Source organism: Marmota monax, unplaced genomic scaffold (assembly GCF_021218885.2).
Source record: "Marmota monax isolate L192 unplaced genomic scaffold, Marmota_monax_Labrador192_F-V1.1 WCK01_AAM20220418_F8-fsc00015, whole genome shotgun sequence".
Classification (NCBI taxonomy): Eukaryota; Metazoa; Chordata; class Mammalia; order Rodentia; family Sciuridae; genus Marmota; species Marmota monax.
The window spans coordinates 571,329-859,686 of record NW_026692194.1 but is presented as its reverse complement, the minus strand read 5'-3'; the positions used below and the strand labels follow the sequence as shown (position 1 = coordinate 859,686).

General features: G+C 36.8%; 4 protein-coding genes and 1 long non-coding RNA gene across 7 annotated transcripts in view; 3 read left to right on the top strand and 2 right to left on the bottom strand.

Annotated features, from left to right (window-relative positions):
• The window catches only part of LOC124077628 (uncharacterized), a 5,800-nt gene extending 349 nt beyond the window's left edge, over window positions 1–5,451 (top strand). Inside the window, exons 2-3 of the long non-coding RNA XR_006846692.2 lie at window positions 2,876–2,948; window positions 3,824–5,451. This is a non-coding gene — a long non-coding RNA (uncharacterized LOC124077628). The remainder of the gene's footprint in view (window positions 1–2,875; window positions 2,949–3,823) is intronic.
• Window positions 5,452–9,812: 4,361 nt separating this feature from the next.
• On the bottom strand, window positions 9,813–43,068 carry Cnrip1 (cannabinoid receptor interacting protein 1). 2 transcript variants are annotated; one of them, XM_046422550.2, is made up of 5 exons: window positions 42,886–43,068; window positions 42,336–42,580; window positions 39,980–40,130; window positions 31,887–31,945; window positions 9,813–10,792 (listed from the first exon to the last, which is right to left on the bottom strand). In XM_046422550.2, the coding sequence occupies exons 2-5, from the start codon at window positions 42,512–42,514 to the stop codon at window positions 10,648–10,650; spliced, it is 534 nt and encodes a 177-aa protein (XP_046278506.1). In that variant the 5' UTR covers window positions 42,515–42,580; window positions 42,886–43,068; the 3' UTR covers window positions 9,813–10,647. The 2 variants fall into 2 exon arrangements, with proteins under 2 accessions (XP_046278506.1, XP_046278508.1); XM_046422552.2 differs by lacking the exons at window positions 31,887–31,945; window positions 42,886–43,068 and having other exon boundaries at window positions 42,336–42,834.
• A 48,354-nt stretch (window positions 43,069–91,422) lies between these two features.
• On the top strand, window positions 91,423–121,946 carry Plek (pleckstrin). The gene is made up of 9 exons (XM_046422537.2): window positions 91,423–91,582; window positions 104,285–104,440; window positions 104,674–104,855; window positions 107,037–107,128; window positions 110,527–110,711; window positions 112,293–112,397; window positions 117,613–117,696; window positions 118,516–118,585; window positions 120,180–121,946. Exons 1-9 carry the CDS (start codon window positions 91,541–91,543, stop codon window positions 120,314–120,316), a joined length of 1,053 nt encoding a protein of 350 aa, XP_046278493.1. The 5' UTR covers window positions 91,423–91,540; the 3' UTR covers window positions 120,317–121,946.
• A 36,905-nt stretch (window positions 121,947–158,851) lies between these two features.
• Fbxo48 (F-box protein 48) lies at window positions 158,852–165,313 on the bottom strand. Its single transcript, XM_046425729.1, has 3 exons — window positions 165,225–165,313; window positions 163,121–163,462; window positions 158,852–162,661 (listed from the first exon to the last, which is right to left on the bottom strand). The coding sequence occupies exons 2-3, from the start codon at window positions 163,424–163,426 to the stop codon at window positions 162,500–162,502; spliced, it is 468 nt and encodes a 155-aa protein (XP_046281685.1). The 5' UTR covers window positions 163,427–163,462; window positions 165,225–165,313; the 3' UTR covers window positions 158,852–162,499.
• A 271-nt stretch (window positions 165,314–165,584) lies between these two features.
• Window positions 165,585–279,883, top strand: Aplf (aprataxin and PNKP like factor). Of its 2 annotated transcripts, XM_046422518.2 has the most exons (10): window positions 165,585–165,843; window positions 182,325–182,396; window positions 197,812–197,984; window positions 201,360–201,507; window positions 201,825–201,957; window positions 218,499–218,680; window positions 225,202–225,557; window positions 237,054–237,179; window positions 266,607–266,653; window positions 279,420–279,883. In XM_046422518.2, exons 1-10 carry the CDS (start codon window positions 165,748–165,750, stop codon window positions 279,608–279,610), a joined length of 1,524 nt encoding a protein of 507 aa, XP_046278474.1. In that variant the 5' UTR covers window positions 165,585–165,747; the 3' UTR covers window positions 279,611–279,883. The 2 variants fall into 2 exon arrangements, with proteins under 2 accessions (XP_046278474.1, XP_046278483.1); XM_046422527.2 differs by lacking the exon at window positions 182,325–182,396.
• The last annotated feature ends 8,475 nt before the right edge of the window (window positions 279,884–288,358 follow it).

The window sequence follows — 288,358 nt, the reverse complement described above, 5'->3', positions numbered from 1 at the left end:
TGGCTTAGGTTGATGGCACCCTGGGGCTTTCCAGAGCAAAGGGATGGTGTCCTGGGATTGGCTAGGGTTATGGTACCATGGGGTAGGTCACTAATGGAGGTGGGGGGAGCTTGGGTAAGGGGAAGTACAGGAAAGCGAAACTTTTAAGGTGGCTACTTATAAGGTGGCCACTTACAAGGTGGCGGTTGACATTTAAGATGGCTGCTCAGATGTTAAATCAAGACCCCACAATTACCACTTCCACTGCTGAATCCTTCCCAATCTTGGGCAGTTGTTCCTCCAGCCCTCTTCCCTGCACCCTAAGCTAGCAATCTGTGGTCTGTCTCCATGCCTCCTCCTTTTCTCCAGTATTCTCAGTGGGCTGACCCTCTCACAGGCCTCTCTGCGGTTGTCACCATTTAACCTCCCCACCCTTCACCACCACTTCAGAAGCCTTCGAACTCATCTCCCTGCCTCCACATAGCCACCAGGAAGATTGCTTTACAACCAGATATCACAGGGTCATTTTATGCTTAAAAGAGTTCCTCTAGCTTTTACTTTCTCTACAGCTAAAACTAAGTTGCTTAATATGTATACAAGGCTCTTCAGAGGCCTCAGCCCACACCTCTTTTCTCCCCCACAACTTCCTAGGCTCCAGCCCCATAGAATCCCTTCCTCCAGAACGAATCATACACCGTCCTATGCCAGCACCCCACAGGAACTTCTCTAGGCCTGAGATATGCACATTCTTGCTCATCCTCCTGATTAGATTCCACTAATTCCTCAAGATACAGCTCAAATATCATCTATGAAGCTGCCTCCTATTCCTAGCAGACTCCTCCTCTCTACTCTCATGTATTTTATATCCCCTTCTAAACCATATTTTATCATCAATATTTAGCCATAAGCAATTTGATTACATATCATCACACTTCCATTACCATCTTCTGCGCCCAGGGTACCTGGCAGGAGAATGCTTGTTGAATGAATCTGTGCACATTCTGAAGGACTTAGTGAATAAACCCTGTAGCAGTGATTTCCAAACTTTAATGTGTTAAGACTCACCTAAAGTGGCTCATTAAAACGCAGATGCTTTGGACCTACTACTCTCTGAGAGTTCACTTGATTTGACAGGTCTACAAAGGTGGAGCTCAGGGGAATGTACATTTTAACAAGCGTCCCAGATAATTCTGATGGCTGTGAGATGCCTTCCCTAGGAAGGCACAGCATGTAATTTGAAGAAAAAAAAAATGGTGAAGAACATTTGTTCCTGGAGATGGCACTCACTGAAGAATGTTCTTATGCCCTTAAGAGATCCCTTGAGGTAGTTGTTCTTGGCACTCCTGAGAATAAATAGATACCAGCCTAAGTTTGAAAAAACGACAGTGAATTCCGGGAAGATTATAAAGAAGCATCAAGCAAAGTACAGGGCTGGGCTGTTTCTTTTTTGGGACAATTGTCATCAATCCCCATATGCTTGTTTTGTTAGAATCGTCACTGTTTAGCCAAGCCCAAGCTGTTTTCATTAATATGTTGCATTTGTGTCAAACTTCTCTTTGGAGGTTCTCCAAGCATTTTAGCAGCTTTAAAGCCTGTCTTCCCTCATTCCCTGAGGGAGGAACAAGCACAAGTTCATGCCGCCAACTCGTTAGAGAGGCATTGCTCAAGAGCAGCTCCTGGGACACCAGATGCAGGCAAGAGCAAGAGTGGGCTAATTCCCAGCCCCCTCCCCTCTGCTCTGTCTCATTTTCCCCACCCACCATGCCAAATGCTCATATTGTCTTTAGCAGGTGGCTTCCACCCCTGCCTTCAAGTCTGCTCAATTTTCCTCCCAAGATAGATAAGCTCCAAAAAGATTCACAGGTTCTATGCAACGCAGAAAAGCATCCTGAATGCAAACTGGGCAGAACAAAACCTTGAACAATTAATCCAACAGGTTTTGCAGAAACCATGGGAAACATGGATTTGGTTCTGGATCAAAATATAAGAAATTTTAGGCAGCAGGTGTCCACTAGTCTCCTAGATGTCTGGGGGATCTAGACTTAGCTCCCTGGATCTACCTGGACTCACACGCAGGCTCCTCATTCTTATGATTAATCTCTGGGCAAGCCTCCTGTGAGTTCTTAATCTTGCATTTTCCAACAGACTCTGATTTCTTATATCTGTTCTCAGGCCAATGAGGTTAGCCCAGTTGAGTTAACCCAGTGTTGATCAAGGCACTACTCTGACTCTGCTTTTTCTAGGTTCTGCCTCCCGAATCATGGTCTCTACTTCCCAGCTCCATTACTCCAGATCCAATAAAGTACTACTTAAGAGCCAAAGCAAGATACATATATTCAAAGCAAACCAGCTAAGGGGAAGAGGAGGGAACCACACTGGCAGCTACACCTTGGTGTGTCTGTTCAGTAGTCTATCTGCTCCTCTAGGGATAATCATTCATGCTTTTAGGAGTTGGCCTGACTTGATGGCTTGAGCTTTTGCCTTGTGGGCCACTTAGTGCATTAGTGTTTTTATGTATGTTTCTTTGTTTAAATAAGCATACAGTAAAATTAACTCTCTCTCTCTCTCTCTCTCTCTCTCTCTCTCTCTCTGTGTGTGTGTGTGTGTGTACAACTCTTATGAGTTTTAACATACGTATAGGTTCATGCAATCTCCACCATTATCAGGGTGCAGAACACCTCCATCACTTTAAAAAACTCCCTTGTGGTGTCCCTTTGAGTGTATTCAAACATTGTTTTAAGGACTTAATCTCAAAAAAAAAAATCTCTTGGGAAAGGTTAAGCTCTATAGAAAAAGTTAAAAAAGAAAATAATTTTGACATTTCAAATTTTGCTTCAAACAAAGAGGGAGGATGTCACTAATGTCATTGTTACCTCTTGGGCCTTCACCTTCACAGGAATGGTCATCTCAGAGGATGGGAGATGTCAGCCTCTGGGGTTGTCAGAAGCCCAGAGTTCAGGAGGAGGAGGGTAAGTATGTTTGAATTGTACTGATTTAGGTTTCCATTCTGTCTCTTCTGCTCACACAAACTATGTGACCTCTGGCAGGCAGCTTAACTTCTCTGAGCTTCCCGTCCTCATTTTTGTAATGGCAATCATATATATTTTATAGGAGAGTTTGGAGGCTCTAATGAGGTAGTATATATAAAACCTCTGCACACAACAGGCCTTCAATGCTTGCTAATTTTGCCTCTTCTTTCTCAGTTTAACCCACCCCTTGACCTCCAAATAGAGCCACATCCAAACTAGCTCACTCTGAGTTTATCTTATTTTTAAGAATTTCAGAGAAAAAAGATGGGTTAATTCTTCTCCTAATGCATCCTATGACTTTTAACTGTACCTGACAGGAAATGATTTCTTATCACTAACTTAAAACAATTGCTTTTTCATTTGAGTCTAGTTCCACTGTAGGTTCCTCAGCAAAAAAGAAGAGCAACTGGTCTAGATCCTCCAGATATTGTAGACCATGCTATTGCAATGACTGAGCCCCAAGCGTTTTGATAATTTATCAGAAAAGAAAAAAGAAAGAGGGAAAGAGGTAGAGAGAAAGAGAAAGAAAGAGAGAAAGAAGGACTGATACAGCATAAAGGGATAGAGAAATGACAGAAGCAAAATGTCAACTGCAAAATCCAGGTGATCAGTATGTGTATGTTTCTTGTGCAGGTTTTTCAAATATATATATATATATATATATATATATATACACACACACACACACACACATATATATATATTTATTTCAGCATTTTTCACAATAATATGTTGGGAGAGAAGTTTATTGTTTCTTTTATGCTACAGGTCCAACAAAAATTAATAGGGTTCTACTCCCTGTCTTCTCACTCCAGGGCCCAGGATGATGGATCCTCTTGGAAGTGGCTGGTTACCACAGCAAAGGGAAAGAGAGCTCTGCTGAGCATTGCACAGATAGTCAGAGCCTGGAAGTGACACATGTCACTTTTGCTCACAACTCATTGGCAGGGCTACTGGCACATGAGCCTGCTGATGGCCACAGATGTACAGTCTTGTCATGTGCCCAGATCAGGGAGGGCTGGAAATATGTGGTCAGCAGCGCAGGTGGTTATTACCCATAAATAAACAACTTCAGACACTCCTTCAAAGAACTACAGACCTCGGCATCATCGTTATTCCAGCTACTAACATGAAAAGGCAAATTCATAGGAAGCAATATCATAAGAGAATTCAGAAGTGTTTTCTTCCTCATTTGCTTTCCTTCTTTAAAAGTCTCCTTTAAATGGAGCAGGAGAACTAAGCCACTAAAGGCTAATATATTCCAAATTCTCTCTGGCTGGTGTTTCAGTCAACTAGCCAGCCAGCCAGCCGGCCAGCCAGTCAGCCAGCTAGCTCTTTCTAGAATCTCATCACCTTTTTATTGAGTCAGCTCATTTTCACCGAGTCAGAAAGATGTGGAAGTCTTCCAAGGAACTTAAGAAAAACAGAAATTTAGATAGAGGGAGCCTGGGGAAGCTTTTCAAAAATGGGATAATAAAATAAAATATTTGAATAAGCAATATTTCAAAATTATTCTTGACTCATCATTTTAGAGGAGTCGGGAAAGACTTCATAGCGGAGGTGACATTTAAGCTGGCACTTTGCTAGGTAGAAAGTGGAGCTGGGCATTTCAAGCAGAGGGAACAGGTTGTGCAGTGGCAAGGAAACTGTTTGGGCTTGGGATATGTGAAGGAGAATAAGAAATTCACCGTGGCCAGAGGCTTGTGTGTATATCAGGATTACATAAAATACTAACATAGGACCAAAAATGTTGTATTTTTTATGTCAGCAAGCAGGGAATGAAATACCCTACTTTCCAAAGAAAACTTTTAAATTTATCTTTATTTAGTGGTCTAATGGCAGTCAAGCTGACTTCAAAGAGAAAAGACCATCTCTGAGTAACTTGCTATGTGGAATACAGTAGTGCCTCTTTATCCAAGATTTCACTCTCCATGGTTTTAGTCAGCTGGGTCAATGGTGGTCTGAAAATATTAAATGGAAAATTCCAGAAACAAACAATTCATAGGTTTTAAACTGAATGCCTCTGTGTGATGAAAGCCCTTTCATTATAGCACACCGTGCTATATATTTGCTCTATTTTATTATTGTTGTTGTTAAATTCTTACTGTGCCAAACTTATAAACTAAATTTTATAATGGGTATAGAGTTATGGAAAATGCATGGAAAATATAGCATTCAGGGAGGGATCTTAGAACATATCTTCTACAGATTAGAAGGGGACTGCTATACTACAGGTAGATGAGTTTCCAGAAATAGAATCTTTCTGGCTTTTAGGCAATAGTTAAGTCATATATATTTAAAAATATATCCACAGTAATTTTCTTTGTGAAAAGCAAGTACTCTACTTGGCTACAAACAAATTAAGGCAAAGCTCCCAGATTAAAAACAAATACTGGGATCTGTGGTTGTGGCTCAGTGGTAGAGCACTTGCCTTGCATGTGTGAAGCCCTGGATTTGATCCTCAGTACCACATTAAAAAAATAAACAAAACAAAGTTATATATATATATATATATATATATATATATATATATATATATATATATATTTTTGTATTTGTAAAAAACAAAAACAAACAAACACTGCAGGAGTGTGGGCATGTAATGAGGTAATTTTAGATAAAATGTGTTTTTCAAGAGGAAAGTGAGGGAAAGAAGAGAAACTTACATATTAGATGCGTCATTGAATCCTAACAGACTTTTTTCTCACCATTTTATCAATGAGAAAATCAAGAATCAAGTACAGAAGTCTCTTATAGAATTAGCTGCTTAAACTTGAGCCTCATATTCAACCTCTGAGACTTATTTTTTCTCTTCAAAATGAGGATATGACACATGTTGCTTACCTGCTTACCTCACAGGCTCAAGAGGATTGAAATAATAATAAATAGAAATTTTGGCACCATTCTTGACCTTTACCTAACTTAGATTCTCTGATTCTCTCCTGATGTTTGTATATTAGTCAAAACTGGATCTTTATAAAAGTGACTTAAAGAAACCTGTTTGTGGAAAAAGTCTTCTAAGGACATTTGTCCCTCGATGACCATAGAAGACTGGTTCCAGGATGCCCGAATCCACAGATGCTCAAGTCCCTCATGTAAAATGTTGTAGCATTTGCATCTAACCTGCCCACATCCTCTTGCATACTTTAAAAATGTTTCTGGGTTACTCATAATATCTATTGCAGTGTAAATATGGTGTAAATCGTTACCATACTTTAGAAAATAATGATGTGAAAGAGTCTACACATATTTAATACCAAGCAATTTTTTTCCAAATATGTTTGATCCATAGTTGATTGAATCCCCAGGTGCAAAACTTTATGATATGGGGAGCTAACTGTATATTTTTTTTTTTTTTTTTATTAATATTTATTTTTTAGTTTTCGGCGGGCACAACATCTTTGTTTGTATGTGGTGCTGAGGATCGAACCCGGGCCGCACACATGCCAGGCAAGCGCGCTACCGCTTGAGCCACATCCCCAGCCCCGAGCTAACTGTATATTACTTCAAATATTTTTAAAAAAATTTTTCTTAGTTATACATGGATACAATATCTTTATTTTGTTTATTTATTTTTATGTGGTGCTGAGGATCAAACCCAGTGCCTCACATGTACAAGCAAGCACTCTGCCAATGAGCCACACAACCCCAGCCTGCAAATCATTTATTTTTAAATAATTTAAAAAATGTAATCCCCATGTATATTTTCCCAGTGTGTGTGTGTGTGTGTGTGTGTGTGTACACATAGTGAGTCTAATCTCTGGCCATTAATATTAACTAAAGTCCATGCATAGAATATTCTAGGGAAATGAATTTTATTTCTTTAAATGCCTTCAGTTTTTCTCCAGGCATTTAAAATAATTTTGTCTGGAAATGTATCTCTCCCTTTTGAAAAATATTTTTAGTTGTAGATGGACACAATAGCTTTATTTTATTTACTTATTTTTATGTGGTGCTGAGGATTGAACCCAGTGCCTCATACAAGTAAGGCAAGCATACCACCACTGAGCTACAATCCCAGCCCTCCTCCCTTTTCTTAAAATGTACCAAATAATGTTACATACACAGCACTGTCCTAAAGGTTTTACATATATTGACTTATTTAATCTCCAAAACAACTCTACAAGATAAATATTATCATCTCTATATTGCAAATGAGAAAATAAGGCTCAGAGATATTAAGAGACTTGCCTAACATCACATAGCTAATAAGCATCTGGGCCAGGGTATGAGTGGAAGTTTTTGGGTCCAGAATCTGAACTTTTAAACACTGACCAGGCATGATATATTACTTAAGATAATGGACCATCTTCCTAAATAAATCAGAGCCCCAATTATATATATATATATATATATATATATATATATATATATATATATATATATATATATATATTTTTTTTTTTTTTTAATATCTACAGAAGCTAATGTAGTTTAGTAGAGGATTGTGTTCCTATAGTATAAGAAATGTCCCCATCTATTATATTTTGACTTTGGTTTACATATTAGATGCAACATTTTTTTGTCCTACTTCTATTAGAAAATTATTTTCCATATACTTACCTTTACCAATTACCTTCTTTCCTCTAATTATTCTGCTTTCAATTTCCAAAGAACCAGAGACCGAACACCCTACCTGTTAGAACTGTGTCTAAACTAGGAATCATGAGGCCTTGAGGGAAAACCTAAGTCTTTAGTGGATGGACTTTATGACATCTGTGACAGGGATCTTTAGTTTTGGGCATGTTTTCTGTTCTCAATGGTGACCAGATAGTTCAGATAGATGGCTAAGTGACTTCTCAACAAGCAAGGTGTCACAAAATATAAATTCAAGGGATTTCTCCAGTTCCACCTGTTCAGAAATGTTTTAGTCATCATCCTAATTAGAAGGGTGGCCTAGTTCCTCAAGCTTCTGAGTAGCCATCTGATGCTTGGAAGTAGAGAGACGTGGCTACAACTTGAATAAAAATAGCCCTTCCAGATGGCTGAGGGGCAAAGTTACAACTCAGCAGCTTGATATAGCTGAGCACTCATATTTTGGAGTGGGAGGAGAGCTGTGAGAGAAGTGGCCAGAGAAACTGGGCCTGAGTCCAATCCTAAGGAGAACAGTATATGCCAGGAGCGATCATTTAACGTGGCAGATTAGCCGTTAAGATTTCCTGTTACTTCATCTCCATCTCCTCCTCACCTCCCTTGATTCAGTCTTGCCTCAGATCTGAAGGGAAAACACATACACACATACCCTCCCTCCCACAGAGGAGTGGGAAGATAAGCCATGCAGGAGCAGGGGGTCATGAGTCCCACTAACACCCTGGGTGAGCCTGAGTATTTGCTTCACCTCTCTGTATTCCAGTTTGCTTGTCTCAGAATAATGGAGACTTCAAAAATCCTTTAAGATGTATGAGTTAGTGGATATTCAAAAAATGCTTAAAGCTTTAAATAACCTCTAATCCCAGTGGTTAGGGAGGCTGAAGCAGGAGGATCACCATTTCAAAGCCAGCTTCAGCAATTTAGCAAGGCCTTACGCAATTTAACAGAAGACTGTCTCAAAATAAAACATAAAAAAAGGATTGGGGATATGACTCAGTGGTTAAGAGCCCCTGGGTTCAATTCCTAGTACCAAAAAAAAAAAAAAAAAAAAAAAAGATATGCTTGAGCTTTGTAAAATTCTCTATTTATATATTTATATTTATTCTATATTCCACAGTTTCCCTAGCCCTGCCTTGACTCATTTCAAACCTGAAATGCAGCCTTTAGTATTTTAAAGCATGGAATATTGCAAATGTCATGATATTATTTTTACCTCTGAAAACAAATACTAAAGCTCTTGAGAGATGAGTCACTGGTTTAAAACCTTATTTCACAAATGAAAGTGTTTACAAATCAAATGCTTAAATACTGTAATAGACACAGTTCTCTCATTTTTCTACTTTCTAACTGCCCTGTATTTCTATTGAACATTCCGGAAGAAAACTGCAGCCTCTGTAAAACTTTATGTACTCTATTAAATCTCTCAAAGTCTGCTCAAAAAAAAAAAAAATGAATGTTGGTTTTAAAAATATGGCCATAAGGAATGGGTTAGTGCTTATCTTTGGCAGTTGTGATAGATGGTTATTTTTCAAAAACAAGCTAATCAAGAAATTCTTTTAACACTGCTCTCTTTTAACACCAATGCCAGGGCATGACTGTTCCCTGGTGGCAGTACAGACTCATTGCAAGCAAGCTTCTTAAAGGGGGAAAAGAATTTGATTGCCAGCCTCCCAAATTCAGTATTATAATAATCCAACTCTTCAAAACACTCCCACTTGTCTTGCACATTCTTACACAGAAGTTTTACAGGTATCAAAAACATCTCCTACCACCTTATGCAACACCATAAAATTTGTGCTGCCCAAGGGAATAGCACAATATTGTTGGAAAGCAGGATGTTACTTTTCAACAGGAAGTTTCTTTTCCTCTTCTGGAACTGTCTGAAGTGCAGGCTTTGTGCTAGGTACCCTAGTTTTTGCATACTGCTCCAGCACCATACCCTGTGGCTATGAACTGCATGGCTGACTAATGGAGAAGTGGTCCATAGGAGGAGGAATGGAGAGAGGAAAGGGTCAAGCATTTTTTGATTGTCTACCAAGTTCGTGGGCCTGTGCTTCCCTGTTAGAGCTGGAGCACTCCCATTGTACAGGTGTGCTAATTCTCCTCCAGGTACATCCCCCTTGCCCTGTAGCATACAGACCTAAGAACAGGCCCTGAAGGACAAGCCCTCCTGTTATATAGCTGTTATCCAAATTAAGAATGAAAATCAGCACATGATTTTTGATACCTTTATTAAGAAATATCAAAAGTTCATTACAGTTCCATACACAGTTTTACAAAGTTCAAGTGGGGAAATGTAGGATGCCATCAATGTGCACATTTGAACACTATGGTTGCTTGCCAGAGGGGTGACCCTACAACTCCAGTCACTGAGTTTCCCAGTGGTCCAAAGCAATGCTTTTCCCCAGTTTCCATTAGATCATAACACACTATCTTAAATTACCTGAAGGAATAACATTAGAAAGATGTCTTACATATTTGTCCTTCTGTTTTGTCATTCATTATCCCCTGAAAAAGCTGTTTCTAGGAAACACAACATCTGAGTCCCAGTTAGTGTTTTTTGTATTACATTTTCACAAAGGCTGCTTTGAAAGCTGGCAAACAACGTGTTTCACGTTACCACAGTACACACGGGAGGACCCAAGCACATTTAAAAAAACATTAACAATGAAAAAAAGAGGCAATTACTTATTTTGGAAACAAAATACCACTATCATTCAGTGGAACCCTTGAGTATAGGACATGCCTACCACTTCCACTGACCCCCACTGCATGACCGAGCACAACTGGATGCAGGAACACCAGCACACAATACAGGAAGGAGTATATTGGGGCGTGGTACATCATCTTTTATGTTTGGGGGTGCTGTATCAGAGGGGAATTACACTTTCAAGTAACCGGGGATAGTAGGTCATCAGTACCAGATGGGAAACAGCCAGGGTGCATGTGCCTTGCTTAAGGCTTGTGCTGGTTTATCTAAAAGTAGATTTCTGGAGAGACGGTCCAGCAACATCGGAAAAGAGCTGTCTTCAGAGGAAGGACTCCTTGTTCACCCACATGAGACTGCGCGTCTCGTTGGGCTTGCACTCATACTCAATGACAGAGAAGGGGCTTCCCCATTGGCAGTGGTCTCGCTTGTGGTAATTGTAGAACTTGACTTGCCACACTGTCTCGAAGGTCCCAATGTCCGTGAACTGAAGGAAGAGAAACACAACCAATAAGACCTCACACTTCGATAAGCAATGGAAGAGAGCTAATGTCACTGGCATGGTGCTTGAACATCATGCCTAATCAATCAAGTCCCTCTCGGTCTGCAGAATTTAGGCCTTTGCATTTGTGAATTATCTTCCTTTGTTACCAGAGGTATTTTCTGGAAAGCTGTCTAGCATTTGCTATCATATTGCTTTTATAAAAAATAACTTTCTAGTTTATATTGTTTTCCAAGCTCAGTTTTCTGAAAAATCATCTTAGAATCTCAGAATTGTAGAGCTTGAAGTAAAACTAAAACAAAGTTTGCAGTACCTACCAAAGAAGGAGAGCTGGAAAGAAAAGAAGGAATTATGTATACTGGCTGTCTTCTGGTTTCTACTTCAGAAGACAGTAGTACCAGATAGTATCTGTTCAGCATAGCTAAACATAAGATACATTTGTCCTTCTACCATTAGTTTCAATTCTAGGAAAATATATTTAACTTGAGGTGATAGTCACAAATATTTTATTGAAAGTATTTGACTGTTTAATTATCTGTTTTAACCATCAAATATTGACTTGTAAGTCAAGAGTCCATGCCCACATCTCAGACTTAGGGAATACTTTATTGGAAACCATAAACAATATTAGAGCATTTACTATGTACCTTGCACATATAAAATTTTGTATAAGGCATGATTCCTGCTCTTAAGGAGCTTGCATTCTACTTCCAGAAGGTAGGCCTGGAGATAGTTGCACAGAATTCTCCTAAGCCTAAGGTTGCATTTCTCTTGTAGCCAAGAAAAGGGCTCAGAATACCCTAGAGACCAGAGGCAGATGCTCAAGTGGCCTGTGGGGTTGCCTGACCCTGCTACCACCTTCTGGAGCTATTTAGGGGATTTGGCATTAAACAGTGTGATGCCTGTCGTTATTTTCTCCTCTGACCCTCCTGTCATGGGTGGGGACAGGGACTGACTTGGCAGGATTCTTAGACTAGTCAGGAGCCAGAAGACATGGAGAGAAGAAGGGCAGTGAGCAATAAGAGCCTTATGCTTTGCAACTGATACAAGAGGAGGGTGATCAGGTGCTTCCCAGATAGCTTTCCAAGATGCTCTCAAAATTATATCCTGCACCATTGCCTCATCCTGCTAATTTGGTACCAAAACAAGATCTGGGCTTTCCTTTGGGAAATTTGCTTGATGTGAAACAGTGGATGATAGACCTAGAGTCCACCAAAATCCCAGGCATGAAAATATGGTCTCTGCTTTTAGAGAGTCATGGCTAAAGAACTATTTATACGAGCGTAGCATCTTTCTTCATAATAGTCCCAGATTGGAATCAACCCAAATGTCTATGCATTCTCCTGGTGATAGGCAAGTTTGGTTATATTTATAACACGACACTCTACTCAACAATAAAAAAAGTACATGCTAATTCAGGCAACAACAGGAATGGATTTTTTTTTCTTTTCTTTCCCTTTTTATTTTTTTTTTTTTTTGGTGCTGTACTGGGATTGAACCTGAGGTGCTTTGCCACTGAGCCACATCCCCAGTCCTTTTTATTTATTTATTTATTTTGAGACAGAGTCTTATTCATTTGCTGAGACTGCCCTTGAACTTACAATCTTCCTGCCTCAGCCTTCCCAATCATTGGGGTTACAGGCCTGTGCTACTACACTTGGCAAACAGGGGTGGATCTTAAAGACATGCTGAGCAAAAATCTAGACCTTATGAACCCATCCTGAATGCTTCCATTTATTTAAAACTCCATAAAATGATAGAATAGAGTCCATACTGACAGGAAACATTCGTGGTTATCTAAGTTTTGGGATGTGCAAGAGGGAACTTTCTAGAGATGATGGAAGCATTCTATAATTTGAATTGGGGTGGTGGTTACATAGATGTATGTAGGGTCAAACTTATTGAACTGTATGCTTAAAATGGGTACATGTATTATATGTAAGCTATGCTACATTAACCAAGAAAAATAGAAATGTTCATTTTCAGTAAGCTACAGGGATTCAGATAATCCAATGATAATAATGGGAATTGAATTATATAGCCTTTTGGAATGGTAACTTCCATCAAGTCAAAGGTGTGAGTACACTTGGGTCCAGCAATTCTACCTCTTATAATTTATCTTAAGAACATCACAAAGTTGAGAGCAATGAAAAGTTAAACTATAAATAGGAGTCTTTAAGACATTTGTTAATTATGGAATGTCCAAATAATGGATACCATGTAGCAATTTTACATGTAAAATATTTAAACCTTTTCCATTATTTTGTATTGTTACATGAACTAAGCAAGTGTACTGTTAAGAATGTGTAGTATTATTCAATCTTAATCATATTTGTTGTTGTTGAAAACTGATAGAATACATTTTATTTACTCCCATGTGCTATTTTCAAAATTTAATAATTTTTATAATCAGAAAGAAAATGTTAGGGGCTGGGGATGTGGCTCAGCGGTAGCGCGCTCGCCTGACATGTTTTGCGGCCCGGGTTCGATCCTCAGCACCACATACAAACAAAGATGTTGTGTCCGCCGAAAATTAAAAAATAAATATTAAAAAAAAAGAAAGAAAGAAAATGTTAGGGCTGGGGTTGTGGCTCAGCGGCAGAGCGCTTGCCTCACACATGTGAGGCACTGGGTTCGATCCTCAGCACCACATAAAAATAAATAAAAAATAAAAATATATAAAAAGAAAATGCTAAAACCAAAATTGTATTTATGAGTTTTACCAAATAGTTACTATTCTTAGTATACAAGATTATATGAATTAATTAGTAAGAGCTACTAAAAATCTATAGATATTAGACTGGAACACAGATTAAAAAGAAAAATAGTGTAACATCTGAACAACATTCATATGTAATATTATTAGTAATTAAAGCAACAGTCTTTTACCAGTCATTTATCAACTTAGTAAAACATTTCTAAACTTCTTGCTGGAAGCAATCTAAGCATTCAACATTATGATATGAAAATAGTAGCATATCCATATGATGGACTTAAAAAGGAAATTAGGGTTATTGATGCAAGAAAATGCTTAAAACAATGTTAACAGGAAAGAGAACTGTTTATATACATGAGGCCAAATATATAAAATCAGATGCATAGAACAAAGAAAATGAAAAATACTAACTTAGCTGTGCACAGTAGCACATGCCTGTAATCCCAGAAGCTCAGAGGCTGAGGCAGGAGGATCTTGAGTTCAAAGCCAGCCTTAGCAACATAGTGAGGCCCTAAGCAACTCAGCAAGAAACTGTCTCTAATAAAATACAAAAAAGAGCTGGGTATGTGGCTCACTAGTTAAGTGCCTCTCGGTTCAATCCCTGGTAACAAACAAACAAAGAAACCTAACCTATACATATAGAAAATAATTATCTCTATCTTTTCATTCAGATTTTCCCACAGTAGGGCTGGGTATGTAGCTCAGTGATAAAATTTTTGCCTAATAGGGATGAGGCCCTGGGCTCAATCCTGATATCACCCCTCCACCCCTGTCCCCGGGCCCTCCTGCAAGAGATTTTCCTTGAAAAAAATGATACTTCTTTAATCCAGATTTTTATATGGTGAGATGGATTTATCACCCCTCAAAAATTAATACATATAAATGCCCAAATGAGAGTTTATAAATTCTACTAAGACTATGTATACTCTAATGAAAATATTACAACTTTGTTAACAATAGGGTAATGGTGATATGAATGAATTGAAATTTGATTTTATAATTCAATGACATTTAAAGGTTTAATAATAATTTTAATCAGAACAAGGGACTGCAATTTTAAATGGGACTGATGTTTAAAATTCAATAAAATTAGAATTTTATATTATAGGCTGGGCATGGTGGCACACACCTGTATTCCCAGTGGATTGGATGGCTGAGGCAGGAGGACTGCAAATTCAGAGCCAGCTTCAGCAAAATCAAGGCACTAAGCAACTCAGGGAGACCCTGTCTCTAAATAAAATACAAAATAGGGCTGGAATGTGGCTCAGTGCCCTAAGTTCAATCTCTGGTACCAAGAAAAAAATAATTTTATATTATAAAAATAACTTATAAGTTATGTATATACCTATACATATTTTTTGTGTGTTTTGGGGATACTAAGTACTGGAGATTGAACCCAGAGTTGCTCTACCACTGAGCTACATCTCCAACCATTTTTATTTTGAGACAGGGTCTCGCTGAGTTCAGGCCAACCTCAAACTTCAATCCTCCTGACTCAGCCTCCTAAATCACTGGGATTACAGTGACCCCAGCTTAAATTATATATTTTATAATGAAACATTTTATTATAAACATTTTGCAAATACCAGTTAATCTTTTAAAAAGCAGCAGTCTGAAATATGCTAGGCAAGTGAGAGAAACAATGCTGAGATCCTTTTTAAAATAAAGTTGGCTGGGAAAAAAACAAAACAATTATGACCACAGGTAAGAAAAAAACTGAAGGCACTACACTTACATCTGAAAAAAAAAAAAAAAAAACTTAAAACCAGGAAGTCTCAATCTAAAAAATACCTGTCACACAAGAAACCAAAATAGAAATACATTGACAACAATGGTCGTAGCAAAAGATGTGGGCTATTTCATTGCTTATATTTCAGTTTTGGTTTCTAGTTTATTAGCGTTAGGTTCAAGGTTATGTGAAAGTAAACTTAACTGTTGTTCACTATGGATCTGCCTTCCCCTTTCCTGTGCTTAGTTGTTCACACTTCCCGTTGACTTTCTTCCTATTTTTTCTTTTGGAGTTCTACCTCCTGGACCTCTTACTTCTTAGCTCAGAATTTCTTTTCATCTGGCAAAGAACAGATGGGGTCTCAAAAGCTGACATTCTTCTTAAAGAACAGAAGCACCTACACAGGCTCTCCACTCCCTCCTAACCCATCTGTCCCTTTCAAGGAAAATCTACCCAGGCAGCCTCCTGGGTGATGCAAATTATAATCTAGTATAGTTCTGTGCAGTTGAAGAGCATTTTTTTTAGTACTTTTTTATTTGTTATTTTTAGGTATACATGACAGTAGAGTGTATTTTGACATATGTATACAAACATGGGGTTTTACTGGTTGTGTATTCACATATGAACAAAGGAAAGTTATGTTCTATTCATTCTACTGTCTTTCCTATTCTCATCCCCCCTTCCCTTCATTCCCCTTTGTCTAATCCAATGAACTTCTTGAGTAGCATTCTTTTTTTCTTTTTTAAAAAATATTTTTCATTTTAGTTGTAAATGGACAAAATACCTTTATTTTATTTATTTTTATGTGGTGCTAAGGATTGAACCCAGTGCCTCACATGTGTAAGGCACGTGCTCCACCCCTGAGCTACAATCCCAACCTTTGAATAGCATTCTTTACATGATCTTCTGCTTATATCATTCCACCTCAATCTTGGACCTGACTTTGTTAACTTCATTTTATGAATGAAAAACAAAACAAAACAAAACAACAACAACAACAAATAGATTCAGGGAAGTTAAGAAATTTGCTTTGGGTTTAAATTCCAAAGCCACTTCATGATAAGGGCAGGTCAAGAAACTTAATTCCTAGTTAGGAGCTACTATTACTGTACCAAACTATTTACATAAGCAAAAGGGCTTTTCCTTTTTTTCTCCCTGAGAACTTACATGAATCGTCACATCTAGAATGTGTGTAGAACATTGCTATGGACAATGGGCATTGCATTTGCCATGGTGTTCTACAAGTTGCAAGTCTAGTCACCTTTTTATCTCATAACAAATGTGGAATAGAATATATCCAGTTCCAAGGAAAGGAAACTCTTTTGTAGCCCTCTATTACAATGAAGAATCAGAAGAGCTCATTTCAAATACTTTCCATGGTCTTATAACAAGTTGTCACAGAATCCTCAGAGAACTTCTTTCCATTCATTGTGTCACCCACTTCTAGACATGTAAAATTCAAAAGATCACTCAACAGCCCACTGACTTGGGACAGAACAATAACAATTATATTGATAGAAACATGATGTTGCTTTATTTTAAACAAACTGAGTATCAATACTCATCTATGATTTTTAGTGTGATGTGATCTATCAATTTCCACTGGATTTCAAACTTCTCAATTCATGTACTGCTTGGAGTTTTATTTGTGAAAATGCTTTTCATTTCTCTTACCTAAACAGATTTTTAAAAAGTTTAAAGTTTAGTCTCATGTGATTGTGCCATTTTATATTTCTCCCAGTAATATGACAGTTTCTAAACATCATCTCCAATACCTGGCATAGCCAGACCTTTTAATTTTAGCCTGTCTAGTGATTATAAAATGGCAAGAAGAAAGGAAATAAAGAGCAGAAATCAATGAACCAGCGATGAAAGAATTATAGATGGGGGGAAAAATCAATGAAGCTAAAATTTATTTGTTTTTTTTAAGAAAAAGTCCTCAAATTTGATAAACCCATAACAAAACTGAGGAAGAAAAGAAATATATTAGGAATAAAAAAAAAAAAAAGGACATTATCATTACAGATACCATAGACTTTAAATTAGGAAAATCTTAAAGTTGCTTAAAGCCTTGCTAAGTTGCTGAGGCTGACCTTAAACTGCCAATCCTCCTGCCTCAGCTTCCAGAGCTGCTGGGATTCCAGGGATGCACCACTGTGCCTGGCTCTCATTTCATTTTATGAGGCCAAAATAACCCTAATACCAAAACCTGACAAAGATACTAGAAATAAAGGAAAATTACAGACAAAAAAACAATTTCATGGACTTTTATAAAAATGTGCTTATAATTTCTATTTGCTTAAAATATTAGTAAATCAAACCCAGCAACATATAATTGGATAACATATCAGGACCAAAAAGTTTTCATCTTTGGAATTCAAGGATGGTTCAATATTTGAAAAACCGCCATATTACCTAACCAAATAAAGGAGAAAAACTATACATAAATCATGTATTGCACAACTTTATTTTAATCAATGATGGACTGCAAATATGATGGTGGTCCCATAAGATTACATTGTCTAGTTATGTAATCGTTTTCTTAGTTTAAGTATACTCCATGATGCTTGCACAATGATGAAATTGCCTAATGATGCATTTATCAGAATGTATTCCCATCATTAAGTGACACATTACTGTGATCATATCAGATGTAGAAAGGGTTTTGACAATGCAACATTAATTCTATTCTCAGCAAAGTAGAAATGGAAGGTAAGTTCTTCAACCTCATTAAAAGGCATTGAAAAAAAATCAGTAGCTAACTTCCTCCTAAATGGTAAGACATTAAGCCCCTTCCATGTAATATCAGAAATAAGGCAAGGGTATATGCTCTTACCACCCCTATTCACTCTTTATTGGAGGTCCTAGTCAGTGTCTTTAAGATAAGAGTCAGAAAAAAAAAAAAAAGGAGGGAAGTAAAATTGTCTAACTATGCCTGCAGAAAATACCAGGCAATCTAACAAAAAGCTACTATAATAAGTGCATTTAGTAAGATTTCAGGATAAAATATCAGTTTATAAAAATCACTATTTTGTAAACAAATACTAGCCATGAACGGTTGATATTATTTTGCCAATTTTATAGGTTAATATAAATACTTCCCTATTTGTATTTTTTTTTTACCAATATTGAAATCCAACTATTTTCATATATTTCTTGACCATTCATATTTATTAACCTATTTTGAGTTTTTGTTCATTTTTCTATTTTTTACACACTATGGCTATTTTTTTTTCTCACTGGTTTATAATTTTTTTTTTGGTATCAGTGATTAAACTCAGGGGTACTTGAACACTGAGCCCCATCCCCAGCTATTTTGTATTTTATTTAGAGACAGGGTCTCACTGAGTTGCTTAGTGCCTCATGGTTCCTGAGGCTGGCTTTGAACTCATGATTCTCTTGCCTCAGCCTCTCCAGTGGCTGGGATTACAGGTGTGTACCACCATGCCTACTGTTTTTTTTTTTTTTTTTTTTTTTTTAATATCAAGGTCATACTCTTGCCAAATACTAAACCAAAGAGCTGGCATGTTAACTGACATTTTTGGGCATGCATGCATAAGGCTACCTCCCTTCATCACACACTCAACCTCACAACAACCTCATATCTCTCCCTGCCTTATACCTCCAAACACTCACCAGTTTCCCACTACAGGGGGCCAATACAAAGGAATATGATATTTGTGCGGACAGAATTTCTACCTGGACTCTCTTCTAGGAAGCACTAAATAGGGGAATTGGTCACATTAAAACACAAGTCAAGAGTTGGTCTCCTGGTAGGGGGGGTGAGGCACAGACACCCGAGTCTCCTCAATTTGTCGTCGAGCCAGAGGGGAGGAGCCGGGCAGCCGCCAGCGCCCGGAGCAGGCCTAGTGGCTCGCCAGCGTGGTAACCACGTGACCCCAATTGGAGAGGGGGCGGAGCGGAGCCGCCACCCGCACCCGCAAGGTGGGCAGACCCGCGACCCAGTGGTACATGGGCATGGTAGGAGGGGCAGGGCAGAGCCGCCGTTCGCGCTTGCAAGGTAAACAGACCTGTGACAGTCTGGCGGGTCAGGCCCAGTGGCCTGCCAGTGTGGTACACACGTCACCCCAACTGGAGTAGGGGCAGAGCAGATCCTTCTCCCACGCCCGGATCAGGCCCTGCCGGTGTGGTGGCCACGTGACCCCAATTGGAGTGGGGGCGGAGCGGAACCGCCACCTGTGCCCGCAGGGTGAGCAGACCTGTGACCAACCTGCAGATCAGGCCCAGGGGTCCGCAGGCGTGGTAGGAGGGGCAGGGCAGATCCGCCGCCCGCGCCTCCAAGGTAGGCAGACCTGCGACAGACCGGCGGATCAGGCCCAGGAGCCTGCCGGTGTGGTACACACACCACCCTAATTGGAGTAGGGGCAGAGCAGAGTCGCTGCCCGTGCCAGGAACAGGCCCAGCGTCCTGCAGGCGGGGTAGTCACGACACCCCAATTGGAGTAGGGGCAGAGCAGAGCCTCCACCCGTGCCCGAAAGGTGGGCAGATCTGCGACCGACCAGCGGGACAGGCCCAGTGGCCTGCCGGTACGACAGACACGTCACCCCAATTGGAGTAGGGGCAGAACAGAGCCGCCGCCAGCGCCCAGAACAGGCCCAGTGACCTGCCGGCGTGGTAGCCACGACACCCCAATTGGAATAAGGAGAGAGCAGAGCCGCCGCCCGCGCCTGCAGGAAAGATACGCAAGCAGTATGAAAAGACAAGGAAAGAAAGGACCACAAGCAATGCAGGTCAACGCAACTTTAGAAGAGGTAACAGCTGCAGCAGATGGAATGTCAGATAAAGAATTCAGGATATACATGCTTCAGATGATCTGGAGTATCAAGGAAGACATTAAACAGCAAAATCAGACAATGAAAGATCACTTCGACAATGAATTACGCAAACAAATCCAGGAAGCAAAGGATCAACTATACAGGGAGATAGAGGTTATAAAAAACAAACAAACAGAAATCCTAGAAATGCAGGAAGCAATAAACCAACTTAAAAACTCAATGGAGAATACTATCAGCAGAGTAGAACACTTAGAAGATAGAACATCAGACAATGAAGACAAAGTATTTCAACTGGAAAAGAACATAGACAGCTCAGCAAGACTGTTAAGAAACCATGAGCAGAACATCCAAGAAACATGGGATAACATTAAGAGACCAAACTTAAGAGTCATTGGGATACAGGAAGGTACAGAGCTCCAAACCAAAGGAATGAGCAGTCTATTCAATGAAATAATACGAGAAAACTTCCCAGACTTGAAGAATGAGACAGAATCCCAAATCCTAGAAGCCTACAGGACGCCGAATGTGCAAAATCATAAGAGATCCACACCTAGACACATTATAAAGAAGATGCCCAACATACAGAATAAGGAGAGAATTTTAAAAGCTACAAGAGAAAGGAAGCAGATTACATTTAGGGGTAAGCCAATCAGGATAACAGCTGATCTTTCAACACAGACTCTGAAAGCTAGAAGATCCTGGAATAACATATTTCAAACACTGAAAGAAAATGGGTTCCAACCAAGAATTGTGTATCCAGCGAAATTAAGCTTCAGGATGGAAGATGAAATTAAAACCTTCCACGATAAACAAAAGTTTAAAGAATTTGCAGCTAGAAAACCATCTCTTCAAAACATCCTCGCCAAAGCATTACAGGAAGAGGAAATGGAAAATAACAATGAAAACCAACAGTGGGAGGTAGGACAGTAAAGGGGGGGGAAATAATCAAAGAGGAAAACAAACCATGTTTAGTAACAGAAATAAACAAATATGGCTGGAAGAACAACCCATATCTCAATAATAACCCTAAATGTTAATGGCTTAAACTCACCAATTAAGAGACACAGGCTAGTAGAATGGATCACAAAACAAGACCCAACAATATGCTGCCTACAGGAGACGCATTTGATAGGAAAAGACATACATAGGCTGAAGGTGAAAGGTTGGGAAAAATCATATCACTCATATGGACTTCGGAAACAAGCAGGAGTGTCCATACTCATATCAAATAAAATAGATTTCAAGCCAAAGTTAATCAAAAGGGATAAAGAGGGACACTACATACTGCTTAAGGGAACCATACACCAACAAGACATAACAATCATAAATATTTATGCCCCAAACAATGGTGCAGCTATGTTCGTCAAACAAACTCTTCTCAAGTTCAAGAGTCTAATAGACCACCATACCATAATCATGGGAGACTTCAACACACCTCTCTCGCCACTGGACAGATCTTCCAAACAAAAGTTGAATAAGGAAACTATAGAACTCAATAACACTATTAATAACCAAGACCTAATTGACATATATAGAGTATACCACCCAACATCAAGCAGTTACACTTTTTTCTCAGCAGCACATGGATCCTTCTCAAAAATAGATCATATATTATGTCACAGGGCAACTCTTAGACAATATAAAGGAGTAGAGATAATACCATGTATCTTATCTGATCATAATGGAATGAAACTGAAAATCAATGATAAAAGAAGGAAGGAAAAAGCATACATCACTTGGAGAATGAACAATAGGTTACTGAATGATCAATGGGTTATAGAAGACATCAAGGAGGAAATTAAAAAATTCTTAGAGATAAATGAAAACACAGACACAACATATCGGAATCTATGGGACACATTGAAAGCAGTTCTAAGAGGAAAATTCATTGCATGGAGTTCATTCCTTAAAAAAAGAAAAAACCAACAAATAAATGATCTCATACTTCATCTCAAAATCCTAGAAAAAGAAGAGCAAAACAACAGCAAAAGAAGTAGAAGGCAAGAAATAATGAAAATCAGAGCTGAAATTAATGAAATCGAAACAAAAGAAACAATTGAAAAAATTGACAAAACTAAAAGTTGGTTCTTTGAAAAAATAAACAAAATCGACAGACCCTTAGCCATGCTAGCGAAGAGAAGAAGAGAGAGAACTCAAATTACTAGCATACGGGATGAAAAAGGCAATATAACAACAGACACTTCAGAAATACAGAAGATAATCAAAAACTATTTTGAATCCTTATACTCCATTAAATTAGAAGATAGTGAAGGCATAGATAAATTTCTTAAGTCATATGATCTGCCCAGATTGAGTCAGGAGGATATAGAAAACCTAAACAGACCAATATCAATTGAGGAAATAGAAGAAACCATAAAAAGACTACCAACTAAGAAAAGCCCAGGACCGGATGGGTATACAGCAGAATTTTACAAAACCTTTAAAGAAGAACTAATACCAATACTTTTCAAGCTACTTCAGGAAATAGAAAAAGAGGGAGAACTTCCAAATTCATTCTATGAGGCCAACATCACCCTGATACCTAAACCAGACAAAGACACTTCAAAGAAAGAAAACTACAGACCAATATCTCTAATGAACCTAGATGCAAAAATCCTCAATAAAATTCTGGCGAATCGGATACAAAAACATATCAAAAAAATTGTGCACCATGATCAAGTAGGATTCATCCCTGGGATGCAAGGCTGGTTCAATATACGGAAATCAATAAATGTTATTCACCACATCAATAGACTTAAAAATAAGAACCATATGATCATCTCGATAGATGAGGAAAAAGCATTCGACAAAGTACAGCATCGCTTTATGTTGAAAACTCTAGAAAAACTAGGGATAACAGGAACATACCTCAATATTGTAAAAGCAATCTATGCTAAGCCTCAGGCTAGCATCATTCTGAATGGAGAAAAACTGAAGGCATTCCCTCTAAAATCTGGAACAAGACAGGGATGCCCTCTCTCTCCACTTCTATTCAACATAGTTCTCGAAACACTGGCCAGAGCAATTAGACAGACGAAAGAAATTAAAGGCATAAAAATAGGAAAAGAAGAACTTAAATTATCACTATTTGCAGATGATATGATTCTATACCTAGCAGACCCAAAAGGCTCTACAAAGAAACTATTAGAGCTAATAAATGAATTCAGCAAAGTGGCAGGATATAAAATCAACACACATAAATCAAAGGCATTCCTGTATATCAGCGACAAATCCTCTGAAATGGAAGTGAGGACAACCACTCCATTCAAAATATCTTCAAAAAAAATAAAATACTTGGGAATCAACCTAACAAAAGAGGTGAAAGACTTATACAATGAAAACTACAGAACCCTAAAGAGAGAAATAGAAGAAGATCTTAGAAGATGGAAAAATATACCCTGTTCATGGATAGGCAGAACTAACATCATCAAAATGGCGATATTACCAAAAATTCTCTATAGGTTTAATGCAATGCCAATCAAAATCCCAAAGGCATTTCTTGTAGAAATAGAGAAAGCAATCATGAAATTCATATGGAAAAATAAAAGACCCACAATAGCAAAAGCAATGCTAAGCAGGAAGTGTGAATCAGGCGGTATAGCGATACCAGACTTCAAACTATACTACAGAGCAATAGTAACAAAAACAGCATGGTACTGGTACCAAAACAGGCGGGTGGACCAATGGTACAGAATAGAGGACACAGAAACCAATCCACAAAACTACAACTATCTTACATTTGATAAAGGGGCTAAAAGCATGCAATGGAGGAAGGATAGCATCTTCAACAAATGGTGCTGGGAAAACTGGAAATCCATATGCAACAAAATGAATCTGAATCCCTTTCTCTCGCCATGCACAAAAGTGAATTCAAAATGGATCAAGGAGCTTGATATCAAATCAGAGACACGCCATCTGATAGAAGAAAAAGTTGGCTACGATCTACATACTGTGGGGTCGGGCTCCAAATTCCTCAATAGGATACCCATAGCACAAAAGTTAATAACTAGAATCAACAAATGGGACTTACTCAAACTAAAAAGTTTTTTCTCAGCAAAAGAAACAATAAGAGAGGTAAATAGGGAGCCTACACCCTGGGAACAAATCTTTACTCCTCACACTTCAGATAGAGCCCTAATATCCAGAGTATACAAAGAACTCAAAAAATTAGACAATAAGAGAACAAACAACCCAATCAACAAATGGGCCAAGGACCTGAACAGACACTTCTCAGAGGAGGACATACAGTCAATCAACAAGTACATGAAAAAATGCTCAACATCTCTAGCTGTCAGAGAAATGCAAATCAAAACCACCCTAAGATACCATCTCACTCCAGTAAGATTGGCAGCCATTAGGAAGTCAAACAACAACAAGTGCTGGCGAGGATGTGGGGAAAAGGGTACACTTGTACATTGCTGGTGGGACTGCAGATTAGTGCAGCCAATTTGGAAAGCAGTATGGAGATTTCTTGGAAAGCTGGGAATGGAGCCACCATTTGACCCAGCTATTCCCCTTCTTGGTCTATTCCCTAAAGACCTAAAAAGAGCATGCTACAGGGACACTGCTACATCGATGTTCATAGCAGCACAGTTCACAATAGCAAGACTGTGGAACCAACCTAGATGCCCTTCAATAGACGAATGGATAAAAAAAATGTGGCATTTATACACAATGGAGTATTACTCTGCATTAAAAAATGACAAAATCATAGAATTTACAGGGAAATGGATGGCATTAGAGCAGATTATGCTAAGTGAAGCTAGCCAATCCCTAAAAAACAAATGCCAAATGTCTTCTTTGATATAAGGAGAGTAACTAAGATCAGAGTAGGGACGAAGAGCAGGAGAAGAGGGATGAGAGGTGGGAGGGAAAGGGAGAGAGAAGGGAAATTGCATGGAAATGGAAGGAGACCCTCAGGGTTATACTGTGGAGGGGGTAGAGAGAGAGGAGGGGAGGGGAGGGGAGAGGTGGGGAGGGGGGAGGGTGGAGGATGGGAAAGGCAGCGGAGCACAACAGACACTAGTATGGCAATATGTAAATCAATGGATGTGTAACTGATGTGATTCTGCAATCTGTGTATGGGGTGAAGGTGGGAGTTCATAACCCACTTGAATCAAAGTGTGGAATATGATATGTCAAGAAATTTGTAATGTTTTGAACAACCCACAATAAAAAATTAAAAAAAAAAAAGTAAGCCAATCCCCCCCCCCAAAAAAAAATATAGCATTAGAACACTTTATTGCAGTTCTTCCCATTTTATGAGCCTGGGTATATTCTGGACTTTTGTCCTTATGATTCAGTTCCTGGAGATTTGTGATACTCTGGTCTTTGTACTAGGAAGCCTAGTCCTCCTTCTGTCATCTTTACATGTACTTATAAAATGTGAGCTCATCAGAGAATAATCTATACAGATCCTGTAGTTTATTAGATATCTCTCCTGTTTAATTTCTCACTGGAATTTCGCTAAATTGTGCAGATCTATATTTTGTTTTTGGATCCCCCTCCCTCCTGAATTTTCCTTTTTGGTATCTGAACAGGATATCACACTTACTTTTTCTCTGAGCTCTACACACACACACACACACACACACACACACACACACGCCAATTAACCTATGTGACCAATTCTTTTGCTTAACAGATCCAGATGGCATGGTCACTTTCCCCAAGATTCCTGTCACTTTCACTTTGCTAACCAGATCTTTCTTATTGGTTGTTTTAAGCCCAGCTTAGCAATGTATTCAAAAAAAAAAAAAAAAAAACACAAGTCAATACTTCTCTTTTTATTTATTTTTATTTTGTGGTACCAGGGATTGAACCCAGAGGTGGTCAACCACTAAGCCATATTCCCAACTCTTTATATTTTAGTTTGAGACAGGGCCTTGCTGAGTTGCTTAGGGCCTTGCTAAGTTGCTGAGGTTGGCTATGAATTTATCACCCTCCTGTCTCAGCCTCCCAGGCTGCTGTGATTACAAGTGTGCACCACCAAGCTTGGTTCAACACTGCTATTGGAAGTGGGTGCTGAAAGTTATCAGACCTGGGTATTGCTTTATTAGCTTTAAGTACCAGGGCCTCTGGAATTATTTGAGTTCACTGCCATTAACGTAAGAGGGCATCTAATACCTGGGTTTGGAGGCCATTCACTGCTTCAGTGGGTGACAATGGACTGTGGAATGACATTAAGGTAGCACAGTGTGTATGGGTCATGTTAGATGAAGGTAACATGATTCAGGAGACTACATGTTATCAATAATTTATTTTACTAATCATCATTTGCATTTTAATCTAAATCACTTTTTACATTTATGAGTTCTATGATCCATGACAGAAATTTCATGTTATATATAATCAAAGTTTTCAACGTTTACCTTTAGATTTCTTCCATGATTTTTTAAAGCTTAAATTAATACTTTTCAGTTAAGAGTTTTTAAAAAGTTGGCTTTTTCCATCTGAAATATGTTTTGGAGTGTGGTATCAGAAAAGAAAAATAGTAGTGTTTCCCTCACATAGCCAATTATCTCAGCATAATTCATTCAATGATTTTAAAATAAAAAATTACTTTATAATAACTTTAGATTCCTAAGCAAGACTGACAAGAGTAGCATGTTTTATAGAGTTGATGTGAGGGTGCTGGTGGTAGATTGCTTGCCTAATATGTGTGAGGCACTGGGTTTGATCTTTAGCACCACATAAAAATAAATAAACAAATAAATAAAAGGTATTGTGTTCATCTACAACTCAAGATATTTTTTAAAAAGGAATTGAAGTGAAATATTAATTTGAAGCAGAAATACAAATGCTAAAATTGTCAGAATTGTAATGAAGCCTCAGAGGGCCAATGAGCTATTTTTTTTTTTTTTTTAATTTTTTAGTTGTCAATGGACCTTTACTCAAAACAAGTGCTTCACACGTTAGGCAAATGCTCTACCACTGAGCCACAATCCCAGGCCCATGCAATGAGCTATTTTTTTGTTGTTGTTGTTAAATTTTAATATTTATTTATTAGTTCTCGGCGGACACAACATCTTTGTTTTGCATGTGGTGCTGAGGATTGAACCCAGGCCGCATGCATGCCAGGCAATCGCGCTACCGCTTGAGCCACATCCCCAGCCCGTAATGAGCCATTTTTAAGTTATTCATCCTTTCACTTAACAGGCACTGAGCACTGGGAAAGTGTGAAGGAGGCTGTCATATGTGAGACTAAACCTTCTCTTCCAAGGACTCACAGGTTAGGAGAGGAGAAATCCCCAATTCTCTGGAGCCAATATGGGTTGGGGGAACTACTTCTAGAGGTTGCTATTCCCTCTTGGGCCTCTGGTCTTACTTAGAAGGATGGTTTCCTACTTCTTTAGCTTTAAGTGTAAACAGAACACAAGACGGAGGTTCGGGGGAGATTAATTCAGTTTAGAAAGGCCTGATTCAGAACTCTTCCTAACTGGATCTGTAAAAATTAAGAGTTTCTATATTCTTTTGAATTAATAAAGCATGAGGTTTTGTTTTAGTAGGAGAAAGATTTAGACTTCGTCATTAAGAGAAAGGTGTCATTACTTAACATAAGTCTTGCTTGCCTAACCAAGCATCTGCTAAAAGATTGGAGACCCTTGTTACTATAACTCACAAATCCTTAGCCTCAGTTATAGATGGATGCAATAACTTTATTTTGTTTATTTATTTTTATGTGGTGCTGAGGATCGAACCCTGTGCCTCAGCACTTTGCCACTGAGCCACAACCCCAGACCATCCTGAGCCTCAGAAGTAAAGCTGAGGTTCTTATGTATGTTTTTACATCTAGAAGAAGCAGATGATTGATAATTAATTATTCCAAATAATGATTGCACAGCTGTTAGTGTGAGATTTGGCAATCTATTTGTAGCTGATCTGTAATAGGCTGATTATAAGAAAAATGACAAAAAAAAAAAAAAAAAACAGAAGTTTTCTGATCAAGCCAGCAGCTCTAATGTTTAGTTTGAATTTTAATTCTAGTGGTGAGACTTCAATAGCTTCTAACACTATCTAGTACATTTTAAAGTCACCAATATTTAAAGCTTAAACATAAAGCCATATTGTAGACATTATGCTCTTATAGTCAGCACTGAAATCTTGATTATGTCCAGGTAAATCCATTTGATTAAGTATCAAGTGCCTAGATTATTTAAATTTATGTAGTTCATCAAGGGAAATGTAATCAGCATGGGTGCCCAAGAAAAAGTCAAGAATGTCAGAATTAGAACTGCAAGTCAGGAAGACATCAGGATACTCCCTACCCCTGGAGTTACCTGTGTGATCCCAGGCACACATAACTTGGTGTGCAGACTAAGTGGATTTCACTATCTGATCTCTAAGACCACTTTCAATTTAACATGGTATGAAATTGTAAACCCACCCTAATGTGACAGTAATTATTTTTTTTGAAGACAGATTCTCAAATACTATAATTTAGGATCAGAGAAATATGAGTTAAGCCAGCAAGTCCCAGTTGAATTTCTTTTGGTTGGCATTCTGGGAGGGCTGAAAATGCACCCCCATATCGTAGAGGATTTGTATATTTGTAAAAGAAATGAAATAAGTAGGCTCAGAAAAGCCAGAGAAAAGATCACCCTCAAAAGATCTCAAATGCACCACTTAAGAATTTTGTTTGTGGCTTTTCCCCATTCCTTAAAGGTACTTCTCAATCCCTTCGGGACTTGGCAGGAGAAAATGCAGTATTATCTGTTGAAAGTGTCAGAAAACACTGACAGAGAAGTTGAAAATTTAGGTAGAAATTCTTGAGCAAATTTTTAAAGTTAGTAGTATTTCCTACATTTTGATTCAATTTGTCTTCAGAGTATTTTCCACATATATACATTTTATAGTTGCAATTATTTTTAAGATTAAAAGTTGGGTAATTATAATTATCTGTTGTCTAACTACATATTCATTGTCACAATTTAAATGGTGACATAGGACTTTATCATGATATATCAACATTAGACTTCTCACCAGATACTAGATTTATCAATTGTTCCTCACCATAAAAAGTATTAATTTTATGTGTATATCATAATAGGAATGGAATTATTTGGTCAAAAGAAATGAACTTTTATGGTTGTTACCACCATTTTTTTCCTCCGAAATATTTTATACATCATTTTACCATATTACCAGCAATAAAGAAAACCTTGTGGGGCTGGGAGGATATCTCAGTGGTAGAGCACTTGCTTAGTATGTACACCCTGGGTTCAAATCCTAGCATGGCAAAATAAATAAATAAATAAATAAATGAGCAAGCAAACAAACCAATAAATAAATAAATAAATAAAATTTTAAAAAGGCCTTATTATAATTATGACATCATTGGAAAGTACTTAAAAAAAACAGATTTTCTAGTTTTATTTTTACCTTCATTTTTTGGGAATGTTAATTTTATTTCTTGTGAGAGTGTGGAAAGTGTTTTTCATGTTTTATTAATATTTCTATTGAAGATTGGTATTTTTTTAAAAATCAGACTTTTAAAGATAGGAAGTATCCTTTTTTCTCATTACTACTTTAATTTTTCATTATGTAGAAACATAAATTTCTTGTTTTTCTTTCTATTTAAAATCAAGAACATCATTTTTCCATAGTTGATAGCTTATTTGAATAATTTTAGATCTTATGTGATTAACTTTCCCCCTTTACTCAACCTTGACTTATGTATTTATACTGTCCATTACTTTATAAAGGATTTGCTATGGGGTTTAGCATTTTACATAAAACTAAAAAATACAAATAAAAATATTGTTAGATTTGTTTCTGCATATTCAGGTTGGTCACCCACAACAGTCAATTATTGGTGATTTAAAATATTTTACAGTACTATTCATTCATTTTCTTCACAAGATACAAAAGGCAGTCCTGTAATGACTAAATAAAGGAGAGAGGTTTGCCCTCCCTGCCCCCCACTTCTTTCAAGAGGCCAAGAAGTACCTCAAGGAAACCCTTAGACTTCAGAAAATAGTTTGAAAAATATTAAGTTAAATCATTCTAATCATTATAAAGGAAATATTTTCTTGAAAACAAGAAAATAAAAGACTTTTCTAGTTCCAATTCTAAATAACTCCACATGGAACATTAACAAGCACTTAGCTGTGAGTGGTTTTTACACATGGCTACTTCTTAAAGTTTCATAGCACTTGAAAGCTTAATGTCAAAAAGTCGCTCCATGAAAATAGCTCTAAACTTGTTTAAGAATGTAGTTTTAACATTCTTTTAACTCTATCAATGGTATTTAATAATCCTAGAGGCTAAAAATAGATTTAAAAATTCTGTAGAAATAAATATTTTCCTCACAAAAATATCATATTGACTACATAAAACTTCCAAAAGTCAAAATATCTTAAACTAAATTGAAAGTTAAAGATATTTTCCCCCAATATTTTTGTTCATGGTCCTGACTTTTGTGGGCAGATTCTGACAGACTTTCTGTTAACAGTTTAGACCTATGCTATATAAATTGCTTCAGAGCTTAACGTATTAAAAAAAAAAAGTTCCTAATTCATTTAGTAAAGCCATTAACCCTACAACTCAAGACTATAAAGTCCTTTTAATTGTTCTTTGCCTATTTCCCTTTCCAATTTATACATTAGCCTTTATAGTGATTTTTGACATTCCATTTTTATCCAATATCAGAAACTAGATTGACAAGATTTTAAAGACAGAAATGATGAGATAGAATTGTTGGGTGAAACTACATAGATATTATACAACCTGACAAAAATGTTAACAAAAATGATTTGAATTCCTTATAGAGATTATAAGTAGGACAGAAGCCAGAGAAAAGATCATCCTCAAAAGATCTCAAATGCACCACTTAAGAATTTTTTTTTTGTGGCTTTCTCCCATTCCTTAAAGGTACTTCTCAATCCCTTGGGGACTTGACAGGAGAAAATGCAGTATTAAAAAGTTATTATTAAGTTGAAAGTGTCAGGAAACACTGACAGAGAAGTTGAAAATTTAGATAGAAATTCCCAAAAGTAAAAGAATTGCAGAAAAGATGAAACCCAAAGTCTGCCTGTAACTCTGCCATAATCCCTGGCTAGTTGCATGTGTAGGATAGTGGAAGGGGGCTCACTGAAAAAGAAAAATCAGCAAAGAGACAAATCCTTGAAAGTAAAAGTTATACTAAATAAGATTTGTGAGTTTACTTTAAAAAAAATTAAGTGTATTTTAAAATCTGAGCAGTTGGAGCCTTACTGGCTTGAAGAATCAAAGCAAAGACTCTAGGACTGGCAGAGGAGCTAGAAATTTAGGGAAACCGTAGGGTAATTGAGATCCAAAAACTCAGTATAAAAATTCAATTATTTGGCTGATTGCTAAATCCTATGGACACAAAAAGGGCCTAGGCTAGGAAAGCAACAAAGAGAAGATGAAAAATCTGAGCACAGACAATAGTTACTGCATAATGCTAGGAAGACAGTTTTGAAGTTTGAGTCCAGAACTATTTACTACTGGTTAGAATATAAAAAGACAGGATGAACATACTTAATCTGGAAACTCTATGAAATTTGAAATTTTTGAGGAAAAATATGACACTCAAAAAGTTTTGAATTTTGGACTGTTTTAAATTTTAAATTTTTCAGATTAAGAATGCTCAATGTCTATGCAAGTATTTCAAGAACTAAACACTGAACTCAGAAATATTTCTAGTCCCAATAATTTTAGATAGGAGACACTCAACCTGTACTCAGAAGAATGAAGTAAATACTATAGTCAATATTATCCACAATGTTTAGTTTTTAGACAAAAATTACCAGACATCTAATGACATAGGAAGGTGCAATCCACATCCAAGAAGAAAGTCAGTCTATAGCAACTTACTGTAAATGGAGCCAGATGTTGGGCTTATCAAAGATTTCAAGCCAGCAGTTATAAATATGCTTAAAGAAATAAAGAAAAACATGGTCTCTGTGAGCAAACAGATGATGAATTTTAAGAAAATTAAAATTATAAAATATATAAATAAAATTCTAAAACTGAAAAATATGATAGAAAAAAATTAGCACAATATAAACCTGGAAATAGCAGGAGAAAGAATCAGTGAACTTAAAGATACATCAATGAAAATGATCTACTCTTAGGATCCATTAAAAAAAAATTGAAGAAAATTGAACACAGCCTCAAAGACTTGTGAGATAATATCAAGCTTTCCAACGTATGTTTATTTGGAGTCCTGCAAGGAAAGAAGAAACAAAGGATTATTATGAACAACTTTATGCCAATAAATTTTAAAGGTAAGTTACAAAGACTCAAGAAATAAAATATGGATAGTCCAGTATTTGGAAAATTGAATTTGTAATTAAAAGTCTTTAAGTTTATACCTTTAGGAGTAGAAAAAAATAGTTCATAACATAATGGTTAGAAATACTCCAAATTTGCTGAAAGCATTTTATAGATTCAAGAATTTCAATGAATCACCAGAAGGAAAGATACAAAGAAATATGTTTATCTGCATCACAGACAATCTATTGAAAGCCAGTCTACAATATATAAAGGGATCATTTCACTGTATATATGTTATGTCTCAATTAAGATATTTCAAAGCAAACAAAAGAAGGAAATAAATATAAAACCAGAAAACAATGAAATAGAAAAATAGGAAATGAAGCATGTGGGAAAAAAGGTAAAATTTTGAAAAGGCCAATAAAACTGACACATTTCTAGTTAGATTCATCAGGAAAAAAGATAGTTTAAATGTCAAGAATGAAAGTGGACTTTGTTAAAGAGCCAAAGACATTAAAGGATGGTAGAAGATTATAAACAACTTTATTCCAGTAAATTTGACAATTTAATTGAAATGAATTGTTTTAAAGGCAAATTATAAAACTCAAGAAATAAAATGTGAATGGCCCAATCAATATCAATTTAAATATTGAATTTGTAATTAAAAGTCATCAAATAAAGTAAAATGTGTGCCTTTCTTGGTGAATTCTATCCAATATAAGGGATAATATCAGTTGTATAGAAACTGTCTCAGACAAGAATAAACACTTTCCAACTCATGCAGTTAGCATTACCCTAATATAACTAAATAAGTACATAATAAGAAAAGAAAGTCATAGACTAATATCTTTCAGTAACATAGATGTAAGAATCCTCAACAATATTAACAAATCAAGACATACAGAAAATATATCATGATCAAAAATCACTTATTAGGGCTGGGGTTATAGCTCAGCAGTAGAGCGATCGCCTCACTCATGCAAGGCCCTGGATTCGATCCTCAGCACCACACACACACAAAAATAAATAAATAAATAAATAAAAATAAATAAAATAAAGGTTGTTTTTTTTTGAAATCACTTGTTGTGGAAATTCAAGGTTATTTAACATTGAAAAAGCAATGCAATCTAATGTAACAGAAAAAAAAAAAAGAAGAAAACAGCTAGTGATAATCTCAAAAGACAGAGGAAAAACTTCAGAAACATTTCACAAGAATCATGGTCAAAATGCTCAGTAAACTAGAAATAGAAAGGAACTTCCTTAACCTTATAAAAAGACTAATAATAAACGATATAGCCAACATCATACTTAATGTTGAAAAACTGAATTCTTGTTCCCCAAGGTCAAGGGACAAGAATGACTGACTACTCTCATCATTTCTATTTACCATCATATTGAAGGTCCTACTCATTGTAATCAGGCCATATGTAAAAGGAATACAGATTGGAAAGAAAGGAGAAAAACATTTTTTTTAACAGATGAAATATAGTATATGTACAAACTCCTACGGATTCTATAAAAGAATTATGGGGATTAATAAATGAGACTAGCAAAATCTCAGTTTTCAAGATCAATAAAAACCAGTTTTATTTCCACATATTAGCAATAAGATAATTCCACTTATAATAAAATAAAATATAAATTGTTTAATGATAAATTTAACAAAGTATATATGAAATCTACATAGGGAATATTGTAACATATTGCAGAGTTTTTTTGTTTTGTTTTGTTTTGTTTTTTGGGAGTGAGTACTGGGGATGGAACTCAGGGGCACTCAACTACTGAGCCACATCCCCAGCCCAATTTTGTATTTTTATTTAGAGACAGGATCTCACTGAATTGCTTAGCACCTTTTTTTTTTGTTGTTGAGGCTGGCTTTGAACTCACAATCTTCCTGCCTTAGCCTCCAGAGCCACTGGGATTACAGGCGTGAGCCACCGCACCCGACTTGCAGAGATGATTTAAAAACAGAAAATTAACAAAGATTTAAATAGAGATATTATGCTCCTGAGTTAGAAAGCTCAATATTAAGATGTCAAATCTCCCCAAATTGACTTTTGTTTGTTTGTTTGTTCAAGGGTCTTTGTTCTTGCTATTTTGTTCATATTGGCCTCAAACTCCTGGACTTGGGCAATCTTCCTGCCTTAGCCTCACAGTAGCTGATACCACAAGCAAGCCACAGTGCCCAGCACTTATAAATTTAACATAAACTTAATATCCCAATTTTTGGAGAAATTCACAAGTTCATTCTAAAATCTACATAACAATTCACAGGGATTACAGCAGCCCCAAACAAACAAACCTCTGAATACAAATCTTTAGTTCTGTTGTAAAGCCTACAATATAGATCATAAAACAAAATTGTGTTGGCTCTTCCAGGTCTTTTGAATTTCCAAATTTAAAATATTGGCATATCTTAAGTATATAAATCAACTAAAATCCTCATACATTACATAGTTAAATATACACTTATCCTGTGACTAAGCAGTTCTCTCTTAGATACTACTAACTCAAGAGGAATGAAAACATGTGTTTATACTAAGACTCGAATTCATTGCAGATTTTTTCATAATACCAAAAACTGATAACAACCCAGATATCCATTTATGAGTAAGGGTATAAATGTATTACAATGTGATTTGTATTATTCAGTGATAGAAGGAACCATTACTGATACTTTCAACATAGATGAATCTAAAGAACATTATAATAGGGCTGGGGTTGTGGCTCAGTGGTAGAGTGCTTGCCTAGCATGGATGAGGCACTGGGTTCGACCTCAGCACCACATAAATGTAAAATAAAGATACTGTATCTAGCTAAAACCTAAGAATAAATGTTTTTAAAAAAATTTAAAAAAAGAACATTATACTAAATGAAAGAATTTAGATACAGCATTATGCTTCTATTCAAATAATAATGGTGAATAGTTAAAAGTAACACATTGAGATAGAAAGCTCAGGTAGGGCTATAGAGGGGATTGAATACCAATGAACATGAAGGAATTTTCAGGGTGGTAGAAATGTTCTGTATCTGTATTGGGGTGATGATCACAAAGTAGGATCTTTTTGTTAAAGCATGCATAAACTGTACACTTAAAGTTGGTGCATTTTACATATGTAAATCATATCTCAAAGTTGATTTTAAAACTATTAGGGCAGAGGGGTTGGAGGGAAAGGGAGGGGGCTTGGGGTTAAAATGATGCTGGAATGTGATGGTCATTATTATCCATAGTACATATATGAAGACACAAATTGGTGTGAATATACTTTGTATACAACTAGAGATATGAAAAATTGTGCTCTATATATGTAATAAGAACTGTAACATTCCACTCTCATATATAAATGAAAATAAATTAAAAAAAAACTTTCAATGAATTCCTATAGACATTAGGATAAATCAAATTAGGAAGAAGGTCTTATATATTAGTTTGTTTAGTGTTGCTATAGCAGGATACCTGTTAGTAAGTATTTTATAAAGAAAAGAGGCTGGGGTTGGAGGCACTTGCCCGTAACTACAGCTACTCAGGAGGATCCCACATTTGAGGCAAGCCTGGGCTACTTAGCAAGATTCTGTCCCCCTCCCAACCCCCCCCCCCCAAAAAAAAAAGCTGGGAATATAGCTCAGTGGAAGAGCACTCCTGGGTTCAATCCCTAGTATTGAGTAGGTAATAAAAGATCTTTATTTAGCTCCCAGTTTTGGAATCTGGAAGTCTAAGTTCAGGCAGCTCCATCTGTTTAACCTTTGGTAGAAAGGGAAATGACCATATACAGAAGGGGTCAAGTACTTGGGGTGGCCTTGCTTTATAACAACCCATTCCTGAGACCAGCATTAATTCCTTCCAAGGCAGTGCCCTCATGACCTAACTACTTGGCTCTAGGTCTCATCTTTTACATGTTTTACCACCTCAACACTGGCACAATGGGGACCAAGATTCTAGCATATGCACCTTTGGAGGACACACTCAAACCATATCCCAACTGCCACCTCCTATAATATCTCACCCTTACTCGTCCCACTGTAATTCCAGTCATGTTGGGTCCAGACATGTTGGGCTTCTCTCCTCCATTAGAACATAGCCTGCTCTCTCCCAGCTCTTGACTATTGCAGCCTCTCTTTCCTAGAATGCTCCCTCTTCTCCCTACTCTTATTCATCCTTATTTCCTTTCTCAAGAAAGTCATCTCCCAAGTCTTAAACTAGGGTAAGATTCCCCCATATGCCATATGCACTATTACTTTATATGTTTTTTTTTTTGAAAATAATGAATAGTTATTATATTTGACAATATAGTTTAATATAACATTTGGCAGTATAAAGTTATATTCTCCTTTGTTTTAGAAGCTTGTATAGTTAGGGATGTTTATTTTGTTCACTACTCTTCCCCCTAGTGTCTAATATAGGAAATATTTGCTGATCGAACAAGCAAATAAAAAATAATTAATATTCTAAAAATCTTAAATGTAATCTGAGCAAATCAAATAGAGCAATATACTAAAATATTATTTTAGGAATTAAAGAGTGGTTTAGTATTTAAAAAGGTATAATTATATAACTCATTGATTAATATATCAAAGGAGATAAAGTATCTAGAGATGGAAAAAGGAATTGGATGAAATTCAGTATATCTCCCAATAAAAACAAAACAAAAATCACACCTTTTAGTGAACATGAAAAAGTTTGTTTTACACAGTAAATATCTGAAACTAAAATGGTACCTAACAATGAAATCCTGCAGACAAGGATACCCCTCGACACAATTGATTGTCAACATTATTTTAGGGTCATTAGATAATGCAATAAGAGAAGGAAAAATAATCAAAAAATGACACAGTCATATGCAGATTATGACTTTCTATCTAAAAATCCAAGATATTTCACTGTAAATTTTTAGTAAGAAAGTTCAGCCAGGTGATCAGTTATAAATACATAAACACAAATTATAAAAATGATGTATTTAAAACAATACAGTATCAGGGCTTAGTGGTAGAGCACTTGCCTGGCATGTGTGAGGCCCTGGATTCGATCCTCAGCACCACATATAAATAAATAAAATAAAAGATCCATTTACAACTAAAAAATATATTTTAAAAAAACAATACAGTATTGGCACTAGAATTGGTGTAAGAGTAAATGGAATAGATTAGAAGTGTGGAAATATACTAAATTTGCCATTTAAAAAATTAGTTTGAAATGATGATTAGAGAAGAATGGATTACTGAAATAATTGTTTTAGGACATCGATAAGTGTATTCAATTAGGAACATATGAGTAGAAACAATATTTAGATCTAATGAATCTGAAATTTAATAAATGAGACCATAAGAGTTCAAATGAAAATATACAAATGCATTGTGTATATATGTACACATTATTAATGCTAGAGTTAGAGAACATTTTTCAAGCTGAATGGATCCTAACTACAAACACCACAAAGGTAAAGGCTAATATTTTGGAATACATGAAAATTTAAATTGATATTGTAAGCAAAGTTATGCAAAATGAGCACACTTAAGATGCCACAAAAAATATGACTATAATTTTTAAAGATTTCTTAAAATCAGTAAGCACACAAGTATAAAATGAGTAAAAGCTATGAACGTATTATCCACAAAAAAAGTACAAACTATAAATGAACATGTTAATATTTCAAATTAATAGTAACTGAAGAAACAAAAATTAGAATACACTGCCTTTCAGATGAAAAAGTTCAAAAAAAATTTTTAAATTTTTATTCCTAGTGCATATGGAGATGGGCAATTAAATGCAGATGATTGGAATGTAAGGTGCCTAACTTTCCTAGAGATCAGTATTATAAGATGCCTTAGCATGCAAATTCCTTCTAGAAATCTGTCCCAAGAAAACATTAGGCAATTTTTGCAGAAGTGAGTGTAGCTTTAAATGTAGCTTTCTTAATAATACTTAATAATTAGTGATAAGTGACTGAGAATAATTTGATACATTCATGAGTGTCCGGATAGACTTCAAATTTATGTTTCATATTTACATCTATTTTTATTTGCCATCTAAAGATGCACATTAATAGAAAAAAGTACACATATATAATGATACCCAGTACATACACATACACTCAAAGACATAGTAGAAACAACTAAGTATGAATAGTCACAAAAATGTTAAGTTATCTCTTGCAGGAATTATATATTTCTTCCATTTTTGTACTTTTTCCTCTGTTGAAGAATCTCTAATGAAAAATAGAATTCTTTCCAAAAATAATTCAAATATAGGATGCAAAGGGATGGGCTGCCAGATTATTTCCTTATGTTGCCATTGTGGTTGTTTTAAGTATATTGGGCACAAGGAAACCTGAATGTTTCAAAGGACTGGATGAATTAGCTCTTATTTAGATCAGCATTTCTCAAAGCACATTTCACAGACTCTCCTCATCAGGATGGATCCGCTGGTAGGCAAGTTGAAAGTTCAGTTCTTTTGGCCCTACCTCAGCTCTTTTGAACTAAAAATCACCAGAGGTGGGACCTAGAACTGGTTCTAATTAAACACCAAAAGAGATTCTTATGTACACATATATTTGTGAACCTCTGTAACACCCCCCTATAAAGCAAGAAGGGAGACAATTCAAGGTCATTCTTGCAATGGGAAAAGGCTGCCCAGGATTTATAGCTGCAGTTTAGGTGAATTTTCCTTTACCTGTGTTTTGGCAAGCTTACTTCCTCCCCTATTGTGTTTGCATGTATAGTTAACTATTTCTCAACTCTATCCTTTTACCAATTTGATATTTTTACTTGGGGGTCAATATTACTTGGCTATAAATTTGTTTATGACATATAGATTGCCCTCTGTGTCTATAAGTTCTGCATCCATGAATTCAACCAACCTTGGATTGAAAACACTCAGAAAAAAAAAAATTGTGCCTATACTGAACATGAATAGACTTTTTCTTGTTTTATTGTATTATTTAGGGAATAATAATAACCACTTACACAGCATTTACATTGTATTAGGTATCATAATCTAAAGATCATTTAAAGTATACAGGAGAATATACATAGGTTATATGCAAATACTAAATCCTTTATATAAGGGATTTGAGCATTTACAGATTTTGGTGTTTGAAGGGAGTTCTGGAATCAATCCCCTGTGGATACAGAGGATGACCTATTATTATCTAGTAGGACTAGATAACTGAGAGGTTTACTATTTTCCATGGAAGTCACTTTGGAGGGCCTCTTCCATTTAGATTAGATTTAAATAGCAAAATGTCATTGAAATCAACTTTTTATGGGCTACTTGGAATAGGAATATTCTCATCCAGCTACTCATAAAGGCTAAGTTGAACTCTTTCAAGGATTGCTTATCCTTAGTTACACATTAAAGTTATCTGTGGAGCTATTAGAAACCTAACTATATCCAGTCCCATCCCAAACCCCAGGGTCAATTATCTAAACCAGTCCTGATACAGTATGTAATAGGAAAAATGGCAATGTAGGTACTTTCTCTTCCAGTACCACCTACTTGGTGTTTATAGGGTCAGTCTATTATGCAAAACAGCATTAATTACCTAGTTCTAACAGATCCACGAAGGAAACTCAACCTAATTTCCACAGTAATTGGCTTCGGTACACCTTTTCTTACAGAGATAGTGATTGTTTTCTTTTCTATACTTCCCATGTGCCCTGAAACCACATCCCCCACACTCCCAACCAGGCCTTACCGGCATGGTGATCTGGATAGGTTGCCGTTCTCCACTCTTGGTTGGGGCCACACCTTCTGTGTCATATGTGCCCGTATAAACAACTCTGTCTCCATCAGGTTCTTTAGCCTTCAGCTCCAGTGGGACAAGCACACCACCAATGGAAATGTTCCTGCAATGAACTTGAGTTGACCATATATAGTAGGAATTAGGTTAGGTACCCTGTCTTGGTCTAGACCAAAACCCCGAGCAGGAAACCTACAGAGTTTGGCTAAGGGAGAAATATTTATATGATAGAAAATTCTGATTGGGTACAGTGGCATGTACCTATAATTCTAGCCACTCAAGAAAGCAAGAGACCCAGCCTGGGCAACATCATGCGACCCCCATCTCAAACAAAATAAAATAAAACCACCAAGAAACTCATGAAAGTTCAGGAGGCTTGAGTTCTCCAACTAATCAATCATGTGATCATAGACTAACTACTCTCTGGGCTAACCTCAGTATTCTCATCCAGATACACATAAAGGCTGAGTTGAACTGTATCAAGGATTGCTTATCCTTAGTTACACATTAAAGTTACCTGTGGAGCTATTAGAAACCTAACTATATCCAGTCCCATCCCAAACCCCAGAGATAGGGTTTAATTGGTTTGGGATATAATTTGGTACACGTAAATTTATTTTAAAGTTTTCGAGGTGATCTTTATGTGCAGGTCAGATTAAGGACTAGTTGAACTAACTCTGTATTTTTTTTTTTTTCTTTCTGTTCCAACACTCATGGGTCCTGTTTGAGGCACTTTTTCTCAAGCCTGCTATACCACCAGAAATTCTTATTGGCACCATTCTGGTGTGTTAGGATCATTGTTCTCAAAGACAAGTCCCTGGACCAGCAGTATCCACATCTACTGTGGACATGTTAGGACATACACTCTTATCTTAGGTACCACCCAAGACAGCAAGCCAGAGACATCAGAGTGGGCCCCAGCCATCTGTTCCAACAAGCTCTCCTGGTGATTCTGATGTACACTCACCTTTGAGTTAGAACCACTGGATAAAAAATCCTTGATAAAATTAAAATGTAAGTAAAAAAAAATTGCCATTAACAAATAGTTTTAGGTTTGTTTTAACTCTAGAGAACTACTCTGAAAAAAAAATGGAATATTGAATAGATAAGTTAGGAAAAGAGGTTTCTAGGAAAGGGAAAGGAAAAGCCTGGATCATATCCAGATGCAGGGAACACTGGGAAATGTATGGAGTTGTGTGCGTGTATGTGTGGGGTTTTTTTTTTTTTTTTTGGGGGGGGGGTCCGATAAATAGGTAGATCAGAGACCCTAGAAACCATCCAGTTGTGGTTCTATATCCTTGCACCTTGAAGGCTAATATAAATTACTGAATTATAATAAACTATGGACGTGTCTGAGGGATTCAAAACCCCTTCTCCAGCATATGTTAGGATAAATGTTGATTTATTTCCTCCTTCCAGATGAGATTTCACACATCGCTTAGGTGGAAGCGGAGAGGTAAAGGACCCATCCATAGATTCTTCTCCCATAGGCTACTGACTTACTCGCCAGAGGTCTGCTGGGTGCATCATGTCATCCCTGTGGTAGCTGGGAGGAGATAATCCCTGCCTCGAATAAATTAAAAAAAACAAAACAAAAAAAAAAAACATCCTCTTGTAGTGAGGATGTTAATCCCAGGCGACATCACCAGGCTGAACAGATAGCTAGGGAGAAAAAAGTAGAGGGCATGGAAAACCGTGACACTAGGCCTAAGCAGAAGCTACACCTTCAGATTTGTTCCTGCTCTTCCCGCGCTGGGGGTCCCCTGCCACCAAAAGGCAGATGGAGGAGTGGGGAGAATCCCTCAGGGAACACCAATAACTGCCCCTCCTCCGCCTTTACACTTCTTTCTCACCCTTTCTCCTTCCTTTGGCCTCGCCAGCAGAAGCCGGCGACACGCCAGGACCCAGCAGAGAAGGGCTGGGATTGCGGTAGATGAACCCTGCAGCGACCTTCTGCCATCTGCCCCAACCCTCCCCTTGTGGTTCCAAGGGTGGACAGTAAAGCAATTTACAAGAAAAACAACAACACCGCCCCCTCCCCCTCTGGCTTCTTGTCACTGATTTAAACGGACCCACTGAGGTCACTGCAATGGGTGGAGGGAAGCAGGAATCAGGAATACCAGGGACAGGCAGAGGAGAGGACCAAAGCGGGGACAGAGAGCAGACCTCTTTCCCTACCCCCCCCCCCCCCCGTCCCGAGTCTTCTGGGCAAAGGGAGACAAGGAAAAAAAAAATCGGGAGCAGCTTAGTCTGTTCCAGGGGCCTCAGTCCTCCTCCAGTAACCAAGCGCCACCCGGCGCCCAGCACTTACTCGACCTGCAGCGTGATGGGCTTAATCTTCACCTCCACCTTGTAGGAGGAGCCGGTGAGCAGCTTGATGGTGCGGTTCTGGCCGAAGCGCTGCCCGTCCACCTTAAAGAACACCGGACCATCGTTGGGTTGGATGCGCAGAGCGATGGAGAGGCGCACGAGGCCTGGCAGGTCCCCCATCGCTGAGCGAGGGGCTGGCGCAGCGACGCCGGGGGTCGGAGGACACAGCCGGCTGCGACCAAGTGGCTGGAGCGCGGTGGGCGGAGAGGAAGCGCGGGGAGGGAATAGGAGGTGGTGAAAGGGAGGCTGCAACTAGGAGCCGTCACCGCCCTCCGCCCGGGCTTTCGAGCAGCAGCTCCGGAGCCTGTGTCCCCCAGCCGCACTGGGCGAGGAAGCGGGCCCCAGACACTGCTCGGAGAGCGCGAGCTGCCCCATCCCCCGCTCTTCTTGCTGAGCCCTCCACGCACGCGAGGGCTCCCTGAGACCCGCTGGCCGCCGAGCAGATCGGCACAGCACAGCTGGGGGCGAGAGAGTTAATCCCGCTTACGCACCACAATCCCCTTCAACTGGGGAAGCGGACCTTTAGGCTCCTCCTAGAACAGCACCGGGCGGGAGGAGAGGATGTGGGGGACGGTAGGCATTGGGATAAGGCGACTGCTATACCAAGGAGCAAGACCCTCAGAATCTAGATCGCCTGGGTCAACCGGAGGGTGTGGATTCTGCTGCTGGCGGATCTGGCCCCAGCCAAGCAGGAGAAGGCTGAGAGGAGAATGGGGGCGGGGGGGGGGCGAGAGAGGGGAAGTGGCTTAGGAAACTGCTAGTTCGTGATTTAAATTTCAGGAAATAAGTCTTTCCAAAGCTCAAGGGAAATGGCCGAGGGAAGGCGCAGTTCCATATAATGGGGGCTGAGAGCCACACTGGATTAGGAATGCACTAACAAGAAGGAGCGACACCTTCTTGTAGGTGTGTATTTCCATTATACATATCTTATCTCAAGAATGACACGGTGTAATTAGACACATATATGTACACATCTCGAAGGATGAGCTATTAACCCTGTAAAAGGCAACTGGCATGTGCCTGAGGCATTGCTTGTGACAAAGGCCAAGAGGAGGTATGGATTACTGGCAAAGCACCCCATGTGTCACCTCACGAGTTTAGATTTGCATATTAAGTGTGATTTGAAAGTCCTTGGGTAGAAACTGGTCGACAATTGGTGATTTGGGGAACTAAGCGTATTGGGGCTGGAAATGGCTTCAGAAGGCCGAGATCTAAATACCTGCTTCAGCACCACCTAGGTGGATAGTACCAGAGCCTCTGAGCACACCTGGGAAATACAGGAGCAGATTAGTGAGATCAGTCATAGATGGATGGGTCTGTGAGTTTTTATTCACGTAGGTCAGACTGCTTTTCTTTAAAAATAATAAGCTATGTATATTGTGTATAAATATGTATGTGATATTGGTGTTCATCACAAATTCGTTGCAAAAATAAAAATCTAAAAGCAATGTCACCCAATAAAGAAATGCATGACTATACTACAGAATTTTATTCAACTATTAAAATAGCGAGTTATATTTGACATCGACAAACACATATGCTAAAGCTTAAAGATGAAAGTGGTTGGCTGGAGAACTGTGGAAGCCTCAGAGCTGGATTTTTCTTTTGTTGGTTGCTGTATTCCCAGCATGCACGTAAGAGTTCCCAGTCCATAGTAGGTGTTTCATAAATATTTATTCAATTAAATTGGTGTCCTTTGAAACAGTCATATTTAAATTATTCCATATTTTTAAAGTAATTAGATCCATGTGATTTACCTGGAATAAGGGTAAAAAGAAAAAAAAAAATCTAGTTGCAAATAGCATCCATAGTATTTTAACAGGATGGAAAAAAATTTAAGACACATAACATTTTAAAATATTTTTATTACTACTTTTAAAAGAATGAGAGTGTACACAGTAAAATTGATATTGGTTACTTTGGTGGTTGTGTAGTGAAAAGAGGGTGAATATCCTTTGGGAACTAAAAACATTTTTAGAAATTTTGCTTTTTTCCCTTTCAACCTTTTGTTCAGTATCCCACAGTTTCAAACAAGCTCCTTTCTACCTGTGTATTGAAAAATGAACTTGGAGTAAGATGTTTCCATTTTTAAATCTGGCTCAACCATTTAATTGTTTCCTTATGCAAAGCTCTTAACATCTTTGTGTTTCAACTTTCATTACTTATAAAATGGGGATTAAAGTGCTTCTTTCCCAACATTGTGAGAATTAAATGAGAAAGAAAATGATAATAAACTGCTTTTCAAATATGAGGTGTTGGCTAGGCATGACACATGTCTGTAATCCCAGGAGCTCAGGAGTTAAGGCAGGAGGACTGCAAGTTAAAGCCAGCCTCAGCAAGAGCGAGGTGCTAACCAACTCACTGAGACCCTGTCTCTAAATAAAATACAAAACAGGGCTGGAGATGTGCCGCAGTCTGGCTGGGCACAATCAGGAGCCACTTGTCAAAAGAAACTAACTTTATTTTTAGAACCACACACGACAAACAAAATAGTCTCTCAGGAAAAACCCTCAGAGCCTCAACTGCCACCACCGGCTTTCCCCAAGCCTCTCTCTCCCACACCAGCTTCTCTCCACCTCCCACAATCCTCCTGCTCTTGAGGCCGATTGGCTGGGTCACCTGGGCGGAGCCAAAAAAGTCCCCCAATGAGCAGCTCCGTGGTCTGAAAGGGCAGGGAAACAGTCCAATGAGCATCACCGCAGAGGAGCCAATCAGCTAGATGTTGCTGGGGCCGAGGAGCCAATCAGCTAGATGTTGCTGGGGCCGCTGTGAGCCAATCATCAGCCAGCAGCTGGAAGTTTGCTGGCAGCTGGAAGTTTGCTGGGGCCCCTTTGGCTGTGGCTCTCAACATCTCCCCCTCTCTGTTTAAACAACAAGCATGTGGCTTAGGGACCGTGCCTGTTAGGCAGTCCAATTCAACATATGGTCCTTACCCGTCATCGGATGAACTGACCTCTAGGCGTCAGCCTCCTGTCTTAGGTTGGTACCACTGCAATTGGATCATACCCGTCACTGACTACCGGTCCAGCATACAGCCATACTTGTGGATAGGACTTTGCACCTGTGGGGGGGTGAGGTTCTTTGCCTCACCTCTGTTGGCCCCCAAATTTTAGACCATCACTAGTAGAGGAGGATGCAAAATGCCATGACATTAAGCCAATTGAGGGCTCCTAAATTGTACCACCGGTGACACCATCAGCAAAAATACTCCAGCACTACCACAATTCGCTGTACCAACAGATAGTTCACAATGCATACAGGTGAGCTCACAATGTGTCCAGGCAAGTTCTGCAAGCAGTTCAGTGATGGCTATTGTAGAAGCTGTAGATTGGTTTTATCTTTGACTTCACCAGCACTGGGATGAAGATAGGAATTCTGGCAATAATGGCTAAAGAAAAAATTATGTAACATTCCAGAAGAGACTAAAAGAAAACAATTTTCTTAACAATTTACATTGTCTTCACCGGCACTGGGATGAAGATAGGAATTCTGGCAATAATGGCTAAAGAAAAAATTATGTAACATTACAGAAGGCACTAAAAGAAAACAATTTTCTTAACAATTTACATTATCTTTAAGAGCATTATTAAATATAATGAAAAGGAAAGGTGAAAGTAAACAAACAGATCTGTTAACCTTCTTTTTTGTTTACATATTAAAACAATCCTCAACAGTTGTTTACCCAATTTAAATTAAACCATATAAATCACGTGAAAAAAAAATATTTGGATCCATTTTATCATGAGCGCTCATCATATATGATATATGGACATACGTACATTCAAACATATAACACAAAACACAAGTGTGCACACATAATATAATACATACAACACATAACATTATAGTAAAGGCCTTATAACTTTTTACAGGTGAAATCTCCATTGCAATGTTTAAAAACTCTATAGTCAAAAAATAGAACTGATCAGCAAAACATTAACCTAGGTCTGTATGAGCTCAAAAAACAAAATAGAACTTCATGATATGGCAAAGGGCAATAATAAAATAGATATTGAAAAAAGCATCCTGGTTCTGTTGCAGATGTAAGAATAGCCAAACTGGAGTTTTGGATATCAGTTGTTATGGATTTGAGCCAAATCATCTTCTTTTTGGTCTGTAGAAATCGCTTTAGTTAATCTTTCTGGAATCCAAATCGGCTGCTGTTCTCCCTGTGGAAACACATAAACAGACCCCCGACTCCAGACAATCACTGGGTCAGGACCTTGGTTAATCTCTCTGGAATCCAAATCGGCTGCTGTTCTCCCTGTGGAAACACACAAACAGACCCCCGACTCCAGACAATTACTGGGTCAGGACCTTTCCATTGTCCTGTTAGAATATCCTTCCAAAGTACCTTGGGCTTATGTACATTTTTTGGACACATATGCCTTTCCGCAGCACTAAGTCCTGATGAATCCAAATTTAAAAAGTTTAGAGTAAAAAGGGTTATTTTAAGTTTATCTTTGGGGAATATATACCCCTTCCCAATTCCTTCTTTTTGCTTTAATAAGTACATTTTAATAGTTTGATGAGCTCTTTCAACTATGCCTTGTCCCTGTGGATTGTATGGGATTCCTGTTATATGAGTAATGCCAAATGTTGAGCAAAATTGTTTAAAAGAGGTAGAAGTATAACCAGGGGCATTATCTGTTTTTAACTGTTTTGGAACACCCACAGTGGCAAAATTTTGTAAGCAATGAGCTATAACATCTTTAGTTTTTTCTCCGGCATGAAGGGAGCCCATCAAAAATCCAGAAGAAGTATCAACTGTAACATGCAAATATTTTAATTTTCCAAATTCTGGCAAGTGTGTGACGTCCATCTGCCAAATATGGTTAGGTATCAATCCTCTAGGATTGACTCCAAGATTAACTTGTGGTAAAAAGGTCACACAATTTTGACATTGTTTTATTATTTGTCTAGCTTGTTCCTTAGTTATTTTAAAACGCTTTTGTAAAGTATTAGCATTGACATGGAACTTTTTATGAAAATTTATAGCTTCTTCTAGTGTAGAGAAAATATGTATGTCATGTGTAGTTTTATCTGCTAAATCATTGCCCAAACTAAGGGCTCCAGGCAATCCTGTATGTGCCCTGATATGTCCTATAAAGAATGGATCTTTTCTGTCCCAGATTAGACTTTGTATAGTGGAAAGCAAAGAGAAAACAGTAGAAGAAGGGGAAATCCTACCAGCATCTTCAAGAGATACTATAGCATTAACTACATACTGACTATCAGAAAATAAATTAAATACAGAATCTTTAAACATCACAAAAGCTTGTAAAACTGCATTAAGCTCTACCTTTTGAGCTGATTGTTTGGGTACTAAAAATGTAAAAGTTTGATCAGGGGTAACTACTGCTGCTGTACCATTATTTGACCCATCAGTGAATATATTTGGAGCATTCATGATAGGTGTTTTTCTTGTCATTTTTGGAAAAATTACAGGATGCAATGACCAAAAAGACAATAAAGGATTAGATGGTAAGTGGTTATCAAATGAAACATTAGATTTGCACATGATTATTGCCCAAGTATTTAACTCATTAGCTAACTCATCAATTTGATTCATAGTATATGGAGTAATAATTTTATTGGGAGAAATTCCAAACACTCCCTTTGCTGCTTTTATTCCTTTGAGTATTAATTGTCCTACAGCCTCAGGATACCTAGTAAGAATAGTGTTAGGAGAATAAGATAAATGTATCCATAATAATGGACCTTCTTGCCAAAATACTCCTGTAGGAATATTTTTTGTTGGTAGTACAATAAATAATAAAGGCAAACTTATATCAATTCTATCCAAATGCATATTTTCCATATATGTTTCAATGATTTTTAATGCTTTTCTTGCTTCAGGCGTTAACATTCGGGGTGAATTTGGATCTGATGGACCTTTTAGGATATCAAATAAAGGTCCCAACTCTCCTGTTGGTATACCTAAATAAGGCCTTATCCAATTTATGTCTCCTAATAACTTTTGAAAGTCATTAAGTGATTTGAGTTGATCTACTCGTATTTGAATTTTTGGTGGACGGACCATGGTTGAGGATAATAGAACTCCTAAATAATTAATTGGAAAATTTAATTGTACTTTATCTATTGCTATCTCTAGATTATAATTTTTTAATAAGTTTGTAAGTGTGGCATAACATTCTAGCAATGTGTTTTTATCTTTGTGTGCTAATAATACATCATCCATATAGTGAAATATTTGTAGTTCAGGATTTTGATTTCTAAGTGGCTGGATTACTTTGTTAACATAAATTTGACACATAGTTGGGCTGTTAGCCATCCCTTGAGGGAGTACTTTCCATTCATATCTCTGATCAGGACCTTCATGATTCAGTGCAGGGATAGTAAATGCAAAACGTGGACTATCCTCAGGATGAATTGGAATTGAAAAAAAAACAATCTTTAATATCTATAACTAAAACATACCAGGTTTTTGGCAAAGCAGACAACTGAGGAATCCCTGATTGAGCAGGTCCCATAATAACCATCTCATTATTAATGGCTCTTAAATCTTGCAATAATCTCCATTTACCAGATTTCTTTTTGATGACAAAAATGGGAGTATTATGGGGAGATACAGAAGGTTGTATATGTCCTTCTGCTAATTGTTGTTTGACCAGGTCATGGGCTGCTTGTATCTTTTCTTTAGTCAGGGGCCACTGAGGAACCCATACTGGTCTTTCTGATTTCCAAGTAATTTTTATTGTCTCAGTGGCCCTTTCTGAAAATCCAACCCATGTCTGTCTGTTCCTTGATCTATTTGTATTGGTGCTGCTATACCTTGTTCTTGTTTTTCTAATCTTTTTCCTTTCCTAAAACCTTGTCTAGTCATAATAGTGGGTGCATTTTGGTTGATGTTATTTGTTAATGTCAAACCTAATTGATCTAGGACATCTCGTCCCCATAAATTTACGGGAAGATGATCCAATACATATGGCTGTATAGTTCCTTCACATCCTTCAGGATCCTTCCAATCTAATACCATTGCACTTCTATGGGGATTAGTCGCCACTCCTAGGCCTCGAAGCGTTTGAGTGGCTTGTTGTAATGGCCAATGTTTTGGCCATTCTTGACGAGAGATGATGCTAAGGTCTGCACCTGTATCCAGTATCCCATTAAATTCATGTCCTTGAATATTTAGTTTTAGCATGGGGCGAGAATCTAAATTTAAAGAAAGCATAGCCCAATCTACACCTGTGGAGCCTAATCCCTTGGAACCTCTTTCTACAGTACGACTGGAAAATTTATCATGTAGGCTGGGTATTATTAGTAACTGTGCTATTCTATCTCCTGGTGAAATTACTGATATACCCTTTGGAGAACTGGCTATAATTTTTATTTCACCTTCATAATCGGGATCAATTACCCCAGGACTTATCATAAGTCCTTTTAGAGTAGAAGAGCTGCGTCCCAATAATAAGCCTACTGTTCCTTTGGGAAGAGGTCCTTTCACCCCTGTGGGAATGATTTGAACTCCCATCTCTGGAGTTAGTACTGCTCTGGCGGAGGCGCAGATGTCCAACCCTGCGCTCCCTCTGGTTTGTCTGATGAGGGATCTGATGGACAATGTGTCCTGGGCACTACCCTGATGGGGTTGCTGGGTTCCTCCAGTGCTCCGTATATTTGTGGTTTTGGGCCCCGGAGCATTGGGCCCCCCTGTCCATTTTTTGGCAATGGAGCCCAATGCCTTTCTCCACGATATCGTGGATAAACACCTGGTCCTTGTTCGTTTTTTGATAATGGAGTACCCTCTATGGTGGTTTGAGAACGGCATTCATTAGCCCAATGTCTCCCTCTACGGCATCGTGGGCAAATACCTGGTATTCTACTCCTTTGATACCTAGTTTTGTTAAACCCTCCTCCAATGGGGCAATTCCTTTTAAAATGTCCTGTTTGTTCACAATTGTAGCATGTTCTTGGCCTGGCATCTAAAGCCTGTTTTACTGCAGCTGCCACAATTTGCCCTTGTTCATTAATGTCTCTGGCATCTAAAGCTTGTTTTACTGCAGCTGCCACGACTTGCTCTTGTTCATTAATGTCTCTACATAATTTAATATATGTGTTTAAATCTTCATGTTTCCATGGTCTAATGATATCTCTGCACCAACGATTCGCTTGCTCATAAGCCAGGTGTTTTAGTAATGGCATTGCTTGTTCTGTATTCCCAAAAACTCTGGTAGCTGTTTGAATAAGCCTATCTACAAATTCAGCATAAGGTTCATTAGCTCCTTGTATTACCTTAGATAATTGACCTTGTAAACCTCCATGTCCTTGTAAAGTCTTCCATGCCTTAATTGCATCTGCAGCAATTTGTGCGTATACGCCAGGATCATATGCAATTTGTTGCTGCTGATCCTCATAAGGTCCCTTTCCTAACAACATATCTAGATTTCTCTGAGGATAACCAGCTGCTGCATTTCGCCTAGCCGTCTCCTTGCAAAATTCCTCATTGGCAACCTTCCATAACAGGTATTGTCCTCCATTTAGCACAGCTTTACACATATTAGCCCAATCTGCTGGCGTCATGTTCAAGTTGTTAATGGATTCGACCAAGCTTACAGTGAAGGGTGCTTGAGGACCATAGGTTGTTACAGCCTCTTTTAGCTGCTTCACTGTTTTGAAATTTAAAACTTGGTAAAATCGCTGCCCTCCTGCCTCAAATACAGGGCATGTTAATATTTGAGACCTTGTCTCAGGATCCCAACTATCAACTGCGGGGGTTGGGGGCCTCCCAGCATATGGAGGTGGCGCTGTTGGTTGGACACTTACGCCCTCTGGTGATAGAAAGGTGTTAGTAGCAGTCTCCTGTAGAGGTGGTGCTGTTGGTTGGACACTTACACCCTCTGGTGATAGAAAGGTGTTAGTAGCAGTCTCCTGTTGTAACTTTCCCCCTGATGGCTTTTTCTGTTTTACACTTTCTTTCTCTGTCTGATTAGCTTGAGAGGCCTTCTCTTTTACTTGAATCTTTTCCTCTGTCTGACTAACTTGAGAGACCTTCTCTTTTACTTGAATCATTATGTCTTCTCCTTCCTCTACCATTGTCTGAACTGAAGGCTTTGGACTAAGCAAACAAGATACGAATGTCCACAATGGCAATGTGCCAACTGGCAGAGTCCCTGGGCTTTTCTTTTCTACTCTTTTTAAATCTTCACCATGATGGTTCCATTGTGATATATTTAACAACTCCTCCTTAAAAAGCCATGGGCTACATTTTTGTATTGTATCAACGTATGCCCTAACTGCTCTTGATTTTACTGGGATGCCTCCTTCCTCTAACAATTTACTTAACACTCTTTCAGTTTGTTTTTTACTAATTTCTGATCCCATATTTCTACTATAATACAACCCAACAAGATGACGCCAAACAAAACCGAGACAGAATGAAATAAAAAGGGAACAACAAAAAGTCATTATAGCCTTTCTATCCTCCTGACATGGGCATCCGTCCTTTCTCCCTATCTGTTCCTCAGATGTAAAGAGTTTTTCCTCAGATGTGAGCGGTTTTTCTTCCGTCTCACTCATCTCCAGGGACAGGCAACTTAAAACAAAAGTGAAGCAAAATAAAAGAGGAATCTTAAAATGGCTACCCATCCTCTCGCCCTGCCCTCAGGGGCGAGCAGTTTCACTTACCCTCAGTCGCTCCCCGTGCGAGCCACCAAATGCCGCAGTCTGGCTGGGCACAATCAGGAGCCACTTGTCAAAAGAAACTAACTTTATTTTTAGAACCACACACGACAAACAAAATAGTCTCTCAGGAAAAACCCTCAGAGCCTCAACTGCCACCACCGGCTTTCCCCAAGCCTCTCTCTCCCACACCAGCTTCTCTCCACCTCCCACAATCCTCCTGCTCTTGAGGCCGATTGGCTGGGTCACCTGGGCGGAGCCAAAAAAGTCCCCCAATGAGCAGCTCCGTGGTCTGAAAGGGCAGGGAAACAGTCCAATGAGCATCACCGCAGAGGAGCCAATCAGCTAGATGTTGCTGGGGCCGAGGAGCCAATCAGCTAGATGTTGCTGGGGCCGCTGTGAGCCAATCATCAGCCAGCAGCTGGAAGTTTGCTGGCAGCTGGAAGTTTGCTGGGGCCCCTTCGGCTGTGGCTCTCAACAGAGATGGGCCTCAGTGGCCAAGTGCCCCTGAATTCAATCCCTGGTACCCCCCAAAAATATGAGGTGTTATTAATGCTGGACAACATCCATTAGGAATCATATTTTCAGAAACATTCAATGTGATGTCTTTGGATTTAATTAGTGTAAAAGTAACTGGAAAATTTCCATCGCTAATACCTATGTGCAAAGAATATGGGTATGGTGTCTAATGGATCTGTGTTTAAACCAGATCTGCTGATTATATAATGCTATATACATTAGCCTCTCAGAGCGCCGTTGTTCCTTTGTAAAATGATGAGGATGATATATATGAAACTCATAGAATCAAATGAGTAAAATTCAGAAGACTATCATTCACATATAGGCGCTAATTAAATTGTAGTTATTTTTATTTAAAACATGCTATGTATTTTTAATATCCTAGTCCTTTCAGCCTTATGTTGATTCATTAGTTAATGAATTTATACAATAAGACAACCATTATTACCACTCTTTTGGAAATGGGAAATGGAGCCCAAGTCCAAATGGACTTGATTATCATTCAGAGGAGTCAGATGCTATGGTTTGAATGTTTGTGTTTATCCCCAAATTCATAGGTTGAGACTTAATCCTCATTAGCATTAAGAGGTGGAGCCTTTAGGAGCCTTTAGGAGGTGGTTAGGTCCTGACAGTGGTCCTCAAGAATGGGATTAGTGCCCTTATAAATGAGGACTGAGGAAACCTGTATGACCCCTTCTACCATGTGAGTAAGAAAGTACCATCTTATGCAGCAGAAGAGAGTGAGCTCTCACCAGACACTAAATTGCTGGTGCCTTGACTTTGGACTTCTCAAACTCCAGACCTGTGAGCAATAAATTTCTGCTTATTCATTACCCTGTCTAAGGTATTTTATAATAGCAGCCTGAATGGACTAAGACATCAGGCTAACAACAGTTCCATTGCCAGTCCCAGTCTCTGTGCTGAATTCATATTACAGGCTTGACAAAGCAATTAGCATTTATGACATGGAGTATGTGTGTGTGGGCACACATGCATGCATATATTAAAAATAAAGTAGTTAAGTGTGCTGGAATAGAATCACACACAGAACTATGTATTGAGTCATAATGTATGTTGGGCTTGAATCTCACACACACACACACACACACACACATGCAGAGTCAATTGCCGCACACTTTACTTTTTCATTCATGTCTACCTTCAGGTGTGGTTTAATATCTGCAAGAGTTAGCTCCTTATTTTTATTTTTGAATTTAACATCAATGATTTCCACGCCCCCCCCCCAGATTTATTGAGGTTTAATTGACTAAAAAAATGTGTATAATTAAAGAATACCACATGATGATTCCGTACACATGAACTTTGTGAGATGATCACCACAATTAAGTTAATCACCTCATTCACCCCCTCACCTGATCAGTGTCAATGATTTTGAAATGACTTCCCCAGCCTCACAATGCATTTCTATCAATGCATTTCTATTGTAACCAGCATACTTTACATATATTAAACTTTCTCCCCTGGTCTGAATTTGATAGACTTGAAGACAAACCTTCTTCTTGGACTCATGCTGAGGAGCCCAGACTCTTCTAGGCCCAAAGGCTCTCATAGCCATAGTGATGAGCAATAGGCTTCCTGTTTGTCCCTGAGACTCCTGGGAGGAATCTGGTTATCTCCTCACACAGGGAGGGGCCAGGCAGGATCCACTTCTTGGATCAGTAGCAGTGATCCTAATATCTGGTCACATTTGCCTTTATTGTGGACCAATTCATTATAGAAATTTACATTCCAAATAAAACTTACACTCTTTTCTTTTTTTTGCTCTGGATATTATTTGAGTAACCAGAATAGCCTCACTTACTTTTACTCCACCAATGTAAGCAAATATTCAATTAAAACTAGATTCCAATAAAGATGATTTTAAACTTTTTCTGTTCTTGACACTTTTTGCTATGCTGAATGGCCAGTGTCCCATGGAGAAAGAATATAACTATCCTTACAGTAGATGCAAATACCTCTACTAAAAACCACTACCACACTGATACTCATCATTTTATACTTCAGGCTCAAACATTTTTCTAAGCTCTCAATTCAGATAGCAACTTCCAATATATATCCATACTTAGGTGTTTAGTAGGTATCCCAATCTTTACATGGCCAAAAGAGAATTCTTAATTCTTTCACTTCAAACTTATTTATCTTAATAAAAAAAAATACCTCATTTGACTCAGTTGTTCAGGTAAAAAGTTGTGAAGTCCTTCTTGAATCCTTTCTTTTTACCCATCAGGAAGTCCTACGAGGTCTTCACAATCAGTCCTGCCTCCATCACTTCTTACCATTTTCACTCTTACCACTCAAGAGAAGGCCACTGTCATTCCTCACACAGTGCTACCCATGTCATCCTGGTGTTTTTGATTCTGCTTTTTACCTTACCGTCTATTGTAAATATCACCTCATCCAGGCCGGATCCTGTCTGCCCCATAATAGGATGGTTCCCTGAAGAGTCTCACAGACAAACAGAAGCCTATTACTTATTGCCATGGCTACAAGATCCTTCCAGGCTTAGGAAGAAAGGGCCTGGGCTCCTTCCTCCACATGGGTCCAGGAGGAAGGTTTGTCTTCAGTGTAGAAAATTAAATTAGGAGAGAAAACCTAATAGGGTGCCTAAGGGCACTGGATAGGGTGGGCATCATAACCCACGCTCTTGTCCTACCTTGCTTTTCTTCAGAGCACATATCACCCATTGAAAATGTAAGATAAACTTGCCTTCATGAATGTTGATCTCTGTAGATCAGAGATTCTAACCTATTTTCTTGGTACTTAGAACATCCCAGTAAATAGGGGCATTAATAATTATTGAATGAATGAATAGACAAGTTAATTCTTCAATGTTATTTGTAATTCTACCCATCTATCAAGGTGCAAGTTAAGTACAACCTTCTCCTTGAATCTATTACTGACTAGCCAGCACTTAATTTACTCACTGACTTTGAAGTCCTACAGCAATCATGGTCTAGTCATCTTCTAGTTACTGGAATAATAGGAGTCATGAGAGCTGAGAGAGGAGATGGTCATGGATAACTCAAATTCATAATAAATACAGAATTAGTAAAAAAAAAAATCTAATGGAGGACTAGGGCTGTAGCTCAATGGTAAAGTGCTTGCCTCACATGGGTAAGGTACTGGGTTCTATCCTCAGCACCACATAAAAATAAATAAAGATACTGTGTGTCCATCTACAACTAAAAACACATTTTAAAAAATCTAACAGAAAATGAACAAAATATCTATAGGACACTTAATATTTTAGGATGTATCATCCCCTTTATAGATTCCTTTTCTAAGGTAAAAGTGATATAGCTACTTTTAAGGATATGGAACTTCACATAAATTGTTCAACCAAAAAATGACAAAGTTGTTCTTTGTTTTTGAATTACTTAAGTCCACTAAATAGGTGTGTATCATTGAACAAACTCTCTTTTTAAGGTTTTACATTTCCAGGCACAGTTTGAGATATTCACCATGATTTATTTTGGCCCTGTTTTCCACCCTACCAATCATTTTCCATCTTCATAGTGAGTGACCTCACAAAAATATCACTTCTCAGTTTTTACAAACAATGTTTCCACCTATGCTCTAGCCAATGAGCATTGAAATTTTCTTCAATGTATCCTTTGGAAACCTCAGAGTATTGTATGAATATGGTTTCTGGGCAAAATAATACTTCAAAGTTATCATCTGTTTTCAAGGCTGCAAATTTTGTTGTTGTTATTGTTTACTGCAGCTCAACCCAGACAAAGACCATTTCCTGAGCCTCCTGTTAGAAACCTAAGCCATCACTGTCTTTTTTTTTTTTTTAAAGAGAGAGTGAAAGAGAGAGAGGGAGAGAGAGAGAGAATTTTTAATATTTAGTTTTCGGTGGACACAACATCTTTGTTTGTATGTGGTGCTGAGGATCGAACCCGGGCCACACGCATGCCAGGCAAGCGTGCTACCACTTGAGCGACATCCCCAGCCCCATCACTGTCTTTTTCATTTCATAAAACCACTTTTCCCGTGACCCTTTGATTTTTTTTATTCTATTAAATGCAAACGACAGGGATAAAGTTTATTTAATATCTTGCCACCTTCTTGTTTTTTAATCATTCAAATATTTCAAAGGTTTTCTTCCATGTTAAGATGCTGATGTATTATTACCAAGGTTATTTTAATCATACTCAAATACTTAGGTGTTCAACAACAGCTCACAGCTGAGATTTTCACACAACAGTGGCAGAATGTCAGGTTTGGTCACAATATCATAGGTTATATTTTATCTGTGAGAGGTTTAATGCTTAACATATGGCATTTTAATATGCAGCAACTGGGGCAATTTTTTTCTACAAGTACAATATTGCTTTTAAAATGTACTAAAGCTGAAAATCATTCAACCCACTACTAGATTACTGTAATAATTATTTTTATGTACCACCTTATATAATTTTCCAATTGTTTCATATGTTTTCTGTTTTAATCAGACCATAATTTCCTCTCCTTTTATTTATGCTACAACACCTAACACAGTTGAATTAATCAGGATTCTTTTGTATATTGTTGCAAAAAAAAAAAAAAAAGGCAATTTTGGGCTGAGGGTGTAGCTCAGTGGTAGAGTACTTGCCTAGCATGTGCGAGACCCTGAGTTCAGACCCCGGAACTGCAAAAAGAAACAAGGGAAGGAAGGAAGGCTTTCAATTCTAACCAGCTTAGTAGAAAGACTACCTAGGTATATTATGTAACAAAAGGCAGAGTTACTATGGCAATAAGAAGATAGAAGGGATCAGCCAGACCTCGGGGACAACTGTAATTAGAACTTTGAGAGCCAATGGTTGGAGAAGATGAATCATTTTCCCCCAAAGGAAGTGCTGTTTCCAAAGAAAGGGACTATTGAAGGTTCTGGGAAGGCAAAAAGAAAACATTAAAACAAAAATGAATGACAGGTGGGAAATTGGTCCAACTCTGGTGCTTGAACTCTGAGCAAAGGACCTAGGTGCTGCCTCTTGTCATACCACAACCCTGACCTCATAGAAGTCATAGCTATGGAGGTCAAAGACCAAATGGAAGTTTTTGTTGTTGTTGTTTTACTTTTGGAGCCTTATTGGTGATTGAACTCAGTGGCACCCTACTATGGAGCTAATCCCCACCCTTTTTATTTCTCAAAAGAAAGAATCTTGCTAAATTGCCAAAGCTGGCCTCAGATTTGCAGTCCTCCTGCCAAGTCACTGGGATTACAGGTGGTGTGCCACTATGCCTGGCCAGATGAGAATTTGTAATGATCTCTTGAAATTTCTTCTTAACCTAGAGTTCTGTAATTAATTAAGAAGCAAGTTGGTTAAAGGAATTTAGAGAAGCTTGGCTTTCCCCACTTTGTGACCCCAACCTCTTCTGTGATGCATGCACATGTCCACTTGCTCAGGTGCCCGAAACCCCCCCACAGTGAAACAATGCACCATCCCAGTCACTTCTCTAAATGTAGAGAAGGTTTTTGTGGATAGTAAGAAATCCCCAAGCCCTTGCCAGACACAGCAACACGTGCCTGTAATCCCAATTGAGGGATTAAAGAGTCTGAGGCAGAAAGATCACAAGTTCAAGGCCAGCCTGAGCAATTTAGCAAGACTCTGTCACAAAACAAGAAAAATAAAATAAAAAGATCTGGGGATGTAGCTCAGTGGTAGAGGACCCCTGGGTTCAGTCTCCAGTACCAGGGGTGGGGGAAGATATCCCAATCTCCTTAAATCACAAAATACAATAAAATGATTTCCTGCTAATGATGACTGGCCTATCTCCAAGCTTCTGTCAAGATCAGGATCTGACTGGCTTGGCAAAGTGACCATTATGTTCTTGCTTTTCCTGCCTTATGTTTTGCAAAATGTCATTCCTGAGTAATCACGGAAGCTGTGATGCTAACAGTAAAAAGTAATAAACAGTGGAATAGATTGTGCACTCTCAAGGAAAATCAGGTGACTGAAAAACAAAGCACAATTCCCGAAGATCAAATCGTCTCTTAGTAAAATACAATATACTGTCTGAAAAAGATATGTGTGAAAAAGCATGAAGGAGAATACAGGAAGTTACATAAACAAGGTTAGGAAGCAGCAAATAAACGTTTATTTATTTTTATTTTTTAAATATATATATATATATATATATATATATATATATATATATATATATATATATATATTTAGTTGTAGATGGGCACAATACCTTCATTGTATTTATTTATTTTTATGTGGTGCTAAGATCAAACCCAGCACTTTGCACATGCTAGGCGAGCACTCTACTGCTGAGCCACAACCTCAGGCCCTAAACTTTTATTTATTTTTTGAAGGAGAGAAAGATACTATTAAATTACTAATTTTAGAAAATCTGACCAGTGTTTTATGGAAAATAATGTGCAAAGAATTTCCTCCTCTTCTTTTACCAGTTCCATATGTGACACATAGACATGCCAAAGGCTGGAGTTAAGTCCCAGTTTTAGGGAGTGTCTGAGACAGCAAAGTTCAGGGACTGGGCACAGATGAAGACTAGGTTATGACTCAGAGCAGAGGGTTCTCAATTGCTGCAATATGCAGGGGTAGTGTGAGACACACAACAGGTCTTGGCCTAACAGGCACTATGGAGACAAAAAATGACCCTAAAACTCAGCAGCTAAGCCAAGCATGGTAGCACATCCTGTAATTCCAGCAACTTGAGGGCCTGAGGCAGAAGGATCTCAAGTTCAAGGCCAGTCACAGCAACTTAGCAAGACCTGATCTTGAAATTAAAAAAAAAAAAAAAGTAAAAACATCTGGGGATGTAGCTCATATCTCAGTGGTAAAGTACCTCTGTGTTTAATCCCCAGTGTGTACAAGAGCGCACACAAGCATGCGTGCGTACGTACAGACACACACATACACACACTCAGCAACTGAAAACAGCAAACATTTATTAAACTGTAGTTTCTGTGTTTTCAGGAGTTTTGGGGAGTTTAACTGGGTGGTTTGGGCTCAAAGTCTCTTAGAAGACTTCAATCTTTGTGCTGTGGCAGCAATCATCTGAAGACTCTCTTGGAGCTGGTAGATCTGTTTCTGATCTCACTCACATAGGTGTTGGTAGGCCTCTGTTTCTCTCTGGCTGTTGACTGGAGGCTTCAGTTTCTTGCTATGTGGGCTTCTCCACATAATGTGGAAGAAGAGATCCAAGAGAAGAAGAGCACACACTCAAGACAAACTGAAGTCTTTATAATTCATCCTGGAAATGACATACTATCATTTCCATGTCACTATTGCAAGTTGAGAGGAAACTGATTTCATAAGAGTTGGCTACCTAAGAAGTGGGGTGTGGAATATTGGGATCTGTATTAGTCTGTTTTCTGTTGCTATAACAAAATACCTGAGGCTGGGTAATTTGTAAATTAAGCAGGTTTATTTAGCTCATAATTCTGGAGATTCAGAAGCATGGTACTGGCTTCTGCTTGTCTCTGGTTAGGGCCTCATGGCAAACAGCATCAAAATGGTGGGAGTGTGTATGAGAGCAATCAAATGGTGAGACAGAAAGCCAGAGAACAGGAAGAGGTCCTGTTACTCTTTGGTAACAACCTACTGTTGTGGGAACTCACTTACTCCTTGAAACCAGCATTAATCCATTTTGAGGATAGCATTCCTAATTACTTATTTACCTTGTAATAAGCGACAGCTCTTAGAGATTCCACCATCTTTTTTTTTTTTTTTGGTACAGGGGATTGAACTCAGGAGCACTCAACCACTGAGCCACATCCCCAGCCCTTTCTTATATTTTTTATTTAAAGACAGGGTCTCACTGAGTTGCTTAGAACCTCGCTGTTGCTGAGGCTGTCTCTGAACTTGAGATCCTCTTGCCTCAGCCTCCCAAGTCACTGGGTTACAGATGTGAGCCACTGTGCCTGGCTAGCCACCACCTCTTAATAAAGCCATATTGGGGACCAAACTTCCAACACAGGAACATAGGGGGAACACACTAAACCAAATCCAAATCATAGCAGAAGCTGATCTGGAGGCTGAATGCCTTAGGTATAAAAGCATTTATCAAGCTTGTTTGTTCTCCTTAGGAAATGCCTGGTCAAACATCAAAGTTTTCTAATACAGAAGCCAAAAAGCATACACATGTTTTTGTTGAATAAATAACATTTGTCTGATCACTGATCTACAAATATTTAAAACAGGAGTCAGCAAACTATAACTGTTGGGTTAAATCTGAGTCTGCCGATTTTTTATAGCCCATGAACTAAGAATGGTTTTATATTTTTAAATAGTTGGGAAAAAAGTCAAAACAATAGCTATATTGAATGACACAAAATGTTGGTGTCTGTAAATAAAGGTTTATTATAACATATACTCATTTGTTTAGGTATTGCCTATGACTGCATTTGCTCTAAACAGCAGAGATAGAGACTAAGTGGTCTGCAAAATCTGAAATATTTACTACTTGGCTCCTTTCATAAGTTTGCCAACTCATGATTTAAAAGGATGTTGAAAATAATGTCCTTGTTACTTGTAAGTGGTAAAAGAATACAATGATTTTTTTATTGGTTATAGAATGCTCCCTAGGGATTAATATTATGTAACAAATAACACTATTTACAACTTTTTTTTTTTTTTTTTAACCAGGGAATGAATCCAGGCATGCTTAGCCACTGAGCCACATCTCCAGCCTTTTTTTCATGTTTTGTTTAGAGACAGGTCTCACAAAGTTGCTGAGACTGGCTTTGAATTTGTGAACCTCCTGCCTCAGTCTCCCAAAAGCCTGGGATTACCAGCGTGTGCCACCACACCCAACTCTTCTTTACAACTCTTGTAGGTACTCTGATAATGTTTCGTTCATTCGTCATATTTAGGGAAGAATGGGCTGAATCCTAATAGATGATGGGAGATTCCTTCAATCTGAATTTGAGGAAAACAAATTCTCTTGTTTTGTTGTATTTAAACAAATATTTAATGTTTAAATTGCCTTCTGTTTTATTTAAATTGCTAAGCAAAAATTTTCTTATATGTACTTACATATATATGTGTGTGTGTATATGTAAAATATATACATGTAAAAATTTTCTTATATATATATATATATACATATACAGAGAGAGAGAGAGAGAGAGAGAGAGAGAGAGAGAGAGAGAGAGAGAGACTATAAAAAATCAGAATATCACAAGCAAAACAAAGAAAAAATATTCATAGTCCCACCTACTTCAGGGATAATTAGTTATTTTAGTGTATATCCTGAATGTGTGTGTGTATATATATATATATCACAAATGTCAGCTGAGGTTTCCTGTCCTTTGAGATAGCTTTCATTCAAGGTCTCTTTTATGTGAAACTGCTCCACCATAAGAATGGTACCACTTTGATTCCTGTCATGACACTGAGTGTTATGTTTTTAAGCTTTGAAAATCTTATAGGAGAAAAATGGTTTCTTACTTTATAAATTATTTAGTGAGAGTGAGTATATTAAAAGTCAAACAATGCTTTCTGTACATGGTAGCATAAGACTAAAGTGAGCTGAACTCCACATTAATGAAGGTGTTGGGAAAATGACTTAAACAGTGGGAGGAAAAATTGTATTCTTCATATGAGTTTTATTATGTTTGCAGCTTACAGTTGATGTCTGAATTACCTCTGAGCAGTAACCAAATAAGAAAGGGGTGTCGCCTGCTATTTAATATTGATTATTAATTCTGTGTGAAGTCTTCAGCTAACATTCACACGTCAGGTGGGTATATAATCTTATTAATAAGGCCACCAATTTTGAAATATCTCTAAAATATTAAACCAATGTTTCATAAACTAAGCATAATAGCATTTCAACAAGAATTGTGGTGTTCCATGTGATCAAATAACCAGAAAATTCAGAATTTGAACATATTGATATATGTGTATATAGTTATATACTTGTGTGTATACGTGTGTGTGTGTGTAAACACACATGAAACTATTGAGCTTTCCAGAGCCTTTACTTTAATATAATAAATTTTGCATTTCAAAGAATATGATATGATATGCGATTTTCTCAAATTTTTTCAACTGTCAAAACCCTTTCCTCAAAACTAATATTGATATCACCAAGGGAACTAGTGTTCCATAAACTAGCATTGCCATAAGTATTGAGAAATGTTGGATTAGAGACACAATAGGATATTAATATTTATTTTATTTATTTTTTAATTTTAGTTGTAGTTGGAAACAATACCTTTATTCCATTCATTTTTTTTTTAATGTGTTGCTGAGGATCGAACCCAGGGCCCTGTGCATGCTAGGCGAGTGCTCTACCGCTGAGCCACAATCCCAGCCCCACACAATAGGATATTACCTAAATATCACTCATTGAGGGTACAAAGCAGAATTACACCGTCTACTATTCATTTAAAAAAAAAATCAACCTTTATTTTGCTCTGATTATGTGTAATGAACTCAAGGTAAAGATTATGGCCTCCTGCCCAGTGTGGACTCCTTCTTCTCACTTCTCTGATGACACAGCTATTATTGGTGGGACAAGGTACGGGGAGAGCAATGAAGGCAATGGACAGCCACAGCCCCTAGCAACTAACTCCTACTCAGAAAATCCACCAGGAGAGCGAGTCCCTTGTGGTGATGGGTGTGGGGTAATGTGCATTCATGAAGACTTGGCTGTGACCATAGAGGAAGAAGAGACAGGCATGTACCACACCCAAGATGGTTTTCCAGCTCACTGGCTTGAAACACCTCCTTTTACTAACCCCAGTTTTGTGATAGCTGAACTCTCCCCCTACTCTACTCATTTGTACTGACTGGCCTGGCCCCATCTCATGCAATCTTAGTGGAATCGCAGAGCACAGAGCTCCACACTGGCTGTCAACCAGGGAGAAAATAGTTTGTAGATGAGTCTGACAATGGCAGAGTCCTATGAAAGTTGTCCATGGTTTTCCTTGCTGGGAGCAGGGGGAGCTCAGGACCACAGAGTATTCTGAAGCTTTGGGTGTTGTATTTCAATGATGCCAGCTCTCCAGTGTAATCTAATAAATATACATATGGTTTTTCAAAATTTTTTATAGTGCTGGGAAATAAACCCAGGTCTAATGCACCCTTTACTTTTATAATATGATATAAAAGGAAAATAAAGCTATTTTTAATAAAGCAAGATTGGAGGCAGAGATGAAACCAGGTATTTGGGATTAGTTGGCTGCCACAATTGAATGTTAAGTTTAGTTCTGACTTTTATGGGGGTTATGGAAAAAAGTTAAGACAGGAAACACATGGGTTATTTTGTCTGATAAAAAGAAGCAAACATGTTTTTCTAAAGAGACAAGGATTTTCCTGGCACTGAATTTAAGGAGAAATCTTGTGTGGGGAGGTTCTTGAGTCAGGTACATTGAGTAACTTCATGGGTATTGTCTTAAAATGTGTTTTTTGCAAACGACAGACTGTTCTTCAAATAAATTTTTAGTATTACTATGTTAGAAAACTGAGACTACTATTAAATCTTAACATAGTGAAGAATTCTGCAAGAGACCAAATATTTTTTGGTCAAGATAATTTTCACTCTCCATAGAGCAACCAAATGTAGGTTGATCCAAGCTCTTCCTCTTATCTTAAAGCATTTCTTCTTCCAATACAAATTCAAAAATGGATATTTTTGTCATTATTTTGTGATTCATATTCCAGAAGAAACTTGTACAGTTACATGGGTTCTTTTCCCCAGTTAGCTCTTTTTACCCTTTCTCTTTCCCAAATAGCTATAAATTCTCTTTGTGATACAAGTTCACCTCTTGCTCTCAGCTGAGGAAAATCCAACTCTTACATACAAAAGCAAAAATCTGATTTGGTTGGCAAAATAACTTCGTCTTATTGTTCTTTTTTTTTTAAGAGAGAGAGAGAGAATTTTTTAATATTTATTTATTTTTCGGCATACACATCTTTGTTTGTATGTGGTGCTGAGGATCGAACCCGGGCCACACGCATGCCAAGCAAGCGCGCTACCGCTTGAGCCACATCCCCAGCCCGTTTTATTGTTCTTAAACAAGGCCTGTAACACCTTCCCAACCTACCTGAATGTACAGGATTTCTGCTTTTCACATTATGGTGGACCATGTGGTTTTAAAGAGCTCTCTTCTCACCAAAAAATCTCAAACCTACGCAAAACACAACTGCAAGTCCATACTGTAATTTCATTTGTGCCTCTTTAACTCTACCTTCTAGGAGGTAGAAATTCAGAAATCACAAAGATGAATTAAGTCATAAGAGATTATTAAATATAACCAGGCACAAAAAAGATCCAATTAGCAGTAATCCATTTCCCAAAAAAACATTATAGAGCTGGGGAAAGAATCAAATATGTACCAGCAGTGGAATTGACAAATGGACAATAAAATACCATACTTGGATGAAAATGAGCCAACTAGAAACAGATGTAGCTGCACAAACATATTTCTCAGTGTTCAGTGAAAGAAACAAGATCCCCAAGGATAAAAATGCTGGCATTCCATGCATTTTGGCAACAAGTAAAACCTCTGTACTGGCTAGAGATATATACTCATGTATACATTTATATGTGCGCACATAAATAATAAAGGAAACAAAAAAGTGATTATTATGCTGTCAAGATCTCAGTGATCCCTGGTGGGAGGGTGGGAGAGATATACGATGGGGGTACCTGTGGGTTTTCTAGGGTGCTAGGAATGTTCTACTCCTTGACTTGGGTGGTTACACACATATTCACTTCATAATTTTTCCTTAAGCCATTTATGTTTTATGCACCACTTTGCATATTTATCACATGATAAAACAAAGAAGAAAACCTGTGCAAGGATCCATAGTTTCACCAATGAGGACAATTATGCTGTACTCATCTGACCACATTCATCAGTAAACAACCCACAGTGCTGCCTTTGGAAAAAACGAAATAACAACAAACCCTCTCAATGACAAGAAAACTTTTAAAGTACATGGTATTACACTTAAGAATGCCTGTTCTTCCAGACACCATCAGAGAAAAAGGAGTCCACAGAGTGGGAGGTGACATTTAAAATAGGGTCCAGAGAAGCCACATCTGAGCCAAGAGCTCAGCTGGGGTGACTATCTCATTCCAAAGCCTGATACCATGAAAAATGGCTTCACTATCTTTTTTTTTTTGTATTATAAAAATAATGCACATTCCTCATTCACTGTAGGAAATATAGAAAAGAAATATGAAATACAAAAAATATGAGAAAAAGCATTTGTTACTTTTAAAATCTTTGTGTGTATTCTCTGATTATACACCCACTACCCCACCCCAACTCCATATTGTTATTTGGTTGCCAGTAAAGAAGATTGACCTGCTTCAACAATAAAAAAAAGCATTTATTAAAAGGATCCTAGAAAGCTTGTACAATTCAAGTGAATGCTTAGGCCTCAGGACGCACAGATACCATGCTACAGGTACCTCAGCAATCTGCCTAGGACTAGGACTCTTCCAGGGGTTGTTTCATCTTTTAAAATCTTGGGGTTCTTGAATTGTTACACCCTGGATCTGCAATCTCTTAGAAAGGTGCTTATTGACTGAAATGGAACATTGTGTTAGTCAGTCCCACTAAAACTACATGGAATGTGAAGGAGCTGGACTGAGCCAAGAAAGTGTGTGTGTTTGGAGGGAGGAAGAGAAGGGGACAGTTATTTCACCATAAAAATGGGAAGGAAATGATGGAGAGCTCAAAAACAATAGATATAAGACCCTCCTCTACTGTTTCACAGGAATGTTTTAAAAATTAAAACTTCTCAGTATTTCTATATCTATATCTCTTGGAAGTTTTTTGGTTTTTATATTGAAATAGGGCATGCGTGGGAAAAGTACAGAAATCCTGTCTATAGGCCGAGGAATTTTCTGTGTAACTATCACTAACATCAAGAAATGAAATAGTATCCCAGAAACCTCACCGAATCATTACTCAATCTTCTTTTCAAAAGATAATCTCCAACCTGCTGTCTAAATCATGACTTAGTTTTTCCTGTTTTAAAACTTTGTATAAAATTGAATCATATATATTAACAATATATTAACTTTTTTGATATCTATGATTGAAGATTGAACCCAGGGATGCTTAACAACTGAACCACATCCCCAGCCCTTTTTATTTTATTTATTTATGTATGTGTTTATGCATTTCTTTCTTTATTTATACCAGGGATTAAATCCAGGGGTGCTTAACCACTGAATTATATCCCCAGCTCTTTTTTTAAAAATTTTATTTTGAAACAGGTCTTGCTAAGTTGCCAAGGTTGTCTTTGAACTCACAATCCTCTTTCCTCAGCCCCAGAGCCACTGGGATTACAGGCGTGCACCTCCACCCTCAGCACTGATCAGCAAATTTGTAAGCGTCATCCAAATCACTATATTTAGCACTTGTCTATTGGTGGTAATGTCATATAGTCCTTCCATTGAGTAAATATAGCAATATTTATTTCTTTTTATTGTTGTTGGAAATTGAGTTGTTTCTACTTTTTTGGCTAATACAAACCATACAGTTAGGAACTCCTTATACCTCTCATTTGGTGAACATATAGATGCATCTGCAAATGTTTAATTTTAGTAAATATTGCCAAGCTAACTTTCCAAAATGGCTTTACAAATTTACATTCCCCTCACCAGTGTACAATAGTTCTAGCTCTTTTACTTCCTTACCAACGTTTGCAGTTGTTGTTAATCTTTTAAATATTAGCCATTCTGGGAGTGAGTAAAGAAATCTCTTTGTGCCCCTGGCAATTCCCTAATGACTAATAGCACTGAGTGTCTTTCCAAGTGCTCATCATGCTTTGGGTGACATATACATTAGTGTCCTATTATTGCTGTGACAAATTACCACAAAGTTAGTAATTGAAAGCACAGAAATATACTATCTCACAGTTTGGAGGTCAGAAGTCCTAAAATAAGATGTTGGCAGGTCTATGTTCCTTCTGAAGGCTCTAGGGAAAAATCAGTTTCCTTGCCTTTCTAGATTGTCTTTTTTTGGGGGGGCGGGTAGTACCAGGGATTGAACTCAGGGGCACTCGAACACTGAGCCACATTCCCAGGCCTATTTTGTATTTTACTGAGAGACAGAGAGTTGCCTAGCACCTTGCTTTTGCTGAGGTTGACTTTGAACTCACGATCCTCCTGCCTCAGCCTTCTGAGCTGTTGGGATCACAGGCATGCGCCACCTCTAGGGCTTTGCCTTTCTAGATTCTCTATAAGTCACCATTCCTCAAATGACATTTATTCAAAGTCAGCAGCCAGTGGTCTTTAAGCTTCTCTTTCTACCACCATCCTCAGGTTACCTTTTCCTGACCCTGAATTTCCTGCCTCCCTTTTGTAAGAACATTAGTGAATATTGGGCCCAAGTGGATAATCCAGGCTAAACTCCTCATCTCTAACTTAAGCCTTATTTGCAAAATTGCTTTTGTCATCTAAGGTAGCTTATCCACAAGTTTCAGGGGTAAGATGTGGATGTCTTTGGAGGGAGGGACATATTCTTCAGCCTACCAAAAGTGATTGTCCATTTCTTTTTTGCCCATTTTTGTATTAGATGGGTATTGTTTTTAAATTATTGAGCTTTAGGAGTTCTTCATATATTTATTCTAGATACAGAGAAACGTGACCTACAATATTTCCTCCCAATCTGTGCCTTGTCTTTCATTTTCTTAGTGTCTTTTGAGAAGAGGTTTCTAATTTTGAAGAATTCCAACTCATCAATTCACTTTTCTTATTAATCATAAATTTGTTGTACTAAGAAACCTTTTTCTAACCTAAAGTTACAATGATTTATTTTCTTCCTAGTTTTAGATTTTACGTTTAGAGTTATATCCAATTTAAGTTAATTTTTGTATGAGGTATGATACATAGGTCTTTTTCTGGACTTTGAAACTTTAATAAATAATATAATGACTAAAATAGAATTTTCCAGCCACTGTGGGGGTTAGTGGTGGCTATCCTACAGTACAGCAGCTTCCTGGTCATAGTGTTCCTTTCAGATATTATGACTTATGTTGAGAAATATAGACTTTGGTCTTTATCCCCAGTTCCTGAAACAGAGCTCCCAAGACTTTCATAAGTTCCAACTCCTTTGGAATTTGCTGGATGACAGGAGCATCTTTTGTTCTAATGAGATTATTCTGGGTGGTCACAGAAGGACCAAGCCAAGATTAGGAGCCTGGAATATTCAGCCCTGCACCCCATCTCCGGGAGGGAGAGAGGTGTAAAAATTTAGTAATTATCATGCCTATGTGATGAGGTCTCTGTAAAACCTTCTCTGAACTATGGGGTTTGGAAAGGTTCCAGATTGCCGAAGCTGTGGGGAGATGCCTGGAGAGGTCCGGAAGCTCTGGCATTCCTTGCCCTATGCCTCTCTTCTATCTGGCTTCTTATCTGTATTGCTTGTTATTCACTCTATAATAAGCTGGTAAATGTAAATAAGTATTTTCCTGAGTGCTGTGAGCTGTCCTAGGAAACTAATGGAACCCAAGGAGGGAGTGATGGGAAATTTCAGTTAGCAGCCAAATCAGACAGAAGCTGTGGGTCACCAGACATCAGATGACATCTATAGTGGGGGACAGTCTTGAGGGACTGAGCCCTTAACCTGTGTGGTCTGACTTGAATGCCAAGTAGACAGTCTTAGAATTTAATTGAATGGATGTAGAGGACATCCAGCTGGTGTCCCCTGGAGAATTCCTTGCTGAATAGTGACAAAGCTTCATACATTTTGGTTCTCAGAGGCAAAGTGTGTTGTGTTGACTGTGTAAGAGAACAACAGGTATTTTGTTTTCCTGTTTAAGAAAACATTTAAAAAATTCTCAAACAAAATCCTGAACTAACAACAACAACAACATCAACAAAACATGTTCCTTAGAAACCAGTAAGAGATGATGAATATGCTTTTTTCTACCACACTTAAAAATTATTAAATAATCTAATCTCAGCAACTCTAGAGGCTGAGGCAGGAGAATCATAAGTTCAAGGTCCAGCCTCAGCAACTTAGGGACACTCTCAGTGACTTAGAGTCTCAAAAAATAAAAAGAGTGGAGATGTAGCTCAGTGGCAAAGTGTGCCTGGATTCAATCCCCAGTACCTAATAATAATAATAATAATAATAATAATAATAATAGATTTATTGATTTATTGCAGATACTGGACAAGAATGCAACTGACTGACAATTTTTTTTGCTTGTTTGAGGAGTTATATGAAGAAACCTAAACTTATGAACAGTATGATTTTTATTTAGCCCAGAATATTGTCTATTTGGCCTATCTTTCAATGCTGTTCTTTATGTATTTTTTTCTCTGGTTTCCAAGATGGAAAATATTTTTCCCCCTTACTATTATTTTACAATATTATGTTCTTATTGGGCAGAAATTTGTGATGGGGAGGAGTTAAATATGAGTTCTCAAAACATTCTGGATTTTTATTTATTTATTTTTGGTAATGGGGATCGAACCCCAGACTGTTTAAGCACTGAGCCACATCCCTAGCCCTTTTTAGATATTTTATTCCAGACAGAGTCTCGCTGAGTTGCTAAGTGCCTCACTAAGTTGCTGAGGCTGGCTTTGAACTCTCCATTTTCCTGCCTTAGCTTCCCAAACTGCTGGGATTGTAGGCATGTGCCACCATGCCCGGCCATTCTGGATTTTTCAATGCTTACAATTTAAGTTCACTTTTGTCTTTGTCACATTGTGTGCTGTGTTAATTTTGTAAAGATTCACACAGATAATGCTACGAGCACTTGAAAGTTATAGCATCAGAGAGGAGAACAATGGCCTCAGCACCCAGAAGACATAGTTTCAATCCCAGCATTGGCACTTAAGACTTTAGAGAGATTTTTGGTCTTTTTATATCTTAGTTTACCCTTTTGCAAAGTAGAGGTGATGATACATTCCTTAGATGCCCAGACCAGGTCTCTATAAGCTGAGCTCTATCAAGAAGGTTGTGGGAGTCAAGAAGAGACAGGTTTTGCATTCTCACAAGCATCCACTGAAGAGAGCTCTGGGCTGGATCGAGGGATGGAGAGGAGGCTTTCTCTGACTTTTGCTTTCCACCTGCTTTTCTGTAGTTGTGACAAAGTATGAGTCCCTCCCTGACTGCCTGCCTTTGCTGTTACCATGGTGATCCAGGTTCATTTTAGGAGTTTGTGACAGGACAGATTGTTTTGCAGTTTGTGAAATTTCACTCTCTAAAAATAAGGACCAGGCAGTCTCAGAGGCAGTGATAATATGGTGCCGGATTCTGTTTTGGATGCTGGGGATACAGCTGGCCTTATAATATATCATCCCATCACCAGGTAGAGTTCCAAGTTTCTGATCGGCAATCAAACTAGTAAGACACAAAAGAACCGTCTAGCACTAAGTTATGGACAGATGGAAATAAGTCAGGGAAAACAACATGCAAACATCTTTGGTCTCATCAGTGGTCCAGCAACTACTTGCTGGGAATTCAAATATAGTTTGCCTGAACCAAGTTAAGATATATGTGACTCATCTGGAAACAGAAAACATACTGCTCTAATTTCCCACTTGTGTTTTTTATAGGTTTCCAGTAATGCCACCCAGGGTTTAAGTACCAATTTGTAGCTCTCCTAGTAAACCAGACAGCCAACTCATGGAAAATAATATCTGTCATTATACAAGAAAATGTCTTAAATGTTAAAACCCATTGAAACATTATAATTTATTGAACAATTACTTGACTATATTTCAGAGCATCTATATAGCATCTCTTAATTGGTGACCTAAAATACACACATTTTAGGCCTTTGCTAAGGTCTATAACCTCAAATGTTTTCTCAAGTTTTATTGTAAGCTCTGTGGCAAAAATTTATTTATATGGAGGATTGTTTAAAGGACATTCATATGAAGATGTGTGTCTGTATGTGTGTTTATCTGTATTTTCCAAGTTTAATTTTGCAGATGCTTAGAGAGTTTTTATATAGCTCTTATTGTCTTGACCCCATCAGAACAGGGCCATTTCCAAGTTGAGGTAAGAATTTACTTTCTTACCTTAGATTTGTTGAGAGACTTTAAGAAATGGTTATATAAAAATCTAAGATTAAATTTATTGTAGAATTATTTTATTCAGTGCTATTCAGTGCCTTCTATATAAAAATATGTAGCATAGCTGGGCATAGTGGTGCATACCTATAATTCCAGTGACTAGAGAGCTTGAGGCAGGAGGATTGCAAGTTCAAAGCCAGCCTCAGCAACTTAGTGAGGCCCTAAGAAACTTAGTGAGACCCTGTCTCAAAATTTAAAAAATGTAAAGAACTGGGGATGTGGTTCATTGGTTAAGCATACCTGTATTCAATCCTGTATCCCTCCCATCAAAAAAAAGCAAACCCCCCAAAACAGTCAATAATTAAGAACTCATTAATTAAGAACTCATGGAAGCTTTGTTTGATTTTTGGGAAGTGAGTGTTGATGTAAATTTAATGATTCCTGTTGGCTGCCTACCAACATAGCCTAGAGGTGACTTTAAGCCAGGTATTGCGTGGGGCTTGCAGGCTCTGGAGTGAGGCACATCTGGGCAGAATCCCAGCTGTTACCTTTTTGAGCTGAGTTGCCTTGAGTAAGTTATTTAACATTTCTGTCCTTGCTGTCTCCTCAGTGAGGCAAAGATGATGATGATGAGGATGATAATAATAGCAGCTGCCTCCTTAAATTGAGAGGATTAAATGAGATTAAACATAAGTGTAGGGTTTAGCCTAATACCAACACACAGTAAACATTCTAAAACCATTAGCTCTTATTATTATTATGGATTTATGTCAATCAGGGTGTTAAGAAGCATGTCATTTTTAAAAAGGTTGATAGCATTTGGAAGATTAACACAAGTCTTAGATGCATTGACATCTGGTCTTCCTATGCAGAGGTGAATTTTTTTCCTCTTTGATTATGGTTCTTGAAATCCCAGAAACTAGGGATTTGGGGAGAAAAAAAAATCAAACTATCCCAAATAAGCAAACACACAGTAATAACAGAATGTAGGTGAATCCTATTTAATTCATTGGAATTACAGGGTCCAGGCGTTGGACAAAAAGTTAGATGTTAGGTATGGCAGTATCCCCTCCTAAAGTTAGTTATTAACTATTTAAATAAACTCAGATATATTAAACTATGTCTGAGACTAAATTCTCTCTTAAACAAATGGGAAGTTTGCTTAAATCAGAATGAAAATATAGATATTATTTCTAAACTCTAGCATGTCAACATATTTTCAGAACCAAATCGTGATCTGACATTTCGCTCGGTTTGAATTCCGTGTACAAGCAGCTTCTACCACTTGCAGGGCAAGGAGGGCGGGAGAGCTCCCATGGGGTGCCACACCCAGCTCGCGACTGCGCAGTCCAGCTGTCATCAGCCGAGAAACTGCCGCTGCTGCAAGGAGGAGCATGTGCTGACCTAGGAATAACAGCTCGGAGCTGATGATGTCAGTAACTTTTAAAATAGCTTATTTAAGAATCTTTTCAGTGACCTCAGCTACACTTAATACCACTTAGATCATCTGGACTTGAGCAGGAAATGTAAGAAGGAAGGGTGACAACTGGAACTCCAAGCAGCTGTATCCTAAGAAGCCCATTTTAGGAGTGAACTTGTCTGAACAAGTTGAAGATTGAAGATCCCCTTGGTATCTAGTAACCATGATGCAGATATAGAACCCGTGTGTCCTCAGCTGCACAAGTCTGGGGAAAATCTAGCATCAACAGGACAGTTGCGTATGGTGTTTCTCAAGCTTTGTGTATACCTTCTGTGATAGCACCTTGAACCCTCTTCCTAGTCTTCTGTGTATTTTGGAGATTCTGAAGGGGATGACTCCTGTGGACCCAGACACAGTCCTATTATCACCGTGGGTTTCTTCTATGGACCTTCTTTCTGTCCTGCAGCCCTTGTGTCCACTGCAGTGGGCAATGCCTGCTGAAGTTCTGTGCTTCCAGATTGCTGATGCCTGTTTGAACTGAGAGCATGTCTCCCTCCTGGAGAGCCCCTCTAAAGGTGCTGCTGCTTGCAGAAGTGTAAGAGGGCTAAGTCCCCACAAAGCTGCACTTAGTAGTCCAGAGCCCTCAGGTGCTGACATCAACCCACAGTGCACTTTGGCAATTGTGGAATGATCTATTAATCGAACATCAAAACTATACCCTAAAATTCCTAGTACTGTATATGTTACCTTGAAATGCTTATGGACCATTAATTAAACATGCTCTTACTAAAAACTTGACAGTTTATTCCACAGCACCTAGATCATTACAGGACAAGAGAAGTTTTCAGTCTAATAAAAGGAGTTTGGTGCAAAATAAAACAAAACAAAAAGTCTTTAACTAATGCATTTTATGTTTTTCTCCCATTTATTTCTATTGCATGGCTTTTATTTTTCTACACATACTTCATAATTCATCTTAGTTACTTTTTATTTTGCACATTTAGATTTTTCTCTCATTTCTTGTTACTATAAATGAGCATCCTTATGGCTATTTTTTCACAACTATAAATTTTTCCTTGGGGAAAGCATTCTAAGTCAAAGGGTTTGTGTTTTTTAAGGTGTTTGATACCTATTGTCTGGTTGCTCTCTGAAATGGTGGGATCAACTTATATTTCCTACCATGCTCTTGTCAAGCCTGGGTGAATCACTAAAATAAATGTTTTTGTATATAAAAAATTATTTCAGTGATACGCATGTGTTATAACAAGTTCAAACAATATATAAGTGATTTAAGTACAAAGTGAAAGCCCTACTCCTTACTTTTCCACTCATGACCTGAAACTTTCGGTGTCATGTCAATAGTTTTGTATCCTGCCGGATGATCTTCTGTGCATGTGCAGATGGGATAAGGTGATTAGGACATTTTGGCTTCTACTTCAAATGTGTGAAAAGAAACCAGCTGAAATGCAAGATCACTGGTTTAATGAAAAACATTCATTCACCCTCTTTCATTTCCTCATTTGTTTTAGTCATTTCTGTACTGTTTGAAAGCTTACAAGTTGTTAGTATTAGGTTCATCTGTGAGGGATGCCAGTTGTTTTTCCCAAAACAATAAAAAGAAAATTTATCATCATGCCATATATGCATATTTCAGAATACTGTTTAGAAATTCAGTTGAAGATTTTTCTGTTGCTGTGTAGAGTTGATAATAAAGGATCACCCTATATCCTTTTGTCTAATCTGCAAAGAACAAGACTTCCATCCACTAGATTAGGAGTCAGAAAGCTAGTCCATGGGCCAAATCCAGCTTGACACCTGTTTTTGTATGTTGTGCAAACTAAGAACATCTTTAATATTTTTTTAACAGTTTAAAAAGAATATTTTGTGACACATGAAAATTATATGGAATCCAATTTCAATGCCCCCAAATAACGTTTCAGTCTGTAAGGGTTGCCAGTTGTTTCCCAAAACAATAAATGGTGAATTTATTATCATGCCATATATACACACTTCATATGCATATGAATGACAACCACACTCATTTATTTATGTATTCTTTGGTGACTATTATAATTTGGATCCTAAATGTCCCCCAAAGGCCCATGTGTTGAAGACTTGGTCCCAGAGTAGAACTATTGGGAGGTGGTAGAACTTAGTAGGAAGTTTTCAGTTCATTGGGGGTATGATTTGGAGGAGATTGTAGGACTCTCATCCCTTTCTCATTCTAGTCTTGCTTCCTGGTCATGAGATGAACAGTTTTGCTCTGCTGTGTGATCCCACCATGATGTGCTATTTCTCCCCAGGCCCAAAGCAATCGAGTGAACCAATCATGGACAGAAACCTCCCTTACCTAAGGTATTTGTTATAGTAACTGGAAGCTGACTAACATAGTAGATTTGTGCTGTAATGGTAGAGTTTAGAACATCCCTCATGGCTCTGAGAATCTGAAATATGTACTAACTCTCCCTTTGCAGAAAAAGTACATCAACCCCGATTTAAATTTCCTTCCTTCTTTCCTTCCTCCCTTCCTTCCTTCCTTCCTTTCTTTAAGTGCCAGGGGCACTTAACCACTGAGCCACATCCTCAGCCCTTTTTATATTTTATTTACAGATAAAGTCTCGCTGAGTTGCTTTAGGGCTTCAATAACTTGCTGAGGCTGGCTTTAAAGTTGTGATCCTCCTACCTCAGCCTCCTCAGTTGCTGGGATTACAGGCATATATCACCGCCCCCAACTTGATTTAGATTTTCAAATGAAAAAGCTCCACTACTCAGCAGAAAACTCCACTATTTTAAATAAGAGGAATGATTCCATGGTGGATATTGAAAGGGAATCAGAGATTTGAGGTGCAGTTCATAAGTGGACTCTTGAAAACTGAGTGGACATTTAGAAGAATCAATGGTTCATTCTGGAATGAGCAAGTGTGGGAAGTAGATGGTCCTTGGGATGAATAGTTGGATTGTCTCACAGCATGCATTTAAAATTTTGGAAGTTACTAGGATGTTGTCCTGCAAAGGTGATTTTACTATTTAATATACTTACTAACAGTAAATGGGAGTGCCCTTGGATTCTCACTAATTCGAAAAAAAAATTCAAATCTGATGGGAAACAAATAGTACACTCTCATTGTTTTAAGTTGCATTTCTTTTATTACTAGTAAGGTGGGGATTTTTCTTCTTTGGTCACTTTACGAAATGCTTTTTCATGTTGTTAACCCAGTGTTTTCTTGGATCATCTTTTTCTACTAGATTTGTAGGAACTCCTCATATATTATAAATAGTAACTTTTTGTATTTGACACTTACTTCAAATGTTTTTTCAGGCTGCCATTTATGCTTTAACTTCTAAAAAACTAATACTAGCACTAAGCACTAATACTGTTTACTAAGCACTTACTATGTACTAGACACTCAGCCAAGAGCTGTACATATATTCATAGCAACTTGTTGATGTTGGCACTACTTTTATTCTATTGTTACAAATATGGAAATTGAGTCACAGAAAAACCAAATAACTTGCCCAAGGTCATATGGCTAAGAAAAAAACGGAACTGGGATTAGAACCCAGTGGCAGGCTCCTCATGACTTTTCCATACTATGTTCCACAAGTGTTACTCAACATCTCATTTGATCTTATTTTTGGCACCAGGGATTGAAACCAGGGGTGCTTAAACACTGAAGCACATCCCCAGTCCTTTTTATTTTCCATTTGAGACAGGGTCTCCCTAAGTTGCTTAGGGCCTCACTAAATTGCTGAGGCTGGCCTAGAACTTGCAATCCTCCTGCTCAGTCTTCCTAGCTGATGGGATTTTAGGTGAGCACCACTGCACCCAGTTTTATTTAATCTTTACAACAACAGTCCTAGAAGTGGATACCATTGTTATTCATGTTTAACTGATGAGGAAACTGAGATGCAGGGAGGTACAGTTAAGTGGTAGAACTGCAATTTGAACACAAGTCTGCATTCAAAATCCATTTCCTTTTCCATATTACAATTCCCAGGCATTTTTCTTTTACTTAAGGACCTTTCCTGAAAGGAGGAGGTCTCAGCTGGGTTGGCTGAGCTGAGATGGGCTTGGGAACAATTGGTTAGGAAATGCTGGAGTCACAGAATTTTGTCCAGGTCTCCTAAACTCCTTTGAAGATTTCACAGTATTCTGATTGTGCTTATTTAGGATATTCCTTTTTTCCATTCCCAACCACACAAGCATCACAGTGTGATATGACGTTATTGCATTATGGCCATTCTCTAATGGGACATGAATCTAGAATGCTTGCATCTCGTAGTATCTCTTTCGCCTTGCTCTGGACCACATCCTGCCCTACCCACTTCTGCTTTTACAAACAAGTTGATGTGAATGGGGGAGGGTGGTGCTAAAATAAACTAGCTCTGTGACAGGAGACTTTCTGTATTATGGGGCAGCCTTCCAGAAAATTTACCTTCTGGTGGGAACTGGCCATGAGATGAAAAAAAAAAAAAAGCGTATGGTGAGGAGATGGAACAAGCAGTGGGTGGGGTCTTCATCCTTAGTACCTCGGATTTGCATAATGATACCAAAATGCTTAGACTCAATCTGTTATATGAGAGATTAATAAATGAGCGTTGTTTAAGCCTCTGTTTTATTTTTATATGTCACCTACATGCAAAGAATACAGAAAGATGTTCAACTGTACTAGTAATCAGAAAATATTAAAAAAAACCCCATGAGATATTATTTTACATTCACTAGATTGGGAAAAATTAAAAAGTCTGACAATGCAAATAGTTGACAGAAATATGGAATAACTAGAATTACACTAATGAGAAAATAAATTTGTAAGTTTTGTAAAGTGATTTAATTTGTCTTATAAAATATGATCCAGTAATTCCAGTCCTCAGTATATCCCCAACATCAATGAGTACACATATGTAAAAAAAAAAGACACATACCAAATGTTCTTAGGATCACTATACAACTAAATAAGTGGAAATAACTGCTAATATCTAGTAGCAGGAGAATTATAAGTTCAGATGTATTCATATCACAGAACGTTAATCAGAAGTATAAATGAATGCACACACAAATATATGCCTCAACCTGGGTGAACCTTCAAATTATAATATTGAGTGATAAAAGCAACTTGCAGAAAGTGTATATGATATACACTGTTTCTAGGTCTTATTCAGTATATTCTTTTCATTCTCTGAGATTACTACTTACAATAATTAATTTTTTTTGTCTTGCTCCTTGCATTATTCTTTTCCCACAGTCCTTTTAGGCTTGCTAATTTGTTTTCATTTCAGCACTTTTCTTCCTATGTCTGGCTATCTTTTGATGTCATTCATATTCAGAAATAAGGCACAGAAAGTCTGCTTATGCTTGGGTGAAACATATCAACTTATGTTGTTCTTAGTGGTTGATGGAGCAGAGAACTGGCAGTTTCATTGGCAGTCTCCTCAACGTCCACGGTCATTTCCCCAGAGAGGAATCCTCCAGTCATCTTGCAGATGGGTGTCAGCCCACCTGCCAACAGGCTGTGCCCAAGTAGAGGGCAAGAGCTTGCTCTCACGGCTTGGTATGCAAACAATATCCCTATTTTCAGAAAGTACTCTATTTTCATTCTCAGCTGTGATGGTTTACTCAGAATCCTCCTTGTCTTTCTTATTAAATCTCTCTCAAATGAGCAGTTCTCAAAGTGTGATCCACAGGCCTTTGAAGGGTCTCTCAAACCTTTTCAGTGGTCTATGATGTCAAAACTATCTTTCTAATAATACTTAGAGGTTATTTGCCTTTTAAACTGCATTGACCTTTGCCTTGATGGTGCAAAAATAATGGTAACACTGCCGGCACCTTAGCATGAATCAAAACAGTTAGTGCATTTTCTACCATGATCCAGCCAGGGTGAAAATATGAAGGAGGAGAAGGAGAAAGAGAAGGAAGGAGGAGGAGAAGGGGGAGGATAGGGAGGAGAAGAAAGAGGAAGAGGAGAGGAGGAGGAGGAGGGGAGGAGGAGGAGAAAGAGAGGGGAGAGGAAGAGGAAAGAAAGAAATACAATATACTTAGGAATGTCCCTGATAAAGACGTTGAAGTAACCAATTTTACCAAATCTTTGTCCTTCAGTACAGTCTTTTTAATATTCTGCAAGGAAAAAATATTTGTATGATTCTTGGAGTTGTGAGCTGAACTAGTCGCTTTTTTGAGGAAACATAATTTTTACTTGAAAGACAGATTGGCAAGCTATTTATTCAGATATGCATATTTGGCAGACATTTTCTTGTAGAATGATTACAACGACCCTGTCACTTCAGAGAAAATGATATTTGTTGCCTATGACATAATCCAAAACTTTCAAGTGAAAATTACACTTGTAGCTGTGACTATTATCTTGACAGTTTCTCAACACTTTAGGACTATTTTGATGAGTTCAGTGACAGCATTTTAAAAATGCAATTTAGACGTATTTTAGGATAAACTGTCACACTTGAAAAATCTGAATGTCTTGGTGAACCAATATTTTCCAAATCACCAATGCATTATGCTGTCAAATTGTGCAGGAGTAAAAAGTCTACTCAAAATGCAAGTTAGACCAATAATTTCAATGTAAGGGAGTATCAAAAGTTTATTAATATGGGGGCTGGGGCTGTAGCTCAGTGGCAGAGTACTTGCCTAGCATGTGTGAGGCAGTGGGTTCTATCCTTAGCACCACATAAAAATAAACAAATAAAATAAAGGCATGCTGTCCATACACAAGTACAAAATTTTTTTAAAAAAGTTTATTGATATGACTTCAAATTTTATATTACAACTAACTTTGAAGAAACTATGAGTTTTGGTGTTGTAAGAAATATATATACAATTTTCTAAAAATACTCTTAAGACTGATCCTTTTTCCATATCTATGTGAGGTTGTATTTTCTTCAACTAAGTAATGTATCACAACAGTTTAAACACAGAAGCAGCATGAGAATGTAATGCTGTTTTTTTTTTTTTTTTGGGGGGGGGTGTACCGGGGATTGAACTCAGGGAAACTGGACCACTGGGCCACATCCCCAGCCCTATTTTGTATTTTATTTAGAGGCAGGGTCTCACTGAGTTGCTTGGTGCCTCGCTTTTGCTGAGTCTGGCTTTGAACTTGAGATCCTCCTGCCTCAACCTCCTGAGCTGCTGGGATTAGAGGTGTGAGCCATGGTGCCCGGCTTGGGATGCTGTTTTAATAAGCTAGGTATTGAAGAGCTTGGAAAAAATATAAAATAGTATTTCTCATCATGGATTTTATTTTATTTTTTTCAGTACTGGGGATTGAACCCAGGGCCTTGTGCATGTCAGGTACTGAGCCACACCTCCATCCCTGATGTTTGTCTTGGAAAACAAAACAGTTTTTATAGTTTAGTATTGTAGCTCATTTGATAAAGATCACATATGAGGTAGAGTAGCTCCAAGATTAACAAATATTTTCTTAGGCCAGTCAGTGGAAGAGTGCAGAAAAGATGTGTATCTACAACCTGAGATGTATTAGAGATGATGGCAAGAATTCTTAACCCAACGCCACTAATAAATACAAAAAATTAATATTTATCCGTCACATATTATATACCAGGCAGTATGAGCACATCATCTATATTATTTGCAAAACATTTTTCATTAAGAAATGTTTTTTGTTAAGCCAATCCCCCCAAATCAAAGGCCGAATGTTTTTTCTGATAAGCAGATTTTGATCCCTCGTGGGGGGTGGTAGGGAATAATGGAGGAATTTGGATTGTTCAGAGGGTAGTGACGGGAGGGCTGGGGCTGTGGGGATGGGAAGGATGGTAGAATGAGACAGACATTATTACCCTACATACATGTATGATTACACTACTGGGGTGACTCTGCACCATGTACAGCCAGAGGAATGAGAAGTTGTGCTCCATTTGTATACAATGTGTCAAAATGCATTCTACTGTAATATATAATTAGAACAAATTTAAAAAAAAAAGAAAAGAAAAAATAAAACAGAAGAGAGACCAGTAGAATAGAAGAAGGGGATCAGGGGGAGGGACAGGAGAGAAAGGGGAGGTACTGGGAAATGAAATTGATCAAATCATACTGATTTATTATGTGCACGTATGAATATATTATAACAAATCCAACTGTTATGTATAATTATAATGTGCCAATAAAAAGGGAAAAAAGATGTTACTTGTGCTATCATGTGATGGGGTTATTATTGTTATTATTATTTTTTAAAGAGAGAGAGAGAATTTTTTTAATATTTATATTTTTAGGTTTCGGTGGACACAACATCTTTTTTTTTTTTAATTTTTATGTGGGGCTGAGGATCGAACCCAGCGCCCCACACATGCCAGGCGAGCTCGCTACTGCTTGAGCCACATATTATTGTTATTTTTAATCAAGTGAATAACTTTAATTTCTGATTTTAATTTTCAGTTGGTAAATGTCAATATAAAGAATCCACCTAAAACAAAGCTCTTTGGGGTCCTTGGTAACTTTTTTTTTTTTTTTTAGTTATAGATGGACACAATATCTTTGTGGTGCTGAGGATTGAACCCAGTGCCTCACCCATGTGAGGCAAGTGCTCTACTACTGAGCCACAATCCCAGTCCCCTTGGTAACTTTTGAAGGCTCATAATCCGCTTGAATCAAATGTATGAAATATGATATGTCAAGAGCTTTGTAATGTTTTGAACAACTAATATTTAAAAAAAAATTTTAAAAAAGACTAAAAGTATGTGAGAATCATTGCTCTCTGAAGTCAGCCTCCCAATCTCTACATGGTGGAAACGGGCAATTACTGGGCCGTGCTGGCTGGGAGGGAGTGGGGCTGTACCTCGTCCATAAATACATTTACTTTTGACTGCAGCCCATATTCTGGGTTTCAGGAAACAGGCTTCTCACTGACTTCACATTCTACAAATAATTAGTTACTTTGATAAATTTTGTGGTAATAACTTATAAACCTCCAGTCTCTCTCTCTCTCTCTCTCTCTCTCTCTCTCTCTCTTCTCTCTCTCTCTCTTTCTCTAAGTGTATGGGTATTTGCTTGCCAAATCCTTAAACACTTGAAAATGTCTTTTTGAATCTTCGAATATATATGACCAATGGACTGTGAGTCTGGGAAAATTTTTGTAGCTAGTTTTCTGATTCATCAATATGGCTTTCCACAACTTCCATCCGTTCTTTTTTTGAACTATTATTGAACTTGTAAAATGTTATATTGGATCTTGGAGATTTGCCAGAAGCTCCAAAGCCAGAAGGATCCCACTGGTGTCAAAAACGTATACATTCTGAGGAAGATTCTAGACCAGGGCCAGTACACATTTTCTATAAAAGGAATGAGAATAAATATTTTAGGCTTTGTGAGTCATATGATTTCTGTCAGGACTACTTAACTCTTCCATTCTGGTGTGAAAATGGCCATAGACAATCTGGCAATGAATGAGTGTGGCTGTCCTCCAAGAAAATTTTATTTATGGCATGAAAGTGTGAATTTCATGTAATTTTTGTGTGTCACAAATATTATCCCTTTTTGATTTGGAAAACCATTTTAAAAGACAGAACCATTCTTTACTCATGGACCCTACCAAGACAGGTGAGGAGGGATATGTGACCTACAGTTTGGTGACCCCTGTGAGATCATTCACCATTCCCATAGGACTTGCATAACAAGTAAGCAGGTTCTACTAGCTTCTGTCAATCATAGGGCTCCTGCTGCATCCTGAGGTTGGGAAGGTAGGAAGAGGATTTCTTTGGAATCTGGTCATTGTGTTTTCAACCCTATAGCTCTGCATGGGTGGGGGGTGGGGGAGCACAGGATGCACTCTCTTCACACCAAGTGAGAGTTGTCAGGGAAAATTTTCAAGTGTTCCCAAACTGAAAGGTTTAAAGAAGGAAGACCTTGGACAGAGCTGTCCTCACTAGGACAGAATAATAATTAAAAAAAAAATACTGGAATAAATCTGCTTTGCCACTGCTGGAGGCTGAAAGCTTGGGTCTGGGACTGTATGCAGACCCTTTGAGGGAAGCCTGCTAGGGTAGGCTTTAAAAAAAAAATCCTGTGCAAGCTGGGCATGGTGATGCACACCTGAAATCCCAGACACTTGGGAGGCTGAGGCAGGTGGATCATGAGTTCGAGGCCAGAGCCTTGGCAACTTAACAAGGCTCTCAGCAACTTTAGTGAGACCTTGCCTCACATAAAAAATAAAAATGGCTGCAGATAAATAAAATAAAAGATAAATAAATGAAAGTGCTACATGGTAAAGCACTTCTGGGTTCATTTCCTAGTACCAGAATTTTTTTTTTTCTAAAAATAAAGGATCCTGTCCAAAGGGACTAACAGGAGGGATGAAGAACCCCTGACAGACAACTTGACTGTCAGAATGCACTCTAGAGGCTGAGGGTTAGAGACAGAAGGCTACCTTTCTACATCATGGGAATTGTTGTCCTCAGTGTGTGAGGGCAGCATGGAAGGAGTTGGCTGTGGTCCATGTGCCATACACAGGTGCAAAACCAGCCAGGCAAGACTTAATCCAGAGCTGGTCCAATGAACACAGGCATGGGGCAACTGAACAAGCAGAGCTACTCATGATAAGGTCACTTCAAAGGTGTCTGTGCTCTAGGGGATTATTCATGGTCTTTAGGTTATCATGAAATGCAGAATTTCCTGATGTATAGAAATGAAGAGTTAAGGCACAAAACCTAATAGATGCCTCTCTCTGCAGTGACTAGAACCAAAGCAGCTGTCCCAGATGTTATGCCCCAGAGACAGTCCTGATGGTGTGTCTTTCATCATATCCATCTTCTTCCTGAGACTCTGGACAGATCACCAAAAGGACCTAGCAAGTGGGCTGGAAAAGGAGCCAGGCTAGAGTGATAAAACCAATTGCAACCTCTGCCTCTCTACTTCAGGTTGCAAATGGGCGCAAGGAAATACTGAAATAAAAAAAAAAGTTTGCAATATTTTACATTATTATGGACTAGAACTATAAGATTATTATTTTAATTTGGATTTTTTAAAAGCTAAGTGATATTAAGAAATCTATGAGTCCTGCCCAAGATTCCATCCAAGGGGCAAAGAAAAAAAACTGTCAGTCTAGAGGGGTTAGGGGATTGAGAATAGGGGATTATTGATCACATTAGATAGGAGGAATAAGTTCTTGTGACTGTAAAATTTTTAAATAGTGAATCTTCTGTGACATGAATTATAATCCAATAAAAATATTGTAAATAAAAAAAACCTGTCGAAGTGAAAAGTGCTGAGGGAAGAAAAGTAGTTGCCCTCTGTGCTTGTGCTTTCCTGAATGTGTTACATTCAGGGCTATTAAATCTTTTGGTGTCTGTTGATTTTGTTTGTTTGTTTGTTTGTTTGTTGTTCTTTAGGAAGGGGAATCTGTGTAAAATTTTGGTGATAGAGTTATCATACGTTTTGTCCCTGTTCATGACATTCAATCTGAAACAAAACAAAACAAAAAAAGTAGGCAAAATTTTAGTCTCATTGTATCTGGGCAGGAGGGCTTCACTGAATGAGGGTCCTGTTGCATAAAAGGAAAAGATACTCCTTCTCCAGTGCCAGGTTCAACTTGTGCTGAAGTGCAGGGCTGGGGGGCCTCAGAGTGGATCTTGGCCTCCAGTTGCCCCCAGAGCTGGCCACCATTGTGCAGTCAACAGAACTGCATAAGGGTTCTGTATTCCTGCAGCTCCCCCTAGCATAGCTTTCTTTAGAAAGATTGCCTTCAGTTCCAGGCAGAAGAGCCACTCTCCTCCTTCAGATGGCATGCAGATGGCATGCTCTCTGTGCCAGGTGTGAACTGGCAAGCATTTCCCAGAGCCATGTCCTGTACACTCTGTGTGCTGCACTCTTCCAAATATTCTAGCAGAACTGACCTTCAGCATGGAACCTCAGCAGTCCACACCTCCAGCAGGCATTGCTTTCCCACTTGTTTGTGTTAATGGAATTCTTCTAGAGGATCTATCTTCTTAGTTTTTGGCGGTTGTTGGTGTCAAATCTATAATTAATAATACTTTAAAAAATCTGAAATCTGAATACAGTTATCTGGAGTGGACTTCAGACACCCAGAAAGTTATACTCTCCATTTAAATCTTAAACTTAACCAAGGCACCCCCTTTAACGGGCAATTGTCTATACATCGATAACTCTCAGGGGGAGAGGAAGAATGGACTAACATTCCCATTGAAAAATCCACTTTTACTTAAGTTAGAGTCTTGCTGAACAAAGTGTTATGAACATAATAATATGGATTATGTAATAATAATATCACAATCTTCAGTTTTATATGATAAAGCTTAAGAAGTTGAAGATGAATCAGAAATGCTTTCTTTTTATTAAAACAACTTTTTATTTTAGAATAGTCCATTTATTTATTTATTTTCTTAGAATAGTTCTAGATTTGAGGGTAAATTGTAACACAGAGTTCTCGTGTACCTCATACCATATAAGTGAAGGAACGCTCTTTTTTGATATTTACATAATGAAGAATTGCCTTAAAAGATATAGTGTCTCCTTCCAGAGCAAAGAGCAGATTCATTTACTCTTTAGTGTAATAAATATAACACGTCCCTAAAAGACAGCACTTGGGGGCAAGAGAACCAATACAAACATTTTTAACTTATCCTATTTACTGTGCTGGGAGTAATTAAATCCTTTGTCTCATTAACAATCCACAAGTCCCTGGGCATGTTGTGTACTCCTGTAATCCCAGTGGCTGAGAAGCTAAGGCAGGAAGTTCAAGAACTAAAATCCAACCTCAGCAATTTAGCAAGGCCCTAAGCAATCTAGTGAGACCCCTGAGTCAAAATAAAAAAATAATAATTAAAAAAGGGGCTGGGTGCATGTGATGAAGATTTTCTTGCATTCTGTAGGCTCTGTCTTCACATTACTGATTGTTTCCTCTGCTGAGAAGAAGCTTTTTAGTTTGAATCCATCCCATTTATTGATTCTTGATTTTACTTCTTGAGCTTTAGGAGTCTTGTTAAGGAAATCAGTTACTAAACTGACCCAATGAAGATTTGGGCCTACTTTTTCTTCTATTAGGTGCAGGGTGTCTGTTTGAGTGCCTAAGTCTTTGATGCACTTTGAGTTGAGTTTTGTGCAGAATGAGAGATAGGGGTTTAATTTCATTTTGCTATATATGGATTTCCAGTTTTCCCAGCACCATGTGTTGAAGAGGCTATTTTTTCTCCAATGTATGTTTTTGGTTTCTTTGTCTAGTATGAGATAACTCTATGTGTGTCTCTGTGTCAGATACAGTATTAATCTCCAAGGTATATAAAGAACTAAAAAAAAACAAACAAAACACACACACACACAAAACAAACCCACAGATAACCCAATCAATAAATGGGCTAAGGAAATGAACAGACACTTCACAGAAGAAGATATACAATCAATCAACAAATATATGAAAAAATGGTCAACATCTCTAGCAATTAGAGAATTGCAATTCAAAACTATTCTAAGATTTCATCTCACTCCATTCAGAATGGCAATTATCAAGAATATAAGCAACAATAAGTTTGGTGAGGATGTGGGGGAAAAGGTACACTCATACATTGCTGGTGGCACTGCAAATTGGTGCAATAACTATAAAGTGGTATGGAGATTACTCAGGAAACTTGAAATGGAACCACTATTTGACCCAGCTTTCTCACTCCTCAGCTTATACCCAAAGGACTTAAAATCAGCATGCTATAGTAACAAAGCCACATCAACATTTACAGCATTTCAATTCACAATAGCTAAAATATGGAACCAACCTAGGTGCCTTTCAACAGAGAAATGTATAAAGAAAATGTGGTATATATACACAATGGGGCATTACCAGCCACAAAGAAGAATGAAATTATGGCATTTGCCAGTAAATGGATGGAGCTGGAGAATATCGCTAAGTAAAATAAGCCAATCCCAAAGAACCAAAGCTCAAATGTTTTCTCTGATATGCGGATGGTGATTCACAATAAGTTGGGGGGTGTGGCTAGGGGAGAAGAGAGTTACATTGGATTAGACAGAGGAAAGGGTATGGGAAGGGAAGGAGTATGGGGCTAGGAAGGATAGTAGAATGAATCAGACATTATGACCCTATGTGCATATATGATTACATGACTGGTGTAATTCTACATGGTGTATGAAGAATGAGAAGTTATACTCCATTTATCTATAATGTATCAAAATGCATTCTACTGTCATTTGTAACTATTTGGAATAAGAAAAAATAAAATAAAAAGGGGGACTGGGATGTGGCTTAGTGGATAAACACCCCTGGGTTCAATCCCCTGTACAAAACAATATCTACATCTATATCTGTATGTATCTATATCTATATCTTTACTAGTTTTGACAAAACTGGCAGGCTGACTTGTTAGCTTGCAGTTGGGTAAAATATCAGACTCTTCGTAGGTTTGTACATCTTTCCCTTAATTTAGGGTCAGTACTAGCACTGAGTACTAAATTCAGCTAAATTTAAGGTCTTTTTTTTGAGTTGCCAATGCTAAAGAATAAATTTTAAGAAGAGATACAACTGTGACTCTTACATAAGAAAAATCAAAATTTATTGAAGTGTTAACTCCTGCAAGATGTCACAACTCGTTGAAAAGAGAGATCAAAGACAAATTTACATGGAGTAAAGGAATGTTGAAGTGCAATTCTAATTAGACACAAAACTTTTCTATGGGAGGGGACTGGGATGAGGAAGAGGGTAGAGGTGGTCTAGGGAAATATAGAGTTTCCATTCTTGCAAGAATTGTTTGCATTGCTGTAAGTTATCCACAATTTAGAGTTGCAAAATGATTCCAAGACAAGGAAAATTACAAACACCATAGAATCAACCTTATGAAGGTTTACTGTAAATAGCACAGAATTTTACATTGGAAACACATAGTAATCTTTTTTTTTTTTCCAAAGTCTTACTTTTTCCTTACACCAATAAAATGTGCTACAAGAATGTTTCCAAGGTTATGGATCAAATATGGGAGAATCAAAAGAATGACAGGATGAGGTTTAATAAAGTAAACCTGTCCAGGTACATAGGAAAGATATTGGAAGAAGTTCTAATGACCGGGCATGAGGTCTGATAAAAAAGAACATTTGCTGGAACTTCCTCAAGTCCCAAATCCTATCGATCCAGGCAGTTCTCTCTACTGACCACAAGGTGTTGCTAAGCAGGCATGATGACCCAGGGCAGGAGTGGAAGGAGCCCAGTGGCAACATCTAATCCACCAGTTGTTCCACTGCTTCACACATTTGGGGAATCCCAGGACGTTTATTCCTACATCTATTCCAAGGCCTCGCACATAGTAAAGTCTTATTCATGAATAAGACTCAGTCCAAGTTTCTTGAAATGAATTATTCAGAACACAGGGAGTACTTTTATACTGTAGGCATTAAAAAAAAGTTTAAATAGCATGACATTTCTGTGTAAAGAACTTAAAAACCTAATGTTAGGGTTTATATTTTAAGTGTACACCAGAGGTCTCTGTGTTAAAGGCCTGGGTCCCAGCTGATAAAGTTATAGTTACCATTGAAACTTTAAGAGGTGGGGTGTGGTGCAAGGGAGTGAGGTCACTGGAGGTGTGTTCTTAGAGGGGATATCTGGAGCTCTGCCCCTTCTCTTTCTGCTCTCTGGCTGCCACAAGGTGAGCAGTTTTGCTCTACCACATGTTCCCTTGCCAAGGTGTTCTGCCTTGCCCCAGTTCCACAGTGATGAGGCCAAGTGACCATGGATTGAAACCCAAACAATCCTCTCTTCTTTTTAAGTGTTTTCATCTCAGGCATTTTGTCAGAGCAATGGAAAACTGACTAATACATCTTCTGATCATGCTAGGACAAAGGTAGAAAGGATTCCAAATTAGAAATCAGTTGGTCAATGAAAAGAAGACAAATGTAGCCATGAATAAGACTTGGTTAATGTATTGATGGTGGTTTCCATTGCCGGTACAGATACAGCAAAATACTTTTTTGAATGTAAACACAGCAAATCATTCCTTTAATTTTTTTGTTTTGCTTAGGTGTCATCAAATGTTAATTCCTCTACTTCTAACTCCAATGCTTTCTAATAATTTCTAATTAACTTTGGTGCAATGAGAAACGGATGGCAAGTTATCTACAATTTTATGTAATCTATATTAATAGGGAAAAAAATGAAAAATAGAGGAATCATGACTGCTGATTAGAAACATAGTTGGAAAGAAGGAAGAGAATGAATCAGGAAGTTCTCAGAGAATCTCTGAACTTCTTCCTTCCCCTGATGTTCCTGGCTCCTCGGACCAGGACATCTGTTGGTTTTCCCCGTCTAGGTACCTCTCACTCTTCTACTACTTCCGCATCTTCCTTTTATTTTGGGGGAAAACCCCTGCCCCATGGTGCATGGCCTACTAGGGCCATCAGTCCACATGCTACCCCTTGAGATTCCTGAGAGGGAAGCTCTAAGTTGAACCAGGCCACTCAGTGCCCTGACACCTGGAGATTGCCACAGGCCACAAAACCACCAGAATACTTTCACCTTGATGCCCCAAAGAGATGGGCTGTTGGTTTTTACTTTCTGGAATCCTGCAGTGCCCTGGTTCCTGTCCCTCCAGAGACCTAAGTCTTCACTTTTCCTTCATGTCTGTGAGCCATCCTATTCTCTTCCAGTAAATTCCTATGTGCCTATAGTAGCCAACATTGGTTTTTGTCAAATACAGTCAAAGAACACTGACTGGTATAATAAGGAAAGGGAACTAGTTAGAAATCTAGTCCTATGATTACTTCTATCATCTCTGTTGAACTAATTATTGAAAAGGGCCAATTCTGGGATAATGGAAACTTGCCTTGAAGATGAGGGATAACTAACATTTACGGATATTTACTATGTTCCCAGACACTTCTGAAACTGTGGGTATTGTTTCATTCAATCTTCAGAATGACCCCATTGGATAGGTGCTATCATCCCTATTTTATAGATGAGAAGACTGAGGCACAGAGTGATTAAATAACTTGCCCATCTTCAATGTCAGCTTTTCAAAAGTGCATTTGTTTTCTAGGGCTGCCATAACAAATCATCACATAGTGGGTGGTTGAAAACAGCATCATGTATTGTCTCAGAGTGCTGGAGGTTTCAGTTCAGCAGAGCAATGTTCTCCATGACACTCAAAGAGAGAATCCTTGCTTGCTTTCTTCTAGCTTCTGGGGCTGCTGGCAATCCTTGGCATTGCTTGAGTTTTAAATTCGTCACTATAACCCTGCCTCTATCATGTGATCACATGACTGTTTTCTCTCTGTGTGGCTCTTCTTTTCCTTTTCTTATAAAGAGAACAGTCATATTGGATTAAGGGCCCCTCTGCTCCAGCATGACCTCATTTCAACTTAACTATTTACATCTACAGCCACCCTATTCCAAAAATGTCGCTTTCTGAAGTTCTTGAGGTTACGACGTCTTTTTTGGGGGGAGACGCAATTCAATCCATAACCAAATTGTCTATAGGAGTAGTTCGAAAAAGATTTCTGTAGTCAAGCAAGTTTGGGAATCTGTTATGGCAATCATTGTGTGGTACTTGATGTTTAATTGGTTAATCTGTAAGATCATTCACCAAATTGTAACTATAATAAACAGTTTCTCAAACATGTTTGATCGCAGACTTCTTTTTACAGGCCTGTTGTGGGGTGAGTGTCCACTGTGGGCACTGCTCTCATGCCTAGTGGGAGGCAGGGGCACCCTGGTGTGGTTCCTCCCTTCTGTTCTTGTTTCACCTCTCACCTGCTGAGTCATCTTGAGAAAACCGCTTTCTTTATCCAAGCCTGAGTTTCCTTATTTCTAAGATAGGGGCAGCAATATACTTCCCCTCTGGGATTCTTTTTTTGGGGAGGGGGGTATTGGGGATTGAACTCAGGGGCACTTGACCACCGAGCTGCATCCCCAGCCCTATTTTGTATTTTATTTAGAGACAGGGTCTCACTGATTTGCCTAGTACCTTTTGCTGAGGCTGGCTTTGAACTCACGATCCTCCTGCCTGCCTCCTGAGCCACTGGGATTACAGGTGTGCACCACCCTGCCTGGCTCCTATAGGGCTCCTCAGAAGACCAAATTAAATAAGGTAGGCTGACAAACCCCTGGTACAGGGCCTGGGAGAGAAGTAAATGTTCACTTAACAGCAGGTACCTCTATGCTAATCAGATGGCTCTGGATTTCTTGGTATTGTTATCAAACATTTTCAGGGTCTCAAGAACAATTCCTAAGCAGGATAGTTTCTACCAGTAAAGTTTTCTTGTTCATCTTCCTTTTCTTTTTATCGTTTATTTTTTTTCTCTCTAGGAAAAAAAATAAAAAAGATAATTCTTTTCTTTATGGTAATAAAAATTTATCTTGGCAAATATTGCACCCAATTGTATTTTTAATGTTTCCAGTATGAGCAAAGCCTGGGCTGTTTGGCTCTACAGTTCCTTATTCTGCTCTTCCAGCCCACTGAGGGGAAGAGGATGTGATCATGCGATCACCAGCAGAAGGGAAATTGTGAAAGAGACCTCACTGTGAAAAAGACAGCCCACAACCGCCTGGGGTCTCAGAGGAAGGTGAGCTTCTGAGAGGACTTGTCTGAGAAGGGAACCGTCTGTCCTTCTGTCCATCGGCATGGAACCCAAGCAGATCAGGGAGGGCTACCTTGTGAAAAAGGTAAGTAGAAGCACCACTCACAAGGCTGTCACTCAAGACAGGCTAGGGGAAGACTGGTGTCTAGCTTCGAACTCGACCCAATTCCTTTCAGGAACACATTCTGCTGCACCTGTTGGGATGAAAACAGGAGCTCACTGCAGCACTGGGGAAGGTTGGGGTGGAGGAGTCAATAGGTATTCTACTGCCTTCTGTCTCTTAAAGGGAAATTGATCCAGCTCAGAGTTTAGCACAGTTTAATCTTGGGGACCTGAGAATTTCGAGCAGCAGGATCTGGAGGGAGGGGCCTAGGTTAACTCCCTCACAATTAAGAATAAACTTTTTAAGAGTCACTCATGTGCATCTGCCGAAGGAGCCAACTCTTTTACTGCAGAGGTTACTCGGAGAGACTGTTTCTTTTTTTATTCAAATCTGCCCTCAGGGTTGTTTATTTGTTTGTTTTTGGGGGAGGAGTGCTTAAAAATAAGTTGAAAAATGATATAGTAATTATAGCTTATTTCTTGGGCCATCTTCTTAAAATTGATGCCTGAAAAGCCCATTATCTTTAAAAAATTATACTGAAATCTCTTCACTCACAACTCTTAATGAATTTGTTTAATAGGCCATCAAGGTGGCAGAAGCACAATTTTAAAGAGTAGGATATACAGAACTGAGCATACTTTAAAAATGCCTTGTCTCACTCATTTGGTATAAGGAACACTAAATCTTGTTAAGGCCGTTCATCTTTCTTCTGATTCTGGCTGGGTGTTTTCTGAGTTGATGTGAAAAGCCCCCATGGTGAATTCACACATAGGGCTTATTGGCATCCTGTGGGCAACGCCTATACACACAAGCATGCTCACACTAACCCACGTGAAACCAGAGATTCAGAAGTGAACGGAATTTTAGTACATCCCTTCCGCTGCCATTCTGCTGAATGAACACCTAACAAGACCCTGTTTTAGGCTTTGTTTTACGTGTTGGCCTAAAATGTTCTACTTCTAAGGGGACTGAACAGCATATATTGCTGCCTGCTCCAATTCTGAATTCAGTCTGAAATGGACCTGTAATCAGCTGGCCCCATCTCCTCGTTTGCACAAGAGGAGACTGAGATCCATGGTCACATGGGTGTGACAGAGTTGGGACCAGAAACACACTCTGACTCCTGGCACTGACTCATGGCACTGGGCTCAATTCAGAACCCCAGGATCTTGCAAAGCAAATTTAATCTAAGTGTTTGCAATGTATTTGTGTTGGGGAGTTATGAGTTGGTGCTGGAGGATAAATGTGCCCCTAGCTGGTACTGTCTCTGGCTAATTTGAAACATCCTTTGGAAGAGACACAGGTTTACACACAGAGGTGCATGTAGTGTTCTTGTGATAGGAACTGGTGCTTCCTCTGAAAACCAATAATAATCAATGTTGACGGATTTGCCTAATCCATTTGGGCTTCTTGAGAAAAGCAGGTGAATGAAAACATTTTCTGCATGGGTTTTCTGTTTGTTTGGTTTTTAGACAATGGAAAACATCTTGCAATGAAACTTGCTGTTATAAAGTTTGCATGCTTGTATTTAAACTTCTCTCAACTACAAAATATGTATTCACTCTATAATAACTGAGATTGTTTCATTAGGAAAGGAGGATAATAGAGTCAGGGTTATGAAGCATATGGACTTAAATTAGTAAATAACTTCTAATTAGTGAGAATCATTCTCTCAGATTATGGTCTGTAGATGCCCATTTAGAAAAGTGCCTAGAACCTAGTAAAATTTCATACTGATATTTTCACAATTTGTATCTTTAAAATTTTTGTTTTCAATTTACATCTTCCCTATGTTTTGCATTTTTATGTGGGGGCCACTTGAATACTATCCATATAAATTTTCTAATTTGGCATTTTGTTTTTATTTAAAAATCTTATTTCAGGGCCTCATGCTCTACCACCAAGCTGTGTCCTCTAACTTGACTTTTTTGGGTGGGGTGCTTTAACACTGAGCCACAATCCCAGCCTCACCCTTTTTTTTTGGTACCAAGGGGGTACTTAACTACTGAGCAATATCCCCAGCCCTTTTTTAAAAAAAAAAATTTTTTTTTTTTGAGACATGACCTCGATAAGTTACTGAGCCCGGCCTTGAACTTTCGATCCTCCTGACTCAGCCTCCTGCATATCTGGGATTACAGATATGCACCACCATTTCTGGCTAATTTGACATTTTAAAGAAAAGTTTGGTTCATAAATATTCTCTTTGTCAGTTGTGGAACTAAACCTGGAGCCAGAGTTTCCCACAAGGTGTAAACGTTCCTAATTTCTTTAGATATTAAGTTTTTTCAGTCACTGGGGTGGTGGCCAAGTTAATCATGAAGAAAGAGCCATGAAAATCTTTCTCTGATGAGACTGTTAGGAGCCTTAACCATGACTATTTGTGTTAAAACATGACAAGTAACAATAGTTGAATCTCTCTCCATTCATCTTTTTCTCTTATGCACTTGGATAGTAATAAAGGACAACTTTCTCTTTGGTCTTGTTTTATAAATGCTTTTATTGGAATATTTTGGGTGGAAGAAATATGATATTCTTGCTCACAGAGGAATTTTTTTCTTTAGAAATCTTGGTCTTGACAGCCAATGGGCTAGTAACTACAAAATGTTTCTGTTTTTCTTCTGTTGAGAGATAATATTTCACAATTTATGTTTCCTCTTTGGCCTCCTAAGATCTTAAATACATAATTATCTTAAACTTATAATTATCTTAAACACATAATTCTGTCATTTTCCAACCTTTTCATTCCAAACACCCAGATCTCCTTGCCTCAAAGTCTTGTCACTTTTTTTTTTTTCCCAAGAAGCATTTAGACTCAACTAGGTAGCCGCTGGCTGGTATACAAATGTGACCTCATTCAGTCTTTACCACTTTGTGATTCTCATCTTAGAGTTGAGAAAAATGAGTCTCAGGGAAAATAAGTGACTTGTTCCCTATCAAGCATTTGGTAAGAGGCTAACCTGGGATTCAGACCATCATCTCATGATGCCAGGCATTGTTCTGAAAGGCAGGCTATGCAAGCCGACAAAAGGGAGGTCAGATGAACTCAGCAGAAGCAGTGTGGGGCCTGGACAAATTGTACTGTGGGCAAGACTGGGTTTAGTAACCTAGGCCTCCTTTGCTCTCTGATTAGGTGTTTATTTTGCATGTGTTTGAATACATACTGCTGAAGGGAATATGTTCATATGCATGGCTTTAAAAAAACAGAAAGGAGCAAATGAATACAATAAATAGACTAGACTCCTCCAAGTCATTTCCCTCATTCCTAGAGGTTTATGGAGCAGACCATGGTTTCCACGACAACCCTCCCAGCAACCAGTAGGTACAACAGGACTGATTCAGTGGCTTTGGGACTTGGATGTCCTGTGAGACTGGGAGAAAGCACAGGAATTAGGGTGTTGGGAAATAGAAGGATACGGAACTGAGGCAGGAAAGAAAAGGGCTGCAGAAAACTGTGGCAGAAAGGGAGAGTCTAGGACAAAAGAGAGGACAGGAGAATCCTGGGTCCTTGCCCAGGAACCCTTTCCTACAGCTGGCTTGTCTTCTGGACAGATGAAATATCCCAGAGATTTGCAGCCATTGATTTCGTCATCACGGTAATGACTAACACATGCAGTGTCTGTCAGGCAGCAGGGACAGTTCTAAGCATTACATGCATCAGTCCCTTCATGTGACATACTTAGAACAACCCTACACAATAGGTACAATTATCCTGACTTTATAGATAAGGAAGATAACGTACAGAAAGGCAGAGCCTTGCCCAAGATCCCCCAGATAAAAGTGGCACATCTGGTTTGGAACCTGGTAGTGTGGCCTCAGCTTTGCATAGAGCTGAGCTTAACCACTTTCTATCTGGCCGTCTTGGGTTCATATTGCAGTGACTTTCTGTTCCAAAAGCACTCTTTGCTGTAATAGGTGGGACTCAGAAGAACCTCAAGCCAGAATAACTCCACCCTTGCCTACACCACTGTACTTGTTCCCCCCACCTCCCAGTACTGGGGATTGAACCTAGGTTCTATCACTGAGTCACATCTCCTGTCCTTTACACTTTTTAAAATAGGGTCTTGACAAGTTGCCAAGGCTGGCCTCAAATTTTTTTTTAAACATTTATTTTTTTTAGAAGTAGTTGGACACAATACCTTTATTTTATTTATTTATTTTTATGTGGTGCTGAGGATCGAACCCAGGGCCTCGCAAGTGCTAGACGAGCACTCTATCACTGAGCCACAATCCCAGCCCCTGTCCTCAAATTTGTGATCCTCCCACCTCAGCCTCCTGAGTCTCAGGGTCTGTAGGCATATATGATGGTGCCTGGATACATATTTTTCAAACCCCTGCTCCCAGCTAGTTGCTTTGCTAAGCCCTTTATCATCTCCTTTAACCTTTACAATGAGAAGTAGGTAATTTGTTATCTTTATTTTATAGATAAACACAAAAGTCCAGTTGCCCCAACTGTCAGCCATGGGTTGTAGCTTTTTTTTTTTTTTTCTTCAGTTGCTGGGGATCAAACTTAGGGGTTATTACCTGCTAGGTTAAAACTCTACCACTGAGTTCCACTTCCATCCCTTATTTTATTTAGAGTCAGGGTTTTGCTTAGTTGTCCAGGCTGGCCTTGAACTTGTGACTTTCCTGCCTCAGTCTCCTGAGTAGCTGGGGTCACAGGCATACAACACCCCTCAGCTGAGCTGTAGCTTCTTTCAGTGAAGCTGGACATACACAGGAAGGCATGCTCTATTTTGTGCATTCATCACAATGAATTAGATATTACTCTCTTCCCTGTTAAATTATAAACTGAGAGCAGAGACTGGATCTTGTTCATTTGTTACACCCAATACCAGGTTGTGTCTGAAGCAGACTCTTTTATCATTAGTTGGATGAACTTGAAAGAAATTTGCCTAAAATAGACTCATAGAGACCAAGGAATCAGGGTTCCATAGTATGGCAACTTTTTTAAGTATTAAAAAAATAATTTCAGACAGGATGTTCATTTTTAGATGACATGTAAAATGTGCTCCTAAGACTTATTGTTACTTTTTGCCTTGCTGGTGAGGCCCAAAGATTAGAAATAGGAATTATAGAAATAAAAAGATAAAAAGATATAGGGAAAGCAGGCTCTTTGGGACAAATGCATAGAATCTCAGGGTAGAAAAGGATGTTAAATGTCCAATTGAACTTCTTCTCTGTAGCCTGCATTTCTTTTATTTTTCTATTAACAAGCATCTTGAATATTTCTTTTGTTAAGGAACTCACTAATTTAATTGTTTTCCTTTGAGTTGTGCATAAAACTGTATTTTGAAACCTCCATCTACTGGGACTCCAGAATAATCCAAGTGTTTCACACCTTTAAAGACAATTCTCGTCTGCTCTGCCTGTTCATAGACAGTTCCTTCAGCAATCTCCCAGGAGAGAAGGTGTCATCTTTGTATTCTGTTTTGAACTGGCTCCAATTTTATCTGAACCCAGCATAGTTCTCCTAGCACCTGATAAATATAGAATTAGAGGGAATAGGTAGTATTTAAAGAGTGCTCACTGTGTGCCAGATATTGATTTCAGCAATTTATGTGGATTGCTTCATTTAACCTCCCCAAACCCTGAGACATAGGGATTATTACTATCCTCATTTGCCAGATGTAGAAATTTGCTTAAAAGTCACACTGCTAGAAAGTGCTGGGGTTGGGATTTGAGCAGGAGTCATCCAGTTCCAGGGCCCCTGGTCACTTCCTGGCTATGCCCATTTAAAGTTAGAATATTGCTTTCCTCTTTTAGATCCTATGCTATTTATATAACCCACAATGAGTGTAGTTTTTTGTTTTTTGTTGTTTTTTTTTTTTGACAGCCACATTAAACTGTTGAGTCATAGAGCTCTTCCCCCTTCCCAAATGCCCTTTCCCCAAATCTTGGCCCATACATTTTACTTTAAAATATTTTTTAAAATCTTATTAAATAAAAGGACTGTGTCTTACTTAATTCCAATTTGCATTTTTTTGTTGCTGTTGAAGTCATCCATTTTTATTTTTGTTGGACCCACATTAATTTTTCTTTTGAGAATTGCCTGTTTATATTATTTGCCCATTTGAAAACTGAGAGCATTTATATATTTCTTATTGATTCTAGAATGTTTTAAAAAATACCTTAAGGTTCTTTACCTTTAATCATTTAGTGATATATTGTAAATACCCATGCATTTGCTTTTGCTTCCAGTTATTGCTTTATTTTTTGATGTACAGAGTTCATGTTAAAAATATGATCAGATGTCTCATCTTTTTTTTTTATACCAGAGATTGAATTCAGGGGCACTTGACCACTGAGCCACATCCCCAACCCTATTTTGTATTTTATTTAGAGACAGGGTCTCACTGAGTTGCTTAGCACTTGGCTTTTGCTGAGGCTGGCTTTGAACTTTCGATCCTCCTGCCTCAGCCTCCTGAGCCACTGGGATTACAGGTGTGCGCCACTGTGCCTGGCAGATGTCTTATCCTTTTATGATTTCTTCTTTTGGTGTCATGTAATGTCAGACTCTGATATATCAGTCCCATGATGATGACCATATATATTTACCAGGAAACTTTAAATCTGACTTAGCATCTAAAACACACCATTGTGGGCCTGTAATTGAATAGATTTTTGTTTGTAATGGAAGAAAACAGACATATGCTACACACATACACACACACACACACACAAGCGTGCAGGCGTATACATGCAAACCATGCATACACAAACAAAATTGAACACCTTAATCCAAAAATAAAAAATCTGAAATGCTCTAAAACCTGAATCTTTTGAGCACTGGCTTGACACCACAAGTGGACAATTCCACACCATTTAACATGCACAAAATTATTTAATATATAGTACAAAATTACCTTTGGCTTTTTGTTTTGTTTGGTACTAGGGATTGAACCCAGGGGTCCTCTACCACTGAGCTACATCCCACCTCTTTTCATTTTTTAATTTGAGACAGGGTCTCACCAAATTACCCAGACTGGCCTCAAATTTGCCATTCTCCTGCCTTATCCTCCAGAGTTGCTGGAATCACAGGCATGTGCCACCATGCCTGACTACCTTTCGATTATGTATGTGAGGTAAAAATGAAACATAAATTTCATGCTTGGACTTGTGTTCCATCCTCAAGTTATATCATTATGTATATGCAGATATGCTAAAATCAGAAAAAAATAATAAAAATCTGCAATACATCTGGTTCCAAGCATCATTTTGGATAAGAAATATTCAACCTATATCTATCATCTGTCTATGTGTAATCTCTAGTAAAGTGAAGTAGTTGGCTAAGTGTTATAAAAAAGAGATTGATACAGATTTTAGAATTAGTTATCTAAGAACCAAAATTAAAATAGCACCTGAGAGGAAGGGAAAGAGCATAAAACTGGGAATCAAGAGAATTTGATTCTAGTGACAGTTTCACATTAACTAGGCAGGTGTACAAGGCCTAGTCACCTAACAGGGGCCTCAGCTTTATCTCTATGGTAAAAGTGTTGATAGATGGTCCTAAATTCTTCTCTAGCTTGGTCAGACTATAATCACACTTCCAGGTTTGCTCTTGGGTGAGCACCAAGAAGGTTGAGGCCAGACATGGAAAAATATAAGAATGGCCAATAAGATCTATTGTCAGGTTACCAGAGAATTCCATCATCCTAACCTAACTCACCACTATCAGGCCTGGAAGAGAGTGCAAGCTTTATAAGTGGCCAGATATCTCTTCATTTTCCAAGTATTAGGTTCCTCAATTTGCATAATGACCCCAAATCCCAAATGACACATTCCCCTAGGAGTTTGCTGACAGCCCCTAAAGCTATATTTGAATAAGGAAAGCACACATTCACTTTGGACAGTTATCTCTGGATGCTTTAATTGTCTGCAAAGGGAATGCAGTTCTGACAGATTTCTACCAATTTATTCTAATTCTAAGGTCAAAAGCCCTGAGTGATTATGGAAAGTATTATCCTAGATAGGCCTATAGTTGAATATTAAACTTTAGGTTTGAAAAGAATTTTAGTAGTCATCTAGTTGAAACTCTACTCTGAAAGTCTGTGGATACATCTTTCTTATTTCTAGTTATTTCAATTTTTATTGATCAGATTTGTCTATATATTTCAGTAAAATTATATTCCAAATTTTAATACATAGTAATGTCAAATGTTGTAAATTTATTTACTAACTTTTCCTAATTGTTTAAAAATATTCAAACTATAGAAATTGGGAAAACTACTACCACTAACCATATACTTTTTAACCAGATTCATCCATTGGTAAGGAAAGGATGCATTTGCTTTTTCTTTTTTCCTTCTCGATATTTCTCTACAAATATGCCCACGTATAATTTTATGTCAAGAAATTTGAGAGTAATTTGCAAACATCATGCTAACTCACTCCACTACTTCAACACATATCTAATAAGAACAAGGATATTCTCCTATATAATCTCCTATGTAATCTTGAATGCCATTATTGCATCCAAGAAATTTAACCCTGATACAATGCCATTGTAACTAACATAACTTTTTATATTCAACCAATTCCAAATGACTCAATAATATGCACAACTGCTTTTAAAAACTTCATTATTCGGTCAAGGGCCCTATGTTGCATGAATATGTTGTTTTTCCAGTGATCAAATGAGAAAGGTAACTAAACTAGAATAGTTCTCTTTCATAGGATCAACCTGGTCAGGTATGGAGGTGCTTGTCTATAACCCCAGTGACTCAGGAGGCTGAGGCAGGAAGATCACAAGTTAAAAGCCAGCCTGGGCAACTTCATGTTCATTTGTTACACTCAATACCAGGTTGTGTCTGAAGCAGACTCTTTTATCATTAGTTGGATGATAAATCAAAATTTAAAAAATTGAAAGTGCTGGGTATGAAGCTCAGTGTTATAGCTCCTGGGTTCAATCCCCAGCACCACATAAAAAGCAACCTGAACAGAGCCATATTACTATAATCATTGTGTATGCCCTTAATGGAATTAATTCTCAGGACCTGTATACAGCTAAACAGAACATTGCTTTTTAACTTGAAGGAAAACATATATACAAAAAAGCATGTAAGCTATGCCATAATTTTTACACACACACACACACACACATATATAATGTACATCATACACAGAACAAGATGAGACATTGACAGTATCCCATAAAAATCATTGCTCTCCTTCCAACTCTATACTCCCATCATAGATTACCATTAGTGTAACCTCTCACCAGTTATGCCTGTTCTTGAACTTCACATAAATGGATTCATACTCTAAGTACATTTTTTGCCTGTTCTTTTTTCACTTGATATAACGTCTATAAAATTGATCTGTGGTGTTGTAAGTACCAGTAGTTCACTTTTTTAAATCATTAAGTTGTATTCTGTTTTGTGAATTCACTGTATTAATAATACATTTATATGTTTTCACTGTACAGTTTACTTATCCATTCTCCTGTTGATGGGTATTTGAGTTATTCTCCATTTTTGGCTATTATGAATGACGTTGCTATGGATGCTATGAATATTCTAGTATCTAACCTTTTTGGCAGTATACACTCATTTCTCTCAGATCTGTGACCAGGTGCAAAGGGCACATGTCTGTGTTTAGCTTTAGGGTGAAATTTCCAAATAGGATATAACATTTTGTATTTCAGTTATTCTTCTTTCTTGACAAATCTTGCTCTTCTCTATCTTTATAAATGTTGGGTACTCTTGTGGATGTGTCGAGGTATCTCATCGTGGTTTGAATCCATGTTTCCCTGATAAATAATGATGATGAACACTTTTTCATATATCTTCTTTGATTTCATGCCTGTTTATCATTTTTTGGCCCATATAAAAATCATATTGTTTCTACTTTTCTTATTGATTTTAAGGAGTTCTTTATGTTTTGAATATGAATCTAAGATGTAAAACAGGAAGGAATTTGATTAAAATTATTTAATGTGTTGGCATAGTGTCTGACCTTGTCCATTTTTTGAAAAGGGAAATAGTGTAGTGTTACTCTGGATTAATTATTCTGCCTGGGCAAAAAAGTGATAGTGTATTTTAGTTGGGGGTGGGGGACAACTCTTTTAGGAGCCCAAACAAAGGAAATGTTTGGACAAGAAAAAGTAGTTATCTTCTTTGTATAGTCTTCCTTTTGGGCAACTAGACCTTTATATAGAAGCTCTTTGTATTTGAGATAAGCAGCAGGATCTGCTGGGAGCTGGATGATAATTTTAATTTGTGGTGGTCATGACAGGGTGGTATTGTGGGTCAAGGAATAGAGGCAAAGGAATTTACTTTATTCCTTTTCCAAAGCCCTCTCCCAAATTAAACCAGAAAAAATGAATTTTCTCAGTCTAGTCAGAATGGTTAATTTGTTGCTAAAGGAGCAGTTGGCATTACTCCAAACTGAATCTTTGTAAGTATTAATTTTCCTGTGAGCCACATTAACTCCAATAGCATCACTCATATTGTAGACCAATTCACAAGTGATTTTCATAGAACCTAGCCATGCCTGCACACAGGCTCTTGTCTGAGTTTCTTCTTGACATCCATATTCAGATAAAATCTGATTGAACCAAGGGATGGAAGCACTGCAGCACTTTAGGGGCTCTGTGAGCATGGACACAGCTGTTGGATCAAGATGCTTTTCTAGTTTGCCCAGATTCAGGCATACACTCCTATTTAGTTTAAGCTGGCACTTGAGATAGAATCTATTTACCATCCTTGAATTGAATTAAACACAATCAGCAGGCTTGGGAGCAGAAAGTAAACCACAGAAAGTCAGCCTGGAATGTGCATGAAGGAGAGTGGAGATCCAAATTGTACTCCCTTGGTCATGGCCCATTAGAAGCTTATGGGCTGATTATAGATGTGTGTGTGTGTATGTGTGTGTGTATGTGTGTGTGTGTGTGTGTGTATATATATATATATATATCTTAATTAAAAACTAATTCTATCCAGGTACGGTGGTGCAGGCCTGTAATCCCAGCGGCTCAGGAGGCTGAGACAGGAGGATCTTGAGTTCAAAGCAAGCCTCAGAAACAGTGAGGTGCCAAGTGACTCAGTGAGACTTTGTCTCTAAATAAAAAATACAAGAAAGGGCTGGGAATGTGGCTCAGTAGTTAAGTGGCCCCTGAGTTCAATTCCAAGTATCCAGCCCCCACCCCCCTCTAAAAAATAAAAATTAAAAAAAAAACAATTCTAACAAAATGAAAGTCCCCTTCTCCAATGAAGGCTGCTTTCCTGAGCAAGCTGATCATACAAATATGGATCACTTCCCTCTATATTGATCAAAGCTGTTCTATTTATTAAGTCCTGCATGTGTCTGTAGAATAATTTCAGAAAACATTGTTATACTTTGTTTCTACTTTAGTGTTAATCATTTCCTCATATCTTCCTCATTTAGTCTTAAATACTCATTATCACATAATGTGATTTTAAATTACAACCATTCATGCCACAAATTATTTACTGAAGACCTGGTAATGTCATTCAGTGGTAGGTTCTTGACCTCCTGAAATTAACATAGTTTGTTGGCAATTTTTAGCTGACAATGTTTTATATACTTTATGTTTTGTATGTATGCATAAATATACATTGTATAATTCCTGTATATATGTAAGCATATATGTATTGTTCGCATACGTACATATTTTATTCATTATGTAAACCTAATTAATACTTGCTAATATGATGTAAGATAGAATTATTATCTTCTCTTTAAAAAAACTGTGGCTCAGAAATTAAACACGTTCCCCCTAGGATATGTACAACTAATAAACAGCACAAGGGTCAAATGCAGGTTTGAGGTCATCCTGTACTTTCAAGCACTCTAAATACACACATGCCATATGATGACCTAGGAGGCATGCAAGTCCAGGGATGACCCCAAACCTTAATCTACCAAAAAAGAAACCAAAAGAGAGGTGACTTGTTTGCTCACAAATACATCCACAAATGGGCTTCAGCTTTCCCATTCATTATTCTACAGTGCACCTGGCTCAATGTTCCAGGGTCTTCCTCATTCACAAGATGATAGTGCTACCAGTTCATTACCACTGAGAGAGGATGAAAGAGTAGCTGTTTATCTTGCTAGAAACTCAAACAGGCATACAAACATGACAATCTTTTAAGATATTTAATAATACAACCTCCTGTTTATAACCACAGTTGAACTTTAAAAGTCCTGTCCACATTATTTCCATTAATATGTGCTAGAATCCTCTGAGGCAATCGTTGTCACCCCCACTTTAGTCTTGGGAACTGAAGCTCAGAAAGGCTGCTCAAGTTTGAGTAGCAAGGACACAGCAGAGCTTGAACTGGGTCGTTTGATATTCAGCAATCACGGCAGCATGGTCTGGCCTTACAAGTGAAGCCAGAATTGAGGTGGGACCAGATTTTATTTACAGCCATCTTCAGTGAATCAGATCAGGTGCCCTGAAGATCATATTTTGAAAAGCACTAGGAAAATTTCTTCCTATATTTTGACTCTATAATTCTGATAAACACCCCCAGGAATTAAAATTTTCTAAAAATTAAAAACCTTTTGACAAAATACCAGTGGTTGTCATTTTTCTATATTTTTCTCTTCTCAAAACAGGCAGTTAAAAACTGAAAAGTGCATGAAGACAAAGAAATATGAGCTGTACTCAAAACTGTACTCAAGGAACCCCGCCCATCTCAGCTCTTTCTGTTGTCATTCTAGGGGAGCGTGTTTAACACCTGGAAAGCCATGTGGGTTGTATTGTTAGAAGATGGAATTGAATTCTACAAGAAGAAAAGTGACAACAGCCCCAAAGGGATGATCCCCCTGAAAGGAAGCACCCTGACGAGCTCTTGTCAGGACTTTGCCAAGAGGATGGTGAGTTGACATCACGAGCTACAAATCTGGGTCAGGCACTGACCTTTAAGTCTGTGCATGGCCTGCAGTATTAGCAGTGCCTCCTGGACCAGCCTCATTCACTCTCAACCACACTTCATTATGGCATTTGAGTCTCTCTTGGGTGGAACAGGTTTGGGTCAACTGTTCTCTTTATGATGGGCTTCGGTGCCTTAAACATGGTCATTTCTAATGGGATGTGTTTTGATTTTCAGTTTGTGTTTAAGATTACTACCACCAAACAGCAGGACCACTTCTTCCAGGCCAGCTTCCTGGAGGAGAGAGATGCTTGGGTTAAGGACATCAAGAGAGCCATTAAATGCATTGAAGGAGGCCAGAAGTTTGCAAGGAAATCCACAAGGAGGTCCATTCGTCTGCCAGAAACCATCGACTTAGGGTGATTTTCTGTGATTGCTTCTCTCTACCCTTCCTTCTTTCTCTCTGCTTTCTGAGGGGAAGAACACAACAGATCCTGCTCCAAGGCTTGCTTGGCCATCTCTGAAGTCTATATCCACTCTGCCAAGCTGCACTGGCACTTGGTGGACCTAGATGTTGAATTGGGTCTGAGGCAAGAAGCTAATGGAATAGGAATGTATAATTTCCCTCACTGGGTAGCTTTGTGTATGTCGTGTATGTGTGTGGGGGTGGGGTGGGGAGAATGGATGACTCATCATTTCATTTATGAAGTAGCCATAAGTTATTAGTCTTGAAAGAAAGCATCAGGATCTCTAGGCAGCAACGAAGAGGCAGGAATTAAGTATACAAGCAAGTGAGATTTCAAATTTGAATTCATGTTTTCATTCTCATAGTCAGGAAGGGCCAGCCAGGGTGAACACCCATCCTGCATGAAAGCCATTTGTTCCCTGCCCTGGTTTAGTGGGCTGTAATACTGGCTAGCTTGGCATTGCAAGTGATAGTTACCGTCTAAAGGGAGTCAGAGACCAACAGGTAAATATAGCCTCTTGGCAGTGATTGTGAATAGAGTTCTTTCCTGCATGCTTCATATCTTCTATGAGCACAGGAATCTCTTTATTTCCTTCTTTTCTTTTCTTTTTTTTTTTTTTTTGAGTACCAGAGATTGAACTCAGGGGCACTCGACCACAGAGCCACATCCCCAGCCCTATTTTGTATTTTGTTTAGAAACAGGGTCTCACTGAATTTCTTAGTACCTCACTTTTCCTGAGGCTGGCTTTCAACTTGTGATTCTCCTGCCTCAGTGTCCTGAGCTGCTGGGATTACAGGCATGTGCCACCTCACCTGGCAGGAATATCTTTCTTTCTGGTAGTTTTGCTTTTCAATTGAGCATACTCTGAAACAGGAACCCTGTTGGGAGGAATATAAAGTTAGCTGCTTAAAATGTCCAACAAGAATTCTCTTCACAAGGAGTGGGTAAGAGATGGGACACATCTAAGAGAGGACACAGCTGCATGATTAACACAAGACTCCTGTCACAGGAGTAAAATGTTTGGGCATTGAGCTTAGTAAGACTCAGCAGCTTCCCTCACCATGGGAGATTTTTGTTGAAAGACCCAAGAGGAGACTCCTGGCTTTGGCTGCAGCTGCTGGTTGGGGACATCAGGTGATCACATTCCTGAGTGATGTCAGGGAGGAAATGATGCTCAAACTACATGGAGCCACAATATACAAGAAAGTGGGCCTGTGTTGTGCCTTAGATTCTCTGATAAGGCTATTTTTGGCTTATTGTTCCAAGGACAAGAAAAGTGAGAACTTTTATTTTGCCTTATCTCATCATTTTTAGAATAAAAAATAAGCTTAGTGGAAATGTTTGGTTTCTTCAAGACAAAAGTCTACAACATGGTCTCTTGAAGATCTTTAAATAATTGGGGGACTGTGTTAATCAGCTTTTCATTATTGTAATATATACCTGAGATAATCAACTTACAAAGAGAAAAGGTTCATTTTGGCTCATAGTTTTGGATGTTTTAGTCAATGGTCAGTTGGATCCATTTTGCTTTTAGGCCTTTGGTGATAGTGGTACATCAGGCAGGAGTGCATGGTATAGTGAAAACATTCACCTCATTGACAGGTTGTAAAAGAGAGAGAGAGTCTGGGGTACCACAGTCCCCTTTGAGGGCATGTCCCCAAAGACTGAAAGACCTCTCACAAGGCCCCACCTCCTTAGTGTCCTCCACCTCTCAATAGGACCAAGCTGCGAACTAAGCCTTTAACTCATGAGCCTTTTGGGGGGATATTCCAGGGATCTCAAAGATCTACAATGTGAGTGAAAAATTGGCCCTCGAAACCTTTAATCTTTGGAACCTAACTCAGGGCAATTTTCCACCTCAGGCACCAGGAATTAAATTTAAAAAGAGCTTAATGAATTTTAGAAACATTATGTATTTTTCTAGTGCATCTTGCTAAATGCTCTGCAGGCCACAGAATTATGTAAATATGAATATTTCTCTTACGGTCTGGTGGAGAGATAGGTTCAGGGGTTACTCAAAGTGCCAAGGGAAGCTTGTGCTCATGGCCAGCCTCTCCAGGGTGGCAACTCCCAGAGAGAACCCACTATTCTGAAATGTTCCCTATTCACCATCTGTTTTTGATCTCTTTGCAGTGCCTTATATTTGTCCATGAGAGACACTGAAAGAGGAATAAAAGAGCTGAATCTAGAAAAGGACAAGAAGGTTTTTAACCACTGTTTCACAGGTAAAAGGATGTGCATGCCTGAAATGGGGTGACAAGGGAGGTAATAGGGAGTTCTCCTTTTGCTGTCCCTCTGCTCTATGTGTCTGGTGGGGGCCTGGAGCATGGGGAGTGAACAGTGTCACTAAATGCAGAGTGGTGAACATAAGAATTGACTTTCCCCCATGTGGAATCAGAAAGAAGGGTGGAAAAAACATCTTTGTACAAGATAATGTTTCAGAAGTTCTAGCTGCATCAATTAAAGGATATTTCTCCCCCAATAAATGGCATTATATAATTGTTAGCAATACATACTCAGTTAAATAAGATGCATATCTTATTATGATAAACGGGGGTGGAGACATATAATGTTAGAGTTAAGTGGTAATCTTAGGATGTCAGAGGCTGCACAGGGTAGGGTTTTAGGTGTTATGAACTTAGGTAGTATGATGTAGTGATTGAAACATGTTCATTGGAACCAGACTACCTTGGTTCAAATCCTCCTGGGTATTTAACTTACTAGCTATAAAAGCTCAGGCCAATAACTTAGCCTCTCTGTGCCTCACTTTCCTTATAAAATGTGGGTGTCATAGCCTATGTACTTTATAGGCTTGCTGTTCTGTGTGTAGAACATTGTCTGACACACAGCAGGTGCTAGTGGAGCAAGCACTCAAGTGACTATTATGACTGAGGAAGTCACATGTCTGCCTAAGTGAGTTCAGAAAAGAGAAAGAGTTCAGAGGGTTGTTGGGGGTGAATAGGAGGTGGTACCTAACTTTGACCCTGAAATATGGGTATCATTCATGAGGAGGATGTCTGATGAGGAGGCTTGGCAAAGGACAGTGAGAACAAAGTTATTGGGCAGAGATGCACAATATGTATCTAAGAAAAAGAAATTGACCTGCCTGGTAGGGCAGATGGTTCATTATGGGGAACAAAATGAGATTTATAGTTTTGGACTAGATTTATCAGATACCAGGCATGGTTACTTATGGTGACAAGAGGCATCAAAGGAAGTAAATTCTGAGAAAATATAAGAGATATTGAATCTGAGGTATAAGATCAACAGATAATCTTTTTTTTTTTTTTTTTTTTTTTTGGTACTGGGGATTGAACCTAGGGGCACTTAAACACCGAGCCACATCTCCCTGGCCCTTTTAAAAAATAATTTATTTAGAGACAGGGTCTCACTAGGTTGCTTAGGGCCTTGCTAAATTGCTGAGTCTGCCTTTGAACTCGTGATCCTCTTGCCTCAGCCTTCCAAATCGCTGGGATTACATGCATGTGCCACTGTGCCCAGCTCAACAGATAATCTATGACAGTGGTCCAGGTCAGGGTCAGGAAGGAGAAGGGGAAGAATGTGAGTTGTAGTATCAGGGGATGAGTCTCAGGAAGTTCAGGCAGCAGCCCGTTAGCATCAGACAAGTAAAGGATGAGATTTGAGACCAAGATACCTAGCTGTGGTTGTTGGTGAGGGAAACTGACAAGAGCAAGGCAGCGACCTAACTCTACAGGACTGTGGTCAGGTCTTCAGAGCAAAGGGCAAAGGCAACAGGAAGAGGTTCCAATGTAGATCTGGTCACAAGATCCAGCTGACACTCATTTCTTGTGTTTATGTGTTCCTGAGTTCCAGGGTATTGGGCTACCACTTTTTACGTGTTTTCCATTGAAGTTCATGGTGGGTTCTAGAAATTTCCATGGGTAGAGGCTTCAAGGAAGTCAAGTAGTCTCAGCTGGGAGATGAAGACTGAGGCAGAGACTGGGACCCAGATGTGCTGATGTGTGATAAAGGACCTTGAATATCAGGTGACGGGGACACTAGACTGAGCTTATCTTTCAGGCTTCAGCATGCCTAGCTGAACAAGCATAAAATGTGAAGGCCCAGCGTTGGGCAACCTAGGCCTAAGGACACTTAAACTCTCGGAGTCTAAATTCTCTCATCCTTCAAATAAGGTCTGTAATTACTACCCTACCTCTTTTATAGGGTTGCTGCAGGGATTAAAAGCAGAGATTCAGTATTAATTAATTTATCCTTCTAGAAAAAGTGGACTAAACTTCTCATATATGAAATTCACAGAAGGCTTCCTTACCGAAAGCTCTCACTGCTGTTGCACGTGCGGCACACCCCAATGCCCTTGCTTGGATGACCCAGGCCTGGCAGGGTTAAATGGGCTCTGTCATTGTCATCTATAAAGAATGCATTGTTATGGATGCAGCGCTTTACTTTCACCTGTTAATAATCTAGCTCTTGGGTCAATTTCATTTTATTCCCCTTGTTATCCTCTCTTGAGGTAAAAGGTTGGTTAAATGACTTCTTGAGGGACCTGCAAGATCCTGCAGAGGTGTTAGAGTCTGTAAACAAGTCAAACGGCAAGAGGTGTGATGATAAACAAATAAGGTCATCAAATTTTAATTTAGGACACACATCCCATCATGATGATATTTGCTGCTTAAAAACTTGCAATGGCTCCTTAGTGCCAAATGACTTAACATGCCATCAAAGTTCTTCCCACTTATCTTTTTTTTTGTTGTTGTTGTTCAAAACATTACAAAACTCATGACATATCATCTTTCATACATTTGATTCAAGTGAGTTATGAACTCCCATTTTTACCCCAAATACAAATTGCAGAATCACATCAGTTACACAATCACAATTTTTACATAATGCCATATTAGTGACTGTTGTATTCTGCTGCCTTTCCTATCTCCTACTATCCCCCCTCCCCACTTATCTTGCATCTTCCTTCTCCTCCTCTCCTTTTGCCTGGTCTCACCACTCCTCCTCCTGCCTCTGCCCCCACTGCTGGGGCAGCTGCAGCCTGTGTGAATCTTCGCACCTCCTACTCCTCAGCCTGTGCTGAACCCTCTCAGCCCTGTCTTACATGTTTTCAAACACCTACTGCTTTTTTTAGGTCTCAGCCCAGTGTCAATTTCTCTATGAATATTTTCCCGGACAGTGCATGGCAGTCCCCTCCTCCTTCCCCTGCCCCTTCCACACCTTCAGATGTGACTCAGTAGATCTGCAGTATTGACTTTCTGGGTTCTAATACTTCTCACACATCTCTCTCTTTTAGATTCCCTAAGTGAATCTGCCCAATACCTCAGAGTACCTATTAGGTGCTTGATCTACTAGATGCTCAATAAATGTTAATTAATGAAAGAAATGAGTGGGTTAGGAAAAATGATTTCTCTGATGCAGATGTTGCTTCTTACACAGCATGCAGACATTTTAAAAAACTTCTTACATGATTCTTTTTGTTTTCAGGTCTCTATCTCACTAATTTTATTTTTTCCTTCTTGGAATAGCAGGGAGGATGAGACAAGTTGGACATGCAGGTGTTCTGGAGCCAGTGCAAGAGTGATGGTCAGTGGCTTGCTCTTTGAGGAGGATTAACATTCCCTTTATTGGTCCTCTCTAGGTAGCTGTGTCATCGACTGGTTGGTATCCAACAAATCTATTCGGAATCGCCAGGAAGGCCTCATGATTGCCTCATCACTGCTCAATGAAGGCTATCTGCAGCCTGCTGGAGACCTGTCCAAGAATGCAGCGGATGGGATTGCTGAGAACCCTTTCCTGGACAACCCGGATGCCTTCTACTACTTTGTAAGTGATAAAAGCTACTGATCTATTCTTCTCATTGGGGGACTGCCCAGGGCAGAGTCTCTGTTGATTTCAGTTCTTAGCCACATATGCCAAAGAAAGTGCCCAGACCTACAGAGAGCTGTTAGCTGGGGTGTGGGGGGGAGGGTGAGGTCAACTGGGGAGAAAAAGGAACTACTCCAAGCCCCCAAGCCATGCAGCGTTGAGGCCCACGAAGCTTCTAATACACCAGCAAGACCCAGACTTGACAGCTGTTCACTCCACAGCGCTGCCCCATCCAAGCGAAACAGTTTAAAGGAAATGGTGGACTACTTGAATAGTTTTCTTTAAACTGACTTTTTTAACTCTACTCTTTTCATTCTTATACTAAGCAATAATTTACTTATACAAATTTATTAGGCTCTCCTACATAGCAAGCCCTTTCCTAGACAAAGGAGATAGAGCAGAAAAGAAAAGAAAATGCAGGCACAGATGTACAAAAATCACAGAGCTGGTTGTAATTTTATTTTCAAATATACATTAAAATAGGTGACTCTTCATACACAGTGTATCTATGCATGTCACATCCTACACGTTGTGTACTACCCACACCTAGTCTGCTTATTGCAGATTGGGAAATGCTGTATTACACAATGGGGACCCAATCTTGGGCTGTGTGATAATTCTGGCAACTGTGGATTTCTGGGGGAATTTTTGCAGTTTTGTTTCTATTTTGGATCAGAATATAGAAGTTAGGAAACTACTTAAGAGAACCATTCTTCTTTCGAAAATGAAGTGAACATCCCAAATAGAGTTTCATTTCACTTTAGAGGAAGTTTCTCTGTCATTATTTTTTTTCTTCAAACTTTTTATTATTTATAGCTATTTAAATGCAGGATCCTAAAAATACCCATCACAGTGACTGCTCCTCTGTATGATTTATCACTGAGCAATTTGTTACCGATGCCCTCTTGATGTGAGGGGTTGGTGCTGGACCCTTGCTCTTTGTTGTTCTTAAAGTTGGAGAAGGGGTTGAGTGGTAAAGGTCCTGAGGAAGATAGTGTTGTAAAGTGTTTTAATGTCAATCACCCTGGTTTCAAGGATGTGGCTATGAGGTCCCAGGAAAACGAGGCTTCAAAGATAGAAATACACAAGGTGAGGAAGATGGAGATAGAATATAGCTTGGGGGGGGGTGCTGAGGTTGTAGCTCAGTGGTAGAATGCTTGCCTCCCACGCATGAGGCCCTGGGTTCAAACCTCAGCACCACATAAAAAAATAAAAATAAAAATATTGCGTTCATCTACAACTAAAAAAAATTTAAAAAAAAGAATATAGCTTGGGGAATCTTAGAAAATGAAAGGATGTTGTCAAGATCACATTTAAGGGGAGCTGAGAAAGGAATAGCATGTAGAAGCAAGAAAAGGGAGGAGAGGAGACTAGCTAACCAAGAACAGCCTTTAAAGTTCAGATGGGGATATGCCCGGTAGCTGGAAGGAAGAGGAGGAGCCTGCCTCACTAGCTGGAAGGGAGAGGGAGGTGGGCATGGTGCACAGAGCAATATGCCTAAAACTGGTGAAGTCATTTTGCTGATTGTTTTCCCAATAGCCAGACAGTGGGTTCTTCTGTGAAGAGAATTCCAGTGATGATGATGTGATTCTGAAAGAAGAATTCAGAGGGGTGATTATCAAGCAGGGATGTTTACTGAAGCAGGTGAGTGGCCACCCCTATTTCCTCCTAGCCTTTCCCCTTAGCAATTTCCCCCAAAGTTTTCCCTAAACGACTCAATGGCATTTAGTTTATTTGACCAATACTGAACCAGAAAATGAAATCCAGAGAATAAAAGTGAGAGGATTAGCTAAGTCGATGATCAAAGTGGCATTAGATTGGGAAGACCGAGGCAGGCAGGGCACAAGACACCCCTACAATAGAAAAAGATCTCCTTTATCAACATCACAGGGAGAAAAAGTTTTAAGAAAATATTTCCCCTTTCATTCTGGAGGAAATAAATTGGCTAAGAGATGTCATCCAAAAGGCAAAGATGTTTTATGCTGAAGTACTGCCATTTTGCCTCTCTTCTTCCTTTCAAAGTCACCAGGAGATAGGTATAGGCCACACCCAGGTAAGAACATTAGGCACTTTGTGGGCAAGGAGTACCATTCCAGATTGTGTGTAAGCATGGTGAAACCAAAAACTAGAACAAGCCCAAGGCCAACTCCACAGAAACAGCAGGCAAAGGTCAAATCTAGTCTGAGGGCCTGGACATAGCCCTGGAGGGAAGTTATATGCAGTTACCAGGTGTCTACAAATATAGGACATCATCAATCTGGGAGGAAAGGACTGGGGTGAGCTGAATATCTCTAGTCAGTTTTTAGGGACCAAGGTACATGGTGCTTCGAGGTAGGAGAATAGAAGGGCTGGGGGTGAACGAGGAAGCCAGAGCCAGCACTTAGCAGAGGGATAAGTAGCAGGAAGACGTGGGAATATTCAGGGTGAAATGAACTGATACTAGCATAGGGTGGCAAAGAAGCCCAGGCCACTTCAGAGGACCAAAGTCTTGTCTTTCTGGCTGTACTGTGAGCTGTATTAATAGCACCATCCAGTTTCTTTATCCATTCATCTATTGAAGGGCATCTAGGTTGGTTCCACAGTTCGGCTATTGTGAACTGGGCCTATAAACATTGAGGTGGCTGCGTCACTGTAGTATGCTGTTTTTAAGTCCTTTGGGAATCGACTAAGGAGTGGGATAGTCAAATGGTGGTTCCATTCCAAGTTTTCTAAGGAATCTCCATACTGCTTTCCAGATAGGCTGAACCAATTTGCAGTCCCACCAGCAATATATGAGTGTAGTACATATACACAATGGAATATTACTCAGCATTAAGAGAGGATAAAATTATGGCATTTGTAGGTAAATGGGTGGAGTTAGAGAATATCATGCTAAGCAAAGTAAACCAATCCCCCAAAGACAAAGGCTGAATGTTTTCTAGGATAAGTGGATGCTAATCCATAATGGGGGGGCATAGGATGAGTGAAGGAACTTTGGATGGGCCAAACTGGGGAGGGGTCTGGGGGTAGAAAAAATGGTGGAATGAAACAGACATCATTACCTTAGGTACTCATATGATTGCATGAATGGTATGACCATACTTTATGTATGACCAGAGAACTGAAAAATTGTGCTTCATTTGTGTACAATGAATTGAAGAGCTGTCTTGTATAACTAATGAGAATGAATGAATGAATGAATGAATGAATAAATGCAAGCACAACTCATAATGGAGAAAGCCTGGTTGATGTAAAGAAATTTCTGTGTACTACCTATAGGTTCCATGAGACTAAGAGATTTTACTTCATATTATGGTCCTTTGTGTTAGTGGTTAATGGAATGAACAAGGAGAAAAGAACCAAAACAGAGTATATATTTTTATTTTAAAATATAAGTCTCATTGGCTTTGTTGAGATTAGGTAATAAGGAGGATTTTGAATTATCCTGGGGAAGTGAAACATTAGTATTGAAAACTTGTCTTAGCTCCAAGTTTTAAAAGAACCAGGTCCTAAGAAATATACAGCAAGGATTTAGAAAGAATTCATGTCCTATTCTAATATCTTTTATGACAAGGTAAACAACTTGACTAAATTAAAGGAAAGGCAGTGGGGGCAGGGCCATAGGAAAGACTCATAGTTTGCCCCTCGTTGGCTTCCTCATTGATTCTAGAAAACATTCTTAGGTTCCAGGCTCTTTGATTTCAGATGCTGGAAGATGACTGTTAAGACAGGAGTAACTTGGAGGGAACTTCCTTTTTGAACCAAGGGCTTCATGTATGCTAGGCAAGCTTTCTACCACTGAGCTACATGATCAGCCCCAGGCCCTAATCTTCAGAGGAGTTCTTAAAAAGCTAAGCAAGAAGGTATATAAACATCTGGGCTGGACTGGAGCCATATCTAGGCAGAGCACCCAGTAGGAGATGGATGAATAGTCAAAAATTGGTTAAGGAATAGGTACCTGAATGTGTTTTGAAGATGATAGGGACTATGAGGAAATGGTGTGGGGTGGCAACTGTAGTAAACTTATATGTGTGTTTTCTTTACCTTTCTTTACCAAACCTTTGATAGGTACAATTTAGTTGTAGCTAGCCCAGTTGATAAACAAATTTGACAGTTGGAGAGCTGTAAAAACTGTACCCTGGCTGATCAAATCAGTCTTTGGAATTTTGTAGCTTCCAAGTGATTCTGATGTGTAGCCAGTGCTGAGAACCAATGAGCTAGCCTTTTTAGTCTTAAAAGATAATTTATTCTATTTTCAAAATACAACTATTTAAAATGTCATTCTATAAACTTCGTTTCTACTTAGAGAAAACAGGAATCTGTGTGCATTCAGGAATTTGGTTCTTTTACACTATTCTTGCTTCCAAATTGTTTTCCGTGGGGCAGAGTAGGGAGAAAACCAAAGACCTCGTCTATTTGAATTGGCATTTTTCTTTAATGTTTCCAACCTCTTAGCCTCAGTGGTTAGTAACTGTGGTTCATGTCAGAATCACTTGAGGGAATTAAAAAAATTTTTTTTTAGTTCCTCAAAAAGTAAAGTACTTTTATATCCCTTGCTGGGAGCTAGCCAAGGCTAACCTGCCCACCAGGATTGTCATGAAAAAGGAACTGTGCTCCACACTTCAGAGGTGGGAAATAGCTTTGTCCAACTGGAAGACTGTGTCCCACTTTCACCTCAGAGGAAATAATTCTACTTTGCAAATGGAGAAAGTTTGAGGGTAAATGGTTGTGGATTAGATTCAGTATAATCCCTTCTTGTATAATTTCTTCTGTTAAAACAATGAATGAAATATGTAGTTGTTTAATTCCCAACCAGATTCTTTGAAGGAAAGGATGATGTGTTATACGTGCGTCTTGTTTCTACTGTGAAGTTCAGTGTCCTTCTTGGTCCGTGATTGACAGTAAACACTTGTGAAGTGAATTCAATTGAATATAATTAGATGACTTTGACAAGTTTAACAACAATTCTTGGAAAGCTCAGGCCTGCGTACCTTACTTAAAATCCCTCAGGAAACACTCCTAAAATGAAAGATGACCAGACACCCCCAATTACAGCAAACTCTGCAATATATAGCACTGATGTCAGTGAGGACTTCAAGGGAATGAGGTGACTAGTCAGGGAAGGCTGGTTTCACCTTCCTCTTTCCTGTTACCTTCCTCTTCCATCAGCTCATGACCTGGTGATCACTCAGCAATTTCGTAAGACAGCATGACATGAGGGTGTGCAGATGAAGAGGAAATGGTGTGGGGTGGCAACTGTAGTGTTTGTATCTCATGGATGACATTAGTTAAGGGAAAGAGTAGGAATCCATACTTTTAGAAGCTGCTGCATTGCAAATGCCAATGATGATATAGCAGACAGAACTATTTCCTGCCCTTCCATATGACTCTGTAGGGTTCCTGGCTCTATCCCTTCAGGCAAGTAAAAGATTCTTTGGGAATGAGGTTTTTTTTTTTTTAAACCAAATTCTTGGCCGTAAAACTTAGATCCCTTCTTGAAAGTGCCCTTTAAATTCCTCTGACCTGATTTTATGAAGGAGGCTCTGTCTGCTAAAACCACACATTATTCATTGTTTTGTACATCAGCAAAATGAAAAATGTTGGAAAATCCATCTATATATATGCCTGTTGATATGTGGTACTTTAGATTATTCTTCATTTTGGGTAGACAGTATGTTATCTTCTAATTTAAAACCATTTTAGGCTTCTGGAGGTATTTAAATCCTTTGAATTTTCTGTGGAAAAATCACAGAATCAGGTTGACTGTGATCATTAAACTTGCTCTTTAATGGCCATTACAAAGAGAGATGGAGCAGTTTCCATGTGCCAGAAACTATGGTGGGCACTGGGGAACAAAGAGAAAGTTCCTGTTCTTAAAATTCAGACTAGGTGATGCCAAGGGTTTAATTCTACTGAGGAAGACCAAGTTTTAATCTGTTTTTATTATGTCTATTATAGCCAAATTCATTTCCATGGCTATTGCTGCTACCTAAAGTTAGTTCCTAATAATTTTGTGCCTGGATTATTGCAATCATTCCCTAAAGACCTCATTTTTACATTCTTATCTTCTACCTGGCTTTCCTTTATTCTATCTAGCTGGTCCATTCTATACTTTGTCACCATATTAATTTTCCCCAAATTGTAATCTTTTCCCTACTCAAAAGTCTTAGTAATTATCTCCCATCTTCCTTTCAAAAGTCATTTTATTTTGACTAAGGTCTGTGACTTTTCCAGCTTTGCTTCTGCTACTCCTCATGCACAGTGCATCTTAGCTAGACTGGTCTCATTCATCAGCTTCTGCTCATGCCCTGTGCATTTCCTCCCGTTTTTTTTTTTTTGTGTGTGTGTGTGTTGTCAATAATCTTTATATCCATCTAAATCCTGTGTGTCCCACACAGACAAGTCCAGCCCTTTATGAGGCTTTGCTTGACATCCAAAGCCCCTAATTACATATTCCTCACTTAATTCCTTTCAAATCCATTATCTATACAAATTATTTGATTTGGGCTTTGCTATTTTATATTTCCACATAATTCATAAACTCTTTGAAGAGCAGGCCCACATCTTAAACTGCTAATATCCCTGGCATTGCCAAATATAGCATATAGTACACAGCATCGCTTTACGTGATAATGAAACTGCAAACCAAGCTTGGAAATAATCTAGTTCATCCATTTAATATAATAACAACAAGTTATTAATTGGCCTCAGTGCTATCCCCTGAGAATGTCCTGGGTCAGGGCCTTGTTCTCTTAAAGTTAATGTTTCATCTTCTTTTTTCTTTTATCCAATTCAGAAAAGACTTATGATCTAGGCACTGAACATATCGAGTGATGCTAGGAACTCATCATTTCTTTTCTTTTGTTGTTCCTGGATTTAGGGGCATAGGAGGAAAAACTGGAAAGTGAGAAAATTTGTTCTGCGAGAAGACCCTGCCTACCTGCACTACTATGACCCTGCTGGGGTGAGATTCTGTGGTCAATAAACCCATTCAAATGGAAACCTCCACTCCATTTATGGGCTGGGCTTCTGATTCTCTGTGTTGTTCATATTTCCATTTTCTTTTCACCCTCCCACTTTTTTTCACCCATCTTCCTTTACCTTTTCCTACCTACTCACACTGCAACGATCTGAATCCCGATGCCTTAAAGGCCAGTATAAACTGAGGGATGGAATATAATAGCACTGTATTTTAATTTATTTGGTTAGCTCAATGTAATTTTTTTGTTTGCCCTAATCTAATATTTTTGGGGAAACTCAATCAGCCCAACACTCTGCAAAAAAGTGATAATTCCTCTCCCAGGCCAACTTGGATGAATGCATTATTTAATTCCTGCAATTCAGGCTGTTGATTGTTGAAGAGAGCTTTTTCCTCAATAAAATGAGCCAACTCTGGAGAGTAAAAACCCATGTTAGGGTTGAGTCCTTGGTCTTTGTTTATGGTGCAGGGCTCTTTGATCTGCTCCTGGAAGGTGATACTACTGTGTCAGGTGCAGTAAACATGCATCTTTTCTTTAGAGGGGCATGGGGACCTCAGCATCTCCACTTCTGCCACTTTCCTCCAGAGTTGAAGTCCAGCTTGACTTGCATATTCTCATGAAACCTCCCTGGCTCCATTGAAAGTGGAGAATGGAGGATCTGGAATGAATTTCCTTTAAGGTCCTTCTGCTATTATTTATTTTAATCTCCTAATACTTACCAGAGTGAGTCTATGAGAATTTTGCACCATTAAAATAAGATGTATCCATACAGTGTATGGATGAATGACTTCTCTTTCCTCTAGGGGGAAGATCCCCTGGGAGCAGTTCACTTGAGAGGTTGTGTGGTGACTTCAGTGGAGAGCAATCCAGATGGTAAGAATGGATTTCTGTGAGAGATGTGTCTCCTTAGACTCTGCACTCCTGTACATCTGGTACCAACATAATCAATCAATCAATCAGGCATAAGCGTGCATGAACTTGCTGTCTGAAAACCTTAGAGAAACCAATAGCTATTCTTTTCCCTGAGCTGCCCCTGCTTTCCAGACCTGAGGAACTGGAGTGTCTTTGTGAATGTCTATAAGTCCTTGAGCAATGCTGAGAAAATACATCACTTCCAAATTGGCTTAGATAGAGAGCTTATTAGCACCTGATATGATGACATTCCTTAAAGGAAATTTTTTACTTATCCAGATCAGGAAATTCCCCACAACAAAAGGAGCATTTATGCAACAAGAATTGTGGTGAGTGGATGGAGCACCTGGGTTACTATTAGGTCTATGCTACTCATTCAGCCACATGACCCTCAGTGAACCACCCCAGTATGGTGAATCTTAGTGCTTCCTCTCAAAACGAGGGGCTACACAGGATAACTTTCAGGTACAAGCTTATGCTGGACATATGGATAGTTATGTGGCTGTGCATTGACTTCTGAGGTGTAATGGACAAATGGAATCACTGGGCGATGTGGTTTGGATAGCCCAACCCTGATTTTATTTTGCCATTTTGGGTTTACGATGTTATAAAGGTGACAGGAAAACCATATCAACAAAAGCCCAGATTTTTACTACCCTAGGTCTGCCATCTCTCTGCCACCTAGAGCGATGCTTTAGTTTTGGAGAGGATCATGTGGCTTTTTAATTTGAGATGAATGTTTTAAGTGGCTCTAACTTAACCCTTGACAAAAATCAGTTCAAACTGTATGTAAAATATTGATGGTAGGATTGGTTTTGTTTTCATATGCATGTATAAACATATATGTATATACAAATGTGTATGCATATATATACATATGTGTGTGTGTATATATATATATATACACACACACACACACACACACACATACATATATATGAGACCATCAGCTCATGATTTATATTATAAGCAGAAAAAAATCAGTCATTAGATACCATTAGAAATTATTGCCAGGTGTGATGGCACATGCCTGTAATCCCAGCAGTTTGGGAAGCTGAGACAGGAGGATGGCAAGTTTAAAGTCAACCTCAGCAATGATGAGGTGCTAAGCATCTCAGTGAGACCCCGTCTCTTAATAAAATACAAAATAGGTCTGAGGATATGGCTCAGTGGTTGAGTGACCCTGAGTTCAATCCCTGGCCCCCGCCACCCCCCCCCCCGTCTCAAAAAAGAAATTATTTGTGAAATATTATTGGAATGCAAAGGTGAAAATTTTACTTACAAACTATGAAATAAAATGTTTCTCCTTGAGTATTTTACTTGTTTCTTACAAATATACACATACATATAGGATCATACTATGTACCCATCCATATGAATACAACATATATACTTATGTATAAATATACATAATCATACAATGTTTATATGTTTGAAAACCACATACTTTCCTGGGGATTTTTTAAAAAAGTGTTTCATGACCCGTGAGCAGGAGGGCAGGTCAGGTGACTTTCTGGTGCTCGTGTGTGAGCTGCCATTTTCTCTCTCCTCACAGGCAGGAAGAGTGATGAAGAGAACCTTTTCGAGATCATCACGGCTGATGAAGTTCATTATTTCTTGCAAGCCGCCACCCCCAAGGAACGCACAGAGTGGATCAAAGCCATCCAGGTGGCCTCGCGGACTGGGAAATGAAGACATGTCTGCAAGTCCTCATGCCCTCCAGAGAGAAGCCCTTGTATAAGCTTGGTCCAGGACCTGTCCACTTCTGTGACAATTCTACTGGAAAGGGTCAGGGGTGGGAAGTTTTTGCCAGAATGTAGCTAGCCATGTGCTGCATGATGTTCACCTGCACTGCCTCTCTCCCTGCAGCCTCTGTCCCATTCCATGTCCCCCGAGTCATATGACAAGCTGTGTGTCCTGGGTAGACTGTTTAACCTTTCCAGGCTTCAGGGCCTCTTTGGAAAAATGATGGAGATAAACTAAGGTGTCTGAAGTCCTCCCTAGCTTAAAAAACAAAACAAAATAACAAAAACAAACAATAGCAATAACAACAAAAGCAATGCCCTGTGATTTTAATCCCCATGAGAGTGAAAGTACCTCTAGTTATCCTGCTGGTGTCCTTCCTGGACTGAGTCTTGGCCTCCAGTGGTCTTGAGATGAGCCAGAACCTGACAGCCCTTCCCTTCAAAACTGTTGCCAATTTGTACTGAGAGGACTAGGCACTGACCTCTTCATTTTCTTTAGCTGTCTTCCACTTATTTTTGCCCATGAGAGCGTGTCACAGAATGAAGGAGAGCACGCTTCTTTCTTCCTTCCCTTCCCCAACACTTCCTGAGAGCAGTGGTGGATTTTAGGATTAAGTCTTATATTGCTTTTACCATTTGGGAGGTTTTATCTTCAGAGAGAAAGACCTGAGGCAGTCAGAAGCAGCTGAGGGTCCTTTCCAGGCCCTGAGGCCACACACAGGTCTATTCTACTCCCATTTGAGTCTGATCTGAAGGAAATCTCCTAGTGATCCTTTCTGGAGCATTTCTCTACTACTTATTGTAATTAGAGGGGGCCCAAATATATGAATTTCTTTTGAGGGTTAGTGGGGGGAAAAGGGCAGGTGGGTTCCCTGTATGAGTGAGGCCTGAGCAGCAGCCGGGCTAATGTGCCCCCATCTGTAGAGAGTGGAGGAGCTGGACCCCGGGCTAGCTGAGTAGATGGTGGCGTATAATAGTCAGCTCTGAAAGGACTTGGACCCTCAGAGCTTGTGGTGGTGCCTGTCACCATTGTGTAGTGCCTTCAGTTCTCCAGTTCATGATTGCTGTGCTTGAGCCTTAAACACAAGCAGTAGCTGCTCTGATGGGCTCTGAGGGCTTCATGGCCCTGTCATTAGTCAGAGTAATCTGACCTAGGACGAAATGGAAACCAGTTTAGTTTTTCATTCTGATCTCTAAATAGTTAACCATCTCCCAAATTGAGAAAGACAGCACCTATACAACCAGGTATGTGTGTGAAGGTGTAGTTCATAGTTTTCCAACTCTAGGTTTTTAATTTTATGGCTCCAGGAAGGAAAGGCAAGTAGAAAATTCTTCATGATTTGATAAATTCCTCTCTTGCCCTCCCTCAATTCCCCTGCCTTATCCATGTGATTGTGCACCTCTCCCAGATTGTTTTATCAGTAGCCTAGAGGTGAAGGGCTACCTTTTTCTCTAATTCTTTAGCACCGTGTCTTCATAGAATATGCACAATAGTTTTTTCTACTTTCAGTGTTAAACGTATTTATTATTATGGAGTCAGCATTATGTTTTGAAATAAATCTGACTTTTGGGTGTGATGACTCTGTTTTGCTTCTTATTAACCATTCTCCTTTTCTAGAACTCATTTTCATTTACTGAGTAATAATAACCCTCTTTTAGCTCTAAGATCATTTCCATGGTCTTATGGTTTTTAAATAAATTGTCAGTCTCTTGTTTTGGCAAGAATAGACCAAAAGTGAAGATAGGACTTAGAGAACGGAAAATACATGGACAGACTGTATCACTGATTTTTAACATATACCATCTTGATTATAACGTTCAGGCAAGCAAATGAATCCTTCAAGTATTTACATTAAGAAAAAAAATTTTCCTTAATGGAAAAAGAGTTTCTAACTGAAGAGATGCTATGTATGGTTGAACTGGATGGTTTGGTCTAGGTGACAAATGCTCCCTAGGACTTGCATTACACAATTGTATATTTGTATACTATGACCTGTGGGCATTCACAGCATCACTAAGTCTTCCTAACATAGGTATTGGTTCTTCCTGGTGGGAAGAAGGTGTCCCTTGACAAAGTGGACATATATAGAGAACAGATATAGATGATATGTTAGAACTTCTTTGATTTACAAAGCTCAGATCCTATTACATGCTACAATGGGCTAATCCACAAGGGTCTAAGCCCTGGTGTGACAGATAGTACCTTCAGTGACGTGGAAAAAGGAATGAACAAACTGTCAATTTCATTTGAAGAACATCTAAAGCCAGAAAGAAAAGGTGTCCAGCTTTGATTTGGGGTTCCAGTTTAGAATGATAAGAAAACAGATTGTTTAAGAATTTACTGTGGAAGGATTAAGAAAGGAGATTAAGACAGGTGTAGTGGCACATGCTTATTATTCCAGCAAATCTGGCTAAGGCAGAAGGATTGCAAGTTCAAGGTTAGCCTGGGCAATTTAGTGAGACCCTGTTTAAAAAAAAAATGGAGTGGGGGTTGGAGATATAGCTAAGGGGCAAAGTATCCTGAGTTCAAACCCCTGGGGTGGGGGAAGGAGAAAGAAAGAAAAAGAAAAAAAAAGGGAGGTTAATATCTTCTTGCTTTGTGTGACTGAGACTAAGTCAGAAAACAAAGTATCCAATTGGAAAAAATTAACACCCTTCAGAAGAAAAAGAAGGAGACATGTTAGGTGAGGATCTTACACATAGGTATAGAACATACTAGTGATTTAAGGACAGATGCTGAATTTCTCTTGTAAACACACACACACACACACACACACACACGTTTAAATTCTACCACAGAGAATGGCTTTCAAGAATAGAATGAGGAACTTGCTTAGATTAAGATAAATGGTTTTTCAATCGTAGCTGGTAGCCATTAAAGAAAGTTAAACAGAGAATCAACATCATTTCCTCTGGGTTTTGTGTGAAGCCTGATGTAGATATCCCTCAAAACCTGTAGGGTAAAAAGAAAATCACAAAAGTATTTTTTTATATATTGGATTTTATGTTCTGAATAAAAAGCTTCAAAACTGTGCCTGTATATTAAGAGATGTTGTGGAAGAAAGGGTAGTGAGAAAAGAAAGTTCTGAGAAAGTTAATTTAGTCTGCTTTAAAAAATAAACAGTGTGAAATTATAGCCCTCAGTGGTTTTTGGCCCAGTTTCAGAGCAAAGAGAAAATAAAATTTAGATGTCACTGGAGGAGAGAAAAGAGGATGGGAGGAGACAACTTTTATGATACCACATTTGCTACTTTATTTAAGTTGTGGTAAGTTTCAAGCGGAGAATGCTCACAGATGTTTTTGGGGAGGTCCTTTGATATGGTGGGGAATCTGGTAGTCCTGGAGCTTGGAACCTGGGTTCAAATCCTTGGTCTATGACTGAGTACATTTGCAACATCTCTAAGTATCTCTTACTGTAGCAAATCCTTGAGATGATCAACTTATATAGAAAAAAGGTTTTGGCTCACAGTTTTAGACGTTTCAGTCTGTAATTAGTGGGCCCTGTTGCTTTGGGGCCTGTGGTGAGGGAGCATATAATAGCAGGGAGCACATAGCAGAACATAGCTATTCACCTCATGGCTAGGAAGCAAAAAAAGAGGGAAAGGAGGGGGCTCTTTCAAGGTCACACTTCAATGACAGGAAGACCTCCTACTAGACCCTACCTCTTAAAGTTTCCACCACCTCCCGACAGAGACACACTGAGGACAAAGCATTTATCACATGGACTTTTGGGGGACATTCCCATGACAGCCATATACCATGTTGGCTGTCATCATCAACCATGTTTTCTGTTTTAGAGATGTGTTCTTTGGTCATAAAGGTGTCCGTGCTTTACAGTTTTTTTTGGTCTTTCCTAACAACTAGTTCAATGCTTACGCACAGGAGGTGCTCTATAAATAGCTATTAGAACAAAACAATTACTAGTTATAGTAAGTAGGTCTTGATATACCAACTGGAGCTTGGGAAGATAACTGCAGCTCTAATAGCAAACACTTTCTGTTTGCTATCACCATTCTAGGTAGTTTGCAAATAAGAATTCAGTGTTCAAAACAATCCTATGATATACCACATTATCCCTATTGGAAAATTGTGGCACAAAGGAAATTGTGGCACGGTGAAATGGCAATTTGAAATTCAAGTTAACACAGCTAGGAATTTTCATAATCAGTGTTTTAGCCAAGTTTGGCTGGTCTCAAATTCATAATTCGTGTTCTTAACCTTCTTGTTGAACTTCCTCTTCATAATACCAGAGTTTAATTAGAGCTGACTACAAGTGCCAGGAACTTTGCTACATATCACACAATTTGATTTTCTTACTTAATTTGTATAACAATCAATGAGGAAGCTTTATCTGCATTTTGGAAATAAAGAAAACAAGGTTAAACAACTTTCCTAAGAACCCTGAGCCAGGAGTTGAAGGAAATTCAAAACCTGGTCTGCCTGGCTTCTGGGTGTTCATTTAAGCATTCTGCTCTGTCATGGATGTACTTGGTTCTTACCACCTTTTCGCTATCTTGTTGCCTTGAGAAGCTGCAGCTTACTGTGCCCATGTGTCCTATCCTATCAGCTGCAACAATGTTTCCTGTTACACCACAGTCCATCATGACACTGGGTTTTAAGCTTTTCTTTGCTTAAAGGGAAACCTCTAGCGTTAGATACAGCCAAGCAAGTAGTTCTGCCCTGCTGATATTGGTTTTGAAGTTTATGGGGATTGTATTCTCTATGATTATGTAACAAAACATTTTGGGGGTATGTATATTTGTGCACTTGTATATATACCTAAAACTTTTTTAAAAAATCCAATTCCACTGATGATGAGCACAGAGTACATACACAGGAACAACCTATTGTATGATCAAAAATCATATTTTGCCAAAAATAAAAAAACAAAGAACATAATATAAAAGGGGGGGAACTTTACCAAAGATATATAGATGGCAAATAAACACATGAAAAGATGCTCAAAAAGGGAAATGCAAATTAAAACTACAATGAGATTTCACCTCATATTTATTAGAATGTCCAAAATTATAAAGATTGACTGTGCCAATTGTCAATAAAGGTATGGGGATATAGAAACTCTCATATACTGTTGGTGGGAAAGTAAAATGGTACAACCACTTTGGAGAACAACTTGACAGTTACTTAAAAAGCCAGACATACACATGTACTCCACTTGCAGCTGTATGTCCAAGAGAAATGAAAGCATATGTCCATACCAGACTCATACATGATTGTTCGTCATAGCTTTATTTGTAATAGCCCAAACCAGGAAGTGACCCTAATATCCAACAAAAGGTCAGTAGAGAAACCAATTGTGTGTATTCATACAATAAAATATTAAGAAATAAAGTGAACCATTGTTATCTGCAATATGGATGAATCTCAAAATAACTATACTAAGTGGAAAAAGCCAGATATTAAAGAGTACATACTAGTTAATTCTACTCATATAAAATTCTAAAAATTATGCACTAATCTATGGTGACAGAAAACAGATGAGTGGATGCCTGAGGATGGGGAGGAGGACCAAGAGGAATGTGTGGAAAAAATTACAAAGGAAAGAGGAAAGTTTTGAGAAGCATGCATTGGTTCATTTATCTGGATTCTGGCAATGGTTTCACAGGGAAAGAGGTATGTCAAAACTTGCCACAGCATACACTTTAAATATATGCAATTTATTGCATGTCAGTTACACTTTGCAAGTAGGAGGCTATGTATCTGGGGTTTGGCAGACCCTAGTGCTTTGCAGTGTATCGGCCCTTGACTCTCTTTGCCAAGATCCCTGCTATGTTCTTGGGGAGCTGGTCCAGGAGAAGTCTGCAGGATTTAAAGCACCATCTCTAATGTCTAAGTGAGGTGAGCAGCATCTGAGAGTAAAATCTGTATTACCCCAAGATGCTTTAGGAATGTTATGTTTAGGTTAACTGAGATTTATCATTGTTTGAATATTAAGCAGACATGTTCCTAAGATAAAAATCTTCAGCTTGACAATCTCCCTAAAGTCTTAAGGCCAGGTTCCTGCCTTCTAAAGACCTGTCCCTTTAAAATCCCAATGACATTTTTCATAGAACTAGAAAAAGCAATCATGATATTCATTTGGAAAAATAAGGGATGAAGAATAGCCAAAGCAATCTTAAGCAAAAAGAGTGAAGCAGGAGGCATCACAACACCAGACCTTAAACTATACTACAGAGCCATAGTATGGCATAATATGGCATGGTATTGGCACCAAAACAGACATGTAGACTAATGGTACAGAATAGAAGATTCAGAGACAAATTCACATAAATACAATTATCTTAAACTAGACAAAGTCTCCATAAACACTCATTGGAGAAAAGATAGCCTCTTCAACAAATGGTGCTGGGAAAACTGGAAGTCCATATATAGCAAAATGAAATTAAACCCCTATCTCTCACCATGCACAAAACTCAACTCAAATTGGATCAAAGACTTAAGCACTAGAACAGAAACCCTGCACCTAACAGAAGAAAAAGGAGGCCCAAATCTTCACTATGTTGGCTTAGGATCTGACTTCCTTAACAAGACTCATAAAGCTCAAGAAGTAAAATCAAGAATCAATAAATGGAACAGCAAAGGAAACAGTCAAGAACACAGAGAGCCCGTGTAATGGGAGAAAATCTTTACCACAGGCACCTCAGATAGAGCATTAATCTCCAGGATATAAAAAGAGCTCAAAAACCCAACGCCAAAAACCAAAACCAAAACCAAAAAAAACAAACACCCAAATAACCCAATCAATGAGTGGGTGAAGGAACTGAACAGATACTTCAAGGAAGAAGAAATACAATTGGTCGACAAATATATGAAAAAAACAAAGTCAACATTTCCAGCAATTAGAGAAATGCAAGTCAAAACCACTCTAAGATTTCATCTTGCTCCAGTCAGAATGTCAATTATCAAGAATACAAGCAACAATAAATGTTGGTGAGGATGTGGGGGAAAAGGGGAAAAGGTACACTCATGTATTTCTGGTGGCACTGTAAATTGGTGCAATAACTATGGAAAGTGGTATGGAGATTATTCAGGAAACTTGGAATGGAACCACCATTTGACCCAGCTCTCTTCCTCCTTGGCTTATACCCAAAGGACTTAAAATCAACATGCTATAGTGAAACAGCCACATCAATGTTTATAGCATCTCAATTCACAAAGCTAAAATATGGAACCAATCTAGATGCCCTTCAACAGAGAAATGTATAAAGAAAATGTAGTATATATACACAACTGAGTATACTACTCAGCCTTAAAGAAGAATGAAATTATGGCAATTGCAGGTAAATGGATGGAGCTGGAGAATATAATGCTAAGTAAAATGAGCCAATCCCAAAGAACCAAAGGCCGAATGTTTTCTCTGATACGTGAATGCTAATTCACAATAAAGGGGTGGGGCTAGAAAAGAATAGAGGTACTTTGGACTAGGCAAAGGGGAGTGAAGGGAGGGAAAGAGGTGTGGAGGTGGAAAAGACAGTAGAGTGAATGGAACATTATTATCCTATGTTTATATATGATTACACGACCTGTGTGATTTTACATCATGTACAATCAGAAGAATGAGAAGCTACACTCCATTTATGTATGATGTGTCAAAATGCATTCTATTGTCACATATAAATAGTTAAAACAATAGCGAAGAAGACATTCACTCTTTGTCAGTGTTTCTCCAAAGTTGTTGTTTTCTTCTTGATTTTACCTATGACATTTTGATACATTAAATTTTGATACATTTTTGAGTCTGAAAAAAAAAGAGCCATATGAAGCTGTCTGAGATTCTCTTTGTTGACTGAGGAGCTTGCTATCTGGGAGAGATGTTTCTAATGGTATAGGGAGAACAGAGGAAATGAGAGAATGAGAGAATGTGAGAGAATGTGGGAGCAAGTGGGCTGCCTCAGGGCAAAGTCAAGACACCACGAGAAAGTTGTTTGCATCCTCAAGTCTCTCATGTTGGCCTGCATTGTTGTGGCTTGCCTCTTTATTTCAAAATCAGAATATGGAAATAAATTCCTATTACTTTTTAGAGTTCTGATTAGTTGGGTTTTGTTTAGTGTGAAGTTTTTTATAATTGGAGAAGTCCCCTCTGAATGACACAGGAAATAGACTCTGTGAGGTATGTAAATCCAGGCAGCTGAACAAGTTTGCCAAGAAAGGCTAGAATGATGTGCCGCTGGTGTGGGAACTGGTGAGCTCACATAAAGATGAAGGTGTCTATAGTTCCTCAGAACAAGGTATCTCTAACAGAAGACAAATTCCCTGAAATGAATAAGTCTAATGATTCTGGATTTTTCTACCCCTATTATGGAAGGAAGTTCCTAGCTCATATAAGCAAATCAGTTGAATCTCTCTGAGCCTTGCACACACAACTATAATATAAAGATACTGACACCTACCTTGCACCAATAACCTGAGATTAAATGAAATACTATAAGGAAGATGACAGACAATAGCATGGATGTTCAATGTATGGTCGTTCAACAAGGTAATAAAGTAAGATTATTTTTGTCTCTGATCTGCTGAAGCTCTCAAAAGGACCAGAACCAAAAGTAGCTGTCAAGTACACCCACATTAAAGCAATGTGAGACATGCTAAGGGGTGGCCAAAAATGAGTTCTGAGGTTTCTAGCTCTTCCCCCACCTGAAAGATCTAAAAAGGCTGAAGAACTCAAAAGACCAGTAGAAAATTAGGGGGAAATTCTTTGGGTAAAACAATTGAAGTGTAGTAGACTTTTCCTTTCCCCTCCAAGGGCATGATGTTGGGGGTGCTTTCTTTTATCCCACGTAGGCCAGAAGAGGCTCTAAGAAGCTTTTAACCTGTGTCCCTAGAATCTGTGTAGCCCAGAGACTGGTGGCATGTCATGACCACCCTAAAAACGGAGGTTGTGGCTGACAGGTGTCCTGGAAGCAGAGGCAAGGAGAGTTGGCTATTCTGGAATCAGCCTGTGTGCCTACATTGTCAGGGCAAAGGATGCAGGAGTGAGTTTGGCAGCGTGGGCCACAAAGAAGTCTACCTGAACAGCAGGAGGATGATCTCAACAAAGGGGATGACCAGGGATCCTCAGAGATTGAAGGATAAACCTCTAGTAAGGAAAACATAAAATTAAATTTATTACAAAGAAAAAAAAGAAAAGAAAATGTTGGCAAAGCAGCCACAGAACACATATAACCTGATTCATGGGAGCTATATCTTAATGTTCTTGGGGTGAGAGTGAGTGAACAATGACTTTGAAGATCCATGAAAGCACTCTGAAGAGGCAGCTTTGAACATTTGCAGGCCAAGAGGAGACCAGAACTGGGTTAGGTCCCCAGCAACTGCTACTTTCCTGCTCCTTGCCACTCCTCAGCCCCCGTGGCATTTCATTTCTGAAAGCACTAAAAAGAGAAATGGAGGCATGGGCACACAGGAAGGCCCTTGCCACATTAGTCACCCTGACCACCACAGGCTTCTCAGGCCTTGCAGCCTAATGCATAGAAGACAGACTTCTCAACTCTAAATGAGGCTTGGAGCACTGTGGGAAAAGTTATATTTTAATTGCTGAGGTAAGATGGGTTTTTGACTTGAAGCAACTAGGGGGCATTTTATTATCTAAAGGAGACTGGAAACTGTAATGAAATCTGCCTGAGAGTCCACGCTGGGGTGGGGAAAGGTTTAATAATAGAGAACTGATTTGAATGTGCTATGAGAAAAAAAAACATTGAATGCTTATTCTAGCTGTCTGCTATGAGTCTGGCTTGGTCAACATAGTGGTTATAGTGGCTATTCTTAGAACAGGAGATATTACTCGTGAAGGCAAATGTGGCAGCCCTGAGGGCTGTCACTGTGTATTCCCAGCTCTGTCTTCTGGGCACATGCTAGGGCTACACTTCTCAGCCCCTTGGATTTGGGTAATGTCCTGTGACCAGTTCTGGGATGAGCATTTCATTGCTGGTATAGGACTCTGGAACTCTCTTTTCTCTACCAATGACAAGACCCATCCTGTAGTCTGAGTAGCCCCATGTAGCCACTGAGCTGTCAGTTTAGTTATTCCAAATTGAGATGTGCTATAAGCATAGACATATCAAATTTCAAAGACTTGGTACAAAAACGGCATCTTAAATCCCTCACAAATGATTTTGTATTTATTACTTGTTGAAAAATTATTTTGAATATAGTGGGTTAAATAAAATATCTTATTAAAATTTATTTCCACTACTTCTTTTGACTGTTTTAAATATGGCTATTAGAAAATTTAGAGTTTTATACATGGCTCTCATTTGTGGTTGGCCTTATGTTTTTATTGGACAATGTAGTTCCCAGTAGTTATTTCTTTCTTGGACTGGCGGGTTCCTAAAGTATGGATATGGAAAGTGTGGAGCAGATCCCACGGCCAATCAACAATGGATGCAGAATGTGAGCAAGAAATGAAGGTTTTCTGTTTCATGTCATTGTGATTTGGGGTTGTTTGCTACTATTGTATCACTAATACCCTCACTATCCTGATTTGTTCAGCTTGGAGGAGGAATGGCAGCAGAAATGAACTTTCTAGCATATTCTCTGAAATCTCTATGAATGTCCTCATCTTCATGTCTGACCACTAGAAATAGAAGAATCTTCTAGGGTTTTCCTTGTTTTTCTTATTGGCTCTTTGTTTAGTAGTAATTCAGCAGGAGAATGGCAAATTCCGTATCACTCTGTGGATTTTTCTTTGATTATAAATTTCTCAATATACAAGGAAGATAACTTCTTGGTTGTCTTATCTGCGGGTTCCAAATAAGGTAACCTAAGACCAGAAGACTCTTGTTTCAGTTTGGTCATTGGCTTCCTGTCACAGTGAGTAATCTGGTTGGATACGCAATGTACTTTTTCTGTTAGCTTCCTTGTCTGATTAGCCTTTCAGCATTGTAAGGTTCTAAGGATGTAAGGTTAACAGCAAATGTTAACTCCATCTGGGGAGATTCTGAGTCAAGATCTTTCCATCCTAATATTATATTTGAATTGGCTCATGTTTTCTTTGAGAACATTCACAGCTTTCTCTTGACTCTTAAGCCAATAGTGTTTCAAAAGGGCAACAAACCACATTTGAAAGATATGAGGAATAGCAGCACATGACCTTCACTTTGCTGCTTGAGGCATTTGTTATAAATAGTTTTATAATTTTCAGACTCTATTTGAAAAATCTCTGGTGGGACAGTTATAGATGGGATGGTTGGGTTGTAGTCTCTGGTTTCATTTAAAGCTTGGCAACAGGAAAGTAGTACATTCTCCTATCACCATTAACCAGCTGGGTGATCTTGGACAAGTCTCTTGCTCTCTGGGCCTCTCCATTATTTATTCACACTAGGGCTTTATAAGCTCACTTCACATTGTGGCAGTTGTTTGCAGCTGGGCATTCCTGAAAGAATAACAGCGGTCACTCTTATGGTCATAACCCAAGTAAGAGATGATAAGGTTTCAATCTCAGCCACAAAGGTGAGGCAGGTGGGAGTTAGGTTCAGTTGAAAGCTCCACAAATATTTAAAGAGGGTTCCTCAGATGTCAGCAACTGTGTTAAGATGGGAGATAAGTCAGCCTTACTCTATGCCCTCAAGGACCGAGACCCCTCCTTCTTGGGGAGAGGAAAACTTCCAAGCTGAAAATTACAACATCTTGTGACTGTTGAGTGCTGTGATGCATAAAAGAAGGAGAGATGGGCTGTTCAGAGAAGAATTCTTCCTAGAATTGATGGATAAATAGGATATACCAGGCAAAAGAGCAGGAGACAGATCTGAAAGCTACTTAGGAGGAATGAACAAGACAGGAAAGGCACTAAGATGACTGCCAGTATATGACTTAGTGACCTGGAAGTAGTTCATTTCATTAATGAGTGTAAGAAATAAAAAAAGAATAGCCCAGTTGATGGAAGGAATGATGCATTTAGATAGGGAAATACTGAATTTAAAGTTCCAGTTGGGAATCGAGGCGTAAATACCTAATTACTATTAGGCAGCTAGGGATCTACAAGACTTGAGCAAAGGAGAAAGACCAAAGCCAAGTTTTAAATTTGGGAGTTATGAGCATGTCTGTGGGTATTTGAAGATGTAAGATTGGATAAGAACATCCAGGGATGACAGGAAGTCAGGAAGGATCCATGTATTTATTCACTGACACATTCATTACTTACTGAGAGTCTACTATGTGGTGATTGAAGAAGGTGAGATCAACATGGTAAAGTGTACACTTCAAAGACAAACAGGTGTGTAGACTCTACTTTAAAGACACCTAATGGTTCAGAGAAAGAGATAAGTGGGCAATAACTAGATGAGATAGGAAACAAAGAACACAAAGAAAATAGCTGGAGTTGAAAACTTAGTTGGATTTCATCTACATTTAAAAAAACATTTTTTTTTTTTTTTGCCAATGAGGGAAAATAACAAAAATTTCAGTTGATTGTACCCATAACTTAATATTGTTAAATTATAATATTGTTAAAATTTATAGGAATTTCATCATATTTATTAATATAATAGTTTGATTCTCCTCTCTATTGAATAATTCTTCTATTCTACAAGTGATAAATAATTATGCTTCAAAAGAAATTGATACAATAAACTTTAATTTTGAGTTAAGTGGTATTTATGTGCCCAAATTATCCAAACATGTCCTCTAGGACTTATATCTGCAGATAGAAATTAATGCCAGTGAATCATACAGATGAATACTGTAATGAGTTTATAGGTCCACCTCAAGAAAATTTAAAAATAGAAAATGGCCAGACATGGTGGCACACACCTTTAAACCTAGTGGCTTGGAGGCTGAGACAGAAGGATCACAAGTTCAAAGCCAGTATCAGAAGCTTAGTGAGGCCTAAGCAATTTAGTGAGACTCTGTCTCAAAATAAAAAACAAAAAGGTCTGAGGATGTGGGTACGTGGTTGAGTGTCCCTGGGTTCAATCCCTGGTACTAAAAACAAAAACAAACAAACAAACAAACAAAAGACTTAAGGAAGAGAGTCTAGAGAACTGAACTGGCTTGGGATTTTATTTATGCTAAGTAAATAACTAAAGATTTTGAGTTTTGCCCTTTCCTCTTGTAGGCAATGGAGAGCCATTTGTTAAAGGGAACCAGGTAGCTATCTTGGAGGAAGCTGGCTGAAGAGATGGGAAGATCAACTAGGGGACTATTGTGGTTCATCTGTATGGGAGGTAATACAAATGTCAACGGTAGAAATAAAGGTGAACAGTGAACTGTTTCATATGAAGAATCTACAGATTAAATAAGATGGTGACTGAATAAGATGGTGAGAGTTAAGAAGTACTCTTGAACCATTGAGACAAGCAGTTCCTTAACAGAAAAAGCAAATCGGAATGAGATTGGGTTTGGGATATAAGTTTGAAAATAAGAAGAGAGTGAGGACGCAGGATAGGCTTAGACTCATGAACAAGGAAGTAAGAGCTGAAGTCCTAGGAGATGTGTTCATCAAAAGAGAATATGTAGAACTAAAAATCTGGTACAGCTCTCTGTCAGGACAATTGGGAGGACCCATAGATGGAAATCAGGATCAGGGAGAGGAGCCAGCAAAGGGTTGGTTGGTAGAAATATAATCAGGAGAAGTGTCTCAGAACCTGGGAAGAAGAGAGATTCTGCAAGAAAAGGGAAATGGTCAACAGTGTCAAATGCATAGAAATGAAGGAGGCTGAGACTTCAAAATGCTGTTGGGTTTGGTCGTGAAAGCATCATGGTGATCTTCAAGACTTCAATTAAAGAAGATGGTAAGGGGAGAAGTCAGTGCACAGAAAGTGAGGAAGGATGGGTAGGGAAGCAGAGGTTGTAGACTATTCATTCTCCATATTTGTCATAGTGAACTATAGCATGAAGAATTGACTTGAGGCTTTCAGGAATTGTAGGGTAACTCATTCATTTATTTGCTCAGTAGGCCCAGATTTATTAGAACCCACTCTTTACCTTTTCACTGCTTGGTAAATAAGGTAAGCAAGATCCCCACTACTATGAACCTTGCAATCTAATATAGGAGAGATGGTTCTTAAACAGTGAAATAATCTTAGATATTAAAAATGCTATGGTGAAAGTGAAACAAGGCATGAGATAAGCACATTCTAGATCCTGAGGCAAGACTGAGCACTGAATGTTCCAGGAAGAAAAGAAGATAAGTGTGTCTAGTGCCTGGTAAAATGGGGAGAAAATGATGGGAGATATCAGAGAGGCTCAGGAGTGGGGTTTTATTCTAAGTGCAAGAGGGACCATAGGAGGGTTTTAAACAAAGAAGTCACATGATCAAATTCTCTTTGACCGCTTTGTGAAAAATGGAAGGCAAGAGTTGAAGCTGGAAATACAATGGGAAACTTCTAAAGAATGCATTCAAGAAATAATGTGTATGGTAAGAAGGGGGTCAATTTTGGGATATATTGGGATAGAATCCTCAATGGGATGAGCTAAATGATGTGGGAATGAGTCATAAGGCAAAAGACAAATGAATGTTGTCCTAGGTTTTGTTCCAAAGTGACTGGATAAATAGTGGAACTATTCACTGAGGTAGAAGACTGGGAAAGGTGCAGATGTGGGCTGTGATAGGAATAGGAGCCAGAGGTTTTGCTTTGCTTATCTATGACATGCTTAGTAGAGGCAGAGTAGAGGAGTGGTGAAAACCAAGTGAAAGATGCTTCTTCTAGTGGAGAACTGAACATTTATAGATTTTAGATTAATGGCAGGACTATGCTGAAGAGAAGATAAGAGAAAATGAGAAGTGCTTGGGAAGAGGTGTAGAGGAATTGAATCAATGGCCCAGGCAGAGAGCTGACCATGGAGAGCAGCAGGGACACACTGATTTGAAAAAGGAAATAAAGACAGGTATAAAAATAGAGTTCTTTAGAAGTCAAGAGGAAGAAAGAGGATAGATATCCTCTGATATCTCCCCAAGAGATGAGGTCATCTGCTTAGGATGATTGGGGTGAGAGGAATTGTTTGGTGCTTGAGGAGAAAGGAATTTTGGAACAGACATTGTGGGAACTCAGTTGAGAGTAGAGAATAATGATCTCTATGCAGTACAAAGAGTAAGAAAAGCCCTTGATCTCTATGTTAGTCTGTTTGTTGTTCATAAATAAAATACTTGAGGAAGGCTACTTTGGAAGGAAAGAAGATTATTTAGCTCAAAGTTCTGGAGATTTAAGGGAATAGTACTAGTTCTGTTGAGGACCTCATAGCAGATCACCATGGCAAGATGAGTTTGAGAGGGAGGATCATGTGGCTAGGCAGGAAGCAAGAGAGATAAGGAAGCAAGAGAGATATTCAGGGGTCATGCTTATGATTTTATAATAGCTGGCTCTCTCAAGAGCTCTGGGGTCCCACAAGAACTACTTTAATCGTTTCTGAGAGCAGCACATCCAATGACTAAGGCCCCACCTCTTAAATGTTTCATACCATCTCCCAGAACCTTTGAGTACAATATCTAAACCACAGCAACCTCCTTCAGAAGTCCTTAGTGAAGACAAGAGTAAGGAATTCATTGGGAATGACATCAGCGCCCAGGTGAATGTGAAGTCCCTAGAAGCAGGTTAAGAGTGTGTTGGAAGATTAGGTTAAGGGTATGTGCAACATCCAGGCAGGGAGTCTGGAGGAGCCAGAAGGGCCTCAGCATATTGAATGGGGCTTAGGGAAGGCAGAATGCTAGGTGTGTTTGCTACTGTGTAACGGTATAGAAGTGCTGCTAAAATTGTCATCCACAAACCAGCAGCAGTAGCTGCTTCCCTGGGAGTCTGTTGGAAATGCAGAAGCAGGCTGGGGATATAACTTGGTGGTAGAGTGCTTGCCTAGTGGGCACTATGCCCTGGATTCAATCAGTAGGACCTGGGTGGCAGGTGGGGGAGAAAAGAAATGTAGAGGCTGGGGTTCCCACCCAAATCTCAGTCAGACTGTGCATTTCAATCAGATGCCCTGGTAATGTGCTATTTTGTGATATGCTGCTGTAGGGATTGAGGCTTTCAAAGTTTAAGTCCTTTTTGAAATAAGAACTGTATAGTTCTGCTGAAGAACAGATCTTGTGGAAATATTTGACACATTTTACTTTCTAGTGTATCTTCATTTTTTTCTGATTAAAAAAATATCACTGACAGTGTTTTAAAAGTGGAAGATAAAGACATGTATGAAGAAGAGACTAATTAATGTTTCACCACATTCTTAGGGTTTGCTACTAGAAGAACAGAACCATGATTGTGAGAGTCCTCAGAAGTTTAAACTCTACCAGGACATTGTCCCTGAAAAGCAATTTAGCCATAGAGTAACTCTTTCCTGCAGCCAGTTCCTTAACATATCTTCTGCTTATCAGCAAAATGGGTATTTAATAATAGTGCTTAGGGTTAACAAAAGGATGACATTAAAATTTATGTAAATAACTTAAGAAACTTCCTGGCACATAATGAATGGTCAAAAATTACTATGGTTATATATTAGGATTGTATCAGGGTAAGGAAGCTTTAAGCAAGGCAAACTTTTAATACAATATAACAGCTGTCCCTGCTTGTAGGTCTTTGGGCCACTTCAGGTATAGACTATAGACTTGAAGACTCTCACCAGCCAGGAGAGTTTAGGGGAAGAACACTGAAGTACTGCAGGGACAAGATACAGCCCTGACTGGAAGTTGATGGTCAAGGAATGGAAGCCAAAGTCTAGGCAAAGGGGAACAAGACATGGAGACTTTGATGTGGATAATTAGAAGCAATAGGGCATAAGCCAGGTCCTGGGATGGAAGACAGTTCTCCTGGCACAAGAATAGAGTGGCCACAGTGGCAGAGATGGAGGTTATGCATTGTGCCAACAGCATTGACTACCACTTTCCAAGGCTGATCTAACTACTGCCACTTTTGAATGTCCAACCTGTCAGCAATGAAGACCAATGCTGAGCACCCAGAATGGCACCATTCTTCAAGAAAACCAATCAGCCACTTGGCAAGTTGACTATATTCCACTCTGAAAAGGCCAATGATTTCTTATCACAGGAATAGATGCTGATTTCAGGTATGGATTTCCCTTTCCTGTCCATAGAGTGCCAGCATCACTACCAATGGCTAACAGAGTGCTTACCTATAGACACAGATTCCACACAACACAGCATCCAATCACAGATATATTCCAGGCAGTGGGAGGAGATAGGAAGTAGACCTTCATTCTATGACTAGCATATCTCAATTACCTTTTCACCTTCTTGAACCTCTCCTTACTCCATCAATTACCAAGTTCTTAATAAATGTTGAAGCCATCCTTCTTTTTTCTGTCTCTACACTTTTGTGTTAAGATCTGAACCCCATAATTTCTTGCCTGAACTATTTCAAGAGCCTGTTTTTTCTGCCCCATGATTAGGCTGTAATCTACACACTTATTTAACTCTAAACTTCTCCACATGGGATGAAGAACACTTGTCTATTAAAAAATAATCAATTCTGGATTCTCTTTTCATTTGATCCAAGTATTCAAGATTCAGTAGTTCTGCCTGCTTCCTGGGATAATGTCCAATTGTGAGGGGTATGTGTTATGCTGGTGGAACATCACAGCAGGTGGGGAGAGGTTTTGGTCTGAACAGATATTTTAAGGAAACTTTTCTATATATATCAAACAATGTCCTTACATCTTACCCTTATGTACTTTCTATTAATTAACTTTTTAAATTAATTCCAATGCTTCAGCTTTGGCTCAACCGAACCCAGAAGTCCTTTCTGCAACCAATATAATCTTTCATAAGTATTTCTAAAATGAACATTAAGAGATTATTATTATTACTATTACTATAATTTTTGAAGCTGGGTTCTGCCCATTTCTCTGCAGAGGCTAAAAGAGTATAAGTGTAAAAATTGTCTGGAATAAAAAGTACATCTGATCTATTTCGTATTACTATCTTAAATGGATTAATCACATTATCTTGGATGAAAAAAACAGCCCCCAGAGAGTAACTACTGTACAAATAGCTACCATACAACACCATTTATGCAAAATTTAAAATCAGACAAAATTTATGAATGTTTATTAAAATCAGAAGTGGTTACTTTTAGGGGCTGTGATATTTGACATAATAAGAAACTTGTATTTGGTCTTCACTCTTGGTTTCTGGTACAGGGCTCCTAAAACCTTGAACCTTTTGAGTGACAGGGGTAAGAGGAGTGTCCTTCATTATTCATAGTAAGCTCCTTTCAACCATACCTGAATTTATGCTACTGAGATGATTTTTGGAGGATGTGGGATGGTTATCTGAGGAACCAGTCATGTGGTTAGAGTTGGAACTTTCAGTTCTTCTCCATCTTCAAGAGTAGAGAAGCAGAAGATTGAGTTCACTCACCATTAGCTAATGTCTTCTTAAAAAATACTAAATGATGTGGTTTGGAGAACTTTCTGGTTGGGGATGCAGGGAGGTGCTGAGAGGGTGATACATGCAGAGAGGGTAGCCCCTCTCTCATATCTTCCCCTATGCATCTCTTTATTTGCCTGTTTTTGAGTGGTATCCTTTATAAACAAACAAACAAACAAACAAACAGGTAATTGTAAGGACAGTGCTTTCCTGAGTTCTGCAAAACATTCCAGCAAATTATCAAACCTAAGGAGGAAATCATGGGAAAGTCAAAGTCCATATCAAAGTCAAAGTCCATATCACAAATTGGAATTTGTAACTTGTGTCTTAAATGCCCCCAGATTTGTAAGCATAGTGAGCCCTTAAATTACAGGATCTGCACTAACTTCGGATAGCTGATGTTATAAATGAATTGTAGGATATCCAGTATATGTCTGAAGAATTGCTTAATGTGTGGGGAAGTCCTGAAGTATCAAGAGTGAGTGAATTTTTTTTTTTCCATTTTGGGGGTTGTAGTGAAGGAGCTGGGAATTTGCATGAGAGAATCTTATAGGATTCTAGAATGGTCTTTATGTATTAATATGTGAATACACTTAAAATTAGTGTATTTTTTTACATTTGCTTATATATATTCTTTATATAAAATTATCATATTGGTTTCCTATTACTGTTATAACAAATTACCACAAATTTAATGGCTTAAAACACACATATTTATTATCTTACAGTTCGGGAGGTTTTTTTTTTTTTTTTTTTTTTTTTGTTGTTGTTGTTGTTGGACAAAGGATTGAACCCAGGGCTTTGTACATGCTAGGCAATTATTCTACTACTGAGCTACATCCCCAGCCCAAGTCTGAAATGGTCTCAAGGTGTGGACAGGCTGTATTTCTTAATGGACCTCTAGGGAAGAACCTATTTCTATACCTTTTTGAGCTTCTAGAGGCTGCCTACATTCCTTCCATTTCATAGTCAGAAATAGCCAGTTGAAAACATCTGTCTGGTTCTAAGTCTTCTAACTCCTTTATCCTCACTTAAGAACACTTGTGATTAACAGTGGGCCCACCTGAATATCCAGGATAATCTCCCTATTTAAATCTACAAAGTAGGTACACAAAAGTCCTTTCCCTGCTCTGGTAAAAAGAAAATCCTTTTATTTCCCCACAAATTTTACTTATTCATTTAACCTTTCAATAGCTTGCTATTGATTGCCTCCTCTCAGCAAGGTTGAGAAAACAAAAGAAAAGTGAATCACTAACAGGCTCACTTAATGACAGGGAGACATTCTGAGAAATCCATCTGTAAGTGACTTTGTCATTGTACGAATATTACACAGTGTACCTATACAAACTGAGATGGCTACAAGGTCACAAGACAATATAATCTACGGGACCATTGTTATATATGAGGTCCATTGCTGACAAAAACATCATTATTTGGCAAACAACTATATGAGCTCTAAGCAAATTGACTTCCCTTTTGTTGTTCCCAAGCAGGTAAAAGACTAGGTTAGGTTTTCATTATAAGGAAGGCAAAAAAATAGAGCACATTCAAATTGTAACACTTTCTTGTTACTTGTACATTTTACCCACACTCATTTGACTATCATTATACATTCATGCATCTGTTCTAGTCATGCTCCCTCTAGACATGTTTTCTTAGGACCTGCTGTTTTGTCAGAAATTGGAAAATATCTTCATGAACAATTCTCTCATTCTTTCCATCCCCTCTTCATTTACATTTGCCTATGAAATTCTTATCTTTGACCAATGAATCAACAAAGTTACAAATGTCCCCTTGTTTGGCTTGGTTTATATTTTCCGAAGTCACACTGAAACAAAGGTGCCAGTGATACTGTTCCAAAGTCCATGGTCTCTGTGCATATGTAATGCACATGTGAGGGTGTGGTGTTTATCTCCACCAGGCCATCTGGCTACCTGCAGGATGGCCACAAATGCTTCTTGGTCACATGTACTCTCTTTCAAAGCCTAAGGGCTTTATAATACTGAAATGTCTAAAATCAATAAAAGAGTTAGCTTTAAAATGAAGCCAAAAAAACCAAAATGAGATATACAACTTTTGGTGTATGTGTGATTAACATAGACAAATTAAAATTTAAAATGGAAGAACATTTGTTTTATTTTTTGAGTAATGATGGGTCGAATCCAAGGCCTCATGCATGCAAGGGAAGTGCTCTACCATTAAGCCACATTCCCAACCCCCTAAAATGGAAGAAAACTTGAAGTATTTAGGCATTATCATTAGCATGCAAAAAAATTTATACAGTACAAATATTTTAAATTCATTAAAGAAGAAGTTGGAAACTTCAGAAAGTTGTCACTGGAGAATCTTTAGAGAATAGGAAAAAAAGGAAAGTATCTATGCTCCTGTTTTAGTGAGTGCTAATTCTGGACTTGTTACAAAACTTAAATTGTAAGACAGAATATTTTGCAAAGATATAATATATACAAGTGCTTATCACAGAGTCACCAGGAATACTCTATCCTTAAAATTTTAAAAATGGAAAATACTATGGATGTATACTATAAACTAAATATGCCTCCAGTGCTTAATTCCCAGACAGTTCTATTCTCTGTTTATAGATTGGCTGCACAATTGTTGGGATAGCAATTGAATGAATTAGTTGTGCAAAATGTTCAAGAGGTTTTTTTGAAATGTTAATTTAAAAAAAATCCAACTTGTTTTGTCATTAAAAAAAATCCCTGTGTTAGATAACTAGCAAAATTGAGCTAACAATCTGGTCTTATAATTGACATTTTAGTTTATCACAATTTAAATATATCCTCCTATGTGAGCATTCACAGGTGGTTACATAAACATATTATGTAATCCACTTATTCCTAGTGAAATTGTGTCTCAGGGATACTCAACTGACAAATAATAATCTGACCTACTTTGCTACAGTGAAGTCAGATTCCAAAAATAGAAATCATGGTATGAAGTATAAATGTGTAGCTAAGGACTAAATATCAAAAAGTTCTGATTTCTAACTTTATGAAAATGAGCTTAGACTATTCTTTTCACCATCTAACTTGATAGTGTGGAAAAATTCCTATAAATAAAAGTACTATACTGAAGTACAACAAAATTATAAAAAATAACTTTATGGCTATTTTGGAAGAGCAGAATTTTATAAATATCTTGGATTGGTTAACCCAGATGTAAAAACCAATGTGCAAAGATTGTATCCATATTTGGAAACACCTATATTCATAATCAGCTGTTTCCATTATGATCAAAAATAAATATCTATTCTACATAAAGCATTTAAAGCTAAATTATGTTGCAAACAATAACAAGAAATACAAGACCTGACAGTTACATATTAGCAAGAAAGAATGTGTGAGGTTTTAGTTCCAAATTAAAGAAGTAGCAAATCAAAAAAGGAAGTGCAATGTAACACTAAAGTGTTATTATGCCTTTACAAGTACAGATCACCTCCCTCAGCCTTGGGAGAGCTTTGAATCTGTTATAGAAGCTAGGTGAGAGTCAGAATAAGGTAATATTTCATTATTGACATTCTTTACACTGGCAACCAGACAATAGGCTTAAAATCCAGTTATGATAAGAGAGAGAGGGCCTATTCCTTTTTAGGCCTGTAAACTCAGACCACAGAGCTACTATAAAGAAGATATTCCTTCTGCTGGGATGCCTGAGTGTTGGAGCTAGAGCACAGAGAAGGTGGGGGTGATGGAAACACACCTATTCAATTTCTGAAGTTGTGGGAGAGTCAGGAAGAAAGAATCAGGAGGGACAGGAGAGAAGAATTAGATAAAAGGAAGCAGAGTGAGTTTTCTTGCTCATTTTGAGTTCATGAAGGAGACTATATAGAGGCTCCCTGCCCATGTGGGATGAGCTGGCATAGCCAGGAAGAGAGTATAATATAGACTCCTAGCCTCTGTTTCATGTTGGAATCTAGAGGGTTTACCATCATGTCTACCATTGGTGGGAACAGATTGCCTCACAGCAGCTACTGGAGGGAGACTGCCTAGTTATGAAACTGCAGTGTCTTGGAAGAGATTTGGGTCCACAGCAAGCCACCACTAAGGGTAGGCCTGATCAGCATGAGAGCTCTCTCCCATTCACCACTTCTGTGCCCCAGAGAAGAGGCCACACATACATCAGATGTAAGTCAGCAGCAGATGCCAGCAGAAAGTCCAGGGACAGATCAGTCAACTATGCTTCAGAAAGTTGTAGGTCCATCAGACACTGTTGCCTAAGATAAAACGGTCAAACAACAGATGTTGCATGAGTTTTTCTGCCACAAAATCATGTGAGTTCTTCTGTCCCCAGGTGCCATTTTGAATGGGAGTAGGCAAGAAGGCAGTGGCAGTGCAAGGTAAAACAAATAATTTTCCTCAAAGGCATGATATTTATAATGCTTTGTTGCTGGATTTTATCAAAGGTTTGAAAGGAATTGAATATTAAAACTCCTTTTCTCTGCTAAAACCCAGAGGTTAGGCCTTAGGAAGAATGCCTGATAACTTATATCAACTAACATTCCTTTCCTATGCATATTTAAGTTGCGTAAGATAACCTATCATGGTATTCAGGATAACTATTGATATTTATATTTTTCAATTTATGTGCCAGTTCCTTTTCAAAATAAAATTTCCAAAGTTATACAAATGTGTATGAGATTATATGCTTATGCCACAGTTCAGTAAAAATAAGGCAAATTTGGTTATGTCTTTCATCAGGTGAATTTTCTTACAGTCAGCCCACTTCATTCTTCCTACAGTGCTGCCTTGACATCTGGAGGCATTTGGAGTTTGTGCATTTCTGTATTTAAAGAATCAAATGACTCTTCAGGATACAGAGGGAGGAGAGAAAAAGAAAAGTCACAAACTAAACTAATAAACCTCTCAATTCTTGTACTCTCACACGCATCCCAAGTGGGATATGAAATTTGGGTTTCCTTTGTGTGAAATGTGCTGGCTGAGAAATACAGCAAAAAATCACACTACACAGAAATAATTTTGAAAAATGAGGGTGGGACGGTTCTGCGAACTTTAGGGGTCCTGCTTCTACACTGGAAGTAGAGAGAGAGCAGCCTGTGTTTTCTTTATTTATACAAGGGGGCTTCAAAGGATTTCAATGGAATGTTCTTTTGCCAAATAAGGTAGGAGGTGGGCTGTCCAAGTCTAATGGGTAATGCCCAAGTCCGGAGCTACAGAGCAGCATCTCTTGCAGAGTAAAGACTGAGCTCATGTGCTTTGCGTAATAAGCCACAAAATGACTTGTAATGCCAGACCACAATCTCCTTGGCTCCAAGGCTGAGTAGAGGTTATTCAGATAGCTCAGGGGTAGCCCTCCACAAACACCAAAAGGATGTTTTAAGTCATTAAAAAAAATAGACATGGATCTACTTAAAAAAAAATATGCAGAAGTAGCTTGTGAAAAATTTGTCTGCCTCATTCTGTGGGCGATTGTAGAAGGCTAAACAGGATACAGTTCTTCAAAAAAATTAAGCTTGAGTGTTACTTTAAGGGTACTCCCTCTTCTTTCTTTTCTCCTCTTATTTCTTTCTTCTTTTTTTTCAGTAAACTTGTGCCAGACCCAGTGCATATGACAAGCATGATGGCACCCCTGGGTGATACATTAGGGAAGGGGACAAAGAAAAAACAAGTAGATACACATAGCAAAATAATTTCAGAGTGTAGAGGGTCCTCCCTATGAAGGCAAAGGGGTTGAAATGAGGAATAATAAGGGCTCCAGTGGGAAATCTGCTTGGATCTAGCAGGCAAGGAAAGCTTTGCTGAGGAAATGATACTTGAGCTAAGACTTGAAAGTAGATGATCCATTTGACCCAATTTTCTCAGGAACTTTCTTGGCTTTAAAACTCAAAGTCTTGCATCTCTGGAATCCTCGTAGTCCCAGGCAAACCAAGATGGCTAGTCACCCTATTTGAAAGATTAGAAAGAGATAGCATTGCAAATGGGGGCGGGGCTAGTACCCCAGAGAGAGAGAGGATGGCACATTCAAATGCTGTAAATGGGAGAATTTGGCATAGTTGAATTCCCAGTCCAGAAGGATAGGATGAGCAAGGGGATGCAAGGACAAGATGAACCAAAGATAGGCAGGGACCAAGTCACACAGTTGGAGGCTCCAATTAATTTGAGGTACACTGGAAAGCTATTGATGGGTTTTATGTAGGAGTGACATGATCTGATAATTTAAAAGATCATATTGGTTTCTGGATGGAAAATGGATAGAAGGGTCAAGATTGGAAGCAAAGTTGGAATGACATGATACTAACCCAAGAAAGTAGTGACATTTTTGAGAAGGGTTAAATGTAGGACATATTTTGGAGGTACAATGGACAGAAATTGCATGGCTATCTTGTATTGTCTAGTCTGTGGGCTACACAATTGACTACAATGGGGAAAACTGAAGGAAGAAGCAGTACTTTATGCCTAAATCTTCATCCTTCATGTAAACTAGTTATATATGAAAGGCCATTAGTTTTAGAACAATGTAACTCCTTGAAAAGAGACACTCATTCCAGTGCTATTTCAAACATGCTGCCTGCCTGCATAAGGAGAAAGCTCAGAGCCCTGGGAAGGGGTAGTCATTCTTGAGTCTTAGGCATAACCAGTTATATCAATTAACATTTAGACAACCAGTGGACATTTCTTCTTGGAGAAAAACAGTGAAGGAGATGAATAATGTGCTAAGCAGAGTCATCAAGGCAAGGGCATAGATGAAAAAAAACAAAAAAAAACAAGGATCTAATGGACTTCATCACAGCTGGGCTACTTCTTGACACATAAATCCTGTCCACCATTATAGTGTGGGAGAAAAGAAGAAGGAGGTGGAAAATAAGAAGAAAATATTGTAAAAGACACTGTGGACAAAAGAAAACATAATTTATAAGAAAAAATATGAACAGAAATTCAAAAGAATAAAAAGGGAACTGTAATAATAGGAATTGAGATGAGAATGACTAAAAATTAAGTAATGGATTTGCTTAGAAGTAGAAAATAAATAGGGACATGACTAAAAATTTAAAGAAATAGAGATTAAGGTTAAAAATTTGGGTTAATTCCCAAGTATTTTATTTTTTTTGAGGATATTGTGAATGGGGTGTTTTTCCTCATTTCCATTTCAGAAGTTTTGTCGCTGATATACAGAAATGCCTTTGATTTATGCGTGTTGATTTTATATCCTGCCACTTTGCTGAATTCATTTAATAGTTCTAGTAGTTTCTTTGTAGACCCTTTTGGGTCTGCTAGGTATAGAATCATGTCATCTGCAAATAGTGATAATTTAAGTTCTTCTTTTCCTATTTTTATGCCTTTGATTTCTTTCGTCTAATTGCTCTGGCCAGTGTTTCGAGAACTATATTGAATAGGAGTGTGATAGAGGGCATCCCTGTCTTGTTCCAGATTTTAGAGGGAATGCCTTCAATTTTTCTCCATTCAGAATGATCTCTAACAGTCAGAGAAATGAAAATCAAAACCACCCTAAGATACCATCTCACTCCAGTAAGATTGGCAGCCATTATGAAGTCAAACAACAAGTGCTGGCGAGGATGTGGGGAAAAGGGTACTCTTCTACATTGCTGGTGGGACTGCAAATTGGTGTGGCCAATTTGGAAAGCAGTATGGAGATTCCTGGGAAAGCTGGGAATGGAACCACCATTTGACCCAGCTATTGCCCTTCTCGGACTATTCCCTAAAGACCTTAAAAGAGCGTACTACAGGGATACTGCCACATCGATGTTCATAGCAGCACAATTCACAATAGCTAGACTGTGGAACCAACCCAGATGCCCTTCAATAGATGAATGGCTAAAAAAAAGTGGCATTTATACACAATGGAGTATTACTCTGCACTAAAAAATGACAAAATCATGGAATTTGCAGGGAAATGGATGGCATTAGAGCAGATTATGCTAAGTGAAGCTAGCCAATCCCTAAAAAACAAATGCCAAATGTCTTCTTTGATATAATGAGAATAACTAAGAACAGAGCAGGGAGGAAGAGCAGGAGGAAAAGATTAACATTAAACAGAGACATGAGGTGGGAGAGAAAGGGGCAGAAAAGGGAAATTGCATGGAAATGGAAGGAGACCCTCATTGTTACACAAAATTACATATAAGAGGTTGTGAGGGGAATGGGAAAAAAACAAGGAGAGAAATGAATTACAGTAGATGGGGTAGAGAGAGAAGATGGGAGGGGAGGGGAGGGGGGATAGTAGAGGATAGGAAAGGTAGCAGAATACAACAGTTACTAATATGGCATTATGTAAAAATGTGGATGTGTAACTGATGTGATTCTGCAATCTGTATTTGGGGTAAAAATGGGAGTTCATAACTCACTTGAATCTAATGTATGAAATATGATATGTCAAGAGCTTTGTAATGTTTTGAACAACCAATAAAAAAAAAGAACTGGGGAAGCTATGACCACCTCTAGTTTGTTAATCACTTAGAACTTGTCTAAAAAAAAATTGGGGTTAAATTTAAAAGAAGGTAAAAAAGACACAATATACAAGTCAAGAGCAGACAAAGTGAAAAGTAAAAACTCTAAAGCCCAACCTTAGAAAGCTAAAATCATCACAAAGCTAAGCTAAGCTGAAGGATAAACATAGAGAACAAAAATAGAGAGGCCACAAAAGACTAAAGGAGGAAGTGCATAAAATTAAAATGTTAAAATTTGCCAAAATTTAACTCTAAATCCCCAAGTATTTATGGAATGAAGGTCTGGAAAGATAAGCTGCCATTATTTAAAAAGAAATAAAGCTGTCAAGCTAAAAAAGTGATCTCTGGGTTGGGCTCTCCATTTGAGCTTCTTAAGGGCAAGGCTGGCCTGAAGTGCCAGGCTCTGAGATCTCTGATATGTCTTTTTAATGCCAGTAGAAGTCCTACTGGTTAGCAGCAAGGAATCATCCTGGAGCATCAATACTAACCAGAGTTGACACTGTTTCTATTGCCATATCTTTGTTTCTATTTGTCACTGCATAAACCTGTGCAATACAGAAAATACCAGAGGGGAAATGATCGTTGAGTGTGAAAATATTGCTGATGATTTCTGCTAATTTAGTGACTAGAGATATACTGCAGGATGAGACTGGCAGGGAAAATAGCACAATCACTCAAAAGTGTTTTCTTCTGGAACAGTGCTCTCCCTCTTCATTATGGAACACTCCTAAAGCCAAGCAAGATTAAAACAAAACAAACCTAACAACAACAAAAACAACCCTCTTGTGAGGCAGAATAGCTGAAACAATTTTAAAAAGAACAAATTTGGAAGACTCATCTTGCCCCATTTAAAACCTAAGACAGTGGAGTACTGGCATAAGGACTAGACATACAGATCAACGGAACAGACTTGAGAATCTAGAAATGAACTCCACACATCTATTGGTCAATTGAGTTTAATTTTTTAGTTAATTTTCTTTTTGTAATTGTATATGGACAGCATGCCTTTATTTGTTTACTTTTATGTAGTACTGAGGATCAAACCCAGTGCCTCACAATTGTGAGGCAAGTGCTCTGCCACTGAGCTATAGCCCCAGCCCTGGTTAATTGGTTTTTGACAAGGATAGTAAGACCATTCAATGGGGAAAGAATATTTTTTTCCAATAAGTTGTGTTTGGGACAAAAAAAAATCCTATCTAACAACATATACAAAAATTTCTTGGAATGAAATGAAATGAAAAGTCCAGAACAGGCAAATCTATAGAACATCAGCAGTGAGTGAGGTGGTGGAATGGTGGGGCATGTGGAGATCGGGTATGATTGCTAATTCTCATGACAGTTCTAATAGTAGGATACGTTTGTTATCTTCATTTTACAGATGGAAATCTGAGGCACAGATAATTTAACCACATAGTTAATAGGGGGAAGTTGCAGGAATGCAATTCTTCTAAGGGTTATTGGGAGGAGAGCTTCTACATAGTAAGCACTCAACTCAGAGTTGCTATTATCTATGGCTATTAATCCTGAATGATGACTTTTGAACTACAAATATATGATTCTTTAGGCAGGGACAGGAAAGTAGAAACTAAAACTAAGAGTGAGATAAAATTATGTATTATAGTTGGACACATTTTGCTTTCCATTTTGAGAAGTAGATATTAGTGTCTCTGTGTGTGTGTGTGTGTGTGTGTGTGTGTAAACTTACCTGTGATAACTTTTTTATTTTTATTTTTGTACTGGGCATCTAATGCAGGGGTGTTTTACCACTAAGTCACATCCCCAGCCCTTTTAATTTTTTTTTATTTTTGAGGCAGGGTCTATCAAAATTGCTTAGGGCCTAAGTTGCTGAGACTGACCTTGAATTTATGATCTTCCTGCCTCAGCCTCCTGAGTCTCTTGGATTATAGGTGTATGCCATCACACCCAGAGATAAATTTATTTTTAAATGAAATGGAATCTTGTACATGAATATTGATTACCTTGTTCAGTTCTCCCAAGGCCCCTGGCTTCTTCTGTCATATATATAAGTTTCAAAGGGAAAGAATAAAAACATAATTTTACAAGTGCTTCTACCTTTAGGTGAATTATTTTTATAATCCATATCATATATGAGATTAGAATTTATTTACAATGTTGGTAAGTATGAGAAATTTCTTTGTACTTAGAGACTGTTAAACCAAAAACACTTGATTCTAAGCCCTTAGAACCAATGATATCAAAGCTGACATCTGTTAAGTCAATGAAATTAACTCACCCTTACAGCCCAACTTCATAGAACTAAAGAATCAGTGGAGATAGTGGGCTGAAGTTTTAGGCACCCATGGGATACGAAATAATACCCCTGTGGAAAGATACCTGCACAGAAAAATGACAGATTTTTTTTTTGTGTGTGTGTTGGGGGGTATTAATTGTACCTTTGGAGATTAAAATAGAAAACTACTGGGTAGCTAGGCAAGGACTGAAGGGTGTAGTGGGATGATAAATATCTTCATTGGGGTATTATGTCCCCTAGCATCTTAAATTTATAGCAGTAGAGGCTGTTTTTCATTTTGGGGGGTCATAACCCTGTGTTCTCTTCAAAAAAAAGACCCCACCCCACTATCAGTACAACCCTGCCACATTGGATGGGAAAAACTGGTTTCAAGTATGTGATTTGGACAAATCTTGACTTCTGAAATTTTTCATCAGCAAACATGGCTAGAGGGAGGAACTCAAGTGCTTTCTTTGCATGGGTTTCAATAGAAATATTGCTCCCTCTGCTGGCAGGTGGTTAGCATTTACCACATCTCAAGGATGATGTGGAAAAAAGGGTCTCTCTCCTCCACCCACAAGCTATTTGACCTTGTTCAAGTTGCTTTACTTCTATGAATCTCCATTTTTGTATCTTTAAAATTTTAAAAACTACCTTTCAAAATGCCATTAAGACTATCTGATTTATAAACAAACCCATAAAAGATATTTAATGGGAGATACTTTCATTGTAAATTATGGGGAAGAAAGCTAGCCTGTTTAAGTTTGTTAAGGTTATAAAATATGATATTCAGTATTATTTATTCTCTGAATTTGAGAAACTTGTGTGTGTACTGTGTTAACCAAGAATCTACTATTATGAAGCATGTAGTAATAATGTAATATTTGTAAAGTTATTGATAATTCTCAAGAAATCTATAACTTAAGTCACAGATGCCCAAAAGCCTTTTTATAAAATTCAATACACATTCTTAATAAAAGTATTAGATAAAATAGAAGTTAATAAATATCCCCTTAATATGAAAGTTGAGAGGGGTGTACTTTTTAGAAAAAACCCCACTATATCCAAGTCAATAAACAAACTACAAACAGAGAGAAATATAACTGCAACATATATCATAAAGAATCTCCTTAATTTACAAAGAACTCAAAATTGAGAAAAAAACAGAGACTCATACACACAAAACCCACAAGGGTTCCTTAAACATATTAACTTTATTCATGGCAAGAGAAACATGATGGGAAAGTTCTTTCAATTTTACTGAACGTCTGAAAAAGTTCATGGTAAATCATTGGGGAAAAACTAAGATTACAACTTCTTACTATCAGGTTGGTGTGCAATCAGAGCTTGAAAATACACTTTTCTGTGATCAATGGAGGGAATTTGAATTTGGGTGGATATTAGATGAAAGATAAATTTCTTTTTATGGTGTTATGATAATAGGCAGGTGTTCATGTCCTTAAGAAATACATGCTTTGATATTCAGGGCTAAATTGCCAGGAGGTCTGTAACCCTTCTTTTAAATACTTCTACTCAAAGAAGTGTATAAGTGATGGTGGTGGTGGTGGTGTGTGTGTGCTTGTGTATGTGTGAAATGCAGATTACTAGTGGTTCTTTATGAGAGTGATTTTTTTTCCCAAGGACAGTTGGCAAAGTCCAGAGATAATTTCAGTTGCTTTGGGAGGACGTGCTACTGGAAAGCAGTTGGGGTTGCTGCTTGACATTCTATAATTTTCAGAACAACCCCACAAACAAAGAATTATCCAGTCCAAAATGTCAGTAGGTGAAAGTTTAGAAGTGGGACATAAATAAAAATGAAGCCAATATGGCTAAAGTCAACAATTGTATATCAGGTGATTATACTGTCATGTTTTAAATAAAACATTTAGGGGAAAAGCAAGTGTAAAAAGAATAAAAGGAGTCTAAGAGAAAGAAAAACTTCACTACAAAACAACAGGGAAAACAGTGATTAAAAACAGTCTTTTTTTTTTTTTTAAATTTTCTTCTTCTTTTTAAAACAGTGAGAATATAGAAATTGTGCCCAGTCTATTCCCTAGGTGGTGGCAACAACAACAACAACAACAACAAAAACAAAAACAGCATTAAGTTGAGAGATTTTCAAATGTAATTTTTAGAATATTTCTTTTATAATTTTATGTATTTTCTACCAGGCTTCCACTGTTAATGATCAGATTGTATCATTCTGTTATATTAAAACTAAATCAAAATGAGCAAACTGGGAAACCATTAGCTGGTTCCTTCCCTGCAGGGCTCAGAAGACTTATAACTGAAAAATAGGCCTCAAAAATGGTTATTAAATTTTTTCCTTGACAAATTAATTTTTATTATAACACAGTAAATCAGCAAGGTTTGTAAAACTCTGGGTTTATCTTATTTTAGCATTCATCCTGACCTAACTGGGCAAGGACTAGAAGGTACTGGAAAATGCAGAATGAGTTTACTAAAAAAGTGGGGGTTTATTTATGGTAGAAATGGATACAAAGATGCTGATCTCTTATCAGTAACGTGACTAGCAGGCCTTGCTTTGCTAATTACCTTTTTAATCTGAGCCTCTGCTGTTTTTCAGTTCTTTTTCTTCCTTTCTCAGGGTTATTTTACTGTGAAGAACAATAATAAAATGGATTGATATCTCTAAGTACTTTTCCACTGTATATTTCATCCCTAGTACTTCTTATTTTCCTGTAGCCTTCCATCTGTGAGTTTTGTGGGGAAGGTGGATACAGATAAACATGGAGTCAGAGCTCAGATTTTAATTTCTAAAGACTTAAACCAAAACCCCAAAACCAAACACAAACGTACACACACACACACACACACCCAAAAAAAACACCCTACAAAAACAAAAAAACAAAAGCAGAGTAGAAACAGAAGAATTCAGTCAGTCAGGCCACAAAGGAAAAGATCCCAGGCATTTGAAAAAAGAAGAGGATCTCCTTAATTGCAAATAATTAATATTGAATAATGTAGGACATATATTTATTTAATTAATTATCAACAAATAGGAAATAGGAAAAGGATAAAATATGTCCAAAATCAGCATTCACACCCAGAGATTGAGATGTTTGCCAGATGAAAGAAAGAAGACAGGAGAATAAAGGAGGGTTATCTGAGGCATCTCTGGAAGGGTCCAGTTAGAAACCTCCAGACACATTTGAGGATTTCATGGCAGACTTCTGTTCCACATTTCTCCAGGAACTTGGGAGAAGGAAGATCTATACCAGTACATCAAACTGGAAATTGGGTATTTTGTGGTGTGTTTAGGCAGAATGGGTCTGAGGAGGGTAGGAGTTACTTTACAAAGTCACCACTTGGTCAGCTCCCATCTTCTGTTCCCTGAGGAATGTGGAGTTGGTGGGGAATGGGACACATTCTAAGATTTAATCTTGTCCCTGAAAAGTGCTCCTGCTATTTTTGTGTTAATTCAACGTCAGCACGTTACTTGATCTTTGGGGGTTAGAATTGCCAGGTAAAATACAGATGCCGAGTTAAATGTGAATTTTGGATTTTAAAAAAGGAAAAACTTTTTAGTATAAATATGTCCCATACAACATTTGGGACATACTCATACAGACAAAATGATTTGTGGCTGACCTGAAATTCCTGTATTTAATTGATAAACCTTTCCACCCTATTTGGAATTCTTCTCTCCTTTTTTTCCTTCATTTCCTAGCATTTAGGGAGAGCAAGCAGCTTAAGTCACAGCATACTATCAGGAGTGAGGGTGCTGTTTCCCATTCCAAACAGCCTTTCTGCACAGGCCTCTTTCCACTTTGGACAACAGTCTCTTCTCTCATTGTGCTTTTTGTCTCTGTCATTTGCAGTCTGTTTTTAGCACAATTAGTGCTCAGGGAATGGGGGGGTCTTCCCACAGTTGTCTCTGGGCTACCGCAAATCTCTCTGATATTGCCATTGCTCAAAAGACCCTGCAGCATCCATGATTCGGCTCCTGGTTTAGTTGGTCAATCCCATGGCTTCTACTTTACCTTATTATTTGCCTTATTTCTCAGTTACTTCTATAGCCCTCTCATGAACCATGGGAACTTTTTGAGATACCCTCAGTGTCCCACTAAACTGAGGGAAATTTGAGAGCTACCTTTCTCTCTCCATGCCCTTTGGAACTCTAACATGAGTGTATCAAACCTTTATATTTGTTCCATAGTCTCTAAATCCTTTTTTCTTAAAATTGTTTTTTTCTGTATGTGCTTTGGCCTAAGCATTTTTCTATTGTTCTATTTCTCAATTCACAAATGCTCTTTTTACAGTGTTCTAATCTGCTATCACACTTATATTATTTTGTTATTGTAGTTTTCAGTTAGTTCCATTTAGTTCTTTTTAATTCTCTAGTTTTCTGGCAAAACTCTCCGTTTTAATCTACTTCATTTTTTCCTCCATTTGCATGGGCATACTAGTCATAGTTATTTTTAAATTGTGTATAGGCAATTTATAAACTCTACTATTCTTTAAAAAAAATTTTTAAATTTGTTTTAATTTGTTACACATGACAGTACAATGATCTTGATATATCATACATTTGAATCAGATGGGGTATAATTTCTCATTTTTCTGAGTATACAGGTTGCAGAATCACACTGGTCATACAGTCACGTATATACATACAGCAATAATAATGGTTATTTTATTCTGCTGTCCTTCTTTCCCCCTTCCCCTCCCCTCCCCTCCCATCACTTCGCTCTACCCAATCTAATGTGACACACTTCTTTTTTTTTCCCTCACATCGTCATACATGTATTCTGTGTAACGATGAGGGTCTCATTCCATCTTCTGTGTAATTCCCCTTCTCCCTCCCTTTCCTTCCTACCCCTCTTCCCTATTTAGTGGTAATCTTCTTCTCATGCTCTTCCTCCCTACCCCATTTTGAGTCACCCCTTTATATCACAGAAGACATTTGGCATTTTAAACTCCACTGTTCTTGAGACTTGGTTCTATGGTCTGGTTTTTGCTCATCTTATTTTAAATGATTTAGTACTATCTTTGAGCATGCCTGATATTTTTTATAAATTTAATGTATACATTGCATATGGAAAACTAGAGACTCTAGGCCACATCATCTTCTTTGAGAGGATTCACCCTGTCCTCTGCTAGGCAGTGGGTTTTATTTACCCGAATCAAATCAGGGATCCAGTCAAATTGAGGATAGAGCCCTTTGAATGGAGTCCCCTAGGGGTTCTAACTGAAAACCTAGGTTGTTCACCAGATCCCTTGCCTCTGCTGGGTTTTCAGTTGTAATCACTGTGTCTTCAGTATTGTGAGACTGCAAAATCTCTATTTTGTTTCTCACGGGTTTAGCTCCTTAGCTTTCAATCCTGTAGAGACTGAGAACTTAGCAAATGTCTTGGAGGAAACCAGTCATGTGTCAGGTAATGTCTACAAAGTACTTAGCACACAGTTAGCCACAGGAGAGTATCTAGAAAGGGATTATTAAAAAAGAAGCTGTGATTCTATGGACAAAAGTCTCTGAAGTGGAAAAATTTGGTTACTGCCTTAATCCAATGTCAGACTACCATCTCCTATAGTACAATTAGATGTTACATGCTTCTTAGGTGATGAAATAAGAAGTATATTACATTGCCTTTGTAGTCTAACTGCTAAATATATTTTACCTGAATCAAATCATGAAGAATCAGATGAATCAATTACAGAATATTCTATGAGATAATCAACTTCGGTTCTTAAAAAAAAAAGGCAGAAAGATGCTTCTGGTTAAAAGGGATTAATGAGACAAAAACAAAACAAAACAAACAATAAATCCAACCTAACCCAACCAAAACAAAATAAAAAACTCTATATACATATATAAATCTTGTTTGAATCTGTAAGACATTTTGAGGTCCACTGGTGAACTTAAAATGAACTCTAAATCATATGATATTGACACTAAAAACTTTCAGATGTGTAAATGATTCTACATATAGAAAACTATATTCAAGAGATGACATGCTGAAGTTTTTAGGGGTAAAATATTATCATGCCTATAATTTACTTTCAAATATTTTAACAAAAATAAATATTAAATAAAACAAATGTAGAAACATGTTAGCAGGGCTGGGGATGTGGCTCAAGTGGTAGCACACTCGCCTGGCATGCGTGAGGAGCTGGGTTCGATCCTCAGCACCACATAAAAATAAAATAAAGATGTTGTGTCCACCGAAAACTATAAAATAAATATTTAAAAAATTCTCTCTCTGTCTTAAAAAAAAAAAAGAAACGTGTTAGCAGCTTTTATATCTAGGTGGATATTGTTTGTCATATATTTTTACTTTTCTGTGGGTTTAAAATTTTTCAGAATAAAAACTAGTAGGAACATTCTTGACTTTTCCATTTGTTTTTCTTTCTCTTTCTTTTCCTTTTTTTATTTTTGGTACCGGAGACTGAACCCAGGGGTGTTTTACCATTGAGCTACATTCCCAGACCTTTTTATTTTTTATTTTGAGACAGGGCCTTGCTAAATTGCTGAGGCTGGCCTCAAACTTGTGATCCTCTGCCTTCCGCCTCCTCCAGAGTTGCTGGGGTTATAGGCAGGCCCCACCAGCTTGGCTTTTCCATCTGAATTATTAGATACTCTTAGTTTTTAAATTCATTCAGTAAACATTTATTGGGAACCTACTGTGTATTATATACTCTTACAGGTGCTGAGGAGTGGGAATGAACTAGATTTATAAGATCATTCTCTTTCAGGTTTCTTACCATAAAATAGAGTAAGATGACCCCCACATAATCATAGTGCTTTGCAGAGAGGAGGCACCCAATAAATTTTGGTTATTATAATTAATTAACTTTGCCTGTTGTTGATTTAATTTATCAATTTGACATTTCTGGCTTTCCAACTCAAATCCAGATAAAAATACATCATTTCCCATCTTATGTATTTTTCTCAAAATTTCCTGATGTTACTACTAATTTTTGTTAATATTAGAGCATATGACATCTTGGAGAAAAGATGATATAAAATCAAAGCAAAGATGAAATTAAAATGATTAGGAATGTTATATAATTCAAGTTAGGTTTTCAAATATGCAAGTATCCTAAGGTCTAAAGTTTATAAAGATTTTATTGATAATTATGTCCTGGTCTAAGATTGGGTCATAAATTAGAAGAAATTTAAGAAAAGTTTCTAACCTAACAAAAGAGGTGGAAGACCTGTATAATGAAAACTACAGAACACTAAAGAAAGAAATCAAAGAAGACCTAAGAAGATGGAAAGATCTACCTTGCTCTTGGATAGGCAGAATTAATATTGTCAAAATGACCATACTACCAAAAGTACTATACAGATTTAATGCAATTGCAATCAAAATCCCAATGGCATTCCTCATAGAAATAGACAAAGCAATCATGAAATTCATCTGGAAAAATAAGAGATCTAGAATAGCTAAAGCAATCCTTAGCAAGAACAGTGAAGCTGGTGGCATCACTATACCAGACCTTAAACTATACTATAGAGCAATAGTTAACAAAAACAGCATGGTATTGGCACTAAATAGACTGGTAGACCAATGGTACAGAATAGAGAACACAGAGACTAACCCCCATAATTACAGTTATCTTATATTAGACAAAGGCGCCAAAAACATACATTGGAGAAAAGATAGCCTCTTCAACAAATGGTGCTAGGAAAACTGGAAATCCATATGCAACAAAATGAAATTAAACCCCTATTTCTCACCATGCACAAAACTCAAAATGGATCAAGGACCTAGGAATGAAACCAGAGACCCTGCATCTAATAGAAGAAAAAGTAGGCCCAAATCTCCATCATGTCGGATTAGGTCCCTACTTCCTTAATAAGACTCTCATAGAGCAAGAAATAAAATTAAGATCAATAAATGGGATGAATTCAAACTAAAAATCTTCTCATCAAAAGAAACAATCAATGAGGTGAATAAAGAGCCTACAGCTTGGGAGCAAATTTTTACCACTTGCACATCAAATAGAGCACTAATCTCTAGGGCATACAAAGAACTCAAAAAGCTAAACATCAAAAAACTCCAAATAATCCAATCAATAAATGGACCAAGGAACTGAACAGACACTTCTCAGAAGATGATATATAATCAATCAAGTAATACATGAAAAAATGTTCAACATCTCTAGCAATTAGAGAAATGCAAATCAAAACTAAGATTTCATCTTGCTCCAGTCTGAATGGCAATTACCAAGAATACAAGCAACAATAAGTGTTGGTGAGGATGTGAGGGAAAAGGTACACTCATACATTGCTGGTGGACTGCAAATTGGTGCAGCCAATATGGAAAGCAGTATGGAGATTCCTTGGAAAACTGGGAACAGAACCATCATTTGATCCAGCTATCCCACTCCTTGGCTTATACCCAAAGGACTTAAAAACAGCATACTACAGGGACATAGCCACATCGATGTTTACAGCTGAACAATTCACAATGGCTAAACTGTGGAACCAGCCTAGATACCCTTCAGTAGATGAATGGATAAAGAAAATGTGGTATACACAATGGAATATTATTCAGCAATAAAAGAGAATAAAATCATGGCACTTGCAGGTAAATGGATGAAGTTAGAGAATATATTGCTGAGTGAAGTTAGCCAATCCCAAAAAACCAAATGCCAAATGGTTTCTCTGATATAAGGAGGCTGATTCATAGTGAGGTTGGGAGAGGGAGCATGGGAGGATTAGACGAACTCTAGATAGGGCAAAGGGGTGGGAGGAAAAGGGAGTGTGCATGGGGGTAGGAAAGTACGTTGGAATGATATGGACATCATTACCCTAAGTACATGTATGAAGACACAAATGGTGTGAATATACTTTGTGTACAGAGATATGAAAAACTGCTCCATATGTGTAATATGAATTGTAATGCATTCTGCTGTCATAACAAATTAGAATTAAAAAAATAAAATACTGGGCTGGGGTTGTGGCTCAGTGGCAGAGCACTTGCCTCACACATGTGAGGCACTGGGTTCAATCAGCACCACATAAAAACAACAAAATAAAGATATTGTGTGCATGTATGATTAAAATAATATTAAAAATAAAATACTAAATCTTTAACTGTAAAAATAAAAAACACTCGAAATTCCTTAACACTCTTTCCAATAATCTTACTTCTTTTACACACTGGGTAAACTTAACACATGACTTTATCTATGAGTACGAGTGCGCCTTCCTTGCATTCTGCTCCACCCACTCACATTCTCAGATGCTAATGGCTTGCTCTGATAAATGCAGGGTTTAAGTCCATAACATACAACTAATCAACAAGTTCCAAAGTTTTCCTTTTGGTATAAACTGTGATCATAGCTTATAACTTATTATACGAATTGTTTTAATGCAATAGTAGTATAAAAACCAAACTAAAGTTTATTCATTTAACTTGCAAAGTAATACATAAAATTGATTGAGGTGACCCAGTAACATAAAATAATAAGTGGTACTTTTGAGGCTCAGTTTATTTTCAAGTGTTTATTAAAAAAATAACAAAACACTTCTACTTTTGTCTTACATCTTTATAGAAGAGTAGAACACTTATTCCTTTGGTAGCAATAATATCAAACATCTCCTATGTCTTGAGCATTGTACTTGCAATTCAATGCAATCTTGTCCATTAACAATATAGTAAATTTGTTACTATAACAATGCAGATTTTAAATTACTTACAATAAAGAATTTTATTATTATTTTGAATAGAATTAAAATAAATAAACTATAGAAATAATTTAACAAATCTATGGAGTACTACCGTGTGGAATACAAAAGAATAAATTAAAAATGGTCCCTGCCATTAAGAAATTCACAGTCTAAAGAGACAGAAAAAGAAAATATAAAATTTAGCATAGTATGACAGCTTTGAGTGTGGTATAAACAAAGAAGTACAGAAACCTTAAAAGGGTCACTTAATCCAGAACAGTAGTAGGTAGGACTGTTTCCAGGCTAAGGTGATGAGTTCTACAAAAGATTTTGCCAAGAAAAGAATTCATGGAGGATCAAAGGAAGAAGTTTATAGATATATCAAACAGCCTGTGCAAAAGGCAGAAAATTGAGGGAATTTACATGTTCAGAGAACTGCATAGCTTGATGTCACTGAACTAAAAAGTTATAGGATGGAATAGTGGTGCGATAAGAGGCTAGTTACAGGTCAGACCACATCATTAGAAACTGTACAAACTTTGCCAGGGAATTTTGACCTTTACCTGAATGCATTGAAGTGTTTAAGTTAGGTCATATGATAATTTGGGGACTTAGAAAGATTATACTGGTGAGGAAAGAACTGGAGGCAGGTACACCAGTTAAGAGGTTATTAAAGTAATCCTAACTTCAGATAAGGATCGGAATTAAGTAATGAAGCAGAGATAAATATGGAGAAGGATTGAAATGCCTAGGTATTAGGATGATAATATCACTAAACCTTGACTTCTGCTTGAACATGGAGAATGTTGGAGAAGAGTAAAATATGGTAACTACTGAACAAAGCCCATCATTCACTGAGGTCTGGGATGAAGAACAATTATTTCTGTGAGAGAATGAGTTCTGATTCAGGTGTCTGGAGCCTACCGGGCAGATCTGATCTGTGTCCTGGGTGTGAACATCATCAGCACCAACGATGGCCATAGTTGATGCTGGAGGAGTGGGTGGGATTATCTAGGATGTTCCTTAAGAAACATCAACATGTAGTAAGTAGCAGAAAGAAAGTAAGTCTTTGAAAGAAACTGAAAAGACTGGTTAGAATAAGCAAAGAAAAAATCCAAGAGGTTCTAGCCCCAAACCTAGAAGTTATAAGAACTGAATGTTTATGGGTGTCAAATACCTGAACAACCAAAATGCATTCAATGGATTCATCAATTAAGTCATTTGTAACTTGGATAACAACAGTTTTAATCATGTGGAGTGTAGGTCAGTTTAGAGCAGATTGAGCAATGAATGACTGATGAGGAAGTAAGAGTCAAAGAAGTGTTTTCAGGACATAAAATTAGAAGCACTATGGACAAATCAAGGTTTGATATCTTAAAAACATAGACTTACCTAAACCACAAATATCACCCCCTAGACAAATAAACAAAGGAAATTACATCAGGTAGGGCTTTTAGTGCAAAGGCTGAAACTCAATTTGTGTTAGTTTAGGTACGCAGACAGGGAATGACTAAAACCAGGGTCCCAAATGCAAACAGACCTCTCCTGTAGCTGTTTCTCTTTCCTGTTGTCTCCATATTCTCTTATGATAATCTGTTTTTGCGTGGCAGGGGACCATTTCAACAGTAAAGAGGAAATGGATTTTTTTCCTCTGACTCATGGAAGAGGGTGGTTTTGGTCATGTTTCTATCCCTAGACTCACACAGAGGTAAAGGAGACAGGACACTGTAAATAACAGCATGGGGAAGAAGTGAGAAGGACAATTTCCCCAATTAGGGTGATCTCTATTAATAGAGGAAGGCAATAGATGGTGAAAGGGTTGGGCAAAGACAAGAGTTCACATCCATTACAAAAGATGATACTACTATATGTGTCCATATGCTATTGTACACAGATGCTATTCATAAAATGCTTTAAAGCTTTAATTTTTCCAATAATTTCAAAGTGCTTTCTTATTATCTCTTATTAAATAAAATTAGTAGGGTCTCTTCCTTTCCAATTACATTTTTGTTAAGAAGACATGGGCAGAAGAGAACACTGCTGGGTCCAGGAATTATGCTCTATGAATAGCATAAGTTGTGGAGAAGACATAGGAAGAGACAGGTTAGCAGTGGCAATCAAAGAATGATTGAACTAATACGCAAATGTTACAGAAAGGTGGTCTTCAGTTCAATGAGGACAAACTGATATTGATCAGAGTTATCCTAGCATACAATAGGACGGTTCTGTCACATAGTGGGGATCCTATAAGAAGTATTTGAACTTGGGTTTGCTGACTGACAGGGTTTGAAGGATGAAATTATTGTACAGCCCTGGAAACTGAACTGCCTGATTTTCAAGGCCTTTTCCAACTCTAAAAAGGTAAGTAGAAGATTATCACTCATTTTCTGCTTGATCCAACAATGGCAATTTGTATAGAGTGTATAGGATTCTTTCTTTTAGTTGCCTACTGATTAAATTCTAGTTTTCTGGATTCTTATTTTTGTGCCATAGAGAACACTTAAAGAAGAAAACCCCATACCAACTAAAATGTTTTGTAAATACTTTTTAACATGGTGGTGACCTGATTCATAATGAACACTATGATGGAATATTATATCATCTGCTCTTTCGAAAAAGAGAAATAAAAGTTGAAATAAAGGTTCTTTGAAAGTTTTAAACTTTAACAAAGTCAAGTGTCAAGGATTCTTTAGGATAATTTTGATTTTCTTTTAAATATGGAGAAAACAAAAAGGAGCTGAAAGTCCTTTGTCTTTATACCAATGAATAATACACTAGATGGTGCTCTAAGGCCATCAGAAGTTTTACTAGACTATATTGTATAGCAGTTCTGATGGTATTTGTGCTTTGGAAACTCTCCACACATTTTCAGCCACTGAGAATAATCTCAGGTTTGTAGGAAAGTAATGGAAATCTTAATCTGATGAGCTTTAGCCCTAAAATCAGACTGATTTTAAACTAAACCACGGGTTTAACATTTAACAATTTGATAATTCAATTTGATTCCACTGGAATGGAAAATTTAAAGTTATTGAAATGTGAGTTTATTATGCATTTAAATATATTGCTATTATTTTCATGTAGTCCTCCCATGAGTTTATTTATGTCTATTGTTTAAGTTAGTTTTTTCAAGTTGCTTCCTAAATTTTTGAATTATCATTAAACAGAAAACACAAATACCAAACTCTTAACATTTAAAGTCTTACTAAATACCAACACAAGTACATTAAACAATACATTTGAAATCATTCTATCAGTATATTATTTCTTACATAAAACAGTTCATGATTTTTTCACATTACAATAAAAGCAAAAAAATATTTTTTACTAAAGTGTAAAACAAAAATAAAGTTTTACTTTTAAATGTTAAATATTAAAAAGGTAGATAAAAAATATCAACAGAACTTTTGTAAGTACAGACATTTTGAAATTTCAAAGTCACAAGATCTGACTGTAGTTTTTTTCTACTTATCTTTCCAGTTCTGCTTCTAGAATTTCTCCCCACGTATCTGCATCCATCGGGCACATAATTTTTTCTGGGAGGCTAATGGGAGAACATATGTTGCTGTATCTGCCACTTAGCCATTCATGCTTTACTTTACTCTTCTGGTAATTCCTTAGTAGTATTACCTGAAAGGGGTAAACCATCATTGTTCAAAAAGAATGTAGGAAGTGGTTGGTTAGTGAATTTGTTCAAACTAGAGAAGCTGACTCACAGGGCTGAGAATATTAGGTTCTTACATTGATATACACATGTTAATACATTCATGTATATGCACATGAATGTGTGCATGTGTTTATGTATATGTGTGTACACAGAGACTGAGCCACAGAGTTTACTGGATGTTTTGGATAAGGGGACTGAAATGGCTAACAGGAAAGTTCCTGAATTTAGGATTTGAAAATATGAAAGGGTGAATGGGAGATAGTGTGGAGTCAGTGTATTTAGCAGGAAAATAATAATAACTTTAACTCATTTCCCAAAGTCCTCACACTCTGTACATTATTCTGTATATGTAATCCTACCATTTCCAAACCCACCACCATAATACTGTCAAAAGCACTGTGAACAGGAAAGGGTAAACTTACCCTCCAGGAATAACCACTTTCTAGGTCGTCATCTATTTCTCTTTGGCACACAGCTCTTACAGTCAAGCAGTGGGGCTTCCATAAAGAGTCACTGTTTCTTATTGTGTAATTCCAGCTCCTACATGTCACAGAAGCTCTGCACAAACTCTGAATGTCCAGCTGACTGAAAATTTTAAAAGTGACTTCTAGAGGCAGCAGTTCAACAAAGTTATTTTGACTCTCGTTTATTGCCTTCTCAGCATCCACAGAATTCAATCCTATGTCAGAAACTCTCAAATTATTGTTTCTCTTGGAATTTTTCTGCATAGCGTGATGTTTTAATAAATTATCTTCATTTGTAACCTAAAAGGCAAAGTTTAAACATATTCTGTCTCTTCAGATAAGACTACAAATCCTACTCAGAATGAGATACCTTTTGGGGTATGATTAAAGAATTTTAACTCTTCTTTACTTAAGCTTCTGAATCTGTAAAATAGTGCCAATGCTGCTTTTCATGTGGTTCACAAAGATTGACAGGGATAATTTATAAAATAGCCTCACATCTGAATTACACATGGGAGGCACTCAACATTTTGGTTACCTTCGTTATGGAATATTTTTAATAATGGGGTTGTTTCTAAATGTTTTGTTTTGTTTGTTGTTTTTTTCTAAAAGAACACTGTCCAAAAGGGAAATGATTCTCCATGTCAGACCATATTTATTGAGTTTATAATTACCGAGAGAACACATTCAAGTATTTACTAAAAGTACTTTTAAAAATGAGTATGAGTCAATTCTATCAAACCCAAGTAAGAATACTTGTTTGTAAGAACTGATGTCTTGACATTAAGTTCTTCATCTATAATTTGTGACTTAATCATAAGAAAGATTCTTTTTAGTAATTCATATAAGAATTGTTTGTCTATTTGCACCTAGTGGGTAGGGGCTCAATTTGACACAAATACTAAAGGAAATGGACTAGAGAATGAGATCCTGGTCATAATGACACAAAGTCTCAAATATTTAATTCAAACTAGTGTTTAAGAGATGGCCTCTTAAAGATATCCTACTGGTATAGTTAATTATGAGCTAAGTATAATAGTATCTAAGGCATCAAGCAAGTGAGCAATAACTATAAACAATGTTTATAATTCAGCCAGCTGGATTATGTGACTACAGATTTAAAGGTTCTGAAATCGCTATTCTTGAGCTACCTTCACATATAAAGACAGCTTGTATTTACTTAAAATCAGTTTAGAACGTTTTGAACTTCATTTTAAAATGGGCTTCAGGGTATAGTAGAAGGGGTTCAAGATACAACGGAATGCTTCTTTTAGCTCAGCTAATAGCAATTGCCCTATTCAAGTGTGCTATACAGTAATGTTTCTGGACTTGCCCAGACCACAGTGGCTCCCATACTTTAGGTTGTTTATGATACAAATTACTTGTAGTGGTTAGAATTGTAACCCTGTGTTCAGGAAAGGACTTTGTCTTGAGGTTTTGGGGAAGTAAGAAAACTGACAAAACAAGACGATGAGTCATGAGCAATGAATCTTCGCACATTCTCCTCTCCTACCATCCAAACAAACCAAAGCCAAACCACCATGTTTTTGAAAAGAATCTCATATTAGGAAGATGTTACACTGCATTTAAATGTTCTCACTGGGGAATAAAACGCTTCCTCCCATCAGAATTCCACTGGAGGAGGAGGAAGGTTTTTGAAATTGACAGTCGGGAGTGCCTTGACCAGGTTCCTAAAATCTCTCTATGAATCTTTCTTCAAGTTCAGTTTTGACTAGTTGCCTAGAAAACTACTTCTTTTCTGTCTTTCATGAATCAAGCTTTTCAGTTTGGTAGGACGTCGGGCTCAGACTAACTCTCGGAGAGCCTCCATCCTTCGGGAATCCACGGTCGGGACCTCGGGTCTCATCCTAGTTACCCTCCTGTGTGCTCTGGGTGAGCTGCAGCTGCCCGAAACCCAAGAACACCTGGCACTGACAAATGAACAACTGTCAAAACTGTCACCTCGATTCCAAGCCACTGAAGGAAGGCTTGGTTTGCGCATGGGTCGTGCCCCAGAGCGCGCAGGCCTATAGGTCCGCGAAGGGAAGACCCTCCTACTTACTGGGCAGCGGTGGATTCTCCTCCAGCAATTTAAATCCTCCGGGATTCGAATCCTTCCCCATCATCCTTCACGTCCCGCCCACTCTAGCCCCGCCCTGCCGACTCAAATTCGCACAGGCGCAGAGGCGCGCGCATTGCCTCCTGGGATTGGTAGTTTTTCTATGTCGTCTCAGCTCTTGAACGAAGGCAAAGGAAGGCGCTAAGGACTACAAGGCCCGGCGTCCTCCAAACCCGGTGGGCGGTGAGAATGGATGGGGGTGTAGGGAAGCCGGGTTTTTTAAACAATAATTTGTAAGACCTGAAGGGGGAATCCCCGATTGCGTCACTCGTTTGGGTGGAGGGCGGGACTCCGGAAGTGGCGCTGGGGCCTCTGCCCCTCAAGGAGTGAGCTCTCCCGAGCTGAGTCTTTGCTCCCCCTCCCCCTCTGTTTTCCAGGGGCCTGGGCATGCCCCGCGCGTGTCTGTGGAAGGCGGAAACGGCTGCAGGGGCCCGTGTTCTTGCGAAGGGACCTAACTAAGCCCGCCATGTCTGGGGGCTTCGAGCTGCGGCCGCTGGGCGACGGCCCCCGGGTGGCCCTGGCGCCCGGGGAGACGGTGATCGGTCGCGGGCCGCTGCTGGGAGTAAGTGTGGGCGGGGGCTTGGCGGACCTGGAGAGCCTTGTGAGGTTCTTGCTGGCTCTTGAGGCCTTAAGTCCTGGCTCCATTCCTCACAAGTCCTGCCTGACTGGATTTTGGAAGTTTGAGGAAACATGTTTTTCAGTCAACTCACAAACATTTCTTTGTGTTGTCTTTAAAAGCACAGACTGTATTAACCATCATTATCATTTTATCCAGGGGGTTGGCAAACTAGGACTGTGAGTTGTTGTATCGACCATGAACTAAGAATAGTTTTTCAGTTTAAAAATGTGAAATTGGCTAATAGTTACTCCAAGGGTTGAGGATATTGTATCTTGGCTTGCAAAGCCTAAAATACTTACAGTAGAATCTGGCCCTAAAAAGGTTTGTCAACAGTGAAATTATCTCACCTGAGTTAATTTCTTTTCAGCTCTGGCTTTGTGGGTCTTTCTTTTATTATAATAACTTTTTTTTTTTTTTTTTTTTTTTTTTTTTTTTTTAGTAATCTCAATAGCTAATTCTTAAGTAGTATGTGGTGTAGTGTTCCAGCCATTGACCTACAGAAACTTTATTTTTAATTTTTTTTATTGATACTGGAGATTGAATCCAGCCATGTGTAACCACTGAGCCACATCCCCAGCCCTTTTCTGTTTTTTTTTTTTTTTTTTTTAATATTGAGACAGGGTCTCACTAAATTGCTTAGGGACTCACTAAGTTGCAGAAGCTGACTTTAAACTTGTGATCCTCCTGAGTCACTGGGATTACAGGATTGTGCCACCATGCCTGACTAGGAGACTTTATATATACCATTCGATTTAATCCTTTCAAGACCCTGTGAATCAGGTGGTTTTATTATCTTTATTACGAAATTTGAACAATAAATTGAACAATATATTGCCACTAAGATATATGTTTATTCTCTTTGTTACAATAAAGAGAAAAGCTTCAGATTACATTATGGAATTCTAAAAATGCCTTCCTGAGCACATACATATCTGCCCCCTCCTCGCCCGCATTTAACACTTCTTGTGTATTGCCCAGTTTGTGTAGAGCATTTTGCAGACCTTAGTACTGCTGGGGCAAACAAAGCTAAGTGGGGCATGGGTCCCTGCCTTGTAGGAGTTCTCTCTTGTATTGATATGTGGCAGCCAATACCACCGAGTAAGGAATGTTGACTATTACCCTGGTTAACTTACAGTGTCTTAATGGACCATTGGTTACTCCTCTGGGAAAAAAAGGTTGTTTTGTGGAAGTTGGTTCCAACGGGGTGTGTGTGTGTATTGTAGTAAGGTTATTGAGTTCAGTACTATATATTTTTCCTGGGCAAGTAATTATTTAAATGTTACATAACACCTTGTTACTTTTCAACATAGTGTGTTAGCCTATTAAACATTTGAAGGTGGAACCTAGGAATGTTTTTTGGCTTTGCTTGTTTCTTTTAAATATCAAGGTTAGAAACTCAATGTAGTATGTGCTTTTAGTAATCATATGTCTGGACTAACAAGTTTTTACCTTGCTTAAGGAGTTGTGTCACCAATACAGAGTACTGTGGGACTGGTTAAAAGATGGATGGATTTTTGACTTGTGTTTTATAAATATGGCAGCAGGCTGCAGACCCTGGCACATTATAAGCCTTCAATACATGATCTCTTTATTTTTGTATCTCAGCTTCTTACTTTTTCTTGCCTTCAAAAAGAGTCCCAATGTGATACAGAATGTAAAAAGAATATCTTTGAATTTTGAAGTGAATTTGAACATTGTAAAGAAGCAGTGCTACCAATTACTAAAGCTTAAGTAGCAACATTTGTAATAATTATGTGTTAATTAGTTTTGCTGTTGTATTGATTAATAATTTACTAAATTCAGAAAATAGTTGATAAGTATATAAGAAGGAGTGTAGAAACAAAAAGAAGGTGAAATAAATCATTGCTGTCAAGAAATTTCTAGGTTAGAGGTATGATACATAAGCAGATAGGTAAGCAGGGTAAATCCTTAAATGGGGACTGGAGCCAAGCATGCATTTTTAAGTGAGTAAAGTGGGAAGAGTAAGAAAAGCAATATAGGAACAATAATAAATGATAACACCTTGCCTCAGGGTTGAGGCCACAAAGAGAGGGATCTCATTGTAGTTCCTGCTTTTTGCCACAATCTGGTTATAGTGTGATATTGTTTTTACAGAGTAGTAAGCCATCTGGATTTTAGATATTATCCCCCCTAATTTTAAAAAGATCACCTTTAATTAATTTTTTTCAACACCATGAATCAAACAGAATTATGTTACTTGGTACAGAGAAGTATAGAAGATGCTTGTGGTTAAGATGAAGGATCAGGGTAAGCTTCATGAACTCAGTGACATACTGAGTTGGACTTTGAAGTGTTAGAACAGTTGTAATTTGGTGTGTAGAAAGTGGTGGTAGGGATGGAAGGGCCCATCAACCTGACTGAATATATGAGTTAAGGCTCTAAGATTTGAAAGTGTATGGCATATTGGATAATTGAGTAAATACTGACTAGACTCTCCGTATGTCAATGATTCTGTTTAACAAACATTACTTTTTTAAAATGTTAGTTTTAGAAAAGAACTTTAAAAAATTTTTTTAGTTGTAGGTGGACACGACGATATCTTTATTTCATTTTTATATGGTGCTGCTGAGGATTGAACCCAGTGCCTCGTGTGTACCAGTCCAGTGCACCCTACCACTGAGCCCCAGCCCCAGTTCTTAGAAAAGAACTTTTTATTGAATAGTTTTAAGTTCATAGCAAAACTGAATAAAAAGTACAGAATTCTCATATGGTCCCCCATCCTTTCCCTGCTATCAACAATCTCACACCAATGTGGTACATATTACAATTGTTCAATCTACATTGACACACCAGCATGTCCCAAAGTGCATAGTGTGCGCTAGGATTTACTCTTGAGATTGTGTATTCGATGGGTTCTGACTAACGTGTAATGATATGTATTCATAATTGCAGTAATGTGCAGAAGAGTTGCAGTGCCCTAAAAATCCTCTGTGTTTCTGCCTATTTATTCCTCCTTCCCCTGAACTCCTGGCATCCACTGAACTTTCTACTGCCTCTACTACAGTTTTGCTTTTTCTTGAATGTCATATTTTTAGAATTGTATAGTATGTAGCTTTTTCAGATTTCACTTAATTATATGTATTTAAATTTCCTCCATGTCTTTTTCAAAGCTTGATGACTCATTTCTTTTGAATGATGAATTATATTTTATTGTTTGAATGTATTACAGTTTATTCCTTCACCTACCAAAGGACATCTTGGTTGCTTCTGAATTTTGCAATTTATAAACATCCATGTAGAAGTTTTTGTATAGTCATGTTTTTAATTTATTTGGGTAGATACTAAAGAGCACAATTGCTAGATTATGTTGCAGGAGTGTATTAAGTTTTGTAAGGAATTGCTGAACTGTCTTTTTAAACTGGCTGTGTTGTTTGCATTCTTACCAGCAAAGAATGAGAGTTTCTATTGTTCCAGGTGTTTATATTGTGGCCATTCTAACAGATGTATAAGGAATTGCTTTGCATAACATCAGTGACTCCAAATCTTCCCTTCCTGTTTCCTACTCACCTGGAATGTACTATCTACTCACATATCTCTATACTTTTGTATGAATTTCTTTCTCTGGAAATGTGATTTTGTAGATAGTGTCTTATGTCTGTATTTTTTAAAATTCTGAAGGTGATTCTGTTGCAAAGCTAGAGTTGAAAACTACTTCTAGACATGCTAAATAAAATGATTGACACAAATCTTTAAGAGGTCTCTGCTGAATTGAACTGAATAAGAAAAGTAATGTAACTTTTCAGAAGCATACATTTTCCTAAGCTCCAAGTGGGGATTTAAATCCAATTTCATCTTCCTAAGCTCTACTTATGTTTTCACTTACTATCACAATGTATTAATGATGAGGATGATGTTCTTATACTTATATGGCATTCACTATGCACGTAGTATCATAAGGTAAATAGGTTGGGTGAGTAGAAATTTAATGGTATCAAGTCAGGCAGTTCTATTATATTGGCTAACAATTCAACAAGCTTGAAGTAGTGTATCTCAAAAAGCATTGGATTTTAGTTTTTAAAATCAAAATTATCCACATTTGGTCACTGTTGTGGATAAAATAATTGTTTATGAATTAGCCCGATAGTCTGCCATTTACACCATTATTCTTATGGGAAAGTACGTTCACAAGTCCAAAGAATATTTCACATCTAGTATATTAGTAACCTTTCAAGAGAGCTTGTTAACACCTTTGAATCTTTTAATGGAAAGCTTCAGGCCAAAATTGAGTCCATTTCTTTAAACTTTCTCTATCTTAACATCTTAAGATGTTATCTTAAATCGGGCTTTGGTACATTGTAAGAACAGTAATGTTAAACATAATCAACTAACTTGCTCTGCTGTGGAATAAGACCAACTTCTCATCAAATGTTATGGTAGAGTCTCAGTGGTAATGACTGAACTCTGGAGTGCATGCTGGGACTGACGCTGGGAAGCTCCATATATAAGAACATTGATTGGTATATAGAAAGATTTTTTTTTTTGCAATAATTGGTCTGCATTCAATTTCAGTCTTAAGTTTGCATTTTTATTGCTGGAGACACAATAAACACGAAAGTATTGAGAAAACATCTTACGAAAATTATGCCTAAAATAGATTCCATATTTCTCCCTTAGTTTATGAATTTTCCCATAATACTGGTTCAAATTCGATTTTAAATGATTTTTAGTTTACTATAAAAATTTGAATTTGCTTATTGTTAAATTTGTCTATTGTGGATAGATTAAACTAGATACCCTTAATTATAAAGTATTGTATAATATAATTTTTATTATCTTAGTCCTTAGTATATCATATGGTTCATATTGAAAAGAAACATATCTTGTCTATTTGGCTGTACTTATGTGTATAGGAACCATGCTAAATGGTAATGTTAGTTATTGGAATGGGCTTCTTTTGCTCAATTCAAGATAGAAATAAAAAATGCAAAGTATAGCTTTTTTTGTACCAAGCTCATTTTGATGTTAACTAGCTCTTAGTATTAACACCTCCCTGCTCTTAGTGTTACATACAGGCCCATCCTGGGGTTCTTTTGCTTAGCTTGAGATAGAAACCATGAAGAGGCAAACATGAACATGGCTTTGCTGGTGCTCATGCTCCATCACAAAGAAGACTGTGTCCCCAAACTGCTTGCTGAGAATATTAGCAGAAAAGTTTATATAGACAAAGAAAAAAGAAAAAAATACTGGCTTACACAAGCTAATAGCTGTTACAAACAGTTACAGAATTTCTTTACACATCTAGTCAGTTCTTTGTTGGCTGCACCAGGGCTTGCACATGAACAAGGCAATCAATGTGTCTGCCTTGGATTTGTCTGCACTTGCTTCACAAAAGATGATATAGGTGCTTTCTACTGCTGCCCCAGGAAGATCAGATATTGGTCAAATTAAGGCATATTGTACATGTAGGGCTGCTGGAAAGCTTTGGGAAGAAGTTAGCAGCTCGTGAACTTGGTCTGTTGTGGAAACAATTCTTGGATTCAGGGCTCTCCTTTCCCTGTCTCAGGAAATTGAAATCATGAAATATTTCTGCTTATTGTTTTTAGAAATTTTTCTAGGAAAACATTATAAGAAAAATGAACTGATGTTGGTTTTTTCAGTAAATATTATATTTATTTTCAGTAAATATTATATAAAATGAAATGAAAGTTACCATTGTGTTCTGTTTCAGAATCCAGTAGTTTTCTGATTTTACTCCATCTAGGTTTGATTTTACTTTGAGAATTTTGAGATCAGTAGTTAAAACAGGTCAGATTCTGAATACTTAGGCATTTCTGTTAGTAGTATAAGAAAAATCTCCATTTTGTTTGACTTCATAAATGCTAAAAATAAATATTTGGCAACAACCAAATCACAATTCGATTTTTATGTTTTCATATTTTTATCTTTTCTTCTGGCACCATGTTTACATCTTAATAATAGAAAAAGAACTTGTACAAATACTATAATGAATAAAACATTCAATTCAAAACCAGGAAACAAAGGTTAGGTATCCATATGGTATCAATATTTTGTATTGATACAAAAGTGATATAAGAACAGAGAGCCTTGAATATGTTATTAGATATCTAGATCATTATAACAGTTGTTGGAGTAATGTGTATTAATCACAATTGCTTTTGACTGCAAGTACCAGAGATGTGAGAAACAGAATTTAAGCAAACAAGAGATTGATTTTTCTTCTGTAATATATATGAGTGTATACATACTTTAAAAAAAATTTTTTTGTAGTTGCGTATGGACAGCATGCATTTATTTTATTTGTATGCGGTGCTGAGGATTGAACCCAGTGCCTCACACATGATTGGCAAGCACTCTGTCACTGAACTATAGCCACAGCTTTGCATACATGCTTTTATTTCTTCTGAACACAGTTGAAAGTACATTGCATACATGGTGGCACTTAATTGCTAAATACATTAACCTGTATCACTTAAGAATAAGGATATTTATAGATAGCTATATATTGTAAGAATTTATTACTAAGCAGTACATTGTAATGTTTCATATTTAGTTCTGCCCAGTATTTCCAATAATATTCTTTTTAGCATTTCAAAAAATTCAAGATCCAGTTAAATAGTATGTCCTTTAATCTAGAATATTTCTCTTGCTTTTCTCCTTTTTAAAAATTTGTTCTTTTTAGTTATACATGACAATAGAATATATTTTGATATACATACATGGAGTGTAACCATTCTTGTGGTTGTACATGATGTGGAGTTACACTGGTTGTGTATTTGTATATATGAACATAAGAAAGTTATATCTGATTCATTCTACTGTCTTTCCCATTCCCATTCCTCTTCCCTTCCCCCAATTCCCCCTATCCAATCTGGTGAACCTCCACTCCCACCCCTCCCAGCCTATTGTGAGTCATCATCCACATAACAGAACATTCAGTGTTTGTTTTTTGGGGGGATTGACTTATTTCATTTAGCATGATAGTCTCCAGTTTACTGGCAGATGCTATAATTTCATTTTTTTTTATGGCTGAGTGTACATGTACCAAATTTTCTTTATTCATTCATCTGTTGAAGGGCACCTAGGTTGGTTTCATAGCTTAACTATTGTGAATTGAGCTTCTATGAACACTGATGTGGCTGCATGACAATAGTATGCTGATTTTAAGTCCTTTGGGTATATGTCCAGGAGTTGGGTCAAATGGTGGTTCCATTCCAAGTTTTATGAGTAATCCCCATACTGCTTTCCATAGTCGTTATACCATTTTGCAGTCCCACCAGCAATGTATGAGTGTACCTTTTCCCACCACATCCTTGCCAACATTTATTGTTACTTGTATTCTTGATAATTGCCATTCTTACTGGAACAAGATGAAATCTCAGTGTTGTTTTAATTTGCATTTCTCTAATTGCTAGTGATGTTGAATATTTTTTCACATTTGTTGACCATTCCTATTTCTTCTTCTGTGAAGTATCCAGTTCCTTGCCTATTTATTGATTGGATTATTATTATTATTATTTTGCTACTAAGTTTTTAAAATTCTTTATATATCCTGGAGATTAATGCTCTATCTGAGGTACAGGTGAAAGATTCTCTCCCATTCTGTAGTCTCTTGTTATGTTCTTGATTGTTTCCTTTGCTGTGAAGAAGTTTGAATCCATCCCATTTATTGACTCTTGATTTTAATTTTTGTGCTTTAGGAGTCTTGTTGAGGAATTTGGTACCTAAACCAACATGGTGGAGATTTGGGCCTACCTTTTCTTCTAATAGGTGCAGGGTTTCTGTTCTAGTGCCTAAGTCCACTAGACTTGATCTACTCTTAAGTTGAATTTTGTGCAGGGTGAGAAATAGTGGTTTAATTTCATTTTGTTACATATGGATTTCCAGTTTTTCCAGCACCATTTGTTGAAGAGGCTATCTTTTCTCCAATGAATGTTTACAGTGCCTTTTTCTAGTATGAGATAACTGTATTTATGTGGGTTTGTGTCTGTGTCTTCTATTCTGTACCAGTAGTCTGCACGTTTGTTTTGGTGCTAATACCATGCTATACTATGTCTCTGTTAGTATAGCGTAATTTCTGGTATTGTGATGCTTCCTTCTTTACTTTTCTTGCTAAGGATTGCTTTAGCTATTTTGGGTCTCTTATTTTTCCAAAGGGATTTCATGACTGCTTTTTCTACTTCTATGAAGAATGTCATCTGTCATCGGAAACTTAATAGGAATTGCATTAAATCTGTATAGCACTTTTGTTAGTGTGGCCATTTTGACAATATTAATTCTGTCTATCCAAGAACATGGAAGATCTTTTCATCTTCTAATGTCTTCTTCAATTTCTTTCTTTAGTGTTCTGTAGTTTTCATTGTAGAGGTCTTTTGCCTCTTTTATTAGATCGATTCCCAAATATTTTATTTTCTTTGAGGCTATTGTGAATGGGATAGTTTTCAGTTGATTTATCACTGATATGCAACTTATTTATGAGTGTCAATCTTATATCCATAGACTTTGCTGAATTTATGTATGAGTTCTAGAAGTTTTCTGGTAGAGTTTTTGGGTCTTCTAAATTTAGAACCATGTCATCAGCAAAAAGGGATGGTTTAGAGTTCTTCTTTTCCTTTTCATATCCCTTTAATTTCTTTCTTCTAATTGCTCTGGCTAGAGTTTCTAGGATTGAATAGAAGTGGTGAAAGAGGGCATCCCTATCTTGTTCCAGTTTTTAGAGGGAATGTATTCAATTTTTCTCCATTTAGAATGATGTTGGCTTTGAGTTTATCCTATGCATCTTTTACAATGTTGAGGTATATTCCTACTTTCCCTAGTTTTCTAGTGTTTTAATTGAATGGATGTGTATTTTGTCAAATGCTTTTTTTTTGCATCTATTAGATAATAATGTGATTATTATCTTTAAAATCTATTGATGTGATGAATTATGTTTATTGATTTCCATATGTTGAACCAACCTTGCCTCCCTGAGATGAACCCCACTTGATTATGTTTAAATATGTTCTTGTATGTGATTTACCAGTATTTTATTAATAATTTTTGCATCTGTGTTCATCAGGGATATTGGTCTGAAATTTTCTTGATGCATCCTGGTCTGGTTTTGGTATTAGAGTGATAATAGCTTTATAGAATGAGTTTGGCAGGTTTCTTTCCATTTATATTTTATGGAATAATTGGAGGAAGATTGGTGTTAGCTCTTCTTTGAAGGTCTAGTAGAACTCAGTTGAGAGTCTGTCTGGTCCAGGATTTTTCTTTCTTGGTAAGCTTTTGATGGCATCTTCAATTTCATTGCTTAAAATTGATCTGTTTAAATTTTCTGTGTCTTATTGATTCAATTTTGGTAGGTCATATGTGTCTAGAATTTGTCCATGTCTTCAAGATTTTCTATTTTATTAGAGTATAAATTTTCAAAATAGTTGGATTATCATCTGTATTTCAGTAGTGTCCCTTGTGATATTTCCTTTTGAAGGATATGGAAAATAGGCCACATGGAACTCCCCTTATCTATAACTGTTCCCCTGCCTACCCTCGTGCCATGTGTATGGAGAGATATCTGTGGTAAATTGGAGCTTTTGTCATTGCAGTGTTATAAAATAGAAGCCTAGGCCTCAGCTAGAGGGAAGGAAGGAAGGGAAAATAGGGAAGAGCACAGAAGGGACTTACACCTGGTTCCCACCTATAGCTGAACCAGCTGTCCCTAGTACAGTAGGCCCTATGAAACTTTCCTTATAGCTGTTTGCCTGCCTGTGCTCCTGCCCTTCCCTGAATGAGCCTACCATCAAAATTCCTTCATCACCTGACCCTGCTAAACCCTATAAAACTCAGACTCTTGTTGTAATCATTTTCCCCTTGAAAATGAGGCCCTCCGTTGCTTAATAAAGCACCACTGATTCATGGAAGTCTGTCTTTGCTTCTTTTTTTTTGGTATTCTCTTTCATTTGCTCTCACCTTGTTGTTTTTTTTTTTTTCATGAATTTTAGTAATTTGAGTCTTCTCTCTTTCTGTTAGGTTGGCTAAGGCTTATTAATTTTATTGATTTTTTTTTCCAAAGAAACCAATTTTCTGTTTTGTCAATTTTTTTGGATTGTTTCTTTTATTTCAATTTCATCTCTTAATTATTTCCTGTCTTCTGCTTTTTGTGTTGATTTCTTCTTTTTCTAGGGCTTTGAGAAGTACTATAAGATTATTTATTTGTTGACTTTCTATTCTTTTAATGAATGAGCTCAATGCAATGAAATTTCCTCTTATAATTGCCTTCATAGTGTCCTAAAGATTTTGATATGTTGTATAGCTATTCTCATTTACCTCTAAGTCTTTTTTAATTTCATCCCTGATTTCTTCTGCTATCTATTTGTCATAAATAGTATTTTATTTAGTCTCCAGTTAGAGTAGGTTCTATTTTTTATTTTATCATTGATTTCTAATTTCATTCCATTATGATCTGTTAGGATGCAAAGTAGTATTATTTTTTGTATTTGATAAGAGTTTCTTTGTGGCCTAAGATATAGTCTGTTTTAGAGAAGGATCCATGTGCTGTTGAGAAAAAAGTGTATTCAGTCATTGATGGATGAAATATTCTATATGTTTGTTAAGTCTAAATTATTATTATTGTATTTTTTAGTTCTCTAGCTTCTTTATTTAGTTTTTGTTTGGAGGATCTATCCAGTGGTGATAGAGGTATGGTAAAGTCACCCAGTATTATTGTGTTGTGATCTGTTTGCTTCATGAAATTGAGAAGGGTTTGTTTGATGTACATAGATGCTCTATTGGGGGCATAATAATTATGATTGTTATGTCTTTTTGATGTATAATTCCCTCAAGCAGTATGAAATGTCCTTCTTTGTTTCTTCTGATTGACTTTGGCTTGGTGTCCACTTTATGTGATATGAGGATGGAAATCCCTGCTTGTTTAGAGATCTATGTGAATGATATGTTTTTTCCCATCCTTTTACCTTCAGTTTGTGGATGTCTTTGCATATGAGTCTCTTGGAGACAGCCTATTGTTGGGTCTCATTTTTTTTTTTTAATTTTTTTTTAATATTTATTTTTTAGTATTTGGCAGACACAACATCTTTGTTTGTATGTGGTGCTGAGGATCGAACCCGGCCGCACGCATGCCAGGCGAGCGCGCTACCGTTTGAGCCACATCCTCAGCCCGGGTCTCATTTTTTAATCCAATCTGCCATTCTGTGTCTTTTGATTCATAAGTTTAGGTCATTTAAAGTCAATGTTGGGCTGGGGATGTGGCTCAAGCGGTAGCGTGCTCGCCTGGCATGCGTGCGGCCCGGGTTCGATCCTCAGCACCACATACAAACAAAGATGTTGTGTCCGCCGAGAACTAAAAAATAAATATTAAAAAATTCTCTCTCTCTCTCTCACTCTCTCTAAAAAAAAAAAAAAAAAAAAAAAAAAAAAAAAAAAAAAGTCAATGTTATCATTGAGATACAATTTAAAAATTTTTTTTTTGTTGTAGTTGGACACAATACCTTTATTTATTTATTTAAAAATATTTTTTGTAGCTATAGATAGATACAATATCTTTATTTTATATATTTATCTTTATATGGTGCTGAGGATTGAACCCAGGGCCTCACATGTGCTAGTTAAGTGCTATAACCCCAGCCCCTTATTTATTTATTTTTGTGTGGTGCTGAGGATCATGTGGCTTGCATTTGTTAGGCGAGTGCTCTACTGCTGAGCCACAACCCCAGCCCCCCCCCCCCATAACAATTTTTATTCCTTGTCATTTTGATTTATTTCTAGTTTTTAATTTGAATTAGTTTTTCCTTTGATTGATTAGTCTTGTAGGGTAGTTCTTCTCTTTGCTGGTTTTCACTTTTATTTTTTGTTTCTTCTTCATGAAGTATCTTATTGAGTCTGTTTTGTAGTGCAGATTTTTTAGTTCTGAATTCTTTTAACTTTTGTTTATCATGGAAGGTTTTTATTTCATTATCAATTCTGAAGCTTAATATTGCTTGAGTATAGTATACTTGGCTGGCATCCATTTTCTTTCTGAGCTTGTATATATTATTCCAAGATTTAATAGCTTTGAGGGTCTGGATTGAGAGATCAGCTGACATCTGGATTGGTTTCCCTCTATATGTTATCTGTTGTTTTTTATGGCAGTCTTTAAATTCTATCCTTATTCTGAATGTTACGCATTTTTAAAATAATTAGTCTTGGTGTGGATCTGTTGTCATTTTGTATATTTGGGGTCCTGTAAGCCTCCTGTATTTTATTTTCCATTTTGTTCTTAGGTTTGGGAAATTTTCTGATACTATTTCATTGAATAGATTGTGCAGTCCTTTTGTTTGTATCTCTGAGCCTTCATCGATTCCAATAAATCTTCTTTTGTTTGTTTGGTACTGGGGATTAAACCCAGAGACATTTAGCCACTGAGCCACATCCCCAGCTCTTTTGAATATTTTATTTAGAGATATGGTCTCACTGAATTGCTTAGGGCCTCACTAAGTTGCTGGGGCTGGTTTGAACTCATGATCCTCCTACCTCAGCCTCCTGAGCTGCTGGGATTACAGGTGTGCATCACTGCGCCTGCCTCTAATAAATCTTAAATTTGTGCTTTTTAAGTTATCCCATATTTCTTGGAAGTTCTGTTCATGGTCTCTTAACATCTTTTGTCCATGGTCAACTTTGTTTTCAGGATTATATACTTTGTTTTTATTGCCTAAAACTCAGTCTTCAGGTGATCTAGTCTGTTGATGCTTTCAACTGAATTTTAAATTTAGTTACTGATTCCTCCCTTTTTAGGATTTCTTCTTGGTTTTTCTTTCAAAATCTATCTCTTTATTGAAGTGATCTTTTACTTTCTATATTTTCTCTCTGATTCACTCCTTATATGGTCCTTTACTTCACTGATCAGTGATGTAATAAGTGTAACCACTTAGGTCTGGTGGTGTCTGTCAGATGTTACAGTAAAGATACCGTTTCTTTTGTAAGCAGTTTGTAGGATGATGACCTGAGACTGGTAGTTAACACATAGTGATTTTTGTGTTCTATGATTTCTTCTACTTTATCTGACATTCTTTTATAAAGACAAAGCTTTACTTCCCTGTCCCATGCCATTTCTTCAGTTTGTTAATGTGTCATAATCTATTACTATCATTAGTCATTTTGATGGCTAAATTGTTCCAAATTTGTTCAGTGAGAGTCTTTTCACACTGCTGTGTCTGTCCTGTTGACATGTGCTCAAGGTCCATATTATACTTTCTTCTTTCCCCAGATGCCGCAGTCTGGCTGCAGCAAACTAACCGGGGTGGGGGGTGGGGGGGTGATGAGCAACTTGTGAAGATTGATACAGCAGGAGTGGGAGCCGTTTATTGTAGGACTGCAGGGGTATGTATACATCACTGAATACAGAGCTTGTTTCAATTTAGCATCATCCAGTTACAGCAATCCTCATCATCTTAATAATTATACACAGCTTAACATCATTAGATACAGCAGTCAGTCATTAAGGAATCTCTATCATCTTAATGGCTCGCTGGTGTTACTTCATCTTAATAATTATACACAGCTTAACTTAATTAACATCATCTTAACTTGTTTGTGGTCCTCTACACCCAGATATGGAATCAATCATTTTGCCAAAGAGTTCTGGTTTCTCTAAGTGGGGGAATGGTATTAAAAGTCGAGATCTGTGTAATTGGATGTATTCTTTCTTCCAGGAGTCCCCCCTTCTTCCTGAGATGTTTCTCTTTCTGAGTTTGCTATATCTGGTTCAACATATTCCACCTTCTTTTTTGGGGTTCCCCAGTAGCTGGGCCTCTGAAATACTAGGTTTGAGATGTGTTTTCAGTATTCCCCACTTGAGATGTGACTTACTTTTTCTGGGAGAGATATTATCTCTGTTCCTGGATCCCTAGTTCTCCACTTCCTTATCTCATTCTTCCTCCCAGTTGCCACCTGATTTTTTCTGCTACATCATAAGATCTATAGCCTGATCTAGATTTAATATTTCTTTTCCCCTCTTAGATGTAAATTAAAGGATTTCCCAGTTATGCTTTAGATATGGAATACAATAGTATCATTTGCTCTATTTGTTGATTTTTTTTTTTTTTTACTTCTTGGATGGTGTGTGGTATGATTAGAGTTTAGGTGTCTATACTTATTCTACAGGAGCTAAAATGCCTCAATTTCAACTATTTTTATGCCTTCCTAAAATATGACATGTTTGGTTTTCAGCTGAAATTTTTAAGTGTGGTGATTTTTTGGTTAATCAGTAAGTAAACTTGGGTATACTGTCAGTGTACTTTGAAGTTTGTAATGACATTTGTTCCTACCCTAAGTGGCCTCTAGGCAGTGTACTCTTTTTTTTTTTTTTGTGGGGGGGTACCAGGGATTGAACTCAGGGGTGCTTAACCACTGAGCCACATTCCTAGCCCTATTTTGTATTTTATTAGAGACAGGATCTCACTGAGTTGCTTAGCACCTTGCTAAATTGCTAATACTGGCTTTGAGCTCTCGATTCTCCTGTTTCCACCTCCTGAGCGCTGGGGTTACACGCATATGCCACTGTGCCCGGCCTAGTATATTCTTTTTGAGTCCTTGGATTTCTTTGCTTTTTAATATTCTTTCTCTTTTCACTTGCAGACCAACATCAGACATTATTCTCCATTGTCAATGCTCTGACTCCTAAGATTTATTTTATTATATGACATGAAAAGGGAATTAGGAATTTGGATGACATCTTTGGGTATGATATTAGAATAAGCAGAATCAAATGGAAGCCTGAAGTTCTCTTGGAGCTTTATTTAGAGCCTGCATCTTACCAGTATATCTATTTGGTGATTAAGTAGCCATTATCCCCTTATTTCCAGTTCTTTACTATGTTCCAGTTTAGACAATAAACTGTGTAAATTGTTTTTAAAAATGAGATTTTATTTTATGTAATGATATTGAGGATATAAATAGTTTTATGTAATGATATTGAGGGTGAGTAGTTGCTTAATATCTCTGCCTTTCCATTTTCTCACCTATACAATGAAGACAATAATACCTTCTCCATAATTTTTGTGAACACTAAAAAAGATGATACATGATAAGTATAGAATAGTGTCTTGGTCTTGATAAATAATTGCTATTATTTTTGGCATAGTAATGCATTGGATATGATGAGATCAAGGAATCTTTTAATTTATGTCCTTTTTTATTTGAAAGTTAATATAGACTATTAGTTTATATCTACTTCTCTGAAATAGCCATTGGGGCTAATACTACATATATTTTAAATGGGCTATCTTTAATAAATTTTATTGTAGAAAGTATTTTAAAAATTAACTTTGGTTTTGTGGAAAATTCATTATGTGATACTCATTCTGTTATGATACTTCATTAATACTTGTATAACATCATAGCCTTAAGTATGGAATTGCTATCTGGTTTTGAAAAAATGAGTACTAATTCCTGGCATTTTCACATTTTGCAAGGTCTTGCAGAGATAATGGATTTAATTGTAATTATGCATTGTTGTAATAGTCTGCTTTTAAAGGTAATTTTGGTCCTGCTGTGGATAATGCCAGAGTTACAGTGCTAGATAGTAAGGTAACTAAGAGATGAGCGAGATAATTATGGTGTTAAGTGAAGTTGGGGTTTAAAATGTTTTAATTATGTATCAATCTCAAATAATAAAAAAAGTAGTCTTAATTATTGAGTTTACAGTGAAGTGGGAATGATTATCATTTTTAGCATTTAAAGTTCAAACAATATTTGAACTTGAGTATGCAGAAGTGATTGTAAGCACATTTAGAACATTATTGGATCTAAACAGGAAATATATATATATTTCCTGTTTAGATATAAATATAAATATATAATTATGCTTTTTTTTTTAAAAAATGAAGATGTTAATTTCTTCTTCACTGTAAATACTTGGATTTTACTAGTCTCACTATTGCCTACCTGTTTTCTTAACTACTATGATGGCCCCAGATCTTAAATACAGGTCTGCCTAATCTGTATATTCCTCTGACCCCATAGCCTTTAGTTATACCATTTACTAAACTGCCTCTTAAAATTTTTGTCATTATAACATAATATATATTTGTTGTATTTGAAATGATTCCTAATGAGTACATATTATATACATTTTGTTCTCATTTTATTAATTTTGTTGGTAAGATTCCCTACTAGGTGACCATCATGAACAGAACTATCATGTAAAGTTCTGGGATCTTTTAGATTCCAAGCTGATCTTAGTCTCCATCATTTACTCTTCCGTGTCTTTGGGCAGGTCTCTTAATTTCTGAGTTGTTTTGTTATCTGTTAAATGAGGATAATCATTTCAATTTAAAGTTGTTTGGTGAATGATATATTTCCAAGCTAGCCTACTGATTTCAGAAGCATTGCCAAGGGTTTTAATTGCTTAATTGTTTTGTGTTTTCTGAAGCATGTAGCTGTATTTGGACTTTTAATTTTTTCTCCTGTAGATAACTGACAAGAGAGTATCCAGAAGACATGCCATTCTTGAGGTAGTGGGTGGTCAGCTTCGAATCAAACCGGTAAATATGTCATTCATTATTTATTTTATTATTTTGTCTCTCACCCTTTCAGTGCCTGATTAGAAATATTTATTTTCTGAGGTTATGGAAATAGGGAATTAATGTCAGAATATGTCCTTCTAATTGCCAGAAGATCCTTGGGAGATTAAGATCTAAATTGTTAAACTATGATTTTTCTCATAGGACAAACCTACATTTGTATGGTTAGAATTTAATGAAAAAGTGACTGCCAGTTCATTTATATATTATGCTCTTGTTCATAACTGCATATTTCAAATAAGATTGTATAAGAAAGCCTGTAACTATGTAATGGTTGGTTTTTTGGGGTAGGAGTTGTATAGTGTCACAGGGTTATATTTTAAGAAATTTCTATACTTTATATAGAGTTGGATATTTCTAAAACTTTGAACTTATTCAACCTCAAGTTTTTTTTGTTGTTGTTTGTTTGTTTTTTTTTTTTGCTGGGTCTTGAATTTAAGGCCTTTCTCGTGCTAGGCAAATGCTCCTCCTTTGAACTACATCCCTAGTCCCCTGAGATTTTAAAAATAATTTTTATTTGGAATTCTCTATTGAGGGCTCTAATTTTAATTATTTACTTTATAGTTTAAGCCCCAATGATTTGCAGGGTCAGCAATTCTGAGAGTATATTATGTGATTATTCTCTTTCATTTGTAGAATCTGTTGTGTAGGAGAATGAAGTATTATTTGTATGAGGGTCCATTTATTTTGGATGAGGTGTGTGATGATAAAATCATTATTATGGAATTTAATTAATTTATATTTTAAAACCAGTTTGTATTTTCATCTTTTATGTACAACTGCTTGTTGTTTCACTAGGTATTTCTTTTTACACAAGTGTTACTTTCTTTTATTCTTGTATTGAACTGTTTCTAAATTTGAAAAGTATCTTTTTTTTTTTAAAAATTTAGAGCATTGTAGCTATATATAGTATTGGGGGTACATTGTGACAAAATCATATATGCATGGAATTTGATTTACCTTATTTCAGTACCTGTTCTCTACCTTTCCCTCCTCTCTTCCCTCTCCTCATTCTCCTTCTTCTACTCTATTGATCTTCCTTTCCCTTATTTATTTTTTATTGGTGCTTTCTACATATACATAAAGGTGAAATTCCCTGTGATATGTTTATATATGCATATGATGTGACTTTGTTAAATTAATTCCTCATTTTCTCCCTTTTCCATCTGTCCTCCCTCCCTCTTGATCCTCCTTCTACCCCACTGATCTTATCTATATCTTTATGATACTCAACCCTCCCACCTTCCCTTATCTTGCCCTCACTTCGCATATGAAAGAAAATATCCAATCCTTGATTTTCTGAATCTGGCTTATTTCACTTAGTATCATGCTCTTCATTTCTTTCCATCTACTGGCAAATGCTATAATGACATTCTTTATGGCTGACTAAAACTTGATTGTGTGTGTGTGTGTGTGTGTGTGTGTGTATCACATTTTCTTAATCCATGCATCTATTGATGGACATCTGTTCTGATTCTTTAATTTGGCTAATATGAATTGTGCTGCTATAAACATTGAAGTATATGTATCACAGTAGTATGATGATATTAGATCTTTGGGATAAAAACCATTAAGAAGGATAGTCATATGGTGGTTCCATTCCTAGTTTTTAAAGAAATCTCCATACTGCTATCCAGAGTAGTTGTACTAATTTGTAGTTCTACCAACAATGTATGAGTGAACCGTTACGCACATTCTTACCAGCATTTATTAAAATTTATAGTCTTGATAATTGTCATTTAGATTTGCATTTCCCTAATTGCTAGAGATGTCGAACATTTTTTCATATATTTGTTGGCCATTTGTGTTTCATCTTTTGAGAAATGTCTGTTAGTTTTTTTGACCATTTATTGATTGGGTTATTTGTTTTTTTTGGCATTGAATTTTTTGAGTTCTTTATATATTCTGGATATTAATCCCTGGTCGGAGGACCAGCTGGTAAAGCTCTTTCTGTAGAGTCTCTTAAACTCTTAGTCATTACTTTTGCTGTGTAGAATCTTTTTAATTTGATGGCATCCCACTTATTGATTCTTTTTTTTTTTTTCTTGAGCCTTACGGGACTTGTTAAGGAAGTCACTTCACACACCAGTGTGGTGAAATGTTGACCCTATGTTTTATTCTAGCAGTTGCAAAGTTTGGGTCCAATTTCTAAGACTTTGATCCATTTTAATTTTTGTTCAGGGTGAGAGATAATGATCTAATTTCTTCTTCTACATATTGATATCCAGTTTTCCCAGCACCATTTGTTAAGAAGGTTCTTTTCTGCAACATATATTTTTGGCACCTTTGTCAAGTATCAGATGGCTGTAAATATGTGGGTTTGTCTCTGCATCTTCTATTCTGTTCCATTGGTTTTCATATCTATTTTGATCCAATATCATGTTTGTTTTTTTCCTGTAGTTCTGTAGTATAATTCAAGGTCAGGTATTGTGATGCCTCCTGAATGGCTCTTCTTGCTGAGGACTGCTTTGGCTATTATGGATCTTATTATTCCAAATGAATTTTAGTACTTTTTTTTTTCTAGTTCTGTGAAGAATGTCATTGTATTTTGATGGGGATTACATTAAATCAATTGCTTTTAGTAGAATGGCCATTTTTATAACATTAATTCTGCCTATCCAAGAACATGGGATTTCTTTGCATCTTCTAAGTTGTCTTCAATTTCCTTCTTCTATGTTCTATGATTTTCATTATGGAGATGTTTCACCTGCTTGGTTAGATTAATTCCCAAGTATTTTATTTTATTTTTTTGAAGTTATTCTGAATGGAGTGGTTTCCCTAGTTTCTTTCTCAGTGGAATCAATATTGGAATATAGGAAAACTATTGATTTATAAGTGTTGATCTTGTATTCTGCTACTTTGCTGAACTCATTTATCAGATTTAGAAGTCTTCTGGTAGAGGTTTTGGGTCTTCTATATATATGAGATCAAGTCATCAGCAAACAGATATTTTGAATTCTTCTTTTCCTGTTTGTATCCCTTTAATTTACTTCTCTTGCTTGGTTGCTGCGGCTAGAGTTTAAAGAGCTAAATAGAGTAGAAGTGGTGGGAATGGACATCTTTGTCTTGTTCCTGATTTTAAAGGAAAGCTTTCAGTTTTTCTGTGTTCACTATAATGTTGACTTTGAGTTTGTCATGTATAACCTTCATAATGCTGAGGTAAGTTTCTTTTATCCCTAGTTTCTTTAGTGTTTTTAACATGAATGAAGCCTGGATTTTTATCAAGGGCCTTTTCTGCGTCTATTGAGATAATCATATGTTTCTTGTCCTCAATTTTATTTAAGTGGTGAGTTACATTTATTTATTTGCATATGTTGAACCAACCTTGCATCCCTAGGATGAAACCTATTTGATCATTCTATATTTCCTATATTCCTTCCCTTAGTGAGCTTTATTAACAACAAAAAACTTTAAGCAGGGCAGTTCATTACAAGGATGTTAGAAATTGGGGACTGGAAAACAACACAGTTAAAAAAAAATCCATAATGTCCCCAATTCCTGGAAATGTCATATATAGTTCTTACTACAGCACTTATTCTGCATTAAATAATATTAATTAAGTACTACTATGTTGTAGATATTACACTAAATACTAGGAATCATATATATAGGTATATTATCTTCTCCATGTGTTTTTGAGTGTGGTTTGTTAATATTAAAAATTTTTAGAGAGAGGTGATGGAGGGACCGGAGGGGAGGGGGGGTAGGAAGGGCAGCAGAATACAACAGATACAAGTATTTCTGTATGTATAAATGTGGCTGTATAACCAATGTTATCCTGAAATCTGTACATGTGGAAAAATAAGAATTCACACCCCATTTGAATCAAATGTATGATATGTCAAGATCAATTGTGTTGTCTTGAGCAACTAATAAAAAAAAGAATTTTTTGCATCTGTGGTCATCAGGAGTATTGGTCTGTAGTTTTCTTTCCTTGATGTGACTTTTGTCTGATTTTGACATCAGGATTATACTGGATTCATAGAATATGTTTGGGAGTGTTTCCTCCTTTTCAATTTCATGGATTAATTTGAGAAAGATTAATGTTAGTTCTTCTTTAAAGGTCTGTTAGAAGTCAGCTGAGAATTCATCTGGTTCTGGACTTTTATTTGGTGGAAGACTTTTAATTGCTGTTTTAATTTCATTAATCAATATTGATTTGTTTAGGGTTTCTATATCTTCCTTTTCAATTTGAGTAGGTTATATATGTCTAAAAATTTGTGTCTTCTAGACTGAAAAGTATCTTTTTAATTCTCATACTGGGAAAATGTTTGAATAGAGCTGAATTTACCCTATCTTAACCTGAGTACATAATTTTAAAAAAGTTGTATCTCATTCTGCATTGTCTTAGTATTTCAGAAAAAGCATTAATATTTGTAGTCAGTATCCCTTGATAGCTGCATTAATTACCATCAATTATTCATCACTTGATTCCTGTTCAGCTATCTTATCGTAGATGAAACTTTCTGGATAATAAGCTCCTTTATTATAGGAATTCTGACTAATCTTTGGATTCCTAATATTTAGCATAATACCTATTTAGCATAATACCTACCACATAGTGCTGCAGTCTGGCTGGGCACAAATCAAGAGCCACTTGAAGATTCAAGCAGGAACGAAATTTATTTTTAGAACCCATGCCGCATGCCGCCCACAGTGAACTCTCCAGGAACTCCCCGAGAGCTCCACCGGAACTTCGGGGCTCTCCGAGCACTCAACTGGAACTCAACCCGTGAACTCCACCCATGCAAACTCTCTAGGAAGTCTGAGAGCGCCCAACCGGAACTCAACCAACCCACGCGAACTCTCTAGGAACTCCCCGAAAGCTCAAAAATAGTGGGCATGCGAGGCAGCAGGAACCGCTCCTTCTGGCAAAATGCCAGGCACCATCTTGACCTAGCCGTGGCTCTCAACATCTCCCCCCTTTTGTTTAATGAAACACCAAGTATGTGGCTTAGGGACCATGCCTGTCTTAGGTTGTCCAATACTACATATGGTCCTCACCCGTCATCAGATGAACTGACCTCAAGGCGTCAGCCTCCTGTCTTAGGTTGGTACCATTGCAATTGGATCTTACCCGTCATTGACTACCGGCCCAGAATTTAGCCACACTTGTGGATAGTGGTTTTTACACAAACACCATGAACAACCTGCTACAAGCAGAAAGGGGAGGATACAAAACCCCACGACACCAAGCCAATTGACAGCCCCTTTTGGAAAAATTGTACCACCAATGACATCATCAGCAAAGATACCCCGGCACTACTACAATTCACTGCACCAACAGATAGTTCACAATGCATACAAGTGATACATAGTCCAGGCAAGTTCTGCAAGCAGTTCAAAGCAGAGGAATCCATTAATATGTCCTTTTCCTTCCAAGTAAATTGACTCCTAGTTTGAGCATCAATTGTTGAGTTACATTATTCATTGATGCGTCAGTTTATACAGTTTGTTGTGATAGCTATCGCAGAAGCTGTGGTTTGGTTTTATCTTTGTCTTCACCGGCACTAGGATGAAGATAGGAATTCTGGCAGTGATGGCTAAAAAAAATTATGTAACATTCCAGCAGGCACTAAAAAAAAAAGCAATTTTCTAAACAATTTAGTATCCTGAATAGAATTAGATATAATGAAAAGGAAAGGTGAAAGTAAACAAACAGATCTGTTAACCTTTTTTGTTCACATTTTAAAAAAGTCTTCAACAGCTGTTTACCCAATTTAAATTAAACCATTTAAATCACGTGAATAATAAAAAAAAATTGGATCCATTTTTTCATGAGCGCTCTTCATATATGATATATGGACATATGCACATACAGACATGCAACACAAAACACAAGTGTGCACACATAACACAATACATACAACACATAATAGTAAAGGCCTTGTAGCTTTTTACAGGTGAAATCCCCATTGCAATGCTCAAAAACTCCACAGTCAAAAAATAAAACTGATCAGAAAAACATTAACCTAGGTCTGTATGAGCTCAAAAAACAAAACAAAACTTCATGATGTGGGAAAGGGCAATAATAAAATAGATATTAAAAAAAACATCCTGGTTACCACTTGGGTTTGACTATTCTTTTGATATCCCATCCTTTTTCCTGTAATTTGCATATGGGTCTGAAGGTATTCCCACAAGCAAAATCCAAGGTTTCTTACATTTGATATAGGCCTTAATGGTGTTCATTATTCATTAGCCTCCTGGTGTGGAAGAACCACTGTCGCAGATGTAAGGATAGCCAAACTGGAGTTCTGGATATCAGCTGTTATGGATTTGAGCCAAATCATCTTCTTTTTGATCTGTAGAAATCGCTTTAGTTAGTCTCTCTGGAATCCAAATTGGCTGCTGTTCTCCCTGTGGAAACACACAAACAGACCCCCCGGACTCCAGACAATCACTGGGTCAGGACCTTTCCATTGTCCTGTTAGAATATCCTTCCAAAGTACCTTGGGCTTATGTACATTTTTTTGGACACGTGCCTTTCCGCAGCACTAAGCCCTGATGAATCCAAATTTAAAAAGTTTAGAGTAAAAAGGGTTATTTTAAGTTTATCTTTGGGGGATATATACCCCTTCCCAATTCCTTCTTTTTGCTTTAGTAAGTACATTTTAATAGTTTGATGAATTCTTTTGACTATGCCTTGTCCCTGTGGATTGTATGGGATTCCTGTTATATGAGTAATGCCAAATGATGAGCAAAATTGTTTAAAAGAGGTAGAAGTATAGCCAGGGCCATTATCTGTTTTTAACTGTTTTGGAATGCCCACAGTGGCAAAATTTTGTAAGCAATGAGCTATAATATCTTTAGTTTTTTCTCCGGCATGAAGGGAGCCCATCAAAAATCCGGAAGAAGTATCAACTGTAACATGCAAATATTTTAATTTTCCAAATTCTGGCAAGTGTGTGACGTCCATCTGCCAAATATGGTTAGGTATCAGTCCTCTAGGATTGACTCCAAGATTAACTTGTGGTAAAAAGGTCACACAATTTTGACATTGTTTTATTATTTGTCTAGCTTGTTCCTTAGTTATTTTAAAATGCTTTTTTAAAGTATTTGCATTGACATGGAAGGATTTATAAAAATTTGTAGCTTCTTCTAGTGTAGAAAAAATATGTATGTCATGTGTAGTTTTATCTGCTAAATCATTGCCCAAAGTAAGGGCTCCAGGTAATCCTGTATGTGCCCTGATATGTCCTATAAATAATGGATCTTTTCTTTCCCATATTAGACTTTGTAGAGTGGAAAACAAAGAGAAAACAGTAGAGGAAGGGGAAATCCTACCAGCATCTTCAAGGGATACTATAGCATTAACTATATACTGACTATCGGAAAATAAATTAAATATAGAATCTTTAAACATCACAAAAGCTTGTAATACTGCATTAAGCTCTACCTTTTGAGCTGATTGTTTGGGTACTAAAAATGTAAAGGTTTGATCAGGGGTAACTACTGCTGATGTACCATTATTTGACCCATCAGTGAATATATTTGGAGCATTCATGATAGGTGTTTTTCTTGTCATTTTTGGAAAAACTACAGGGTGTGAAGACCAAAAAGACGACAAAGGATTAGATGGTAAGTGGTTGTCAAATGAAACATTAGATTTGCACATGATTATTGCCCAAGTATTTAACTCATTAGCTAACTCATCAATTTGATCCATTGTATATGGAGTAATAATTTTATTGGGAGAAATTCCAAACACTCCCTCCCTTTGCTGCTTTTATTCCTTTGAGTATTAATTGTCCTACAGCCTCAGGATACCTAGTAAGAATAGTGTTAGGAGAATAATATAAATGTATCCATAATAATGGACCTTCTTGCCAAAATACTCCTGTAGGAATATTTTTTGTTGGTAGTACAATAAATAATAAAGGCAAACTTATATCAATTCTATCCAAATACATATTTTCCATATATGTTTCAATGATTTTTAATGCCTTTCTTGCTTCAGGCGTTAATATGTGGGGTGAATTTGGATCTGATGGACCTTTTAGGATATCATATAAAGGTCCCAACTCTCCTGTTGGTATGCCTAGATAAGGCCTTATCCAATTTATGTCTCCTAATAACTTTTGAAAGTCGTTAAGTGATTTGAGTTGATCTACTCGTATTTGAATTTTTGGTGGACAGACCATGGTCGAGGATAATAGAACTCCTAAATAGTTAATTGGAAAATTTAATTGTACTTTATCTATTGCTATCTCTAGATTATAATTTTTAAATAAGTTTGTAAGTGTGGCATAACATTCTAGCAATGTGTTTTTATCTTTGTGTGCCAATAATACATTGTCCATATAGTGAAATATTTGTAGTTCAGGATTTTGATTTCTAAGTGGCTGGATTGCTTTGTTAACATAATTTTGACACATAGTTGGGCTGTTAGCTATCCCTTGAGGGAGTACTTTCCATTCATATCTCTGATCGGGACCTTCATGATTCAGCACAGGGATAGTAAATGCAAAACGTGGATTATCCAGGATGAATTGGAATTGAAAAAAAAACAATCTTTAATATCTATAACTAAAACATACCAGGTTTTTGGCAAAGCAGACAATTGGGGAATCCCTGACTGAGCAAGTCCCATAATAACCATCTCATTATTAATGGCTCTTAAATCTTGCAATAATCTCCATTTACCAGATTTCTTTTTGATGACAAAAATGGGAGTATTGTGGGGAGATACGGAAGGTTGTATATGTCCCTCCGCTAATTGTTGTTTGACCAGGTCATGGGCTGTTTGTGTCTTTTCTTTAGTCAGGGGCCACTGAGGAACCCATACTGGCCTTTCTGATTTCCAAGTAATATTTATTGTCTCAGTGACCCCTCCTAAAAACCCAATCCATGTCTATCTGTTTTTTGATCTATTTGTATTGGTGCCACCATACCTTGTCCTTGTTCTCCTAATCCTTTTTCTTTCTTAAAACCTTGTCTAACCATAATAGTGGGTGCATTTGAATTGATGTTATTTGTTAATGTTAGACCTAATTGATCTAGAACATCTCGTCCCCATAAATTTATAGGAAGATTATCCAATACATATGGCTGTATAGTTCCTTCACATCCTTCAGGATCCTTCCAATCTAATACCATCGCACTTCTATGGGGATTAGTTGCCACTCCTAGGCCTCGAAGTGTTTGAGTGGCTTGTTGTAAAGGCCAATGTTTTGGCCATTCTTGAGAGATAATGCTAAGGTCTGCGCCTGTATCCAGTAGCCCATTAAATTCATGTTCTTGAATATTTAGTTTTAGCATTGGGCAAGAATCTAAATTTAAAGAAAGCATAGCCCAATCTACACCTGTGGAGCCTAATCCCCTGGAACCTCTTTCTATAGTACGACTGGAAAATTTATCATGTAGGCTGGGTATTATTAATAACTGTGCTATTCTATCTCCTGGTGAAATTACTGATATACCCCTTGGAGAACTGGCTATAATTTTTATTTCACCTTCATAATCGGGATCAATTACCCCAGGACTTATGATAAGTCCTTTTAGTGTAGAAGAACTGCGACCCAATAATAAGCCTACTGTTCCTTGGGGAAGAGGCCCTTTTACCCCTGTGGGAATGATTTGAACTCCCATCTCTGGAGTTAGTACTGCTCTGGCGGAGGCGCAGATGTCCAATCCTGTGCTCCCTCTGGTTTGTCTAGTGAAAATGTTTGAATAGAGCTGAATTTACCCTATCTTAACCTGAGTACATAATTTTAAAAAAGTTATATCTCATTCTGCATTGTCTTAGTATTTCAGAAAAAGCGTTAATAGTTGTAGTCAGTATCCCTTGATAGCTCCATTAATTACCATCAATTATTCATCCCTTGATTCCTGTTCAGCTATCTTATCTTAGATGAAACTTTCTGGATAATAAGCTCCTTTATTATAGGAATTCTGACTAATCTTTGGATTCCTAATATTTAGCATAATACCTATTTAGCATAATACCTACCACATAGTAGTACTTGATTAATATTATTTAATGCATAATAAGTGCTGTAGTAAGAACTATGTATGACATTTCTGGGAGTTGGGGACATTATGGATTTTTTAAAAGTGTGTTGTTTTCCAATCCCCAATTTCTAACATCCTTGTAATGAACTGTCCTGCTTAACATAAAGTTGTTTGTTGTTAATAAAGCCCACTAAGGGAAGGAATATAGGAATTTCTTAATTTATATTTTGCCTTTTCTGATAGAATTTATTATTAGTTTAGATTTACTTTTTTCAAAATAGCAATTATGGCTAATAATACAGCTGCTTCTCAAGTGAAAGATCCATATCTTAACGCTGACTTTCTACATGGTTTATATTCACTCTTCTATAATTCATGTTAATGAAAGGAAGATTTTATACTGAGTACTTTTTTGGATAAGTATTATGTCTTTAAAAAGTTATTATGGAACATTTATAACATAAAAGTATAAACATTTATAACATAAAAGTATAAAGAATAGTGATGCCAACTTACCAAACATTGGAAGACATAAAAAAATATTCATTTTTAAGGAAATGTACAAGTTTAGTACTAGAATTTGAGTGCTGTTTTAGAAAAAAATATTAAATTTCGAGGTTTTTTTTTCAAGAATTTTGTATTCACTTTATTTTACTTGAAGGAAATTTGCATTTAGCTTTGGCAATGTTCTTATAGATCCTTTGTTGTATGTAATGCTTAATATAATATTAATTTGGTTTCAGTAAAATATCACCTTGAAATAGATTGTTTATTTTTATAGCTAACCTTGCAAAGTGCAATATAGAGAAATTTACAGGAAGTCTAAAACTGACTAATTGTTAATAGAAGTTTTAAGATCTTACAAATAATGAAAACAAGATTAACAAGCCACTAATCCTTTATTCATTTTATCTGTGTTATATCTTATATGTGTTATATCTTATTTATTCTCTGTTCCCTAATCAGTCATAAATACTTTGACCATCTAAGGCATATTATATATGCAACTGTAATAAAATGTTGAAGGAAGTTTTAGTTAAAACTTTGTAGGGGCAGGGGCTGTGGCTCAGCGGTAGCGCACTTGCCTGGCATCTGTGAGGCACTGGGTTTAATTTTCAGCACCTCATATAAATAAATAAATAAACAAAAATAAGGCTCTATCAACAATTAAAAAAAACTTTGTAAATTCATAATAGCTAAACTGTGGGACCAACCTAGATGTCCTTCAGTAGATGAACATGGCATATATACACAATGGAATATTACTCAATAAAAGAGAATAAAATCACGGCATTTGTAAGTAAATGGATGGCATTGGAGAAGATAATGCTAAGTGGAGTTAGCCAATCCCAAAAAACCAAATGCCGAACGTTTTCTCTGATATAAGGTGACTGACTTATAGTGGGGTATGGAGGGGGAGCATGGGCGGAATAGATGAACTCTAAATAGGGCAGTGGGGTGGGAGGGCAAGGAAGGGGACAGGCAGTTAGCAAGGATGATGGAATGTGATGGACATCATTATCCAAAGTACATGTATGAAGACACGAGACCATACTTTAAATACAACCAGAGATATGAAAAATTGTGCTCTATATGTGTAACAAGAATTGTGATGCATTCCACTATCATTTATTTAAAAAAATAAAAAAGAAAAAACATTGTATAACTGCATATAGCAAATATTTTTTATTATGATGATACATTCTATATGTTGTATGAATGTATGTTTAAATGATAAAATGCATTTTTACTTTCCTTTAATTTGAATATCCAAATCCTCTACCAAATAAGAAATAGTTTTGACAATGCTGTTGCATGCAATAAAGGCAATTACTAGTTCAAACTTTTAAATTGGATGAATTTCTCCTTTTTTTTTCCCCTGTGGTATTTCTCCTTTAAAATTTTTTTTTGGCTTTCCAGCAGTTCTTGGAAATAGTGCATGAGATGATGTTAGCTCATGAGGAGATGATATTAGCTTTTTTATGTCATTTAAATTTAATCTGCTGTCTAATATCAGCAGGGAGAAAATGCATTATAAAGGCAAACTGATGGTGTTCTCTGTAAATTACTGTATTACCAGTGGTTGGTTATATTTTCAGGGTGAATTCATAGCTGTCAGTGTTTTATTTAATTTTAATAAAATCTTACTCATTTTGATTCTTGAATAGCTTAGGCAGTAGTTTTATAACTGTATATAAATTACATTTTTTTTTGGCCTTTTGATGTTGATCCTCAGAACATATGCCTTTAGGTGATTGTGTTTTTTCTTTCACAAAATTCCTGAGTCATGATTGTTTTTCTCCCTAGTTCTGAATATACTGTAAAATATTTGTAAAATTCTATACTAGCTTTTCCTTAATTCATATTATTAAAATTTAAGGGAAAAAAAGCACTGAAAATAATAAAGCCTCTTTTTTGAGCAGTCTTTCTTTAATATTTAATGATAACTCCAAGATAAAGCTATAGAAAATTGATTTATATTTTAGTTCCATTTCGACAGGGTTAATGTATCCTTTGTAGCACTTCGTAAGTCATAGCATAATCTATTTAAATTTGCATTTAAAATTTCCCAGATATGCTAAAATGCATGCACCAACAATATGTCTCTCATATAGATAACTTGTATATTTTATTCACAGTGGGCTTGGGTTTGCTAATATTTTGTCTGCCCTTGTCTGCTTTTAGGATCAAAGTTAAATTCTTCTTATTGAAGGAATTGGGGATCCATTCATCTCTTTGGGCTTCAGAAAGAATTTGAAAATTCAGTGAAATCTTTAAATCTACTTGGTTCTGATTTTGGGAGGGGTTGGAAAGCTTTTTTTTTTCCCCTTTGGTATTTATTTTTAGTTATAGTTGGACCCAATACTTTTATATTATTATTTATTTTTATGTGGTTCTCAGGATCGAACCTGGGGCCTCATATGTGCTAGGTGAGTGCTCTACCACTGATTCCCAGCCCCAGCCCAAGATTTTTATTTAATTTTGGTGGTGTTGGTGGTCAAACCCATGAACTCACCCATGCTAGGTAAGTTCTTCATCTCTGATCTGTATCCACAACCCTAATTTTTGTGTTTTTAAAATATTATAGATCCAATTCAATCTACTTTTCCTTTCATAGTGAAATACTTTAAAATAACTCAGGCATACTCATAAATGTACTTTTATTATTTTTAGTCAGTTTAAGATTCAACTTCAGCCTTACTAATTTATTGGCATAAAGTGTTTACAGTATTATTTTAAGTTTTGTCTTATATGTATTTATATCGTTGTTTTTATTCCAGGCTTTTTTTGTGTGTGTATGTGTTTGTCTTTTTCCTGTTTGGTTATTAATATTGTTAAATATTTGCCTACTTTATAACTTTTTAAAAACTGCCTTTTGGACTTCATGTTTGATGCCATTTTTGTTGGATTATAAATAGTTTGACAGATTTTTTTTTTTATCTGACTCTCAGTGAGTATTATAGATTTAGGTTTAAGTTAAAGGATCAGACATTATACTTTCTTGGAATATCATTTTTCCTCTTAATTCTGGGATCTCTAGTTTAAGAGAAAGGAAATGATGATCATAGAACATTGGTTCATTTTCTTCATGGGATTTACTAACTGCCTAATGGTTAATTACCTGTATTTTAAAAATAAAATGCTTTTAGCTGAGGAATATATTCAAACTTAATATTTCTTTGTCTTCAGGTTTGTGATAACTTTGTAAAGAAATATAGTTTCCTTTCTTAAGTGTTTTGCCTTTTCTACTCCTACAACTTTATGCCTTTGTATTTAATATCCTATTCTTTGTATGCATAGGGCTTTGTTAATATTTAATGTTATTAGAGATTCATCTGAATTTTTATAATAGTTATGACTAAGATTATGGTTGTTTACTCTATAATAAGAAAGAAGCTCACTTAAAGAAGACACAGGTTTCAAACAGAAGCTATGTACATTCCTGCTCAGACTCCTGCTTCTTTCATGAACCTAGAGTTGCTAACCCTGCTGACCATGGTATACTAAAGGAAAGGGAGCTTCACTTAATAGGGTGAGGAGTATACAGGGAATAATTCTCAAGTCCAGCAGTGTGTATAAGCTCAGAAACTGCTAATGTGTCCTGTGCTTGTTACACCCCAAAACTCTATCTGCCATGAGGCAGAGGACCACTTCAACAGAAATTAGGCTGAGTATTAACATAGTGAAAGGTTCTTAAATATTAAGTTTAAATTATATCTTGATTTTTAACAAATCAGCCACTTCTGACTCTTTAGGAATACAGTGTTGCATGAAATACAGTGCATCTTATGCAGTCTTGTGTACATTTTTGTAAAAATGACTCTTATAATAAGAGTGACTCAATAAAATAATGGCCTCCCAAATTGGTATTGCCTCTGTTTTAATTTTTTACCTCTATCTTTTATCTCCAAGTTTTATTTTACTGTTTTAAACACAGATTTAAAGGGTAAAAATGTTTCTAATAGCAGATATACATAGGAATGGCATGTGACCAAATTCTCATAAAACAGTTGTCAGAATTAGGTAGATTATATTCATCTAACTTCAGTTATATGTGTATTTTTGTTGTTCTTCAGCATATGTCCAATCCTAGGGTGGTAATTACTTTTCTCTACTGGAGATTGTTGATGTCTCCAGAAAAAGTCTCATTTAAATTGATGAAGTTACTCTGTATAAAAATCTGTCAAAATCAAAGATCTGTATTACTTTAGATTGCTTTGTCCAACACTAAAACTTATTTATTTTAAAAACCCAATGAAATTGTTGACAGAAAGCTATCTGATCTATGGAAATGGCCCATTTAAACTTGACTGTAGTTGAGATTTTAAAAGTGCCTTTCAACATATTTTTTGTTGTTGTTGAGTCAGGTCTCATTTTTGTTAACATGGAGATAATCAGTGGCAAAAATAATTTAAAATAGTAGATTATGTAATGGTTTTAACTGAGATATATTTACTACTTGTGACTTAAATATGGATGATAATCTTTATAATTACAGTTTATTCAAACAAAATAAGATTCCTTTCCAAGGGAACTAGAAAGAAAACTGTGTTGCTTGCTTGAGAGATTTGATAAAAATTTCCCTTTGCATAGTTTCTCATTTCTAAATTGAATTAAGATGTTCATGTTTCTTGTCCCAATGTCCAATTGTCTCTGCTAAGAAAAACAGAAGATGTTTTTAATCAGTTAATTCATAACTTTCCTTTTTTATTTGATTTGTGGAGTAGTGGGAGGTAGTCTTTTTCTTACTTATGTAAAAGTAATTATCATGGAACTTATGAGAGCCAAGTTTTTTAAACTTTTAAGTATAAATTGATATGAAGTTGTTTTGATACCAAAATTCTCGGTCACTTCATATTTAGTTGTATTTCTATTGTAGTTTCAAGTTACAAAATCTCTGTATTCTTTTTTTCTTTGATAGATACACACAAATCCATGTTTTTATCAGTCTTCTGAGAAAAGCCAACCCTTACCAATGAAGACAAATCTATGGCGCTGGTTGAATCCTGGAGATAGTTTTTCTTTGTTAGTTGACAAGTACATTTTTCGTGTTTTTGCTACACAATCGGAAACAGACATGGAATGCACATTGCGGTAAGACTGCATGGTGAAATGAGAGTTAGTAATAATAGTTGTAATTCTCAGTTATTGCAGAAGCCATTCTATGCTCTGATTTAGAGCTATAGTAGCTACATAATTTTGTGTGTGTATGTGTGTGTGTGTGTGTGTATGCATGTGCATTTCTAGAAAATATTTGACTTTAGAAACTGAGGAACTCATTATGCCTCAATAATGATTAATCCCATATGTGGTATCTTTCACCTTTATAATCAGAATGTATTTTCCATTCAGTAGTAACCAGGATAGTTAATTTGAAATTGACTATATTTTCCTCGTTTTTTTAGCTTTCTAAAGTTTATTAAGGTGTTAACCTTTTAGACATAGTTGTATCTGTTTTTATAAAAATAACAGAAAATACAGAATAGGGAAATGAGGTATTAGAATAAACATACTGATAATCTGGTATAAAGTTAAAATTCAAACACTAGTGTTTTTGAGCCAGTCATTGGAAGATTATTTGATTTTATTTTAGCTTCTATAAGCTAAACTTTATAAGCTAAACTTAGACCTGTAGAAGTAAATGAACAAAATTATACAGAGTATATTCTTTAATTGCAATCTTAACTCAGAAATCAATAACAATAAGATATATAAAAATCTTCACATATTTTAAAATTTGCTTATTTCTAAATAATTCCTGATCAAAGAAATAAGTCACAAAGGAAATCGTAAAACATTTTGAACAGTGATAACTGGAAACAGTATAAAAACTTGTGAGATGCAGTTTAGTTCTTGGACAAGAAAGATATAAAACTTATACTTTAAAAAGATAGAAGGAGCAAATTAATCCCAAAGTAAGTAGGAAAAAAAAAGTGAACTATACAAGATTGAAAGTCAATGCAATAGAAAATAGACAAAAAGAAGACCACCAAAATCATAAGTGAGTTATTTAAAAAATTAATAAAATTGGTAAACTCTTAGTAGGGCTTATTAAGTGAGAAAACCCAAATTATCCATATCAGGAATAGAAGAGTATCATTATTAATACTGCAGACCTTAAAAGAAAAGCAAAGAAATATTCAAAACTATGTCAATAAACTTGGCCATTTAAATGAATTGATATATTTCTTGAAAAATAAAACTTACCAAAATGGATACAGGAAGGAAAAAAATTCTGATAAATCCTAGACCATTAAAAAAATTGAATTGTTAATTTAAGGATTTCCCACAAGGAATATCACTAGCAAATCCTGTGAAACTTACAAGGCAGAAACAATGACACTATTACATCTTTTTTTTTTTTCCCCCAAAATAGATTACACACTTCCTAACTTGCTTTTTGGAGCTTCCCTAATTCTCATACCAAAATCAAACAAGACTTTACAAAGAAATAAAGCAAGAACTAAAGACCAACATTTCTTATAACAAAATATTTACAAACCAAATCCAGAAATAAGTAAAAAGAATGATACACTATGACCTAAATACAAGAGCTAACACTATATAAGTCCTAGGAAAAACATAGATATAAATCTTTGCAGCCTTGGCGTCTTAGATATAATACCAAAAAGCACAAGCTTGTAAGGAAAAAGTAGATAATTGGACTTCATCATATTTAAAAACTTCTGTTTCTAAGGACACCATCAAGAAAGTAAAAAGGCACCAAACGAATGAGAGGAAATAACTGTAAATCATGTCTCACAATTTATTTATACTCAGAATAGCTAATTTTTTTATAATTCAACAACACAAAGACAACCCAATATAAAAATGCATATCTGATTTGAACAATATTTTTAAATAAGAACATGAAAAGATGTTCAATATCATGAGTTATAGGGTAATTCAATTAAAACCACAGTGAGATACTACTTCATATCTACTAGGAAGGCCTTACTCAAAAAGATATTAACAAATGTTAAGAATGTGGAAAAACTAGGAACTCATATATTGTGATGGGATTGCAAAATGGTACATCTTCCTTGGAACATATTTTTGATAGTTCGTCAGCATTTTAAACACAGAATAACCTGTTCTAGGTTTGTAACTAAAAGAATTGAAAACAAGTCTATTCAAAGACTTTACATGGATGTTCATAGCAACATTATGCATAATAATCAAAAAGTGGGTAAAAACCCATATGTCTATCAGCTGTTGAATTGATTTCAAATGCAGAATATTCATAGAGTAGAATATTGTTTCTGCCATTGAATATGATTCCTGTCCAGGTACAGTGGTGCATGCCTGTAATCCCAGCAACTCGGGAGGCTGAGCAGGAGGATCACAAGTTCAAAGCCAGCCTCAGCAAATTAGTGAGGCCCTGTCTCAAAATAAAAAATTAAAAAAAAAAAAAAAGGGCTGTGGATGTGATGTTACTCAGTGTTAAGTTCCCCTGGATTCAATCATCCCTGGTACCAAAAAAAAAAGCAAGTCTGCTTTTAAAGATTATTCTTTGCTTAAGAAATACTAAAACAAACAAAACAAGCCAATTATTAATTGGATTCTTCTCAGCTAGACACATTTATAAAATCTTCCATCTTCATTTTTTTGGAGTTCACATTTATTGGTGCATAGTTTACATGCAGAATCGACTCTTTTAAAATGTACAATTCAGTGCACTTTGGCAAATATATATAGTCATGTTAAGTACCACTGCAAAAAGATAACACTCTTGTTCTCCCAAAAGGTCCATTTTGCTTCTTGTTAGTCCCTTCACTCTACCTCCAGTCCCTGTCAACTGCTGATATGATTTCTGTACATGTAGCTTTATTTTATGATATCCTTTAAATTGAAGCATACAATATGCTTTTTAAATAATAACTCAACAACTGTGGATGATCCTAATACACTTTGCAGAGAATATGAATTAAGTAGTTCAGTGAGTATGTTCCCCATGTGACTGTGGGTACGCCTGTGTAAGGACATTTAGCTTCTAGTTGTACTATAAGTTTGAGGAGATTTCACAGGTGGTGATACTGGCCAGAATTCTGGTAGCAGTTGTGTAAACCCAAATTCAAGATTTTATTAATTATTTTTCTAGGAACCTATCTAGCTTAGATGATGGTCTTAAAGTTTACATTATCTCTGTAGATACAGGGTGGTGATCTTAACTTTTATCTGGGAAAATACAAAGAATAAATAAATAGCTCTTAAGCCTGGAGAGAGATGATTGGCACACATTTCATAAATCACTATGGTTTTAAGGCCCATGATTTGGAAAGAATGATTTATTTCATGGCAATATGGATGGCAGAAGATAAAGAACATATTCTATGTATTTTATTCTATTATATTATAATCTTTTTTTTTAATTTTTGCTAAATTTGAGAAAAGGAGCACAACAATGACATGGTCTCTGGCAGAAGTGTTTTAAATGATTAATAAACAAATTTCTATTTTATTTTATAGAAATAGCCAAATGCTTGAGGAAGATAATATATTGAATGAAGCACCAAAATCTCCTGTGACTAGTTTGCCTGATAAGACAACTGGCACCTCACAGCTAGAAAGAAGCACAGAACTAGCCAAGACCCAGACTACTACCACTAATAGTGTGGTAAGAAATTTCAAATAGCATCACTCATAATATGTTCTTTAAGTTATTTTGAGGAGACAAAAGACAACTAAAATTAGGCTTATTCTAACAGTCTTGCTAGCATTGATTTGTTTTGCTGTTATATTAAGCTTTAGAGAATGTCACACTATAATGACATTTCTACTGATAGATATGATGAATTTCTGGAAGAAATTTAATGCAAACCACAGTTGTAGATGAATATTTTTATGGTAGTGTTTTTGCAAAGTAAATAATTTTACAAACTCTTAATGATGCGTGATTGTCTTTAGGGGTTAATGGAATAGGTGTCTTTTTAGTCTTTCCTAGGTGAATGTAGAGACTTCAGTAAGCAACAGTCAAACCCTGCCCAGAGGAAAAGAGTTCTTCCAGCTTGGATGTTAGCAGAGAATTTAAGTGATCAAAACCTTTCAGCATCTGTCATCAGTGGAGGTAGGTTTTTGTTTCTGCTAATGCTGACTTTAAGGAAAATATCAAACAGATTTAGAAAGTTCTTCTGAAAAAATAGAGTAGTGGTTGTGTCAGTATAGCTTAACCTAAGAATTTTTTAGGTGTACATAGACTCTAATTTAAAACACAAGATATTATCTTATGCCATGTATCAAATATTATCCTAATGATTATTTATATTTCATCTAACAAGCAGTATTATGTGCCAGATTTAGGATATTAATATAGATTTTCAAATTAACTTATTGGTTTCACATCTAAGATAAAATGTGAGTACAATAAAAAGCATTTAAAATTAGTGTCATTAATTTTTTTTTTTTTGTACCAGAGATTGAACCCAGGGGTGATTAACCACTGATCCACATTCCCAGCCTGTTTTTTATTTTTTATTTTGAGACAGGGTCTTGCTAAGTTGTTCAGGGCTTTGTTAAGAGACTGGCTTTGAATTTGCGATCCTCTGCCTCAGCCTCCCAAGTTTCTGAGATTACATTAATTGAATTTTTAAAAAGCCAAATGCACAATGTCTTTGACAGGAGATTTTAAAAAGGTGTGACCTCTCTTGTAGTATAGCTCATTGTCATGATAGGTATCACAATAATGTATGTTTTCTGCTGAGTATTCCCATTGCTCCAGTTCTGTCTGTTTACCAGGAAATGCTGTAAAGTCATTCTTCTTCATGGCTGAGTAATACTCCATCATGTGAATATACCACATTTTCTTTATCCATTCATCTGTTGAAGGACACCTACGTTGACTCCATAACTTGGCTGTTGTGAATTGAGCTGCTATAAACATTGATGTGGCTGCATCACTGAAGTATGCTGATTTTAAATCTTTTGGATTTATACTGAAGAGTGAGATAGCCAAGTCATATGGTGGTTCCATTCAAGTTTTCTGAAAACCTGACTCAGTACAAAATGAAAACATGGGGCCTATTCAACTGTTTTGGGGTTGGCGTGTACCTTAATAGTAGACTACATAGCCAAGTTTGATCTCCAGACCACAAAAAGAAAAAAAAGGATTTATTTCCTTTTTATTGTTGCATAATAATTAAACATAGTAGTGGGATTTGTGGTTACATAGTTATACACGCACATAATAGAACGGTATAGTTTGGTTAATGTCATTTCTCAGTACTTCTCATTTCTCTCCACTTCTCCATGATTCCTTTTCTCTGCCATATGGGCTCTCTTCTATTTTCATAAGATTCCTGCCCTACCTCAATATATGTGCACCTTTCTCATATGTTTTTCACATATGAGAAAAAACATTTGACCCTTGACTTTTTGAGTTTGGCTTATTTCACTTAGCATGATTTACTCCAGTTCCATTCATTTCCCATAAATGACATACTTTCATTCTTCTTTATAGCTGAATAAAATTCTATTGTGCTTCATGAGACCCTAAGTTACTTAGAGAGTTCCTGTCTTTAAATAAAAAATTTTAAAAAGGCTGGGGATCATCCTCAGTATCTCAGTGGTTAAATGCCCCTAGATTTAATCCCTGGTATAAAAAAAATTCTATTGTGCATATATATTCTTTATCTATTCATCTGGTGATAGCTATTGTGCTGCTGTAAATATGGGTATGTATGGATCACTATAGTATATTGACTTTAGGATAAGTACCAAGCAGTAGTATAGCTGGGTCACATGATGGTTCCATTCCTAGTCTTTGAAGAACATCCATACTGTTTCCAAGTGTTTGTACTGATTTACAATCATCTTTTATAATGTCTTGACCATATTTCTAATAACTACATTAAAGTGTGTGTCTTTGTGCAACTCTTTGGTTATCTCAGGTTAATTTTCTATTGACTGCTTTTTAAATATTATATGGATCATATTTTTTTTGTATATTCTGTAGCTAGTGATTTTCTGTCGGATATTGGTGATATGAATAATAGATTATCAAGGCTCTTGATTTCATTATGTTTTCCTAAGGAAGTAGTTCTAATAGGCAGTTAACCTGGCTGGATTCAGATCTTAGTCTCTTGTTTCCCCTGATGTGGACAGCAACTATAGTCTCTCTACTTAGTTCTTTTGGTTTCCAACTGTGACTTTTTCCCTGGATTCCTGGGGTTTCTTCCATGAACATTAATAGTCAGCAAAGGATTTGGGTCATTTTTATTTGTAGAATTTTGTTCTTGCTGTTGCCTCCACTGCTGCTGCCTCCTCCTCCTCCTCCTCCTCCCCCTTCCTCTTCTTTCTCCTTCCATCTACTCCTTTCCCTCCTCCTTTGCCCTAGGGATTGAACCCATGGTACTGAGTTGTCCTTGTTATTGTATTTTGAAACAGGGTCACTGCCGCAGTCTGGCTGGGCACAAAATCACGAGCCACTCAAACAGGAACAAATTTTATTTTTGAAACTCTGGCCAATGCCCTGTAAGCTCCCGGGAAATATGCCAACCCACAGCGTTCTCCCAGACCGGCAACAGGAAATCCCTCCTCCAGAATTTCCTCCTACCGCACTTCCCCAACCAATAGGAACTCTCCAGGAGTCCAGTAGCAGGCCAAGATGGACAGCAGGGGTCTAATATCCATATGAATGCAGATCTTAACATAATCATATCATCTCAATGGCTTGCTGGGGGTCACCTTTCTACCAAAAATGCCATGCATCATACTACTTGGCTATGGCTCTTAGCAGGTCACATCCAGTCCTTGTTAATTTATTTCGAGGCAGTGTCTTGCTGTGTTGCTGAGACTGGCCTTGAACTTGCAATCCTCCTGCCTCAGCCTGCTGGGATTTTGGAGATGCACTATGCCCCTTTTGGGCTCCCTTTCTTCTGGGATTTTATTCCTCACTTTCTGTCTTTTCTACTAACCTCAAACCAGACTGAAGCTTTCTACATTACTTGTGAATTGGGAAATACCTTCAGGAAAACAGAAATTCAAAAGTTGTAGTTAATTTTTCAAAGTTAGATTCTTCTCTGCCTGTCTTTTTGTTTACTATCCAATGCCTTCATATAGTTGTTCCTTTTAATATTTTTGTCCTGAATTTATAATCTTTTATTTGATTTGATTAGTTCAATTAAGATATTCTGTCAATTTTATTTTGAACATTATCTTTTATAAATTATAGTAGAAATTAGTACCTTTTTAAAGAGGGAATATTACTGTCCTCAATGATTCTCATATTCAGTAGTCATGGAATTCTTTGAAAATTTTTGATCAAATGTACAATGTACAGAATATACCTTCTTCAATGCTAGTTGGATTAGAGTAGGATCATAAGAGTAGGTTATACATTGTATGTTGAAGGGGATGTGGTTTAATCTGAAGAATTCTCAAAACTAAATCAAAGAGTTTCCTGATAAAGAGTTTTATTTTAGTATAATGGTTATTATCCCCTCCATAGTCATTTCATGTGGAAAATATTTTTATCAGTAACATTACTTATTAAACATGATCCTCACTTTGTAGAAAGGAAAATGAGGGCTGGTAGTGGGAAGGAGCGGGTACTTTCCCTCAGTAGAACAATTTCTCTCCAATAGAAAGAGTAAGTTTTCTTGACCAAAAGTTATATCAATGCAAACTACCTTCCTAAGTACAAATCTTTTTATTTAAGAGTTGTTTATACTATAGTTGCTTTTATGTTATCACTTTTAGATTGCTTATAATAGTTCAAAATATGTTTTGCTTCAAATAACCAGCTATTATATTAACTTTCATTTGACAGATACACCATATAAAATGTGAATTGCCTTTTTAGGCACTTCACCTTGAAAATACAAATGACAGTTATCTGACATTGATCAGGACTGGAATATTACATGGCACACAATGCACCAAAATGCTAAAGCTTCAAAATAAGATCTGAAAGTTTTTGGATTCAAGCCTATCTTCATATAAACTTAAATTTTGGTAAAAGTACATACAAGAGCAAAGTTAGGTTCCTTAATACCTTTAATGGAGTTAAGAAGTATACAAATTTAGAAGAGGAAAAATTAAGAAGTATAAACAGTTGTGTACTTGAATTCTGATAATTAAAAATTAATATAATTAGACATTTCTATTGCATAGCTTTTAAAATTGTTTTATTCACCTAAGTAACTAATGACCTGCATCAATAAACCATTGCTAGATATTTAAAAAATCATCTTCCAGGACACCTTTTAGGCTCATTAATATGTGTGCAACTTCTGTCTTTTGTACCTGTAGTACTGTACCATGGACATTGACATTTACTTAGATTGTCTAAAACCAACTTGATATTTTGAAATCTTTTGAGTACTTAGGATCAGGACAGATAATGTTAACTGATGATTAATGACTTATCCAAGATCAAGTAATAAATGCCAGAGCTGTAACTGAAACCTATCTCTTTCTGACTGTAAAGCCCATGTTCTAAACATGTCACTGTATAGCCACTTACGTTTACTTTCTGAATATCCTGGTTTGGTTTGTTTGTTTTTTATATGTTCTTACATTTGGTTTGTTTGTTTTTGATATGTTCTTTAACTCTTGGCTGGTATTGATTCTGATAAACACTCATGCTATTCTTAGGTTGTTTTATTTTTACGTTTTTTTCATGAATAACTTCAATTTTTTTGAAAAAAAAATTTGGCATAGAAATAATGGTGCATTTTTCATGTGTTAATATAATTAATGTTTGTGGGCAGCCAATCTGAATGATTTTGCATTCTCTTTCCCTGAGCTGGAGAGGCTCTGACTGTCACTACATCTCATAGTGACCTGGACATTGCCCTAGTCCTGGAGATTGAGGACGTGTCTTCACACATAGGCGTGTCGCTCCATGGATAGAGCTATGCTCACCTGTTCCTTTGTGATATTATCCCTTTACTCTGTTTGGGTTAGAATGTTCCATGAAAACGCCCTGTGTGTGTTTACTTCTCTTGCTCTGCTTTTGATTGTGGCCTTCCTAGATATCAGTCAACCTGCTGATAGCAGATATCTCAAAGCTAGACTCACCCCCTGAAACCTGACCTCTTGTTTCATTTGAATGGCTTCTCCTCAGTAAAAGGGTTCAGTACATGCTTGCTTGCTGTCTTTCTTTCTGTGGACCCTTAAGGTCAGAGGAGCCATCACAGGATCCCCAAAGAAAAAGGTATCTCTGTTTCTTCTGTCTCTTGTATGGTTATTTTGCACAGCCCAGTTCTCCTGGAGTGATCTTGAGTGTTTTTATCACTAGGAACACGACAAATGTTGTTGGTAGATTTCTTAATATTATATCATGTCTATGTTTCCAGAGTAAATTCAACCTTGTCATGATGGCTTCTTATTTTTATACTCCATTAGATTAAATTTGCTAATATCTGGTATAGGACATCTCTATATTTATAAATACATCAGTATTTTTCTTCATGCTATAAATGGCAATTTTAACATTAGAGTCATGTCAGCTTTGTATAAAATGAATTAAGTTTTTTTTTGTATTTTTGTAGGGGCACTTTGAATACCTTTTCTTTGGAATTCCCCTATATTGCTATCTGGGCTGGATACCTGCTTTTAGTAATTGTTAGTTATGACAGGAATAGAAGTTAGACCACTAGAAAGAATGAAACACTCAGAGACAAATCAAAATAGATACATTTAATATAAAAATTATCTGCTAAAACTGGTGAGGAAGGGATACATTATTCAATAAATGCTTGGGGGAAATAATCTATTTGGGACAAAGTAATATTAGATCCCTACTTATACCATATTCAGAGATAGAGTCTATTGAATTAATAATGTCAACATAAAACTTAAAATTGTTAATGCATTTGATGTAAATATGGGAAATATTTTTAATAGTTCTGAAGACTTTCAGAAGATGATAGGGAACCTAGAACCATAAAGGAAAAATTGACAGATTTATATTTTAAAAATATTTGCATGCAAAAACTTACTCAGAGGCATATAATGGACTGGTAAACAATATACTGGGAGATATTACCTGTCATACTTAGAAAAGATTGAAGATTAAAAAAATTGTCTATAATAAAAAATATTATACTCAGTAGAAATTTTGCATATTGTATGTGATGTATTATAGAATAATAAATACTAATTGTTAATAAACATATGACTCTACTATTAGGTAAGTATAAATAGAAACATACAATTGTAATTTCTTATTTATTAACTCATCAAAATCTATTGCTGGCAGAATGGGTATTATTGAACATTGTTCATAAAAGTATAAATTAGTATAGACTTTTAACATCATCTGCCAGTATCTCTTTCAGTTTTTAAATGTACCACACATTTTGACCCAGAAGTTGTAGTTCTAGGAATTTATATTACAAAAAGAACAGCACTTATACTTTTAGTCCTATATGTGTTTATATATTTGTATTTTTAAATATATTTGCTTAAACTTAGAAAAAAAAGTTGAGAAGACTACTAATTACTAACAGGTTGTTATAACTGATTTCTCTGGAGGGTAAGAGAGTGGATGGAAGTTTCTTTGGTACTGGGGATTGAACCTAGAGTCACATAATCACTGAGCCACAACCCTAACCCCTTTTTTGTTTTTTTTTGAGATGGGTTCTTGTGAAGTTCCTCAGAGTCTTTTTTTAAAATTATTATTAGTTGTTCAAAACATTACAAAGCTCTTGACATATCATATTTCATACATTTGATTCAAGCGGATTATGAACTCCCATTTTTACCCCATATACATATTGCAGATTCACATCGGTTACACATCCACTATTTTACCTACTGCCATACTACTGTATGTTGTATTCTGCTGCCTTTCCTATCCTCTACTATCCCCCCTCCACTCCCCTCCCTTCCCTTCCCTTCTTCTCTCCCTACCCCATCTACTGTAATTCATTTCTCTCTATTGTTTTTTTTCCCCTTTCCCCTCACTTCCTCTTATATGTAATTTTGTATAACAATGAGGGTCTCCTTCCTTTACCATGCAATTTCCCTTCTCTCTCTCTTTCCCTGCCCCCCTCTCTTCCCTGTTTAATGGTGGTCTTCTCATGCTCTTCCTCCCTATTCTGTTCTTAGTTGCTCTCCTTATATCAAAGATGACATTTGGCATTTGTTTTTTAGGGATTGGCTAGCCTCACTTAGCATAATCTGCTCTAGTGCCATCCATTTCCCTGCAAATTCCATGATTTTGTCATTTTTTAGTGCAGAGTAATACTCCATTGTGTATAAATGCCACATTTTTTTTTATCCATTCGTCTATTGAAGGGCATCTAGGTTGGTTCCACAGTCTAGCTATTGTGAATTGTGCTGCTATGAACATCGTTGTAGCAATATCCCTATAGTATGCTCTTTTAAGGTCTTTAGGGAATAGTCCAAGAAGGGGAATAGCTGGGTCAAATGGTGGTTCCATTTCTAGCTTTCCCAGGAATCTCCATACTGCTTTCCAAATTGGCCGCACCAATTTGCAGCCCCACCAGCAATGTACAAGTGTACCCTTTTCCCCACATCCTCGCCAGCACTTGTTGCTGTTTGACTTCATAATGGCTGCCAATCTTACTGGAGTGAGATGGTATCTTAGGGTGGTTTTGATTTGCATTTCTCTGACTGCTAGTGATGGTGAGCATTTTTTCATGTACTTGTTGATTGATTGTATGTCCTCCTCTGAGAAGTGTCTGTTCAGGTCCTTGGCCCATTTGTTGATTGGGTTATTTGTTTTGTTATTGTTTAATTTTTTGAGTTCTTTGTATACTCTGGATATTAGGGCTCTATCTGAAGTGTGAGGAGTAAAAATTTGTTCCCAGGATGTAGTCTCCCTATTTACCTCTCTTATTGTTTCTCTTGCTGAGAAAAAACTTTTTAGTTTAAGTAAGTCCCATTTGTTGATTCTTGTTATTAACTCTTGTGCGATGGGTGTCCTATTAAGGAATTTGGAGCCCGACCCCACAATATGTAGATCGGAGTCAACTTTTTCTTCTATCAGACGCAGAGTCTCTGATTTGATATCAAGCTCCTTGATCCATTTTGAGTTAACTTTTGTGCATGGCGAGAGAAGGAGATTCAGTTTCATTTTGTTGCATATGGATTTCCAGTTTTCCCAGCACCATTTGTTGAAGATGCTATCCTTCCTCCATTGTATGCTTTTAGCCCCTTTATCAAATATAAGATAGTTGTAACTTTGTGGATTAGTCTCTGTGTCGTCTATTCTGTACCATTGGTCCACCTGCCTGGTTTGGTACCAGTAGCATGCTGTTTTTGTTACTATTGCTCTGTAGTATAGTTTGAAATTTGGTATCGCTATACCGCCTGATTCACACTTTCTGCTTAGAATTGCTTTTGCTATTCTGGGTCTTTTATTTTTCCAGATGAATTTCATGATTGTTTTATCTATTTCTACAAGAAATGCCATTGGGATTTTGATTGGCATTGCATTAAACCTATAGAGAACTTTTGGTAATATCGCCATTTTGATGATGTTAGTTCTGCCTATCCATGAACAGGGTATATTTTTCCATCTTCTAAGATCTTCTTCTATTTCTCTCTTTAGGGTTCTGTAGTTTTCATTGTATAAATCTTTCACCTCTTTTGTTAGGTTGATTCCCAAGTATTTTATTTTTTTTGAGGATATTGTGAATTGGGTTTTTTCCCTCATTTCCATTTCAGAGGATTTGTCGCTGATATACAGGAATGCCTTTGATTTATGCGTGTTGATTTTATATCCTGCCATTTTGCTGAATGCATTTATTAGTTCTAGTAGTTTCTTTGTAGACCCTTTTGGGTCTTCTAGGTATAGAATCATGTCAACCGCAAATAGTGATAATTTAAGTTCTTCTTTTTCTATTTTTATGCCTTTAATTTCTTTCGTCTGTCTAATTGCTCTGGCCAGTGTTTCGAGAACTATATTGAATAGAAGTGGTGATAGAGGGCATCCCTGTCTTGTTCCAGATTTTAGAGGGAATGCCTTCAATTTTTCTCCATTCAGAATGATACTAGCCTGAGGCTTAGCATAGATAGCTTTTACAATGTTGAGGTAAGTTCCTGTTATCCCTAGTTTTTCTAGTGTTTAAAGGGATGCTGTACTTTGTCGAATGCTTTTTCTGCATCTATCGAGATGATCATATGGTTCTTATCTTTAAGTCTATTGATGTGGTGAATAACATTCATTGATTTCCGTATATTGAACCATCCTTGCATCCCAGGGATGAATCCTACTTGATCATGGTGCACAATTTTTTTTTTTTGATGTGTTTTTGTATCTGATTCGCCAGAATTTTATTGAGGATTTTTGCATCTAGGTTCATTAGAGATATTGATCTGTAGTTTTCTTTCTTTGAGGTGTCTTTGTCTGGTTTCGGGATCAGAGTGATGTTGGCCTCATAGAATGAATTTGGAAGAGCTCCCTCTTTTTCTATTTCCTGAAATAACTTGAAAAGTATTGGTTTTAATTTTTCTTTAAAGGTTTTGTAAAACTCCGCTGTATACCCATCCGGTCCTGGGCTTTTCTTGGTTGGTAGTCTTTTGATTGCTTCTTCTATTTCATCCATTAATATTGGTCTGTTCAAATTGTGTGTATCCTCCTGATTCAGTCTGGGCAAATCATATGATCTAAGAAATTTATTGATGTCTTCACTATCTTCTATTTTATTGGAATATAGGGTTTCAAAATAATTTCTAATTGTCTTCTGTATTTCTGTGGCATCTGTTGTGGTATTTCCTTTTTCATCCCGTATGTTAGTAATTTGAGTTCTCTCTCTTCTTCTCTTTGTTAGCATGGCTAAGGGTCTGTCGATCTTATTTATTTTTTCGAAGAACCAACTTTTAGTTTTGTCAATATTTTCAATAGTTTCTTTTGTTTCAATTTCGTTGATTTCCGCTCTGATTTTAATTATTTCTTGCCTTCTGCTACATTTGCTGTTGTTTTGCTCTTCCTTTTCTAGGGCTTTGAGATGAAGTGTGAGCTCATTTATTTGTTGGTTTTTTCTTTTTTTGAGGGATGACCTCCAGGCAATTAATTTCCTCTTAAAACTGCTTTCATTGTGTCCCATAGATTCCGATATGTTGTGTCTGTATTTTCATTTATCTCTAAGAATTTTTTGATTTCCTCCTTTATGTCTTCTGTAACCCATTGATCATTCAGTAACATATTGTTCATTTTCCATGTGATGTAGGATTTTTCCTTCCTTCTTTTATCATTGATTTCCAGTTTCATTCCATTATGATCAGATAAAATGCATGGGATTATCTCCACCCCTGTATATTTACTGAGGGTTGCCCTATGGCATAATATATGGTCTATTTTTGAGAAGGATCCATGTGCTACTAAGAAAAAAGTATATCCACTTGATGATGGTTGATATATTCTATATATGTCAGTTAAGTCTAGGTTATTGATTGCGATATTGAGTTCTATAGTTTTTTATTCAACTTTGGTTTGGAGGATCTGTCCAGTGGTGAGAGAGATGTGTTGAAGTCACCCATAATTATTGTGTTGTGGTCTATTTGATTCTTGAACTTGAGGAGAGTTTGTTTTATGAACGTCACAGTACCATTATTTGGTGCATAAATATTGATAATTGTTATGTCTTGTTGGTGAATGGTTCCTTTTAACAGTATATAATGTCCTTCCTTATCCCTTTTGATTAACTTAGTTTTGAAGTCGATTTTATTCTATATGAAGATGGCCACCCCTGCTTGCTTACGAGGACTGTGTGTGTGGTATGTTTTTTCCCAACCTTTCACCTTCAGCCTGTGTATGTCTTTTCCAATCAAATGTGTCTCCTGGAGGCAGCATATTGTTGGATTTGTTTTTTTAATCCATGTTACCAGTCTATGACGCTTTATTGGTGAGTTTAAGCCATTTACGTTTAGAGTTACTGTTGATATATGGTTTGTACTTCCAGCCATGTTTGATTATTTATCTTTTTTTTTTAATTTGGTGTGTTTCTCCATGATTAGCTCCCCCCCCCCCCGGCTTTACTGAGGTACTTCCCACTGTTGGTTTTGGTTATTGTTTTTCATTTCTTCCTCGTGTACCGTTTTGCTCAAGATGCTTTGCAGTGCTGGTTTTCTGGCTGCAGATTCTTTTAACTTTTCTTTATTATGAAAGATTTTTATTTCATTGTCATACCTGAAGCTTAATTTTGCTGGATATAAAATTCTTGGTTGGCATCCATTGTCTTTCAGTGTTTGAAATACGTTGTTCCAGGATCTTCTCGCTTTCAGCGTCTGTGATGAAAAATCCGTTGTTAACCTTATTGGCTTACCCCTGAATGTAATCTGCCTCCTTTCTCTTGTAGCTTTTAATATTTTCTCTTTGTTCTATATATTGGATATCTTCATAACAATGTGTCTTGGCATTGGTCTATTGTGCTTTTGTATGCTCGGTGTCTTGTATGCATCTACAATTTGTACATCCATTTCCTTTTTTATATCTGGAAAGTTTTCTATAATTATTTCATTCAACAGGTTGTTCATTCCCTTGGTTTGACCCTCTATACATTCCTCTATCCTGATGGCTGTTAAGTTTGTTTTTTTTATGTTATCCCATATCTTGGATGTTTTTCTCGTGATTTTTTACCAGCCTTTCTGAGTTGGCTAGACTCTTTAAGATGATATATTTTGTCTTCATTATCTGACTTTCTGGCTTCTACTTCCTTCACTCTGTTAGTGATACTCTCATTTGAGTTTTTAATTTGGTTTATAATTTCCTTCATTTCTAGAATTATTGTTTGATTTTTTTTTGTAATCTCTATCTCCTGATAAAGATGCTTATTTGCTTCTTTTATCTGTTTATGTAATTCATTTTCAATGTGTTCTTTCATTGTTTGAATTTGCTGTCTCATATCCTCTTTAAGATTCCATTCCATCTGTCTAAGGTATTCCTTGAGTTCTTTATTTGACCATTTTTATGATGCCTCTAGGTCCTCCTGAATATTTAGGCTGTCCTGCATTGTTTGTACTCATTTTCTTCCTTGCTTTTTCATGCTGCTCATGTTACTTCTTGTTCTGTTTGACTGCCAAGTTACTGTTTACTCCCATAAATTTATTTGGTTTTGTGTGTCTCTGGGGTCTCTCTTTTGTGATGAGAGGCTATGACTAGAGATGATGAGTTTTGTTGCACTTTAATGCAGATTCATTTGTTTCCTAAACTGTGTATGGATTCTGATGGCATATAGCGGTCTGCGGTTTGGTCTTGGGACTTATATTTAGGTCGAATGATGTGATGGTATTGAGGTTGGTATCTCTTGGCAACCTTGGAAGGTTGCTCTACTGACAAGGGATATTAACAGGAGAATGGTCTGGAGTATTTGGGGGAAGCTAGGGACTTGGTAGCACTATATAACACCTCGGAACATTGACCTATACATATTTAGTAAATTACACATAAGCAGCGTTGTGATGCTTGGAAGGAAAGGTATTAGAAGGGAAGGGAAGAAGTCACTAAAGAGAATGAGAGTAAACAGGTAGAATTCAAGGAAAGGGGAATAGGGAAATTGAAAAGAAATGAAAAGACAAAAGAAAAAAATGGAAAATAAAAAAAGAAAAGATTAAAAAAATCAAAAAAAGTAAAAAATTAAAAAAAATTTAAAAAAATAAAAAATAAATAAAAATAAAAATAAAACAAATTTAAAAAAATGTAAAAAATGCAGTCTTAGAGTTTGATTAACTTCTCTTCCAGTAGGTGGAGCTGTGCCCACCGGGCCAAGCTTCTCCTCTCAATACACAGGAACCAATCACTGTGCAGCAGCTCCTCCTCCCCGACTGGGCGGGTCTCTAATCCTGAGTGCCTAGGGCCTTTTCTTGTGTCTAGTCACTTCCCCACTTTTCCTCCAGCCAGGCCCCGCTCACAGGTGACGCTCACCACAATACTGGCTACACGCCAGGTCTCCTACTCCTGGGAGCCCTATTTTCTTGAACGACTGGGCACACTCTCCCTGCTTGCCATTCCCTCAGACCCTAAGATTGTGGAGCTTGGGGCTGAGAACCCTCAGTGTATTTTGCTTGCCCTCCGGTAGCCACGCCCCCGGTAGCTGGTGCAAGAGACCTCAGTTGTCAGCGCTGGTGGGAGCCATAGCCGGGGGTCCCGCGCCACTCCTGATTCCCTCGGTCTGACTATCGTGCTCACAGGAGAGGTGGGAGGGGCCCTTGAGGTTTCCCCGCTGTGTGGAGAGGGAGGGCTAGGGGGTTACACACCTGCCGCCGCTGGTTTCAATGAAGTTATCTCCTCCGCCGCATTCTGCCATGGTGGTATCCCATGCGAATGGCAGCAGTTCGTTCGCTTTGCCGGGTGACCGAAGCAACGGGTGGGTCCTGACCGGCTCTCCCAAGCCATTGTCGATTCTGTGGGCACTATCTATGAAGGCTCGGTTAGTATTAGCCTCTGCAGGATCAGGAGGGACTGACAAGTTGTTTCCGCGGGATCATTTAGCGCTGAGTCACAGCGGTTTGTCTGGTTTGTCTGGGAGATGCAGGCAAACGGGAGCCTGAATTCGGCCGCTCCGGGCTCGGTGTGTGTTCTGAGAGGCGCAGATTATTCGCCCCAGATCCACGTTAGCTCAGCATTGCCTAGTGATCCTGAGCAAATAGCATTTTGCTCAGAGTCTTGCTAAGTTGCTGAGTCTAGCCTCAAACTTCCATCTTCCTGCCTCAGTCTCCTAAGTCACTGGAATTACAGGAGTGCACACTGTGCCCAGCTCAGAAGTGATGTATTTTAATGGCACATATGCATCTAGTTGAGCTATCACTCATATAGCTCATAACTATAATTAGTAACAGTTAAAAATAACTTCATTAATAGTTAATTTCTTTTATATTTCTGTCATCCAAATGGACTTATCCTAGACATACAGTAGTATTTGCTTTACTAAATTGTTATACAATTGCTATAACCCAATTAAGCTATTTGTTTTATATACTCTTTTTGAAGAACATTTTAACAATATTAAAATAACTCCTTCTCATATAAAAAGAAATTAGCTTTTGTTCTTAAAGAAATATTTATAGTAGAGAATTTAGAATTTTAAATAATTGGCTATTTTAAATAGGTATATTTAATTTTAGAATTTTATGTACATGTGTAACATGTGGAATGTGGTCCACTATCATTTTGATAGAAGGTATGTCTTAATTTACATTTTATAGTTCTCAGTATAGTAAGCAAAACTGCTATACTATTATTAGTTTATTTGGTTTTATGAATGCATAACTGCTGTTGCATATGTTGCACCAAGGTGTATAGTTCTATTAAATCTCATTCCTGATAGTTTCCTAAAATGCTAGGAAATGTTTCCTAATTTAGATTCATGATGAATATTTAAGTCATTTAGGCAAAGTTTAGTATTGACTAGTTTATGCATATGTTTTATTTAATAAATACAGTAATTTCCCCCTTATCTGCAGGAGATTTATTCTGAGACCCCCAGTGGATACCTATAACCATTGATAGTACCAAAATTTATATGCTGTATTTCTTCCTATCCATCTATATCTATGATAAAGTTTAATTTCAAAGTTAGGCATGGTAAGAGATTAGCAATAATAAGTAATAATAAAATAGAACAATTTTGGTCATATACTAAATTATATAATAGTTATGTGAATATGGTCTCTTTTTTCTTCCTCTGAAAATATCTTTTATTATCAGGCAAGTTGATCCATAGTTATAATCCCCACAACTCAGGAGTCTGAAATAGAAAGATTGCATGTTTAAAGCCAGCCTTAGAAATTTTGTGAGACCTTGTCTCAAAGTAAAAATTTAAAAAAGAGATAGGAGTGTCCTCAGTAATTAGAATGCCTCTGGGTTCAATCCATAGTACTTAAAAGAAAAAAAATGTTTTGTACTTTAACCTTTTCTCTTAAAGAACACATTTTATGGCTTATCTTTGGCATATCTGAGTTACCAACATTATTACTCTTGTGCTTTAGGGCCATTATTAAGCAAAATATGGGTTAATTGAATGTAAGCACTGAGATACCACAACAATTGATCTGATAACCAGGACAGCTATTAAGTGACTAACAATATACAGTGTGGATGTTGCTGAACAAAAGAATGATTTATATTCAGGTGGGAGAGTGCTGGAAGGTACAAGATTTCATTATGCTACTCAGAATGGCATGCAATTTAAAATTTATGAATTGTTTATTTCTGGAAGTTTTCATGGGTGACATAGGTAAGTGAAACAGGAGAGTGAAACTATGGTTAAAGGGGGACTACTGTACATTATCTTTATAATGGTTCAATTCATATTCCTATTTGATAATATGAACAGCATTCCGTTGCCCTTTTTTCCCTGAATTTAAGGAATATTATTTCAGGCCACTTCAATATCCTTCGGAATAATCCTAAGCAAACTATAGGCCATTTTTTTGCGAATAAAGTTTTATTGGAACACAACCATGATCATCCACATATATCTTGTATGTGGCTGTTCTTTTGTTTCAAAGGTAGAGTGAAGTAGTTGTGACATACACTGTATGGCCTACAAAAGTTAAACTGCATTTTCTAGCTTTTTCCAGAATATGGAATAATGATTAAAGATCATATATATCAGAATACCTATATTCTGGATCTCCAGGGAATTTAGGGACAAATTCTGTTCATATTCACAATTCACTTAGTCAAAAATATTTATTGAGCACCAGCTTTGTACTAGGCCATTTGTAGGTATTGGAGACTCAAGGAAGAAATAAATAATTAACAAGGCACATAAAGTCTTTTCCCTTTTGAAGGTATCATTCTATTATAAAAGAGACAATTACCCATGAAATTTTTTGGAGGGCCGTATTGGAGATTGAACTCAGGGGCAAATCAACCAGTAAGATACATCCCCAGCCCTATTTTGTGTTTTATTTAGAGACAGGGTCTCACTGAGTTGCTTAGTCCTCACTTTTGCTGAGGCTGGCTTTGAACTCATGATCCTTCTGTCTCAGCCTCCCAAGTCTCTGGGATTACAGGCGTGCACCATCGTGCCTGGCCAGCCATGAATATTTTTCTCTTAAAAACAAGTAGGTCTTTTTGATTTTGTATTAGATTATTTATGACATTTAAATATAATATACTCACTTAGGCTTACCAACTATATTGAAATTACATAGGATAAGATGTCCATTATTATTGAGTCTTAATGTCTTCCTTGACAAAGTCTGTAGAGGTCATTCTCCTTTTGGGTTATTTTGGGTTCTTATCTTTGTTTAGGATAAATTGTATTCTTCACTGTGGATGTTAAATATTTAGTAAGCATATGCAAGGTTCATTGAGTTGCTCTATGCAGGTTTTCTTTTAGAGAAATTCAGTTCTGCAATGAAAAATATATATAACTAACATGTGTCAGGTGCTTTAGTAGATAGTTTACATATCAACACATTTACTTCTTCTGAAAATTCTGTGATTTATTAGAATTGCCACTTTGCAGATGAAAACAAAGTTCAGAGAGAAAGGTAAGGTGAAACAGTTAAGGCACGGAGCTCCCACTGGCACCTTGGCCTTGTGATTTGCAAATAAGGTTTTTTAAATTGGCTTTACTGTAAACGGAACTTTAATTTTATTTGCTCTTTTAGTCTCTTTTTTTGTATGGAATATTGACATATGAAATATGGAATATAATTTTCTTTGTCTTTATGTATATGTGTAAGATAATAATATAATCCAAGAATGTGGAAAAGAAGGAATCTCCAAAGATAAAACCCAAGTAAACATGAGCCAGCAAAGAAAGCGAGTAATTTCATCAGGAAATTCAGAAAGTATATCAGCAGAAGATGATGCAGGAAAAAAGTGCAAAAATGCTGATCAAGAAGAGTCTATCATTTCATCCAAGGTGATTTTTAAAAAATGTATTATTTGATTATTTACTTTCTTATGCCTCTTAGTAGAGCTTCTTTTCCTTTTGGAAAAATGTATCCAGTCCCTATGGACTCAACTTTGCTTACTTATAGAGTCAAGTTTTATAAGTGAAAGCAAAATATATTATGGCTCATATATATTTGACATAAAAACTTATTAAAATTAAACTTTTCTTAGATAAACTTTGAGCCTTCACACATTCTACTCTTTGACCTCTGAACATATCAATTGCCTTTGCCTTTTTTTTAGAAGAGAAATTATTTTATTCAAAAGAACATCTATGGTATATATGTTTTACTGTGCTTATTCCAAGTCATAAAGTTTGATAACCATGAGAAAAACTTTATATCTTTTAAATTGATAAATAATACTAAGCAAATCCAAGATATTTGAGGTATTTTTGAAATTTTGATGACATCAAGGGAGTATTACAGACAAGTCCCAGAAAGAATTGAGCTCTGCTTGGCTAAATGTTCTTCCTCCCTTAAGGGTTCTGCAAGAGATTTACCCCTCCTTTATGCAGAGCTTTCTGGTATAGCTGGGCCAGAGAACATGACTGAGACTGAAGGCCTGAGTAGGGCCTTTCCAGAGCCCACCTGCATCTCTGCCCACTTTCTTTCAGCTGGTCCTGTAGAAATAGCTACATTGCAGAACAGGTGAGAGAAAGTGAAAAATGAGAGAAAATAATAGGTTGGGCTCACCTGTCTAGTCAGATGGAGGGCATTTGCCAATTATTAAGAACTCAAAGAACAGTTTTGGTGAGGGCTTCAGAGCAGAAGTGGGATTATTTACTTGGGAAAAAATGAATTATATTCTCTTAAAGAAAAATAAGTAAAGAGAAGGGATAGAAATCACCTCCCCCCTGCCAGTCCTTGTTCCTAAGATTCCTACTCATTTGTTCTGTGTGGTCTGTTTATTAGTATGTTAGTATTTTAATGTGCCCTCGAAGTTGAAAGCTGTCCCAAGATCACATTGCTAGAAACCTCAAGTCTCAAATAGATCCTTTCATTTGGGATACAATGGATTTTTCTCCTATATAGATTAGATTGTGTGAAAGGGTTTGTGACTGTAATCACTTTGCTTCATGAATTAGTTCATATTTTTCACTTTGCTCTGAAGTAGTTCACATTTTTCATCAGTTCTTGTGTCTTTCTGAAACGTTTAACAGTTATGTAATTGTCTATTTTAGAAGTGAAAATTAGAGTTCTTGAATTGATTAATGAAAAGAATGGTTGCTATGGTTTGAATGTTTTTGTCCCCTCCAAAAAATTATGTTTAAACTAAATCCACAGTGCAACAGTTTTGGGGGTGGGTTGGCTCATGAGGTCCTCACCCTCATGAATGGATTAAAAATGCTGTAACAGGGGCTGGGTTTATGGCTCAGTGGTATATTGCTCGCCTAGCACAGGTGGGGCGCTGGGTTCAATCCTCAGCACCACATAAAAGTAAAATAAAGTTATTGTGTCCAACTACAACTAAAACAATAAAAATTTAAAAAATGCTATAACAAGGGTTTTTAAGAGTGGGTTTACCCTTTTTGCTTTTCTGTCACCTCAGAAGACAACATTCGTTCTCTTTTGCCCTTCTACCTTCTACCCTATAAGGAGACTTCATCTTGGGCTTCCCAAACCCTAGAACTGGGAGAGAATAAATTTATTTCTTTATAAATTACTGCAGTATTCTGTTACAACAGCACAAAACAGATGAAAACAATGGTATTTTTTTAAAACATAATTTTACATAAATCATGAACTTTGTCAGAAGTAATATTAGGAAGCCTGATCCAGTTTAAAGCAAAATAGAATTGTAAGGTGTATCTGCTCTTTTTTGCTGTGAAATAAGCAACCCCAACACTTAGTGGCTCACTACAACAAAGATTTATTTTTTCTTATAATTCCATGAGTTGGCTGGGTCAATTTGGACAATTTTTCTGTGGCATATTTTTAATGTCTGCTGGGCTGCATTTTAGCTAGGAGCTGTGCTGAAGCTGGAGCATCTGAGATGGCTCCAGGAACATCAATGGTGCCTCATCAAGGGGTAATGGATAACTAGGAACTGGCTGGGTCTCCCACCTTCCACTTACCATTAATTAGTCTAGACTGAACATCTTTATTGACAGCTGGATACTAAGAGGGTCAAAGAAGCTGCCAGATCTTTTAAGATGTAGAGCTAGAACTGTTACTGTGCCATTTCTACCACATTCTTTTCATCAGAATAAGTCATCAGGTCCCAGGTAGATGGGATAGCTGGTAGAAGAGCAAAAGAAATTTAAATATAAGTTGAGAATCCCTAACCTAAAAATCCAAAATCTGAAATACCTTGAAATTTGAAACTTTTTTGCACTACAAAGAGCTCAAAAAGTTATGAATTTTTAAGTATTTCAGATTTGGGGTTTTCAGATTAGGGATGCTCAACCCAATAAAATCTTCTCAAATATTCCCAAATCCAAAAAATTGAAATCTAAAACATTTCTGGTCCTCAACAGTTTGGTTAAGGGATACTCAACCTGTAGTAGGCGGGAAACTACTTTTCTTAGAAGTTTGATATTATGGAGGGCAGCAATGTGAGGTGGGAACTTTTGCAGAGGGAGGACCTTGAAATATTTTCATTCACAGAAATAACCCTTTTAGCTCTTTAGAAGAGAGTTTAAAAGAGAACAAGTTGAAAGTCTCAGAGAGGGAAGAGATTATGGCATTAACACAGTCAGGAAATAAAGAGAATTAGAGGCAGGGCAGTGACTAAAAGGATAGTGAAGTGGCATTGGATTAGAAAAATATTTATGAAAGCAAAACTGCAGAAGTTGTTGCTTAGATTTTGGGAAAGTACAGGAATAAAGGACATCTAAATTTTTGGCTAGGATTAATGGATATGTTCTGTTGGCAGAAACTGGTAGAGAATACAGACAGGATTTCAGCTTTGGCATTTTGAGTTGAAGCGCATAGAATAATTGAGGCAGAAATGTTGAGCTAGTGTTAGAATATATGAATTTGAAGCTTAGGAATGAGGTTGTGGCCAGGAAGTTGGGATTTTTCAGACATTAGCATGTGTATACTAATGGAGTCGATGTAGGACTTATAAGGCAACTAACTGGCACAGACATTTGTGCCAAGGAAAGCTTGGAAACAACAACAAATTATCTCATTGAATTTATTCTAGAAGGAAGTTCTTTTTCCTGTTCTTTGTAGTATATTAAACTTCAGATGGTTGAGGGGCTGGAAAGGACTTCTTGGGCAATTTAATAGACTATTTTAATAGCTTTAACAGTACATTCCAGTCACCTGCAAGCACCAATATTGCCTTCTACCAGCTTCATGTTCTTTGTTCTCTGAAGTTTTTAACATGTATTTTCAGATTGTAGGGGATCTGGCCATTCTACCACGTATCTCTGGCTTTCTATACTAAATCCTTCACATTTGCATCAATTCTTAATAAATTAGCAATGTGAAATGCTTAGAAAAAAATGGAGCTCTCTGTTTTCCTCCTACCCCTCATATCGAGAGCCTTCCATCTTTTCTGTTCCCTCATTCACAAGTTGCTTTAGCTCATGAGCTTTGTAATTGGCACAGTACAGATTTATATCTCAGCAAACTTACAGAGTACTTCAGGTAATGGATTTTGGGATCATTTATAAATAATTGAAACTGTTAAATTCTTGAATGCCAAGGGTCTACTGTCTATCAATATTTCATGGAGTTCCAAAAAGAGCATTATGAATTCTAACTTTTGTACCTCTTAGAATATATTTGAGAACTCCTGATCCATAATATTGCTATTCCTTTCTTTTTTAGAGGGTAAATTAGCATGTCAATTAAACATACTCCTTGTGAGGCCTTAGGTTTTTTTAAATAAAACAAATTCTTCTTTATATTTAATGAAATTAGAGAGTGTTGAACTATGATGCTATAGATTTCATTTCTTGTATTTCATTTTCTTTGGATTTTCAGGTTTTTTAATTATTTCTTGCATACATCACAATAGAGGAGTGCATTACATTCATAATTTTTTTGCATTGCAATTCTTAATACACCTTTATACCACAATTTATCAAATCTCTATTTGTATATAAGGTATGTTGACACCAAATTCACATCTTCATACATTAATTTTGTATAATGATGACCGTCTCCTTCCACTATCCTTGCTATTCCCATACTCCCTCCCTTTCCCTTCCACCCCTGTTCCCTAATGGGGTTGGGAGAAAGAGCAAGGGAGGAAGATTACCTCTGGATTTTCAGTTTTTATGTAGCAAAATACTATATGCTTTTTGTTAAAAGCAGATTTGGAAGCATGTGGATTAAACACTTTGATTTGCCTCATCCTTGGATCTACTTTATGTATTCGTTTTATGTATTCATTCAAGCTTTATATCTGATTTGCATAAGTAAATACACATATAAATAGATGGGAAGTTTTTTTAAGCTGAAGAGTATTATAGTATACATATTGCTCTTGTTTAGTTAAAAACATCTTTAAATATGTCATTATTACTTTAATGTCCCATTCTATCCCCAGGCTTTACACAGAGAGAACCAAGATGCCAGAACCTTTTAAGGTCTAGGATAGTGCAGTGTTTGTGGGGAGAATTTACCTCCTTCCTTTCTAAAAGGCACTGTAAGATAATTAGTTATGGAGTTTAGAAATGCCAGCAGGAATAAGAGCCTGACATTTTATTGGATATCTGCTTAGGTAATGGAATTGCTGATCTACCCCATTGCTGAAGGGGGAAAAAGAAAATTGAGAAGAGCTGACCAAGTGTGGGGAGGTAGGTCAGGATTGCCCCATTCCCATCCGAGAGTTTCAGTTGCTAGTACGTTCCAGATGGTCCTATAGTAGCTGTATGAGACTGGGATGGAGCAGCTTAGAAGCAATGTATATTGTTAGAGATGTGACATGAATGCTACCAGCCAAGGCTAAGCTACAAGAGCTAGACAAATGATTGCTTTCCCTGTGGGTTATCTATTACTATACAGAACCACAGTAAGATCTAGGTTAGTTCCATTTGCAAGGTGAATAGTATTGAGTAGTATTTTGAAATTTACTGTATTTATTTGAAATATACCATATTTCTTAAAAAAGAAAGAAAAATATTAAGACACTAAAGTAAATACTTCAAAAGAAGTCATATTAATAATAACTTAAGAAATTTGAACTATTGGATTCTAAGTAATATCAAACCAGCTTTTTCTAGCTGGCAGTAATATATATGAGTTCCTTACTTATATATGGAGGTGAGCATTTATGTGTAGCTGGTATGTAGTCATCACATCGTATGAATGGTTACCAGGATGGCTTGTATGTATCTGAGCACTGCTTCTACTTCACAGGAAGGATAAGTTATTAAGAGATCATTTAATAAGATAAGACTAGGATTATTCTTTATGCTAGTGGTAAGTATAAATTAAAAAGCTTCTACAGTACTAATGAAAATGTTTATTTGTTTCAAAACATCTTTAAATTGGTTAAACGTTTATATGGGAAATGCTTTTTTTTCTGAATTTGTCATTGCATACCTTCTTGCAGAATTTTTGATTGTGTGAGCTAGGAACAGTTTTACCATTCAGCTACAGAAAAACCATAATTATATTTAGAGGGTAGAAATAAAGTATTTCAGTAATTTTATAGGATTATAAGGACAGTGTATGGGAACAGAATGACACATGTTTGAACAGAGACATTTAAGAGCTATTTTTGAGAGATTATATTCAAATGAAATTAAATCTTTATGTTTCATTTGTATTTTTCTGATTATTTTTCATTGAACGTCTGACATAATTATAAAGGTTTAGTGCAACTTTAAATTTATTTTCTAATAGTTGCAAATTGTTTCAAAGTTGCTAAACTAGAGATGTTATGGAGGAGATTTGTCCTATCCTTGGTTCTTATGTCTTTGCTGAGAAGAATTCAGAAACACACACACAAAACTTAGAGTATGAAACAGCTTTAAAAGTCTCCACTTCCCAGATCCACCTACTATTGGATTGACAGTTATTTGTCTCATATTTTGCTTTCCCAGGGACTCAGGGTCTTGTCACAGTCACAAGTTCCATTTTTTTCTGGTCAGCATTGTTTGTGTATCTTGTTTAAGATATTTCAGCAATTTGGCCCTTTTGAGCAAACATGTCCTTACCCCTGGTTTTTACCCCCTGAGTTCATCTATCTTCCTCCTCTTATAAAAGGAATAGTTTAGAGAGCTGAGATCAGGACAGGGTCCTGGAAGGCTATCTTGTCAGACCTTGAGGTGCCACTGATGCAGGACTGTTGATTTACTGATTTGTTCTTCACTAAGTATTTCTTAAATCCCTGGCCCACTGCTCATGTCAAACTGCTACCTAACAGAGACAGAAAATAGTGATTTTTTTTTAAGTAACTTTAAAATGTGAATCTTGAAAGTTTTAAAATTTTACATATTACATAGATATTGTAGTTTCATGCTTCTGTGCTTAAATTTCTTTCAAAAACATTTCACTTATTTCAGATTTTTTTATTTTGTAATAGGAAATGCCAGAATCATTTTCTACAGTTACTCTGAGTAGCACAGATATAAATACTCTGAAGACAAATACACAGAGAAATGAAATTCCAGTAGAGGAGCTTGGTAAGGTTTCTGAACATAAAATCATAACTAAAGGAACACCAAATAAAGACGACAAGGCAGTGAGCTATTCTGAGAGTTATTCGAGTGTTCCAGGCAGATCATCCTGTGGTGAGTTTCAAGGATCTCATCCCGAGTCTACCTCTGATTCCTTCAGTCCTGAAACTTTGCATGCAAAAACAAGTGATTCAGTTCCAGGAGGTTCCGAAGAAAACAGAGTCAAGAGAACATCCTGCATGTATGGGGCAAACTGCTACAGGTAAAATGAAATTAGAGTAGAATATAATTTCAGTATTTTAACAGTACGTAGCTACATAGATATATGCTGTAGTATATCAAAAACCTAATAAAACCCATTAGCCTAAAGTTAGGAGCTTTTCTACTGGTTTGCACTTTCTCTATATGCATTCTAGCAAATCCTGCCAGAAGCTCTTAAGATACAATGGGGCATTGAATGTTTTATATGTAGACATGCTGACTAATGCAGGAATCTGAATACTGGCGAATCCAGACTTGAAAATGGAATCACCCAGACTTAAATACCTGCCTATTTAATGTCTTAATATTCTAGAGATGGCTTCATAAATAGTTGTTGGGTATAGTCTATTATGATAATTTTTAATTGTGTTTAGGTCTCTTATTGTATATTTTTATTTATTTATTTTGGTACTATGGATTGAATCTAGGGCTAGATAAGCACTCTATCCAATGACCTAACACCCCCAGTCTTCTAAAACAACTGAATATATATTTCCTGGGTTAATTGATTGCTCCTGTATTTATATCACTTAATCACATTGTCCTGTATTTTCTAACTTCATATTTTGTGAATTCAAATTATAACATCTTAGTTTTAGACTATAGTTTCATCTGAAATGTTTATAGTAGCACGTAAATAATTGTACAGTTCAATTTCAAAAGGATTTCTTTGAGTGCCAACTTGTCAAACTAAATATCATAGCAGTGCATTCCAGTAGAGTTTGTTGTCTTCTATGCAGATAGTATATTTACCCCATATATTCTGGTATTTTTACGTTTGTATTATTTCTTTTTAAAATTAGCATTCAAATAATTGTAGTTTTCAGTGTCAACAGTTCTCAGTTTTGCATTTATATACAATTTTGTCTATTTGCAGTGGCCTTATTGTATATCTAGAATGTCATATTAAAACTTGTAGAGTACATAAGCCTGATCTTGCTCTGGATTTTGAAGAATCCCATTTTGAATTTGTATTAGTTCCTTAGACCTGCCATAACAAAATACTACAGACTTAGTGACTTAAACAACAGAAATTTATATCTCAGAGTTCTGGAGACTAGAAGGCCTAAACCAAGGTGTTTGCAAATTTGTTTTTTTTCTGAGACCTCTCCCCTTGGCTTAGGGATGGCCATTTTCTCATTTAGCCTTTTCACAGTACTGATACCTCTTTGGTGTTTCTTCCTCACTTCATAAAGATACCATTTATATTGGATTAGGGCCCTACTCTTATGACCTCATTTAACCTTAATTATCTCTTTCATAACCCTATCTACAAATGCAGTCACATGGGGGACTAGGACTTAAACACAGGAATTTTGAGGGGCACACAATTCAGTCCAGAAGATGTATTAGCACTATCATTGTCTTTGTTAAAAGGTGATTGAATGTTTTATCAAGACCATAATTCACTTATTCACGTTTGATAATGATACAAGTTAGTTTTAAGTCTTACCTTTAGTTATTTTATTTTTCACTAATTTTGATATGTATATATAATTAATATGTAAAAATATTTAACATTCAAACCTTGAAAATAAAATGTTTATAATTATAACAAAGGGGAGAAAATAACAATATTGAGTTTTTGCTATATATGTACATTGTAGAAATCAATTAAATGCAGCTATCTTTAGCTGCATTGATACTGCTTTGTTTTATACCATGTCTCTCTCTAGGACAAGTGAATAATCTCCTAAGTCTCCTTGCTTTCCCTCAAGATTATAAGAATAGAGTATACTGAATAGAATATTATTCTTGAACGTTAGTTTTACTCAATCCCTTGATGTCATGTTGTTGACTCCCAAATCTGTATCTCCCAAATAGATTTCTGTACTGAATTTTATTCAGGAATATACCACTTACATCTGCAGGAACTTCAAATCCAGCATTTCTAAAACAATTAAATCTTATTTCAATCCTTTGTGAAACAAAACAACAACAGTAACATTTAACTTTATAGGAACTGTTGCTTCCAAAAAATCTTCTTTGAAGACTTTATTCCTTTGGGGTCATATAGTTTTTCTGTTTAATATCATGTGTTCCATGAGTACATTACTTTAAAAAAAAATCAACCATAAATTGAGTTGTCTGTTATTAGCATATATGAAATTTATGTCTTAAGTATAATTTATAGCTTTTATCTATATAAACTCACGTAAATCATTTAAGGTGATAGTATGTAACAATATTTTTACCTCTGGTAAATGTGAAGTAATCTTGTTGAAGACCAAACTTCCCATGAGACCAACTGGAAAAGCTAAACAGTCACATTTGAAACATCAGAGGCAGCCAAGACTTTGAGTCTCCTATTCTCCTTGTGAAAGCTGCCAAATTTTTAATGTTTCAGACTGAGGGTTGAGGGGCCAAGCAGAGTTTTGGGCAGTCTCTTGGGACAACAGTAATGGAATTCAGGGTTTGCCAAGCAGGAGGGACCATGAATGTGGAAGCATAAATGTATTTCCTGGGAAGGAAAATATGAGTATAAGTATAAATGAATATTGACTATATTAAGAAATAATAATTTTTAAGATGTACAAAATATATTGAAGTAAATATAGCACTAAAGTGGTTGATGATTAAAGCAAGTAAAAGCATTCATAGCTTTGTAATAGCTCATAAATTATAAGAGTAATAATTTGTATTAGATATAAATTAAAAGTTAAATTTATAAATAACAATTATTTTTTAAAATTTATTTTTTAACAACATTATTTATTAAAAATTAATAAGAAATTTCTGGGTAATCATCCAAAAAGTGCTTATATAATTAGAGGCTAATGAAAACAGAGAAATGAACTCATTTAAAAATGTGATTAACTAGAAGAAAGCAAGAAAGGAGAAAAAAGGAAACAGTTGGATAAATGGAGAAAATAGTAAGATGGTAGAGTTAATGTTATTAGTTATTAGGAATTATACGCTCACTTAATAGAGAAAGATTGTCACCCTGGATAAAAAGAAAAAAAAAAATTCTTCAATCTATTTGTAAGACTCATACTTTAAATATAAGGACACATAAAAGTCAAAATTTTAAAGACAGAGAAACATAAACCCTTAAACTCTAAAGAAGATCTTGTGTATGCATTACTAATAAAAGATAAAGTAAGAACTGGGCTTAGCACACGCTGTAATCCCAGAAGCTCGGAGGCTGAGGCAGGAGGATCATGAGTTCAAAACCAGCCTCAGCAAGTTAGTGAAGTCCTAAGTAACTCAAATGGCTTGGGGATGTGGCTCAGTGGTTAAGTGCCTCTGAGTTCAATTCCCAGTACCAAAAAAAAAAAAAAAAAGTAAAAATTAAGGCAAGACATTACTGAAGATATTGAAGTTATTATGGTTTGAATATCTCCTGGAATTTTTGTGTTAGAAAATTAGTCCCCAGTGTGGCAGTGTTAGGAGGTGAAGCATAGGGGGAGGTATTTGGATCATGGGAATAAAACTGTCATGAATAGATTAATGTCTTTATTACGTGAATGAATTTTTGCTCTCATGGCATTGCAAGAGTGAGTTGTTATAAAACAGTGTTTTATTACATACTCACTTGTTTTTCCCCTTTTTCCCTACCATGTTATGATGCAGAATGAAGTCCTTACGAGATGCAGCCTTTCAATCTAGAACTTCTTAGCCTCCAGAACAATGAGCTATATAAACTTTCTTTATAAATTACCCAGTCTTAGGTAGTCTGGTATAATAACAGAAAATTAAAATAGAGAAGCCATTCATGTTGATAAAATAGTCTTTAATATGAAAATACTAAATTGTTATGCACCTAATATTGCAACTTGAAAACACACAGAGCAGAAGTTAAAAGGAGAAATACATTTACAATTATAATAGAAGATTTTATTATTTTTGTCAGCCATAAGTCAGTCAGATAAAATAATTAGTAAGACTATAGATTTGTACAAAACAGTGGACAAACTTGCTTTGGGTATTTACTATACTTCACTGAAAAACTGATAAAAGTACTTTTGGAACACTTCCCAAAGTAAACCATCTCTTAGGACATTAAAAAATTTTTTTTAAAGGATTAAAACTGAACAAAAATAAGGGTATTTCTGAGTACAGTGTAATTAAACTAAAAAATCAACAAAGTAGAATGAGAAAATCCCCTAGTATTTGGAAATTAAGAAATTTGCTTCTAATGATGTTAGAAAATATATTAACTAAATTATACTACAACTGTGACTTATGAAAACTTTTATAATGTGCTTAAATCTGTATTAGAGGAAAATTAATTGTCTTAGATGCATATATGAGAAAATAAGAAAGACCATCAGTGAACTGAACTTTCACCTTAGAAAAGGAATAACAAATTTAAAGAAAGTAGAAAGAAGAAAATAATAAAGGTAGAGAAGAAAATGATGAAAAAATAAAGATATAAAATAGAGAAACCAGAGGTTTCTTTTTTGAAATAACTAATAGCATTATTAACTCTCAGAATGACTGAAAAAGAGGGGACAAGTAGGGAGTAGGAGGAAGTGGGGATAGTGCAGAAGTGGAGGCCAAATTACTAATACTGTGAAGGAAATAGGGGCTTCACTGAAAATCTTATAGACATTGAAAAAATAATGAGTGAATATTATAAACAACTTTATGCCAGTCAATTTAAAATTTGAAAGAAATGAACAAATTCTTGTGAGGGGGGGGACTCTTAGCCAAATGAATACAAGTAAAAATATGAAATCAACATAGTCCTATATCCATTGAAAATTAAATCCATAATTATATACTTTGATAAGGAAAGGTATGGTCCCAGAGTACATTACTGGTGAATTACATTAATCATTTAAAGAAAATGGTAATTATTATATAATATTTTCAGAGAATATATAGAAAGAAATCTCCCAATTCAATTTTTTGAAGCTATCATAAACTTGATAGCAAAATCCAATGAGAATATAGAGTGAAAATCTTAAACAAAATAACAGCAAATTGATTCTTGCTATATATTAAAAGAATACTCTGTCACTACAAAGAGTTATTTCAAATTCAGACTTGTGCAAAGTTGATATTTAAGAATCAACTAATGTAATTCACCATATTAATAGGTTGTATTTGTTTGCTAAGACTGTCATAACAAAATACCACAGACTCAGTGGCTTAAGCAATAGAAATTTATATTTCATTTCGTTCTGGAGGCTTGAAGGCCTCAGCCAAGCTGTTGGCAAATTTGTTTATTCCTGAAATCTCCAAAATTTGGTTTACTCTGAGATCTCTCTCCTTGGCTTGGAGATGACTGCTTTCTCAGTGTGTCCTCACGTGGCTTTTTATCTGTATTAGTGCTTTCCAGGTGTCTCCTGCTTATTTTATAAAGAGTACCAGTTATATTGGATTAGGGATTCATCCTTTTGACCTTATTTAACTATTTCTTTAAAGGCCCTATCTCCAAATATAGTCATATTAGGGATTAAGGCTTTGATATATGAATTTTTTGTTTTGGTACCAGGGATTGAACTCAGGAGCACTCAACCACTGAGCCACATCTCCACCCCTATTTTGTATTTTATTTAAAGACAGAATCTCACTGAGTTGCTTAGCACCTCACTGTTCCTGAGGCTGGCTTTGACTCATGATCCTCCTGCTTCAGCCTCCTGAGCTGCTGGGATTACAGGCATGTGCCACCGTGCCCGGCTTTGATATATGAATTTTGAAGAGACATAATTTAGTCTTTAGCACAAGTTAAAGGAGAAAAATCATAGTGATCATCTCAATACAGAAAAATCATTTCATAAAATTTGTCATCCCATTTGTGAAAAAATTTTTAGCAACATAGGAATAAAAGATATTTTCAGTTTAGTAAGGAACATCATACTTTTGGGTGAAATATAAAAGTCTTTTTTCATGACGGTGAAAACTAAACAAGTATGCTTATCATCACTACTCTTATTCAACATTATAATAGAGATCATAGCCAGTACAATAAGGCAAGAAAAAGAAATAGACAATATGATTGGAAAGGAAGCAATCAACCTATAATTATTTACAGATGACATGACCATCTAACTTGAAAATTCAGAATAAACTTCATATTCTTTGTATTAATAAATGAATTTAGCATAATCATTTCTGTATCCCAGCAACAACTGTCAGGACTTTTAAAACTAGAAGATTTGTGACAGTATTAAAACCTTAACTAGCCAGGACTAAATTTAACAGAAGATGCAAAATATATGTGGTGATTATATTAAGAAATTAAATAAGGAGTGTATTATGCACATAAATAAGAAGAATCAATATTATGAAGATATACATTTTATCAAAATTTATAAGTTAAAGACATTCATCAAAATCTTAGTAAAGTGTGCGTGTGTGTTTGTGTCTCTGTGTGTGTATAAGCATATGTGTGCACAGGGTGTGTAAGTTGACAAACTGATTTTATAGTAGAATAGCAAAGGACCTAGAATACTGAATAAAATCCTCAAGCGCAAACATGAGTGACTAAATGCTACCAAATAACGAGTCTTATTATAAAACTGTAATATTGGTATAAGTTTAGATAAATAGTACAAAAGAATGCTGGGTCTCAAACCAAACCTATATGGCTAACTTTATGATAAAGGTGCCACTGCCAGTCCATGCATTAAGCATGAACTTTTGATCAGTGGTGTTTGGCAATTGGCTATCCATGAAAAATAATAGTCTTAATTTTTCCCCATACCTATCAATCCCCAAAAAAATTTCAGGTGGATTTAATTTTTTTTAAATGTAAAATATATAACAATAAATTTAGCAGAAGATAACATAGTGGAATACATTCATAGTATGGGCAAAGTTTCCTTAGCCTGATTAAAATATGATCATAATCAGGTAATTCAGGTGACCAATTGGATTATGTTAAAATTACCATTTTCAGTAAATCAGAATATAATATTAAAAGAGTGAACAGGCAAGCCACTAAGAAGTTATATGTATATCAAGGGACTTATGTAAAAAATAATTAATTAGCAAGCAATAAGAAAATGATTGCACATACCTGTGATCTCAGAGTCTTGAGAGACTGAGGCAGGAGATCACAAGCTTGAGGCCAGCCTTAGCACTAAATAACAAGGTCCTAAGCAACTTAGCAAGACCTCATCTCGAAATAAAAAATAAAAAGAGATTGGGATGTAGCTCAGTAGTAAGGTCCTCTTGGGTTCAATCCTCACCCAGTACCACCCTGCTCAAAAAAAGAAAATGATTACCAGTTCAGGGGGAAAAAAAAAAAAAGGAGCAGAAGGTACTTTGCAAAAAAGGATATCTAAATGGCCAATAAGCATATAAGAGGATTTTAAAGCTCATTAGTCATTGGGGAAACATATATTAAAACATAATAGTGCAGATCAGTATTGTTAAACTTTTTAGAAGACCAAACAGTAAATATTTTCAACTTCTCCATCCATATGGTTTTTGTTGCAACTACTCATGTCTGTTGTTGTAGTGCATAAGCAAGCAACTGTAATAGCAAAGACAGTGCTGATGTCACTACTACCCAAAGTCATATGTAGATTTAATGCAATCCCTATCAAAATCCCAGTCATATTTTTTCACAAATAGAAAAATGAATCCTAATATTTGTATAGACTCTCAAGGGACTGTGAATAGTCAAAAGAGTCTTGGGGGAAAAAAATTGGAGTTCTCACACTGCTCTTCGAAAAAAATGGAGAAAGTTCATATCATTGGATTTGACAAGATTTCCTGGATATGACACTAAAGCACAGATGATAAAACTAGAAGTAGATAAATAAGACTACATCAAAAACTTAAACTTCTATGCATCAAAAGATATAATCAACAAGATAAAAAGACAATGTGGAATGTTTGAAAATTATGAGATTGAAGCAGTAATAAAAAGCCTTCCAACAAAGAAAAGCCCAGGTCTATGTGGATTTGCAGCTGAATTCTGCCACACCTTTAAAGAATTATTGCCAATGCTCCTCAGATTATTTCATGAAATAGAAAGGAAAGAAATGCTTCAAAACTCATCATATAAAGCCTATATCAATCATCCTATAAAGCCAGTATCACCCTTATACTAAAATCCCACTGGGACACTTCATGGAAAGAAAACTATAGACCATATCCTTGATGAACATGGACGCAAAAATTCTTAATAAAATATATTAAATAAATGTAACCAAGAGGTGAAAGGCAATGTAAAATGGATCATGACCTAGAAATAATATCAGAAACTGCAACTGCTAAAACAGGTGAAACACTTCCAACTATAGATATAGGCTACAACTTCCTCAATAGGACTCCTATAGCTCCGGAAATAATACCAAGAATCAGTAAGTGGGATGACATCAAGCTAAAAAGCTTCTGCATAACAATGGAAACAACAGCATGAAGAGAGAATCTATAGAGTGGAAGAAAATGTTTGCCAGATACTCTTCAAACAGAAGATTCATATCTGGTATATGTAAAGAATTACTTCCCCCATAAAACAAAAACAAAAAGATCTCATTTGATAAATTGGCAAATGAACTAAACAGACACTTCTCAAAAGAAGACATATAAATGACCAATAATTATATGAAAAATTTTCAACATCTCAAGCCAGCAGAGAAATGCAAATCAAAACTATACTGAGATTCTCTCTCCAGTCAGAAAAGCAGTTATCAAGAACACAAGTAACAATAAATACTGGTGAGGATGTAGGGAAAAAGTAACCCTTTATACTCTGTTTGTGGGAATGTAATTAATACAGTCACTATGGAATCAATAGGTATGATTTCAAAATCTAAAGTGGAACTCCCACAATGGTCCAGCTATACCAGGCCTTGGTATTTATCTAAAACAATTAAAGGCATCACGCTTTAGAGATACATGCATTTACATGTTTATAGCAGCACAATTTACAGTAGCCAAATTATGGAACCAGCTTAGGTGTCCATCAGCAGATGAATGGATAAATCAAATGTAATATGTATCCACACTGTAGTTTTATTCAGCCTTAAAAAAGAGTGAAATTATGTGATTTGCAGGAAAATGGATAGAAGTAGAGAGCATTATGTTAAGCAAAACAAGCCAGACTTGGAAAGATAAGTGCTGTATGTTTTCTTTCAGATGTGGAAACTAGCAAGAAAAAAACGGGGAAAAAAAAAAGAAAGAAAAAGGAAAAAGGAACTCATGAAAATAAAAGGAGGGAGATCTTTAGGGTAGAGGAAGGAAGTCGGGGGACGGGAGGAAGGAAGAGCAGGGGAAGTTACTAGAGTGGAATTAGTCAAATTATGTTATATGCATGAATTAATATGCCATATTCTGTATAATTAATATACACCATCGAGAAAAGGAAAATATATGCTTACAAGTAGAAAGGGTTAACATCCAGAATGCATAATGAACTCATAAAACTTGAAACAAAAAATAACCCAATTAAAAAATGAGGAAAGGTCTTGAGTGAACATCACTTAACACCTATTAGGGCAGCCACTATCAAAAACAACAAAGGAGAAAATAATAAATGTAGGTAAGGATGTGGAGAATTTGGAACCCTTGTACACCATTGGTGGGATTATTAAAGGGTGCAACCACTATGGAAAACAACTGAATTTCCTCAAAAAAATTAAAAATAGAAATATCATATGACAGAGCATTCTACTTCTAGGTATATATTCCAAACAATTGAAAACAGGATCTCAAAGAATTGTCTGCACACCTGTATTGATAGCATTCATAATGGCTAAGAGGTGGAAGGAGCACAAATGTCTGTGAGTGGGTGAACAGGTAAATAAAATGTGGTGTCTACACACAGTAGAGTATTCAGCCTTAAAATGGAGGGAAATTCTAACGTATGCTCCAGCATGGATGAACTTTCAGAATATTATGCTAACTGAAATAAATCAGTCACAAAAAGACACATATTGTATGATTCAACTGATATGAAATATCTAGAGTAGTCACACTCATAAACATAAACTAGAATGGCGGTTACTGAGGTCTGGGGTTAGGGCAAATGGGGAGCTGTTTTTTAATGGATACAAATTTTTAGTTTTGTAAGATGAAAACTTGGGGGGATTGACTGCACATAATGTGGATATAATGAAGTGTATACTTAGTATAAAATTTACCATCTTAACCATTCTTTTTTTTTTAGTAAAAAATTTAAAAGGCAGCAGGCCATATTTGGTATGCTTCCCATAGTTTGTAAATTTATGCTATAAATTATGCATTCAGACAAAAAAACAAAACAAAAAACCGAGAACAAATGTTGGTGAGGTTGTTGAAAACCTAAAACTCTAATAACTATTGGTGGAAGTGAAAATTGATACAATCATTTTAGAAATTTGGCAACATTTATCAAATCTGAGCAAAAATATACACTATCATCGCTCCTAACAGTATGTTCAGGAAAATGCATTCTGTCTGCACCGAAAGGCTTATTTCAGTATACTTATTGCAGTCTTGTTTATATAAGTTAGTAGATTAAATTAACCATCAAGAGTAAAATGGATAAACTAACAGTTTTATAAATGGAATAATACTTAGTAGTGAAAACACCTTCTAATTTTAATATATGTTTTAATCATACAAATATAAAAAAGTTAGGCTATGTATTTCTTATTATGTACATACTGTGTATTTCCATTTAAGTTCAAAATCAAATAACATTGGTCTATTGCTTTATAATATCACTATTCAAAGTATGATCCAGAAACCCATGAAAGTCCCCCAGAACACCTTTGGAAAATCTGTTAAAGCTGTTTTAATAGTAGTACCAAAACTTTTTTTGTGTCTATTCTTTTTCACTGCCCTTCTCTCACAAGTATACCATAGACTTTGTCAGAGGCCATATAATGTGTTTTATTGTTAATGATTAAATGCAGAAAAGGACAGGAGAAGCCAGATACCTTATTTTAAGACAGATGCTACATTTCTACAAATTTTTTTTTCCTTAAGGATTATTTGTGTTAAGATGTGTTATTTGTGATAATTTGTAGAGGGTTTATTACTTTTATTTTAAAAGTAATGTATTTTCTCATTTTTATTTCAAATAAGGTAAATAACTTACATAAACATGAGCTCTCTCAAATTTTAATAAATTTATTAAAGAGATCTGAGTTAGAAAAATGCTTTTAGAAGACAAGATAGTTAACCTTTGTGTAGTAAATGATTGAAAGGGGACTTTGTAGAATGTTGGTAATATTATGTTTTTTAGCAGAAGGTACATAGATGTGTTCACTTTGTTAAGTCTTTAAATGCTGTATATGCTTATGATATTTGGATACTTATTAATATATATGTATGCAATATGTTTGAAAATTGTCCTTTGATATTCATGATTTTTCACATGATCCCAGAAATTTATGTGTTTCTATGAGAGTTTTGAACTGACTACATGTCATCAATTTTATGTCATCAACATAAAATTGATGTCATTTATGTTTATGCCATTGGTTAGCAAGTTGGTTCCTGTTCTGGAATAATGAGATGTTTATTGCTTGATTTCCCGCTATATCCACTAAAAAATCTTCAATATCCTATTAATTTTTTTCTGATAGTATATTTGTTACCCTCATAGGAAGAATCCTGTCCATTTTCAACACTTCAGCCACCCTGGTGATAGTGATTATGGAGGTGTACAAATCATAGATCAAGATGAAACTGATTATCGGCCTGAATGCCCCTATGGAGCATCTTGTTATAGGTATGTAAATTGAAATGCTTGGCTCTGTTTCCTCACTCTGTAAACTCTCTTATTTATTCAGGACAAACTGAGCAGCCTCTCAAGCCTTCAACTTTTAGTTTTTGAACTTCTATACAAAATAGATTTTTATTTTGTTAATACATAGGATTAGAATTATGGTTTTTTTTAGATTATTCTAAATAGTTATTAACCTTATACATACCTGAAAAATTCCTTCATTTCTAACTTTCTAAAATGCAAATCAGATAATTTAAAAGCTCTCTTTGTACCTCCTACCTCACTCCTGTTTTCTGGAGTTGAATCCAGGGTGTCGTGTGCTAAGCATGTAGCAAGTGTTCTACCGCTGAGCTATACCCTTCAGGCCCTTTCCCTGCTTTCTTAACTTCTACCACTCCACCATCCTTGCCAACACATAAAACTCAATTGGAAAAGAAGAGTGAGAGTACCTGTCTTCTGTGCTTCTATAGCATCTTGGATCATACAGAGTAGAACTCATTTCTTAGATTATGCTTCTTCTGTTTTTTTTTTTTAAACAAAAGATTGATGTGATTTTTTTATACCTTTATTATTGTATTTATTTATTTATTTATTTATTCATTTTATGTGGTGCTGAGGATTGAACCCAGCGCTTTGCACATGCTAGGCGAGTGCTCTACCGCTGAACAATACCTGGATTGTGCTTCTTTCCCAGAATGTCTCCCAGGTATCTTGAGAGCAAAGACCCTTATGCTTGGTATCTTGCAACTTTGTTCAATGAATGAGGGAACTTGAATTGAACCAAACTTCCACAGAAAGAAGTAGTGATTCCAGTACAAGAGACCTTTAATGCCAGACAGCCATCTTTTATAGATAAATTTGAATATAGATTATTGAATTACTGGACACCCAGAAGTTGTTCCAATTTCGGTGATTGTGCTTTTCAGTAAGATGTCAAAACAGGCTTCTGAGTCTGGAAAGAATAATCAAAAGGTTTACACTTTATCATATGAAAAATAAGTTCTCCCTTCCAGCAAAAACAATATCCTGCAAAGAGTAAGGGGATCTTATGATCAACCTTGCCAAGAAAGTTAAAATTTAGGAGAGATGAACAAATTCCTAGAAGAACAAAACTTAAGAAACAGACATAAGAAAAAAAGGAAATTGAAATAATCCTATTGCATTAAAGAAACAATATGTAATTAAAATCCTCCCAAAGAAGTGATATATCCATGTGGCTTTAAAGGCAAATTCTACCAAATATTTAAAGAAGAAAGTCAAGTTTTTACATAAACTATTCCAAAACAAGACAAAAGAGTATATTCCCCAGCTCATCTTAAGAGTTGCTACCAAAACCCAGTAAGAATAGTAAAAGAAGGACACATTACTTTTGAATGTAGCTCTAAGTATTCTAAAAAAATTGAGTCAAGCATTAAATCAAAAGGAAAATTTAATACAACCAAATGGGATTTGTCTTAGGAATAAATGTTTCATTTCACATTTAAAAATAATGTAATTTGCCATTGTCATTAAAATAAGTAGAAAAGTTATATGGTGATCCCAGTAATTATGTGATTTAAAAAAAATTCTGAAAAAAATCAGCATTCATTGGTGATCAAAATTCACTACAAAATAGGGACAAAAGGGAACATCTTTAATATAAAGAATAGCTACAAAAAATTATAGCAAATATCATACTTAAAAGTAAAATATTAAAAATTTCTTTTCTGAAATAAAAATGTGACAAAAAAATGCCTATTTTTATTACTTTAATTCATCATTGTCCTGGAAATTCAAAGCAGTATAGTAAGACAGGAAAAGAAAAGTAGGTAAGAATTAGAAAGGAATAAATAACACTGATACTCCCAGATGGTATTATTGTAGACATAGGAAATACAAAATTGCCTACTGATGAGTTATAAATATTAATAATGGTTTAGGAAGGCTTTTGGATACAGAGAGCAATATTCAAAATCAATTTTATTTCTATTTACCAACGCCAACTAGTTAGAAAATAAAAAAAATTTAAAGGTAAAATTTATGTGAACATCAAAAAATATTAAGTTCTTAGGACCTCTTTGGAGAAAACTATAACACTTCAGTGAGAAAAAATTTTCAGAAATACCCAAGCAATTATAAAGATGAAAGTGTTTGTGATTCAAAGATTCAGTATTGTTAAGATGAAAGTTTTCCTCAAATTGATTTCTATGCAGATTCATTCAAAAATCACAGTGCTCTTTGTGTAAAAATGTATAATGTGATTCTAAAACTTTTACAGTTGTGTACAGGAATGAAAAATAGCCATGACAATCTTAAATAATGAAGAACAGTGGCAGGATTTGTTATACCTTATGGTGATTAAAACAGTGCAATGTGGGCACAAAGATGAAGTAATAAGACTGGAACAAAGAGAAACAAAGCAATGGAACTTTAAGTATTGAGGGAATTGTTTCATGATATAGTTAATATATTTGCATTTTTTGTTCCAAATGGTTTTTCACAGCTCATGTCATAATTTATGACCCTACATTGATGTGACTTTTCATTTTTAAAGAAATTTTTGTAATAGAGAATTTTTTATATGCACATAGAGAATGTAGAATAAATTCCAATGAATCTATCACACATTTTCAATAATTGGCGAACTGAAACTGGCTATTATTATTTCACCTCCCCTTACACATTACTTGCTAACTCCTGCCCTTATATTATTTTGAAGCAAATCTCTTGAGCTCATGTTTTTATTCCATTTTATCCATAGGTATCTTTGCATATATCTCTAAAAACATATAACACCATTATTAAGTAAATCTTTAAAATCATTTAATATCCTATCTAATATCTAAATTCCTTTATTAACATTTTAATATTTTAAACTTTGTTTCTTTGAATCAGTGTCCAGTTAAGGTCCATATATGATAACAGTGACCATATAATTGAATAGGTTCAGTTTTTTTCCCTTGTAATCTATTTTTAAAGAAAGCTAGTCATTTTTCTTAGGAGTATCCCATAGTTTAGATTTTAATTATTGTATTAAAAGGATAACATTGTGTTTCCCCTGTATTTACTAATAACTTGTAGTTAAAGCTGGAGGTTTAACTAGATATCTGTTCTAAAACATGAAAATTGCTTGGCCCAATGACTATGTCTCTCTTAGTCTCCAAAATGATTTTACCTTAAAGTCCACATTGTCTGATATTTACAAGTGCTTTGGGATTGCTCTAACATCTAATTATTATTATTGATTTATGATTTAATTCTATGTCATATTTTGTACTCTTTTGAATTTAAGTCTTTAGAAATTTATTAAGATTCATTTAGGCCTAGCATATAGCCTATCTTTGTTGAATATACCATGGGCATTTAAATGTATATTCTGCAATTACTGAAAGTAAGATTCCATAAATGTCAGTTTGGTCAAATGGTTATAGTTTTCTTAAGATTCTTTATATTCTTGCTGATTTCTTTTTGCGGGGGTGCGGGGTGCGTAGATGTTTTGATAGTTACTAAGAGAGGAATGTTAAAATTTGTCCTCATTGGAAAAGCCATAAAAATGGAAAATTAACTCAGAGCTGTTTCTCTCGGCTACACATTGACTTTTTAGTTTCTACCTGTTCTGTTAGCCAAACACTGTCTTCTAATTATTATTTTTTACATATTTTTTCAAAGTGTAATTGTTATCTATGAGAGTTTTGGTCTGATAGGGCCTTCCCTTTCATAACTGGAAATGGATCTCCTATTTTGTCTGTTTTGCACAGCTTTCATTGGTTATTTTTTTGTGAATACTTTTTTCATTCTGTTACTTTCAACTGTGTCCTTAATATTTAAAGCACATCTCTTATAAATAGTATGTAGTTGGCTCATTGGTTTTTATTTTTAATTCAGTCTGATAGTCTTTTTTAGATGGAGTATTTAGTCCAATTACATTTAATATAATCACTGTTTTTTAATTCAATTATTCTAATTTGTTATACATGATGGCAGGATGCAATTCATTTCATATTACACATATAGAGAACAATTTTTCAAGTCACTGATTGTACACAAAGTATTTTCACACCATTCATGTCTTTATACATGTACTTAGGGTAATGATGTCTAACTCATTCCACCATCATTCCTACCCCTTTGCCCTCTCCCTTCCCCTCCCTCCCACTCCCTCTATCCTATCTAAAGTTCCTCCATTCCTCCCATGTTTCCCCCATCGCCATTTTGAGTCAGCATCCTCATATCAAGGAAAACACTTGGCCTTTGGTTTTTTGGGATTGGCTTACTTCACTTAGCATTATATTCTCCAACTCCATCCATTTACCTGCAAATGCCATGATTTTATTCTCTTTTAATGCTGAGTAATGTTCCATTGTGCATATATACACTAAAGTTTCCCTATTCATTCATCTACTGAAAGGCATCTGGGTTGGTTCCACAATTTAGCTACTGTGAATTGTGCTGCTATAAACATTGATGTGGCTGTGTCCCTGGAATATGCTGTTTTTAAGTCCTTTGGGTATAAGCCAAGGAGTGGAATAGCTGGGTCAAATGTTGGTTCCATTCCCAGGTTTCCAAGGAATCTCCATACTGCCTTTCATAGTTATTGCACCAATTTTCAGTCCCACCAGCAATGTAAAAGTGTGCCTTTTTCCCCACATCCTCGTCAACACTTATTATTGTTTGTATTCTTGATAGCTGCCATTCTGACTGGAGTGAGATGAAATCTTAGAGTAGTTTTAATCTGCATTTGCTAGAGATGCTGAACATTTTTTTATATGCTTGTTGGTTGATTGCAATTACTGATATTTTTGAGTATATTTTTTCTTTTTTGCTATTTGTTGTCTGTTTGTCCCACATATTCTGTGTTCCTTTATTCTTCTTTGCCTAACTGCTTTTGAGTTAACTATGTTTTTAATATTTTTTTAGTTGTAGATGGACACAATATCTTTATTTATTTCTTTATGTATTTATTCATTTATTTTTATGTAGTGCTGAGAATTTACCACTGAGCTACTGACCTAGCCCTTGAGTTATCCATTTTTATTCCAGTTTTTTTCCACTGTTGACTTTTTAGTTTTTTTCTTTTTAGCATTTACGTAAGATTTCAATAGATATCCATGATTTATTACATTCTATCTTACTACTGATACTTTAACCATTTCCCAGAGTGTGATAATCTTTTGTCACTTTAATTCATTTATTTACTCTTCTGCTTTTTTTCATTCTTGTCATCATATATTTTTATATCTATACATCAACTCAAAAGACTGGTTTTTTTAATTAATTAATTAATTTAGTAAGTAAGTAAGTACCAGGGATTGAACACAGTGGAGCTTAACTACTGAGCCACATCCCCAGCCCATTTCTTATTTTTTTCAAATTTTGAGACATGGTCTTGCTAAGTTGCTCAGGACCTCACTAAGTTGCTGAGGCTGGCTTTAAACTTTAATCCTCCTGCCACAGCCTCCTGAGCTGCTGGGATTACAGGTGTGTGCCACCACTCCTGGCTTTTTAATATTTTCAGCTGCAGATGGACACAATAACTTTGTTTATTTTTTTATGTGGTGCTGCAGGTTGAACCCAGTGCCTCATGTGTGCTAGGCAAGTGCTCCACCCCTAAGCCACAACCCTAGCCCTCTGCTATTATTTTAAGTATCAACATTCTTTTATATTTAGTTACATATTTATCCTTTTGTATTCCCCTATTTCTCCTTGGTTCTTTCATCTGTAATTATTTTCTTTTAATCTTAAGAACTTCTTTGTTATTTCTTAGAGTAGCAATCTAATGGTATTTTTAAAATTTACATATATCTGAAATTTTTCTTATTTTGGTTCTTTTTTAAGGCTCTTTCATTTGGGTATATAGAATATTAGCTTTGCAAAAAATTTTTTTATCACTTTGAAGATATCATTCCATTGATTCTTGAATCCATAGGTTTAGTTGAAAGTTATTTGTCTCTCATTGTTGCTCCTTTGAAATTAATGTGGCTTTCTTTTTGGTCACTTTTAAGCCTTGTATGTTTGTTTTTTTGTTTCCAAAAACCTAATTAGTATGTGCCTCCCATATATTTCTCCTTGTATTCTTCCTATTTGGAGTTCCCTTAGTTTTTTTCCACATTAATGTTTTCATTAGTTTGGGAAGATTTCATAGCTGTTATAGATATTGCTTCTGCCTCATATAATAATTTTGTCTTTTTCACAATCCAGTTAAACACACATTAAACCTTTTTATGAAGTCTCACATAGCATTTCTGCATTGCTTTGTTCTTTCCATTATTTTCTTAATCTGAAAAAGATTTGCTTCAGATTTGATATTTACTACTTTACTGGTCTTAGAGTTTACTAATGCTGTCTTCTCAATTTTGTCTATTCTGCTTTTGAACCCATTCAAAGAATTCTTTTTGGGAGGGGCGAATATTGAGTGATCAGGGGAGCTTGATCACTCAGCCACATCCCCAGTCTTATTTTGTATTTTATTTAGAGACAGGGTCTCACTGAGTTGCTTAGCACCTCACTTTTCCTCAGGCTGGATTTAAACTTGGGATCCTCCTGCCTCAGCCTCCTTAGCCCCTGCGATTATAGGCATGTGCCACTGCCCTGGCCAAAGAATTCTTAATATAAGATAATGCATTTTCCAGTTCTATGATATAAATCTGATTCTTTTTTATAGATTCTTATTTTGGTGAAATTATTCAGGTGTTCATTCATTTTCCTCATTTTTAAAATCTTTACCATATTTAGTCTTAATTTTAAAATGCTCATTTGCTAATTAGCATTTGTGGATCTGCTGCTTTTGTAGTTTTTTTCCTCTTGATTATTTATTCTATAATTTTACCTTTTCTTATCCAGTATTTTTTTTTTTTTTTTTTTGGTACTGTGAATTGAACCTAGGGGCAGTTAACCACTGAGCCATATCTCTAGCCCTTTTTATTTTGTTTGTTTCTTGTTTTGGGGGTGCTGTGGTGGTGATTTAACCTAGGGGCAACTTACCATTGAGTTACACCCCCAGCCCTTTTTATTTTGTATTTTGAGACAGGGTTTCACAAAGTTGCTTAGGGCCTCATGAAGTTGCTGGCTTTGAACTTGCAATCCTCCTGCCTCAGCCTCCTGAGTTGCTGGAATTACAGGCATATGCCATCACATCAGCTCATTTGTAGTATTTTTAAATTATAATTCTAACATTGTATATAAAAATAGCTGTAGGAATTCTAGATGTTATTAGATATTAGTGAAGGTACTTTTTATACTTGGCAAATCCTAATCATCTCTTTCCAATCAGAGATTTAGATAAAAATAGCCAGGTTAAAGTTTTAGTGAAATTCAATCTCTCTTTGGTTTGTCCTTATCCTTTTAGTACAGCTTTTCTAGACTTTTGTTTGGGAGGCAGGGCTCTTTCTTCTTAGCCCCAAAGCTTCCTTTTGTAGATTTTGATCTCCCATCGCCTGTCACTTACGCTTCCTAAATTCTGGCACAATTATTGGAGGGGACAATAGTTATATGTTTGTTACAGGTACCTACCCTTATTACAAGTCCCTATAGGGGGACTTGTCTCTGAAATGCTGCATGAGTGGGAGATTTTACACTGCCTTTTTGAAATTTTAGACCTAGACCTTCTGCTTCTTACATCTCCCAGGAACTCAGCAAATTTTGCTCTAAGGAAAAAACAATTTGTGTTTGGAACTCCTTCAGTTTACAAACTGTTATGACAACCTCATGAGCATATGGTAACTTCTATTTGTTTCTCTTTCTTCAAATAGAGTTCCTATACTTGGCTCAAAATTTCATCCTTTACCACATCAAGAACTGGCAACTGGCTTTAGGGAAGAAACAAGCGGTGATTATCAGCTCACATAGGGAGAGTTTTTCATCTCTAAATGAACTTTTAAAATATCTTTTAGATATTCTAAAATTCTCATTGCTCTCAGATTCCTATTATATAAGTAATTTTAACCATCTTTCAGGTTTATTTTAGTTGTAAAAATAAGGGTATTGGTTCACTGTGGTGTCCTATATCCTTTCCAGAAGCAAAATCTAAATGTGTTCATCTCTCTCTCTCTCTCTACCTTTCTACCCCTCTTCCTCCTGTTCTTAACACACAACTTTGTCTTGTTGTTGTTTTGAGACAGGTCTCGCCAAGTTACTAAGAATCTTGCTAAGTTGTTGAGACTAGCCTCAAACTTAAAATTGTCCTGCCTCAGCCTTCTAAGTCACTGGGATTATAGGTGTGTGCCACTATGACCTGCCAAATATGCCTATTCTTTAGGAGAAAAAATTAAAGCACAAAGAGTACTTAGAATACTGATGTTGAACATGCTGTCTCTAGGTCATCGATATCTTTAAAAGATCAGGAAATGGTTAAGAGAAATTACTCCAATACTAGTAGCCTACTTGTGCTAATAAAAATGTTCATATCTATATCTAAGTATATTTATCTAGAGATATGGTGCATTTTTTCATCTATTGATCTCCTTTGCATGCTGATCCTAGTTGTAGATAAAAACTTGAGGGTTTTTTTTTTCTCTTGCTAATTTTTATTATAGTTCAGATAGACCTTTAGAGAGTGTGAGATATGATTGCTTACTCTGCCTGAGTTTTAAAAATAAGGAAATGAAAACTAAGAAAGATAAACTTGCCCAAAACCCAAAGCTTGTGAGATCAAAACCAAATCTTTCTCCTTCAGTCCAGAATTATTCCATGATCTTGCCTGACTCCATGATTATTAGTCATGAATGGTAGTGTCTTTTTAACCAAGTGACAAACTATTTCATAAAGAAAACAACATTAACAAAAGAAAACCCCCACTTAAGGCAATTTGAAGAAATCATGACTTTTCCAGGTCAAAAAATAATAGAAAAAAATATATATATTTACATACCTTCTCTTTATCACATTATCATTATTATTTAGACAAAAAATATCTAATAGACTTATTTTATATCATTGCTAAACTGAACCAATGCCATATTATGTTCAATTTACTATTCACCAATCTTTTGTGTATTTTATTAGCCATATACTATTTAGTGCTAGAAAATAAACCTACTGTATCAAAGTGATACAGTGCTCTAAGTTAGTTTGCACATTTTCATGTAAGTGCACACCAGCTTTTTCCTACAACCACAAAAGAAAAATATTACAGTTTCACAAATATGGATTGGATATGTAAATTCATATTTTAGTAAAAATATAGATTTCCATAGTTTGGTTTTTAGAAAAGGATATTTAATATTATGTTTTACTTTATTTTATACTACAAGTATTATTAACATTTTCTCTGACTTATGATATTTTTGAAATCTTACAAAATTATATTCCACTTGAAAATATCAGTTGGAAACACTAGAGAGGTGCTGTCATTTTAAGTATCTTGTTCATTTAACTAATTTATTTTTGCACTGTACTCTGCTATTTGGCAGAAAACTTAGTTTATTGGATTTGATTACTTTAAGGCACTTGTCTGAATTAGAACATTAGATACGTAATGTCCAGCATAATCCAGTGATCACTGGATTTGCCTGTGACTCATTCACTTCCTTTGGTGAGTAATAGGATTTTATGCAGATTGTTATTCCTATTCTTACTTGCTAAATTAAGACCTAACTTAGCATACATACATGCAAAAATGAGTGAAATCCATGTTACACCAACTTAGTTTAAGAATGTGAAGTTAAACTGTGTAGCAGTTGCCTAAGATTAACAAATCTTAGGCTGACATGTATTTTGCAAATGAAAATGTTGGTGTCTTGATCTTTTTCAGAAGCTAGTGCCCTCCTTTTGTTAAAATTTTAATGTTCTTTAAGAGGGATGTCTAAGAGAGGTATGTCGATCATCAACTCTAAGTGCTCTTAGGTAATACTGAATCTTCAACATAGCCTGTATAGTGTGAAAGAACACAGTGTTTTGCTGCAAACATAGTTCATTTATTCAAAACATATATTTAATAGAAAGAAAATTGACATTTTTTTTTTGTTATTTGATGATCCAGTTTCGTAACTATGATACAAAGAGTTCTTTATTTTTTATTTTTAGGTGGACACAATATCTTTATTTTATTTTTATTTGGTACTGAGGACGAACCCAATGCCTGCATGTGTGCTAGGCAAGTACTTTACCACTGAGCCACAACACCAGGCCAATACAAAGTTTTATATTATTTTCTTTTTAATTTTTGGAAAGTGTTCCAAGTTGATGCAGTATTGCCTTAATTGATCATATACAGATATATTTATCTCAAATTACAAGATAATATTTTTCGAAGCCTAATAAAAAGAATATGTGTATTTAATATAAATCTAGGTCATATTATTAAAGCAAAAATAACTAGATCTTTGTAAGAAGACTCTAGTCGTCAGGTAGTTGAGAATACCCAGAATTAATCTGTATGAAGCTGCCATGGTTTGGGTACGGCCCTAGGATTCAGTATTGGAAATTTACCAGTCAAAATCATATATTAATGGTATTTGCGAGCGGGCCTTTAGGAAGTAATTAGGACTTTGATAAGGTCATTAGGGTGAAGCCTCCATGGTACCTGGAGTGGCCTTATAAGAAGAGGAAGAGAGATTCTAACCTGTCTATTCTTAGATTTCCTAGCCTCCAGAACCATGAGATAAATAAACCTCTATTCTTTTCAAGAAACCTACTCTGTGATATTCAGTTATAGCAGCATAAAATGGACTAAGAGGTAATCACATTATTTATAGATAAGAATAATCAATGTTAGTAGGACCTTATTCCACCTTATAGATTTTACTTGTAGAAGAAATAACCTCTTGTATCATTTTCATGCATGCAGTTCTTTAGTCATGTGTAAGAATATGATCCTCAAAGTATTTAAGCTAACTATTAATCACTTGGTATACAGTTTTACAAAAGACTTGGCTATCATTTTTTTTTAAACTTCACTTAGAAATCACAATAACAACATAAATTATATTCATGTAGCCTTGACAAGACACACTGGAATGTCTTCTGTGTTTTGTTTTTCTCATTTATTTAAATATGCATTCATTTTCATAAAAATAAATTTATTTTTCTTTGTTATATTTAGTGTTACATATATATGAGAATTTTCAGTTCTTTTGTAACACATGGTAAATTGTAGTGATTTTCAGTTAACAAATTGAATGCTTTCTATTATTTCATCCTACTTTACTCTTTCAATATTTAACAACAGACTATATTTGTTAATTATTTTCTTCAAAATTTTAAGACCTAGATATTAGATAATATGGAATTTGTGTTTTTGCTTCAGGTTTTAAAATAAGTATTGAATTTTAAAGATCAAGATAAATTATTTTTTTGGATAAAATAAAAATATAGTGTGACTGTTAAATATTGAGCATAAAGGTGTGCTAGTCACTATTCTAGAACATGATGTAAAACCATTCTTTACATTCATTTAAAAATAATAGTATTGCTGGATGTGATGGTGCATTTCTGTAATCTCAGCAATTTAGAAGGCTGAGGCAAGAGGATCACAAGTTCAAAGCTAGCCTCAGCAACTTAGCAAGACCCTAAACAACTTAGTAAGACCCTGTCTCAAAAGAAAAAGGCCTGGGCCTGGGGATGTAACTCAGTGGTTAAGCACCTCTGGGTTCATTGCTGATACAAAAAAAAAAAAAATCATTGTAAGTTATCAATGTTTGGAAAGTAAATGAAAATGAAAATTAGTATTCTGTTATACCATTATGTAGTTAAACTTTAGGTAGTTCTATGATGGAGAAAGAATGAGTTTTTAATCAGCTGACTTAGGTTCTAGTATTGGCTATGCTAATTTTCCAGCATAACTTTGCATAAGTCATTTGATATACATGGGTTTCAATTCCTCATTAAAACATGAAAAACACAGATTGGATTGCTTATACTCTGGAGTCCTCTCAATATATTTATATTCATGAAGTCACTAAGTTATGTTCCTGGCTTCTCAAATTTAGCCTTCTTTGCTGTCTCCTCTACTTCCTTATTCATAGATATCACAGAGCTCAGTTTTTAGATTTCTTGCCCTTTCCAGGGGAAAGTTTTTGGATTTCTCAGTTTTTGTATTTCTTCCCCTTTCCATTCTATTCTTACTTCCTAGGTGAGTTAATTCATCAATTTAATGACTCTAGATTGATGTGTTTAAATGCTTTCTTCTGGTTGCATCTGAAATAGAACTGTTAGTTTTTATTGTGAAACTCTTTTTAAAGTGTTTCTCATCTCTGTAGATGAATCCACCATTTACATGATGTTCAGGCCTACAACTAAAAGGCACTCTTGATTTTTCTCTTTTTTTCATATCATACATTCAATACGGCCCTATAAAATACACTGGGCTCTGATCACTTCTTATTTCCTCAACCACTACCACCTCACATAACAACTGTTTTACCTGAAAGACTGAGTAGCTTCCTAACTGATATCCTTATTTTTTCTCTTGCCCTTCTGTAGTTCATTTTCCCCATAGCAACTAGAGTAATTCTTTACATGTAAGTGCTATCATATTGTTTTTTCACTCAAAACCTTCCAATGGTTTCACATAATGAACTCTTTATAAGTTCTTTCACTGACTTCATTTCCTCCTTACTCATTTCCCTTGAGCCATAGGAATTTCTGGGTGCTTTTCCAAATACCCTACCTTGTTTCCACTAAAGGGCCTTATCTAATATGAACACATTTACTGTTTCCTTTTGCTGGAGTGTTCTTCCTTCAGATATGCATTTGATTTACCTCTTTGGAAAAGCCTTCTCTGATTTCTCTACCTAAAAACCTATCCCACATCTCCATGCTCATTTAATCTCTGTACCCTTTGCTTTATTTTTCTTAATAGCAATCACTTCCTGAAATTATAAATATGTATTTAGCTATTTTATGTCCTAGCACATAAACCCAATGAAATTAGAGATTGCTTGTTCACTACTCACTGTGCCTCTGCAACCTACAACAGTACTTGGCACATAGTAGATATTTAATGAATTTTTTGACAGAATAAATGAAATGGATAGTTGTAGAGTCTCTTTTATTCTTACTTAAACATTGTTCATAGGACATTATCAAGAAATATTAGAAAGGGTCAAATTTTCCATTTTTCTTATAGTTATAAAGATTTATAAGTGTCATAATGGAAAAATTTATACAACACTATGTTCTTATATTTTAAATATATTATTACCTAAACTTTTTGTTGTTGATGCACCTATGTTTTGAAAACCTGAATAATGTTTTAGGAAGTATATATTTTAAAGTAAAATAATTTTATGTTTAAAACTCAAAAGATTATTGTTAATAATTAACATCAATAAAAATTTATTTTGGAACATGCTGGATTACAGAAAATGACATTTGTGAAAGAATCTTTTGTTTTTTATCAATGAGTTTTGATTAATTCCTTTTATTATTAAGAAAAAGATCTGGGTGGAATTTGTCATTGCCCTCAAAAGTTATTTTGAAGTTTATATATCCACAAAGAACTTCATTTACCACCTAGCCATGACCCAGAAATATATGAAAAAGACATTTTCGTCTTATTTTGAAACAACTGATTTTTAAAAATGGAATATGCATAATTAAATATTAGAAATTATTGTATAAATGAATGAAATATGATTGGGGAAATACACATCATAGAAGGAAAAATTCAGCCATTTGGTATTAATTTTCAATTACCTTTACAAACACATAGAATTTCCACCTATTGGAAATCTTAAAGTGAAATTGATTTTTATGTCATTAATAGCAAATATGTATAAAATGCTTAATAGCTTACAAATGTGTATGCATTACTTCAGCTTGGAACAACCCTCGGAACAACCCCAAGTAAGGTAGCTGGTGTTGTCCAGGCTTTTCAAGTGAAGAAAAAACTTGTGAGTCATACAACCAGTAAATGGCATTGTTTGAATTCAGGCTTCACTCTACCAAGAGAAATAAACCAAACTCCCATACTTAAAGGTCAAATGTTTTCTTGTTTGTGAAAGCTAGAGAAAAATAGGAATTTTTTAAAGGGAGGGATCTTACTAAAATAGAATGGAGAACAGTGAAGTAAAGGGAGGGAATTGGGGAAGGAATGGGAAGGGAAAGAACTACAGGATGAAATTGACCACATTATGCTATGTGCATATATGAATATATCACAATTAATTTCACTTTTGTGTATAACTATAATTTTGAAAAATAATAAATAGAAGGAAGACCATTAGAGTAGAATGAAGAGAGGGGAGAGAAGAGGGAAAGGAAAGGGAAAGCACTGGGAATTGCAATGGAGCAAGTTATGTTTTTTGCATTTGTGAATATGTCAAAATGAAACCTATTATTTATAACTATAGTGCACTAGTAAAAACATAAAAACAGCATGATACTGGCGTAAAAATAGACCAGTGGCACAGAACAGAAAGTTCAGAAGTAAATCCACACTTTTTTTTTTTTAATTTTTTATTGTTGGCTGTTCAAAACATTACATAGTTCTTGATATATCATATTTCACAATTTGATTCAAGTGGGTTATGAGCTCCCATTTTTACCCCATATACAGATTGCAGAATCACATCAGTTACACATCCATTGATTTACATATTGCCATACTAGTGTCTGTTGTATTCTGCTGCCTTTCCTATCCTCTACTATCCCCCCTCCCCTCCCCTCCCCTCCCCTCCCCTCTTCTCTCTCTGCTCCCTCTACTGACATTCGTTTGTCCCCCTTATATTATTTTTCCCCTTCCCCTCACTTCCTCTTGTATGTACTTTTGTATAACTCTGAGGGTCTCCTTCCATTTCCATGCATTTTCCCTTCTCTCTCCCTTTCCCTCCCACCTCTCATCCCTGTTTAATGTTAATCTTCTTCTCCTGCTCTTCGACCCTACTCTGTTCTTAGTTACTCTCCTTATATCAAAGAAGACATTTGGCATTTGTTTTTTAGGGATTGGCTAGCTTCACTTAGCATAATCTGCTCTAATGCCATCCATTTCCCTGTAAATTCTATGATTTTGTCATTTTTTAATGCAGAGTAATACTCCATTGTGTATAAATGCCACATTTTTTTTATCCATTCATCCATTGAAGGGCATCTAGGTTGGTTCCACAGTCTAGCTATTGTGAATTGTGCTGCTATGAACATCGATGTAGCAGTGTCCCTGTAGCATGCTCTTTTTAGGTCTTTAGGGAATAGACCGAGAAGGGGAATAGCTGGGTCAAATGGTGGCTCCATTCCCAGCTTTCCAAGAAATCTCCATACTGCTTTCCAAATTGGCTGCACCAATTTGCAGTCCCACCAGAAATGTACAAGTGTACCCTTTTCCCCACATCCTCGCCAGCACTTGTTGTTGTTTGACTTCATAATGGCTGCCAATCTAACTGGAGTGAGATGGTATCTTAGGGTGGTTTTGATTTGCATTTCTCTGACTGCTAGAGATGGTGAGCATTTTTTCATGTACTTGTTGATTGATTGTATGTCCTCCTCTGAGAAGTGTCTGTTCAGGTCCTTGGCCCATTTGTTGATTGGGTTGTTTGTTCTCTTATTGTCTAATTTTTTGAGTTCTTTGTATACTCTGGATATTAGGGCTCTATCTGAAGTGTGAGGAGTAAAGATTTGTTCCCAGGATGTAGGCTCTCTATTTACCTCTCTTATTGTATCTTTTGCTGAGAAAAAACTTTTTAGTTTGAGTAAGTCCCGTAAATCCACACTTTTATTGCCAGCTGACATTTAAGAAAAACATCAAGAACACAATAAATGGAGGCGGGAAAATTGGATATCCACATGCAGCAGTATTAAATTAGGCCCTCATCTCATACCATGAACAAAAAATCAACTAAACGTGGATTAAAGACCAAAATGTAAGAGAAGTTGTGTTTCATTTGTGTACGATGAGTTGAAATGCATTCTGCTGTCATGTATAACTAATTGGAACAACAACAACAAAATACAAAAATAAAAGACTCAAAACTATAAAACTACTAGAGGATAAAGGAAAAAAACTCTAAAGATATTGGTCTGACCAATGTATATTGGTTATGATCTTCAAAGCACAGGCAATGAAAGCAAAAGTGGATGAATGGATGAATTACATCAAACTAAAAAGTTTAAGAACAGCAAAAGAAATAACCAACAAAATGAAAAGCCAACCTAGAAAAAGGGAGAGAATGTTTACAAATCATACATAAAGGGTTACTATTCAAATTATGTAAGTTACTCAATAAAAAGAAAACTGATAACGTAAGTTAAAAATTTAAAAATATTCCGGGCAAAGAACCTGAATAGATAAAAATCTCAAAGGAAGACAGAGAAGCGGCTAACAAGTGTATGAAAAATGTTCAACATCATTAATCATCAAGAAAATGCAAATTAGAACTACAATGAGAGATTACCTCACACTTGTTACAATAGCTATTAAAATATGTAAAAATAGGGTTTGATCCTCAGCACCACATAAAAAAATATAAATAAAGATATTGTGTCCATCTACAACTAAAATATATATTTTTAAAACATACGAAAAAATAAGTGTGGGTGGGCAAGGATGTGGAGAAGAGAGAACTCTTTCCTGTTGTTAGTGGGAATGTAAATTAGTATAGTCATTATGGAAAACAATATGGAAGTTCCTAAAAAATTGAAAATAGAGCTTCCATATGATCCGGTTATCCTCCTACAGAGTATATAGTATATATATGAAATCATTAAAGAGGTAATGTTCACTCCTCTGTTCATTGCAGCATTATTCACAATAGCCAAGATAGGGAATCGGTTAGAGTGTCTATCATAGATGAGTGGATAATGTTATATATATGCAATGGTATACTAGTTAGCCTTAAAAAAGAAAGAAATCCTGTCAAGACAGATGAATCTGGAGGACAGTATGCTAAGTGAAATAAGTCAGGATGAGAAAGACAAATACTTCCATGATCTCAGTAACATATGGAATCTAAAAAGTCTTAACTCTCAGGAATAGACAATAGAATGGTGGTTACCAGGTGCAAAAGGGAGTTGGGTTGGGGAGATGTTAACCAAAGGATACAAAGTTTCATCCATTTGAAGCAAATGTAAAACAGGGTAAATTCAAGACATCTATTGTATAATATTGTGACTGTAGTTAATAACAATGTACTGTATATTTGGAAATCTCAGAGAGTCAATTTTACCTGGTCTACCACACAAAATGTGAAGAATGTTAGGTAGTACATTTGTTAATTAGTTCAATTTAGCCCTTCCATAATGTATATATGTTTCAAAACAACATATATAAAATTTTGACAAAAAATTAATTTTGAAAATAGAAAAACAAATATTACATCATTTTGAAAACTCTTATGAAAGTTAATCAAAATGTTTTTGAAGGCAAAAAGTTGATTATATTTTAGTATGTAGATGAATCTATGAAAAGCATAGTTGAATACTACCTTGTAAAAGATAGTATTATAGGAACTAGGAAAGGTATTAAAAATGTAAGAAAAATCAGCAACTCATTTGACAGGTGATCAAAATAATATACATATATCACATATGCATATAAGGTATGTATATAAAGTATATATTATAAAATTTCATAATAGATTTTCTGTTCTTCCATTTTGGAATATGCAACTGTAAAACTGTTTTCTTCATTCATTTTTTTTCCTAAATGGCTGGACTTCTTTTAGGTAATATGTAAGGTTAGAGTATTTAGATGGGATTTGTGAGTGCAACTGTGAATGTGTTCCTAGAGAATAGAAAATGGAGAGCCATCTGCTGAAACTCTAAACTGTACCCTCCCCTTTTTCTGATACCGTATCTTTGCTTTCCCTTTTTAAAATGTTAATGTGACTTTTAAACATTCTAGTTTTACAACATATTTCAGCAATCTTTTAACCCTCATTCAGTGAATAATCTGTACTTGAGTCTCAATGTTAAATTCCTTGGTTCCAGTTCTTCACTTGTAAGAGCCAGAGGTTTAGTCATTTGAGAGTGTCTATAATATCTTTATTTTATTTATTTATTTTTATGTGGTGCTGAGGCTCAAACCCAGTGCCTCAGGCATGTGAGGCAAGTTGCTCTACCACTGAGCTACAACCCCAGATCCCAATTATCTTTTTTCTAAATTAAAGATGAATACTTTTGGTATTAATATCTTTGCTTTTTTGTTCTTCCTTCCCTGATGCCCAGTATTAACTGTACTTAAAAAAACACTGAATTTAACAAGTCAGTGACTTGCACTAGCATGTACAGAAAGGAAAGATCTTCCTACAAATCATCACACAGCTTTGTTTATTTGCAGCTCTCTTCACATCTAAGTTGTCCAGTTCATTTTTCTCAAGTTTGAGTTTCTTTTCATCAAAGGTCAGATTTAGGTTAATTATCCCAACCTCACAATCTTACATAGAATCTTTTTTCCCATTTCTCAAAACTGTTGAGTTATGACCCTAATTAATTACAGTTGTAGTCTTGCATTGTTTAATGTTCACATTGTAGGAAAAGTTATTTTAACAAGAAAAGATACTATCAGTAAGGAAAGTCACTGTCACCTAACAAGGCCTGGCGTATAATAATTACTCTGAATATTTCTTGAAACTAATAAGGAATGAGTTGATAGCTAAGATCAATTATTTACCACCTTCTAAACTCTTAGACTATAAACTTACTATGTTATGGAATCTCACAACAGCTTTGTATGGGTGCAAGTTCTATGATATCTTCATTTTACAAATGGGGAAACTGCAGCTTAGCCTGTAAGGTGGTGGTTGAGCCAGAATTCTGATTTGATCTTTCTGATTTTGATCTCTACCCTCTTTTAGTTATTACCCTCCCTCTTTGAATAACAGCATTTCTATAGAATTTCTACTTTTTTTTTTTTGAGGGTCACTCTGAAAAGAAGATAATGTCTTGTGAGTTTTTTTTGGTTAATTTTAAATTTATCTTGGCAGGGAAGAGCTCATTTTTTAAATGTATTGTTCAGTGTGATAAGCACATGTGGCTATTATATTTAATTGTACATTAATAAGAATAAAATTTAAAATTCAGTTTCTTGGCTCTATTACCCACATTTCAAGTGCTCAATAGCTGCATGTACTCAGTGTGCAGATAGCATAGATAGAGAAATTGCCCCTCATCACAGAAAGTTCTATTAGAGAGTATTGTGAAGATTTTCATCTTTCATTTGCAACTCTTGAAAGTAGTAGTAGTTGTAGAAAACAGGTTCCATGTTACCACAGCTTTTAAGCAATAACTCTGTTTTTCTGGGTTTTATCAGTTCCTTTAAAGTTATGTTTTTATAATTACTTCCTATTATCTAAGAAGTTATGATGAGGATTTGAAGCAAATCTCATATTTGAAGCAAATGTAAGTACTAGGCACTGCTGGAAATAAGACACAACAATAAAGTGGATGGACTTACAGTCACCCCTATCAAGCCTTTTGCCATGCTCGAAGATGGCCGCTGCGCACGGGGGTTGCTGAAGTGCTGAGCGTGGTGCTCAGAGCAGCGGCTTTAATCGAGATTTCGCACAGCGTGTAAGAGCTCCTTTCACCGTTAATCTGTAGCGGACCACTTTGCCAAGCAGCAGGAAGAACAAAGAGATCGAAAAAGAGAGGCTTGGCTCCCGGACGCTTTGCCGCCCAGAGCCGCGGGCGCTTTGCTCCCATCTGCTTCCTCTTTCGCTTCGCTCCGGGCAGAGAAGGTGAATGTGTAATCAGCAGTGGATTGTAAGTACCCTAGGCAAAGAAAGCTCAGTGCGCCCCGCCTTTTTTTTTTTTTGAATATTTTTTATACAGGGAGAGTTTGTGCATTGGGATTGTTGGCTGGGCTGCGGTTTCTGTGCCGAAAATCCACTGCGCGGGAGCCGCCATTTGCTCTCTGCTAGCTGTCTTGATGGCTATGTATACATTGTCCGGCAGCCGCACCTAGAGGTTGGAGCTGGGCTGCGTGCTGAGCCCTGCCCTCCAAAGGCTGGACCGCAGCCTTGAGCGCCTGGGTCGCCTGTTCGCCGCTGCACCCTCGGGCAGAGCCTGCTCTGGGGTTGTTCTGCATCCCCCTGCGAGGGGACCTGTGCTCCAGAGGAGGGGGCCGGAGAGCCGTGATGGCAGCCGCTTGGGCCCCAGGGGCTGGGCACCGGTAGGCGCCGCAGCTATGGTCGCGGACGAGCGCGGCGTCCCTGAGCGTGGCCCCGGGGAAGAGGTGACGGCGGCAGGGTTTAATTTCTAGAAATCTGGACTGGAAGCAGAAGCAGCAGTTTGTATAATCCCAAGAACTTGCTTATGCCGGGAAGCTGTAAGGGCAACATGAATATCATTGAGGAGATCTAACATGGCAGCGGGCGAGGAGAGATCAAGTCTCTGACCTCTTCAACTGCGCGGGCATAGGGAGCTGTAAATTGTATAAATGCTGTTTGCTCAGGATCACTAGGCAATGCTGAGCTGACGTGGATCTGGGGTGTACAGTCTGGGCCCCTCAGAACACACACACCGAGCCCAGATCGGCTGCATTCAAGCTCTGGTTCGCCTGCTTCTCGTGACTCAGCACTAACAATCCCGCTGAAATAACTGGTTGGCCCTTAGGAACTTTCAGAGGTAAAAACCAACCGAGCCTTCATAGGCAGTGGCCACAGGATTGAAACGGGGATTGGGAGAGACAGTCAGGACCCACCCGTTGCATTGGTCACCCGGCAAAGGGAACGAACGGTCACCATTTGCATGTGATACCACCTAGGCAGAGAACTGACGTCACGGACGGAGGAGATAACTGTATTGAAACCAGCGCAACAGGGCTCCCAGGAGCAGCAGACATGGCGTGTAGCCAGTATTGTGGTGAGCGTCACAGGTGAGCGCGGCCTGGCTTGAGGAAACACAAGAGAAGGCCCTAGGCACTCAGGATTGGAGACCCGCCCAGTCTGTGAGGAAGAGCTGCTACACAGTGATTGGTTCCCACCTAGTGAGAGGAGAAGCTTGACCCAGTGGGCACAGCTCCACCTACTGGAAGAGAAATTAATCGAACTCTATGACTGCATTTATTATTATTTTTATTATCATTTTTTTTTCTTTTTCTTTTTCTTTTTTTTCTTTCATTTTCAATATTTTTTTGTTGTTGTTCTTTAACTTTTTTTAATGTTTCTAATTTTTTTAAATTATTTTTATTATTATAATTTTTTTAATTTTAATTTTCATTATCATTATTATTTTTGTAAAAAAAATTTTTTTCTTTTCTTTCTTTCTTTATTTTCTATCTTTTTTGTGTGTGTTTTGTTTTTGTTTCTTTTGTCTTTTCATTTCTTTTCAATTTTCTTATTCCCCCTTCCTTGAATTCTACCTGCCTACTCTCATTCTCTTTAGTGACTTCTTCCCTTCCCTTCTAATATCTTTCCTCCCAAGCATCAAATAAATTTATAAGAGTAAACAGTAACTCAGCAGTCAAACAGAACAAAAAGTAACATGAGCAGCATAAAAAAGCAAGGAAGAAAAGGGGTACAAACAATGAAGGACAGCCTAAATATTCAGGAGGACCTAGAGTCAGCAGAAAAATGGTCATATAAAGAACTCAAGGAATACCTTAGACAGATGGAATGGAACCTTAAAGAGGATACGAGACAGCAAATCCAAACAGTGAAAGAACACTTTGAAAATGAATTACATAAACAGATAAAAGAAGAAGTTAAGCATCTTTATCAGGAGATAGAGATTATAAAAAACAATCAAACGATAATTCTAGAAATGAAGGAAACGATAAACCAAATTAAAAACTCAATTGAGAGTATCACTAACAGAGTGGAGCAAGTAGAAGCCAGAACGTCAGATAATGAAGACAAAATATATCATCTTGAAAAGAGCCTAGCCAACTCAGAAAGGCTGGTTAAAAATCACGAGAGAAACATCCAAGAGATATGGGATAACATAAAAAAACCAAACCTACGAGTCATCGGGATAGAAGAAGGTACAGAGATTTAAACCAAGGGAATGAGTAGCCTGATGAATGAAACAATTACAGAAAACTTTCCAGAAATAAAAAAGGAAACGGATATACAAATTTTAGATGCATACAGGACACCGAGCACACAAAATCACAGTAGACCAACGCCAAGACACATTGTTATGAAGATATCCAATATACAGAACAAAGAGAAAATATTAAAAGCTACAAGAGAAAGGAGGCAGATTACATTCAGGGGTAAACCAATAAGGTTAACAACGGATTTTTCATCACAGACGCTGAAAGCGAGAAGATCCTGGAACAACGTATTTCAAACACTGAAAGACAATGGATGCCAACCAAGAATTCTGTATCCAGCAAAATTAAGCTTCAGGTACGACAACGAAATAAAAATCTTTCATGATAAACAAAAGCTAAAAGAATTTGCAGCCAGAAAACCAGCATTCAAAGCATCTTGAGCAAAACACTACACAAGGAAGAAATGAAAAACAATAACCAAAACCATCAGTGGGAAGTGCCTCTATAAAAAAAAAAGAGGGCGGGGGGAAAGCTAACCATGGAGAAACAAACTAAATTAAATAAAAAAAAAAGAAGATAAATAATCAAACATGGCTGGAAGTACAAACCATATATCAATAGTAACTCTAAACGTTAATGGCTTAAACTCTCCAATAAAGTGACATAGGCTGGTAACATGGATTAAAAAAACAAATCCAACAATATGCTGCCTCCAGGAGACACATCTGATTGCAAAAGACATACACAGGCTGAAGGTGAAAGGTTGGGAAAAAAATATACCACACACACGGTCCTCGTAAGCAAGCAGGGGTGGCCATCCTCATATCGAATAAAATCGACTTCAAGACTAAGTTAATCAAAAGGGATAAGGAAGGACATTATATACTGTTAAAAGGAACCATTCACCAACAAGACATAACAATTATCAATATTTATGCACCAAATAATGGTGCTGTGACGTTCATAAAACAAATTCTCCTCAAGTTCAAGAATCAAATAGACCACAACACAATAATTATGGGTGACTTCAACACACCTCTCTCACCATTTGACAGATCCTCCAAACAAAAGTTGAATAAAGAAACTATAGAACTCAATATCACAATCAACAACCTAGACTTAACTGACATATATAGAATATATCAACCATCATCAAGTGGATATACTTTTTTCTCAGCAGCACATGGCTCCTTCTCAAAAATAGACCATATATTATGCCATAGGGCAACCCTCAGTAAATATACAGGGGTGGAGATAATCCCATGCATTTTATCTGATCATAATGGAATGAAACTGGAAATCAATGATAAAAGAAGGAAGGAAAAATCCTACATCACATGGAAAATGAACAATATGTTACTGAATGATCAATGGGTTACAGAAGACATAAAGGAGGAAATCAAAAAATTCTTAGAGATAAATGAAAATACAGACACAACATATCGGAATCTATGGGACACAGTGAAAGCAGTTTTAAGAGGGAAATTCATCTCCTGGAGGTCATTCATCAAAAAAAGGAAAAACCAACAAATAAATGAGCTCACACTTCATCTCAAAGCCCTCGAAAAGGAAGAGCAAAACAACAGCAAATGTAGCAGAAGGCAAGAAATAATTAAAATCAGAGCGGAAATCAACGAAATTGAAACAAAAGAAACTATTGAAAAAATTAACAAAACTAAAAGTTGGTTCTTTGAAAAAATAAAAAAGATCGACAGACCCTTAGCCATGCTAACGAAGAGAAGAAGAGAGAGAACTCAAATTACTAACATATGGGATGAGAAAGGCAATATCACAACAGATGCTACAGAAATACAGAAGACAATTAGAAATTATTTTGAAAACCTATATTCCAATAAAATAGAAGATAGTGAAGACATCGATAAATTCCTTAAGTCATATGATTTGCCCAGACTGAGTCAGGAGGATACTCACAACTTAAACAGACCAATATCAATAGATGAAATAGAAGAAGCAATCAAAAGACTTCCAACCAAGAAAAGCCCAGGACCGGATGGGTATACAGCGGAGTTTTACAAAACCTTTAAGGAAGAATTAATACCAATACTTTTCAAGCTATTTCAGGAAATAGAAAAAGAGGGAGCTCTTCCAAATTCATTCTATGAGGCCAACATCACCCTGATTCCGAAACCAGACAAAGACACCTCAAAGAAAGAAAACTACAGACCAATATCTCTGATGAACCTAGATGCAAAAATCCTCAATAAAATTCTGGCGAATCGGATACAAAGGCACATCAAAAACATTGTGCACCATGATCAAGTAGGATTCATCCCTGGGATGCAAGGATGGTTTAATATACGGAAATCAATAAATGTTATTCACCACATCAATAGACTTAAAGATAAGAACCATATGATCATCTCGATAGACGCAGAAAAAGCATTCGACAAAGTACAGCATCCCTTTAAACACTAGAAAAACTAGGGATAACAGGAACTTACCTCAACATTGTAAAAGCTATCTATGCTAAGCCTCAGGCTAGCATCATTCTGAATGGAGAAAAATTGAAGGCATTCCCTCTAAAATCTGGAACAAGACAGGGATGCCCTCTATCACCACTTCTATTCAATATAGTTCTTGAAACACTGGCCAGAGCAATTAGACAGACGAAAGAAATTAAAGGCATAAAAATAGGAAAGGAAGAACTTAAATTATCACTATTTGCAGATGACATGATTCTATACCTAGAAGACCCAAAAGTGTCTACAAAAAAACTACTAGAACTAATTAATGAATTCAGCAAAATGGCAGGATATAAAATCAACACGCATAAATCAAAGGCATTTCTGTATATCAGCGACAAAACTTCTGAAACGGAAATGAGGAAAAACACTCCATTCACAATATCCTCAAAAAAAATAAAATACTTGGGAATCAACCTAACAAAAGAGGTGAAGGATTTATACAATGAAAACTACGAAACCCTAAAAAGAGAAGTAGAAGAAGATCTTAGAAGATGGAAAAATATACCCTGTTCATGGATAGGCAGAACTAACATCATCAAAATGGCGATATTACCAAAAGTTCTCTATAGGTTTAATGCAATGCCAATCAAAATCCCAATGGCATTTCTTGTAGAAATAGATAAAGCAATCATGAAATTCATATGGAAAAATAAAATACCCAGAATAGCAAAAGCAATTCTAAGCAGGAAGTGTGAATCAGGTGGTATAGCGATACCGGATTTAAAACTATATTACAGAGCAATAGTAACAAAAACAGCATGGTACTGGTACCAAAACAGGCGGGTGGACCAATGGTACAGAATAGAGGACACAGAGACTAATCCACAAAGCTGCAACTATCTTATATTTGATAAAGGAGCTAAAAGCATGCAATGGAGGAAGGATAGCATCTTCAACAAATGGTGTTGGGAAAACTGGAAATCCATATGCAACAAAATGAAACTGAATCCCCTCCTCTCGCCATGTACAAAAGTTAACTCAAACTGGATCAAGGAGCTAGATATCAAATCAGAGACTCTACGTCTGATAGAAGAAAAAGTTGGCTCCGATCTACATATTGTGGGGTCGGGCTCCAAATTCCTTAATAGGACACCCATCGCACAAAAGTTAATAACAAGAATCAACAAATGGGACTTACTTAAACTGAAAAGTTTTTTCTCAGCAAGAGAAACAATAAGAGAGGTAAATAGGGAGCCTACATCATGGGAACAAATTTTTACTCCTCACACTTCAGAAAGAGCCCTAATATCCAGAGTATACAAAGAACTCAAAAAATTAAACAATAAGAAAACAAATAACTCAATCAACAAATGGGCCAAAGACCTGAACAGACACTTCTCAGAGGAGGACATACAGTCAATCAACAACTACATGAAAAAATGCTCACCATCACTAGCAGTCAGAGAAATGCAAATCAAAACCACCCTAAGATACCATCTCACTCCAGTAAGATTGGCAGCCATTATGAAGTCAAACAACAACAAGTGCTGGCGAGGATGTGGGGAAAAGGGTACTCTTGTACATTGCTGGTGCGACTGCAAACTGGTGCGGCCAATTTGGAAAGCAGTATGGAGATTCCTGGGAAAGCTGGGAATGGAACCACCATTTGACCCAGCTATTGCCCTTCTCGGACTATTCCCTGAAGACCTTAAAAGAGCGTACTACAGGGATACTGCTACATCGATGTTCATAGCAGCACAATTCACAATCGCTAGGCTGTGGAACCAACCCAGATGCCCTTCAATAGATGAATGGATAAAAAAAATGTGGCATTTATACACAATGGAGTATTATACAGCACTAAAAAATGACAAAATCATGGAATTTGCAGGGAAATGGATGGCACTAGAGCAGATTATGCTTAGCGAAGCTAGCCAATCCCTAAAAAACAAATACCAAATGTCTTCTTTGATATAATGAGAGCAACTAAGAACAAAGCAGGGAGGAAGAGCAGGAAGAAAAGATTAACATTAAACAGATACATGAGGTGGGAGGGAAAGGGAGAGAAAAGGGAAAGTGCATGGTAATGGAGGGAGATCCTCATTGTTATACAAAATTACATATAAAAGGTTGTGAGGGGAATGGGAAAATAAACAAGGAGAGAAATGAATTACAGTAGATGGGGTAGAGAGAGAAGATGGGAGGGGAGGGGAGGGGAGATAGTAGAGGATAGGAAAGGTAGCAGAATACAACAATTACTAATAGGGCATTATGTAAAAATGTGGATGTGTAACCGACGTGATTCTGCAGTCTGTATTTGGGGTAAAATTGGGAGTTCAAAACCCACTTGAATCAAATGTATGAAATATGATATGTCAAGAGCTTTGTAATGTTTTGAACAACCAATAAAAAAAAAAAAAACAATAAAGTGGATGGTTCTCAGACTGACTAGAATTTATTTATTTGCTTATTTATATATATGACAGCGGAATTCATTACAATTCTTATTACACATGTAGAGCACAATTTTTCATATCTCTGGTTGTATACAAAGTATATTCACAATTTGTGTCTTCATACCTGTACTTTGGATAATAATGATCATCACATTCCATCATCATTTATAACTCCATCCCTCTGCCCTATCTAGAGTTCGTCTATTTTTCCCATGCTCCCTCTCTCCCTTATCCCATTATGAATCAGCCTCCTTATATCAAAGAAAACATTCGGCATTTGGTTTTCTGGGATTGGCTAACTTCACTTAGCATTATCTTCTCTAACACCATCCATTTATTATCCATTCATCTATTGAAGGACATTTTGGTTGGTTCCACAGTTTATCTGTTGTGAATTATGCTGCTATAAACATTGATATGGCTGTGTCCCTGTAGTATGCTGTTTTTAAGTCCTTTGGGTATAAGCCAAGGAGTGGGATAGCTGGGTCAAATGGTGGTTTAATTCCCAATTTTCCAAGAAGTCTCCATACTGCTTTCCATATTGGCTGTACCAATTTTCAGACCCCCCAGCAGTGTGTGAGTGAACCTTTTTCCCCACATCCTTGTCAACACTTATTGTTGTTTGTCTTCATAATAATTGCCATTCTGACTGGAGTGAGATGAAATCTTAGAGTGGTTTTGATTTGCATTTCTCTAATTGCTAGTGATGGTGAACATTTTTTGCACATATTCATTGATTGATTGTATATCCTTGTATATGGTCCTTGGCCCATTTATTGATTGGGTTATTTGGGTTTTTTGTTTGTTTGTTTTGTTTTTGTGTTTAGCTTTTTGAGTTCTTTATTTACCCTAGCGATTAGTGCTCTATCTGATGTGTGAGGGGTAAAGATTTGCTCCCAAAATATAGGTGCTCTATTCACCTCACAGATTGTTTCTTTTGTTGAGAAGAAGCTTTTTAGTTTGAGTCCATCCCATTTATTTATTCTTGATTTTAATTCTTGTGCCACAGAAGTCTTATTAAGGAAGTTGGGGCCTAATCCGACATGATGGAGATTTGGGCCTACTTTTTCTTCTATTGGACGCAGGGTCTCTGTTTTAATTCCTAAGTCCTTGATCTACTTTGAGTTGAGTTCTCTGCATGGTGAGAGGTAGGGGTTTAATTTCACTTTGTTGCATATTCCAGTTTTCCCAGCACCACTTGTTGAAGAGGCTATCTTTTCTCCAATGTATGACACCTTTGTCTAATATAAGATAACTATAATTATGTGGGTTAGTCTCTGTGTCCTCTATTCACCTGATTATTATACAAGTTTTTTAATCCAGTTCATAATTTGCCTGGACCTCTATCTTCTTATGGTCATTACTAAAGTTGGAAAGTATAGCCTCTAGACAAGAACTTTATCTCATTAGGCTCACGTTCATTGTACATCTACCACCTGGCCATTTTTAACCATTGAACTATATATGGAAATATGAAGTTGAGTGGGAGGACTTAGGGAAACGTTTAAATCCTTACTTAACCTAAGTTCTTTAGCTTTTTAAAAATTGCTTTATTTTCTAATGGAAAAAAATTTTAATGAAGAACAAGGATTATTTAGTCTGAGAAAGAAGGCCTAAGGCTGAACTTATTACTTGTTTCCTAAAAGATATCATAAGGGGTACTTCCCATCTTCTCATTTTTAAATTAAAAAAAATGCTTATCAAATGTCTGTTTTGCCCCTGGTCCCAGACTCTGTCTCCTCAAGGGTAAGAATGTATAACTTGCCATATATCTTAACTTCAGTGCCAGCTTAAAGCCAGAATACAATGAAAATTTCATCCAGTACTTAAAGAATTAATAAGCAAATGAAAATTCATCATGTAAAAATAATTATTTTCTGTTACAGATATATTAGAAAGTTGTATATTTGAGCATGTATCTATTACTAGTATACATGATCCTCCTTTTTGTCACCTCAGGAAGGAGTACCACCCATCAAATGGATTATGATTAACATCTGCTTTGGATTTTTGCTGGCAAAGTTTTACATTATCTGGAAAATATCTTATACACACAGGGTACCAAATATTTGTTTAACTAATAATAGAAGAAATGGGTCATAGATACATATAATTTTAAAATGATGTTCCATTAGTAGTTTATATTTGGCTTTAGAATACGTAATATGAATTTATCAACAAAATTGACTTTCTTTTTTTTTCCTTATAACAAACAATTGGCATTCTTCCGAGAGTCATTAGTTAAACGGTTTTTTCCTTAGGACTCAAGGAGAGCCTTACTAGTGTCTTTCTGGACAATATGTGCATGTGTATTTATCTAAATACATTCAGATATTTGTGTCATATATTTTACATTATATTGTTGTGTGTGTGATAATGACATTTCAGAAATACAGTATGTCTTACAAACATGACATACTATGTTTTGACTCATCCTATCTTTCTAGAGTATAAGTTCCTGAAGTATGAACTTCATCTTTGTATACCTATGCATATCTTTGCATAACTCTTGTCTTTGCATTTAGAAATGTGCTTGGCATGGAATAGGTACTTAGTAAATACTGTAATTAAAAAGAATGTTTTTCAATAAGAAGGTTTTTGGCCTAATTTTTTCTGTAAGTTACTTAGTATTCTAGTTTAAATAGTTTTATTAGTTTTTAGTAAAACTAGATCTTATTTTTGCTTTTTTTTTTCTTTTTTTCAGAAAGAATCCCCAGCACAAGATAGAATATAGACATAGTACTCTTACAGGTAAGTAATTTTACTTCAGGGAACTCAAAATGAAATCATTGGATGATTCTCCTCTTAAATCTAGATGCAGTTTTTAGGTATTATAAAAATTTATCTTTGCTTTTGTGAATGTGTTGAATTGCTGATTTTAATATATATATTAAAAGTTGTGAACCTTTTAAACAGCAAATGTTTTCCCCAATCATTGTCTAACAACATATAATTTTCCTTGTATCTGTTAGGATTCTTTTGTTTACTAAGTACCTGAAAACAAAATTTCAAGCTGACCTAAGAGATAATTAAAACTCATTGACTCCTATAAATAAAAAGTGCTAAGGTAAAACTGGATTTAGACAAGATTTTTTTGCTTTGGCTCATTATAATGTCTATAATGTCCATAATGTCCCCAAGGACCTAGTTTCCTTCCCTCATCTGTCTAGAAGAGTATTATCATCCTAAAGCATTCTGTCCCACCTCAAGGTCTGTAATACACTCTATTCAGCTGGTCCAGTAAGCACCTGTGTTAACATTTGAGGAGAATGAGAATGATTAATCCTAACTCTCATAGGGGGAAAAGTGAAATGCACTCTTTTTACTGGATTCAGTCATATTCTTACCCTTGAACCAAGCACTATGGCCTCTGCTTAGTTTAAACCAGGGTAGAGTCACCTTCTTCAGAACCCAGGGATCCCCAAGAGAAATTGAAGCTTTGGGGAGGAACGAAGGAGAGGGGACAGACATCAAATATCCATCTGTTCAGTTTACATTTTTTACCTTCTGTTTGTCCTGTTTCTGAACTCTACTATTTTTCCCTTTAAAAAATTCTGCTTTCTTTATATTATTTATAGACTAGTTCATCAAACAATATTTCTGCCCACAAAGGAAAAAATAAAGTATATATTATGGATGCTATGCTTGCCTTCAATTGTACAAGCATATACAAAACTAACTTGTAGCAAAGTGAGGAAAGTAATTTCACAGTAAAAGAATTCCATTTAGTATTTCTAATTGTAACACTTCAGTACTTCAGATATAATTATACTCCCTTTATCTCAGCTAACAGAAACTAGGGGTTATATGTTATGCTTTCTTTATTAAGCTGTATATAATGATGTGCTTATGGTAAACAAAGTAGCTCTTTTCAAGTAATAATGTAATAACATTTTGTTAGAGGTATATTAACAAGTCATGGCATTGTCTCCTGACATTTATATATGTTTATAGAAATAGGATGTGTTTACTTAAGTTATCATATGCATCATATAGCATAGTTTAAAGTATCCAAATTTGTTATGCTTTTTACTATTTTGGTTACTTGTAGTAAACTTTTGCTGAAAAATTTAATGGAAAATATAGAAATAAATAATTCATAAGTTTTAAATAACATTATATTATTATAATTACATTTTATTACTTATTATTTATTTTTAGTTATATATGGATGTATAGATATATATGGTTTATATATATGTATATATATGTATATATGTATATATATGTATATATGTATATATGTATATATACTATATGTCTATATATAGTATGTGTGTTTAGCCTGCAGCCAGCACAGGCTTCATAAATGAAGGTTCACCTACGTGAGAAATCCGAAGGGAGTTTTGAATTAAAGAGGCAGGCTCTATTACCTTTAAACCAGCTCCAGGATGGCTTCTCCTACCTCCAGCCTCCAGCTACCTATTAGAGTAGCGAGGTTTACTGAAGAGGCTAGTGAGAGAGAGAGAGATTACACCAGGGAGTGGACTTTTATTGGGGGACAAAAAATTCTGGGGAAAATCCCATCCAATGAAGGTTAAGGGGGGCAGTGTCCCAAAGTTGATTGGGTCTTCAGGGTAGTGGCCAGACACGCCTCCACAAGGACAAGCCCTCGGACCTGAGAAAAGCTCTGGACACAGGGATACGCTTCTTGCCCAGCCAGGGAGGTAACTCAAATTATGTGCAAGGATGGCCTCCCACATGTGTGTATATATAGTATATACACATACATCTATATATCCATACATATAGGTATATATCATAATACTGTTTGGGGCATCTAGTGGGGAGCTTGGAATATATCCCTCATAGTTAAGGGAGGACTACTTAATGTACTTTCAGGAGTCACTATGCACCAATACATTCAGAACATCTCTTCCCCTTTTAAACTTATAAATTGAGAATCTGGAATATTTCAAGTATTAAATTAAATTTTGAGGTGATTTTTTTTCATCTCCCAAATCCATAGTTTTAACGTTACCCAAGATCTGAATCTCATATATATGTTAATTCATTTACTCTTATACTATCTTATTATTTATTATCTTTTTTCTATTTTTGCAAGGTCTCAGAGACATGAGAACTAGTTTATAACTATGAGAAGTAGCTCTGGCTCTCAGTGTTTGTTGTGAGGTGCTCTGAAATCTTGGAGGAAATGAAAGGAACACTCTATGATGGGGCTTATCAAGGTAGACTTGAAGTTGATTTTCAAAATGGTAGGATTTCAGTTATCTTTGTTTCTTGACTTTGTGGTGAGTGGGTGTAGTACAACCCAGAGAAAGTGAATAACAGTCAAGGACAATAAAAAGAAATGTGTTCAGAAGCAGCAGGTAGTTTTAATTGATGAAGACTCCCAGTAATCACTATGGCTGATACAAAAGGGTATATCATGACCAGATTATAGAGGATCTTTAAAGCCAAAGATGTGGGCACTTTGGCAAATAATGGTGAGCCAGTATTTTGTGAAAATCAAGCTGGTAATGAACAGCAGTCTGAATTATATCCAGGGAAATCTTCTGGAGATTAGTGAAGTCTTCAAGTAAGGGACCAGAAAGAGCGTGGCCACCATGAGAGTGGAAAGATGGAATTGGGTATGAGAGAGGTATTGAAGGAAGAATCAATAGGATTTGCCAACCGATGAGCCATGGTATTGGTCTGGGATGAGGTAAAGGAAATAGAGATGACTCTAGATTATAGTTATATAATTATAATACTATCAGGAGACTGGAGATGACATTTACACATAATAGAGATTAGGAAGAAAAACTGGGTAGGTTTTTGTTTTGTTTTCAAATTACACATGTTGAGTTTGAGGTGGGGGCATCATAACTATATAACAAGATAATAAGACTTACATGGTACCCACATAAGATTATCATATTAAACTTTTACTATTTAATCTCTGATTTGTAACACTCCTAAAACACTTCAATCTATAAAGTTTTTCTATTCCAGTAACAGTTTGTTTAGTTCATTGTTTTTTATAAGTTTGTTGTCATCTGTTGTTTCTTGTATATCTAAACTGGCTTAATATTTTACCAACTTTCAACACATTTTCAGAGTGCTTTTGGCATAAGACACTGAATGCAAGAGTAAACAGTGCCAGGAAACTTTTATTTAATACATTCCCAGCTACCTTACCTGTTGACAGTATTTAAAATAAATTATCATCAGTGTCTTATATCACCTGATCTTTGCAGTCATTTTCCTGGCCTCTGTTATTTTGGAGGATACATTATTCTAAGCAGTTGTTACCATTCATGGATGAAAATGTAGAATATTCTAGGATAACTACTTTAATATTTCTATAGTTCTGCAATGATATACACATGTGTTTATATATACATTCTTTTTCTTCCTGAGAAGTTGAAACCTGAAGATCTATAAAAGAAAAATATTAAGGAAAGTTAGTGGAATTTAAAGAGATTTTATAAACTGACTCTTAGTTTGGGGAAAGCTTAAAAAATATGGAATATCAGAAGGTCTGATGCAATGGTATTTAAAGAAGAAATAAACTGTATGTATAATAAAGTATATCAGAAGTATAGAAAATGATTTCCCAAAATAAGAATACCTACTAGTAGCTAGATTGATGCATTAAAAAAAGTCTTGGTCTGGGCCTGTAGTTCAGTGCTAGAGCATTTGCCTAGAATGTACAAGGTGCTGTGTTCAATTCCCCCCCTCCAAAAAATGTTTTAATAATAAACAGAAACATTATTAAAAATATTATTATAGTACATAGTGAATTTTCATCTTTAGGGATATTGGATCAAATTATTTCTGTACCTAAAGAAAATCGGTCCTAAGATTTATAGGAAAGAAAAGGAAAATAAAGCTTTAAGAATCAAGTTGTTAAAAAAAAAAAAAAGGATCAAGTTGTTAATCTGCTATGAAGCAGTTGCCATCTTTTATTCTAATACTAGAAAGTTACTTGGAAAAATCAGCAAAGTAAAAATGTTCACTCCAGCATTTCTTCCATCATGGAGCTAACATGGCCTGCTCTTTGCTAACACTACAGACTTAGTTCTTGAAATGAGAATTGACAGTGAAATTTAAATAGTAAAGGAAATATTGAAAATAAAATTCAAATTGTTATATTACAAATTCCTGTGCAGAAGTAGAAAAATAAGAAATTATCATATACTAATATGAAAACATAGTTAATATCATGCTGTTTATTACTTTTTAAAGACTTTTTTCTTTAAAAGAACTTTTTCTATATTTGTTTGTTTGTCATCAGGTAGTCAAGTTTTAAAAAACCAACACAAACTTATTTCTTTTATTTTGCATTCAAATAGCCAAGCTGCCAGTCCATCTTCACATTTTATATTCACTGATTTGTGAATATAAAGAGAAGATTATAGAGAAAGTGAATTTTCCTACTTTGGCCTTAAAATTACAATTTTGGAATCAGAAATGGTCTTTGAGATCATTTAATAATTTTCTTCATAGATTTAAAAGGTAAATTCCATTAGGTTAAGTGACTTGTTCATTGTCATTGCCTTTAAAAAAATATTTTTTAGTTATAGATGGACACAATACCATTATTTTATTTATTTATTTATTTTTATGGTGCTGAGGATTGAACCCAGTGCCTTACACATGCTAGGCAAGTGCTCCACCACTGAGCCACAACCCCAGCCCTGTCATTGCCTTTTATATAACACTGATATTTGGATGTCTATCTTCAAGTCTAGTCCTCTTTCTTTCAAGCCATGCTATTTTTTTCAAAGTGATCTTTCACTGCCTGTATTTGCTCTCTAATGTCTTCTTTGAGATCCTAAAACATTTTAATCATGTATATCCTGAAATTTTTCACTGTCATTTTTTCTGCTGTAGCTGTCAGTTCTTCTAATGTGTTGTCTTGAATTGTTTGTGGTACTTTCTTCCCTTGGTCTTTTCATGTTGCTCGCATTTCTTTCTTTCCAGCTCTGTGGAACTGGTGTGTTATTGTTTTTACCCTATAGATTTGTAGTGCTCTTGTATGGTTCCAAGATCCCTCCTTTGTGGAGAAAGACAATGTTAACAGATCCCAATATCAACAATACATCACCTATGAACAAATTATTGTTATTAAGACATTTATAGTTAGTCTCAATGTCCAGAAATGTTGGATTCAATTATTATTTAAAATATAATCAGTAGTTTCATAAAAGGTGTACAGTTTCTGATGGCAGACAGTGAACTAGGGGTCGGGTGTAGGACAATATGCTAAGGGGGAAAGATGTGAGGGTATAGGATTAATATAACTTAGGAAATTTGGAGGAGAACTCTAATGAAGAGGGTTAGTAGCAGGAGAATAGACAGGAGGTAATTTAGGGTAGACAAGTACGTGGGAGGACCGTAGAGTACATAAAAACAAACACAAATATGTATTTAGAAAATTACAGGATGTAAAAATAGTAAAATTTGGAGGTTAAGAAGAAAAAAAGGGAAAGAAAGAAAAAAAGAGAGAAAAGGGGGGGCTTATGCAATTCCTCTATATTATATTATTCTGGTGACTCAGTTCTCAGAATTCTAATTCATGTAAAGTTCTTGGATTCACATAAGTTGTGGTTGTGAGGACCAGGGGATAGAAGGGTAGAGGAGAAAGAAGAGGGATAAGAAGGGGGGAAAAATACTCTTAGAATTCTGTTTCTTTACTGCTTCTCTTCCAGTAGGTGGAGTTGTCTATTTTAAGCTTGAGTCTCTGCCCTCAGGGTGGTGTAGGTAACCTGGATGAGAAGACTTGATCCCCGGTGTTGTCTCCCTCTCCTGCCTGGAGCTTCCCTAATCTTGGTCTCACTGTTTTGCTTTAGGTTTTAGACCCCTCCCCTCTCTTGCTTATCAGGTCCCAAATGCTGACCTCTCACCCTCCATTTCGCTCCAGGGGGGCGGCACTCCTGTTCAACTGAGAGCGGGTTTTGTATTGGGTAGTCACTGTTCCTGAGTTATCGCAGCTGAGGGGAGTTGGAAACACAGATACCTGTTCAGTCAAAAGCTCTGTGCTGATAGCCACACTCACCAAAATGGTGAGAAAGGTTTTCCAAGATGGAGTCCATTTGCTTCCAGTGCCAGGGTGTCTGGTGAGGTTGGGGGAGCTGGGATGTCCTTGTGCTGTGGCTAGAATGCAGTCGGGTGACCTGCGTGGGAGCAGAACACAGTCTGGAATTCTGCAGAAGTGCTGATTTGGTGATTCTGCTACATCGCCTCAGAGGGGTGTGTGTATGTGTATGTGTGTGTGTGTGCGTGCGCTTAAACTGCGGGAACACAGAGGCTCTGATTTCTGCACAGGTGGTCACAGGACTGGTGGTCGTGTCACATGCTCTGAGATGTTGTATTCTGTCTAGGTGAGTGAGACCTTGTGGGGAAGCTGCCTGACTGCTTTCTTGGATTCATGCACAGAGCAGCCAGAAACAGTACCTCCTCTATTGCAACATCTTGGATTCCCTCCTCCATAGTATTTTTTATTAGTATATTATAGTTATTAGTGTATTATAACATTGGGGTTCATTTGACATAATTAATACAAGTATGGAATATAATTTGCTCCAGTTCAGTCTCTCATACTTACTTTTTTCCTCCCTTCCTCCCTTCCCCCATTCTCTTTTCTCCACTCTCCTGGTATTTCTTCTGTTTATTCATAGTTCTTTTGTAAATTAGCACCGTGTGTGTGTGTGTGTGTGTGTGTGTGTGTGTGTGTGTATGAATGAAGGTGAAATTCACTATGTTATATTCATATATGTGCATAGGATAGTTTGATCAGTTTCATTCCACGGTTCCTCCGTTTTCCTGTCTCTCCTCTCCACCCCCAATCCCTTTACTTTACTTCACTGATCTTTCTTCTATTCTATAGGATTTTGTATCCCCCTTATTGCCCCTACTTCAGTCTAACTTCTGCATATGAGAGAAAACATTTGACCCTTGACTTTCTGAGTCTGGCTTATTTCACTTAACATGATGTTCTCCAGATCCATTCATTCATTAGCAAATGCCACAATTCATTCTTCTTTATGACTGAGGAAAACTTCATTGTGTATATGTGTGTGTGTGTGTGTGTGTATCTCATTTTCTCAATCTGTTTGTCTGTCTGTGGGCTTCTGGGTTGGTTCCATAACTTGGCTGTTGAGAATTGTGCTACTATAAATACTTCTATAAATACTGATGTGGCTATACTCCTATAGTATGCAGATATCAGTTCTTTTGGATAAATAATAAGAAGTGGGATAGCAGGATCATATGGTAGTTTCCATTCCTAGTTTTTACATTTTTTTTTAAGAACTCTCTCCATACTGCTTTCCAGAGTGATTATACTAATTTGCATTCCAAGTAATATATGAGTGTACCTTCTCTCCCACATCCTCACCAGCATTTATTATATTTGTATTCATGATTATTGCTATTTTGACTGAAGTAAGATGAAATCTCAATATAGTTTTGATTTGCATTTTCCTGATTGCTAGAGATATTGAATATTTTTTTTCATATACTTGTTGGCCATTTGTATTTCTTCTTTTGAGAAGTGTCTCTTCAGTTCTTTCACCCATTTATTGATTAGGTTATTTGTCAAGCCATGGTATTTTTTAGAAAATATTTTTTTAGTTATCAGTGGACCTTTGTTTTATTTATTTATATGTGGTGTTGAGAATCCTCACACATGCTAGGCAAGTGCTCAACCACTGCACCCCAAACCCAGCCCACAAACCATCATATTTTTAAGACATTTTTGTTGGGTAAGAGGATGGGCAATCAAATAAGAATAACAATAAAGAAACCTATAAGCCTACTAGATAAAAAGCAAGAAAAATAAATAAAAGAAACACATTTCTTCCAGGCTCATCTTGCTTTGGAAGAAACAAGCTCACTTCTGATTTTTCTGATATACTCAACAATTATATTTCAAATAAACAAAGTGTATTACAAGAAAATGCTGTAGGCTGTTAATTTTTTCAAAAGTACATTATGCTGTTTAATTTTGTGTACATCTACTAGAAATAATGACTATAAAAACAAAACTACAAAAAGTTATATTGTTATTGATTTTAAAAAATTAAACAGATACTGCTAGGTCTCCTGTTTTTATTTTTCTGCTTACATAAGTTTTTCATGAACAACAATGTAATACTGTGTAATACTGTATTACATCTCTATGTAATACTGGTGTGGTAGTTCAGGATTCTTCTATGATGTGACTCTTCAAGACTCAGCTGTCTTGTTCTCTAACTAAGAAGCTTTCTTTGATCTATAGCAAGTTTTATGGAAACTTTACTAGTTACATCACTTTAAATTCAGATGCCTACATTCCATGCTCTATGTTTCAGCTTGTGCAGTTAGAGAATGTATTCACAGAGGTTGTGGGGTTTTTTTCCCCCTGCTTTCAGTGTTTTCTATACTCCTTTTGCATAAAAACATTCATTTTTATGTTAAAGGCAGATGTTTTACTCGTGGTTAGGTGCTAGTCATATTATTTCTGAGCTGCTTCCTGAAATGGTTCCTGTTATTCAGGAAATCATATAATTATTTAGATCAACAAGTTCATTGAATCAGTGTATTTCCTAAGGACAGAAACTGACATTTCTCTGAAAATATCTTCAAAGATTACCAAAACAAAGAAACAAATATAATAAACCTTCCCATCTGAATGGCATTTGCATTGTATAATATCTTAAATTTTTGATTGAGTCTACTACTAAAATCCATTGATTATCTTCACATAGGAAATCACATGTCATCATTTAAAACCATGCTAAGTATTATCTGTATGATACCACTAATAAAGGGCATATTGCTGAATTCCAGAACAGCCTTTGCCCTTATGTTATGACTTTGCCTTTTCTGGTGCTTCATTTGAAGCACCAAGTACCTGTTCTTCTTCTAAAATACAGTAAATGAAATTTGACTATCAGCCACAGTGAGTTCCATGCGTAATGGTTTTGTTAATATTCTGGAGTTCCTCTTAAAGTAACATGAATGTGTAGACATTAAAAAAAAAAAAAACAAGTGTAAATGATAGATAAAAATAAATTTTGAGTAAATAAATGAAATTTTTCTGATTAATAAGCCTCACTGCTTCAACAAATGAGTCTGCTTAATAAATTGCTGAAGATTTTCAATGTTCATTGAGGCTTAAAATCAACTCATTTAGCCAGTCTCTTCCATAATTCATTACATTGATAGGCAGGCTAGTGAATAAAAGTAAGAAGAATTCTGTAGAACTAATAATGTTGTAGTTCATTTATCCATTCACATTTTCAATAAATACATGGTAAGTAGCATTATAGAATCTGAGGATTCAACAGAAACAAAAGCCTGCCCCTGTAGGATTTTACAAAGTGGACAGTGTACATATAAACAATTGCATGATGTTTCATGGTGATAACTGCTAAGAAGAAAAAATAAATCTGTGTAAAGAGAATGAATAGCAAAGAAACATGGTGATACTATTTCAGACAGGATGATAAAAGAAGTACACTCTGATATTTTGACATTAAGCAAAGTCCTGAAAGAGGGAGCAAGGCAGGTAATTATGTGAAGTTTGCCAGGAAATGGGAATAGCAAGTTTCAAAGCCCTAGTAATGATCATGTTTGGACTCTTCTAGGAGCAGCAAAGAATAGATGAAAATGTAACAGAGAGTATACTATGAAGAATGGCATGAAATGAGATTAGAAAAGCCAGTAGTGAGCTAGCCAGTTATGTAGCGTCTTAGAAACCAAAATCTACAAGTGGGAACTTCAGACTTTATTCAGAGTGATATACAAAGCTGTTGGAAAGTTTTCTGGCTTCCCTGTGGAAAATAAACTAGAATAGAAGCCAGAAAGCCAATTAGGAGGATATTGCATTCAGGAAGAAAATAACAGTATTTGAAACAGGGTGTTACTATACAGCGGATATACTTCGAAGGTAGAGCCAACATGCTCTCTTGACATACTGGAGCTGCGTTTTCAGTGATGAGTATATTCAAGATGACTTGAGCTGGAAGGTAGAAGGGTTAGAGGAGTCATGTATGCAACACTTGATAAGACAGTGACCAGATTTGGGTGTGATGACTCAAGAATTGGGTTCTGTAACTGTTATGTTCCAAGTGTCTGTTAATTATCCAGTTGAACATAATATATATATATATATATATATATATATATATATATATATATATATATATATATATATAGAGAGAGAGAGAGAGAGAGAGAGAGAGAGAGAGAGAGAGAGTCAGAAAAATTTGTGGACTTAGGACCTAAGACTGGATGGAGTCATCTAAGTAGTAGGTTAAAGAAGAGGTCCCAACCTGAAACATGGGGCACTCTAGGAAGAGCCAGCAAAAGAGACTGAGAAGGAGTAGCCAGCAAGATAAAAGGATAACTTGAAATTTGTTTTAGGCTTATATTGATTTTTTTTTTAAATCCTCTAAGGTAGCTTCAGAACCTGAAGGGAAACAGCTTACTGGGATATCATTAGCACATTACTGTGTGATAAGGTATATTTCCATCCTACTAAAAAAAGTTATATAGATAGGTACTTCTCAGAGAAAACTGGACAAGAACATAGATTAGTGTTCTTTCCTCCTCACTTTATTCCCCAACTTCCAACTACCTTGGAGTCCCAAGTATTTCTTCAGTGTATATTATCACTTTTAAAAATGAAGGAGTGAGATTAGCTAGACATAAAATATTCTCTCAATATATTTACCAGGAAGTATTTATATGTACAAATATAAGATTTTCCTTAAGTAACTGATATGTCATATAGTATAATATATTATGCCAGGAAGTGTTTATATGTATAAATATACCATAAGATTTTCCTTAAGTAACTGATATGTCATATAGTATAATATATTATGCTAGTAAGAACAGAACAAGTTATCATGTAGCCTTTTTAGCTTTGGCTGCAAAGAAATTTGGAGAGAAATTTGATGCTCGATGTATAACAATGTTAAATATTGAGGTTGGCTTTTTGTATACTGATTTTTATGTTCTTTATTTCTTTTATTTGCATTTTATTATTATGTTATTATTGTTATTGATATAAGCTATCCCAGATCTTTTCTGGAATGAGTAGTGATATTAAGAAAAATATAAACTCAATGGGCTATCAGAGTTGAAAGATAGATATATTATTTTTTTGAATTAATCTCATTTCCCCATCAAATTAAGTTTTAAATCCATATTGCATGCAAATATTTTAGGAAGACCAAAACATATACAAAAGCATAGACATTAATATTTTTAAAATACTGTTTAATTTAAAGCATCATGACATTATTTTAAAAAGTAAGGAATTATCAGGCAAAAAATAAAGGGAAGTCAAGAATTTAGAGAAGTAAGTAAGCCTGAAGCCACTTTTCCCTTGAAAGCACTAGGTAATCCCAGAAAATTAACTCTCCTTTCAGTAGTCTTTCAGGGTAGAGAAGGAGACAGAAAACAAAAACTCTTCATCCATATATAAGTTGGGGAGTCTGACAGGAGATCTTCTTCTATAGCAATCTGGAATCCAAGATCTCAGAGTGAAGATGAAGACACATTGGAACAATCTGAAGAGAATTCAAATATGGCAGGACTTTTCTGAGTTGTCCAGCAGACTTTAGTATTTTTAACCTATATATTTGCTATTCATCAGGGATTGTCCTCTACACTGAGGTTTCCAGATGAAATCTTCCTAGTTGTTTCTTGGATGTTCCACATTATCCTAGAGTCTGCCACTACCCTGCTCTCAACCAACTCTGCTGCTCACTACCGAAAGAATATAAAGAGTTGGATAAGGGATAAATGAATCTGGAGACAAAAATTTTCTAGTATTGTAATATTATTTAGAAATCTGAAAATTTTAGTGGCTGTTACCATAGCAATCCTAGCCTTTATTAAAACATGAACTCTAAGAATATTTTAGATCTATAAAATTAACTTTCCAATATACCTAACCTGTATCTTCTCATTTCATTATAGCCCTGATGTGTCAAATCAGATTTTGCTGTGTTTGCTCTGATAACAAACACTCCCAAATTTCAGTGTATCACAAAAACAAATAGGTGTATTTGTCCTTCATGGTGTAGCTGCAAGTTGGCTGTGCCTCTGTCCCATGTGTGTTCTCATCCTGGGATTCAGAGTAAAGGATTAGCCCTGATTAGGGATATGACATTCATGTGGCAGAGGGAAAAATGACAATGACAGAACCACAGAAGAACTCCTAAAGCTTCTGTTTCCACTCATGTTTCTTTGGCCAGGTCAGTGGAGAATAGGGAAGTCAGTGGAGGCTGAGGATCCCAGGAAGGGCAGTGAGAAACTGGGAAGGTAGGATTGCACCACTATAATCATGGTTTTTTTTAAGGAACCATTATTTTGACTCATGGGCCATTTTAGTTCCAGGAACCTCAAAATAGGAAAAGTTAGAAAAATAAATAAAAAATGGTCATTTTAATGTGCTTTCTTAAAATGTATAGTGGTTAGCTATGTATTAATAAAATAGAAGCAGAAAAATATTTTATCTCTAATCCCAGGTTGAATGGCAATTGATGTGTTATATATCAATACTCTGTTTTAGATGAAGATAATGATGATGTTGGACAACCCAATGAATCTGACCTGAATGACAGCTTTATAGATGATGAGGAAGAAGAATATGAGCCAACAGATGAAGATTCTGACTGGGAACCAGGGAAGGAAGATCAAGAGAAGGAAGACGTGGAAGAGCTTTTGAAGGAAGCAAAAAAGTTTATGAAAAGAAAAAAATAACTCTTTTCTGCAATAATATAAGACTCAATTTCAGGAAGTAAGGAGGTACTAGAGTAATCATTATTTTCTTTCTTTTGATAGCTACAACTTTTGCTATTGACTTTGTGCAAGTAAAATATTGAAATGTCAGCCATTAAGGTAGTAGGTGGAATTTATTTTGTTGCCTTACTTAAGCACTTACTAGTAGAAAGCAGATAGAGGTTAAAGAGGAATCATATTTTCCCTGTACTTTGTATATTGATAATAAAAAGTAAAAGCCTTGGTTGTACAAAACTTTCCTCTTTTTTCGTTTTCTTTTTTTCAGTCACTGTCTTTGTAGATTATTATGCAAGTATAACCAGGCAAATTACTTGATGGTTGAGAAAGCATGTGTCTTTCATTGTATTGAAGTGATTCTTCAAGCAAAACCAAGCAAAGCCATCACATAATGGCTACTATTTTTCTAGTACTCTAGATATGAGCTTTGTGATTTCATTTAGTAGTTGTATCTTTTGTAACTTGGTGAAATTATTACCAACTGGATACTGAAATAGATTCATCTAAGCTATAGAAGAAAAATGTTCACTTTGCAGGGAATCTATGTTATTTTGTGTCACACAGCTGTAATTTACTACAGGTCTGAATTTGACAGTTTTTCAAACTAAAGTCCTACCTGATTATGTTAACTTTCATGGTTCTGCCTTTGCATTAAGAATATGAATATTTTCATATTCTTTTTTTAATATTTATTTTTGATATCTTTATTTATTTATTTTTTTGTGGTGCTGAGGATCTAACCTAGGGCCTCACAAATGCTAGGTGAGTGCTGTACCGCTGAGCCACAACCCCAGCCCCATTTTCACATTCTTCTAACCATAAATTTCTTAAATGATATTAGTTCTTTTGAGCTCAGAGCTCAGATCAAAGTAGCATGTTGTTTGCCAGTGTTTAAGTTTCTGGCTTCTTATATCAAACAAGGTACCTCTTATACTTCAGTTTGATGAAGTATATCTCTATTTATATATATATTTTTTTTTAAAATGTCTTAATTTTTACTATGCAAAAAAAAAATTTATATTTAGAAGTACAGAAGGGAATACAGAGAAAAGGAAGTCTCTTTTTCCTTCCTGCCCCCAGCCTGAGACAGCTCCTGCTTTCTGCTTTCCTTATGTACACTTCCAGGGAGAACCCATGTGTACGCAAGCATGTGTGTGGGGTTTTTTTTGTTTTGTTTTGTTTTGTTTTGTTTTGCCTATTTTTTTTTTTTAGAAGAGGAGAAAGTATTATTTATTTATTTATTTATTTATTTTTTTTAATTTTTTATTGTGGGTTGTTCAAAACATTACAAATTTCTTGACATATCATATTCCACACTTTGATTCTAGTGGGTTATGAACTCCCACCTTCACCCCATACACAGATTGCAGATTCACATCAGTTACACATCCATTGATTTACAAATTGCCATACTAGTGTCTGTTGTGCTCCGCTGCCTTTCCCATCATCCACCCTCCCCCCTCCCCACCTCTCCCCTCCCCTCCCCTCCTCTCTCTCTACCCCCTCCACTGTATAACCCTGAGGGTCTCCTTCCATTACCGTGCAATTTACCTTCTCTCTCCCTTTCCCTCCCACCTCTCATCCCTGTTAAATGTTAATCTTCTTCTCCTGTTCTTCGTCCCTACTCTGTTCTTAGTTACTTTCCTTATATCAAAGAAGACATTTGGCATTTGTTTTTTAGGGATTGGCTAGCTTCACTTAGCATAATCTGCTCTAATGCCATCCATTTCCCTGTAAATTCTATGATTTTGTCATTTTTTAATGCAGAGTAATACTCCATTGTGTATAAATGCCACATTTTTTTTATCCATTCGTCTATTGAAGGGCATCTAGGTTGGTTCCACAGTCTTGCTATTGTGAACTGTGCTGCTATGAACATCGATGTAGCAGTGTCCCTGTAGCATGCTCTTTTTAGGTCTTTAGGGAATAGACCAAGAAGGGGAATAGCTGGGTCAAATGGTGGCTCCATTCCCAGCTTTCCAAGAAATCTCCATACTGCTTTCCAAATTGGCTGCACCAATCTGCAGTCCCACCAGCAATGTACAAGTGTACCCTTTTCCCCACATCCTCGCCAGCACTTGTTGTTGTTTGACTTCCTAATGGCTGCCAATCTTACTGGAGTGAGATGGTATCTTAGGGTGGTTTTGATTTGCATTTCTCTGACAGCTAGAGATGTTGAGCATTTTTTCATGTAGTTGTTGATTGACTGTATGTCCTCCTCTGTGAAGTGTCTGTTCAGGTCCTTGGCCCATTTGTTGATTGGGTTGTTTGTTCTCTTATTGTCTAATTTTTTGAGTTCTTTGTATACTCTGGATATTAGGGCTCTATCTGAAGTGTGAGGAGTAAAGATTTGTTCCCAGGATGTAGGCTCCCTATTTACCTCTCTTATTGTTTCTTTTGCTGAGAAAAAACTTCTTAGTTTGAGTAAGTCCCATTTGTTGATTCTAGTTATTAACTTTTGTGCTATGGGTGTCCTATTGAGGAATTTGGAGCCCGACCCCACCGACTGTAGATCGTAGCCAACTTTTTCTTCTATCAGACGGCGTGTCTCTGATTTGATATCAAGTTCCTTGATCCATTTTGAATTCACTTTTGTGCATGGCGAGAGAAAGGGATTCAGTTTCATTTTGTTGCATATGGATTTCCAGTTTTCCCAGCACCATTTGTTGAAGATGCTATCCTTCCTCCATTGCATGCTTTTAGCCCCTTTATCAAATATAAGATAGTTGTAGTTTTGTGGATTGGTTTCTGTGTCCTCTATTCTGTACCATTGGTCCACACGCCTGTTTTGGTACCAGTACCATGCTGTTTTTGTTACTATTGCTCTGTAGTATAGTTTGAAGTCTGGTATCGCTATACCGCCTGATTCACACTTCTTGCTTAGCATTGTTTTTGCTATTCTGGGTCTTTTATTTTTCCATATGAATTTCATGATTGCTTTCTCTATTTCTACAAGAAATGCCATTGGGATTTTGATTGGCATTGCATTAAACCTATAGAGAACTTTTGGTAATATCGCCATTTTGATGATGTTAGTTCTGCCTATCCATGAACAGGGTATATTTTTCCATCTTCTAAGATCTTCTTCTATTTCTCTCTTTAGGGTTCTGTAGTTTTCATTGTATAAGTCTTTCACCTCTTTTGTTAGGTTGGTTCCCAAGTATTTTATTTTTTTTGAAGATATTTTGAATGGAGTGGTTGTCCTCATTTCCATTTCAGAGGATTTGTCGCTGATATACAGGAATGCCTTTGATTTATGCGTGTTGATTTTAAATCCTGCCACTTTGCTGAATTCATTTATTAGCTCTAATAGTTTCTTTGTAGAGCCTTTTGGGTCTGCTAGATATAGAATCATATCATCTGCAAATAGTGATAATTTAATTTCTTCTTTTCCTATTTTTATGCCTTTAATTTCTTTCGTCTGTCTAATTGCTCTGGCCAGTGTTTCGAGAACTATGTTGAAGAGAAGTGGAGAGAGAGGGCATCCCTGTCTTGTTCCAGATTTTAGAGGGAATGCCTTCAGTTTTTCTCCATTCAGAATAATGCTAGCCTGAGGCTTAGCATAGATTGCTTTTACAATATTGAGGTATGTTCCTGTTATCCCTAGTTTTTCTAGAGTTTTGAACATAAAGGGATGCTGTACTTTGTCAAATGCTTTTTCCGCATCTATCGAGATGATCATATGGTTCTTATTTTTAAGTCTATTGATGTGGTGAATAACATTTATTGATTTCCGTATGTTGAACCAGCCTTGCATCCCAGGGATGAATCCTACTTGATCATGGTGTACAATTTTTTTTATATGTTTTTGTATCCGATTCGCCAGAATTTTATTGAGGATTTTTGCATCTAGGTTCATTAGAGATATTGGTCTGTAGTTTTCTTTCTTTGAAGTGTCTTTGTCTGGTTTAGGTATCAGGGTGATGTTGGCCTCATAGAATGAATTTGGAAGTTCTCCCTCCTTTTCTATTTCCTGAAGTAGCTTGAAAAGTATTGGTATTAGTTCTTCTTTAAAGGTTTTGTAAAATTCTGCTGTATACCCATCGGGACCTGGGCTTTTCTTAGTTGGTAGTCTTTTGATGGTTTCTTCTATCTCCTCAATTGATATTGGTCTGTTTAGGTTTTCTATATCCTCCTGACTCAATCTGGGCAGATCATATGACTTAAGAAATTTATCTCTGCCTTCACTATCTTCTAATTTATTGGAGTATAAGGATTCAAAATAGTTTTTGATTATCTTCTGTATTTCTGAAGTGTCTGTTGTGATATTGCCTTTTTCATCCCGTATGCTAGTAATTTGAGTTCTCTCTCTTCTTCTCTTCACTAGCATCGCTAAGGGTCTGTCGATTTTGTTTATTTTTTCAAAGAACCAACTTTTAGTTTTGTCAATTTTTTCAATTGTTTCTTTTGTTTCGATTTCATTAATTTCAGCTCTGATTTTAATTATTTCTTGCCTTCTACTTCTTTTGCTGTTGTTTTGCTCTTCTTTTTCAAGGATTTTGAGATGAAGTATGAGATCATTTATTTGTTGGTTTTTTCTTTTTTTAAGGAATGAACTCCAAGCAATGAATTTTCCTCTTAGAACTGCTTTCAATGTGTCCCATAGATTCCGATATGTTGTGTCTGTGTTTTCATTTATCTCTAAGAATTTTTTAATTTCCTCCTTGATGTCTTCTATAACCCATTGATCATTCAGTAACCTATTGTTCATTCTCCAATTGATGTATGCTTTTTCCTTCCTTCTTTTATCGTTGATTTTCAGTTTCATTCCATTATGATCAGATAAGATGCATGGTATTATCTCTACTCCTTTATATTGTCTAAGAGTTGCCCTGTGACATAATATATGATCTATTTTTGAGAAGGATCCATGTGCTGCTGAGAAAAAAGTGTAACTGCTTGATGTTGGGTGGTATACTCTATATATGTCAATTAGGTCTAGGTTATTAATAGTGTTATTGAGTTCTATAGTTTCCTTATTCAACTTTTGTTTGGAAGATCTGTCCAGTGGCGAGAGAGGTGTGTTGAAGTCTCCCATGATTATGGTGTGGTGGTCTATTAGACTCTTGAACTTGAGAAGAGTTTGTTTGACGAACATAGCTGCACCATTGTTTGGGGCATAAATATTTATGATTGTTATGTCTTGTTGGTGTATGGTTCCCTTAAGCAGTATGTAGTGTCCCTCTTTATCTCTTTTGATTAACTTTGGCTTGAAATCTATTTTATTTGATATGAGTATGGACACGCCTGCTTGTTTCCGAAGTCCATATGAGTGATATGATTTTTCCCAACCTTTCACCTTCAGCCTATGTATGTCTTTTCCTATCAAATGCGTCTCCTGTAGGCAGCATATTGTTGGGTCTTGTTTTGTGATCCATTCTACTAGCCTGTGTCTCTTAATTGGTGAGTTTAAGCCATTAACATTTAGGGTTATTATTGAGATATGGGTTGTTCTTCCAGCCATATTTGTTTATTTCTGTTACTAAACATTGTTTGTTTTCCTCTTTGATTGTTTCCCCCCCCCCTTTACTGTCCTACCTCCCACTGTTGGTTTTCATTGTTATTTTCCATTTCCTCTTCCTGTAATACTTTGGCTAGGATGTTTTGAAGAGATGGTTTTCTAGCTGCGAATTCTTTAAACTTTTGTTTATCGTGGAAGGTTTTAATTTCATTCTCCATCCTGAAGCTTAATTTCGCTGGATACACAATTCTTGGTTGGAACCCATTATCTTTCAGTGTTTGAAATATGTTATTCCAGGATCTTCTAGCTTTCAGAGTCTGTGTTGAAAGATCAGCTGTTATCCTGATTGGCTTGCCCCTAAATGTAATCTGCTTCCTTTCTCTTGTAGCTTTTAAAATTCTCTCCTTATTCTGTATGTTGGGCATCTTCATTATAATGTGTCTAGGTGTGGATCTCTTATGATTTTGCACATTCGGCGTCCTGTAGGCTTCTAGGATTTGGGATTCTGTCTCATTCTTCAAGTCTGGGAAGTTTTCTTGTATTATTTCATGGAATAGACTGCTCATTCCTTTGGTTTGGAGCTCTGTACCTTCCTGTATCCCAATGACTCTTAAGTTTGGTCTCTTAATGTTATCCCATATTTCTTGGATGTTCTGCTCATGGTTTCTTAACAGTCTTGCTGAGCTGTCTATGTTCTTTTCCAGTTGAAATACTTTGTCTTCATTGTCTGATGTTCTATCTTCTAAGTGTTCTACTCTGTTGGTAGTATTCTCCATTGAGTTTTTAAGTTGGTTTATTGCTTCCTGCATTTCTAGGATTTCTGATTGCTTGTTTTTTATAACCTCTATCTCCCTGTATAGTTGATCCTTTGCTTCCTGGATTTGTTTGCGTAATTCGTTGTCGAAGTGATCTTTCATTGTCTGATTTTGCTGTTTAATGTCTTCCTTGATACTCCAGATCATCTGAAGCATGTATATCCTGAATTCTTTATCTGACATTCCATCTGCTGCAGCTGTTACCTCTTCTAAAGTTGCGTTGACCTGCATTGCTTGTGGTCCTTTCTTTCCTTGTCTTTTCATACTGCTTGCGTATCTTTCCTGCAGGTGCGGGCGGCGGCTCTGCTCTCTCCTTATTCCAATTGGGGTGTCGTGGCTACCACGCCGGCAGGTCACTGGGCCTGTTCTGGGAGCTGGTGGCGGCTCTGTTCTGCCCCTACTCCAATTGGGGTGTCGTGTCTGTCGTACCAGCAGGCCACTGGGCCTGTCCTGCTGGTCGGTCGCAGATCTGCCCACCTTTCGGGCACGAGTGGAGGCTCTGCTTTGCCCCTACTCCAATTGGGGTGTCGTGACTACCCCGCCTGCAGGATGCTGGGTCTGTTCCTGGCAAGGGAGGCGACTCTGCTCTGTCCCTACTCCAATTAGGGTGGTGTTTGTACCCCGCCGGCAGGCTCCTGGGCCTGATCCGCCGGTCTGTTGTAGGTCTGCCTACCTTGAAGGCGCTGGCGGCGGATCTGCCCTGCCCCTCCTACCACGCCTGCGGACCCCTGGGCCTGATCTGCAGGTTGATCACTGGTCTGCTCACCCTGCGGGCACGGGTGGCGGTTCCGCTCCACCCCCACTCCAATTGGGGTCACGTGACCACCACACCGGCAGGGCCTGATCCGGGCGTGGGATAAGGATCTGCTCTGCCCCTACTCGAGTTGGGGTGACGTGTGTACCACACTGGCAGGCCACTGGGCCTGACCCGCCAGGCTGTCACAGGTCTGTTTACCTTGCAAGCGCGAAGGGCGGCTCTGCCCTGCCCCTCCTACCACGCCCATGTACTACTGGGTCGTGGGTCTGCCCACCTGGCGGGTGTGGGTGGCGGCTCCGCTCCGCCCCCTCTCCAATTGGGGTCACGCGGTCACCACGCTGGCGAGCCGCTGGGCCTGCTCCGGGGGCTGGCGGCGGCCCGGCTCCTTCCCTCCGGCTCGAGGACAAATTGAGGAGACTCGGGTGACTGAGCCTCACCCCCCTTACCAGGAGACCAACTGCTTATGTCACCGCTGGTATTGATGAAGATCTCTCCTCCACCGCTTTCTGCTGACATCAGATCTCTGCCATGTTGGTATCCTATGCGAATGGCAGCATTTCGTTCCCCTTGCCAGGCAACCCAAGCAATGGGTGAGTCCTGACCTGCCCTCAGCAGGACCCGGACCGAGACACAGTTTCCGCGGGCTCCTAGCCCCGGAACAGGGAAGTTCCGGGAGCCGGAACTCGGCCGCTCCGTGCTCGGTGTAAGCTCCTATAAGTGTAGGCTCCAAGAAGCAGCCCCCGCGGGCTCAGTTCCGGGAGCCGGAATTCGGCCGCTTAGTGTTTGGTGTATGCTCTGATAGTAGCAGGGTCCAAGAAGCAGCCTCCGCGGGCTCCGCAGCCCTGAGCCAGGGCGGTTCCGGGACGGTTCCGGGAGCCGGAACTCGGCCGCTCTGTGCTCGGTGTAAGCTCCTATAAGTGTAAGCTCCAAGAAGCAGTCCCCGCGGGCTCAGTTCCGGGAGCTGGAATTCGGCTTCTTGGTGCTTCGTGTTTGCTCTGATATTAGCAGGGTCCAAGAAGCAGCCTCTGCAGTCTCCGCAGCCCGGAGCCAGGGCGGTTCCGGGATGGTTCCGGGAGCCGGGACTTGGCCGCCCTGCGCTCCGTGTTCACTCCGATAAGATCAGATTTTAAGAAGCCCCCAGGCGCTGAACCCTAGCAATCTGTCTGCAAGCCGCAGGCGAATTGCAGCCTGAAATTACCTGTTCTATGGCTGAATGAGCTGCGGTCAGTCAAAAACAGGTGTGGTGACGTCAGTTTACCAACATGGTGGCTGCTGGCCTCCTCTGTGGTCTGACCGGTGTGGAGAACCGAGATGGACCGCTTCCTTCCCCGTCTCGAACCCAGAATTCAGCCCTGAGTGCGGTGCTTGCGCGTCTGGCAGAAACTGCAGCGCTGTAACCCTGCGTCTCTATCCCAGCGCGCCTTGCAGACTCTAGCCGCGGGGCGATTTGCTGAATAAGCAGTATTACCCTCCGTGCGACAAACCTCTCGCGTTTGAGTCCCCGTAGCCGATCCTCATGCGATGGAAATCCTTCCTCCAGGTTCCGGCGCACCCCACTATTGCTGGAAATTCCTAACAAGATATCCTTTAGCCGTCCTGACTTGTCATACTCCCACACAGTGAAGCAGCACACGGGGGTAATGCACTCCCCTCGCCGCCATCTTCCCTCCTCCTCTATT

What these genes read in the sequence shown, in the direction of transcription:
- Cnrip1 (XM_046422550.2), bottom strand. Translation starts at nt 42,514, where the DNA reads ATGGGGGACCTGCCAGGCCTCGTGCGCCTCTCCATCGCTCTGCGCATC. An exon ending in CTATCCAGATCACCATGCCG is followed by an intron (nt 31,946 to 39,979) that starts GTAAGGCCTGGT and finishes TATTTCTTTAAG; the next exon opens with CATATTTATAACTGCTGGCT. An exon ending in AACATCTGGCTCCATTTACA is followed by an intron (nt 10,793 to 31,886) that starts GTAAGTTGCTAT and finishes CTCTTCCTTCAG; the next exon opens with TTCACGGACATTGGGACCTT.
- Plek (XM_046422537.2), top strand. Translation starts at nt 91,541, where the DNA reads ATGGAACCCAAGCAGATCAGGGAGGGCTACCTTGTGAAAAAG. An exon ending in AGGACTTTGCCAAGAGGATG is followed by an intron (nt 104,441 to 104,673) that starts GTGAGTTGACAT and finishes TTTGATTTTCAG; the next exon opens with TTTGTGTTTAAGATTACTAC. An exon ending in TTTTAACCACTGTTTCACAG is followed by an intron (nt 107,129 to 110,526) that starts GTAAAAGGATGT and finishes GGTCCTCTCTAG; the next exon opens with GTAGCTGTGTCATCGACTGG.
- Fbxo48 (XM_046425729.1), bottom strand. Translation starts at nt 163,426, where the DNA reads ATGCAGAAAAATTCCAAGAGAAACAATAATTTGAGAGTTTCTGACATA. An exon ending in AAAGTGGTTATTCCTGGAGG is followed by an intron (nt 162,662 to 163,120) that starts GTAAGTTTACCC and finishes TACCCCTTTCAG; the next exon opens with GTAATACTACTAAGGAATTA.
- Aplf (XM_046422518.2), top strand. Translation starts at nt 165,748, where the DNA reads ATGTCTGGGGGCTTCGAGCTGCGGCCGCTGGGCGACGGCCCCCGGGTG. An exon ending in GACATGGAATGCACATTGCG is followed by an intron (nt 197,985 to 201,359) that starts GTAAGACTGCAT and finishes TTTATTTTATAG; the next exon opens with AAATAGCCAAATGCTTGAGG. An exon ending in TATGGGGCAAACTGCTACAG is followed by an intron (nt 225,558 to 237,053) that starts GTAAAATGAAAT and finishes TTACCCTCATAG; the next exon opens with GAAGAATCCTGTCCATTTTC.